This window comes from Coloeus monedula (genome assembly GCF_965178545.1).
Source record: "Coloeus monedula genome assembly, chromosome: 16".
NCBI classification, from domain to species: domain Eukaryota; kingdom Metazoa; phylum Chordata; class Aves; order Passeriformes; family Corvidae; genus Coloeus; species Coloeus monedula.
Window position 1 is genome coordinate 8,205,988 of NC_138796.1, and position 237,514 is coordinate 8,443,501.

The 237,514-nt window shown below is 52.6% G+C and overlaps 8 protein-coding genes across 16 annotated transcripts; 5 read left to right on the forward strand and 3 right to left on the reverse strand.

The window, feature by feature from the left end:
• Positions 1-14,339: 14,339 nt before the first annotated feature.
• On the forward strand, positions 14,340-19,127 carry GFER (growth factor, augmenter of liver regeneration; the record flags this gene model as incomplete). Its single annotated transcript, XM_082292484.1, has 3 exons — positions 14,340-14,573; positions 15,050-15,261; positions 16,221-19,127. The coding sequence occupies 3 exons, from the start codon at positions 14,340-14,342 to the stop codon at positions 16,381-16,383; spliced, it is 609 nt and encodes a 202-aa protein (XP_082148610.1). The 3' UTR covers positions 16,384-19,127.
• A 7,554-nt stretch (positions 19,128-26,681) lies between these two features.
• Positions 26,682-41,077, forward strand: SYNGR3 (synaptogyrin 3; the record flags this gene model as incomplete). Its single annotated transcript, XM_082292284.1, has 4 exons — positions 26,682-26,780; positions 34,989-35,229; positions 39,030-39,172; positions 40,868-41,077. 4 exons carry the CDS (start codon positions 26,682-26,684, stop codon positions 41,075-41,077), a joined length of 693 nt encoding a protein of 230 aa, XP_082148410.1.
• A 3,784-nt stretch (positions 41,078-44,861) lies between these two features.
• Positions 44,862-57,755, reverse strand: ZNF598 (zinc finger protein 598, E3 ubiquitin ligase; the record flags this gene model as incomplete). Of its 2 annotated transcripts, none has more annotated exons than XM_082292150.1 (12): positions 44,862-46,870; positions 46,981-47,125; positions 47,877-48,012; positions 49,007-49,767; positions 50,096-50,168; positions 50,493-50,677; positions 51,689-51,806; positions 52,450-52,667; positions 53,382-53,593; positions 54,847-54,976; positions 56,185-56,297; positions 57,516-57,755. In XM_082292150.1, 12 exons carry the CDS (start codon positions 57,753-57,755, stop codon positions 46,523-46,525), a joined length of 2,679 nt encoding a protein of 892 aa, XP_082148276.1. In that variant the 3' UTR covers positions 44,862-46,522. The 2 variants fall into 2 exon arrangements, with proteins under 2 accessions (XP_082148276.1, XP_082148277.1); XM_082292151.1 differs by having other exon boundaries at positions 50,096-50,165; positions 57,516-57,711.
• A 10,256-nt stretch (positions 57,756-68,011) lies between these two features.
• On the forward strand, positions 68,012-69,586 carry NPW (neuropeptide W; the record flags this gene model as incomplete). The annotated part of the gene is made up of 2 exons (XM_082291965.1): positions 68,012-68,410; positions 69,551-69,586. 2 exons carry the CDS (start codon positions 68,012-68,014, stop codon positions 69,584-69,586), a joined length of 435 nt encoding a protein of 144 aa, XP_082148091.1.
• Positions 69,587-77,102: 7,516 nt separating this feature from the next.
• Positions 77,103-111,081, forward strand: NHERF2 (NHERF family PDZ scaffold protein 2). 2 transcript variants are annotated; one of them, XM_082292039.1, is made up of 7 exons: positions 77,103-77,553; positions 81,655-81,912; positions 100,926-101,102; positions 103,207-103,360; positions 105,444-105,487; positions 105,977-106,039; positions 108,564-111,081. In XM_082292039.1, exons 1-7 carry the CDS (start codon positions 77,344-77,346, stop codon positions 108,720-108,722), a joined length of 1,065 nt encoding a protein of 354 aa, XP_082148165.1. In that variant the 5' UTR covers positions 77,103-77,343; the 3' UTR covers positions 108,723-111,081. The 2 variants fall into 2 exon arrangements, with proteins under 2 accessions (XP_082148165.1, XP_082148166.1); XM_082292040.1 differs by lacking the exon at positions 77,103-77,553 and adding an exon at positions 79,767-79,804.
• An 845-nt stretch (positions 111,082-111,926) lies between these two features.
• On the reverse strand, positions 111,927-117,359 carry NTHL1 (nth like DNA glycosylase 1). Of its 2 annotated transcripts, none has more exons than XM_082292552.1 (6): positions 117,278-117,359; positions 116,374-116,606; positions 114,751-114,921; positions 114,237-114,396; positions 113,012-113,117; positions 111,927-112,388 (listed from the first exon to the last, which is right to left on the reverse strand). In XM_082292552.1, the coding sequence occupies exons 1-6, from the start codon at positions 117,348-117,350 to the stop codon at positions 112,265-112,267; spliced, it is 867 nt and encodes a 288-aa protein (XP_082148678.1). In that variant the 5' UTR covers positions 117,351-117,359; the 3' UTR covers positions 111,927-112,264. The 2 variants fall into 2 exon arrangements, 1 of the variants encoding a protein (XP_082148678.1); XR_014226888.1 differs by having other exon boundaries at positions 112,253-112,388; positions 113,012-113,158.
• A 73-nt stretch (positions 117,360-117,432) lies between these two features.
• On the forward strand, positions 117,433-149,636 carry TSC2 (TSC complex subunit 2). Of its 4 annotated transcripts, none has more exons than XM_082292171.1 (42): positions 117,433-117,497; positions 118,582-118,739; positions 119,255-119,341; positions 119,927-120,037; positions 120,638-120,782; positions 120,919-121,036; positions 121,495-121,543; positions 121,906-122,031; positions 122,389-122,462; positions 122,807-122,933; positions 123,587-123,730; positions 123,935-124,072; positions 124,264-124,367; positions 125,169-125,250; positions 126,096-126,251; positions 126,376-126,492; positions 127,020-127,142; positions 127,430-127,536; positions 128,301-128,454; positions 129,155-129,277; positions 129,575-129,709; positions 130,212-130,401; positions 130,778-130,871; positions 131,355-131,457; positions 131,646-131,740; positions 134,211-134,342; positions 136,252-136,416; positions 137,196-137,348; positions 137,504-137,616; positions 138,164-138,385; positions 139,076-139,291; positions 140,849-140,917; positions 142,974-143,134; positions 143,618-144,102; positions 144,865-144,940; positions 145,214-145,300; positions 145,497-145,683; positions 146,511-146,650; positions 146,852-146,930; positions 147,375-147,466; positions 147,739-147,837; positions 148,209-149,636. In XM_082292171.1, exons 2-42 carry the CDS (start codon positions 118,602-118,604, stop codon positions 148,374-148,376), a joined length of 5,484 nt encoding a protein of 1,827 aa, XP_082148297.1. In that variant the 5' UTR covers positions 117,433-117,497; positions 118,582-118,601; the 3' UTR covers positions 148,377-149,636. The 4 variants fall into 4 exon arrangements, with proteins under 4 accessions (XP_082148297.1, XP_082148298.1, XP_082148299.1 ...); XM_082292172.1 differs by having other exon boundaries at positions 134,214-134,342; XM_082292173.1 differs by lacking the exon at positions 140,849-140,917.
• Positions 149,637-150,067: 431 nt separating this feature from the next.
• Positions 150,068-229,844, reverse strand: PKD1 (polycystin 1, transient receptor potential channel interacting; the record flags this gene model as incomplete). Of its 3 annotated transcripts, XM_082292196.1 has the most annotated exons (46): positions 150,068-154,112; positions 154,469-154,783; positions 155,053-155,187; positions 155,513-155,800; positions 156,250-156,424; positions 156,582-156,707; positions 157,274-157,439; positions 158,128-158,255; positions 158,834-158,973; positions 159,191-159,385; positions 159,903-160,105; positions 160,538-160,656; positions 161,185-161,290; positions 161,803-162,005; positions 162,163-162,212; positions 162,364-162,480; positions 163,161-163,287; positions 163,922-164,132; positions 164,633-164,776; positions 165,131-165,301; positions 165,913-166,108; positions 166,636-166,888; positions 167,134-167,290; positions 167,747-168,349; positions 169,169-169,313; positions 171,828-171,980; positions 172,454-172,604; positions 173,060-173,276; positions 174,693-174,972; positions 175,857-176,000; positions 177,444-177,590; positions 178,544-182,166; positions 182,732-182,865; positions 183,247-183,422; positions 184,841-184,972; positions 185,999-186,724; positions 187,362-187,639; positions 188,518-188,644; positions 188,725-188,837; positions 189,806-190,020; positions 192,949-193,132; positions 193,388-194,056; positions 196,065-196,234; positions 197,560-197,631; positions 198,146-198,217; positions 229,600-229,844. In XM_082292196.1, the coding sequence occupies 46 exons, from the start codon at positions 229,842-229,844 to the stop codon at positions 153,534-153,536; spliced, it is 13,080 nt and encodes a 4,359-aa protein (XP_082148322.1). In that variant the 3' UTR covers positions 150,068-153,533. The 3 variants fall into 3 exon arrangements, with proteins under 3 accessions (XP_082148322.1, XP_082148323.1, XP_082148324.1); XM_082292197.1 differs by lacking the exon at positions 184,841-184,972 and having other exon boundaries at positions 229,600-229,730; XM_082292198.1 differs by lacking the exons at positions 197,560-197,631; positions 198,146-198,217; positions 229,600-229,844 and adding an exon at positions 196,980-197,087.
• Between the last annotated feature and the right edge of the window lie 7,670 nt (positions 229,845-237,514).

Here is a 237,514-nt window from a genome sequence, read left to right on the forward strand (position 1 = left end):
GCAAAGCCCCCTGGACCAAGGCAGGGGTCTCACCTGTGCCCACTCCAAATTTAGAAGCTGGGAGGGAGAAAAGCACAATTTAAATTCCCCAAATAGCAAATTTTTAAAGCATGAGACACAAGAAAGCTTCAGAGATATTTACATGTATTTTATTTCATTGACAAAAATGTATAAAATACAAACAACATAAACACCACATGTTCTTTATAAAAATACTAAGAGATACCTGGGAGAATAAGTACAATTAAAGTCATGAGTGTAGAGAAGAGTCTTAATTTTCCTATAGCTTTCTCTAACTCAATTCTAGCAAATGAGTTTAGGATTAGAATCGTCGTGAGTTTCAGTAACTACCCAGCCCCCTGGAAAGGGGAATGTTTTGTCCATAAACGTGACCTCTGTCCCCATCCCCAGGTGGGACACAAGCTGTGATTCCCCTGGTTGTGTTCCTGTGCCTGCACAGACATGGCTGGAGGGAACAGGGATGAGGTTCCTCCCCAAGAGGTTTTTTATTCTCACAACCATTCAGCAGATCCAGCCCCTCCCTATAGTTCATGGCCTCTTCACTAACCTATAAAAAAACCCCAAAATTGACACCAGAAGTCAAAGAGTTAAAAAAAATCTATAAAATAGGGGGTTCAGGTAACTGACATCACACAGGTGCATCATCCCATCCCTCCCCAATCCAGTAACTAGCTCAGGGTGCCAGGGGTGACTAAGTCACGCTGGTGCCACGCCTTTGCCCTCCACTGTGGCCATGGCTGTGTCAGCTCATCCTGCTGTGGGGAACAACACAGCCACGACTGTGAAACGCTCACATACTGCAGGGTAGGGTGAACACCTGCCTCAGGGAGAACTCCCTGCCTGCCAAGCGACCTCCAGCTCTGGAGCTGCCGGATCCACACCGAGTGACACCACTCGCTCCTCTCCCAGTAGCTCCCTGACCCCTGTGGAAGCTGCAGCAGGAACGGTGTTGCCCGGGGAGGTGACGGCTGTGTGTGTGTTACTTGGGAGGGGACAGTCCCAAGCCCTGACGTTCCGGAGCTGCTCCCAGGGGCCTCCAGCGAGTGGGGCTGTCCCCGTGTCCCCTCCAGGGCCACTAATGCCGGCTGGGGATCGGGAGCAGGGCCTGCAGGGCCTCCCGGGGAGCCGACTGCTGCACGGCGCGCTTGGTGACGGTGCTGCACCTCTGCAGGATCTCGTGGGCCGAGGGACGCGCCGGCACCTTGGGGACACCCGCGGCCAGCTCAGGGTCAGCGAGCGACGAGCCGAGCTCGGCTGCAGAGGACTCCACAAAGCCGGAATCGTTCCTGTTCCTGGCATTGAGGTGTGGGGATTTGCTGCTGTGCGTGGCCAGGCTGCGGCTCGGGGCGGGAGAGCTTCTGGCCTGCTCCACGTCGGGCAGGGATCGGGACAAGTCGGGTGTCCAGGCCAGCCGGGCGTCCCCCTCACTGCTTCTCGCCGAGCTCAGGGAGGAGCTGTCCAAATCCAGCTCCGAGGTGGAGCTGGCCCTGGGCAGAGACCGGGATCTGCTTCTCTGAGGGCTCCCATCCTCTTCACGGGGGGCAAAGGAAGGGCTAGGCTGCAGCCTGGGCTGAGCAACAGCCTCGCCCCGGGGCTGGGGGGAGCAGAGGGTGGGGGTGGAGGTGTTGAGGCCGCAGCTCATGATGGTCTGGAGCTTGTGGTGAGGGTTCTTGTAGGGCCGGAGGCACAGGGAGGGAATGTAGCCAGTGCAGCCATTGTACCTGAGGGCAGGGATGGAAAGAACACTGAGAAAACGCTTCCAGCAGCTCAGGCCAAGGGGAAGGAGCATAGCACTTGGGGAAGCAGTTCTGTGCTGTCCATGGGGTGTGAGGACAGGGAATCCATCCCCAGCCAAGGACATTCAGCTCAAGGGGCTCCTGTGCATCCCACACGGTGGGGAGCAGCAAGCAGCACCTGCAGCAGGTAAGCAGCTCCCTCGGGGAGCCAGGACTTTGGGAAAGCCTCCTCACCGGATCAGCCACCAGCCGTTGTGGGATCTCCTGACCACCTCCACGACCACACCCTGGTTCAGCGAGAGCTCGTCTGCCTTCTGAGCCTCATAGGCCTGCACCACAAAGTACAAGCTTCCTGCAGAGAGAGGAAGAGGTTGGGTTTGCCTTGTGGAGAAAATGCTCCAATCCCAATGAAAGACCAGCCCAGCTGCAGGGCAACTGTCCCTGAGACAGCTGAGAGTGACTGGTTTGCTCAGGGACCCCAATGTGATCCATTTAGGCTGGATATAAGGAAAAAGTTTTTTACAAAAAGGGTGGGGAGGCCCTGGCACAGGGTGCCCAGAGAGGCTGTGGCTGCCCCATTCCTGGAAGTGTCCCAGGCCAGGCTGGATGGGGCTTGGAGCAACCTGGGACAGTGGAAGGTGTTGCTGCCCATGGCAGAGGGTGGAATGGGATGGGCTTTGAGGTCCTTTCCAAACCAAACCATTCCATGATTCCATGACCCACAGGTGGTGGCAGAGCTGACCACAAGAGTCAGAGGTCCAGGCAGGGACTCCAGGCAGTGGGTAAAGTGGTGGGGTTTTGCAGAACTCATGTTTTGAAGGAGGAACAGACTTACCCTCCTCATTTGAGCTAAAGGCGTTCTGGATGTCCTCACAGGCATCAAGCTCTTCCAGGTATGAGGCTGGGAACCAGGCTATCTGCTTGTCTGCGTTTTCCACCAGCCACCAGCCTACAAAGAACAAAAATACCCAGATTTTAACAGCCTGCAACTTAAGACATGACAATAATCCCTGGGTAGGGGATACAAGAGACAGCAGGGGCATTCACTGTCCCCCCAGGTAAACACACAAGTGCAAACACCTGCAACCCTGACAGTACCTCAGCATTTGCCGAGCTATGAATCCATCTGCCCATCCACCCCTGACACTGACTCTTCTCAAACTTACCAGTCATGTCCTTGATTAACACTTCCACAATCTCCTTCTGAGCCACTGTGAAAGGTTTGTTCTTTGTGTCTTTGGTTTCAAAGGCCTCAATGCAGCGGTAGCTCTCTGACGCCTGAGGGAGGGTGATGGAGAGGGGCTGGGGGTTCTTCTCCTTTCTGAATACTGATGGCATGATCACAACACTGGAAAGTAAAGTCTCATGTCAAAAATGCAAGTGGAAGGTTGAGTTTTTTATTGATTTTGGGAAAATCATTTCTGCAGCGGGCTGAGAAAAGCTTTAGGCATCAGAAACAAAATTAACCATGATTGAAGCAGCCAGCTGAACCGCCCTGGAGTGTAACTGGTGTTTCCCTTCTATCCATATCCCATAACATTTCTGTCTCATGAACAGAGAAAAAAGTACAACTCAGATTTCATACCTGTTTTCAGGGAAGGAGGGATCGAGGTCTTGAGTCTGTGCCTTGAAAAACTGATTCACCTCTTCACCCTGGGAGATTTTCACATCCGTTTTCAGCAGCTCCTGGGAATACGTTTCCAGCAGTTTCAGGATCTCCAGGCACCTGTTCAGCTTCCCTCCCTTCCTCTGCTGCATAGTTATACCTTCAAAATAACAAGGGCACAGTTGGGATAGGACAGCAATGGATCTGGATCCTGGGAGCAGCATCTTTTCCCTGAACAGCAGCCGGGATGCCCTCACCCACCACCCTTCCTGCCCAAGCCCAAACCATACAAAGTCACTGTCCCTGCCTCCCTGTCATTTTTAACAGCTCCTGATATGATTTTTTAACATTTAAAATTTATCTTTTTTTCACATGTAAAGTTTCAAGAAGATCTAGGCCAATATTTGAAGCGTAGCATTAATTTACCAAGTGCAATTATCTATTAAAAAAAGCCTTTCTGGGTTATTTTAGGTCTATATGAGACCCAAACATGTTGATGTGACCCAGTGGTGCCATGGCAGGAGCAGGAGTGACTCCATATCTGTTCCAGAGCAAGGTCAGACTCAGAGACTTCAGTCTCTGTCATGGGTTATGACTGTCCCCAACCACTCTCGTGTTTGTGGCCCATCAAAGATTTGTCCTTACCTTTAAACCTGGGTAAACTCCTCAGTGACCCACTTTCAGTAGGGAATTTTCTCTTCAGCTCCTTCTAAAAGCAAGGAGAAAGAGAGAACAGTGATTCCTCACAGCTGACACATGCCTGGGCTCCTTCCCCTCCCCAGGACAGGAACCTTGAAATTTCAGGAATTGAAAAGTCACTTACATGGAATTTCTTAAACTCTTCAAATGTCCTGTAGATGAGAATGTTGTTCTGATCTGACCAAGACACAAACATCATGTAGTTCTGGGAAATGAACAGGGAAAAGAAAAGCATTTTAATCACAATGTTAAATTTTGGATGCTTTCAGGCAATCAGCATTTGCTGTGGTTTAGTTGTGGCTTCAGGCTGAGAGTGTCACAATGAAAACTAAATTAAACATTAAACCTACAAAAATATTTCCTTAATTCATAGCCCTAAATGGAAAAATCATTGCTGAAACCAGGAGAATTTTGTGGTGCTGTGACAGAAAGAGAGCAAAATCCAAGATGTGAAGCCCATTAAAAAACAAGTCCCCTTGTCCTAGATCCCAAGGCTCCGATCCCAACACTGTGGGGAATGAGCATACCCCCGGAAAAGTAACTCCTCTCGTTTCCCCATTTGTAAATTGTATTTAAGGAGGAAAACAAAGCCAAAAAAAAAGAGTAAAAGTTAAAGTACCTTTTCTTTTCTGCATTGCATGAAACCAACAGCCTTCACATCCACGGGGTACCTGTTGCAGCTCATCTTCCCCACGGCTGCTCCTCCTTCGCAGGGAGCTGGAGGGATGTGTGAGGGAAGGATGAGAACTGGAGGGAGCAGAGATACGGCTCCAGCCCCGACCGCCGAGTTTAAATACCCTGGAGCAGGAGGCAGGGCAGAGGTGTTCCCGAGCTTCCTCCTCCGCCCAGCCACCAGGCAGAAATTCCGTAATTTGGCAAACTACCGCGTGCCTTTTACCTTTCCCCCTGCTTTTAACATGCAAATACTGCCGGCTGCAGGCGGGACACAGTTCAGGGAACCGGGGAGGAGAAACACCTTCTTTTATCACATCCTTACTAACCAGGGCCGGGAAGGGAGCCAGGGTTGTTTGCTAGCCCTGCGTTAGAGGAGGTCACAGGGGCAGCAGCACCTGCTCCGAGATATTTCCGGGACACACGTGAGGTTTTTATGGCTGTATTGCACGGACGGCTGAGCTCACTCTAGTTCCAAAAACTGATTGAGAATATGAGTTGTTGTAAAACACAGATCAGGCACCACTTAATGTGAGTAATATTTGTTGCAAATATTATTTTCCCTGCTTTGTCGCACCTGCTGAGTTACTTTAAATAGACTTCTGGTAGTTTTATCTGTATGTCCATGGAGATACCAATGTTATGAACAGACACATCCCCAGGGTGTAACTAAAAGACTGAAACTTCCTCAGGTTTAAATACGTGATGGAGATTCATCTCTGAGTGCCCTGCCCTGCATCCAGCCAGGTGTCCATACCCTCCCAGGGCACCCACCAGTTCTTCCCAAGGAGCAGCTCCACTGCCCAGAGGCACAGGGAGAGGTAATTCCAGCCTTGGACAGCCTGTCCTCTCCCTGAACCTCAGGACTGATGGGTACCGTGTGATCAAACTGTCTCTTCTTTGATAAAGCCGCAACTGAATCGTTATCACTATAATTATCTTAATAATTTTCATTATTGGAACACAAACTGACGGGCTTGGCCATGCCTCCCTTTAATTTCCCAGCTACACTTGGTGTCTCCAACCCTCAGCAAAAGCTGCAGGTGATTTTTCATCTACCAAAAAAAAACCCCAGAACTGGAATAGGGAGCCAAGCCAGATTCCTTCTGGATGGCTGGAAAATACAGTGAGGAGGGTCTTGGTTTGTGTTCCATGAGCACAGGAGGCTGCTCCCACACAGCAGGGTGGCAGTTTCTGGGGACAAAGGAAGCAGGTTTATTGCAGCTGGATTTATTGCTGCTGGGTGTCTGTCCTACATTAAAAAGGGAAAGTAATGCAAGGAGGAGTTTGGTTCAGTGTGGATTTTGGAAAAAAAAATCTCTCCAACAGCATCTCCAGGGCATTTCCTGGCTCAGGAAGCTGCACGGGAGCTGCCCTGTGGAAAAGGGATGTGAAGCAGCCTCCTGCCCTCCACAGCCCGGGAATCAGAGCCTCCATCCCTCTGTTAGAAAGGCTCCAGCCAAAGCATGTGCTGGTAAATCTCCGCAGATCAAAGGGTGAGGATTTTATGGAGTGAGAGGAAATCACTTCATCCAGCAAATTTATTTAGAAGGCCGCAGTCTCCAAGGTGCCAAAACCCTTTCCTGACTCCATGTCCTCAAACCTGCACTCCTTGGCTTCTCCTTGGCAGCCAAGCCAGGGCCAAGCTCACCCTCACATGGCTCTGTTAAGTGGCTCTTGGAAATATCTGGGACCAAGACTCCCAGTGAAGCACCTTGGCCTGGTTTTCTGTCTCAGAGCAAATACAAACCACTTTCCAAGAGTGTAAAGGTTTAAACATGTTTATCCTGACTGGGAAAAGCCAAAGACAAGGAAAGCCTTGGAGGAGCTGCAGGAGGAGGAGATGGCTGGGGAGGTTCAGAGAGCACCTTGATCTGCAGATGCCATAAAAACCAGAAGAGTAGGAAATAGCCTTGGTCAGAGGCTTTGCTGTATTTCACCATTCTCAGGGAATTCAAGCAAAAAGGGGGGTGTGGAAAATACCTAATGGAATGTTACAACAGGAAGGTGAAGCTACATGGGGGGTTGCAAGTCACCCGAGGCAGAAGGACCAGCCATGCAGTTTGGAGAGCTGATCTGGAAAAGACTGGACTGATTGGGAGATTGCTGGTGACAGGGGTGTTGTACAAAACCAAATATGAGCAAAAGTGCTAAAAATGCAATAATTCATTATTGAGAAAATGTTTTTTGGAAGTGAAGGTCACTGTAACACAGAACTGAGGTGCAGGGAGGGAGAGGAAAAGCCTGGCACTCCTCCAAGACACCAACACCGCTAGAGTCACCTGGAGGGCTCAGTTCCAGATCTGCAGCTGTCACAGCAGTACCAGTCCCCTGGCGGTGTCAAGTGTGATGTCACGAAACTGTCTACTCCAGAATGACCTCATGAGTCACGTCTGCAGTGACACCACCTGCAAAACCAAAAGGACGGCTGGGCCAGATGGCCCTTGGATGGGCACAATGCTCCTCAAACCTCTCCACAACACCCAGCCATGCCAGGGCCATTCCTGTCAGGAAGGATGGATAACAGACTGGAAGAGGCTGCTTCTGCTGGATGCATTGGAACTCACTTATAGAAAACTAAGACAAATGTTGTTTTTCTGATATTATCAAGTTTACCTTGTGTCTTCTACAGCTTCCATGTCATCCTGCCATAAATCAGTGCTTTCTCATGGGTAATTATTAATGGCAGGGGAGGAGGGGTGTGCCCAGAAAAAGTGAGACTCAGCAAGAATTGCTGGACCTTGCTGTTTCATCATCGATATTTATTCACACAGCTTTGAGGGCAGCAGTTAATTTTCCTTTAGTTGTTTTACAACGTACCAAAGAGATCATCAGTTAACAGGCAATATGTAGGAGTGCACTGCTCAGCTTTGCCAAGATGCAGGAAAGATGGGATTTTTCCATAATAACTCCCATAATTCTGCTCCAAGAGAGCCTCGTGCACCCCACCCAGGTGAAGCTCTGCTACTCAAGGAGCATCACTCTGGCCATAAACAGCTGCTCAGAAACATGTTTGTGTCATGGCAGGTGACTAAGGCATTGTCACAGGGAGTCACACCAGACTGCCTGCCCAGATTGTCCATGACTGGGAAGACAAAGGAGGTCATCCAGAGACTGCAGGAAAGCCCATATCACCAGGGCTGTCCCACTGAGTATTTCCATTCCAAGATCAGCTTCTCATCCATAACAAATAAACACTGATGCTCTGCTTGTCTTTTCATTTCAGTGTGGATCAGGAGTAACTTCAGTAGAAGCAGAATCTGAGTGCACAGATGCTCAGGGACAGCCACAGGCTGCTCCTCTCCAGCTCCCTCTGAGCCATTTTCCAATTCTAACAAGAAACAGCCTTGTCCCAAATGCTTGGAGAGAAGGATTTGTGTTATGATCATCCTTTCCACACACAGAAGTCATGTCTGGGCTGGTGGTTGACCTCTGCCCCTCAAGGCTGATGATATGTAGGACTCTGCATCAGGGATTTCTCATTCTATGCCCCGCACAGGAAAGGCGAAGAGAGGAAAAGTCCTCAAACCACCCTCAGGACACTGCAGCTGTGAGGAAGAGATACAGAAAGGAGCTGTGAGCACAGCCAAGGGGGGCCTGGAACAAAGCTGGTGGAAAAGCTTCATCTTTCCCTCACTCACCTTCAGGATTAAAACCTGCCCTTTACTGTTCTTGAAGGTCACCTGCGATGACACAAGACCTATCAGCACCTTTAATGAAAAGCCCAGATGCTAAAAGCTGATTTTAAAAGTACAAAGAGGTTTTAGACTTTCAATAAATAGAGAAACAGAGCTTTATTTAAAAAGGATAATGAAAACCCAGACACTGGAGTTGACAAAAGTCTCCTTCACCTCATGAACAAAGGAAGCAGTTGAACTTTCACACAGGCTGAGATGAGAGATTTTGCAGTAACTACTCCAGAAGAAAGTATTTAATTTCATCCTAATTTCAGCAGCTGCTGCAGGCACTAAAGCATTTTTCTGTGGCAGACTCAATTCAGCAACTCTTTGAGCCCAGGCAGCAGCTCAGTCCTCTCTCACTCCATCACAGAAGCTTCCTAAGGTGCACATCCCCCTTCAGTGCAGGGGGTCACTCATTGTTCACAGGCAGCTTTATTTCAGGATCCAAAATCACAGCATCGCATCAAACTCCCTCAAACCTCACTCCCAACGGATGATTTTCTTTGCAAAGCCCTTGGGATGGCCTCACCCAGCCCAGGGAGAGCTCTGCCTGTCACAGGAGGTTTGCTCGCTGCCTGGGGCACGCACAGCGGATGGGCTCCTGTTTACCAAGAACTTGTTCCAATCATTTCATAGTTGTTTTATAAGAGTGATGTGTTTTCCTAAGGTTATGGAGAGGATAAAAGTGTGATTCAAGAGGGAATCTTCCAGAAAGAGTGAGAATGTAATTTAAGCTACTGCAAGAGGAGGTTTCCTGAACCATTTTCTCAGGAAAAAGTGGTGTTTGATGTGTGTGCCACAAGGCCAGCGCTGTGTGGACGTGTTGGGACCCAGAAATGGGATGTGAAGGAAGAAGAAAAGCAGGGTTGAGTTTCCAAGGGGGTTTGAGACTCTGCAGTGCACAGCCTGCCTTACACATTCCCAAATCCAGCGGGGGAAAATCCCAGCAACACCAGTACAGCCAAAAGCAAGCGCAGCAAGCACCAGCAAACATGGAGAAATACTGTTTTCACTTCGGCAAAATCTGTTCTTACTTCATGCTAAATGTAGTAACTTGATCAGAGACAAGACCGTTGTGTTCGTTCCAGATTAGTCAGAGATGCCCATCCCACTCTTTCCTCATTCCTCACGGCCGTTGAGGAGCAGAGTATACACAGTGCCTTTTCTCTCCTGGGGATTCCACCAGCACCAGCAGCTCTGGGTAAAAGTTCACCTGTATTTCAGAGCAAAGACTGCAACTTTTGTTCCTTGTCCCCCTCAGAAACCCGAGAAAACCAGATTCAATCTTCACTCAAAATCCTGGTAGGAGAAGAGTAATGTGGAAGGAGTTGTTCTTTCATTAATATTTAATTCTTAATGAGTCAAAACATAGCAACTGTTACCTGAGGAAAACCTCTTCCACTGAAGGGGACTTCCTGTTGACTTCCTTTGACCTCCTTGTGGCAAAAGGGAATCACCCCAAATCAGGGGCCACTCTCCTTTTGCAAAGCCAAGAAGAACAGGAGCTGCTCACTGAAGACTTTGTGCTTCATTTTTCAAGAACACAAAAGGAACCCCCAATTTTGCTGTGTTTATCTTCAGAATGGATTAACTGAATCCAGGGATGGTCAGAGTGGGTCTAGGAAGGAGGAGACAGATTGGAGCATGACACAAACAGGACCATCTGAACCAACCTGAAGAAATAATTTGGTTTTCTCCCTGCCCCTGCCATTGCCAATATATACACCATTACTCATTTTAATCAGCAAGAGGATCCACACATAAAAATGGCACCAACTTTAAAAGAACAAACTCAATGTCTAGTGTAGATGCCTAGATTTGAGCAAGGCAGTGCCTTGTGCTCAGTCTTACACTTCAGACTGTTCTGAACACATTTCAGCAGTTCTGGATGGATCTGACTGAGATCAGCATCTCACCCATTCCCTGGCAGGGAGGCTGCAGGCTCCTTCCTGGTATCTGGGGGATAATACTTTATACTTTTGGGAGATTTTGCAGGTGATGTAGTGTACGCAAGCAGAGATATGATTCAGTTACCTAGAAATAAACATATTTTTTTGTTGTTGTTGCTATTTCCTAGTTGGCTGTAATTTCTCAAACAAGTCTGTGACTAATTCCTGGTGCTGGCTTGTCACTGGTCAGACTTTAGGCTCACATTCTTACATGTAAATACAAGACAGCTTCCTGCTGTATTCCCCTGCAGAGGGAAACTGTTACATTCAGCTGGAACTACCTACAAAACCACCACAAAAACACTTGGTAAAATCCTTGGTAAGGATCCTGAGAGGCACAGGGTAAATTTTCCCCCCAAAAAAATCATAGAATCATGGAATGGTTTGGGTTGAAAGGACCTTAAAGTCCATCCAGTGCCACCCCCTGCCAGGGGCAGGGACACCTTCCACTGTCCCAGGCTGCTCCAAGCCCCATCCAGCCTGGCCTTGGGCACTTCCAGGGATCCAGGGGCAGCCAGGACCTCTCTGGGCAACCTATTCCAGTTGCCTTATTTAAAACTTTAAATAAATTACTGAATATTCAGTGGTGTTTAGATTCCCAAATGAAGAAGGCTCTGAGAATATTATTCCTTGTCCCAGTCCATAAATGACCAACCTGCAGGAACATGGGGTCACACTGCTGGGAAAGAGTTGTGTGAAGCCTCCTTGGGATCATCCCTCCTCGGGATCATTTTTTCATGTGTCTCCTCTCCTCAGAGCCACCCCTCCTTGAGGTCACCCTGCTTTGCTCAGGGGCTGTATTTAGGATGGGACCTTTGTCCTTGTCCAAGCCCACTGTGAGGGTTCCTGTGTCATGGATTTTGCAGGGCTCAGAGGGGCAGAGAGGGTATCCAGCCCCATTTCTTCTTCCTTCCCCAAGCCCCACTGTCAGCTGCCTCTTCCCAGTTATTGTTTAGCAGGTGCAAAGGTAAGAGCGGAAGATCAAACACCTCTGAGAAAGGCAAACACAGCCTTTTATTCTCTCCAGTATGGGTTTTACTGCTGCTTCCTGGTGATTGCTGTCATCACCCCCTGAGCTGCCCCATTCCAGGCATGGCTCTGAGGAAGAGGGACATACTCAGTGACATCAGCAACTTCAGTGGGCTCAGTCTCACAGACGCCAGTAACTGAAAAATGGGTGCATTGCTGGCAGCACCTGGGCCCAGGAGCCCTGGGCAGGGACACCTTCCACTATCCCAAGTTGCTCCAAGCCCCATCCAGCCTGGCCTTGGACACTCTCAGGGATCCAGGGGCAGCCACAGCTTCTCTGGGCACCCTGTGCCAGGGCCTCTCCACCCCACAAAGGGAAGAATTCCTCCCTCAGATCCAATCTGTGTGAGGAGTTTGTTTGGTAACAGGCTCTAGCACACTCCAGCTCCTAAATCAGTGCTGGGAGCAGAAGGCTGGGTGGGTTATGGCTGTCCAAGGGGAACAGGAGGGAATGTTCCCTCATCCCTCCTCAGCTCTGCATCACATTCCTTCCTTTGGATGGAACTAATTTGGCTCCGCACTTGGTTTCATTTAGAAACAGTGAGTTTTCTTGTTCTGACTTGAATTTGAGCATTTCTCTATTTTTTAAACTTTGAAATCCAAGCTGATGCTGGACCTGAGGGCAAGTGGACAAAACTGGGAGGACATTTTCCTAAAGGGCCAGCTCTGCTCCTACAGCCCAGCAGGAAAGGGATGAGGGGAGCAATGTGGAGCACAAATCTCTGGAACCAACAGCCTCCTTCCAGGCTATGAGTTTTTTCCTTTTCAATAAAAATGCTGATGTTTTAATGGACTCCATAAATGAAATCACTATCAAGGAAGCAGTCTGCTAACGGCCAAGCCAGGAGATTGCTGTGACTTGGAAACATCTGGGCAACTATTTAATTGCTTGAAGACCAAACAATAAAGCTCTGGAGGAAATTCCCTTGGTATCTCATTCTCGTTTTTCCTGGTTTTACAAAAATTAATGAGCTCATGAGCATCAGTTAAAACATTTATTGGTGGGCAAGGAAAACAGACATAAAAATGTTGCTGTCCCTACTTGATCTTTCCTTTGTGTGTGAAATTTATAGTTGTCTAAAACTTTAGACAAAGCCATTCCAGCAGTTCCTACCAGTTACTCACATGTCTTCTCCCTCCCTCACGAATATCAGCAAAGAAACATTCCCATGAAATCGCAAATAAATAGAAATAAAGGAGCACTGGTAAACAGAGACCCCAACATGGAGATCCAGACCATCAGCTCAGTGCTCCACAGAGCAGGAGACAGCTCAGCCATTTCCACATGAAACACACCAAGTGTTGAAATATTTTTGAGGGCAAGTTTTTAAGGGTTTTCTCTAAATTGATGCTTTTTCTAATACACATTTTACACCACTTAATTTTACTGTGTTAATTATATAAGGTGACATTTTGGTCCACCTCCATCCCGGACATACATTTGTTTGCATTAAGCAAAATAATAATATTTTTCACTTGACCTACAGGTGATGAACAGGAGAAAAGTTGAAGTGGATACAATATTCACATTGTTCACGGTAGGAGACTTATCTTGTGGCTCTCAAACCTTTAAGAGCATGACAGAATCAAGCCAAAAAGGAGGATGAGAGCAAGTCTGTGCCACTATCCAAATTTTCACCCTCTGACCTCCATTAATAATTTCTTAAGGCCGCAGCTAATTAATGTTTCCAAGGGGTGAAAGAGCAGGATCCAAAGTCTGATGCCAGGCTGGACCATTGCCCAGGAGCTGGGTCACCACACTCATGTGCTCACAAGCCTGTGGCTCTCTGGGAATAAAAGAAATGCCAAATGTCCACTCAAGACCAAGGCCCTGGGGACAGGTCTGGCTCTCCATCACCCTGAGGAACCCAGCCACTCTGAGGCAGTGCCTGCCTTGGTGTGACACATGCCAACACTCTCAGAAAGAGGAAAATCCTCCCTCAAGATAGATTTACAAGCATGTGACAGGTGTTAAAACCACGTAGAACTCCATATGGTCGTGTTGCAATAGAGGAGCATGGGTTGAATGGAGTTATCCATTTGTTTGTCCATAAAATCGCCCTGTTGATTGTATGACTGTGCTGGAGAGAACACTGAGGTGCCTGTCGGCACTGCTGGCGCGAAGGAGAGCTGCTGTGCTCCATGGTCTCTGCCACACACAGTATCTACACATTGCAGAATCCCAGCATAGTTGAGTTTGGAAGAGATCATCCAGTCCAGCCCCCTGCCCAGGCAGGGTCACCTGGAGCAGGTGACACTGGAACATATCCAGGTGGGTTTGGGATGTCTCCAGAGAGGGAGACTCCACACTCTCCCTGGGCAGCTGTTCCAGTGTTCTGCCACCATCATGGAAAGAAGTTCTTCTTTATGTTGTGGTGGAACTTGCTGTGTTTTAATTTCTGGCCATTGCTCCTCATCCTGTCACTGAACAGAGTCTGGAACCATCCTCTGACAGCCCTGGGAGAGATTTGTATGGATTGATGGGATCCCCCTCAGCCTTCCCTTCTCCAGACTGACCAGGCCCAGCTCCCGCAGTCTCTGCTCATCAGAGAGATCCTCCAGACCCCATGTGTATGTATATTTATATGTATTTTTGTGCTCATTTGAGAGGATCATATGAGAGGAACTGCTCTGACACCCTCCGAGGGAACATGGCAGAACCCTCCTCACACCGAGGGGAAACAGACGGAGACCCCCTTCAGCCTCCCGCTGAGGGGATCCCTGTGCCCACCCTGAGGGTGAGCACAGACCCATCATACCCGAGGGGCGATGTGAAGCGAAACGCGAGGGAGCACAGGCAGGAGTCTCATGTAAAGCAACCCTTCCCTGTTCTGCTCACACACAGTATTTAAACACAGAGTTTGCTGCTGGTTTTTGGTAATAGCACACCAGAAGTGGGACCCTGGTGTGTGGCGGGACCAACAGCCCTCACAGCGCCCGGGCGGGAATGGCGCCGCCCCGGCCCGTCCTGCACCGCGGCGCCAACATGGCGGCGCCCAGCGAGGGTCGCTCGGGCCGGCGCTCTGCGCCCTTCCCGGGTACCGACAGCGGCTCCTTCTCCTTCCCCTTCGCCGTCCCGCACGGCGCGGGGGGGGAGCCGCCCAAGAAGCCGTGCCGAGCCTGCACGGATTTCAAGAGCTGGCTCCGCGAGCAGAGGAAGCAGACGGCCCCGGGCGGCGCGGTGAGGCGCGGCTTTCCCGCGGGACGGGCGGCGGGAGCCTCCCCTGGAACGCCAGGCGATCCGCAGCCCCTGCAGAGCTCCCTCAGTCCTCCATCCTGCCCCCTCAAGTGGGATGAGGCTGCGTATTCCCTTCAGGGTGTGAAGCAGCCGGGGACAGGGTTCCCCGCAGTGGGAATGGGAAGGGGGTCTCCGTCTTCTTCCCTGGTGCGAGGGGCTCTGCTATTGGCCCCCCTGAGGGTGTGAAAGGGCCTTCGCCTTGTCCCCACTGAGGGTGTGAGGGCGGCTTTGTCATGTTCCGATTGAAGGTGCGAGGGGGGCTCTGCAGTGTCCCCTCAGAAGGTGTGAGAGGAATTCTGCCACGTCTCAGAAAAGATGTGAAGCACCTGTTCCCTCCATCTCACCTTCCCACCCAGCGCAAAAGGGCTGTTTCCCCAACAAGCCCCGGTGTCCCCTCACACCCCTGTGTCCCACTGCAGGATGTGGCGGTTGCGGAGGAGAAGGAGCCCCCTCCAGACTGTCCCTTGGACAGCGAGCAGCTGGGCCGCAGCAGCTGGGCCTTGCTGCACACCATGGCCGCCTACTACCCCGACCGGCCCTCCGGGGAACAGCAGAAGGACATGAGGGACTTCATCAACCTCTTCTCCAAGTTCTACCCCTGTGAGCACTGCGCAGAGGACCTGAGGGAGAGGTGAGTGGCCTCAGCAGGTTTTTTGAGGATGTGGGAGAAAGGTGGGTTTCCTCAGTGGGTTTTTTGAAGATCTGAGGGAAAGGTGAGTGGCCTCAGCAGGTTTTTGTGCTGGAGGGGCTTGCCAGAAGTGCTGGGCTGCAGCAGCTAGTTTGCATATCAGGAACTCTTCCTTCAGTTGGGGTTTGTAGCTACCTGAGCTGGTTTCTTCCATTGTTGCATCAATCGCAGATACAGTTATGCAAAAAACAAACACCTGTCGTCATGCTGTTGGGTTCTGTGCTGCCTCCAAGGCCACCTGAGGCAATTTCAGAGTTTTCTGGTTCAAACTGGGCTTGTGAACAGTTGTGGAATTAGACTGGGACTTAGAATAATTTGGTTTTCAGGAGACAAGTGATCTTCTACCCTCAAAAATGCCCTGTATTGGCATTCTCAGTAGTGGATGCAAAGACTGAAATGGGCTGTGGTGGTTGATCCAATAGAAGGTGTCCCTGCCCATGCCAGGGGATTGGAATGAGGTGACCTTTAAAGTCCATTCCGACCCAAACCATTCCAGGATTCTGTGATAAAGTTTTCTGCTGCTTTCAGTGTCTTTCTCAGAAGTTGCAAATAATTTTCCAGTTGAACGGGCAAAAAAAGTTTGAAACCTAATTATTAACTTAGTAGGCATCACTGGGAAAAATACCTCCTCAATTTCTTAATTTATTCTTTTTTTTACAATTTTAATTCAGTGTTTTGATGAACACTGGTGGTTTTGCTTTTTATCATAGATAAGTTTTGACTCCTGTGTCTTTTCCAGTTGCCAAGACCAGGAAGTGAATGAAACCAACCTGCAGCCAATATAGAGAACTGGTGATAATTATTGATCTCCCTGTGCACTCTCTGGGACTCTGTGCTTGCTTTGGGTATTGAATTTGGTAACTATGAAGAAATAACATTTGTTTCCCCTTTCCTGTTTGCAGATTACGGACAAACCAACCCGATACGAGCACCAGGAGTAACTTCTCCCAGTGGCTGTGTCTCCTCCACAATGATGTGAACAGGAAGCTGGGGAAGCCAGAATTCGACTGCTCCCGGGTGGATGAGCGCTGGAGGGATGGCTGGAAGGACGGGAGCTGTGATTAACCCGGAGTGGTTGCTCTGGGAATCCAGCAGAGCAGTTCAATCCATGTGGAGTCGCTGCAGGGACAGTGGGAGTCAATAACTCTGTTTGTGTGGGACTGATTCAGAGGCGAACCAATGCCAAAAGGAGATTTGAAAATCCTATCCCAGTAATATTTTGATAAATAGTACCAGTAAAGTATTACCTGAGGGGTTGAGGCCTTACATTTGACATGGGAATTGCCAGAAACCTCTGAGATTGAGTCACTGACAAACTCATTTCATTATGACATTTCCTGATTTTGGGGGCATTTGCTTATTTTTGTGTGTGGAATTCATTTTCCCTGAACACAGTGGTGTTCTCTGCTGGCGTTGCCCTGATGTTTTAGAAAATGCATCTGATTAATTGTAATTTTCATTTCTGTTTTTCTCATGGAGAAAACTCATGCTGGGTTTTGTGCCAAGTCTGTACCCCTGGATTTCTCTTTCCAGGATCTCCAACGTTTGTTGTTACTTTTGCATCCAATTCCTTTGATAAAAGTCCTGAGGGCAGGTACATTTAATTTAAATGCTAAAATCATGGACCCCAGATTTCTCAGTTTGGTTTTGTGTTGCAGCTTATCACGTCAGAGGACACTGCAGAAAGGGAAGGGCAAAACAAACTCCTCATCTGAGGAATGGAGCAAAGCATCCATTTAAATATTGAAATGATATTTAAAAATGAAATGCAAATATTTTAAATGGATTGGTAATTTTCTTTAGATCCAGAAGTGATTTGGTGGTAAATGCTATGGAACTACTTATTCTTAAAGCAAATCACCTCTTTGTTTCTGGTGTGAATCTTTGTCGTGAAAAGAGATGGAGAATTTTTGTAATGAAGCATATTCAGCTTTGTTTGGCATATGGTTGTTTCTGAGATGAAATTCCTGATTGGTACTTGCTGGCCTGGTTGATATTCTGATGTTGTTCCAAGCTAAAAATCTCTCTAGAAAATGACTTTACAGGGTCCCTGCAGTGTTTGAGTCCTGCTGAGGACTGTGGTGTGAGCTTTGCCCAGTTTTTATTGCACAGGGACACACAGGAGCCCCTCAGTTTGGTTCCCTCTGTAGGAACTGGGCAGAACCCAGGCTCTGGGTTTTCCTGGCTCAGCTGCATCCCTCTATGAATACCTAAGTGTGAATTCAGATTCCAGGGAAGTAGCACTATAAATACATTTACACCACAATGCATCTAATACATCTCTTTATAAAAGGAGACAGTTGCAAAACAGAGTCAAAAATCATTTCAAGTTCTTCACGTAGGTCGTGATCTCATCCCTTCCTGCACTCCTGGCTGGGAGAAGTTTGCACAAACCCTGACAACAGCAGGTTTTTTTTCTTTCCTTCCGTGTTTCCTGCTGAGGTTTTCTTGCATGTTTTATTGAGCTTCCTTATCTCATGCCCCACAGCACACCTGTGAATTTACCCTTGGAGTTTTTTGCAAGTTTTGACTGGAAATGTTAATGATGCCGCTGTAATTAGAGCAACGGCACCTCTTATCTGAGACTTTGGTCCTCACACCACTGTGTGTGGGGCTTAGTGGTTAGAGAGCCAGTAACACCTTTGAAAACACAATTTAGTATTTTGTGGCACAGGCAAGTCCTTTCAAGTCGGGTCTGTAAAATGAGTATGAGACTTCTATGGACTAATGGTTTCTGAACTTTCTATGTAGTAACATTTCTGAACACAACCCCAAATGAACTGATGAAAGGTACTGCATAAAGAGTGTGACTGAAGGTGTCATTCAGGCTCAGAAAGTTTCCCTATTGCCATGTTGAGGTTCTTAGGACACATAAATCCCAGCTCGTGGCTTTTGTCTTTTGGTAATAGATTCAGTCCCCAAAACAAAGCCCATTGGGGTCCACTGGAGCAGAGAGGATCAACAAAAGGGCTGCAGCCCTTCTTTTTTACAAGTAGGACCCAAATGAGTCAGTTCTGTCAGGACACTTTTAGCAACTGGGGGTGTGGGCAGGCGTTTCCCTGTGGATTTGGTTGTGCTAAAGGAGGAATTTTGTGTTCTTCCATTCCAATCTGCCCTCAACTGTTCTCTGTGACAATTTCCTCGCCTACGGAGCAGATGATATTTCTCCCTCAGTTTCTTCAGTGCAAATGAGCAGGTTGATGAAACATCTGTCTCATCCCTTGTCACCTTCATACTGTCAGGGGACCAGGCTGGGGAGTTGCAGTGCCCTGTGCCAGTCCCAGGATGTGCTGGCCAGGGCTCAGGGACCAGCAGGGACATGGGGAACCTCCCACCACACGTGTCCACTCCCTGAGTGCAGAGAGGGAAGTGAGGATGTATCCAACACATTCTGGTCACTTTGTGTGGTTCAGGGAGGTGGTGTTGGAGTGCAGGAGGAAAAGCCTGTCCTGTCCTGGCAGTGGTAGGGAAAAGCCTTCAAGCTGAAGTCAGTGTCTTTAGCAAGTGCTGCCTAGAAATGAGGCCACCAGCTGGGGCTGCCAGGATGCTTTTAGGGCAGTTTCTATCTTTGCCAAGTGGCCATTTGATAAAATGTGTGCTTGCACTCTGTTCTCTCATGGTTTTGGCTTGGCAGAAGAGCTCTGATTAGTTGTTTCTCAGGCGTAGCCTCATCTCTGTGGACTTGACCACGTGAGGAGTGGGGGGATTTGTTCTGCTGCTGATCTGTACCGTGAGACTTAGTCTTGGGTAAGGAATTTCCATTGGAGGTATTCATACTCATGTACAGAAAACTCTGAATTCTCTACTAAATGCACTTGATTAAATCTAGTTTTAAAAATCTCTGTATTCAAATTATATTTCTTGTTGATGTAAAAATAATACAGCAACCAAGTTCATTCCTGGTTCCAACTGCATGGGATCTTAGGAAAAGGGATCATGCTGTGCTGGTGGGTCTAAATGCTGCATGCCAAGATTCTACTGTTATATATATAAAACAAGATATATATATATATATATATATATATATATATATGTTATAGTTTGGTGGCTCAGGTAAGGTTGTGTGATTCTGTGTTGCTTGATCAGACAAGGTGGGGCTGCTCCTGGTCCTTTCCTGTTGTGCTGTTGAATTGATGCAATTCTCTGTTGGCCCTACAAAAATGCAGGAATTTGTACAGCACGTCCTGTCAGGTCAGACTTTTTTTTTATATGGGGAACAGTGGGAATTTTTATGGCATTCCAGTGATTTTTTGATTTGCTGATAGCGTGAGGGGCAGCATTAGAGTTGGGAGTAGCCCAGCTCTCGCTGATTTGGAGCAGGGTGGCATCACTGAAGGACAGTGTTTGTAATCCCATTTCCTGGAACGGGGAAGCTGCTTCCTCTCCATACAAGGAACCCTTGTGAGGAAGAGCAGAGCCAGGAGCAGGTGCTGCCCAAGGAGCTTGTGGGACCTTGCTCAAGAGCCATTGCTGTGTGACAGGTACCTGACTTACCTTGCAGCTTCCCAAATTCCTCACTGTTTTCATGGACTGGTTTGCATTCGAGCTGTACTTCACTTTTTTCCTTCCTTTTTTTTTTTTATTCCCTCCCCAAATGCAAAGAGCAGGGAACCCTGAGGGAATCATCTGCTCCATGGATGGCAGACAGACTTGCAGATGTTGGCAGAAGCAGCCCTGTGCCTTTGACATTTTTCCAGGGATTAGCTGTTCCTTTGCAGTGCGTTGGGTGTACGCAGGCTCCTGTTTACAGTAGAATTCCCAAGAGCTGCTTTGTTTTCTCGTTTTGTCTTTTGCTTCAGCCTGTTCCAGGCAGTGTGGGAGATTCTTCCTGTTGGAGTTTTATGGGCTTGGAGAGGGGAGAGTTTGGATTTTTTAGGGTTTTTTTTCCCCTCCCTGTGAGCACTGATTTTGTTGGGGTTTCATTCCTGGAATGGCTGCTCAGGGTTTTTGTCTGAAGGATGGAGAGGAGCTGTTCAGTATTTTGTGTAGTCAGGATTTAGCACAGCCAACAAGGTCATGTGAAGTCAGATCTTGATTTTGTAGTGTAATAGGGAAAGTAATAAAACAAGGAAAGCAAACTCCAGGTAATGGCATGGAGACAAATGAGTTAAAATGTAATCCAAGGGGATGAGGGTCAGCCTTGGGACCAGCTGGGGCACTGTTCTGGATCTGTCCCACAGGGAAGTGTAGATGAACACCAAATCCTGATTCCAGGCTGGCCAACGTTCAGTTCAGGTGTTAATCACAGTGCAGGGAGCTGAGGGATGATGGTAGTTGGCCTCTTCTGCAACACTGTGGAACAGAGGTGGTTTGCTGAGGATAAATGGGGTTTGGTGCCCTTCTCTGTGCTGATGCATGTAAAAAAAAGCCCAACTCAGATGGACCTGATTTTGCTGTCAGTTCTGAATCTTTGTAATTGCTCTTAACATTCCCACAAGTAGAATCACAGAATATCCTGAGCTGGAAGGGACCCACAGGGATCATCCAAGTCAACTCCCAAGTCTTGATGAGCCACACCAGCGCTTGCCAAGCTTTGAAACCGTTGTGATCTCCTTGGCATGTGACAGTCCTGCTGAGGGGTGGCTGATCCAGCCCGCAAAGTTCTGCTGGCATTTCTCTGGGCTCAGCATCTGGCATGGGCTGGCACCCCGACGGTGGCACTGGGACCTGCCCAGTTCTGCCCTTGCTTCCCACGGAAAGGTGCCCTCCACTTCCACGTGCTGTGCTCGTGCAGGGTGATGGTTTTCCTCCCGAGCACTCCAAATCCAGAAGCCCTTTCCTGGTCCCAGTTTTCCCTCTCATACAGCACATTGCCGTGATGCTCCTTGGCTTCTGTTTGTGGCTGCCATGTGCTTCCCACGGGGAGCTACCGGGGAAATTCCCTTTACATCTGACCAGCCCAACAGTAGAGGGCAACAGAGGATGTATTTCCACGTATTTCCGTGTATTTCTTTGCATTTCGTTGACTTTTCTGTCTGTTCTCTGGAACAGACTGCTTCAGATACCGAATATTTTACCTCATCCTACTCCCTTTCCTGTGATTTTGAGAGGAGATTTTGGTGCCTTCAGTTACTTTTCAAACTAGTGTGCAAACTTGTTGTATAATTATCTAAACGAGGGATGTGTTATTCCTCTGCCTCCAGCTAAAATCTGCACTTGGAAGCAGAATAAAACTCTGGATGCTGTTTCCAGCATATTTCCTACCTGATCTTCAGCCCATAACTGTTCATATATGGAGATCTTCTGGCTTTTTTTTATTATTATTAACAGATTAAAAAACATGAATTAATTTCACTGGATAACTTTATAACTTGACTTTCTTACACAGGGCTCCTGCACAGACCAGAGGTGGGTACAGGAAACAATACACAGCAGTCATGGACTGCTGAAGGATCCAAGGGATCCAAGTTCCTGGGCATTGTTGTCACCTGCTTTGCTCTGCATGGGAAAAGGTAGGAAGAAATCCCACAGAGTTTCATGGGAGCTTTGCTTTGGGTTAGCAGATCAGTGAGAAAGAAAACAGCTGAGTTAATTTAATGTTTGTCCCATTAGGCAGCTGTTTCATGCAGCCCCTCAAAGCTTCCATGTTCCCAGAACACTAAGCTTTAGTTCTAAGCTCAGGTTCCAGTACTGGATGGAGACTTGCCTTGTGAATTCTGAGTATGGTCAGGAAAAGCTGGGCTTTCCCTGCTTTTTCCATCCACATGTGCATTAAAAAATTGGATTCTGTGACTGTGCCTCATGTTCTGCTGCTTAGATGGGGTAAAAGATATCTGAGGTATAGAAGACAAGGCCCACATGTCCAGAGCATGTGGCTGGAGGCTCTAGAGATCAAAATTCCATTCTTTTTCACTCATGAGCTTCCTGCTAGACCCCAGGTAAGTCACTTCGTCTTCTGCAGCCACACTTCCACTTCTGCAGAAGGGGGGTAAAAATAGCTGTTAGGGCAGCCTTTGCATGTATTTCCTATTTAGATGAAAATCTCTTTCAGGGAGGCTGTTTCAATGTGTTTGTGCTGCACAGGCCTGGGCCTGATAGCGTTCATAGTTATAAAATCCCTCATCTCCATCCATCTCACAAATCTCTTTTCCATTGGGTTCCATCCTGCTCATGAATCTGAGGACCTGTTAGGGCTGTGTTCAGTCAAGAAACAAAGCTTTTCTTATTTTCAGTGTATTTTGGCAGCAAAGCTTGATGTAGCTCAAGTGAGAGCTGTGGAAGATCTTCACATCCACTATGGTTTGAGCTGCCCCATGTCCTTGTCCCTGTCAGCTCTGCTCACCTGTACCACAGCTGCAGGTGACAAGCACCAAAGTCAGCTGTTGGTTGGCACACCCCCAGCACAATGGGACTTGCTGGTGTGTTCCTAAGCAGGCCAGTTTGGGGAACAGCAAGAGACCTTATTCCCCTTTTTCAAGCTCCTCCCTACGTGGGGAGCAGTGGCTGAATCAGATTAGATTCTGGTTTGCCAAAACCCCCAAACTTTTCATGCTGTGAAATATTTGGAGGAGCAGATACCAAGTTCCCTCCTGAGCCGTTGAGGCCACGGCTGCACCACTGAGAGGCGTTTTGAAACCCTTTGGGGTTTGGTTCAGTTTGGGTTTTATGCAAGCACTGAGATACCAACTCCCCTGTTCAAAACCAATGCTACCTCAGCTCACTGAGTTCTGTTATCCCAATCTTCCCTCGGTGATCTCAGTTGGTAAAGTTTTCCACATTTTTTTCTGGCACACTGATCCTGGGTTTATCCGTGTACAGTAAGTGCTGAATCCCACCTGAGAAACGTTTCACAAGTGGATGAACAACCAGCTAATAAATGATTTTCCAGGTGTTTTTGGATCTCTTAGGGTGGAAGGCATGAAGAGCTTTCTAGTGATAGTGGGCTAAGGTATTGCTCATCAGGAAGCCCATTCACTCTGCCACTGGGCCCTATGGACTTCTAAGCTCCTCTCAATATTCCCATCAACTCTCATTTTCCTAATGGCTGAAAGCAGCATCAGCCGAGCTCTAATGAATGGCAAGCAAAGCATTTCAGAGCAACAACTACATGAACATCTGTCAAAGTGTTGCTTCAAGCCTGCTGCCCAGGGAATGTGAAGCACAAGCTGTTTTCCCACCCACGCCCATGCCAGGGCAGGGTCAGACTGCAGGGAGCTGCTGAAGTCGGTGGCTGGAATCCATGTCTGGAGCCCGTCTGGCTCCCTCAGGCCAGGCACTGCCGCCAGGCTGTGTCCTGCACGTTGGAATTGCTTCACTCCAAACACACATTGCTGGAGCTGCTCCCAGAGCAAGGCGGTTTCACATTGCTTTTCCCACCTGGAGCACTCTGTCCAGCTCTGGGGCCCCACGCACAAGGAAGATGTGGATCTGTTGGAGCAAGGTCAGAGGAGGTCACTGATCACGGGGCTGGAGCCCCTCTGCTCTGGAGCCAGGCTGGGAGAGCTGGGGGTGCCCAACCTGGAGAAGAGAAGGCCTTGGAGCCCCTTCCAGTACCTAAAGTGTCCTGATCCCAGCCCTTGGCTGAGTGGGTAGGGCTGACTGGAACAGGTTTTGAAGGAGAAAGCCTCGTATATTATTTCCTCCAGGTTGTCATGTCTCCACACTTAGCCCTGAGAAAACCTGATGGCTTTTTTCTGATAGAGACAAAAGATAAGAAGTTGGCATGACTAGAAGAAGCAGAAAATGAATACAGGTTTCCCACTACCTTTAATTAAACTCGTGTAAAATAAAAACATGAACAGATCTTGGGCAGTTGTGTGTGTGCTGCTCTGTTTGTTTCCTGTCCCTGAAATCCTGTGGGAATGGTAAATGCAGACAAAACTTGTTCAAACTGAACAAATGTTCTGAGAAGTGCCATTTCCAAATGCTGCTGTTCTCCATTTGATAGGGAAAATGTGGAAGGTACAATATTCTTCCCCATTATTGGCTGGCTCTGTGTAGCCGTTGATTTGCAGCAATAGGAAGTGAGACAGAAAGACACTTCGTATGTGGGCTGGAGATACCTCCTGTGCTTTATCTGAGCTGTACCAGGGGAAGAAAACTGGCACCCCATGATGTGGGAAACGATTATATAAACACTGCACACAGCAGAAGTTGGGGGGATGAACCCCAAAGAAAGGGCAAGTTTAGGAGCAGGGATTTCAGTTCAGGCAGTGTCCTGGTCCCTTGTGCTTTGCATTGTCCAAAATATGCCTGTTCCAGGTGGGACAGATGAGCTGGGCAAGACATGTTAGAAAGAGGGAGAAAGAAGTGTCTTTCCCAATGTCATTGGAAAATCAGGAGCAGACCCCAGAGGTCCAGCTGATTCCCTGTGCAGTATCCCTGGAACACACTGCCTCCCTGGCACTGGCCACCCTCGAGCAGCAAGGCAGCCCTTGCCATCACGTGGAACTCTGGGCTGATGGATTTGGGGTGGTTTGTTCCCAGACCATGAAACTGATTTTTGAGGATGCTGAAACAGCTGCTTCTAAACTGCTGAAGCTGATTGAAAATCCCACCTCGGGTAATCCCTTCAAGTTAATTTGGTCTTTGTTCCTGACCTGCAATTCAGGGATGAGCTGGCAATGATGCTCTTGGCACTGGGGTACCATCCCTGGCCAGCTCCATGAGCCATCCTGCCAGCAGAAAGCAGGAGGGACCAACCCGCTGTTCTCTTCGAGGCCATTTCATTTTTGCCTAGTAAAATGTGATGGTTACTGAGCTGGTGACATTGAGGAATGGAGGGCTGGATTCTGCTTTTCCTACTGGGAGTCAGAAATAGACCTGGAGAGATGATGACTCACCTGTAATTGAGAAAATCTGCATGGCATCATCATGAGCTTTAACAGTTAAATCCTGGTCCCAACCTGCCAGAAAGAACAGACTGACAGAGCTGCAAAAGGCCAAAAGGAGCTGGAAACAGGACCCAGCACACAGGAATCCTTCACCCGGTGACTGCATCGTGTGTGAGGGCTGGAACACACCTGGCGCACAGGTACCCCGTGTGCTGTGGCAGTGACACGGTCCCTGCATGGGGAATGGAGCTGCAGGGGCAGTGGGGCGGGACGAGAGCTGTGCTGGGGCCGAGAGAAGCCCCCAGCCCCACAGCCCCCTGCCAGCAGGGCGTGCGTGCTCCTCCTCCCTGCGCCTTTCCCTGCAGCTCCCGTCCGAAGCAGGGATGATGTCAGAGTTGTCATGGAATCGGTATCTATGGAACCGGGATCAGCATCGCGGCGCTGTGAAAACTAACTCAGGAGATGGTCCTGGAGCCGCGGGGGGAACTCCCTCCGCAGTAATCGAGGGTTTCCCTCTAAGGTTCTTTTTCCTCCTTCCTGCTGTCCACGGGGAGGGAGCAGAGATGGGGCTTGGCCTCTTCCCGTCCCAAAGTAGCTCTGGGTGCCTCCTTCCATGCATGAGGGAAGCAAGAGGTCAGCCCCATCCACTTTCACTTCCCTTTTCTTGCACCAGCTGTGGGTGTGCAACAGCAAAGAGCAGCTGCCAAACCTTCCCCTCTGTTCTCTCCACAGCCCCTGGGAGAGCCCTCCCGGCTGCAGGGCCTCTGAGGATCCCCAAAGGGTGACAGCCACTCTTTCTGGGGGTCTGGGCACAGAAGGGGTGTTTATCTTGGGGTCAGTGTCCACAGCAGAGGTGAGCTGAGTAGCGTGGTGACCTCCCCGCGCTCCGGGCCGTGGCATCGCCCTCCTGCCAACAGCCCAGCTACTTAAAGGGCCATAGCACAGGCAGCCTTTGCCATTGCCTGGCGACCCTGGCATAGGATGGTGACCCTTGCAAGGACAGCCCACCTTGCCCATGGCACGCTATCCCCAGAGCAGCATGGTCACTGTAGAATGGTAATTCTTGGAACAGCACAGCGACCCTGGAAATGACAAGGTATCCTGGCTGTACTGTGGTGTCCCCAGCCATAGCACAGTGACCATGGCCATACCATGGTGACCATGGCCACAGCACATTGTCAGTGGCTATCCACAGTTGCCACAGCTGTGCTGGGGTGGCCATGCCCATAGCTCAGCGACGGTCGCCGTCCCACTGTGACAGTGCCCATGCCCACAGCTCGGTGACAGTGGCTGTGCCCACATCCCGGTGGCAGCGGCTGTCGCAGCGCGCAGAGCCCCATCCCTGTGCCGGGGTCTCTGCCCGGGCTCGCTGCGGGGGGAGCGCGCCCCGCGCCGGCCGCGCGCACCTGCCCGTGCCCACCTCCTCTCCCCCCCCACCCGACGGGTGGTTCCTCCCGCCGCCCGCACGCGGCGCTGCGGACGAGCCCACGAGGGAGGGGCGCGGGGGGGGGGGCCGGGTGGGCAGGCGCGCGGCCGGCGCGGGGCGCGCGCGGCGGGGCTCGGCTGGGCGCGGAGCGGGCGCGGGGGAAGATGGAAGGAGCGTCCTTCGGAGCCGGCCGGGCGGGGGGGGCCATCGACCCCGTGGATTTCCTGAAGCAGCCGCAGACCCTCCTCCGGGTGACCACCTGGGTAAGGCGGAACGGCCGCGGAGGCGCGGGGCTGGGCAGCGGCGGTGCGGGGACAGCGCTCGGCGCAGCGGGCAGTGTCCGGGCGATGGGCAGTGTCCGGGCGATGGGCAGTGCAGGGGCGATGGGCAGTGCCGGAGTGATGGGCAGCGCAGGTGCACCGTGCCCGCAGCCGGTGCATCGTGCCCGGTGCCGGTGCGGCGGGTGCTGCCCAGCCCCGCGGGCCGTGCCGGATCCCGGGGGAGCTGGCACCGAGTTTCCTCGGGAATGGGGCAGGGAGCGGCGGGGGGATGCGCCGCTGCCTCTCTCCTGTTCGGTGCTGGAGAATGGGGTTTGGAGCAGGAGGCAGAGGACATTTTCCTGCCTTCCACGCTCCGTGCATGCGTGTGTGTGACAGAAATCCGGGAGCCAGCCCTGCTGCTCCCCGTGCTGCTGAAAGGATGTCAGGTTTGTTGGACGTTTCCCATCGGTGAATTCCCGCCGTGGAGCAGGGAGCAGGAGGTGGAATGGGCTGTGCAGCCGCTCAGGGAAGGCTTTGGTGGTCCGTGACCAGGCAGCACAGGGAGCTGTGCCAGGGTGCTCCTGGGGCCATGGTGCCCGGATGCCCAGGGCTAAGGGCTAATTTGCCTCCCCGAGCCTGGCTTTTTGCTGAGATCGGCCGTGGTAGGTCAGGAATGCCAGGTCCTTCCCAAAACCCCCCGTGGGAAGGGTCTGCCCGGCTCTCACCTGGCTCCAGTGCTTGGCTGGAGGCTGTGGATGAGCCGAGCTGGGCCTGGGGCTTGTCCTTGCCCATGTCACACCTGTGCTGGCTCTGTGTCACCTTTGGCAGTGCTCAATGAGGCAGGGAGCAGAGGAAAGGTGTGAGGAGGAGATGCAGCCCCCCAGCCTCCCTCCTTCCAGCTGCCACAGCCGGTGTGTCCGTGGGGCTCTCCAGGCTGGGATGCCCTGGCCGAGGCCCTGAGCAGCGCAACATGCGGCACACGAACAATTCCAGCTGCAATCACATGCTCAAAGTTAAACCACATGCTGCAGTGTGTGGCTGAATGGGAGCTGATGTCCTTCCCAGGGCTTGGAGAAGGCCCACGACTCCATTGCTGGGGAAGAGCAGGGGCCAGGGATGAATCTGGGGCATCCAGCTTGGTGTGGATGGGGCATTTTGGGCAGGGTTCAGGTGCAGGGCAGCAGTTGTTTCCTAGAAGAAAACTTGGTCTGGATCCTCCCTGAGTGGCAGTGTCAAACTGCAGGCAGTGGTGTTGGGTTTGGGTACACTTAGTTAAATCTGACCCACTGTTGGTGGTGTGTCACCTTGCACCCAGAGGGCTCCCCATCCTTGTTGACAGAAGGGGATTAGACACTGCTGAGAAGCAGGACCAGAATATGGAAGATAGATACAAAATAAAAGTCCCAGCTTAGCAAATATTCCTGTACATATTCACTGTTTTGTTCAGTGGCAAAGTCCCTCATTTCATGGCTCTGTGTTCACAGGGAATCAGTGACAAACAAGTGCTTACAACTACAGAAATGCATCAACTTAACTCCAGACAAGTGCAGGGGCCACCAGTGTAGACAAAGGTGGGATGAGCGTGGTGCTATCCCATAAATGTTTGCAATATTTAGGCTGGCTCCAAAGCCCCCACTGAGCAAAAAGGGAGTTTTTTGCCCTTTTCGGTGAGCTGGGGGTTGGGCTGTGGAAGCTCATGTGGGAGCTCCCTTTGGAACCCTTTTTCCAGGTCTCACATTCGCTGATAGATCTGTGAGGGTTCATCACTGTTCCGGCCTGGGGGTTCAGATCCCCAGCTTGGCTGTTTCAGTCCAGTTACCCGTATCTTAAACCAGTTCAGCATTTATGGCTCCTTTGCAGTGTGAGCTGGGACTGCAGTCAGAGCGAGGTGTGAGGGCATTCCCTTCCCACTGCTGACCCTTGTGCCTGGGTTCCTCCTGAGCTGTTGCTTTGCTGCTCTTGCCAAACCAAACCCGTGCCAGGATGGAGAGCTTGGATGGAGGGAGCAGCCCAAGGCTCTGCTGCCTTTCTTGCTGCTGTCCTGGGTGAGTGTGGCAGTGCTCTGGCACGTGGTGACATCCATGCTGGTGGCTGGGAAGGAGCTCGGACCGATGCTCACCATGCCACTCCCTGGTTCCCAAAGCAAACGGAACCTTCCCAGGCTTCTCTGCTTGCTATCCCAGGGGGGATGAGCTGCCCGTGCCAGCACAAAACAGCCATGGGTGGTTGGTTATTCAGCAAGCCCTGGGCTGAGGAGTGGGGTGGGGCTGAGATCAGGCTTTGGGGTGGGCTTTCTTCACGTGGTTTTCCTTCCTGTGCCTCTGTGGCACCTCTTTGTAGCCGTGGTTAACCTGAGCAGCTGAATCCCACACCAGAGACAAGACCCTTGCTGTGCGTGAGGTTCCCTTGGGAAAAGGAGGGAGCTGCCTGGGATGGGCTGATTTAGGTGGGGGGGGATGGAGAAATCCCACAGGGATTTGGGGTCAGCCCCAGGTGCCTGAAGTGAGTGACTAATCTGGCTGATCGATACTGCTGGGGCTTCCCAGGGAGCCACCACCAAAGGAAGGTCCAGTTCCCTTTTGTGACTCCAGTGGCTGCCTCGGGGACCTTGTGCTGGCAGTAAGGGACTGGCAGGTGAATGGTGACTTAACACAGAAATCCCCAAATGTCAGTGGTGGCCAAAGGGGATTCCTGGTTCTGCCTCCCTCAACAACCTCCCGTTGACAGAGTAATTCTGAGTATCGGAGGGGGAAAAAACTGCTCCTGGCTTGAGCTGTAGAATCAAAAGCTGGAAAGAACCATTTAACAGTTCCTCATTCATCTCTTCCCCCTCTGTCTGATGCAGTTTGTCAGATGAAGATGTGATCGCTCTTGTGGTTTCCTTTTGAGACATTTTTTGCACAGCCAAACAGAGTCGATATTCATGACGGATGCCTGCAGAATCATGAGTTCCTTTCTCTGTGACTGCCTGTGCCAGCCAGACTTTCAAGTGGCCACTCAGCTTTGCAAGGCAATTGTTCGTTTAACATAGGCTTAGGTTTGGCTTTTAAAAGCAGTTTTGGAAAATATTCTGGTAAACTTTTTGAGCAATTCCTGTGATTTCATGCAGAGCATCAGCACAAGTGCAGTGCTGGGTCCCATGAGTGCGCCCTCATCCCATCCCATCCCATCCCATCCCATCCCATCCCATCCCATCCCATCCCTCTGCCTCCCTGGAGGTCAGCAGGAGAAGTGCAAGGAATAAGCTCTGGATGGCTCTTCAGGGGCTTCACTGTCCCCCGAGCACTCCGGGCTCTTAGGGAAGAGCTCCAAGGCTGCTCTGGCGCTTCAGGAGCCCACAGCAATGCTCAGAGTCATTAGCATGATCTGAGCTGCTTCAGACTTTGGTCCTGCCCACTTTTCAGAAGGGTCATCAGATTTCTGTCTTAATTTTCTCCTTCTGCAGGCTATGGATTAAAGGCAGAACTTAAATGTAACATTTTGGTAATGGAATTATAGGGAAGCTTCGCTGCATCTGAGCTTAAAATGGTTCTAAATTGTCATGCTCCTGTCATCTCTGGTTTCAAGCACTGCTGGTGTGCCATGTGCTCAGATTGCAGGACGAGATTAAGAACGTTGAATGGATGCTGTGTCTCAGCCGGCAGCTCTTCCCACATCAGAAAAAGTAATTCAGGAAAAATCAGTCATGTGGTCATCAATACACATCCTCCCAAGCTGATTACTGGTGGACATGGCCCTAAACCTATTACAGCCAGCATCAGACCACCTCTTTCTGTGCCAGAAACCACGCCAGCTCTTCCCTTCGTGGTCTTCTCCATAGTCCTGTGGGAGATCTGGCGGTTCTTAAAGCAGAGCTTTGATCTTCACACCCTCCAATAAATTGTGCAGATCAGTGCTGGAAACTTCCCTGTGACTGACAACTGTAAAGATAAACTGGAGAGGGACCCAGGACCTGATTCCCCAGGATCTGAGCTGGGTGGGTGTTGAGGGAGCCTGGCCCTGTGCCAAGGGTTCCACTCATCCCTGAGCAGGGAATCTGCGCCAGGCCCATGCCCAACACAGCACAGGGGCTTAGTGGGGCTTAGGAAAACACTCAGTGCTAAGCAGGATTTGGCCTGTGCTAATTTGACCTTAATTGTTTTCCCTTCTCGTTTGATGGCCCATCCTTCCCTTGCTGGCTCGAGGAGGGGAGGGAGCTGAGCACGAGGCTTCCTGGAGGGAGTGAGGAATCACCCAGAGCTTGGCTCTCTGCACATGTGGCTTGTGCCCAGCACTGTTGATCAGGAGCCACAGCAGAGGAAATGAGCTCTGGATTATTTTTCCTCGTGCGTTACATTTCCTCAATGCTGACATTAATGGTTGCTTGCGTGTGTAATCAAAGCCAGGTTCTGCAGTCTCCTACAACCCCACACCTTCTGGTGATGTTTTTTATAGGTCCCAAATCCAAGTACAGTGCCTCAGCAGTGGAAACATCTCACCTTAAAATGGCTGACAGCTCACACTGAAGCTCTCAGCTCGTGCTCTCCAGTGTTATTTGCTTTTTGTTTTCCTTGCCTGACTCTGCTCAGGCTGTGAGGTCTCCTGAAGCAAATTTTAGGTGATGGGCTGCAGAAAGCTGAAAGCAACGGGGAGGAAAACTGTGTGTGTGCTGGGGTCCAGCCTGCTGGAGCTCCAGGAGGGAACAGGGATCTGCAGAGCATAGTTCCAGAAGCAAGGGAGGCAGCCTGGCCAGCCAGTGTCCTCCAGATGGCAAAAATGTGCTGGAGAGAGGGCAGCCACAGCTCCCAGCTTTATCCACACCTGAAAGGTGTCTCCATCCTGGGCACATCAGTGTCCCAGTGCCCTGGGCTCCTGCGAGGGCCTGATGGGTCCAGCAGAATTATGGAATCCTCGAATGGTTTGGGTTGGAATGAACCTTAAAGCCCATCCATTCCCACCCCCTGCCATGGGCAGGGACACCTTCCACTATCCCAAGGTGCTCCAAGCCCTGTCCAACCTGGCCTTGGACACTTGCAGGGATGGGGCAGCCACAGCTGCTCTGTGCTAGAGCCTCCCCACTCTCTGAGCAGAGAAGACCTGTCCCATTGTCCTGTCCCACAGAAATGTCACCTGGCCTGGAGAGTTGTCTGCTCTTGCTTGGAAGCAAACTTTAAACTGGTGGAACTGGGCTGCTGGCCTTCATTAACAGGAGAGGTCCCAGTTTGTCCCTGGTTTGGTGGAGCCCCAACTCCCTTTGCATGAGTAGCCCATCTGTGTCCCCACGGGTCTGAGGGCTCCTGGCCCGCGTCGTGCTCCCTCCAGGGTGTGACTGAGGCTCCTTTGTGTGGCTGAAGTGCAGCTCTAAGTGGAAAGGATGGGAGAGGAGAGCTTTCCTCCTTCCCATTCTCCCTGCAGCCGAAGGCAGAGCAGCATTAATGGTCTGTGCTGCTGGAGCTGCTGGAGGTGGGCGCTCCCAGCACTCAGGAACCCGCACACCAGGAGCCCCCAAGTTGCCAGCACATCCCTGTGGAAGCTTTGGCAGGATGCAAGGATGGGGGATGCAGTTTCCCTCTGGGGTGGCTGGGGAGAATCCGGTTTTCTCACTGTGTCTTGCACCGGTTCATCCAGGAGGAGCAGAATTTGTTGCTGGTTGCCTTGGGTTGTTCAGCTGGAAAATGGAAGTGTCCTGTGCAGGCTCCATTGCAAATCCTCTGAGATACTGCTCAGGCCCATAAAATCTCGCTCACAGTGGAAAATCTGACCTTGTGTTTTCTCTTTCAAGTCTGATGAGCTGGTTGGGGGTTTGAGCCACTGTGGTTTGTGGAGGTGATTGGGAAGATGCCCTTGTTTTGCGTGAACTTTAAAAAACACAGGGGGTTTTTTTTCCTGCCCACATTTATTTCATCTTCCCACGTTTTCCTAAAATAAAAGCACTTTTTCATCTATACTTAGAAAGTCAGCACCAAATCTATTCTCATTAAAATGCTTCACCAGCACCAGTGAGTTTTTTAAGAAAAACCATAACATTACAATCCTGGGATGAGGGGGAGAAAACCCATGGAAAGGCACGTTTTGACAGGAATATTCCAGCCAGTGCCGATGTTTTGAGCTCATCTATCAAATGTGTGCACGTGGAATTCCTTGCTACTTTGACCTCCCAAGGAAAAGCTGCGTGTTCCATGTTTTGTACATTGAAATGGGGTTGTGGGGGTCTCATGGTGTTAATTGATAAAACATCCTTTTTTTAAAAGAAAGCATTGACATCGACAGCCCCAGCTGTGCAAAGCTGGTGCAGGCACCACATGCCTGTGCTGTGACGTCCTTAATTGTATTTTTGGGAGCTCACCCTCACCCACCAAAGCTCTGGGCTCCCAGCAGGCTCCCAAAAGCATGGAGAAGGTTGTTAATCCTGGGAGAACTGAGTGGAACTTCTCAGAGAAGCTGAGTACAAGTTTGCTGGCCTGCCAGAGAAGTAATCGCCTGAAATCAGAGGTTCTCAATTATTCATGTTTTCCAGAATCACATAATTTCTTCCAGGGCCTGTTTTATAAATGCTGCTGCTATTTCTGATAGTAAATAACAATTTTGCATTATTTATGAAGAGATTTTTACAACTGCTGATGTTACAGCTGCTGCCAAAGCTCTGGGAAAACTATTAGTGCCATTTGTTGTTGTTTCTTCCTTATACACAGCCCCTCTTGTTGTGAGCACGATGATGGTGATGGTGGTGGTGGTGGGGATGGTGGCGATGATGGTGTTGCTGTGCCATCCCAAGGGCTCCCTGAAGTACAGCACCAGTGAGGAACAGGGTGCAGGTGCCTTGGGGTGACTTGGGTGGCCACTGAGCTCATGGCTGGTGCTCAGGGCTGACCTGAGCCAGGGATGGATGTGGGACAGGACCCTGGGCCATGGTTAAATTCCAAGAGGAGGAAGAGGAGAGAAGATCTGTCCCAGTGTTATGTGCAAGAGTGCTGGAACCTTGGGGGTGGTTTGCTCACCATGGGTTCTGCTTTGTTTCCCCTGCTCTGTGACACAGCTTCCCCGGGAGCTGCAGGAGGTGACACAGGTGACACAGGTGGCTGTGAGAGCCACCAGCTGTGCTTTGTCCTGTGGCTCCTGGGCTGCTGCCCCCATGTCACCTGTCCCTGTCTCATGCCCATCGTGTCATGCTGTTCCTGCAGGTGCAGCAGGAGCCAATCATGCCCTGTTCCTGTCCCCAGCTGCTCCCAGGAGAGCTGGAGGAGCCTCTTATCTCTGCTGCTGCATCCCTGGCCTCCAGCTGTGTCCCGGGAGGCAGCGGGGATGCGTGCAGGGATGCGGGAGCCGGCAGCCAGGGATGAGATCAGAGGTTCCCAGTGTGAGGGAGATGTGCCTGCACACCCTGCTCCCTTCCCTGCTCACAGCCTCTCCCCGGGCTCTGCCGGAGCGGGATCCAGAGCGGATTGTGCTGCATCTAGTCCCACAGCTTCCCTTCCTGCCTCTGGTGCTGGGAGATGAGGGAATTCCTTGGGCATGCCCAGGGTGAGTGGTATCCACTGAGGCAGCCGCTGCCATCCGGCTCCTTCCCTGCCTGCAGGGATGTGACACCCTGTGGTGCCAGCGTGGGGACCTGGGCAGCCCCAGCAGCCCCTGCCCTTGTGTCCCTCTTGGGCCCAAGCCAGGTCACTGGATAATGGATGCAGGAGCTGCATCCTTCAGGCCCTGCTCAACCAGTGAAAAATCACCCTGTTGCTCCCAGGGCAGCCCGTGCCCCTGTGCCCAGGTGAGCTGTTCCCATGTCCCCACACATGTCCTGTGTCCCTTCACCAGCAATCCAGCCCTTCCCTGGCTCAGCCACTCCGTTATCCCCTGTCCCTACCTTCCTTCCCGCTCCACAGGGACGTGAGGGGGTTTGTGGGGCACAGCCTGACAGCAGAGAGCAACACAAGCACAGAGACTCTGCAGGGACCTGCCCCATCTGTTTATTTTTTCCTTCCCCAGCCTGTCTGGAGAACAAGATCCTTAAAATACTCTGCACAGCAAGGCACTGGAAGGCAGGAGGAGGTTCCACCTCACAGAGGAGGAACACCCAGGTACTGGTTGGAAACACCAACCAAACGAGAGCTGGGATGTGTCTCCCAAATGCCACGTTGCCATGGAGTCGACGACGGGATTGAATCCAGTGACGCTGCTGTTGGAAAACAGAGTCAAATGCAAACAGCAGCAAGTTGTGTTCTCTCCTTCCTCCTGCAGATCTTCTCCATCGTGGTGTTCGGCTCCATCGTGAACGAGTGCTACGTGAACAAGGACAGCCAGCACCCCGAGCTGCTCTGCATCTTCAACGAGAATGAGAGTGCCTGCAGCTATGGCATCGCCGTGGGCATCATCGCCTTCTTCGGCTGCATCTTCTTCTTCGTGGTGGACCTGTACTTCCAGCAGATCAGCAGCGTCAAGGACCGCAAACGGGCCGTGCTGCTGGACCTCGGCTTTTCAGGTACCTCTGCTCTGCTCTGCTCTGCTCTGCATGGGTCTGGCTCTTTGAGGTCATTGCTGTGCCCTGCCCCTCCACTCCCGAGTCTTCCCCGCTCCCCCCATGGCCTGACACAACTCGTGTGCCTCGGCTGGGGACAACAGGGCTGGCAGGGGAGTTGTCCCATCCAGCCATGGGCTCAGTGAGCACTGAGGAAGCCCACTGTGGCTGGGGACAGTGGCATGTCCCACTGCAGCTGGAGCTGTTTGCTGAGCCGGGTTTGGTGAGGCCATGCACGGAGGTGAGGCTTGGTGGTCACATCTCAGAGCCCACACAGGGGGTTTCACCCTCCTACATCTCCTGTTCTGGCTCGAGAAAAGCAAAAGTGGTTTCATCAGCTGCCTCGGGTCTGGTTTCACTTTGTGCACGAGTTTGGAGCAGAGCAGAAGTAGCTTCTGTGCAGCTGGGGCTGGGGCTGCCCACGGAGCTGCTGTGCCCTCTTGAGCCCTCGACCTGAGGCTCATCCATGCAGACAGGACCAGGCAGGATGCTCTGGGCTGGGAGGGAACATCCTCTGCTCAGCTGTGGGAGCTGCCTGGCTCCGTTTGCAGCTGCTGTTCTGCATTCCCAGGCTCTGTTAGCAAAGTCTGAAGGTGATTTATCCAGCACAGGTGTTGCTGATGGCTCTCTGTCCCAAATGAAAACATCCATCATCACCTCCCTGCCTTGCCTGTTGTTCAGGCTGTTCTCTCCTCGCTGCAAAGCTCATTTCCATGGTCCTGGAGCACCATCCAGCCCTTGTTAGATAAAATTTACAGCCCCTTCCATGGGGCTCAGTGCCTGAAATCCTCGGATTCAAGCAAAAGGGGGACATCACATCCATCTTCTGGCTGCTGCTGTGTGTCACAGGGCCAGGCTGCTACCCTGCCTCCCTGCCTCACATCCTGACAGCCCTCTGCTCCCTGCCAGGCACATGGGAGCTGGCACTGCTCTCAGACTCTGCCTCCTTTCTCCTTTGTCCCTGTGATGGATCCACTGAGAGGAGAAATGAGACAATCATCAGATCCTGGAATGGTTTGGGTTGGAAGGGACATTAAAGCCCGTTCAGTTCCACCTTCCACTAGACCAGGATGCTCCAAGCCCTGTTAAACTCTTCCAGGGACGGGGCAGCCACAGCTTCTCTGGGCAACCTGTGCCAGGGCCTCCCCACCCTCACAGGGAAGAATTTCGTCCTAAAATGCCTCTGGAACGTAACTGTGAGGTAACACTGGGGCACAGGTGGGGGTTCAGGCAGGGCCACCACACTGAAAACAGCATTTACAGCCTTCTCTTCCAGCTGCTCTTCCAGCTGTTCCCGTAGACAGGCCTTTGCTGGAGGCCAGGCTATGATTAGGGTGGTAACACATCTTCCCCGGTGTTTGCACTCTGTTGTCTGCAGATCCTTAAATGATCATTATCTCCTGGCTCCTGCGGTGCTTCCTGGCGCTCTCCTTTTCCCCGGAGTGCTGGAGGGAGTGGAGCTGCTGCCGTGCCTGATCCAGCTGGAGTTGGGGCTGGCACATGCAACCTCACCACGTCACTGCCAGCTCAGCCCTCTCTGAGGGCTTTTAAAATCCGTGTCAGTTCTCCAAACATCAAACCACACCTGGCTTGTGTTTCTGGAGGTGCTCTCCGTGCCTGACCCCATCTCCTCCATTGGCAGTGATACCTGCCTTGCCCATGGCGCTGGAGGGAATCCTCCTGCTGCCCAGAGATCCAGGCAGAGCTGGTCTGGAGGGGAAAGGCTTCTCTCTGCATCACAAAGCCTCCTGGAAGTGCACATGGGTGGCAGCAGAAGCGATCCCAGCCGTTCCTGGCTGGAGATGCTGATGATTTCAGGCTGAGGAAGGTCAGTGCCTCACCGAGCTCAGTGGTGCAGAGGGATTTGGCAGCTGCAGTACCCAGCGCAGCCGTGCTGGGTCCGGGCTGTGCATGATGTCATTTTAACTCCTGACATCCCGTGGGTGCCACCAGGGCTGGGGTGGCACTGGGGACAGAGTGGCAGCAGGGACTCAGTGGCAGTGTCCTGCCAGGGAGGACGAGCTGTGCTGGGTCGAGTGTTACACACAGGAACAGGTTCACCCTCCACAAACCAGTGCCAGCCCCACGTCCCTTGTGCCAGCCCTGTGCCCCAGAGCTTGTCCCTGAGCATCCTGCTGCTCCCACTGTGTGAATTAACCTTTGGGAGCTGCTCTTGTTTCACCTCTGTGATTTCCACTTCCAAACCACCCCCAGTGGGATTTGAAGCAATGGCTGAGGTCCAAATGTAGGGCTTGGATCTGCTTCCCATCCCAGGGAACAGCTGCTGGTAAAGCCCCCTTGTAACAGCAGGGGAACAGAAAAGATCCCTGTCCTTAAAGGGTGACCTTTAAGGAATAAATCCCAGAGGTCTTGTTTAATGCTGCCAACAAGTCATCATCCTAAAGGGAAGTGAAAATACTTGTGCAGAGACTTGGGTGGGTTTGGTGACAGGATTGGCTGTATTTGGTGAAGTGTCTGTAATTTGGAAGAGGAAACCCTGACTGATCTTCCTGCAAGGGCAGCCTCATGGCCAGGCCTGATGGTTGGGAATTCCCAGGCCCAGCCGTGCAGGAGACAAGGAATGTGTCTTAAACTGCAATTAGGAGCAAATTCGGAATTCAAGGCCTTGAGCCCTGTACCTCCAGCACTGGCTGGGGATGCTCATGTGCATTTTTTATTGTATTTAGGGACAACTGGCAAGATAAATGGGAATAAAGGGGAATAAAGGGGAATAAATGGGAATAAAGGAAGGTTCTTCTCTCCCTGCAGTCAGACAGGGACTGGCAGCCTGGATGATGATCCTTGGGAAGCTGCTGGGCAGCTCAGCATTCCTGACATCCACGTGTGCACTGACACCTGGAATCTGAGGCATCAGGAATGATGGAGAGCCTTAAAACAGCATCATGGGAGGGTCCAGGTGTTGTGCAGCTCTCCTTCCCAGTGCTGGAAAACATCCCTGCTGCTGACCCTGTGTGCTCCTGGCTTTTCCTTGACTGTTCCCTGAGCTCCTTGGCACCAGGCAGTGCTGGTGGCTGGGGATGGAATTAGGGCAGCTGCAGCCATATCTTGCTCAGCCAGCTTTGCTTCCAGGCAGGAATAATCACCAGTGTGCTTCTGCTCAGTTCCACAGGCCCAGAGGGATTCTCTGCAGGGATGAGCAGAGCTCTCACGTGTCATAGAATCACAGAATTACAGAATGGTTTGGGTTAGAAGGGGCATTAAAGCGCATCCAGTGCCACCCTCTGCCCTGGGCAGGGACACCTTCCACTATCCCAGGGTGCTCCAAGCCCTGTCCAGCCTGGCCTTGGACACTCCAGGGATCCAGGGGCAGCCACAGCTTCTCTGGGCACCCTGTGCCAGGGCCTCCCCACCCTTGCAGGGAAGAATTTCTTCCCAATATCCAATGTAAATCCACCCTCCTTCATCTCAAGGCCATTCCCCCTTGTCCTATTATTCAATGCCCTTATGAAAAGTCCCTCTCTAACATGTCCAGGGAGGATGTGCTGTCCCTGGGGGTCTTTGAGATCAAGTTGAGGTGTAGCTGAGCTGAACTTCAGACAGGCAACACACTTGAGATAACCCCACAAGTTTCCTTCCATCTCTGTTTTTGTATCAGCCTCTTTTAATAAGCTCATTTTGGGCCATGGCTCCCAAAATTCCCGTTCCTGTTGGAAACCTGGGTGGTTTGTGCAGCAGCAAAGGGGGGCCTGCAGCAGGGGAGGTGCTGGGCAGGGGCAGCACTGACCAGCTCTGTTCTCCTGCAGGTTTCCTGGCCTTCCTGTGGTTTGTAGCCTTCTGCTTCCTGGCAAACCAGTGGCAGAGGACAACGCTGACCAGGGGGTTCTCGCAGGGCGCCGACGCCGCGCGGGCAGCGATCACCTTCTCCTTCTTCTCCATCATCATCTGGGTGAGCACAGCCCCGGAGCTGAGGGGGCAGAGCAGAAATGAAACCTGCCTGGGGTCAGTGCTGAGCTGGAGGGGGAGTCTGGGATTTGGAGAAGTGAATCCTGGTGGGCAGTGAGCGGCTGTACTGGGGAAGCCTGCGGGCCCTCCACACGTGGAACTGGTGGTTTCTTACCCAGGAAGCATCAGCTCAGTCCCCTCCTGCTGGGGAATTCCAGGCTTCCCTTTCTCCCAGGGCTGGAAAGTTTTGTTCCCATTGAAAACGTGTCACCAGCCACGAGCTGCCCTGATTTCAGGACCTCGTTAGAGCCCCAGGGCGGCTCGTTGGAGGCAGAGAGTCCCCAGGAGCAGATCTCTGCACTGAGCTGGTTTGTGGGATGGCTGGGGGATTTTGGGAGCTCTCAGGCTCATCAGCTCCCTCCTGGGACAAGTTGAACTCGCCCCTCTGCTGTCCACCCGAAGAAGGGGCTTGTAGAAACCCCCTTTGGTCCCATTTTTGGCTCCACACAGGCAGAGCGACTTCAGCCAGGGCTGTGTGAAACCATGGGGCCCACCTGGACCCCACATGAACTCGGGGAGGCTGTGCCACCCCTGGGGGCTCCCGCTCCAGGGGCTGTGTGTGGAGAAGCAGGGATGGCTCTGTGTACCTCCATCCCTCCTGCAGCTTTTCCTGGGCACAGAGCCCCAGGATGTGCCCTGATTCCATATTGCCTTAAAAGAACTGAGCAAAAGCCAGTCCAAGGCTTTTCAGCAGCAAGCCTTGCTCCAGTTCCTCCCCAGTTTAACTGCTCCCTGCTTTATGATTATCCAAATAAATCTCTTTTAATCCCAGCTCTTCCCCATCGTTGGCTGCCACAGGGAAGGGCAGTGGGTGGGATGTTCTCCATCCCATCAGCATCTGCTCCCACCCCGGATGGCCAGGATGGTTGGGAAGCCATCCCTGGCTTCTACGGCATTTTTTAGCCTCCTCAGCCCATCGTTTGCAAACTAATTGAGTTGTTAATGAAGCCTCCTGGAATGAGAGCGAGTGCAGGGCCCTCCCGGCTCTGCCGCCCACATTTCCCACCATTTGCAACCTCAATTCCAGCAACCTGGAAAAGGGTGAAGGAGTCTTGGCAGAACTGACCTATTTTCCTGGCCTGGCACTCGGCAGCTTTCCTTCCCCACAGCAGATGGGTTTATTGGGGCCAGTAGTGCCAGATCTGCACAGCCAGGGCCCCCCACCCCAGGCAGAGCTCTGGGGGTCACCCTGTCCCACAGAAATGGCTTCTGGAGTGTTTGGGTGGGGTTTGGGGCTGGATTAGCTCTTGGGTACAATGGAGTGGGGTGGCAGTTTGCTGGGATGCTGCGATGGGCTCGGTGCTTTGCAGCAACATGGGGGATGTGGGGTCCTGAGGGAACGCAGGGTCCTGGAGGACATGGGATCCTGGGGCAGTGCGAGGTCCTGAGGGGATTGTGGGATCCTGGGAGGTCCTGGGAAGGCATGGGGGCCTGGTGGGATGTGAGGTCCTGAGGGTTTGGGGGATCGTGGGAGGACTTGAGGTCCTGGGGCGGTGTGTGATGCTGGTGAGACACAGGGTCCTGGGGGAACATGGGGTCCTGGGGGGGCTGGGGGGGTTATGGGGGTTCCCCTGAGGGACACGGGGTGCTGTGGGGCTGCAGCCCTGCCCTCTCTGAGCCCGTCCCTCGCTCCCTGCAGGTGGTGCTGGCGCTGCGGGCGCTGCAGCGGTACCGCCTGGGCACGGACATGTCCCTGTTCGCTACCGAGCAGTTCGGCACCGACCCCAGCGCGTCCTACCCCGGCTACCCCGGCGGCAGCGGCGTGGAGAGCACGGAGACCTACCAGAGCCCCCCCTTCACCGAGACCTTAGAGCCCAACCCCAAAGGTTACCAAGTGCCAGCGTACTGAGGGGCTGGGGCGGTGCCACCCCTGCCTGGTCCCAAATGTATCCAGTCCCATTTCCTTGCCGTGGCGAGTCAGTGCCGGGTCCCTTTATTAGCTCGTTGTGCAGTGAATTCTGTACAGTGGTATTGGTTCTTGTCTTACCTGTCCCAGGGTTTCTAAAAGCAGTGTTCCCTCTAAGCCAGGAGGAAGGGAGGTTGGTACCACATCACCTACACGTGGGGAAGGGGAGTAAATGCCCCCTCTGAGCTCTGCTGGGAAAGCCCAGGACACCTTTTCCTCTTAGAAAGCATCAGCTGAGGAATTATTATCTCGTTCTTCCAGAGCTAACACAGAATCCATTGAGGGTGGGTGGGCAGTGGGCAGAGCTGCCCCGTCTGCTCCTGCTGCGGAGCTTCCAGTCCAGGTTCCACGGAAAGTGCCAAATTCACAGGGAAATCAGTGGTGTCTGTGTTACTTTTCTTTGTATATATTTGCTGTACAAAACAAACATCCAAACAGGTGTTTCAAAACTTGGTTTAGAGGCACAGGGGGGGCACAGCAGGCTGGGATTGGGATCAGCATTCAGATTGCTTCTACACTTCAACGAGTTCTGGTTGAGGATTAAAAAATTCGCTGTTTGAAAGTGGAAACCAGTTCAGCAGGAGCTGGTTGCTAACTGGGAATAGCCTGTGATCATCGGGAATGTGGCACTTTGTGGTTCTGTTCCTTCACGGGGGGATTGGGAAGTTTGTAAATTCCTGAGGAATTTCTGGTTGGCAACACTGATGTTTCTTCACTGTGGAGAGGTGAGGACCAAGGTGAGGGGCTCAGTCTCAACATCCAAGGCCATTAGGAGCAATACTGGACTTGTATTTTTATTCTGGGAGCAGCCACCATCTGTCAGCTGCAGCAGAACCGCAGGTGGGGACACGTGTGTCACCCCACAGTCTGCAGGAATGAGGGATCCAGGCAGGGAACTGGAAAGCCTTCACAGGCCATTAAAGTCCATCCTGTGTGGGCTCATGGCCCCGTGTTTGGAAATGGTGTGGAAAGAGAGTCAGTGAAAAGCATCCAGGAAAGAGGCTCAGGTTGGGGGTTCAGCTGCAAAATTCCTGCCTTGTAAAAGAACGAAATGTGTAAAATCCAGTAGGTCCTTGTCAGCCACCCGCCAGCTTTCCCTGCCCGTGTGGCAGCTGATCCAGGCTGTGTCACTAAGGGCTGAGCAGAGGAGCTGAAACTTGAATTCCCAGCCCCATTGGTGGCAGCTCCATCCCTGGAGACTCCTGGCTCTCCCGGCAATCCGGGGTCCTGCCTTTTCAGTTCACGCCGGCAAAGCCGCCGCTGCCTTCCAACCTCGTGAGGAGCAATAGCCACCACCTGTCCCCTCCCCTGCCACAGGTCCTGGTCGCCATCGCCACAGCTCATTCCTGCTGCTGAGTTGCAGATCAATGCACTAATTAATGAGCAGCAGATCGATGCACTAATTAAGCAGCCAATCATCCCAAGAGGTCACTGCCGGTGGCGAAGCGCATTCCTTGCCTTGGCTCCAGGTCCTGGCTGTGCCAAGCTCCTCACAGGTGCCTGACCACGGACACCCCAACCCAGTGTGGTATCAGCCTCAATGAATTCCGGCATCTTTGTGGTTTTGTGGAGTCAGTCTTGCTGGGAAAGAAAAAACCCCGAGGATTTTAATACAGGGTACGGTAGAACTGTAGCAATATTTTCCTTAGAGGGAACACTGAAACTTTAGCAGCACAAACAGTACTTGTGTTAATATTTTAGCAAAATTATAATCAATTTAAATGTTTAAATTGATTGTACGTGAGATAATGTTCGTTGGGTACAGTGTATTTTTTCTAACTATAATATAACTGTTCCAGAGTTTCCGTGTAACCGTAAAGAGCTAAAGCTGTGTCTGCCTGCGGGACGTGTCCTGCCCCGTGTGCCCCCCATGCTGAATATTACACGCTCTGAATGTCCCCCCGAGGCCTGCATTGCCTTTCTTTGCCCCCACACGCACATCCCACCACGCTCTGTGCCGGGACTGACCTCTGGAGCAGCAGCAGGGACATGGGGACCACACTGGCACAACTCCTGGTGCTTCCCGAGGGTGGTGGCTGGTTCAGCTTCCCAAAGTCAGTGTTACCTTTTCCTTGCAGGAGGCACCCGCCTGCTCTGCTGGGCAGGCAGGAGGAGGAAGGGTTGGGTGCCTGAGGGGCTTCCTGCCAGCACAGGAGATGTCCTTGATTAAACTGGAGCTTGGAATAACATGTCCAGCCTCATCACTCAACAGGAACCTGGAGGGAGGTGAGCCCTCATCTCTGCACCCAAAGTGCCAGTCCCAGGTAGAGGAGGGGTGGCAGCCCTGCTGGGGTGGCACTGAGACAGGCAGCTGGGACAGGCAGGAGTCCCACAGCTGGAGCATTTTTCCAGGGAATTGCAATGGGTTTATGTCCGAGGTGGCCACGCTGAGGCCGTGTCACCAGGCCAGACGAGACAACCCCAAACTCCCTGGCCTTGGCAAGAGCCTTCACCCACCTCAGCCTGACTCAACCCCATTTTGGGGTTTGTTGGTGCAGCCCCCCAGCCCCGTGGAGCCCTCACTTTGCTGAATTTAACCCCACTTAGAGGGAGGGTGACACCCATGCCTGGAATCCTGCCCCAAATCCTTTGGGAGCCCCCTCAGCTGTTGGGTGTCACCGGTGCCCTGCGGTGGCTGTGGCAGCACCTTGGTGTGTCCGTCAGGCAGAGCAGGGTGTGCAGGTGGGGTTGTCACCAAACACCCCAAGGGGGCCATGGTTGGAGAACCAGAGCCATGGGTGCAGAAACCATGATGTGCTGGGGGTTTCAAGGTATTTGAACATCAATTTTCATCTTTCTCCTCTTTTTCTCCCAGCTGTGGTACAGAAGCACTTGCCCCCTTGTAAGGACCCAGGCCACATCCTAAAAGGATGCCAGGGCTGTCCCAAAGTTGTCCCAAAACCATGCCAGGATTGTCCTGAGTGTGCCAGGGCTCTGCAAACCCCTCCCTTTACATGACATCAGGAACTTGGGATCTCACTGGCTCTTGTGCCATCAGTTCATGCTACAATAAGTGACACCCACAGCACTTCTTTTCTCCTGCCCATCAGTCCCTTACAGGGGTGTTTGGTACCATCCATCCCAGTGCCAGCCCCCAAAGACGCAGGGGTGGCTTCTGGCTCTGCCTGCTGCCCTCTAACCATGGTCTGTTTGTTAGGAAATCCCATCATTATTCCATGGAATGGGTATTTCTCTCAGTAAAAGCTGCTGTGTATTTTACAGACTCCTCCCAGCCTATGCTGTCCCCAAGCAGGTGGCTCTGGTTCCCCTCTGGTCCCCCCTGGTCCCGTTCTCAGTTGCATTTTGAACCCTCTGTGTGTCACAAGCCCCTCTCCCCCCCAGTGAGGCTCAGAACTAGCCCTCACTGTCTCAACTTGAAACCCCAGTTCAGCTGCCTGGATTTCGTTGCAATACACATTAAAAACCTCAGCTCCTTTAAGAGTTTTAATCTCCAACAGCTCCCACCTGAGGGTTGGGAAGTTCAGTTTCTTTGCAGATACCTCTGTCTGAGCAGACGCTTCCAGGAGTTGCAGTTGTCACTAACCTCTGTGCAGTGTAGTATAAAGTGGACTGTGTATGGAAATAAGTTTAAAATGTTTACAATTTTGTATATATTATATATATAAAAATATCTTTTGAGAGAACAATCTGTGATTCTGTATTTTCAGTGTCTGTGTAACCAACTGCAACTTATTTTCAATAAAGAGCTAAAACTGAACAGAAAAAAAAAATTTGGTAATAACTTTATTTAATCAGGTGAGCACAAGGAACAAGGAGACTGCAACACCAGGCCCCAGAGATGCAGCACCTCGAGGGAACTCCCAGCAGCGCCTCCTGGGGAACACAGAGCTGCTGATGGAGAAATAACTGAAACCCAAGGGAAGACAGAAGATGCTCCTGCAGGGAAGACACATTTCACTCCCTGAACTTTACAAACCAAAGGGATGGGGAGAGTTGCTGACTGGAAGTGGTGGGGGCAGCTGGCAGCACCCAGCCCCCTCAGGTGTCCCTGCCTGGGGCCAGGATCAGCTCCAGGATCCCCAGCAAGGCAGGGACTGCCAGGGACTCATGCAGTGTGTGAACCACCATACAGCCAAATAACCCTCCCCAGCCCCTTCTGGGCCAAATCCAACATGGACAGGTGGTCAGAACAGTCTCAAATATTCAAGAAAAGAAACCCAAAGCACTTTGCAGCCTGAGAGCAAGCAAAAATAACGTGTAAGGCAAGGAAGAGTGGCTGTAGGCAGGAGTAGCTCTTGTGTAATACTCTGAGCTCGATTTCATAGAAATGACGCTGCTAGAAAAGCTGTGTTTCATCACTAAAAATTACATAAATTAATTTCAGCTTTATCCCTACACATTAGAAATAACTAAACCTGGAGATGGGAGAGATTCAGACACTGAACTACAGCCATGGGGGACTCCTGGCACTGCTGCTGGAGGAGTCACTTCAAAGGAAGAAGAGATCTCCCTCTTCCTCTAAGGTGGAATTTGGGGAGGCCAAGGAACACGAGCAAAGCTACATCAGCCTGGTGTCACCGAGGGAGGTGCAGGTGTCAGACCACTGTAAACAGATAAATGCACTTAAAGGCACTGCAGAAAACATGGTCAGTGATCAGCAGCATTTAATGTCCCAGGATGCTGTTGGGAGCTCCCACCAGTAATACATCCAAGTAATTAGAAACATGGCAGTCATTAAATAAAATTCCCATGTGCTTTACAGAGAGTAAAGCCTTAATGCTGTTACTGTACATGCAGGGCTACAAAATCAGTTTCTTGAAAGAACTTTACAGAAAAGGTCAGAGGCAACTTCAAATCTTGCACAGATCAGCCCAATTCTTCAAGCAGCAGAATTGACTCTGCAGAAAGAAAACTCTGCAGCCCAGTGTTTGCAGCTCTCCTGGTCACACACCCCCGTAAGCAGCGCTTTCCTGCACCTTTTACCCCTGACTAGTGTGATCTTCACTGAAACAGCACAAAAAAAATCAGAATGTTATAAGGGAAGCCACTTCCATTCATTTCAGTGATCCATAAACTTCCTCCACCCCAAAACCAGAAAGAAACCCCCAAACCAGAAGCATATTCCCCTATTGTGTCCCCTGTCATTCTGCAGATCAGAAAGGATTCCCAGCTATTGCATGTTCAGGAGGAAGGAGCCCTGCCTGCCCCCACTGCAGCTCAGCCTAACCCTACCCTGGATTTGGGAGCTCAGACAGTGGGTGGGGACGAGCTCTGGCACATTCCCATGATCCCTTTGCCCAGGAGGGCTTCCCAAGTCACCTGCTCCTCACTGCCTCAGCCGGCACCGGCCCCCAGCCACGCTACTGCCAAACCTCATTCCAAAGTGCACATCCACAGCCAGAGCCTGGGTCGTGGCCCTGGGGAGAGCTAACTGATGATCCTGCTGATTGCTTGGAGCGAGGGGAACTCCTCATCCTCGATATGCAAAGCTTTGTGGGTGACCACGTCCTGCTGGGTCAGCACCTGCCTGCACGTGGGGCAGATGTAGCAGTCGAGGTCGGCGGGGGAGTCTGTCTGCCAAACATTCTTTTTGTTCTTTTTGGGTTTGTTGGAGCTTTGTTTCTCCTTGATCCGGAAGTCGTTGTGAGCAGAGAGCAGTTCCTGCTGCTTGGCCGTGTCTGGCAGCAACACCAACAACTCCTTGAAAATCTTCTTGAAGTTTTCCCCCAGCAGTTCCCGGCAGCTTTTGTAATACTGAGCTGCAGAGATCAGCCCCTGCAGGGGACAGGGAAGGGCAATAATTAAGAGGAAAAAAATATTTATCTATTAAAAATCCCACTGGGATTCAGGCCTCCTAGAAAGGGAGGCTTTGGGAACCCACTCACCTGTCTGAACTGCCCAGAATGAGTTTTAAATTTATTGAACTTGGACTCATCGCTCTGAAGAAATTCTTTAATGGATTGTATGAGCTGGATGTTCCTCTGCTGGAAGTTCTCAGGTATCAAGTATGATCCATGACAGGATTTTGGCCTGTGTTGGAAAAGACCAGAAGTGACCCTGACATTGGTTTGTGTCACACAAATATGACATAAATCACAAGGCTGTTCTGGTTTACAGCTGCACGTCCTTCCTTCACCCAGCTACACATAAGCAGCACACAGCTGTCTTGTCAGGATAATAAAATATGGGATTTCTGTATCAGATTCCAGCTTTACACAAACAGAATGTTTAAAATCCAAGTTTAACATGGTCCTGATGAGCTGCTCTGTGAGCTGGATGCACTCAAAAGTCCTGAGCAAAGACCTCACCATGAATAAAACAACAGATAATGCAGGTTCTGTATTAAACTGACACAAAGTTTTCCCTCCCCTTTTCCTACAAACTCCTCTTTCTATCCCAGAAGGGACAAGAGAGCAGCTACAGGAAAGATCAAGAGCAGTGAAGGTCACCAAGGAGAACACAGCTCAGCACCTTGCTCTTGGGACTCCCACAGAATCGATGGGAAGTACAGGAATAGGTTGGAACTGCAGATTTCCAAATAAATCTAGAACAGACCAAGGTCTGAGCAGCCAAAACGTTGCACAGTTCCTCAGACTCATAACTACACAGGGTTGTTCTATGCAATTCTCCGGGATCCAACCCACAGCACCCTGGGACTTGCCAGTGGGACTCTTCACTGGGCTGGCCCCGCTTGGAGTAACCCCCTGTGCGCTGTTTGAAGCCCCTGTGACACGAGTGAGGTGTGAGGTGCCCCGTGCCCCCTGGCAGGCCCTTGACTCACTCTTTCAGAGCTGTAGTGACGGGTTCAGAGATGGTGGAGGATGGGATGACAGCGAAGCCCGGGGGGGGTTTGCTGACAGGCACCGACAGGCCCGGAGGCGGAGGAGGGTTCTTCAACAGCACCACGGAGTTAAAGCCTGAGGGAAGCACAGAAGGGGCAAGAATTAGAGACCCACAGACCCCTGGCTAAAACCCACACCAATGCCTGACACACTGCAGAAGCACCAAGAAGAATTTGCAGTGCAGACATCACTATATTGGAGAAAACCTAAAAAAAAAAAAAAAAAAATCTTCAAGAAGCACTTGAGAGTGGCTGATGTTCCTCTACAGAGAAAGTGCTTTAATTATTCATTTTCTTTTTCAATGGAAAATAATTTTGAAAGCCCACTCCAAGACACAATGAAAAACACTTCTGCATTATTAAAGGGAACACAAATCACTGGAGGAGGCAGCAGGCCTGGCCTGGCCTCTCCCAGCAGGAGCTGCACAAACAGCGGTGCTGGCATCTCCTGATGCGATCCCACTTCCATGAAAACCACTCCAAGTCACGTTTGTTGCTGTCTCTCTGCTTTCACAAGGTCATGGCTAAAAGAACAGCAGGAAACCTCTCCCAGCACAGGAGGAAGCGGCCAAGGAAGTGAAGTGACAAGTGCCAGCAGGGACAGGACACAGCCAGATTCCCTAGCCTGCAGCAGCTTCCAAGGCAGATCTTGGAGCACAACACATGGATGTGTCAGCCCTGGGGACAGGGAAAAACCAGCTCTTCATCCATGAGCAAATACCTCCAGCTGTGGGGCAGAGGTGGTTCCCAGCGGACATTCCAGGCCTCCTGTGACACCCAGGCTGCCTTTGCCTCCAGAGCCCAAGTGGCACCTGGTGGCAGAACCTCGCACAAGAGCCAGAATGAGTTTATGCAACACATCCATGTGTTCTCTGGGCTCTCTACAAGCCAAGCTGGCCGTGCCCAGCAGTGCTTCCTCATCCCTGAGGTGTCCAATGCCAGGTGGGACAGGCCTTGGAGCAACCTAGGCTAGTGCAAGGTGCCCCTGCCCACGGCAGGGGAATGAGATGATCTTTAAGATCCCTGCCACCTAAACCATTCCATGACTCTGTGATTCATTCCATGTTTACCTGGTGGCGGGGGCATCCTGGCTGATCCTGAGCTCCCAAGAGCTGGGAAGTCTTCCTGAGGTAAAGGGCATTTGTTAGTCACTGGGGGCTTTTTAAGGCCGGGGGGCTCTTTGGGTGTACCACAGCCAGCTGATGGTTTATCCGAGTGCCCGTTGACGACAGCTGTGGCTCTGTCAGGGCCGTGAGCAGCAGGGAACACCTTGGATGGCTGCTCTGCTTCCGAGGGCTTTTCTGCTGCTGGCCTGGGGAATGATGTCTCCTGGGACGGGCGTGGGGATGATGAGCTCTGCTTCTCAACCCCTGTCTTCTTCTTCTTGCCCACTTTCGTAAAAGTTTGTGAGGTAGAAGCTGCCAGCAAGGACGAGACGTCAAACATGGTTGGGGCGTTCCGGATCTCTTGGGTGGTCAGGCCACCACCGCCATCCTCGTCATCCGACTCACAGAGTTTATTGCTCTTCTTACTTCCTTTGGAGGTGTTCAAGGATGGTTTTTTGGCTGGCTGGTTGACACAGGGGCTGCTCATGGCTTTGACCACGTTTTTACTGGAACCATTGTTCCATGCAGATGTGATGTGAGTTACTGTCTTATTGGTGGGCTTCACTTTGGACACCAGAGCTGGGAAATCCTCCTCCTGGAAGGCTGCTTTCCTGGCTGTCGCCGTGTACATCAGAGACATCCCTGATGAGATGCTGGGAGCTGCAGAGGAGGACAAGCTTGGGAAATCTTCTTCTTTAAGCTTAACCAGTGCTGGCTGGGCAGAGCTGTGGGGAAGGGAGAGGGTTTGAGTTAATGAGGCAGCACAACCCCAAGGGACAGCACAAACCCACAACTCTCCACTCTTCCTCAAACTGTCACTTCGGGTGGCACAACAGGAGTTTTACTTGATGATCCTCTAGGGTCTCTTCCAGCTGAGGATATTCCATGATTCTAAAGACCAGCCAGGAGCTGGCTTGAGGCAGGAGGGGATAGGGCAGGGGAAGCCTTGGAGTGATCAAATGATCTGGAAAATTATTTTCCCCCAGAAATGCAGAACACATCAATCAGCTTCTAAATGTACTTTGTCCCTGCTGCAGCCCTGTGCAGACTCACCCTTGGAGAGGTCCTGCTGCAGAGCCGATTGCTGGAAAGTCGCCCTGGCTGAGCACTCCGTTAGCAGCTGCTTCTTTTGGAACAGGGACAGAAAAAGCAAAGACATGTTTTCAACCCAAATACATTCATTCCAGAGCAGGGGCTATCAATGACCATGACAGCAGCACTACCAAGGCCTATTTTCAGCAGCTGATGATGTCATTAACCAACATTCCAGAGGAACAATTTCAATCCATGCATCACTATTTCCTTCAATTAACTGTGCTCCCCATTATGTCATGGTATACAGGAAACTCATGATACTTTAAATGAGTAAAACATGGGTAAGGCAGAACTATCTGAGGGAACCTTCCAGACAGTGAGATGCCCTGCAGTGCAGGACCTGTCCAACACTCACCTGTGACATCGTTTGAAGACTTTGGCACACGTTTGGAGCCAAGCACATCGGGATCCCTCAAATCCTCCTTTCTCCCCCTGCTGCTGTTGCCTTCCTCTTTGTCCTCCACCCTCTTCTTCTCTTCCTGCCGTTTGGCTGCCACAGATGCCCTGACTGCTGCTGCAACATCCCTGTCTTCTTCTTCCCTGCAGGACAGGGAAGGCTCCCTTGGTCAAACAGCAAGGATCACGGAGCAGCTGCCTCGCTCCAGTCTCACCTCTGTGGTGCCAGCTCCGGTAACATCCCTGATCTCGTGCTGCCACCTGCTGAGAAGCCTAAACCAGCCCCACCACTCCAATCCACCCCAGCCAGGCAACATTCCCCCTTGGATTCCCAAGTTCCATGTGTGGGAATAACAATCCAGGCCAGAAGAAATGGGGGTGAACTGGGAGAGACAGCACCACGGATGCAGGGGGCACCTGTCTCTCCCATTCATTTCCAAAGACATGGAATCATTCTTGGAGGCCACAGGAACTCTTTGAGACATAGCTGGGCATGAACTCTCAACACATGCATGATCCACATGCGACACCAACAGAGGAGTGTTTTGGGATGGACTTTTTTCCCCAGTGGAATCACCAGTAATGAACCAGCTGCCCGTCCAGCAAGAAAAAGAAGAAAATAAGATGTGCAGGATATAAAAAGCACTCAGGTCTGGTGTGGATGAAGAGACATAGAAATGTAAAGTTTCATTTCAATACTTAACCCTCTTCCTTTTCCAAAGCACTCAGTCTGGCCACACAGAGATCTGTTAGTTCAATGAAACAGGTCCTTAGAACAGGAATTTCATGATTACCCAGACCAAAAACTCCATTAAACCTGCACAGACTTGTCACCTACTTCAGAAAATCCTGTTTAGAGAAGTTTGCATAAAAACAGCTGCTGGAATTCATTTAGGGTTCTGAGTTTATTTAACCCACAAGTTGAGGGCTACACTGTTTGCTTCCTGAGCTGAAACCTCACACAAAATAATTCCACAATGACCAAGCACATAGCCCGGACATGGGCTCGGACTGGAAGCTCTCAGATAAGGATTCACCATGGAGGTCTCCAAATTTTGTACCACTTCCTTCCTCCTAATCCACCAAAATACTGTGAATTGGCAAGGAAAAGCCAACACTAAATGGGAATAAAACTCACAACGTTGTGCCACTCACCTCTTGTACCTCCAGCTGCCTCTCCTGTTCTGCTGGTTTCCTCGGCTGCTCAACCTGCTTGCCCTCCCTTGCCTGTTGAACCTGTCAACCTCTTCATAGTCCTCTGCACCTACAACACCTAAACAGGAGGGAGGAATGATGACTCTCAGTTATTTCTCTACTGTGGGCATCACATTGTGCCTGAAAAATGCAAAAATATACTGGTACAAATAAACTATCTTCATTTCTTTCTGATGACCAAGTCAGCAGTTCTCGTAAAATTACATGTCCTCATTAAACTCAATCCTACACAAAAATCCTACAACAATTCTGGTAGGAAGGGATGTCTGGATATCACCTGCTCCAGCCCTTTACTCAAAGCAAGGCCAGCTCTGAAACTATATCAGAGGGCTTTGTCTGGGCAAGTTCTGGTTATCTTCAACCTCTACAACCTCTCAGGTTGAAGACGCCTTCTCAACCTCTACAAGCTCTTGGTGCTGTTCCAGGGCTTGTCTACCTTCTTTGGGAAGAATTTTTTCATGGCTATGAAATATTCACCAGATGTTCTTGAAAAGTCTTTGAGAATAAGAGCCATAGAATGGTTTGGGTGGGAGGGATCTTAAAGGACATCTTGTTCCTGAGCAGGGATACCTTCCACTAGACCAGGCTGCTCCAAGCCCTGTTCAACTTTGGGCACTTCCAGGGATGGAGCAGCCTCCCCACCCCCCAGGGAGTCCCTCCCTAACCCTGGGGTGCCCGTCGGTGCCCCCAGCCCAGCCCACCTTCGGTCCTGCGCGGGTGCCGGGGGGTGTAGGTGAACTGCAGGTCGATGTGGCGGTTCTGGCGCGCCTCGGCCCGGCTCTTGCTGTGGCAGGCGCTCTTGTGGGCCTTGTAGTCGATCTCGGTGCGGAAGGCGTGCGTGAACTGCTCCGAGCTGCAGCGGCCCTCCTCGCACAGGAAGTGCTTCTCGCGGAAGTGCTCCCGCAGGTATTCGTAATCACTGCGAGCAGAAAACACAGAGCTGACCCTTCCCACGGTACGACACAGCCACTCGTACAAGGGCAAGTGAGGACAAGCCCTGGTGGTTGGTTGGTCCTTATCCCCAGGGATGTTTTCCAGCTGACACAGTTTCTGTACGGCCAATGCATGATCCAGGTGTTACACTAAACCCACAGATGCTCAGCTCATCCAGCTGTGCACACAACAAGAAAGTTACTCCTATTCCCTTTGCACACGAACTTTGGAGCGTTAGAATCAAGGAATCACAGGATTAAGGTTGGAAAAGACCTTTAAGACCATCAACCAGCACCACCACCATGTTCACCACTAAGTACCACATCCACATGGTTTTAAACACTTTCAGGGATGGTGACTCCACCAGTTCCCCGAGTAACCTCTTCTAATGCCTGACAGCCCTTTCCATGAAGGAATTTTTCCCAATACCCAGTCTAAAACTCCCCTGGTGCAATTTAAGAACATTTCCTCTCATCCTGTCCACCATTAAAAGTAACACACTAGACAGCTGCTGTCAGGCTGCAAAATGTAACTTTTAATAAAGAAAATTTTAAAGCATGAACTAGACTATTTTAGCTATCTGCTGCCATTCCTCCACTCTGCCTTCAAACACTACTATCCCCTACATTCAAAGCAGACCCAAGCAATTTTCCTTCAAAATTTAAGCTAGAGAAAGGACTCATATCAATAATCTCCTTGCCTGTAGTACTCCTGAGCCCCCTCAGAGTCACAGAAGTGACAGAAGTAGTGATCCCTCCGCAGGTGTTTCAGTAACTCGTCGTTGTCCAGGTACCGCTCGTCGCAGAACTTGCAGAGGGGGTGGCCCCGGTGGGAGGTGTCATCGGGATCCCCGTGGATCCGGTGCCGGGCCAGGTCCTTCCGGGAATACCATTTCCTTTCGTAGGTGAAGATCTGGAAATACAGATATTGTATTCATAGATTTGTATTTCTAGATTTGTATTGTTTCTTATGGACACTGAACTAAACGGAACAAGCCACCTTGTGTCCAGCTTCTCCATTTGTAAGGGTGGAAGACTTGCTTCAAAAAGATGCACTTTGACCACCAACACCTAGAATTTTTGGTGGACAGGAAATAAAATTCAAGTGATGGATTCAAATTCAATCTAACTTGCATTTCTCTGAACACTGGAAATGGATTTAATTCACTTTTTTCCCTTTGGAATCTTTTTATACTGTAACAAGTTTAAACTATAATCTCTGGGGTAGAAAAACCCTAACTATGTATTTATCAACAAACGGTATTTTGAATTCTCGAATTTAAAAACCCCAAGTGAGCTGTTTTACTTTCCTCACACAGGAACCACCCCAAACAGCTGCACACAGAGGATCCACTTCAGTGAACAAATTGTGTATCATAAGCCAACTCTCTGTCCCCACTACCACTTGAGCTATTTTGGTAGCAAGGGTTCTGGAGATGCCTAAAGGATTGACCCAGCCTCAAGAACAGAATATCCTTTATTTCTGGCCTAGACAAAGACTGGGAAATTGCTCTGGGAAAAGGTTTGTTTGGCTCTGCCATGGACTGAAACTTCCACAAGTTTAAGAGCTTCTTCTCAGTGGCTACAAGTAACATGGAACTTCTTTCTTTGAAATAAAAATCTCTACAATATTCTGAAATTAAAAAGCAAGTTTTAATATTGTTTGTGAGAGACAATGACAAACAAGTTCCCTTGGTGCTAGGTTCGTACACTGAGCATGAAGCACCTCACCAGAGCTCAAAGGACACCACAAACCAAAGAAGGTCCTGCCCTCCCTCCCCACTTCCCTTCAATCAGCTCCAGAGATTCCAAGACCACAGGAAAGACTCAACTCAGTTCCCAGACTTATTAGGGTTCATTCAGGTCAACCTGCTCACTCCTGGATCCCATCCCTTTTGGCAGAGAACTCCACTTCACCTGGCACGAACCAACTGTGGCACCACCACCGTGGGGTTTAATTTAAAATCTGGAGAACCTCCAGGCCCTCTTCATTAATCAGTTTATGGAAGGAGAAAGGCTTAAAATAAAGCAATTGGCCTCACTGCAGGAAGAGGAAACCTAAATAAATCCTTGCTGTTCTGCCATCCCATCTTTCCCAGGAACTCCTGGAAGTCATGAAGGAAAACCCCCCTCCTTCCCACACATCCAAGCAGAGGCCCAGCTCACCTTTAAGTGTTTAACACAGAGTTTGCAGCAGAAGAGCTCATGCTGCTTCCTCATGTGCTGTTCCAGATCTGCAAAGGTGTTGAAGGGCTTTGCCTCCGGGCACAAGGAGCATTCATGCTGCAGCAGCTTCCTAAGGGATGAGAAGAGTCCCAAAAATGATCCAATTCCCTCTCAGCACCCCGATACCTTGAGCAAGACACAAATGTTCCATCCCTAGGAAAAGGCTCCAGCTTTATGGCTCCCCTGCAATCTGTAGTGTGGGTTGTGACCTGCTTATTCCAAGAATTCTGCTGTATGGCAGGAATGGGATGGAACCAAATTACACCAAGGTCCCAACTGCTGGGGAAGAGCTGAGCAGCCACAGAGTAGGAACTACACTGTCACTACAAAGCTGAGTAAACTGAAACAAACCCATCCACTACTGGAGATTCAGCTGATTCCTGCAACATTCACATCCAATTCCATTACACTTTCCAATGTCAGAAACTGAGGAATACAGTGGGGAGAGATAAAGAATTGTATGAGGAAAGGAGGGGAAAAAACCCACCCCAAAATCCCACCCCGCAATGGTTCCCAAGAAGAGCTGAGCACTGGTCTCACTGTAAGACTCCCAATCCCTCATTTCCATAAATACCAAGCCATGCAAAACTGTAAATGTACCAAAGTTACACTCAGCCCAAATGAGGGGGAATATAATGCCCAATTCTCCAAGGAAAAGGTTCCACTGCCTGCATGGCTTCATCTTTTCCACTCCTCTTTCCATTATCTCAAACCCTCCCAATTAAGACTGTTATGAAAAATATTTGTAGAACATGATGCTGATGCCACGTTTTTATTCTGCACTGGTTTTTTTACTTCACCTTTTTTCTCTCCCATTCAGAATTAAGATCTTTGTGTGAAGACAATGCTACTCTTCATGTAATACTTGGCACAACTGGGTTTGGTTAGTCCTTACTCAGCACAGCAGTAATTACAATTGTAACAGTAATTAAGTCTTTATCACTTGCCACAGCAGCCATGCAAGGAATAGAGAGGTTTTCAGCAGGTTTGCTGCTGCTAAAGATGCCAAAAATGCCTTTTATTGACAGAGCAAAGCTTGTGTGTTGTGTTGGTGAATCCAACACTGCAGCCTCGAGGAGCTGCTGAGTGTTCAATGCCACTGCCCTGCTCCAGCCTGTCACCTTGCCAAAAACACCTGCACGGCAGGTGACTCACATCCCCAGCTCCTCAAATCCCAAGAAACTACACCACCCTGCCCTCCCACAGCAGCACTTCCTGCCACGTCCCGTGCGTCACCACGTGCTCGGGGAGACATTCCAGGAAGGAGCCAGCGCTCACCTGTACAGTGCATAAACCTCTGCATCCATGAAATAAATGTCATATTTCTTCTCATGCTGCAGCTGGTGCAGGGCTATGGAGGAGAAGGACGGGAGCTTCCGCCCGAACACCACCTGTGGGACACAGCACCGGGATCAGCAGGAGCTGTGGGATTCCAGGCAAGTTCCCCGGCCCAAACTCTGGGAGCTCCACACGCCCACAGAGCTTTGTGCCAGCCCCAGCTGTCACACCCCCAGGCACTCTCCCCTGCTGTCAGCAAAGCCACAGGACATCTTATCAACCTGCCAGAGAAACGTGGATTGGCCCAGTCAGGCCTTTGGAGTTTGGACGAGATTAGGAAACGTTCCTGGTCTGTTTTGCTCCCACAGCTGTTCCCAGAGTAAATATCCTCAACGAACACAACCCCTTCCACAGCCAATGCCTGGCAGGAGCCCTGCCCTCGGCTCCTCCCCATCTCCTGGAGGATCACAAGGCAACCTGGAGTCTCTAAGTGACAAGTGACTCAATACCTAAGAGTCTGGCAGGGAAACCACTGTTTCTTCTTTCCTTAACTCCCAGGAAAGCGAGGAGCAAAACACGCAACACTTCCTAAATTGCTTGTGCCACATATCCTTCTCAGGGAATTTCCTTGTTCCCAGCTGCTCCCACTTGGCTCTGAGCACTGCAGCTGTTTAAGGTGTTACAGGAGCCACCTACCACTGCCTGCTCCAGCACATTCCCAGCCTGGGAATTACTGGGGTAGCAGCAACATTTAGGGCACAGCTGGAGTTACCAGCCCCAGCCCAGAAAGGCTGAGACATAAATACAGTAAAGAATTTCAGTTCTTACAGCAAAAGCTACATTGTAAATCCAGAAATAGATTCTCACAGAGGCTGTGGCTGCCCCTGGATCCCTGGAAGTGTCCAAGGCCAGGCTGGACGGGGCCTGGCGCAGCCTGAGACAGTGGAAGGTGTCCCTGCCCATGGCAGGGGGTGGCACCGGATGGGCTTTAAAGTCCTTCCATTGCAAACCATTCCAGGATTTTATGAGTCCATGATCCCTCCTAAGAGCAGATGCCTCCCGAAGCAGGGAGCAAAGGCTCCATTCTGTGCTGCCAGAGCGAGCCCTGCTGACTTCAAACCATAAACATTCACTCCAAACTCCATTTTCTTCACATTTTGTTTCCTACTCGCCCGGGCGGCGGCGGCGGCAACCCCGGGAGCGGGGCAGAGGGCGGATAACCCGAGCTGTCCGCCCCCGCCGGTTCCACTCAGCACATTCCCCCACCACCCCGTGCCCGAGCGCTGCCCCGCCCGGCCCGAGGCCCCCCCAGCTCCCGGGCCCGGCCTCACCTGCCGCAGCTCCTCCCGGCACACGGCGCAGTACCGGACGCCGCAGAGCGCCCGCATCCGCACGGAGCAGCGGTAGCAGATCGGGTGCTCGCAGCGGCCCAGGGCCACCACGTCCAGCTCCCCGCAGCACAGCACGCACGGCCCCTCCGCCGGGCCCGGCCCCGCGCCGGCCATGGCGGCCTCGGCCCCGCGCCGCCCCGCCCGCACCACTGAGCACGGGCTAGAGCGCCGCCCCACCATAGAGACGTGCGCTCACATAGCGCTCATTGGCCATAGAGCTCGGCCCAGAGCGCCGCCGCGCTGCCGGAATTAATTCCCCTCACGGCGACACCACCACCCCACTGACGTCACCGCGCGGTCCTCCAGAGGCCGGCCATCGAAAGCGATGCGCTGGGCGGAGCGTCTCTGGCTGGGCCGCTCTGGCTCGCTCTCGATGGTGTTTTGGAGGAGGAGGAGGAAGACCCCGGGGCTATTCGGGCGTCCCGGACACATTTGGGGTCTCGAGGTCCTTCCTCAACACCCCTGGTTGTGGGGACGTGGGGATCTCAGACTCTGCACCTCATTCTGTGGGGACATGAGGGACCCTAGGGCCATTCCTGCTACCCCTGGATGTGGGGACATGGGGGAACCTCAGCCCATTCCATTCCCCCCCCCCGTGGGATTTTCCCAGGACAAACACCCACCCTGGGATGCCAACAACCCTCCACGGATTCATCAGATCGACAGCTCTGCCTCTCGATTTAATTTTATAACCCAGGTACGTGTTTTCCCAGGTAAACTGGGTGTAATCGGGGAAATAAAAGTGTTAAAAACGTCCGTGAAACGCTGCAGACACTGGGATTTTGTATCCATCAGAGCAGGAACACGAACGAGCTCTGGCAGCTCGTTAGGAGCTCAGTCTAAGATAAATAAATCTTTATTTGCTGCAGGCGGTGAGTCACACGCTGGGCATCCACGTCCCGGCTGTCCGGAGCCAGCCCAGGTGAGCTGGAGGCAGTCCCGGGTGGAAAAGGGCACGGGAAGGGGTGTCCCGATCCTGCCCTCCCAGCTCATCCCCGCGCTTCGATTCTCTCTGTTCCTGAGGCGCAGAGATGGGAATTGCGGCTCCTTGGACAGGAGGGGGTGCTCCAGGAGCATGGAAAAGCGCTTTGACAGCAGCCATGTTCCTCTGGGAGTGGGAAAAAAATAATTAAAAAATAAAAAAAAAATAAAATAAAAAAAAAAATAAAAAAAAGCTTGTTTGGTGACAGCACGGAGGAATACACAGGAAGTTTTTCAAAGTTTGCGATCTTCCCACCCTTTTTTTCCTCACAGCTTCCCACTAAGTGACCAGCGCGGGATCACTGAATTATAAAATCTTGGAATGGTTTGGGTTGGGAGGGACCTCAAAGCCCATCCAGTGCCACCCCCTGCCATGGCAGGGACACCTTCCACTATCGCAGGGTGCTCCAAGCCCCGTCAACCTGACCTTGGACACTGCCAGGGATCCAGGGGCAGGCACAGCTTCTCTGGGAATTCCATCTCAGCCCCTCACCACCCTCACAGCTAGGAATTCCTTCCCCATATCCCATCCAACCCTGCCCTCTGGCAGTGGGAAGCCATTCTCCCTTGTCCTGTCACTCTAGTTCCTGATGAAATTCTTAGTGAATTCCTAGGATCTTCCTGGAAGATTGGATTAGCATCTCTGTGGTTCCAATCTTCTTTCTTTTTCCCTAATTCCTTGTGATTTGAGTCAAAAGTTGCTCTTCGTTTTCTTTGAGCCATAAACAATCATTTCAGGACAAAGCAGCTCATCGAATAGATCATTAAAACATCCCATGATGTTCACCAGCCTCAGTTAATGACATCTGTGCCATCAAATAAATTAAGTAATTGGTTTGTTAAGTATTTGGGAGCAGATAATGAAGGATTTTAACGATTTGGATCATTGGATGCAACAGGTAATATTTACTTTCTCCTAAAGAGCCCCATTTATCCCTCTTGAGCATGGAGTGGGATAACACACGTCTTGCTAATCAACCCTGAAGTGTGTTTGGGTGGGGCTGCGTGGAATAATTAGGAATGGCTGAGGGTGCTGGCTGTAATTAGTCCAGGAAATGTTCCCCGAATTAATGACACTGTTGAAAATGTTCTTGTGCCCAAACTGCATCACCCAATTTTGGAGAGCAATTAGCGTGAAATGAGCTGGAGGCTGCTGGCAGTGATGTGCTGCCCTGAGTGACACTTGGCTGGGGAATGACACCATGGCTCAGGATCATAAACACACCTGAGGAATTGGGATGGAAAGGGACATTACTCACGGCCAGGACAGTGGGACACAGACATTCAGCATGAGTTGGGACCTTTCAGAGTTCAGCTCCGGTTGGTGACATCACTTCCCACCAGTCCAGGAGCACCAAGGACCTGAGCCAAAGCCCTGATCCTGCAAAGTGTGTCCATAGCAGTGTGTTTTTCCCCCTGGGAGCATGTGATATTCCTGGTCCTGCTGTTTTCCAGGCAGGCAGCAGCAGTGGCAGCTCCTCAGCTGGGGCATTTTCTGCTTTTGGGGTGATATTTGTTATAATCAGTGTCTGAGGGGGAAACCTCTGAAGGTTTTGTGTCCCTTCATGGTGCAGCTGAACTTCCCCAGCACTGACAGCTTGTGCCAGGTCAGATCCCAGCCTCGATTTTCAGATCCATGGAATTCATTTGGAACAAAACCCACATAAGGATATCACAGAATGGCCTGGGCTGGAAGGAACCTGGAAGGTCATCTGTGTTCCTTCCAGCACAGGCTGGAGGCCAGATCCATCCCTGACCTCTACATCCACCGCGGGATGACCCAACCCAGCCCAGATCCCAACTTGTGGCCGATTGCCATTGGCAAAATTGGGTGTCCTTAGCTGCTGCCTCTTGTTCTTCCTCCAGAGCACACAGAGAGCGGATTGGAACAGCCCTTCCATGGCACGGCCTCAGGCTGCACCAGGGAAGGTTCAGGTTGGATATTGGGAAAATTCCTTCATGGAAAGGGCTGTCCAGCCCAGGGAAGTATTGGAGTCCCCATGCCTGGATGTGGCACCTGGGGACATGAGTCAGTGGTGGCCTTGGCAGTGCTGGGGGAATGGTTGGATTCAATGGTCTTTGAGCTCTGTTCCAACCTCAAGGATTCTGTGATTCCATGATTCTATATCCTGCTAATGCAGCTCTGCTGGTACCATGACTTTTCCAGCAGTGGGACACATCTTTCCACAGCTGTAAAATGCCAAAAAAAACCCCTGCTATCTGTTCCATTTTGACATCATCACACAAGATATTCCCACTCTCCTGGCATTCCCATCATCATCATCAAGCAGCACAAAGAATTGCTAAAAAGCCAACACTGAAACATTCAAACTTCACCAAAGGCTGTTTCCAGCTCCTCACCCTTCTGGAGAACCATCCTGCTGGTGCCTGTGAGTCATGTGTTGAGATTAATTTATTTTGTGGTGCAGAGAGGTTTTTATAACCCTGTTTCAAGGGATTGAATCATTCTTTGCTGATGATTTAAAGATGCTGGTTTATTTCTCTGGTGATTGCAAATGAAAGCCAGATCTTAGCACTGAGTGTGACCCCAAAATGTAAAGGAATAAAATTATATAGAATTTACTGGGTTCTAAATATCTTAGTTGCTGCTTAGTTCTATGTGTTGGCAGGTAGGAAATGTTTCATTCCCAGGAAAAAGGGTTAATATTGACACTTGGAATAGTTGATTTCCATGTTTACTTGCTAAATATCCCATAATAACTGCAGAAAAAGGCCCTTCTCCAGCCATTTAACCAGCAATAAATACACTTTGGAATAATTGATCAGTCTGGAGATGAGCACAACAAACCCATTCCACTCGCGAGAGCCACAGATCTGATATTTATAGTTCAGCACTGAGATCCTGTCCAAGTGTAGAACTAAAGGTTATGCCTTGGATTAATTTCCCATTCCCAGCTTGGTGCCGATGCGGCTCATTTGCAGCCAAGGCTCTCAGTGCATAACAGGGAAATTTGTCTTCATTTGATAAAGTTTCTGCTAAAAGTGATGTTTTTCTCAGTGTTTTGTTTTAAGGAAAATAAGTCTCGGACAGCCCCTGAGCAGTGGCTTCTCACAGGTACCTCATTGCATGGAATTCTGGAATGGTTTGGGGTGGAAGGGACCTGAAAACCTATCCAGTTCCAACCCCAACACCTTCCACCGTCCCAGGTTGCTCCAAGCCCTGTCCAACCTGGCCTTGAACACTTCCAGGGATCCAGGAGCAGCCACAGCTTCTCTGGGCAACCTGTGCCAGGGCTTCCCCACCCTCACAGCCAGGAATTCCTTCCCTATATCCCATCTAACCCTGCCCTCTGGCAGTAGGAAGCCATTCCCCTTGTCCTGGCTCTCCAGGTCCTTGTCCAAAGTTGCACCAGGGGAGGTTCAAGTTGGATATTAGGGAAAATTTTATAATGGAAAAGGTTGTCAAGCTCTGGCACAGGCTGTCCAGGGCAGGGGTTCAGTCACCATCCCTGAAGTGTTCAGAAAATGTGTGGATGTGGTACTTGGGGACATGAGTTAGTGGTGAACGTGGTGGGGTGGGTTGATGGTTGGACATGGGGATCTTAGAGGACTTTTCCAACTTTAACCTGTGCAGATTTGCTTGGAGACAGATTTTATTCTCATCTACACCCCTTCGAGCCCTCCAACCATCCCACACGTGTGTGCTGGAGAGCCTAACCTAGTTAGATTTCAGGAAAACAGGAGAGCTCTTGGGAGTTGTGTGGGCTTTGGTTAAGAGATCTCAGGGCTTTCAAACGAAGGATTCATCTCCCAGCTCTTTCTCCTTGCAGCAAACGCTGCAGAGCAGAGCCAAATTTACTCTGCACTTCACACATCTGGGTATTAACTCACTGGTGGGGTTGGGTATTACTTCCAGGAGAAAGACTGACTCATGGACTGGAGGGGGCTGAGGATCTGCTCCCATTACAGATACCAGCCTATGGCATCTTTTCTCCCTGCTCTTTTCCCTGCTTTTCAGAGTTTTTGTCTTTGCTGCTTTCCTGAGGCAGCGCTGTCATCCCACATCACGGGGGATTTTTCTTCATAGTTCCTTGGTGGTGTTATGTCACATACAAACCACTCTGTGATGCTGCTGCTGCAGCCCTTGAGGTGTTTAGAGACTTTTAATCTTCTGCCGACCACAAGAGAGGCAAAATACAGGGCGGGGTGGACGATGGTGTCTCATAGTCCATCCTCTCACCCAAGAGGCCCCACCAGAGTTGAGTTCTCCAGCTGATGAGTCACACCAGGAATGAAGGGTCATTCCTGCAGCTTGTAGGATGATGGACAACTTCATTAAGCTGGAGAGGTGAGGACCCCTCGGAGGGTTTGGTGGGTCTGGACCTCCGTTTGGTTTTGGTCTCCCATCAGTGATTCAGTGATTCCCATTCCGTATCTCGCTTTGAAGCAGAAATAATTCCACTGACTCACCTGGGGCTTAACTATTTTCTGTAAAAGGCTTTGAAATCCTAAAGGATCGATGCCTTGGGAGTGTGGGTGATTGTGATGTGAGCTCAGCCCAGAATCCAAGTGAAGAAACAAATTCCCTTGGCTTGGAGCAGCACTCCACGAAACTCTGCACAAGTATCACAAGTCTGTGGGGTTTTTTCCTTACCTTCGTGCTAATGGATCCATTGTTTCATGTAAAGGTTTCTCCTGCTCTTGTTCTATCCTGTGTGACATTTACAGTACTCTTTGTTCCATTAGCAAAGGAATTTGAGATAGTTTATTATCCTTTGGAGACTTCATTGCCTTCTGTTTAACTTCCACGTGACTGGACCCTGAAAAAAAAATCTCTTAAAATAGTGCATGAGGCTAAAAATAGTGAGGAATGAGTTGTTTCATTGAGTCAAATAATTAATTTAGTGCACTTTAGCAAGATCTGCCACATTAGGAAACACCCCTTGTTGTTTCCTCTTTCTCTTCAGAGCCACCAAAGCCTGCAGCAGCTTTCTCAGGGAGTCAAGGTGTGTTTTACCTCACAGCTTGAAACTGTAATTTGTTTGTAGCAACTACAGCTCCTTTATTTCAGAGGAACAGAGAAATAGCATTTAATCACGTTCTGAATCACTGGGGAAAGGAATTGCTCCATGATCTGAGTTTGTTACACAAGGACACGCTTGAGATGCAAGAAAATGGCAAAGGTTGTTATTCCTGGGGCTTTCTGGGGTGCTGCCACCGCAGCACTCGAGGGACCGAGGCTGTTTGGGTCCCCCTCGCTGAGTGCCTCATCCCAGCTCCACATAAACACTCTTCTGATTCCCCAGGAGCTCAGCAGTGGGATGGGTGTTGGAAAACATCAGGATTTTCTGAGCCACATGTGTGGGAATATCTTTTTCTTGCCATCAAGACTTTGCTCACTCCCAGCTTGAAGTAATGCAGGAGGCAGCTGGGATGTGAATCCAGGAAAGGAGGTGAAGGGGAAGCACTGGAATTTGGTGTCCGGGCACAAATGGAGCAGTGGGAAATCAGAGCAACGACCTGGGCAAGCAGGCAGGGTGTTCACTGTGTCACCTTTTTGGATGGCATCTGCTGTGCCAGCTCACTCAGCTGCTGAGCTTCCAACCTTGTCTGAAAGTCTCCTGCCCACAGCAGCATCGGCTTTGTTCTGGCTTGGGATGTGCCTGGCACTGCCTGGTATGGGATGGGCAGCAAAACTCATCCCTGCTCCAACCTCCAACTTCAGTTTTGTGCTTCCAGCTGATTTCACAGCAGTGAAGCCTCTTTTTGGCTGATATGTGTCCGTCTCTCCGAGGCCAACCTGCACAGGAAGGCAGAGCTGGGCAGTGCCCAGGTGAAGGACCTCAGAGCAGGAGGCTCTAAGTAACTTGGCCCAGACTTCCATTCCCTTGTGTGATCTTTGGCAATGTGCTGAACACTCTGTGCCTCAGTTTCCCAGCCTGAAGAACAGGATGATCCCAATTAGCAGAGTTGGATGAGTTTGCAGAGTGCAGGAGGGCAGGCTCTGTTCCTCTTCATCCCAAGTGATGTCACCTACATCCTCTCATACTCCCACAGGGACATGCTGGAGAGCCCAAATGGTCAAAAAATGTCATGTATAGAACAGGCATTAATGCCTAAGAGTGCAGAGGCCCCATCCCAGCGCTGGCCTCTCCAATTGCTTTGTTTTCCTGCTTGGCTGAGTCGCTAACCTTCCAATAAACACCAGAGTCATTATCATAAAAATGTAGAAAATGCTGTCATTAAACCCCACCGGTTTCGCTTTCAAGTGCCTCTTTCTGGGACATCAAATTCATTTAGCTCATTCTCCAAAGCCACAAATCCTGAGTGGCTGCAGTAATGTGTGTGGTGGGAGGTGAGAGCACAGCAGGAATTAAATCGGGTGGAGAGGGCTCTTCGGAGAGCTCAGCTGGGTTTATTGCAGGGGTGAAGATGTGACGCCTCCAGCTGCTCATCCCTCTCTCCCCTCAGCCATGGGGTCCCTTGGGATGTTTTCCAGAAACCCCAGTTCATGCTCTGGAGCTGTGGTGGTGATGGTGGGTCCAGTGCAGGAATTGGAGGCACCATTTGGAGACCCTGAGCATCCAGCAGGATGGGAGCTGCAGCAGAGCCTTCCTCTTACAAAAAGAGTGATTTGGTTCCAAAATAAAAGAAGAAGATCTTAAATCGTTTCAGCAGCAGAGCCATGTGGTAAAGCCCTATGGTTCGGCTCCCCAGAGAAGCTGTGGCTGCCCCTGGATCCCTGGGAGTGTTCAAGGCCAGGTTGGATGGGGCTTGGAGCAACCTGGGATAGTGGAAGGTGTCCCTGCCCATGGCAGGTGGTGGGGCTGGATGACCTTTAAGGTCACTTCCAACTCAAACCATTCCAGGATTCTGTGATTCAATGATGCTCCCATTCCCCTTCCCCTCAACAAATGTGGAATGACATCATTAAGGGTTCATCTGAGCACTGCAATAGCTGAGCAAAGTCTCAGCTCAGTGTCTGTGTGGTTGGTAAATGTGATGCTGGAGTCAAAATCTGAAGGTTTAAATAAAAACATAAAAATAGGGTTTCCGAAAGGGGTTGGGATCAGCTGGACCCTGCCTGGGGTTGATAAACACCTGCAGCTTATAGAAATGACCCGAGAGGCTGAAATCTCAAACTCCTGGGAGTCTGTACGAGGCTTCCATAGGAACCAGGATTTGCTCAAAAGTTTTTTATCTCCCCAAAATAAGCAGGATTTTGCTCCTCTGGGGGAGTTCCTGGCACAAGCCCCCTTGGAGCAGCATGGTGCCATGTGCCCGCTGACGTGCTACAGTATTTGCGGAGCATCAGCTTCTGCGAGGGGAAGAAGAATCCTAAAATTATCTTTACTTACTTAGAATATAAATAGAAGACAAATTGCTTATCAGCTGTTTCGTTGGAAAGATATTTAAAAATACTTGGGAGAGGAAACGTGCACTCTGCTGGAGATCTGGAGCTGCACTGTATCCAAAGGGTCTCGGCACCTTGTGGACAGAACTGCTGGCTGTCAGCAGGGATCATTCCTGGGAGGCAAAAGTTCAGTACATGGAGAGTTTATCAGGGAGACGAGTTATCCAAGTCACACCAAAAACACACATAAAAGACACTTCAGGCAGATCCCTGAGAATGAGAAAATCTTCCGTTCCTGTCTGGGAGGGTTGAGCCCACATTGGAGTGTGGCTGCAGTGGAACAAGAGCTGCTAAACCTGCCTTTGCTTGGGCACGGGGCAGGCACAGAACAAGCCAGGAGGAGCAGGTGCTTCCAAATCGATCCATGTCTGGTGGGGAGGAGGGAATGTAATGGCTTTTGCTGGAGGGAGTAGAGCTGGCAGCGCGTGTCCAGTGTCGGGTGACCTGGAGGATGCGCTGGGATGCTCCATGAGCTGTACCGGTGCCATTCATTAATGGATCTATTAAACATGAAAGTGCTGAGGCCCTTTTAGTGTCCAGAGCACTCAAGGGGTGACAAAAATAGCCCATCCAGCAGGGGTTGGCTCGGAGTGAGACGGGAGCCAGACGCATCCTTACTGTAAACCTGGGCGCTTCCAAGAACTCGAGCCATGGATGAGTTGGACTCTGCTCTGGTTCATTACAGGAACGAGTTGTGCTCTGCACAGATGTAACTTCCAGCATCCCCTCACAAAATGCTGGATCCCCATCTTGCCAACTGGGATTTGTGCTCACTCCCAGCCTTCTCAGAATAGGAAGAGGCTCCACCCTGACATTGCTGCTTTGGACTTCTCCTCCCACCATGCCCAGCTCTGCAGGCTCTGATCCCTGCTGGGCCAAGGGGCTGGTTCCTACAGGAGGAGTATGTTGCTTGGCCAAGATCCCACACTCTGAGGGGTCCCCAGCATGGCTCTGTCCCCAGTGTGAGCCTGGAAACACATCCCCCAGAGCAGAGGGTCAGAGAACACCAACAACTGCAGGCTGGGCTGATGGAGAAAGTTTCCACTGGGAACTTGTGCTTGTTGGGTGGGAGAAGATGGGCCTGGATGGTAAAGGACTGGGGGATCCCAATGATGGGAAGCAGCCTGGCTGGATTTCCTTGGAGCATGTTAATATCAACAAGGAGAAATACCAACCTCTGCCCCATCCCTGGGAGTGTCCAAGGCCAGGTTGGACTGGGCTTGGAGCACCTTGGGATAGTGGAATGTGTCTCTGCCCATGGCAGGGGATGGGACTGGATAGGCTTTAAGGTCCTTTCCAAACCAAACCATTCCAGGATTCTAAGATGCTGAGATTAAAATTAATGAAGTTATTGTGTGGCCTGAAAAAAACCCCAGAAATTATTTAGTCCTAGTTCAGCGTATAAAGCCAAGAACTTCCCTAATAAACAGGAGGAACTGGAATTGCTCTCTGATGAGCATAAACTTGACCTGCTTGGTTTCATTAAGGAATCTGGGGCGGGGGGAAGTCACCTGACTGGACTGGAAAAATTGATGTGGTATCATATTTAAGAAGTGTGTGGCAGAAGAGGAGGGGAAGCAGCCTGACAAATCCACTGCAAATGGTCTTGAGCACTTCACCAGAGGGAACACGGAGGATGCTCAAGAATGCTTGGGATGCTCCAGGCTGCGAGGGAATGCTCAGAGGATGCTTGAGGCCATGGGGACGATGCTGAAGGCTTCAAGGAGGATGCCCACGGACGGTCGGGTTGCTCTGTGTTTCGGGGGATGCTCAAGGATGCTCAGAGGATGCCTGGGGCCATGGGGAGGATGCTAAAGGCAACAAGGGGGATGCTCACGGATGCGCGGGATGCCGCGGGTTGCAGGGAAAAGCTCAGAGATGCTCAGAGGATGGTGGGGGCCATGGGGAGGATGCCGGCATCCCAGGGGGGGGCTGCCGGGGGAGGGCGGCCGGGGGCTGCAGGGCGGAGCCGCGGGGCCCCTCCCGACGGCGCTATAAACCGGCGGGGCGCGGGCTCGGGGCAGCCGTCACTGGGGCGCCCGGGGCCGGGCACATCCCTGCCCGCACCCTGCCCTGCGCCATGGCGAGGGGACAGCTGTCGGGGGGCGCCTGGGGGGCCCTGGTGCTGCTGGGGCTGATGCTGCCGGCCGCTCCGGCGGGCGCCTGGTACAAGCACGTCGCCAGCCCCCGGTACCACACGGTGGGACGCGCCTCGGGGCTGCTGATGGGGGTCCGCCGCTCCCCCTACCTCTGGCGGCGGGAGCTGCCGGCCGAGCCCCCCCGGCACTCCGGGACCCCCGCCGGGGACAGCCCTCCGCCCCCGGGCCGCCCCGCCGGGGAGAGCCCCCCAGCCGCCGGCCCGGCCCCGCCGCCGCCCGGCCCCGGCCGCCTCCTGCAGCGCCTGCTCCGGCGGCGCTGGGGCTGGGGCGGCCCCCGCCCGGCCCCCGCCCGGCCCCCGCCCGGCCCCCGCCAGCCTCAGGTAACGCGCGGCCCGACGGGACGGGAGCGGGAGCGGGGGCCCGGGGGGATCCGGGGGGCACGGTCGGTCCGCCGATGCTCCGGGATGCTCGAGGGGTGCGATCCATGCACGGGATGTGGAGTCCTGAGGTCACTCTACGGCGCCCGGGGTGCTGGGGGGTCACCAGGTCATGGGGAATGTGGAGCCTTGCAGGGGTTTCATCAGGAAATTGGGGTGCACGGAACCTTGGAGGGGCATCACCAGGTAAGTGCGTGTTTGGAGGGGCTGCATTTTGCCTTTAGGGCAGAAAAAGATCTGGATGAAGTGTCCAAGGTCAGGTTGGACGGGGCTTGGAGCAACCTGGTGTAGTGGAAGTTGTCCCTGCTCATGGCAGGGGGTGGAACTGGAGGGTCTTTAAGGTCTCTTCCAACCCAAACCATTCCAGGATTGTAGGATTTCTGTGTCCCCCGTTTGGTGCATCACAAACCTGCACCCTGTGGGACCAAGCTCCCCGTGCCAGAGTGGTGTCCATGGGGTATCCATGGGGCTGGCAGCCCAGTGATGCTGGGATGCTCCCAGCATGGCCCCCCCTCAGGACCCTTCTCCTGCCCCTCGGTGCTCAGCCAGGCTGTGTAGGACTGGCTCCAGGCTTTACATTTCTTTCCTCTTATGTAAAGCTGGAGCCAACATCCAGCTGAAATCCACTGAGGCTTTTAGCTGTTGGATCAGCCCCTGAAACATGCAGTTATATTCCTCCCCCACTTCATTTTTTTGGAGGAAATCTGGGATTAGAATCATTTTGGGAAAGCCCAGACAGGTCAGCCCAGCCCTGGATACGTCTGTGCTATCCCGGGTACCGCAGGCTCTGACCTAGGTACACTCATGCATCCCCCTGGTGTCCCAGCCAAATTCCCACTGGGAGCCTTGTGGGCACAGCTCCAAACATGGTATTTGGGTCTGTGTGGGGTTTATCTGCGTGCACGGTGCCAGGAAGGGAATCTGCAGGTCAGATCTGAGCCTGTGGAGGAGAAGATTTAATGAAAATTGTGAATGGAGCCGTGGTTTAAACACTGCACTGAGGTGAAATGAGGTCCTACGTGGGGAGGGAGGTGGTGCTGGAGCTGGATGCTCCAAAATAATCCATCCCCGCTTCTCTTCCAGCTCTTCCCGCTTGAAGACCTGGCTCTGACCCGCTGACGGACGTGGTGGAGATGCTTCCTGTGCCAGAAGAGCACTGACTGCCCTGGGTGGGAACTGCTCACCTGGCTGGCAGGGAAGGGTCTCCTCGGCAGATCTCCGGGTACTCTGACCTCTCTGAAACCACACAGACAATGGCATCCCAAAAAACCTGATTTCTCGTGGCCGCTGCCCAGCCGCAGTGGTAAATTCATCTTGTTTCCAGGTCAGCCTTGCGCTATGAACTCGGGGAGAAAGAAACAGGGGAGATATTTATTTTTGTTTATTTTTTTTACATTTCTGTACTGGCTTGTTTGCAATCTGATCTAAACATGTACTGTTCGCTTCCTCGGAACCTGCCCTCATTAAAATGAGATGTGATCAAAGGAAACTTTGGCTTCCTGGTGCTGTTGTGGGGTCTTGGTGGGTTTTTTTTAAGAGCAAAACCTGGTCTGGCTCTGTACAGGGCAGACATGTCAGCAGTTGGGTCACTCCCAGATTTTTCTGACATGATTTAACTCTTTGACACAATTTTTTTCTGCAGTTTCACAGTAAATCTTTTTTACTGCCTGTTGGGGAGTAACTGCCAGGCCAAGTGCCAATTCAGATGACAAAATTTCAGGATATTTCCTCAACTGGGCTGTACAAAAGCTTGGTGAGCCCTCACAGCTCTTCTTGTGTTTTTCCTGCTCGGGGTTTAATTTCTATATATTCCCACTGATGGAAATAAATGTCAATCCCCATTAAACAGGGAGAAGCCTCAGGGCTGGGCAGGAGCACATGGGAAAGGGGTGTTGGAGCGGGTGGGGTCTGGGATTTAGAGAAAACTGAGATTTGGGGGGCTGAGTCTGGCACTGCTGAGCTTTAACCTGCCAGCGGATTTTGCAGGAAATCTGACAGAAAGGTTTCCACCCCTTTTAGATGAACCCCCTGCTTCTGCCAAGGTTTGTGCTGCCTCTGGCTGGGATCTAGAAGGAAAAACCCCTCATGGGGCTTGTCAGGCGAGCAGGGCCAGGCTGAGCCCTTCCTGCCACACTCTCCTCTCCCCGGGGGCTGCTGTCACCCCTCACTGGCTCTCAGGGAGGATTTCAGGGGCTGTAACACATGAAGGATCATTCTCTCTCAGTTGTTTCCCTACCAGTTTCTCCTCCATGTCCCCTCTCCTTCCCCCCTCCCACAATTTTCCAATTCCTGCCCTTCGATGGCGTGGTGCTTAGATGGGCCTGATGAGACACAATTGCTGCACTTGAATCCATCCCTGTCAGGAGCCATCAGTCCCTGGAGTGGCCATGAGGCCAATTGCCCTTCTCCAGGAAAAAAAGGGATAAAATGAGGTAGAACATGTAAAGCTCAGCTTTGAGCAGGAGGGTGCCCGGGGGGATGAAGGATGATGGGATAAGTGACCCTTGTCTCTCTGGAGCGAACACTTGAACGTGGCGGTTGCTGGAGTGAACCCAGCGAGACACTCAGTGAACCACAAACCCTTCACTCCTCACCTTGGAAAATCATCTTTCCTGTAGAGCAGGAGCTGATTCCCCACTGGGGCTGTAAAATGATTTCCTCTGTGCTCCTGTTTCTCTGGAGACATCTGGGCCTTCCCTGGGGGTCAATGAGCCCAATAAATGGAAGGAAGCTTAAAAAGGCATTTAGTTACCCTCCCACCTCAGGGCAGGACCCAGTCATCCCTAATGGATGTTAATCTGATCCCTTCTGAAGGCTGATCCTGAGGGAGATGCCACATTCCCCATGGTCTTCCCCATCACATCCCCTCACTCTGAGGGGCTGGCATGCCTGGACCGTGGGGATCACACGACTTGGGCCACAGGGACTCCCTGTCCAGGCCCCCATGGAAGTTCCAAAATGAAATGCAGCCACAAGGATGCTCAGGGGGAATGCCAGCATCTGGGATTTGCAGCTGGGAGCAAAGTGGGCTGACAAAAGCATTAGAAAGGAGCATGGACAGGCCCAGGAGCTGCAGCAGCACACTGGCTCCTGGCTCCATTCAGGGTCCCGGTGCTTCCTGATCCCCCGGAGCAGCTTTGCAGGGAAAAATGCAGCCAGGTACCTCTTTGAGATAAGTGGGGGGCTCAGAAACTCAGACAGTGGGACAAATCATCGCTTCCATCCTACCGTGTCCCGGAGGCTGTGGCGGGGTGGACACGGGGTGCCAGCAGTGCAGTGGCAGCCGGGTGGCTTTCCCATGCCCTCTTGTGGTGACACCGATCGCCACGGAGGTGGGGATGAGCCCTGCCACCATGTCCCATCCCGGCGCTCTTGCAGGGCGGGGAATTGCCCCCGTGGGTGCCTCGCTGCCTGCGTGGCCCCAGCCAAGGCCACAGGTCCTGGAAGGGATGGAAGCTCCGGCTCTCTCCTATCCCACTGCTCCGTGTATGGATTTGGGCAGCCCAGGGATGAGGCTGCTGGGGGTGCCCATGCAGCACATCTGGGATCTGGACCTGGATGTGGCCCAGGCCCATCCCCAAGGTGCTGCCTTGGCATCCTGCAGTTCCAGAAGGGGCTGGCCATGCCGCGAGGTTTCCCGGCCGGTGCCGCCGTCGCCCAGCCCGCGGTGCCAGCGGATGCGTTTTGTTCCAGGCCAAGAGGCCGGTGAATCCCAGGGACCGTGGCAGGCAGGAAGACGTCCCACCCCAACCCGGGGCAGCTCCCTTTCCTTCCCGGTTCCCTGGCCTCTCCCAGGGGAGCAGCAGCAGCCGGTGGGGGCTTTGGGAAGGGCAGAGGCAGGGACAGGAACCGGCCGGCCCGGGGGAGCTGCTGTGAGCTCACACCGGGCTGGCCCGGGCACACACAATGGCCCCTGCGGGTACCAGGAGGAAGAAAACTCCCCAAGGAATTTCCTCCATCGTCGGCTCTGCTCAGAAGCTGTTCCTCAGGGATGCAGGCCAGGACTGAGCACATCTCTGGCTGTGGATGGAAATCCCTTGCACAGAGCTGGCTATCCTGAAAGGTCCCTGTAATGGCCCCAAATGTCCCTGTGGGGAGCCCTGGGCTGCAGGACCTGGTGCTGAGCTGGGCTCTGCCAGAGACCCCATCCCTCCCATCCCCTCCTGTCCACACCTTCCCACTGACACCAGCTAGAGAACTGATGGAGACTGGAGATAAAAGGTGTAGGAGCTGCAGGGATCAGGAGGTGATGGAACCTCTGTTTCCAAGGTGTCCAGAGCACTGACAAAGTGACTGTGGCTTTGAGGCCCTGACATAGATGTCCCCAGCCAAGCTTCAGCAGTCCAGGGCTGCTCCTGGGCAGCCCAAGGGGAAATGCTGGATCAGGACCCTCCTGCAGGCCCCTCAGGTATCCCCAGGCCCTGCCAGCCCAGAGGTGCCACTCCACGTTGACTGTACACAGGGCTGTATTTGGGGAGCACCCGCTTTCCTTTGGGGCAGCTCAGTTGCCACGGGCACGTGCCACCAGGAACAGAAGTGACCTGTGCCACCACGAATGGAGGTGACCTGTGCCACCAGGAGCACATGGTACTTGTGGGGATGGATGCTTCCAGGACCGGTTGCCCCCGGAGATGGACGCTGCCGAGGATGAGTGCTTGCAGGGACAGAGGGCCCCAGGGCCAGTGCTGCTCTTACATCCATGTCCTTGCTGTGGAAGACACAGTGTGCCAGTGTGGCACCATCAGCAGCACCAGCTCAGGGAATGAGCTGTGCCAGCACCAGCCTCCTCAGGATCCAGTCCCTCTGGAGATGCATTATCCATGGGGTTTACCTCTAGACACCAGACACATCCCAGCTCTTCCAGGGAAAGGTGTTGTTCTGCCTGGCAGAGGCAGTGGGTGTCTGTCCCACAGCGACACTGTGGGTGCAGAGCAGGGTGGCTTGTGCTGGGGTGTGGGAGTAGCATCTCTGGAATTCCCACGTGGAATGCTCAGGTGTGGCCAGCCTGGCTGGGAGCGTGGCCAGCTCCACGCCTGCGCAGCACCCGGCACCACCGGCCCCTCCGGCTCAGCTCCCACAGCTCTGCCACCTCCTGCAGACAATAAAGGATCTGCCAGGTTGTGCAAGACAGATCTCTCGGCTCTCAGCAGTGTAGCTGAACTTTCTGGACTTTCACAACCCACAAAACCTGTAATTAATCCTCCTAATGATCAGTTCTCCTTCTATCCCCATCAATCTAACCTGGGAAATGTTTACAGCTCAAGAGTGCCACACACAGAGGCCCAGGGAAAATGAGATGGTGTTTTTTATGAGCTCTCGTCTCATTCCTGGTTCCTCCAGCAGCACAAATAAATCATCCCCTTTGAAATCATCCCCTGGGAGCAGCCAGGCCCAGCAGCCCCACACTGAGTGATGGTGAAACAAGGGAGGAATGAGCAAGGAGCATGCGAGCCAGTGGGAAATCCCAATACTTCATTAATTCCCATTTAGAGCTAATCACTGCAGTGGCAACGGCTCTGCAGCTCCCAGCAGGGATCATCCAACATGAGGAGCATCCCTGAGCTCGGGCAGAGCTCCCTCCACACTCACCAGAAGGTGCTGGGGGTGGCCAGACTCCCCTGGGAAGTGGAGTCTGGTGAGCTCCAGCTCCAGGGTGGAAAGCTGGGTGTGGAGTGGGATGTGGATAAACACCAGCACTGACGGGGAGGAGGAGGCTGAGTGGGAGGAAGAGCAGCTCCCTGCCAGCTGCTCCCACAGCTGGGAAGGAACTGAGGTCTCAGGAAAACTGGGAGCGGTGCCTGGCAGTGCCCGGCCCATTCCTCACCCAGAAAAGCTCCCAGCCCCCAGCTTAAGGGAGCAACCCACATCCTGGGAGAGGGATGGGCTGAGGGGGGACACAGAGAAGCCACCAGATCTGCCCAAAGCCACTCACGGAGCCATGAGTGAGGCACAGGGCTCTTGGCATCTTAGCAATGTGTGTGCTCTGGCAGAAGAGACACAAAGGCATGTGGAAAACCTCCCATCCCTCTGGAAGCTCTGGCACGGCCCAGTGACTCCATCATCAACCATCTTCCTCCTCAAAGAGCTCCTCACCCTTCCACTGCCTCAGGAACAAGCCAGACTGAGCAGACTCAGGGAATCAGCTGAGGATTTCACAATTTCTGAATGAAAATGGATTATTTGTGGGGTCCCAAAATCCCCACTTGGACCTGCCAGGGAGCCTGAAGCGTGACTCTAATTTCCATAACTGGGAAAGTCTTCCCAGCACCTGCATTTTGGATTAGTGTTGCAACAGGACCAGGCCTAAAGCAAACAGGGCAGGACACAGGTGGAATTCTCTGTCGCTGCTCAACCAAGTGCAAGGAGGGAACTGGAAGCAGATGTTGACCAAAAAGAGCTCAATCCCTTCCAAGTCAGTGAGCTCCCAGGTCCCTGGACTGCCTCTGCTTCCAGTCTGGACTTAAATATCTGCCCAAATCAAAATGCACCGAAATTTAAATGGAAAAATCCTGCCTGAGCAGGATCTGCAGGATTTACCCAAGGCTCTGTCATTCCAGGGTGCAGGAACCTCTCTGTGCACTCTCTTTTTTTTTTCAATGAGACTTGGGAGGATGGGAAAAGGCAGAATGGGAAGAACCAAAGGAATTTTTGTACCTTGTGAGGATGCACCTTTGCACAATGTATTTTGATGCTCCTTCCAGCTCCTTCTCCATCAGCTGCAGTGAAAAAATGCAGCATTTCCCTGTGATCCACGGCCATGCCAAAGGATGCACCAAGCTGTGTGTCCCAGGACAGGCAGGACAGCCTGGAACTTTGTGCCAGAGGCACAACCACAGCCCCTAAAGTAGAAGGATCACAAAATAAATGTTCCATTTTAGGCTCACAAGGTGCTTAGGCAAGCACTCCAGTGCTGAGTCAGGGCTCTACCAAGTCCCCTATGTTCTCTACAATAAATAGATAGGGTTTTGGGGGAAAAAATGCCTTTTGGAGACACTGAGGTCGAAAAAATCAGTAAATCCAGGGCACACTTGAGAAAATGCTTGTGCTTAAAAGAGAGCATTTAAAAAAAAAATTCAAACAAGTGTTTCCCTCCTTTTTGAAATATTTTCTTTCCTTTTTTTTTTTTTTTAATTTGCCTGCTCCCAATGCTTTTAAAAAAGCATTCAAAAGGGTTAAAATATTCACTCTGACCACCCGAAAGATTTGCTCCCTCTGTGTTTTTATTGCGCTGAATCAAAAGAAAAACTTTTTGGTTCAAATAAACTTGAAACAATTCCTTCTCCTCCCCCCTTCCCTTCAGTTTTTTGGTTTAGCCAGTGAGTGGAAAAATCAATTATTCGCACTCCTCTAGCCCGATAAAAAGCTTCAGGACTCCACAAAGAGGCTCAAGGGAGCACTTGTGTTGTACAGCAAATAAAACGGCCTCCGAGTTTCTCAGCTCTCCTCTTGTGTCACCCAGGATTTTGTGCTGAGGTTGGCGCTGCTAGAGTGACACAGGGAGTGGAGGAGCCTTGGTGGGACCAAAGCATCGTCACTGGAGGAACTAAAACATCCTCCCTTGGTGGGACATCACATCCTCCTGGTGGGGCATCACATCCTCCCGGTGGGACCAAAGCATCCTCCTTTGGTGGGACATCACATCCTCCCTGGTGGGACCTCATGGCTGCCAAGTGTGTCTGGAGCCAGGGGCTGAGCCCGTTCCCATCCCACGGTGACAAACACCCCAAGGGACAGCACCCAGTGCTCCCCACCCAGCCCCTTGTCTGCAGCTCCCAAAGAACATTCCACTGCCTGCAGGGAATGAGGTGGGAAGAACTGACAGAGATAAAAAATGCCGTGATTTTTCAGGATACGATCTTCAAGCATCTTTTTGGTTCAAGGGTTTTTAAGGGTGACTTTATGTATAAATGCAGTGGAAATAGGTTTTTTAAAACAAACTACACATTAAAAGTAAATCAATATTAAATTCTGGAGCCTTTTATTTCCAGCCTCCAGCTGGCTGCTGTGTTTGCTTCAGCACTGTAAAATCTGGTAGGAAGGCTGTTGAGGAAGGAGAAACTGCAGAGAAAGGCCTGAGAACCTGTGTCAAAGGAATGTGATACTCAGTGCCATCACTGTGACAGCTGGTCTGGGTCACACCCACCTTATAAAAGATTTCAAGGAAATGAAGATGAGGAATGCAAAAGGGTGAAGACGGGGATCTCTGTGTTTCATTAAACAAACTCAGTCCAGGTGAAACCTGGATGGCCTCTCCAAAGGTCAGCTGGGATGGAGCCTTTCCCCACCAGGATTCATCGAATCCTCAAATGGTTTGGGTTAGAAAGACCTTAAAGTCCATCCAGTCCCACCCCCTGCCATGGGCAGGAACACCTTCCACTATCCCAGGCTGCTTCAAGCCCTGTCCAACCTGGCCTTGGACACTCCCAGGGATCCAGGGGCAGCCACAGCTTCTCCGGGCACCCTGCGCCACAGGGTTCCAACCAGATGGCTGCTGCTGGGAGGGTTTTGGCCCCGAGGCTCCACCGGCTGCTGCTGCCGGTGCCGGTCCCGGTTCCGATGCCGGTCTCGCCCCGCCCGCCCCGTCCCTCGCTGCGGCTCCGCCCCGTCCCCTCCCGTCCCGCCGCCGTCCCCGCCCGCCGCGCTCCCGGTGCCGCCGCAGCATGGCCGAGCTGCGCATCGCCCCGGCCCCTCGCCCTGCTCCTGCCCCGCTCCCACCGCCGGCCGCAGCCCCAGCCCCAGCCCCAGCCCCAGCCCCGGCCCCGGCCTCGGCGCCGGCCCCGGTCCCGACCCGCCCCTCGGCGCCCGCCCCGGGCCGCCCATAAAAGCGGCCCCGCGCCCGCCCAGCCTCCGCCGCCGCTGCCGCTCCGCCGCCGGCCATGGCCAAGGACCAGCTGAAGCCGCGGCTGTGCCGAATGCTCAAGGGGGAGAGCGGCTACGGCTTCCACCTGCACGGCGAGAAGGGCAAGAGCGGCCAGTTCATCCGCAAAGTGGAGCCCGGCTCGCCCGCCGAGGCGGCGGGGCTGCGCGCCGGGGACCGCGTCGTGGAGGTGAACGGGCTCAACGTGGAGCAGGAGACGCATCACCAGGTGCGGGCACGGACCGGGGGATAGCGGGGACGGGCACCGCGGCACCCCGGGCTGGGAGCCCCGGCGGCGGGGCTGTGCCCGGCTCCAGCTCCCTGCGGCGGGCGAAAGGGGGGGGGGGGTCACCCAAAATATCTTTGCTAGAGCATCCCCGGCCTGGGCAGTGCTGGTGCGTGCAGCGGGGGGGTGGATGCCCCCCCCCCCCCCCCCCCAGATGCCAGGCTGGGGCTGCAGGGGGGCTTTGCGTGCCCGGGACCCGCAGCTGTGTGCGGGCGGGTGCGGGGTCGCGCTGCTGGGCACAGGATGTTGTAATCGTGTCAAGGTGGGAAAGCCGAAGGTGTGTGGGGTTGGGCAGGGCTCTGCCGCGTTATGTAATCTGTGGTGGAAAGGAATGGGGAGACCCGGGCTTTATTTCCGGCTCTGCTGTGGGTTTTCTTGGCTGCTTTGGGCGAGCTGCGCCTGCTTGTGCAGCCCAGAGTGTAGGAAGATGCCTTAAAATCTCCAGATAAAGCTGTGCAGATGTTCAGCAGTTGGGCTGGCCAGAGAGCGATAGGAGGGGAGTCGTGGCTCTTCCTGACCACGCGGTGACCGGGGAGGTCCAAGGGAGCTGTTTCTCAGCTCTCCGACAGAAGCTGTTTCAGGCTGTGGCATTTTCTGCTTGTAAAACTGGAACCTGCATTTGTCAAACAATTTAGTCTAAAAAAACCAAGAAATGCAGAAAAAAACAAGCAATGAGAAAAAAAAGAAGCGGTGAGGTTCAAGCTGCTCCAGTCCTGCCGGACACTTGGAGCCTGGCAGGGGCACAATTTGCCTCGTGGCTCGTGGGGCTCTGCAGGATTTAGTGTTTTAGTAACTTAAAACATCTGGTCAGCCCTACTGCCAGCTCTGCATGGGGGCAGAGCTGGGATGTGCCTCAACCCCGCAGAGTTTTGGGGGGGCTGTGGGTTCCCAGACCTCACCCCCAGGTGTGGATGTTGTTGTGCTGAAGGTGAGGCTGAGCTGTCCAGGTGGCTCCAATAAAGCCCCGTGAACTCCTCTCCATGAGCCTGGTGGGGTTTCGTGGGTAATCGAGCTTGTTTTGATGATCTGAGCCAGCTGTGTGAAAGTTGATGTTTGTCCTGAATGTGATTTCAAACCCCTTGAAGGAGGATCCCCATCTTTGATCTGGCTGGGCAGGAAGGAGAGCTGTGTTCCTGTGGTGCCTTGGAAGCCACCAGAGCTCCCTGCTGGTGCTGGGCTGCTGGGGACGGGCGATAGCGGAGCCAGCTGTGTCTTTGAAACGTGCTGGGGCGTCCCAGTAGGTCAAGTGAAATGGGAGGGGGAGATTTCTCTTTTTTCCATTTTTTTGCTGCTGGTGGCAGGATGGAGCCCTGGCACTCACTCCCTGCTGCAGAGCAGTGATTGGAACAGGGTGTCCCATCCAGGGTGTCAAGGCACTCAGTGCCTTGCTGCAGCTGCCATGGCACTGGGATCTACAAGTGTGCAAGTGGTGGGAGCAGGAGCAGCCCTGCTGCTCTGGGATCACCCTTTTTCCTGCCTCGATACCACAAGAACCTCTTCATTCCCCCAAAAACTACCCGGCACTGATGGGCCGTGGCAAGGGCAATGCCCTGGCAGGTCACACGGTGGCTTTGAGCAGCCACCTCACCGTGGTCCTTCCTCGTGCTGCTCCTTCCCTAACCTTGACTAAGTAGCACTTCTCCATGTGCATAGGGCTGGAGCCCGCAGGACACAAGGCCTTGCTGTTTGGGTGTAACTGTGTTTCCAGCTGAAGCTGGCAGCATTTTTGTCTTTGTTCTCTGTTTTTTTCCTGGCCTTGCCCAAGGAGTGAAGGCAGAACATGTTCTCCGGTCGTTTCATGTCTCGGATGCAAAGTTGTATCCTGGCTCCTGGGTTCCTCCGAACGGGGCAGAGCCACAGCTCCTGCCCTCCTGCTGTGCCCAGAGCAGGGAAAGCCTCCTGGTCCCTGCAGAGCCTGGCAGCATGGAGCAGGGCATGGGCACCTCTGCAGGAGCTGCTCCTGGTAGCACCGTGAGTCCCTTGCTGGGTGGCTGTTGTTTGGCAAGGGTGGAAGGGCCCCGGCCGGCTCTGCCGGGCTGGCGCTGCTGTCGCCAGGGGTGAAAGTCTGCTTGGGTGGAGCTGCGGAAATCATGGGGCTGGGTCGGGTGCTGAGAAGATCCCAGATGTGCTGGGGAGGCTTCATTGTCTCCAGAAGCCAGAAGGACTCAAGGCTGGGAGCATGGCTCGGAAGCGGGTACGGTGCTGGGCAGGACCTTGCCGGGGGCTGCTGCTTTGCCTCCCATCTCTCTGCTCTGTCCCCAGCGAGACCTGCTGCCTTGGGGGGCTCCTCACATCCCCTTCTGCTCATCCCCCTCGTGGGGAGGGGGTAGGGGGCTGCTCTGTGCTGCTCTCCATCTCTGCTGGCTCAGCCCCTGGCGCTTGTGGGCCCTTTGCTCCATCGCTGCTCTCGCTGTGGCTGTTGAGGGGTTTGTCAATGGGGTGAGCCCAGCACTGCTCCACACCAGGTTCAGACCCTTCTGTGGACCCTCTGAGTTTCTCTGCAGTCTGTGGGACCCTTGTGATTCCCTGTGCTGCCTGGAGCACCCAAGCTGTGGGGTCTGGGGGATGTCACTGCAGGGCCAGCACATTCCCCATCTGCATCTTTGTTGCTGCGGGTTGGCTGCTGCTGCCAAGTCCCCTCTGGGAGAAGTGTCCCTGCACAGGCACTGCTGGTGTCAGCAGCACCGTCTGATGCCAGATCTAAATGGATCTGGACGGGAGCAGATGGATTTTCTGGGCCTGACGGGTCAGCACCCTCCAGGCTGGTTATGGGTGGGAGCCCCGGCATCGCCGCCGTGCAGGCGGAGGCTGCAGTGGATGAGTTAGTTCAGGACGAGCAGCCTTGTCTGCAGCCTGTAAATTTCTTGCGGGCTGGTTTTTTTTCTTGTTTGCAGATACCGGCTCTGTTGACCTTGAGTGGAGCTTGCAGGGAGTAAATAAACGCTGGTTAATTGCGCATTAGGCTCGTTTGTCGCTCTAACCTTGGCGTGTCTGGTCACTGTGACCTAGATCAGAGCAGGAGCCCTGCAAGGAGCCCAAGGCTGCTTTTGGGGGGTTCCCAGCATGTCTGGGTTGTTCAGGGCCACCCCATGGCTGGGAATGGCAGCTGAGCAGCACAGCCAGCAATGCCACCCCTCCTCCTCCTTGGGATGAAGGCCTGTGCAGGGAGGAGATGCCCTCCGTGGCTGCTAGCAGTGAGTCTGGAGGTGGTTTCCCTGTGGATGTTTTGGATTTTCCCTGTTTCCATCATAGCCCACCCTGGTGGGATTTACCCCCTGCCTGGCTGTGGGATCAGCTCCTCCTAGCTCTCCCCACTGTGAGTGTCTGTTGGAGCCTCTGCCAGTCACTGATCCCTGTGAAGGAGCTGGGCAGCAGCAGGACAATGTCCCCATTCAGCGCTGCCTGGAGCTGGATCCCGGCAGGGATGGGCTCATCTGCTGCTCCCAGCACTGGCTTCCCTTATCTCTGCTGGTCCCCAGCACGGACTGGGGATGGATGCATGGATTGGGCCATTTCCTTCCTAAATCCACCCAGACTGGGGGTAGCCTGTACATCAGTGTGGCTGGGGACAGTCTAGCCCCCAGCTGCCCACATGGGTGCTTGGAGCCTTCCTGTGCACCCTGGCTGCTGCCCTGGGATGGGAGTAGAAAGACACCCTGGATCAAGGAAATGAGGGTGTTTGCTTGGTGGGGCAGACTGTGCTGTCCCCCCAAGGGACAGTGCCAGGCAGAGGTTTGCTGATGCTTGGGGGGCAGTGACAGCATCTGGAAGCTCCTGACTGAGCAGGAGGTGGTCCCAGGTGGCCTGGGCAGAGCTGCTGTGTGGCTGCAAGGCCTGGGCTGGAAGAGCCAGCACCATCATTGCCAGGGATCTCCCAAAGCTGTGCTCTGTCCTTCTCCCCATCACTGATGGCTGGAAGCCATCACAAACCCTCACCCAGACCGAAGCTGCAGCACTGTGGGGGAGCTAATGGCCCTCGGGTGCAGCTCCTGCCATCCCCGAGTGTCCCCTGGGCTCATGCTGAGCTGTCCCTGTCGTTCCCAGGTCGTGCAGCGCATCAAGGCCGTGGAGACGGAGACGCGCTTGCTGGTGGTGGACAAGGAGACGGACGAGTACCTGTGCAGCCTGCGGCTCACCTGCACTGAGGACATGGTGCACAATGGGATCCTGCTCAGCTCTGCCGTGCCACCTGCCAAGGCCCTGGCCAGCGACAATGGGGAGGTCTGGAAGCCTCAGCTGGATCTCAGCGGGGGCAGCCTCCAGAGGAATTCCCACAGCTTCTCCTCACATGGCAGTAGGAAGGTGAGGGCAGAGCGGGGCTGTGGGGAGTGGGTGTGACCCCCTGGGATCTCCTCCCTCTTTGAGCACGGCTTGTCCCACCAGAGAAAAACCTTCTGTGTGTGACTGCCAGCTTGGGGACCCCATGTGTCCCAAGCTGCCCTTTGGAATCTCTGGCTCCAAGCAGCATTGGCTGTTGGGGGCTGTGCATTCCCTCCCCTCTGGTGCCCCCTGAGGGTCTCCTGAGCTGCTGGAGGGACCTGTGGGGGGTTGTCAGCCCTGCAGACGAGTGACCCTGCAGTGCCTCAGCCGAGGTCAGTGTCCCAGCCTCCCTCAGGACAGGCTGCCCAGAGCAAGGCTGTGGCCAAGCTGGAGCTCATGAATGAGCTTCTCTCCCTCCATTATTTGCAGGAGGGAGGGAACATCTGGGGCAAAATAGGAAGGAAATTGGCTCTTTTTAAGCAGCCTGGGTCTGGCCTGTGATTCGGCACTAAGTGCCTTTTATTAGTAAACTCCTTTCCAAAAGGGAAGGAATTCGGGGTGGAAAACGTCCAGTTTCCATGGCTGCAGGGGCTGGCGGAGACGGCGCAGGCTTGTGCTGGGCTGATAGCGGGGCTGGCTCCCAGGCTGCCCCTGCTCCAGGTGGGAACGTAGCCGGAGCTGTATGGGTGCTGTGTGGCCGAGCTGGACACTCCAGCCCTGCTCCACAGCCATCTGTCCCTTCCCATCCGTGTTCCCTCTCCTGTGCTGCTGGCCACAAGCACTGGTGCTCAACAGCCTCTTCAGCCTGTAGCTGCCGTGGGCATCCCCCTCCTCCTCCTGCCTGGGGGCCCTGCAGGGGCTGCAGTGCCAGGTCGGTGTCTGTCCCCTCGGAGCAGTTGTGGTGGCTGAGTGCTGGCCCAGAAGTGGCTGCTGAGCTGCCAGGAAGACATCCACGGGAAAGTCAGGAAAATGCTGGGTCCTCAGGAACCTCTTGTGGGGAAATCCCCCTGTGCAGATACGGGGTGATGCTGGTATGAGGCAGGAGGAGCCCAGCAGTAGAGGGGGTCTCACCTCAGGTCCTTCCCTCCGGAGCTGTTTGGAATCTTGCAGAGGAGGATCCTCCTTCCCTGGGGCTGCCAGGGGCAGGCTTGGAGGCAGTGTTTTATTTTTCTGTATTTATTGCCTGATTTGAAGCTGCTGGATGGTCTGTGTGAGGATGATGGTGGCTGTGTTTCCCCTGGGGCTTGGAGCCCCCCTGGGATGGGCAGTAGGAGAGGAGCCATTCCCAAGCAGAGGGTGGCTGTGCATGGCTGAGGGTGGCTTTCCAAACAGGGCATTTCCTCTCCTGCTCTGTTCCGTGAGCTGGTCGGGATCCAGCAGCGTGTGCTGACGGGAAGTCAGGCCGGGGGAACAGGACGGTCCTTTCCGGCCTTTGGGTTTTGGCTCCTCCAAGGAGAGGGTGGGACTGGGAGAGCTGAGCAGGGCTGGGGTGGGAGTGGGGAGCAGAGCCCGTGCTCCCCTCAGAGGGGCTTTTCCTGGGCATTCAGTGCTCACCGTGCTGGAGACGGGGCTGGTGTTTGGGCTGGACAAAGGGAACAGACTCCAGGGGTGATTCCCCTGTGTAGGGATGGGGATAGGCTGCTGAGCACGTTGGGCCAGCAGCTGGTCTGCTCCTGCCTTGGCAGCTCTCAGGAGAGCTGGGCACTGCCAGCTGTCCTGGCCAAGGTCACTTCTCGGTGCTGGAGCCATGTGTGACTCTGGGGTGAGGCCAGGGGTGGCTGGAGCAGCAGGACCTGCATCCTGCTCCTGTGCCTTGCACTCCTGCTTGATTCAGGGTGGTAAAACCTGCTCCAGGCTCTTAGGCTGGGTGGTGTGTCCCTCCTGCTGGCTCCCAAAGCAGCTGGAGGCCAGGGTATGGTGGATAAGAGGTGGTGGACCACGATTTCTGCCCTGCTCAGGCCCCCAGTGCTGTGTCCCTCGTATGGGGCAGCTTGAGCCTGACCCTAATTCAGCAGATCACAGGCACTGGAATGTGCATCTCCCGAGTGTGAGGGGTTTTTGGGAGATTTCTGCTGCTGCAGTGGGGCTGTGACAGCTGGGATACACTCAGATTTGTCCCCAGCCAGATTTAGGGTTTTTGTGAGCTTCACTTGCAGCATTCAGTGAAGGAGAAAAGGCAGCTCCCTCCCCCCTGCAGACCTGTGGCCCCAGCCTGCCCCTGTGGAAGCTGGGGCTGATGCTCCGGGCTGCTCCCAGGGAGCTGCATTTTTGTGAGCAGCATTTGTTTATATAAAGGCTGGAGTTTTCCTGGATTTGAGGCCGGGGTTGTTCAGGGCAGCCTCCTTGTTTCAGGAGACAAGCAACTGAAACAAAACGAGGAGGGAAATCTGGTGGTTGTGGTGGGCAGCGGGAGGTGATGGAGCAGGGAGGGTGGGCACAGCCCTGCCACCCCCCAGTGCTGTCCCAGATTTATTTCCCAAGAGGGGTGACCCCCCTGGAGCTGCCATGGGTGGGGAGGTCACCATGCACCCTGGCAGGGACCTGGTGGCCGGGACCTCGTGCTCCAGGAACCTCGGTGATGGCATGAATAATTCAGCACATATTTAAAATCCTGCCTGGGGAGCAGGTCGGCAGGGCTGGCAGTCAGCAGCTGTGGCTGTCACAGCTCTGCTGTCCCCAGCACTGTGGGGATTCATGCCCTGTGTGGCCGTGGTGGCACAGGGACCCAGGGCTGCCTTGTCCTGTCCCACAGAATTGTGCCCATTCCTGTGTCTGCTGGGCTGGGGGATTTGTCCCTTGCTGCCCATCCCACTCTGCCCCCTGGCAGGGTACATGTTCTCCATACCAGGTACTCCCCTGTCCCCAGCTGGCTCTGGTGGTCACCAGGCTGTTTCCTGCATTCCCAGGGCTCTGGCTCTGCCAAGCTCCAGCACCCCTGACAGGTCTGGAGGTGAGGGCTGGGTGGTCCCAGTGTGGCAAGGGCTGCTCTGGGTGCTTGGTGTGAGCTGCGTTAATGGCAAAGGTGTCTTTGGGCCATGGGGTGGCTGGAATTAAATGCCTGGGCTGGTGGTGTGTAGAAGGCAGGTGAGCTGCAGGGCTGCCAGGGCCTCACCTGGATGCTGCTGGTCATTCCAGAGGTGTCCACGGTGGGCAGATGTCCTGGCCCAGGGCTGGCAGCACCTTTGCAGGGGCTGTGGTTCAGCTGTCCCATTCCCGCTGGGCACTGGGAGGGATGTGCTGGCAGTGGGATCCTGTTGTAGCCCCATTAGGCTGTGTGAGCCACATTAGGGCTGTCCTTGGGACTCGCTGTCTTCTCCAGGTGTGTTTGTAGGAGAAATAAGAACAACAGCAAAGCCAGAGAGGTGTTGGGGGTGATGCAATTCCCTTCCTTTGTGCTCTGGTCTGCAGGGAGTGGGTGTGCAAAGGAACCTTTACAACCTCTGCGAAAGATAAACTTCTCCAGAGTTTATCCTTAGGAGAACAAACCCACAGCTTGTAGCTGCTGGATTCAAGCCTGTTGAGTCTGGGAATTTTCATGGGGGGGAATTAGTGGCTGGTTGTTGATTGTCCCCTGCTCGGGGAGGAGCGTGTCGCCTTAGGGTTGCTGCTGGCAGGAACTGGAGACAGCAGGATGGTGTCCCTGAGGTGACACGGGGGTGGTGGCAGCTCCTGAGCCTCCTGTGTGTCTGGGGACAGATGTGCAGCTTTCTGAAGGACGACGGCTGGGCGCCTGTCAGGACCAGGTGTAGGGTCAGTGCTGACCTCGAGGCAGTAAATATTTACCCTTCTCTTTGGGTCAGGAGTAAGAACTTTTCTCTGTTGCAAATAAACCCCTTGTGTTGTGATGTCTTCTGCCACAGAGCTGCAAGGGGAGTAACTCAGGACAGATGTTTTTGGAGCACTTTGCCAACTCAGTTGAGGCCCAAAATTTAGGGCTTGTAGAATAACCACAAAGATGTAATAAAACCAAACATGAGCAGAAATGTCTGCAGCAATTATGCAATTTAAAAAAATAAATAAGTGGATGGTTTGAATTAAAGCACTTCCCTGCAGCATCTTCCATTCCCCGTGGCAGGCTCAGATCTGTGGGAGAGGGTGATGGGAAAGATGGCAAAGCTCAGCCCTGGCACAGCTGGGTGAGGTTCCTGCTGTGCAGACAGAGGTTTGGGGAAACCCTGGGGCACAGAGCCCAAGGAGCTGTGGCTGTGTCCGGTGCCTTCCCTCCGCTTCCCACAGCAGCTATTTTTGGGGATGCTGTGGGTCTGGGAGGGCAGAGCTCGAAGGGAAGCCGTGTTCGTGCCCATGGGGACAGCAGGGATGTGTCACCCTGGGAGCTGTGCCCGTCTGTGCTTGAAGACAAACGGGGGCTGCACGGCTGTTCCTGGCTGAGGACATGGGATGGGGTGGATGAGGAAGGGAAGGTGCCTGTGGGGCTGGAAAGCCTCTGCCAGCCCCCTAAGTCCTTGCCTTGGGCACCCCCGTGGCCATGAGGGCTCCGCATTCTGTGGGAGCTCAGCCAGGAGTGGCACAGGGGTCCCTTGCCTTTGGGATTAGTGCTTCAATCCCGAAGCAGCGGCAGCAGTCGGGCGGAGCTGTGGGGACCCTGGCGCTGACCCCGCTGCATTATTGATGTCGCCGGGCTCTGGCATCGCGTGTCACCGGGCTGGGGGTGGGCTCTGGAGCAGCTCCAGCTCGGCACCTCGGGAATGGAGCCTGGGGCACGTGGAGATGCAAATCCTCGTCCCTGGAAGTGTTCAGGGCCAGGTTGGACGGGGCTTAGAGCAACTCGGGGTAGTGGAAGGTGTCTGAATGAGATGAACTTGAAGGTCCCTTCCAGTCCACACCATTCCAGGATTCCGTGATGATGGTGGGTGCCTGTGCTGCTGCAGAGGCTGGGAGGCTCTGCATCCCAAAGCCCTGCAGATCCAGCCGCATGCCCCACACAGCCCTGTCTGCCCGTCCCTTGTGCATTGACACTGTTCCCTTCTGTTGCTGTTTTGGTGTGAGTTTGGGGCTGGCAGTGGCATTTGTGGCGCTCCAGCTCTGGCTGGGGTGAGCAGCGTGTGCTGGGCATCACCACAGCACTCAGAGGAGGTGCTGGAAAGGTTCTGAGCCAAATCCTGTTGGAAACACTCCCCGTTCTGGACGAGTTTCCCTGGGGGGTTTAAGGTGAAGGAACCCCGTGCGATGCTTGGCAGGGTGAGCCCCGGGGTCCCGCATCCATCCTCCCCGTGCTGCGGGAAGGGGTTTGGATGCAAAGAGCTCCCTTTCGTGTGCACTGGGGCTGTGTCCCAGCCCCAAGGCTCGGGAGCCGTGGGTGGGCTGCGGGACAGGGCAGGGGGCTGAGCAGGCGTCCCCCGGCTCCAGCCTGCCTGGCCTTGCTGGGGCAGTGGAGGAGCGGGGCTGGGGGCTATTTTCGTGCCGGGGCAGCGCAGGAAGCCCCTCCCCGGGAGGAGAGCATCCACCCCGCGGCACAAACTTCCTCCGCCGCGGTATTTTTAGTGAAACACAAAGCGGGTGGGAGGCGAGAGGCAGATTAGCATCGGGAGGAGCCGTGCCCTGCCAAGAGCCTTTGTTCCCGGAGCCGCACGCTCCCGAGGGACGCCCGGTCCTGCGAGCGGGCAGTGGGGTCACCCCGGGACCCCCCCAGCTCCCTGGGAAGGGGCGGGAGGGTGTGGGGGTGCTGCTCCCACCCCAGACCCAGCTGCGGGGCGCTGATGCTGCCGACACCTGGAGATGCTGCGGGTGGTCCAGCCGGTGCTGATCCCTTCTGCATCCTCGAGTAATCAAAAACTTTCCCTCGAAATGATCGGGAAGCTGATATTAAGTGGGAACTGCTGGAAGTGCAGCTCTCCCCAGCCCCCTCGGCTCTCAGGGATGGGCTCCAGCAGCTTTCCTTCAAAACCAGCCCTGCTCACGAGTGGGCTCTGGGCCAGCTGACAATGGTTCTGTTCAATAGCAGAACTATTAAATGGTTTAGAATAAATTAAAAATCTTCTGGCAGCGGTGGGGCCTTCTGCGTGTGCCCTGGCAGCTGTACAGAGCCTCTGCTGTGCCTCTGCTCCATCCCTTGGAGCTCCTCCAGCCTGCTCAGGCTCGTGGGCTTGACATGGCAGAGGAAACCTTAAGAAAATATTGGGTTTGGGTTTGTTTGTTTTTTTGTTTGTTTGTTTTGGGGTTCTCTGTTTAGTCCTGAGACCCAAGTGAGTTGTGGAGAAGGGGATGCGCTGCACATTCCCAGCTGTTTATCCAGGGCTGTCCCAGTGCTGCTGTGCAGCATGGATGGATAAATCATCTCCAGGGGTTGGATCCTGAACCTGCTGGTGCCTCAGGTGGTGCTGTGTTTCTGGGGGAATCCCAGCTCCTTCTGCCCAGCCCCTGGACATGGCGCTGGTCTTACCTGGAGTTGTGGGATTGCTTTTGGGGAATGGGAACACGTGGAGCAAAGGTGCCACGTGCTGCTGACTTCCAGTGTGAATTCCCGGGCTGGAGGGGCCCAAGGCTTCCAGCTGCCAGCCAGGTACACCTGACTTGCAAAAGAGGTTTTAAAGAGCTCCTTTTAACCCATTGAACACCATTCCTTGAGTGCTCAGAGCCCTGACAGTGTGGCATCACTTCTGTGTTGTTCATTCCTGCCCTTCGGTCTGGGGGAGCAAGGCTGTGAGGGGGAATGATACCCAGCACTATAAAAGAGCTTAGTGCTGTAAATGAAGGTCTGTTCTGAGCTGGTTTTGTCTCCCAGTCCTTTATTTTGTCTCTAGATATGGAGATTTTACAGGCACTGGTGGTGGGAGACTCTAGGTTGGGATATGAGAAAGCAAAAATTAAACTTGTAATCAGTAGAGGGTTTCTCCAGATCCACAGGTCTCTGTAAAGAAGGAATTGAACCCCAAGCTGTTGATATAATTCTTTCTGGCAAGGTCCATATTGTAATTTAATTTCACTACATTTTGCCTGGACTCCTGAATGTTTTGGTTCCATTGCTGTGCACATTCAGACCATATCCAGACATGGAGCTGGATTTTGTTGGCTCAGTGTCTCTCTTTTCCCACTAAAGCTTTGTAGGAGTTTGTTTCCAGGTACAATAAGCTGGTGGGGGATGTTTGTTAGTGGTGAGCCTGTGAAAGCTGAATTTCGGTAGTTTTGTGAGTACTGGGGAGAGAAGGAAGACAATTCCCTGCAGGTGTGGTAAAAGTGAGAGACTGCTCAGTGGGCAGACCATTCTGGAATGGTGTGGGTTGGAAGGGACAGGTCAGTTAATCCACCCCCTGCCATGGGCAGGGACACCTTCCACTATCCCAGGCTGCTCCAAGTCCCATCCAACCTGGCCTGGGACACTTCCAGGGGCAGCCACAGCTGCTCTGGGCACCCTGTGCCAGGGCCTCTCTGCCCTCCCAGCCAGGAATTCCTTCCCAATATCCCATCTATCCCTGCTCTCTGGCAGTGGGAAGCCATTCCCTGTGTCCTGTCCCTCCATCCCTTGTCCAAAGTCCCTCTCCTGCTCTCCTGGTGCCCCTTTAGGCCCTGGAAGGGGCTCTGAGGTCTCCTTGGAGCCTTCTCTTTTCCAAGCTGCACAACTTGGACTGCCTGGCCATGGGTCTTTCCCTTGGGAGGGTCTCCAGCCTGGCACTGAGCTGTCCCAGGGATGCTTGAGGAAGGAGTGGGGCCAGGAGCAGCAGTGAGTGGGTGTCCAACTGTATTCCTGGGCCTCTCTGTCACCATCTGCTGGGGGTGGGGTTGCTGCCTCCCCAGCTGGAGCCCCGCTGCTCCCCAGGGTGCTCTGTGATTAAACCCTCTTATGGAATTACAGGGACTAATCCCGTTAAAGACAGGAGCAGCACAAAAGGTGGTGGGAGGGTTAATCCTCTGCTCCAGCCTTGGCAGGCTGAGCTCCCACCCTTGGGAATGTGGCCCTGCCACCTGGCTGGGCTGGCATTCCGTGGGGACTGATGCTGTGCCCCAGGGAAGGTCTCCAGTGGCTCTTCCCCATCCCTGACAGCTCCTGCCTCGCTGTGTCCAGCACTAGGGATGGCTGCTTCCTGCCACACCAGCAGTCCCTCGTGAGCAGCCAGAGGCCATGCCAGGTAAATCAGTTAATTCTTGCCTTGGGGTTGTTCATGGTTAGCAGGATTTAATTAAGACAAGCCCTAATTAGTTCTAAGCGGGTGAGTAGTCAGCTTTGCCTGGAAGAGTTCCCTGCTCTTGTCTGTCAGCTGGGCTCCACTGGCATCGGGGGGCTGAGCAATGGGGATGTGGGAGACCCTGTATCGTGCTGGAATGTGGGGATAAAAATCCCCTTGGAGTCACTGATGGGTTGTGCTGGGCACCCAAAGCCCTCTTTTGGTTTTGTGAGCACCGTTCTGGGGCTGTTCCCTCTTTCCTGAGGCTCTGTGTTACCCTTGCCATAGGCACGGGTGGCAGCATGCCCAGAGCCCCAGGGCTGGCACCGTCACCCCCTTCACCCCAGGTTTATCAGCAGGAGCAGCCGGAGCCGGTGCTGGCTCCGGGGTTATCATGGGAGATCCTCCCCCTGCACTGGGAACACGCCGCGTCCGGCTGCCTGGGGCTCACAGGGCTCCAAGGGCCACCCTAGCCCCCTTATCTGCCCCAGCCCGGTTCAGCCAGAGATAAACTCAGCTCTCTGGCAAGGGGGATCATCTGTGGCCCCCTCATTTTTAAGAAGCTTGGTTTAAAAAATGTCATTTTTGGAGCTCAGCAGAAGGAGCCGTGATGGTCCATGATTGCGTCAGGTCTCGGTTTGATCCTGTGTTTCCCAGCAGTGTCGTGGGATGGAGCTGGTGCCAGTGTTGTGCAATGGGGGCAGTGACAGGAGGGTTGAGTTTTGGAGGGGGAGGTCAAGGGAAACCCCAGCGGAACTGGAGGCTGTGGGTGCTGTGCCCAGGTCAGCAGATTTTGTGCAGAAGCTGTGACTTGGGGGTTTTTGGGAGAAGGGAGTAGTTTACGTGTCATGCTGAGGGGCTGGGACCAAGGCCCCTCACCCTGCTGCTGCTCTTTGGAAAATTGCACCCCTGGATATTTTATTGCAGGATTTCTAAACACAAAAGGCCTCACATTGGGTGACCCCAAGCGTGGGTGCCCCGGCGCTGGCTTTGCTCTCGTTACAAGGAATGCAGAGGATGTTTGGAGCCCTCCCCCTGCCCCATTTCCTCCAGCGAGCTGGGCTGCCCGGCCAAGACAAATATTGGGAGTAAACTATTGAACTTCCCTGGGCCCAGCACTCACAGAGCAGTGCCTGTTCTCCCCCTTCCTGGGCAGGGGCCGGGCTGGGGGGTGCAGTTCTGTCCCCCTGCCCTGTGTCCATTGCACCCCTTGCTCCCAGGGGGGCTTGGTGGCAGAGCAAGAGGAGAAAACAACCCCCAAAGGGACAGCATGATGGCTTGTGCCATCCTTCTTACCCTGCATGTGCTTTATGGGGCTCTGCAAGGCTGAGTGTAGCACCCCCATGACCTCTTCTCCAGGGTGGGGGCTTGTGGAGGGGACCAGGAGCTGTGTCCTTGCTGGCCTGTGGTGCAGAACGGTTTTCCCCATTCTGTGTTAGATGCCTTGACTAACAGCTGGCTTTCTGCAGGGCACTGGGATTGCACCCTATCCCTAAAAAATCAGGCACTCAGGGCAGGTCTTGGTGGGTTTGAGCAGTTGGTGCTGGCCCTGGGGGCTGTGGGGTTTGGTCTGTAGTCCTGTGATGGTGACCCCAGTCCCACAGCCCTGGTATGGGGAAAGCCAGGAGTACAGAGCCCGAGCAGCCTCAGTCCTTGGGAAAATACTTTTCCTTTCCCAAGAACCCTCCCTGTCCTGGGGTGCAGGCTGTTCTCGGGGGTGGGAGGTGCTCTCTGCAGTGCCTGGTGCATCACAGAGCCCCCTCCACCTCGAGGGGTTTTCCTCGGAAGCCGCGGTGCCAGGCGAGTGCCGTGGGAGCACAAAGCTGCAGGACTGGATTCCTGCTGGTGACCCAGGGTCACTGAAGGCAAGGAATGGGGCCAGCACGAACGAATGTTTGGTGATTGCTCAAGGCCTGGCCTCAAAAAGCAGCTGGGGAGGCTGAAGGGCGGCTGGGCAGAGCCTGAGGGTGCCCGGCTCCGGCACAGCCCCGGCTGGAAGCGATGCTGAGCTCGGGTGGGAGCCGTGCCTGGGGCTCTGCCCTGTGCAGGAGGCTTCATTTGGGCTCCATCACCTGTCCATGGAGATGTGCTGTTGGGGGTGGCAGCTCTCTGATTTGGGGTGTCACGGACTGGGATGCGTCTGTGCCCCAGGGGACACAAGCTCTGTGTGGCAGCACAGCCCCCGCGGAGGGAGGGAACACTGTGGGATTGGGGAAGTTTATTCCCAGCATCTCCCTTTGCCTTCCCATTGTCCAGAGCAATCCCTCCTCTCGCCTGGGGGTTCATGCTGAGCGTGGGAAGGACTTTTTCCCCTGTTCCAGCAGCTCAAGCCCTGCACAGTGACCGATGCTCTTTTCCCTCCGACCCTGTGGAAAACTGATCCCTCTGGATCTGCTGAGATCTCTTTCAATCCAGAGTGGAGATTCCATGTTTCTCCTCTCGGACAAATCCCAGACTGCCAGGACTCACATTGCTGCCCCACATTGTCCTGGAGCTGATCCCTCTGGAGCAGAGGAGCTCTCTGGTATCCCGGCTGCTTGTTGCCTTGGCAGATCCTGCTGGAAAAGTTGTCTCTCTCCATGAAAACACGTGCACGTGGCGGTTTCGGTCTCCTCCGTCCTCCCTCCCTCCCTCCCTGGGCTGGGCCAGCTGCTCCCTGCTTCAGCCAAGCCTGTGCTGCTGTTGCTGGCTCCAGCCCTGCCCGGGGGGAGAGCGTGGGTGCCTTTGCTGTCTGAGTCTGCTCAAACGCCAGCAAAGAGGGGAAAAAATGCTGCTTCCCGCAGCTTGTGGCTGAGAAATTCCCCAGCTGTGGGGTTGCCAGGGAATGGCCGGGACAGCTCTGTTTAAGACGTCGCTGCTGGGGGGATCAGCTGGACCCTGTGGGGTGGACAGGGCTGGCGTTCCCACAGCCGGGATGTGCCCATCAGGGACCCTCACCCAGGCTTGCCCCCACTGGGGACACGAGGTCTCAAGCAGGACGTGGTCGGGTGCAGCCCCATCCTGAGAGGCCCCTTTGTGCTCAGGGATTTCTGTAATGCTGCGGTGCCGGGGATTTCGGAGAGGGGCAAATCCAGGCTTACCCCCGCGCCTCGGGGCAGCTGTGGTGAAGGGCAAGCTCTGATTTCTTTGGCAGGAGATTTCCTGGAGGTGAAGCCCTGATGGGAGCTGTGAGGAAACTGCTTTTCCCACTGCCTCAGTGCCGGGATGGGAGCGGTGCCATCCCGCAGCCTGGCAGCGCTGTCACCGCGGGCTGCACCTCGGGTGGCCTCCCCACCCTCCACATCCTTCCTGCTCTTGTTTTCTCTTGCCTGGCACTTTCTTGGGATAGCAGCCCTCTGGCTGTGCCTGGGGCACAGCTCTGGCAGGGTGCTGGCACAGCTTCTCTGCATCCCACAGCATGTGGGAAGGACCAGGCTTGGGGTGAGCTGGGCACTTTGGTGGAAGGCACAAAGAAGGTGCAAACCTCTTCTTGCTGCTGCTGTGGTGACATGGGATGGTGAAGGACCTCATTAATCTTTTGTGATTACTTTTGCACCACCCTGGCACCGGTGACCCCCCACTGTCCCCTCTGCTGTGTCCAAAAGGGCTGCAGGGCTTAGGGCAAGTGTCTGTGGGGCCAGCAGGACCCTGATGAGGCTCAGTGCCTACTATGGGCATCATCCTTCCCCTCCAGGGCTGGAAGGAGCTGTGCTGCGAGTTTGGGTTTTCTGTGGCATGGCTGATCCTCCTCCTCGCAGGGACTGTCATCAGAAAAATCCCAGAAATATCCAAATTACCCTATCAGCTGCAGCTTGGCCGTGGCTGGACGTATTCCACTGCTAATTGGAATCACTCACTGCCATCCCCACTCGCTGTCTTTGTGCTGCCTGTTGGCAGAGAAAGCAGAGGGATGCATCCAAAGGGCGCTGGGCATGTGCTGGTGCAGCCCCCCAGGATGGCAGGAGGATGCTGGGGGAGCAGCACTGCGAAAACAGCACAAACCTTGGGGTCTGCTGCCCTTAAAATAAATACCAATTTTTTTATGCTTCTGTTATTCAAACCCAGCTGGAGCAATTTAAATAATTGGAGTAATTTGAATAATGCAAGAGATTTAAATAAGATACAACAGCCCAGAACTTGTGTTGGGGACAGGCAGGTGAGGAGCCTGGTGGTGACACGGGGCTGTGACACTGAGGTGAGGCACAGTTTGTGCTGTCACCATCAGGAGCCTGCAGCACTCCGTTCTCCTGCTGGTGATATTGAAGGTAACTGCTGATTTTTAGGGTGATCACAGGCTCTGCCAAAAGCTGTTTGGAGGGAGATCAGCCACGTTTGAGCCCATCCTTTTCTCCTGGGTAGAGATAACCATGGGCACTCTGCAGTCCCTGGGAGCATCTGAAACTTTGTCCTGCTGAGACCTGGATGTGGGAGACGTTGGGAAGAAGGAGCGTTCACTGAGTGGCCCTGGGCTGCCAGGTCTGTGTTGGAGGAACGATGTGAGGTTTTCCTCTTTAGGCCATTGATGTTGGAGCTGAAACACCTCCTCGGGAAGGGGGCGGGTGGTAATGAGAGCTGTGGCTGTATAAAAATGGCAGCAGGTTGTTCACTGGTCCTGCCCAAGGATTTATTCCTGGCTGGTGGAAAACCTCTGCCTGGGGGAAGGGGGGGATCTCTGGATGCTGGAGCCGCCACCTTTCTGCCCAGTCCCAGCTCTGGCCCTGCAGGGAAGGGGAACATCTGCTTGTGTTTGGTGGGCCTGGCGTCTCACCAGCCCCGTCTCCCCTCCCCCTCTGTTATTTATAGCATTTCACCAACATCTGGAGTTTGAGCCCGTTCGGCACTGGCTGACTCCGAGCTGGGGGATGGAGCTGGGGGAGACGTGTGCGGCCGGCAGGGAGGGAGGGAATGAGCCCTGAGCCCTCCCCAGCAATGTGCAGGGGGCCTGCAGCATTCTGGTGTGGAGCTGAGGACCATCCAGGCCTTGGGGAGCCCCGGGAGCATCCTGGCTCTGCTTTTCCCAGCACTGGGGATGGTGGGAGAGCTGCTGTGTCCTCACCCCACGGTGCAGACCCAGGGGTGCTCTGCCTGCCCCCTCGCAGCGCTGCCCACCTCAGTCCCGCTCTCCGGGTGGGTTGAGGCTCCTTTGGCGTTTGCTCCAAGTGTCACCGAGGTCCCCTGGCCCCGGGGGATGCAGGGCTACAATAGCCCCCTTTCTGGTGCTGCTTTAATGGGAAAACTTGAGTCACTCCTGGGGGAAGAGGAATGGAGCCCAGACCCGCTGGAGCAGGAGGAGGATCCCTGGCACAGTGGTGGATGGAGACAGAGATCCCACTCCAGCCATGGCATGATCCCAAAGCCTCCTGGTTCTCATGGCAGGCAGGGCTGTGGGCACTGTTGGCAGCCATGGTGAGGGCTCCTGCTTCTCCCAGTTTTCCTCATCTTTGCAGTGTGGAAGACAGCAAGGTTTCATCCCTCCCCTTCCCAGACTGGTGACAAATACCTGCATAAAGTTAAGTGCATCCCTAAATCCGTGCACAGGCAGCAGCCTTTGAGCTTCCAACAAAACTGTGGTAATAATAGTGGCAATTAAAGCTTGCCTGAGGCTCCGCTCAGCTCCCAGTATAACCAGTACTGCCAAGGGAGGGTGCCCCTGTCAGGGGGTGTAAATGGGTCCCTTGTTCTGGTGGTGCTGTGGCCCCTGGGCCCCTTTCCTGCATTGGTTTCTCCCCCTCCTTAGCTCTTTCCAGGCTCCCAGTGTTTCCCTTCACTCCTCTGCCTGCTGGGATTTGGATTTGGGTCGGGATCCTGCATTTCTGCTCCACAACCCCTGAAGGTGGCTGTGCATCCCCTCCCCTGCATCCCTTGGTGCTGCTGCCTGCACTGGAGAATCCAAAGTGCCGGGGATGGGGAAGTCCCAGCTGTTCCCTGTTCCCCCAGGACATCTCTGTGTCTCACGGTGTCCCTCAGCCCTGGTGGGCTCTGCTGCTGAGGTTTGTTTTGGAGGAAGCAAAGGAGCCATTTTTTGACCGAAACCACACGGAGAAGGAGAGGAACCATGGGAGCTGACTTGAAAGAAAGTATGTTAACAATGTAAATTAGGCAGGAATGCTCCTGCCTGGGTTTTCTCCAGCTCTGCTGAGCAGGGATGGAAAGGTTTGACCTGTCGCCTGGTGATCCAGAGCCTGGAGTGTTTCCAGGTGCTGCCATTCCCAGCAGGGGCAACTGGAGCCTGTTTGGCTGCCTCTGGAAATGGCAAAGGCCCCGGGATGGGCATGGAGGGGTGGGCTGGTGTTGGGAGCAGGGTGAGGTGGTCCCTGGCAGGACTGAGCTGATTAGGGCCAAACCCTGATCGCAGTGATTATGACCAGCACACCCAGGAGATGAGCTTGGTGGAGTTCCAGCAAATCCCATTCTGGGACACAAGGGGGGCTGGAGCTCCTGGTCCTATTGTGGGGCACCCTGCCCTTCCTGCCTGTGCCGAGAGCGTCCTGTCAGCCTGGGAGGAGGTTTGGGGTGACCCCACTGCTGAGGGGCTCGGTGACATCGTGGCCAAGGCACCGCAGGAGCTGCGTTGAGCAGGGACCCACCGGCGTCCCAGGGCAGATGGTACCAACCTGGCCTCGGCCACTAGAGTAGCTCTGTGTGTGTGTGTGTGTTCTCCTCTTCCTCCTCTTCTCCTGGAGGACCCAGCAGAGCTGGTGTCCACACTGGCACCGGTGTTTTATTCCTGGAATAAAGCCCTAAACTGTGGCTTTCAAGGCATCTTAGCCTGTTGTGGGCATGAGTTTGTGGGGCAGAGGGACTGGAGACAGTCCTGGGACCTGGCCACCAGTGTGGCATCCTGGGTATGGAGAGACTGTGGATGCTCCTGCAGCTTTTTGGGCTGGTCTGTGAAAAGCCTTTTTTATCCCAGTTCCTGCTCTGGGTCCGGCTGGGGGATGGTGTGAAGGTGCAGGTTGGTTTTGTGAGTCAGTGTCCTTTGGGAAAGCGGTGACACTGGGCTGTGGGAGCAGGGGACATCCCTGTCCTGGAATGTGGCTCAGGACAGGGTCACCAGCGAGGGCAAGAGGGTCTCTGGCACCTGTGGCCTCGTGGTGTTGGGCTGAGGAGGTGCTTTTGTAGGGGCAGGTGGGTTTGGTTGGATAACAGAGCTTGGGGGCTGCTCTGCTGCCCCTCAAAACACAGGAGGGGAGTTTGGTTCCTTTTGGTGCTTCTGGGAGTGGATTCTGCCTTCATGGAGGCTGCCACATGTTAATTAACAGCATGGAAACCCCTCGTTAATCAGAGCTGGTGACATTTGTGCTACCAGCCCCAGGTGTACGAAATGGGAACAGTCCTGGTCACTGCAGGGACCTGCATGGGGAGGCACAAAGCCAGTCCTGGGGCATGCCATGGGCCAAGGGGAACCCCAGGGAGCTGGGGCTTATCTTTGGAAAACCCCAATGAGCCACAGGCTGTCCCCAGGTGACCCCCATGAGCCAAGGGATGTCCCTGAGGGACCCCAGTTCCCATCAGCAGTGCTGGAAACTCTAAGGGAAATAAAAAATCCGATGCTGCAAGAGTTGCCATGAGATTGTGAGAGCTGGCAACACCCAGTCCGTTTTTTAAATTTTACTGAAAGCATTTCATTGTTATTTAATGTCTTGTTTGTGCATTTTTAAATGGACCAGCTTGAACTGCGCTTCCGAAACCTTTTTCCTTGTAAAATGCCGCTGGTTTGCCCCGAGCAGCAGCTGCAGGGATGGGGTGTGAGTTCAGCTCATCATCCAGGCAGCATTTATCTGCCCAGACATTCCTGGGGATGGCACAGACAGGGATGGAGTGTACCCTGCTATTGCTGCTTAATCCAGCTCATAAAATCAGTGGCCACTGGAAGTGTCTGGATTCCTGGGGGAGAAAAAAAAAGCTTCATAAAAAGCTTCATTTTGCAGATTTTTTTTTTTTAGTGTGTGTGGGCAATTTTTGACTTTTTAAGACAAAAAAAATCGAGTTCAATTTTGTTGCTTTACAGCATCCATGTGAATGTAACTTAAACCAAATTGGCTTCCAAGTGCTTGGCGTGTGAGAGGCGGTGGAGCCTCCTCCGGAGCGGCACCGGAGCGGTTCTGCAGGCGGGTTCCTGGGAAGCCCAGATAACGTGCTGCTGTTCCAGGGAACGCTTTGTGGCAGGGCTTGGGTTTCACAAAGGCCAAATTCCCCTGGGAGCTTAGGAAATATCTTCCCAGAACACAACCAGGGAAACGCTGGCACGGGTCAAAAAGAAAATAAAGAGCGGAGCTGGCAGGAGAGGCAGAGGCTCCGTGTCTTGGGGGGGTGTGAGCCTTTGCTTAATCCCAGAGAGGGGCTTTGCAGAGCTCAGCTCCAAGACCTGTTTTTTCCAGCAGCCAAGGATTGCGTTAGCTGGGAGATTTAAGAGCCCAGCAAAAGCCCTGGATCATCTCTGCGGGAGGATAAGCAGTTTTCCCCGAGGATCTCTGCCCAGAACAGATGCTGACTTGGGATTATTTTTTTATATGTATATATTTAAAAATAAATGTCTTGAATTCATTCCAGTTAAGGGCCTTAAATTCAAGAATCTGTGGTGACAGGAGCACAAGCCCACCTAGGGCATGGCACAGGTCAGCACCCTCGCAGCCAAAGGGATCCTGCAGTGAAGCTTTTCCCTGTGTGGTTTATTTAGTGAGTAATTTGATTTCACTGCTGATGCCAGGGGATCCCCTGGAGGAGGAGAGACTGATCCTGCCAGGTGTCCCCAAGGGATCCCCATGCTGGGACAGCACCTCCAGCACAGACTTTTGGCTGATTCTCAGTGATTTCTGTCAGTGTTTTCACACTGCTGCAGGAGCTCTGACCCTGAAAGAATGGAGCAGGAGGAAAATGATTCTAAAATGTGCTTTAGAAACCCAAATATGTGATCCCAGATGGATTTTGGTGATCCCAGATGCACTTTGGTGACCCCAGATGTGCTCCCCTTGTCCTGCTGCACAGAGCCCTGTGTGTCCTTTAAGGTCATGCGAGTCCGACCCTCTTGGGCCCGTTGAATCATTTCCTGTTTTCTTCAGTTTTTGAAGAACTCCGAGGCAGGCTGGAAATGTTTGCAGATAGGGTGAACTGACTGCTCCGGGGCCATGGGAAAGGTGCAGCAGGGTTAAATGTGCAGAGGGGGATGCAGGGCTGCTCTGGGTGTGTGCAGCAGGTAGAGGAGGGGCTGGGGAGCCCCAGCCTGGTTTGGGTTGTTGCACTGAGGATTTTTCCTGCTTCAAGAGCCAATCTGGGATTGAGATGTCAACACCACGAGCTGGTTTTTAATAAAAAACTCAGTTGCTAAGGGAATCTCTGTAAAATTCAAGAGCAGTTTGTAGCAGTTCTGAGTGTGCCCTGATGCCTGTGATAGGCACTGCGGGTGATGACCCTCATGTGTGAGCAGTTTTTGAGGAATTTGGTGGTCAAGGTGCCCCTCCTGAGCCAGAAGAAAGCTGTCTGGACACAATCCTGAGTGATGGACTCTGCTTGAACAGGGAGATTGGTCTTAGATCACCTTCAGTGGTTCCTTCCAACCTGAACCATTCTGTGTGTAAGGACTGGTCATTTTGCATCCCTGTCTTTTCCTGGATGCTGGGATTGAGCTAGTCAGGCTGGTGCTGATCCACTGATCCACCTCTGTCCTCCCTGGGCATTGCAGCCACAGCCAGAATTGCCCAGAGAAGCTGTGGCTGCCCCATCCCTGGAAGTGTCCAAGGCCGGGTTGGATGGGGCTTGGAGCAACCTGGGATAGTGGAAGGTGTCCCTGCCCCTGGCAGGGGCTGGAACTGGATGATCTTTAAGATCCCTTCCACCCCAGACAATTCTGGAGTTCTATGAAAATTCAATCCCCCAGCACAGGGATCCCTGTGGGTGACCACTCGCTGTGTCCCCACTTTGTTCTCCTCTGTAAAATCCCTCCTTGAGGGATGAAGGAGTTGGGAGGTTTGGTGTTTCATGGTGCCTTTTGGCCAAGAGAGGAAGGAGGAGGAAATTGCTGCCTGGATTTTTAATTTGGAGGGAAAGGCTGTAAGAGATTTCCCTGTGAATGTGATCAGAGACAAATCCTCTCTGCAGGCAGGCGGGGAGCAGAGCGGTGCTCCTGCTGAGGGAAGGCTAAAACTCATCCAGGGGGATGTTTTCCTTAGACCGTGGGTGAAAATGAACACCCTGAATCTCCGAGGTGCCTCGTGCCAGGGATGTGGTGCTGTGCCATGAGCTGGAGCTGCCTGGCACGAGAGCTGCTGGTGGGAGCAGCATCCAAGGGAATGTAATGGGTCCTGCAGACCTGGAGAAAACCGGGATTTGTTGCTCCCTGGCTGCCCTGAGGAGCCATAAAGCATTTTCCATGGCATGAGGGGAAGCACTAAACTCCTCACGTGCCCCTGTGCTGTTCATCCTGCCAAGCTCAGCCTTCCCAAGCTGCAGGGAGCTCTTGGATGTTCAGGTTCATCATCCTGGGCCCCCCTTGCTGGGAGGGGATGGCACCAGGGGGTGATGCCGGTGTCACCCAGACCAAGGGTGTGGCACTGCCTTAAATACCTGCCTGAGGTTAATCCCGGGTCTGGGTGAACTTGGGCAAAGCACAACTCAGCCTTGTTTCCTCCCTGCCCGGGCCTGGGGCTCAGCTGCTGCCAGGGGCGGGTGGGTCCCAGCCCTTGGGTGGATTAATCTGGGCCACTCCTGGTGAAGGAAATGCATTTTTTGTTTTGTTTTCATTTTTCTGGAGTGGTTTTGGACAATTGGTTTCGAAAATAGACTCAATGAGAGGAAATCCATTTGTTAACCTGTCCCCATGGCGGGGACGGGAGGATGGGGGGCAGATACAGCGCTTCCTCGGGGCTTTATTTATGGTCACATCTGCCTGAGAGCCACCCCAAAGCCATCAATTAACCCCCGTGTCTTGTCTCCCCCACCCTCTCCTCCATGAATCAGGATTTAAATGGACAGAAGGAGCTGTGCCCACGTCTCTGCCACCTGAAGAAAGGCCCCAATGGCTACGGCTTCAACCTGCACAGCGAGAAATCCCGGCCGGGGCAGTTCATCCGCTCTGTGGATCCCGACTCACCGGCTTCCCGGGCGGGGCTGCGGCCCCAGGACCGGCTGGTGGAGGTAACGGGGGTACAGCAGCAGTATGGGACCCTAGGGAAGCTGGAACAACCCCCATCCCGTGACCTTTCCCATCCCATCCCCTCAGTATTCCTCTAATTCAGCCCCTAAGGCTGATGAGGCTGCTCTGGCAGTGGCTTTGTGCTCCTTTCTCTCCTACCAAGTGGGCATTTGTGAGCTCTGGGTAGAATTATAGAGTAGAAACTTGGAATTGTTTAGGCTGGAAAAGCTCTCCAAGACTGTTGGGTCCAGCCATTCTCCCAGCACTGCCAAAGCCACCACTAACCCATGTCCCCAAGGTGCTGTGCTGGCTCTGGCTGGCACCGAGGAGGGTCGGACAGGTGACTGTGGGCATAAGGCCAGGTCAGTGCCGCCCAGATGAGCTAATGCCCTGCCAAGGAATGCTTGGAAAAATAGGGAAAAAGGCTTTGCAGAGATTTTAAGACCCAAAATTATGAAAGATGGGGGAAAAGTGCTCTTGGAAGCATCTTGCTGGTTACTAGATGCTGAACAACACTTTTTGTCCAAGATGGGGCCAAAAAGTTTGGGTGGAGCTGGGAATTGCCCTCTCTTTGGCTTGTGTGTTGTGTTTTTCCTGGAGAAGGAGGTTCCCCCATCCAGAGCTGCCTGTCTGGGCAGAGGGACAGGCAGGGACTGACCCAGCAGCCAGCACAGCAGCCATCACCCCTTTCCCTGTGGGAGCACATGGATATCCCCTACTCGGGCTGCTCCCCAGGAGGATGAACCCCAAAACCACCCCACAGGGACCAGGCTGTGGCACTCACTCCCAGCTCAGAGCAGGAATGAGATTTGCAGCCCTGTAAGAGTGTGAGTTGGGAAAATCCTGAGACCAGAGCACTCTCCTGCTTTCCAGCCCCATGTTTAATTACTCCCCAGCCAGTGGGAGCTGCTGCCTCTTCCCAGCAGCTGAAAGTTTAATGCTGGGAGCAGCGTGGGGCCTGGGCCGGCGCGGGGCCGGGTGGCAGTGGCTGTGGTGGTGTCACATCCAGGGGTCCTGTTATTTATTTATGGGCTTGGCCCGGGGCCTGGCACACACAAAGCAGCTCGGGGTGAGCTGGCGAGCTTGGAAACCTGATCCCCTCCCTGCTTGCTCTTTGGGGCTTGGATAAATATTTGATGCCCCCCAGCCCTGTGCCAGGGTGTGGGGAGAGCAGCCCTGGGCTGCCTGGCCCGGCTCAACCAGGGGTGAGCCCTGGGCATGGACTGAGGTTGTAGGACAGGGGCTGTGAGCTGGCAGCTGTGGGTGGCAGCACCTGGACTGAGGTGCAGAGCCTGGGAAGGGGTTCCTTTTCATCCCAGCCCTTGCAGCAGTGCCCTGAGGAGCAGGGGGAACCTGGTTCCCTGCAAAGACTTTGGATCCAGGCTCTGCAGGGTCCTCCTGCCTTGTCGCTTTGGATGAGGACGAGCGCTGGTCGTGCCGAGGCTGTCGGGCTGGGCCGTGCAGAGCCCTTCCCGATGGGACAAAGGGTGATTCATTTGCACCAAACAATGTCCTCAGTCACCATTGTCCCCTCACTGCAGGGAACAATTGGGAGTGCAGGATCACATTCCCTGTAGGTCCTGGCTCACACGAAGGGAAGGGAGAGATGAATCCGTGGGCCAGACACAGGGACTCACCCATCAGGGGCACAAAACCCCACGGTTTTCCATCCCAGAGGGTTGAAGGATGGCACGGTGGTGCTGCAGGACACAGTGGTGCACCCAGCCCACTGTCTGTGCCTGCAGGCAGCCTGAGATTCCTGGGGCACATCCAAGGGGAAGGCTGGGTTCGACAGCACCAAAGAGGGCAGGCAGAGGGTTTTGGTGGGAGCCTGAGGTCTGTGATTCCCCATGGATGTGTTTGGGATGCCTGCAGAAGTGTGTGGTGACACAGAGGATGCTCTGACAGAGGCACTGGGAGGATTTAGGAGGCCATGGTTGGCTGGAGAGGGGAAGGGAAAAAGCCTGTAGCCTTCCTATCATCCCAGCAGGAATGAAAAAAGGAAAATTGCATCCGTTAGGGAAAGAGGGGGCTGCTCTGGGGGTCTGGGAGCCAGGACCAGCATCTCTGGGCACAGGTTTGGGTTCTGATGCTGTCGCTCTGCAGGTGAACGGGATAAACGTGGAGGGCCTGCGGCACTCGGAGGTGGTGTCCCACATCAAATCCAGGGAGAGCGAAGCCAGGCTCCTGGTGGTGGACCCCGAAACAGATGAGTACTTCAAGAAGCTGGGGGTGACCCCCACGGAGGAGCACACCAAAGGTGAGACCTTCCTTTCTCAGGGTGACCCTGCGCTGTTCCCATGACTCACTGTGCCATGGGTGGGATCTCAGGAGTGAGGGAGAGTCATGTTTCCCTCCTGTCTCATCCCTCAGTAGTTTCCTGAGCACCACCCATCTATTTATAAATAGTGAGAATACACCCTCATCCAGCCAAAAAACAGTTTGTTGCTTTTACATGGTGAATAATTAACCCTGGAACTCGCTGCCATGAAGGGACTGAGGTGCGGTCAGATTTGGAGGGGAGCCTTCAAAGCCGGGTTGAACAGGGCTTGGAGCGGCCTGTTCTAGTGGAAGGTGTCCCTGCCCATGGTGGGACTGGATGAACTTTAAGTCCCTCCCAACCCGAATCACTCCATGATTCTCTGATTGCTCCTTGCTCCAGTGAAGGAACCTGTGGGCACCTGGAGAGCCCTGGAGCAAGGCCGGTGTGTGCAGAGGAAAGGGCTGCACGCTGGCTGATCACAGCATGGCTGATGCAGGAAATGTTTTCCTGCTGCTGAAACCTGGCAGGGAAAGCTGCTCATCCACTCCCAACCTGCCCCACTGCCGGGTGGGGACGCAGCTCCCGGCTTGGCCTGTCCCGGCTCAATGGGCAGCTCTGTTTCCCAGCACAGCTGTTCCTTATCTGATCCCCAGCGTGCTCCAGAGATGCTCAATGGGCAGATTTGTCCCGAGAAATGGGTCAGACAATGCTGGGGAGTGCACAGGGTGTCAGATGCTCTGAGGAGGAGCCGGGGCTGTCTGCTGGCACTGCCATAAAGGAGCCCTTGTTGCCGGGAGGGAACAGAGCCATAGGGAGGGTGGGTGGGTGCTCCAGGCCCTGCATTCACCCTGCAGGAATTGGGTCTGCCTGGCACCTGCGTTGGTGCCAAAGGGTTCTGGGAGATTCTGCTGTTTGCAGGGTAAGAGAAAATAATAATTGTCCTCTTTAACTGAACTGCTTCGACCTCAAACTGACAATTTCCAAGCCTGGCAGCTCATCCTGAGCAGCCCAACCTTTAAGCCAATGAGTGGGTTTTAAGACCCTTTTAGATAAAGGAAATACAAAAGTATTTCTAGATGTGGCAAATTTGTTTTTGAAGTCCAGTTCCACTTTTCTATTCCTTGTCATCTGAAGCTTTTTTTTTATTTGAATAATTTAAAATTTAGCTACTTATGATACCAGAAACATAAACATCACTTCTGTGCGAGCTGACTCTTCTGATGCCCATTGCTCAGAGCTTGTCCTACTCTAAACACGAGTCTAACATTCACTCCAATAAAATATTTAGGGATCCCAAAGCCCCACGGAGATTTTTGCACCAGCACACTCTCAAAATCATGATTTAGATTTATTTTTCTGCTTTGCCCCAGAAATCCCTGCAGTCTGCAGTGATGCAGCTCCCAAGCAGTCCCTAGGGAAGCATCCATGCTTGACATAATTCAGTTATTAATCCTGTCCCAATTAACGCATCTGTTAGTCCGAGACAGTGAGACATGGTAATGCCTGGGGCAATGACTTGATTGTGGTGATTGGCAGTTTAAATGCATAAAATTTGCCATTGTGTGGGCTATTGTTAGAGTAAATCGTTGGAAGTGAGCACAAAAAAATTCCAGGGTGCCTGGAGACCAGGTTGTGTGCCAGACACTGTTTTGACAACACCATGATACTGATTTTGATGAAGAATTTTGAGTTGACTTTTAAGATTTTTGATTACAGAACTTCTGAAAACAAACTAATGGTCAGAAAAAATGGGAGTGTGCAGCAGTTGATGCCTGTAGAAGGAGGTTACCTTCATGGCAGGTGTTTTCCTCTGATTGCAAGGGTGAAATGAGTGGAGTGAATTCAGGGGATTTGGCAAGGATGTGATTCCAGAAGGGTAGAAGGAGAGGGGAAAGGCTTTTGTGTGGGCTGGGAAACACCACAGGACAAAGTCAAGGGACAGGATGAGCTGCTGGGGTGGGCAGGGGAGGAGGAAGGTGTGAGATGGTAGGTGATGGTGCTGAGGGATGCTTTCCTGGGACCTGAGGCAGCTGTCCCAGCTGAGGGTGCTCACTGTGTGTTTTCTCTGTGTGGTGTCCAGGTGTGGTACCCCAGCCCATGACAAATGGATCTGCACAGACTCAGGTGAGTCCTTGCCTGCTGCAGGTGATAGCCAGGGGCTGCAGCCTTGGGGGATGTGTTGGAGTGATCAGGAAGGGTCAGGGTCTTTCCCTGGCTCCCGCCTGTGCCAGGTGAGCCTGGATGTCCCAAGGCTCGTTCAGCTCAACTTTACTGCTGCTGCCTGGTATTAATTACTCCCCACTACAGCTTTAATTTAGAGGTTGAACAAGGCCAGTTTCAGCCCCATTTAATCCCAGTGACAGAGGGAGGAGGTGGCAACATCCCAGGTCTGGCAGGAAGGGGACCATGCTCTGCCTGGGGTGGGGATGTGGCAGAGCAGCAGCTCTGCTGGGAATCCTAGGGAGCTCCTGTGTGTGTGTGGGGTCCCCTGAGCAGGACCATTCCCTCCAGGCTCCATCCCATCTCTGGAGCAGCCCAGCATTGCTATACCTGGCTATTTATTGTGTTAACTCTATCTGGCACAGACCAGACTGACATTTTCCTTTCCTCCAGCTGAATGGAGGATCCACATCTTCATCTCACAGTGACCTGCAAAGTCCTGGGAAGGAATCAGAGGTAAAAACCCCAAACTCTCCCTGTCCCTTTTACACCCTGGTGTGGGTACAGTCCTGCCTCGCAGTGCTGTGTATTGGTGTGTTTTCAGTTTATCTCCCAGACTTGGGTTCACTTGTATCCACCCAGCAACCAAAATCCAGGCTTTTTTCTCATCCTTTGCACTGTGGGTGTTCACTGGTGTTGGGGAAGATGAAACAGGAAAGCCTTATAAATATGATTGCCTGACAAAAGATTTTGGGAATATGAAAACTATAAGCGACATCGAAATGAAAGCCACCTTTGAGATACCAAGTCTTAGTTACTGAACAACTGGAAAACAATGGTATGGCCGACTGAAGGTAATCCCCTCTTGACTGAACAATACCCTCTGCTTGCAGGCAGGTCCAAGGGTCAGAGCAGACCCTACTAGCTCAGCAGAAGGAGTCCAAAGAGTAGTTTTTAGGAGTTAAGATGTAACACTCTATGGTAATATAAGAACTCTTATAGGCTGTATGTAAATGCTATAGGATTTGTATCTTGTATTAGATTGGTTAGTGACAATTAGAATATTCAGTGCAGGAGATGATTTATTGTATTGTAACCAGGACTTCTGTACCACTCTACTTACCCCCTTACCCGCTTACTCTCTTTCTTACCTCCTCTTCGCTCACTCTTACTCCACTCTTACCTACTTGCTCTTACTTTTACTCCCTTGCTCTCTTGGGCCTGCTCAGAGCTGCCAGCTGCAGCTCTAAGCAGTGCCCCTGTACCCACGCCCTTTGCAATAAACCGCATGTTCCAAGATCTGACTTCAGAGATCTCTCGTCTCCGTCCGTCCCGACCGTCCAACCCACCCAAAGCTCCTACACACTGGCACCTTCTTGGGCAATGATTCCTGCTTGGATAGTTTGGAAGGAGGTGGGAGGTGAAAGGATGTCTGCAGGAGTTTGGGATCTGAAGTGTAATTACACTGATGAGCTACAGCAAGGCTGGGAATCCATGAGGAGCAGAACTGTGAGGCTCAAGTGCTGCTACCAGGACCAGGGCAGGCTAAAATTTTAAAAAAGCCAATTTTTTTTTTTTCTAGTTTGGAGCACAGTGAATTTATCACAGTGTTTAAAGGAGGGGAGGAGTTGGTTTTGGTGACTGGTTGGGCTGAAGGGGTTTCTTTGGTGCAGCTCAACACTGGAAAGGGACAAAACTCGTTGGGCAAAGGTGAAGTGGCATCCAAAAGTCAACACAAGGCATAGATTGGTATTCTCAGGTGTTATTGATTTTTTTTCCTCTTAAAATAAGAAGTGGGAATTTGTATTAAGTACTAGGGGATTTTTAAAGTGCTCAAAAATTTATCTTCAGCACAAGGTTCTGCTAAAAATAGAACAAAGTCTCCATGCAGGTGCTCTGTGGAGTCTGCCATGCTATCCCCTGCCCCAGGACATTTGGGAGCAGGAATGTGACAGCACCAAGTTCTCACATGGTGCCTCTGTGAGCACCCACAGTCCTGAAGCCTCTCGGGCACCAGCTGTGTCCAAGCTGTGGCCAAGCGCCTGCAATCTGCCGCCTGCATTTGCCCGTGAGCAGTGAATAATGCATGTCCTGATCCCATGGCTGCTGCCCTGGGAAAACCAGGCAGTGTCCCCATGGGGGAGCACAGTGGGTTCTCCCCCTGAGTCACCTTTGGGCTGCTTCAGGGGTCACTGCTCTAGAAGTCAGAGTCTCTGGAGTGGAGAAGTTGGAACCATGGGCTGTGTCCCAGGGTGGAGCACAGTGGTGCTTCCCATGGAGTCACCTTGGGGCTGTTCAGGAGTTGCTGTCCTGGCAAGAAGCCAAAGTCCCTGGGGGTGTGAGGGGTTTCCTGGGCTCAATTTGGCTTCGTTCAGCCCAGCAAGGCCGCTGCTGTTATCTCACGGCGCTGGTGGAGGGCCCTGCCCGTGGTTATCAGGAGGGTTTGTGCACTCTGTTTCGGTGCTGGGCATGCCTGGTGGGGCAGCAGTGCCAGCAGGAAAGCTCTGAAAGGTTTCTCTAAAACCAAAGACCTCCATTCTGTGTGTTTACCCACACCTGACATGAGTGCAGCTGGGCAGCACCTTCTGTGTTCCTGCTTTTCCACTGGCAGCTGTGCAGTCACACATTCTTCAGGCAGGTGAAACACCCCCACAAAATGCAGTGTTGTAATGAGCTCCATGGCCACATGGGTGCTGCTGCCAGTGAAACCATGGGCATGGCACAGGGAAGGGGCTTTGACCTTCTGCTGCTACAAAACCCATCCCTGCACATCTGCTTATTGTGCAGCCTGGAGGAAATTCTTCATGGAAGGGGTCGTTAAGCACTGGAAGTGCCCAGGGAGGTGGTGGAGTTTTCAAAGGAATGCCTGGATGTAGCACTCAGTGCTCTGGGCTGGGGACAAGGTGGGCATCAGACACAGCTTGGACTTGATGATCCTGGAGAGTTTTCCAGCCTCAGTGATTCCATGGAAGGCTGTGGGACACTGCAGTGGTGTGGGAATGCTGCAGGGGGTGACAGCTCTTGTCCTTTCTCCGCACAGGATGGAGACACAGACAAGAAGGACCCTTTTGAGGAGAGTGGGCTGAGCCTGAGCCCGACGGCTGCTGAGGCCAAGGAGAAGGTGAGGGCCAAGCGTGTGAAGAAGCGAGCGCCGCAGATGGACTGGAACAAGAAACGGGAGATTTTCAGCAATTTCTGAGCCCTGCTGGTGGCCGCCGTCCGCTCTCCTCCCGCCCCAGCTTGGACGTTTCTGAGGTGCCTACGCCCTGTCCTTTGGTGTCCACGTGAGATGCTTTGTGCTCTGCTCTTCACTGGTTGCTTTTACAAGGCGTATTTTAAAGTCCTTTTTATTTTTATTTTTTATTATTATTGTTATTATTATTATTATTATTATTGTTACTCACCAGCGATTCTCATAAGACAAATGTGACCAAAGCTCCTTTTCTTGCTTGCTCTTAAGCCTGGCTCCAGCTGCCCACCGTCCCCTGTTCCCGTGAGAAAGGACTGGAAGAATTTTAACTCTTGTTTCTTAACTGCATCGTTTAGGCTTCTGTTACTTCTTTTTTACTTTTTATGTGGGGTGTTTGGGCTTTGTGGGTGTCCCAGACTGAGCCCCGTGGGATGCTCTGTGCCCCTGTGGAAACGGCTCATGGTGGGTGCCCACAGGGTGGGGGTGCCATGGACCCCCTCCCCAGCTCCCCATGCCCAGCATTAGCTACTCCCACCATGGGAAAATGGACTGTGGCTGGAAATCGCTTTGCTATTGAAGCAAAAACGTTTGTTTTGTTGGTTTTGGTTTTTTTTTAATGAAGTCCCATGTGTTTCCAGTTAGTTTAGGAACCTCCCCCCCACCAGCAGCTCCTGCCCGACAGTAAAAGCCCATTTTTCACCCCCCGACAGCTCTGCAGAGTGGAGAGGGTGGGGTTTAAAAGCAAACCCCAAACCCAAAGGCCACAGCCCTCCCCATCTGCAGCCGTGGACGTGGCAGGGGAAGGAGGGAGCAGGGCCGGTCCTGCCCCACAGAGCACAAAGATGAGAACCACGAGATGCCACAACAACTCTTTGGACAGACCTGGAAGTGGGGATGACCCAACATCTGCTTCCAGGAGGGAACACAGGGATGCAGCTCTGACTGTAGGCTCGGCGCTGGGGAGTGGGGCTGGTCCAGGTCCCACCTGGGCTGGGATTTGGTGTCCCCAGCCCAGGAGTGCCTTGCCGTTGGAAGGACATCCTCCGAAGCCATGGGGTGTCCGTGGGGCTGGAGATGGAGCAGGCACTGGCGTGATGGAGTGGGCAGTACCTCTGGCTTCCTGTGGTCTCCTTCAAACCCCCACTCTCAGCATTCGAAGTGAATGAAACTTTAAAGTGTTACAGATTAAGTCCATTTAAGCTCTTTATTGTTGCCTTTGGCTGTGTGAGTGAAGGTGACTCAGCGGAGCTGCAGTGCTCACAGGTAGCAGAGCTGCGTTACCAGGGCAGGGGCTGGGGCTGTCCCACTCCCTCCCACGCTCCAGCAGCAATTCCAGCCCCGCTGTGGGAAGGGACTGGGATTACAAAGCCACTTTTCCCAGCTGAAAGCAAATGGCAGCGAACACCTGGCCGTGGATGAAGTGTGAACACAGAGCTGTGGCTGTGCCCTGCCTCACTCCAGTCCTTCTGTGATTAAAAACCCTTGGGTGGTCAGTGTGCTGTAGATGTGGGAGTGGCTCTGCACGGATTTCCTAAGGCATTTCCAAATTATGGAGCGAAAAGGTGCCTTATACCATTCTCTGCTCTCCTCAGCAGCAGGCTGGGGCTCAGCACGGGCTGGTTGGCTTCCCTCGGGAGCAGCTGGTGCCTGTGGCCCTTTGCTGCTGGCAGGAGAGTGTGGAGAGCCTCAGGGGTGAAGGAGATGAGTTCTCTTTGTGAAAGTTATCTTTTAGGATTGTTGATGGGCTGAACAGGTTGAAAATAATGACTTTGGAGAGGAACTAGTGCAGGTGTTCGGCTGTGGGTGATGAGACAGGCAGTGGGATGATGGGGGATGTGGAGAGGTTGCCTCCGCTTGGGGCTCTGCCATTAACAAGACACCTCTTCCCCATCCCACTTCAAATGACCTGCTCTCCTTTTGGCCCCCAAAATACTATCTTCTCTCTCTGGGTAATGTTTGGAAGGAGCTCCTCTTTTCCATGGTGTGCACGTTGCTTCCTGTGCCCGCGTTGCCAAACCCCGGCAGCGCCCGGGCTGCGCGGGGCAGAGCGTTCCCAGGACACTCTGATGCACGTCAGAGAGCACCAACCTGGTGTAAACACCCCACTTCTCATCCAAGACTGCTGTAGTTGAGGGGGGGAAGAAAAAAACCTTGTGTAGTTTTGAATGTAGATCAAAAGAAATCAGGTGTGCAAATCCGTACTGATAAAATTGAAAATCTTAATCTCTTAGTCCATGGAAACTGCTCCTGGTTGAAGCATTACTGCATTCCTGACATCTTGTAGCTCAGTAGTAATTATTCCATTCCTGTACATTTAACTTGGAAAAGAAAAATCAATAAAGTCTAAGGCTGTCAGCAGCATTGCAAACCCACCATGTACACTGTATTGTCAGTAATAAACTTGGTTTGCCATGTACCCAGCACTTATCTGCTCTTTCCTCAGCTGCTCAGGGAGCCCAGAGCGGAATTGCAGCCCTTTAGCACATTGTAAACTTTGCTTCCTCCCTCGACTCTTTAAAGAGGAGCTGGAATTATGTCTTTGAAGCTCCACAATGAAGTCAGCACTGCCCTTTCTTTGAAGAACAAAACACAGGGGTGGTGGTGTCCCTCTGTCAGCTCCTGGGGACACAGCCTGGCTCTCGTGGCTGCTGTAACCCTTGTGGCACAGAGTGGTACTGGCTCATCTCCTGGCCCTGCTCTGCATCACCCCCTGCTCTTCTGCTGCCAGGACCCAGAGATCACTTGTCCAGGCAGTGATTCCCTCTGCTCCTGGCTTGGGAAGGCTTCAGCTGTACCTCAGAATATCAGGATCACCAAGGTTGGAAAAGCTCTCCAGGATCATGGAGTTCAACTTGTGCCCCATTCCCACCTTGTCCCCAGCCCAGAGCACTGAGTGCCACGTCCAGGCCTTCCCTAGACACCTCCAGGGATGGGGACTCCAAACCTCCCTGGGCAGCCCCTTCCAGTGTTTAACCACCTCTTCCATGAAGAAATTCTTCCTGCTGTCCACCCTGGATGTCCCCTGGCACAGCTCTTGTCCTGTTGGCAGCACACCTCGTGGTGGCAGAGCCCCTGTCAGGGCTGGGCAGGTGTGTGCTGCCCACTCTTGAGCTGGCAGGGCAGGGCTGGTTGCCATGGTCTCAGCCTTGCTGAGGTCACCCACATTCTCCTCCCCTCACCCAGTGTCACACAAATGCCAGCAAACCTCGTGGGTGCAAAAAAACCCTCACCACCTTTATTAAATGAGTATTTACAAGCAGCAGCAAGTCCCTGAGGACAAAGCTTTTCTCTCCAGTGACTCAGCGTGGCACAGCTGGGACGTGCTCAGCCATTCACCCAGGCTGGAGCCTTCAGCTCTGTCCCAGCAGGACTGCTGCCTCTCAAAGCTCCTTTTTCCTCTGGAGAGCTGAGCCATTGCCAGTGGCTGTTCCCTCGAGCTGCTGCAGCAGGCTCCTGTCCCCTGCAGTCACACTGCCAGCCCTGTGCCAGGCCTAGCTTTACCAGGGCTCAGCCCAAGCAGCTTTGTGGCTCTCCAAAGGCTGGATGATCCCTCAGTGTCTCTTGGCAGCTGGGCAAATGTCTTGGTTGAGGCACTGGCTGCAGCGAGGGTTCACAGGCAGGCAGGTCTGCTGCCCAAAGCCCACCAGGAGCCAGTTTATCTCCTTCCAGAGGTCCCTGCAGTAAGAGGAGAAACTTCAGTGTTGCCATGCAGCTGCTTGGAAGGGGTGAGGAACAACCTGTGGTGTTAATGGGATCCCTTTCCCCTTCTGCCTGTTCCTCCTGGCTTCCCCTGGAGGTGAAGCCTCCCCAGCCTCCTAACCCTTCCTGACCCCTGCTAGGAACAGCTCTCCCAACCTTTCCTGATCCTGCTGAGCTGGGTGGGGAGCAATGCTTGCGCTCAGGCACGTGCCAGATGTGGAGATGTCCCTGTGTACGTGTTAGCTGGTGTTTGATACTGAAAATTAATCACCAATGAAGGCCAGGATCCAGCCCTGGGCTGATGCTGCTGCTGGGCTCAGCAAGGCCCTGTGTGGAAAAGTACCTGGCTTGGGTCATGGTAAACTTGGTAAGGCAAAAATCAGGGATCAAGAGCTCTACTAGTGGTGATTGATCCATCTGGCAGCAACAGAACTGGCACGCAGGTGAGATGTTGCTGCTGTAGCTCTGGCAGAGGGGAAACACCTGCAGCTACTGCAACCCTGGAAAGAGGAGGGAGCCAAAACACAGTCCCTGAAACTGCTCCGAGCAGGACTTAGTGCAGACATGGCTCCTGCAGACAGCAGGGGCTCAGAGCTCACCTGGGCAGCCAGTCCTCCAGTGCCACCCGAGTCTCCTCAGGGTGCTTGGTCTCCTTCTTCACCCACTTGAGCCTGTTTGAGATCCTGTGCACGTGGGTGTCCACAGCTGGGGAGGGAGAGCCCAGAGTTTAGGTGGGGCAGACACACCTGAATGGAGAGAGCACAGCCAAAAGCTGCCTGTGACAGCCACCAGGCCCAGGGCAGGGCTTCCCCTGTGGGCAGCAGGAGCAGCCAGGTGGAACGGGAGCGAAGGGCAGGGAAGGCTCACTCCAAGAACAAACGTTTTCTTCCCAGGCCTGGAGCCAAAAGCATTTGGGGTGGGTGTCTCCCCCCAGGCTCACACAGTCCGAGGCAGCCTCTCCCAAGGTTCCCCTGCTCCGTGGAGCAGGCATGGGGCAGCCTGGCCCCGGTTCCCACTCTACGTTCTCATCCTCCCTGAAGTTACGCAAATTGTGATCTCTGCCCCTTCCTTTGCCCACATGGAAAACACATTTCATAATACCCACCAGCAGAGAGGGCTTGGGAGGCTTAAAGCGTGTTTATAATGTGCTTTGAGCTTAAAAGCTCTGAATGCAAAGTGTATTATTGTTAGATCAGCAGTGATAAACCTGTCTCTAGGGCTAATTGGGCAAAACTCAGGAAATTGCTGTAAACAGGAAGACTAAGCCTTGCCTCCCAAATCAAAACCGAGCATGCAATTATTTGGAAAACACTTGGCTGGTTTGGCTGCCGCTGGACTTCCCCACAGCAGGAGAACAACAGATCCCAAGGGTTTGATGTAGTGCAAGGGCCACGGCCTGTCCAGCTGATGGGCAGTGGAGGGGCTGCAGAATTCAGCTCCCACCCACTCGCTCACCCTGGCTTTCCCAGCGCTCTTCCATCAAGCAGCAAATCCTTCTGGAATACTAATCCATCCCCAGGGGCCCCAGGCTGCAACCTGCACGTGATGGCCCAGCCCCATCTGGCACCAGCTCCCCAGGCAGTGACTTCTCTTGGGAATTTCTGCTATTAAATTTGGGGAGAAACAGCAGCTGCTTAAATCCTACAACTCACTGAGTGAGTGGCTGAGGGTCACATCATTCCCCTACCCAAATACTCTGCAGATAACTGACCTAAAGGGATGTTACCAGGCTCCTGGGGCTGGGGCTGCAATGCTCCCCCTCTGCCTGGGGAATGTATCAGGCAGGATCTAGGAGAGGGATGGGAAAAACCCAGTCCAACTCACCTATGCCAGCCACGCTGTCCCAGGCAATGTGCATGGCCAAATGGGCCATTTTGGGCCCAACTCCTGGCAGCTGCACCAGCTCCTCCACAGTGCTCGGGATGTCACCCCCATACTTCTGCTTCAGGATGGCTGTGGTCTGCTTTATGTACTTCACCTTGTTCTGGAAAACCAAGGGCAAAGGCACACGATCCAAGCTGCCCTCCAATACAGGGAAAACAGACCAACAGCCCAGAACACCAACCACTGCTCAGTGTGTGTGACAGGTGAGGCCACACATGGGAGCTGTGGAGGGGAGACAGAGCCTTGACTTCTCCTTGAAGTCAAAATGCTGAGAGCTGGGAGCTCCAACCTCCCTGCACACTCCAGGCCCTGCAGCCAAGAATCTCATCTTACTGGCAATACAAAATACCCAAATCGGTGTAAAATTCAGCTTTTAGCCTGAAGCCAGGGGAAAGCTCCCCACGGGAAGGGCACAGGGGGTTCCTCTGCGTCCATGTGGCGATCCTGCACTCACCCTCCAGAATCCCACGGGATAAATGATCTGTCCCAGGGTCTCATCATCCATCTGCAGCACGGTGTCCACAGTGAGACCGTGCTGGCGCAGGCGCAGCATGGCAGCACTTGTCACCTGGTCCTTGGTCTGGCTGGACAGCATCAGGGCCAGCAGCACCTGGTAGCGCATGACCTGGGCACAAAGGGGACACTGAGACACCCAGGGAGGATCTGGCACCTCCAGCACCACCCTCAGTGCAGGGTGTGCTCCCACCCTTCAGCCGGATCCACCTCCAAGAGAACGGAAGGCTGCAACAGGAATAATCCATAACCTTTTAATTCCACCACACAATAAAGGGAGAAAAGAAACACCTTCAAGCTCAGCTGTCAGTATCTATGAGAGGGCAGGGAGCAGCTCTGTCTGCTGGGATCTCACTCCAAAGACGCCAGTCCTGACCCACAAATGGCTGGACAAAACTTTTCCTGAGGATGGAATTCTCAGGAGACCCCACAGGATGCACAAGTACAAATGCCCAATGATTTTTCATGCAATTTCTGCCCTAAGCAGCTTTTGAAAATCCCAACCCTTTCTCACTAGGCTTCAGTAGGAACTGGGTGTCTGGTTCCAGTGAGCTCCTCACAGAACTAAATCTGCATCTCTGATGACAGAGACTGGGAGAAGGACAAATCCCAGAAATTCCTTTGCTGCTGCCATGCAGGGTTTAGCCAGGCCATCACCTCCTATTTCCCAATTCTTTCTCCTCAGACGTGATTTTGTCCTACCAGAGTGAGGAGGATGATGCAACTAACCCAAAATGACCCAGGATAACATGGGACACAATCCTGCCTCCAGCTCTCCTACAAAGTTTACAAAACCACAGGTGCACCAGGAAAAATCCCTGAGTGCGTGGAAACAGGATAATCTCAGAGTACAAGGAAATGGTGTGAGGAGCTGAGAGTTACAACATCCATTTTTTCTTGGAAGCAACAACCTCGCTTCCCTAGGGAAGAGAAGCTATTTCCATGTGGTGCACCATGGACCCCTGGCCCCACAGCTGCCAACCCACGTGGCTGAGAGCGCGTGACGTTCCCTGAGGCCGGGGTTAGAGCTCATCCTTCTCCCCAGGGATCCAAGCCCAGGGCACAATGCCAGCAGCAAAGACAGCGTTCCATGTGCTCAGGCTGTCCAGCTGTGTCCTCCAGACCCCTCCCTCAGAGCCCAGCAGGTCCTGCTGCTCCTCCAAGCCTGCCTCTGGATGACCTCCACATTCCCACTGCAAAGGCTCCCACTGCTTCTCCGAGCCTGCCCACGGGTGATCCCCACATTCCTCTGCATTCCACAGTCATCTTGCTGGGTACTTTCCTCGGACTTCTACAGAGGTTTTTAAGGAAAAAAGGAATGTGGCTTCATGCCCTGTCAGCCTGCTCCATAAGGCAGCACTGCCCCTCACATTCATTACATCCTCTGGGACCAATCCTGGCCCAGAGTCCTGATCCAGTTTCTGTCCTGGAAACATCCCAAGTGGGACAGATCCAGGGGCAGCATGAGGATGAGGAAGGCTGTGTTTTCCTGTGCCTGCTGGAGCTGGCAGCAGGATGCTGTTCCCTGTGGGAATGCTGTTCCCTGTGGGAGTGCTGTTGTTACCTGTGGAGGTGCACCGCTGTCGTAGCACTTCTGCACTCCCATCTCATCCACGGGAGCATCCCTGCTCCTCCTCATCTCCCGGATGCGCTCCAGCTGCTCCCTCCAGTCCCGTGGCTCCCAGCGCGGTCTCCGGGGCTCGGCCCTATCGCCCTGCCCAGGTTCATAGGCAATGGCAACGCTCTTCCTCCTCCTGCTGCGCCTCGGGATGCCGGCGGTGCCCTGGATCTGGCTCCCTGCGCGGGATGGCAGAGAGATTCCAGGCTTGAGGAAAGATGCCTTCAGCCCTCACAGAGCTCATTGACAGCCTCATGTGTCACCAATCACCCAGGGAACCGTGACCAGGGCGAGTTCCCTCCCCATACTCCCAACCCAAACACTGCACATCCCCCAGTCCCAAGCAGAGCCAGCACGGGGCGAGGGAGGGCAGGGCGGAAGGACTGAGAGACAAGTGACAACAGTGGGGTCACATGTCACACGATGGGGACACGTGTCCCAAACACAGGTGAGGCTGCTGAAGGTGCATCCCCAAGCCCCAGCCCAGACATCCCTCGCTGCCGCATCCCGGGCTCCGAGGGGGATGTGACAAGGACACCCAGCCCCTGTCCCCAGCCAGGCCGGGCCCTCACTGCTCCTGGTGCAGCCTCAGCCCCTCCTCGTGCCCAGCACAGCCCCGATCCCCGCTTCCCATACTTCCCGGAATCCTCAATTTTCCCTCTACCGCACGCCTCGTGTCCTCGATCCCCTCTTCCCGTACCCCCAAGACGCCCCGCTCCTCTTGTCCGTACTCCCGCTCCTCCTGTCCGTACCGCCGATCCCCTGTCCCGTACCCCGATCCCCTGTCCCACACCCTCCATCCCCTGTCCGTGCCCTATCCCCTGTCCGTGCCCCGGTTCCCTGTCCGTACCCCCGTTCCCCGCGGCCGAGCGGAGCCGCCGCAGCGCCGCGGAGGCGGCGGGCCCGGGCCGCGCCGCGCTCATGGCGGCCCCGCGAACTACCGGGCCCGGGGCGCACCGGGGCCGCCGGAACGGGCGGGGCTTCCGCGGGGGCGGTGCCGGCACCGGGCCCCGAGCGGAGCGGGCCGGGCCGGGCCGGGGGCGGCGGGGCCGGGCCGGGCCGGGCCGGCGGTGAGTGACGGGGACGGCGGGGGGCCCGGCTCCCTGTGAGGGGGACGCGCTTTGGGGCCGCGCTGTGACCCGCGCTGTGTTTTGGGGGGCTGTGCTGTGACCCCGTTGTGTGTTCGGGGGGGGTCTGCGGTGTGACCCCCGCTGTGTTTTGGAGGGGGCTGGGATGTGACGCTCGTTGTGTTTGGGGGGGGCTGTGGTGGGACCCCCGTTGTGTGTTCCTAAGAGGTTGTGCCATGTCTTGGGTTGGGGGTGGGATGTGGCGTGTCCGGGCTTGTTTGGGGGTCACGGGGGGACATTGTGGCATCGCCTGCGGTGGGTTAGGGCTGTGGGGGTCCCTAGGGCGGTGCACTCTGTGCGTCCCTTGGGACAGTGGGCTGGGGGCATGGCGTGTCCCCTGGTGACATTGGGCAGGAGGCCATGGCGTGTCCCCTGGGATGCTGGGACAGGCTCTGTGGTGCATCCCTAGGAGCACCAGGGATTGCTGTGCCCAGGGTGTTGGAAAGGCCATGGGATGTCCATAGGAATTTAGGGGTGCCGGGGTTGTGCAGGGTCGTGTGCCCAGGGCAGGGGTCCCCAAGGGACAGTGGATTTGGGCAGGGGGAGACAGTTTCTGGGGGTTGTTGCTGTAATGGCCATCCTTGTTCTTGCCCCTGTCTTTCTCTTGCCATGGCAGCACTTGGATGTTCCAACACTCAGATTTGTAAGTCCTTCCTCACATCCACATCAACAGCACAGCACGTTGTGCTTGGCCTTTGCTTTGGGAACAACTATCCAGCTCACACCCTCCAAAAAGTGTGTGCACATGGACATATTGCAAAAATCAGCCTGTATGGTGGGCTGGGCATTCAGAGCTCCCAGGACTATCCCAAAGGCTCCAGGTTCCATGGGGAGCTGCAGGATGTGGGTGCTGAAGGCAGGAACAGCACGAGCTCCTTGTGTTTCCTCAGTGTTGGGCTTCTCTTTGAAAAGTCTCAAGACACCCAAGCTCTTTGGAGAAGCCCCGGTGTGATGCTGTCACTGGTGTTTTCCCACTGAAATATTCTCCTTGGGCCTCCCTTAGTGGAACCCTGTTCTGTGCTTGCAGGGCCTCAGCGCTTGGCAGCAATGGCAAAGCCTCAGAGCAAGGATTCTGGACTGAAGGAGAAGTTCAGGAACCTCCTGGGGCTGGGAACATCCCGGGGAAGTTCAAAGTCGTCGGAGGGCAAGCAGACAGAGTTTATCATCACCGCAGAAATACTCAAGGTGTGAGAACTGAGTGGAGTGAAGGGGGGGATAGTACCAGGGGTACCTTGGCTGAGGGGATCAGGAGGGCTTCCTCCTTCTCCTGTGTTCCTCTCCATTCAGTTCCTCTCCTGATCTCTCAACTCATTCACTGGTGAATTGGATGTAAAACTCGCCTACTTTGCAGCTCCAGCATTTGAGTTATTCTCTCTTTGAATACTTTGGAGATACTTGTTATGTTGAGTTACAGGGTATTTCCCTATCCCCTCTATTTTTGTAGTCTGAGCTTGATGAAGTTTCTGTGGTGGCAGTTTCCAGTGTTTCTATTTTATGAAAACCTTACAGTTCTGTGGAAATGAAAAATAAAATAATTGATTCTAGTAATTGGTACCATAAGTCTGTAAGCAGAATAGTTGGCACAGAAGGAGGAAAATGCGAAAAAAAAGGAGGAGACCAGAATTCCTTCTCCCCTTGGAGAAATGGATAAGTGTTTCTGGTAAGATAAGCTGTTAACTTATTTCTCCATTTCTTTCCAGGAACTGAGCATAGAATGTGGATTGAGTAACAGGATACGAGCAATCGGTCAAATTTGTGAAGTGGCAAAAACCAAGAAAATTGAAGAGGTGGGTTCCAAAGTGTTCAGTGAGTATTGGAAGGACGGAAATTTAGGCAGCAGCTCTCAAACTACTGTAAGAGACTCCTGTTGTTTAGAAAGCATTTTAAAATGGATGATCCCAGAGGCTGCTTCGGGCTATAAAAGGAAATTAGTCTGCCCAACCTTCCAGCTCTGGAACAGAGAGGATGGAGCTGATGGGCTTCCTGCACCTTCCTGGAAGGAGAATGTTGGGAGATGATGTTCATGGGGATGATGTTTAGAGGGGTTTCCTTATCTCCTGGCTTCTTAATAAGCAGTCCCCAGTTGGTTTTGAACTCATCTTGTAGCTGCGTGAAGGCTTCTGCACAAATGTTCCCACTGAAGTGAGTGTGGGGATGAGGAATTCCAGTTCCTGGGGTGTAGGACTGGATTTGGTGTCTCCTGGGGTTGATCTGAGGGTGTGACCAGGTGGGTGAGTGTTCCTCGGAACAGCGAACTTCGGACATGAGATCCCTGGGTCTGAATCATTAATTGCCATAATTCATTGTGACCTGCTGGCTTGAGATCCCAGGAGGAGCTGATCTTTCCTGCCTCACGCTGTTTCTGCTCCCAGCACGCCGTGGAGGCCGTGTGGAAGGTGGTGGCTGACATGCTGCAGCCGGAGCGTCCCGCCGAGGCCAGGCATGCCGTGCTTCACCTGCTCAAGTCCATCGTCCAGGGCCAGGTGACAACCAACTCACGGGGCAGGGGACACTGACCTGAACTGGGCTTTGTGCAGGGGAGAAGTGGGAAAGCACCAGGGGGCTCTTCTCTGCAATTGTTCATATTTGAAGTTTTGGTTGTACCTCTTAAACGAGAAGAGGAAGCATTTTAATTTAAGTCTTGGTTTGATCTCGTAGCAAAAGTTTTCATACAACTCATAGAAAGCTTTTCTGGTTTGGGGTAACACTCTTGAGAAAGAGGAAATACTTTGGGTTGAGTTCAGCATAATTCAGCAAATTTTATGTGGTCTTTGCCCAGACCTCCTAGTCCCAGTTTGCAGCTGGTTTTGATGTTTCAGGTATGCAAGGGGTTCTGTGTGAGACACTTCTAGGCTGGCCAAGTTCAGCATACAACGAATTCTTCAGGTTTCCCAACGTGTTGCACAAACATAAGGCTGAATCAGCCCGAAGTTGTAGTTTTCAGTGTTCTGGGAAAGCAAGGGTGGGTGCTTATGAAAAGAGTAGGCATTGATTCAATAAAAAGATAATTTCAAGCATGAAGATTACTGAGGTAGACCTTGATAATGTCCAGGCCTTAACCCCCTCCCTTTTTTTATTTAAAGGGTGAGAGATTAGGGATCCTCAGAGCCCATTTTTTTAAGGTTATTAAGGACTATCCCTCCAATGAAGATTTGCATGAACGGCTTGAAGTGTTCAAGGCTCTGACGGAGAACGGACGATACATCACCTACTTAGAGGAAGAGTTGGGTGAGTATTGTCCCTACCCCTCTCCAATTTGGTGGGAATAAATCAAGGCAGAGACATCTAGTGATAACAGAAAAAGGTAGTGATACCATTCCTGGGTAGATGGGGCATTTTAACAGGGTTTTTTTTCCTTCTTTAGCTGATTTTGTGCTACAGTGGATGGATGTTGGTTTGACTTCCGAGTTCCTCCTGGTTTTAGTCAACCTGGTGAAATTCAATAGCTGCTATCTGGAAGACTATGTAGCTGACATGGTCCAGTAAGTTGGTTTTTTTAACTCCTATGTGCATATTCCTGGTAAATTACAGAGAAAGTTGCAGATCAATATAAAGACAAGTGGAATGTTTTTCATCCCTATCTGGGTCTGTTTCATCCCAGGTCATACCTGCCATTTCTGACAAATAGTTGATTTTCAGTTTTTACAGTGTTGAGGTCTGTTTTAGTTTAACTAAATGTGTTTTTCCCATTTCATGGAGTGGACCTGCTTGCATTGCTTAGTCTGTGCTGTTACATTACTTGAGTTGCATTTAAGCCTCCCTTTAACTTTATGAAAGAGGTTGCAGCCCTCAGTGTCCCTTGGGGTGTCACCAACATTGCCACAGGAAGGGGAATGAGGAGTTAAATAACATGGCAATTAACCTGGCTGTTCTGGCTCTTTGTAATTTGCCTAAAATCGTGTGGAGCAAACAATTCTAATTAAATGTTCTTTCTTAACAGCAAGATCTGCCTCTTGTGCATTCAGACTTCATCGTCTGTGGACATAGAGGTCAGTGATCTGAGCGTCTTCTGGTACTTCAGAATTCTTTGAAGGTCTTTGAAACTGTAACTTTTACAAACAAAATCAGATCATCAGACTCTGGGTTCATTCTCATCTTTCAAGAGAGCTGATACAATTTAATGTTATTTGTAAGCCAATAAATCTCATACACCAACAATTTATTCTAAAGCAAGCAGAGCTTTAATCAATTTGATAAGTGAATCAACAATGCTTTTTAGAAAGAAAAAAACCCCAAAAATACCTTCATCCCTTTTGACTTCCATAAGATTTCCTGGGTGTGCCAGGTGAGGATTTGACCTGCTTGATTCACAGGGAAGTGTACAACCATTTTGTTTTTCCCTTTCCCAAAGATTTCCTTGCAAGTCCTGGATGCAGTTGTGTGCTACAACTGCCTGCCCTCAGAGAACCTGCCCGTGTTCATCATCACCCTGTGCCGCACCATCAACGTGAAGGAGCTCTGTGAGCCCTGCTGGAAGGTCAGAACCTCTGCTTGCTTTGGGCTTTAATGAATTCACTCCTGGATGAAGTGTCAGACATGCCTGTGCACATCTGCCACCAGTTTCAGCTTGGTTGTAAGAGTAATTTAAAAATTGTTTAAGTATGAAGGGATCAGTGTCTCATTAGTGCGAGTCGTGTCATGTCTGTGGGATTCTCCCCTGGTTTCAGCTGGTGTGACTGGCTTCTGTCCTGGCAAGGGAAAGGCTGGACACATTTACTCCAGAAGCATGGCCAGTTAAATCCATATTTAGGCTACTAAATCCATATTTAGGCTACTAAATCCATATTTAATGTTTTAATGATGGGGAATTGAGGTGTTCTCTCTGAATCTGCAGCTCATGCGCAACCTTTTGGGAACTCACTTGGGACACAGTGCCATCTACAACATGTGCAGGATCATGGAAGACAGGTAAAGGAGGAGGATCCAGCAAATCTGAGGAATTCAGTAAAGTCCTGGTGAGATAGATGGGGAGTCACCAACCTCAGCAGAACAAGCTGAAGGTTCTGGTGTTTAGAAATAAATTCCCTTTCTAGTTATGCTGCTGAAGGGCTCATCTGGGGCATTTCTGAATTTAATTTCCCTCTGTTTAAAGTTGTGGTGAATGATTTTCTGCTTTTCATGTTTGTCCATTGCTGTGCAAGGCCCTGATGTGTAACAGCTGGGAATTCCTGTTGGGACAGTGCATATTCCTATTGACTTTATATGCTAAAATAATTGTGGCATGGTCTGAATCTTCCCTTCCCCGTCCTTAGATCCTACATGGCAGATGCAGCCCTGCTGAGAGGAGCTGTGTTCTTTGTTGGGATGGCTCTGTGGGGGGCTCATCGCCTCAGTTCTCTCAGGAACTCCCCAACATCAGTGCTGCCTTCATTCCTCAAGGTGGGCTGGGATGCTGGGGGAACTTTTTAATCACTTGGACAAATTTAGACCAGAAACATGGACCCCTGCACCAAAGAGATCTTTGTAGGCCTGGAGGACGAGAGGGAGGAGTTGGGTGTGGGGTGAAGCAGGGAGAAACTGTAAACCAAGTAAAACAAGAGGATTTATGTTTGTAGCTGAGTCCTCCTCCTCGAATATCTTTGGACACAAAAGCAAAGTCTGAGTCCTTTCTAGCAAAAGGGCACTTTAGCCTTGAGGGCACTTTAGCTTAAAAAATAAAATACAGAGCAACAACTTTCACTCTTCCCAATGGGTGGTACAAAAAGTGAGGGATAACGTCTTCAGGGACAGCCTCAGAGCTCTCCAAATTTCCTCATCTGAGTGCCTCAAGCAGGAGTTACTGGCTTTAATTCCCTTGTCTGCCTGTAGGATGGGCCTGTGTGTGCCATCTGAGCTACAGCTGCTCACAGGAGTGCAGAACTGCTCTTGAGAAAGTGGTTCTTGCTGTGTCTTTTGTGTGCAGAGACTTGAATGGATTTATCTCAGGCCTCCAAGCTGATTTCCTAATTAATAAGGCATGCTGCATTTGAATGCAGAGTGTTTCTGGGCACTGCTTCCCAACTGCTCACTGACTGAAGTGCTTTGGGTTCCAGGCCATGACCTGTCCCAACGCAGTCGTGTCCTACGAGATCGTTTTGTCCATCACACGCCTGATCAAGAAATATGGGAAGGAGCTGCAGGCTGTGACCTGGGATATCCTTCTGGACATCATGGAGCGACTGCTGCAGCAGCTGCAGGTGGGTGTTGGGCCTGCCTGGATGTGCTTTCAATCCAAAGGCTTTGCCATAAATTGTTTTGCAAATTGATCTGTTTGTGCACTGTGGGGAAATTGAAGCTGAGAAAGGCTTAGCCCAATTCTCACTGCTGTGGTTCTCTGTATTTAAAATTAGCACTTTTTGTCAAGGTGGAACTATTTCAGGAATGGTTTTGTCTCTTTTCAGGCTCTGGAGAGCCAGGAACTGAAGTCCATTGTACATGATCTTTTGACCACAGTAGAAGAACTCTGTGACCAGAATGATTTTCATGGCTCTGAAGAGAGATTTTTTGAGCTGGTGGAAAGATGTGCTGATCAGAGACCAGTAAGGCTTTGTATTTTCCTATTTTTGGGTCTACTCTGTTACAGCTGAAAGTTGAGAGTCCTAAAACAGCAAATGGTCAGAAAATCCCAGCAAGGACTTCCATGAGCCTTATTCCCATGGTAGGGGTTGGGGGAATGGATTTATTGTGTTTGTTTATACACTAAAAACATTTCTTAATGTTTCCATAAAAGGAATCTTCTGTGTTAAACCTGATAACATACAGAGCTCAGTCCATCCACCCTGCCAAAGATGGTTGGATCCACAACCTGCAGCTCTTAATGGAGAGATTCTTCAGGTAGGAAATCGTAACTTTGGGAACTTCTTACATTTGAGAAGCACTTTCAAGTGTTTCTTGCCACCTTTCCATGGTAGATAATCTTGTTTTCTGAAGTCCTAATGTTCTGAAGTTGTAAGTTAGTAAATGGCTCTTGAGAAGTGTGGTAGTCCCAGGGCACAGCACATGAAAGGACTTATTTAACAGAAGAAAAGCTTTCCACTGAGTTCTTTATGCTGCTTTTTTTCCCCTTCTCTTTATTTCCATTCAATACTATTCCAATTAACTTAGGCAGTTATGTTCCACTCCACAGCACTTTGTAGTTCTGACACCAGACAAGCTTTTCCTGTTAAGCATTAGGATTGCATATGGTTATCCAGTACTCCAGTTATCTGGTTTTGAATTGGTTTTGCCTAAGGGATTCTGTGCTCTGAAACATCAACACAGAGCAATAACAAACTTCTGTCTCCTCTGTGAAATGCTGCCAAAGCAGCTCTTCCTCAGTGCCATGTGTTTGGTTTTAAATTTGCTCACCAGAGCACTTGTTCTTCTGACATGTGCTTCCTGGTTTGGATTGGAAATGGGAAAGCTGCAATTACAGGTCTGCAGAAGGAGTAAAAGCTGAATTGGGATTTGAATATCCAATTGTTCTTGAATCTGATTTCAGATGTAGAGACATTAACTGAGGGCTCAGCTGATCTCTCACAGTTACTGTTCCAACTCTGAAGAAGTTTCTTATTTTCCTTTAGTTTTACTTTTCCCCCTTTCCTGAATATCAACAACTCTATTTAATTCATTTTGGATTTGCTTTTCCTATTTTAGGAACGAGAGCCGTAGTGCTGTTAGGATTAAAGTTCTGGATGTGCTGTCCTTTGTGCTGAGCATCAACAGACAGTTCTATGAGGTGTGTGTTTGCTGGGGATCCCAGGTGAGGTCTCAGGTGGTGGGAAAGCCTTTGGTGAGGCACATTTTCCTGAGGGCTTCAGGTTCTCTCTGCCAGTGGGGAAGGTACTAAACCTTGCCCACACAGACCTGTTTCTTTGGCATGCTTGTAGGGGGATTTGCCATTATTTGTCCTTAGCTGGATACAGGGATGTGCAACTTTCAGTAGGAGCTGCTGGGGTTTGAGGATATACCTGGTTGTGTCTTGGCTTCCCTGTTTTAAGGCCATTAATTCCATGTCCATTTTGTTTTGGAAGAATTGACAGTCAGTGTGAGAGGTGCAAAGTTGACTTTAAAGCTTTGTAAAAGGATGGGGACTGGACATATTGAGCAGTGACTTGTCTTGGTGCCTCCAGTTTAATTGCTATCCAAGATGGAAACTCTGAGAGAGGAGTTAGGGAAGAGCTCCAGAGATGTCTTCAGCTCCTCAGGGTATGCCCAAAGTGTCAGAGGGCAGGAAGGGACAGAGATGCTCCTTGGATTCCTTCAAGATTTGTGGAAACATGAAGCTATTGGTGTTTCCTCTCTCTCTCAAAAAACCAAGGCCTAGAAATCCCTTGTCTGTTTGAGCCTGGGCTGTCAAATCTATAGGAGAGACAAAAACCAAAGCACCGAAAAGTTCAATAAAAGTCACAAAGATCTGGAGGGATGGCAGACAGAAATACCTGTTAGATGGAAGAGGAGATCAAGGAACGAAACTGGAGGAACAAGCCTGATATCAGAACAGCTGACATATTTTGTTTGAAATTATTTCTCTAATGTGCTGGCTGAACATCTGACAGCTTAGGAAGGTCTGTCCTCTTGCAGGAAGAGCTGATAAACCTGGTGGTGATCTCCCAGCTGGCTCACATCCCAGAGGACAAAGACCATCAGGTCCGAAAATTGGCCACTCAGCTGCTGGTGGACCTGGCTGAAGGCTGCAACACTCATCACTTCAACAGCCTGCTGGATATCATAGAGAAGGTGAGTACCTGGCAGGGTTGGCAGCTTTTCCAGCAAGGATGGCTTCCAGAAGCTTCCCTCACCTTCCAGCATGGAGATAGAGAAAAGGTGTGTTTAAACTATGTGTTGCTTTTCTCTTGCAAAGGTGGCTGCACATTCTCTGTCATCTCCTTCTGAACTGGAAGAGAGGGACTTGCTGTCATATTCAGCTTCTCTGGAGGATGTCAAGACAGCAGTTCTTGGGCTCCTGATAATTCTTCAGGTAAAGGCTGCAGAGCATTAAACACAGATTGTTCATAATACTCTTCTGATGAACTTGGCTTTTTAGATAACTCTTCTCCCACTATTAAATATTCTGACTTTTGTTTAACTATTTAATATTTCAACTCTTGTTTTGGTCAATCCTTTGATTTTGAGCACTGTAGAATTGTTTGCAAAAGGTTCTATTTTCTTAATTTCCATTGTACATCGCAGACGACCACATTTTCCTGTGTGGAGGGAGGATGTGGCCATAAATTAGCAGAAAGGAGGAGCTCATAACCCTGAATAGATTTAATAGATTTGTAGTGTTTGGGCAGCATGTCCTGGGCTGTGGTTAAGTTGTAAGAGCAGGTTGTTCCTCTGGAGCAGACAGAGCTGCTCTGGAGTCTTTGCAGATGTTCCTTCCAGAGCCCCCTGTTCATGTTGCATTGAGGATCAAGTTTTTGCTGCATTTCTGCTGGAACTGGCAGTGCAGCCCCAGGTTTGTGACAGGATCCCTGTGGCTGGGCTGTGTTTCTGTGCCTGCAGACCAAGCTGTACAGTTTGCCCTCCAGCCACGCCACCAGGGTGTACGAGATGCTGATCCAGCACGTCCAGCGCCACTACAAGTACTCCTACAGCCTTCCTGTGGCCAGCAGCATCAGGCTGCAGGTAGGAGGAGCCCCCTGTGCTCCCAGGGCCACAGCTGCACAATCCTCTGGGATTTTTGGGTGGCAGGTGGGATCTGGGTGCTTTAGAGCTTGCAAGAAGTAGAATTAAATGTTTCTTGGCTCATATGTGTGTGTAAAGGCAGTGTGATGCCAGAAGTGATGCTTCCTGCAGAATAAGCCGTGGCATCTCTTAAAAATCCTTTTGCACCTGGAAGAATATCGTGTGGGGGTGGGAGAGTATTCCTGTGGCTTGGGGTTTGAGTGATTCCAATGTTTCCCCTGTTCCAGGTGTTTGATTTCCTGCTGATGCTCCGAGCTGACTCCCTGCACCGCCTTGGCCTTTCCAACAAGGATGGGGCAGTGAGGTTCAGCCCCTACTGCCTGTGTGATTTTGTGTAGGTTTTTCATGGTGTTCAGCAAAAGAATCACAGAGTGGTTTGGGTTGGAAGGGACCTTAAAGATCATCCAGTGCGACCCCTGCCATGGGCAGGGACACCTTCCACTATCCCAGGTTGCTCCAAGCCCTGTCCAACCTGGCCTTGGACACTTCTTAATTTATTTTTTATTTTTAAAAAGCTGTTTTTTTTCCAAACTAAATTGTATTCTTGATGAGCCTAATGTTCCATCAGTAGCAATCTGCAGTTTTTCTAATCTTCCAAATCCTAGACCAGTCTGTAGTTACAGCTTGGGATTGTCTGAACCAATAACTCATTGGTGAACTGTTCTTACTAATCACTTAACCTGCAGAGCTCTCAATCTCAGTTATGAAATTTAAGTTCCTGCTCACAAAACTTCCCCCTGAAATTTGCAATTTCTTGCCTCAAACTGGTTTCATTGAATTTTAAAAATCATTGAATTTTGATTTGATGATTTGTACAAGTCTGGCTATTTTTAATTTTATAGCTTGCTTAAAGTTCTTTGTGTAACATGCCCCAAAAGGTACCTTTCTAAATTTGCTACAGGCCTGGATAGAAAAATCCTTCACTTGACCAAACTGGCTCATTGCTGTGTGTCTACTGAGCAATCCTGTGCTTTTTTTAATTGAAAATGTAGATTATGTTGTTCAGTCTTTAAATTGGCTCCCAGATAGGGTAGTGCTGTAGATCACATGAATAGGCTGTAAAAATGACACGTATTTTTCTCCCTTTCTGTGTTGCAGAGAGGCAGACAAAAGGGCTTCTGAGAAAAAGCCCCCTGGCACCCTCTCCCCACCTTCAGGCAGCCCCAGCGTGCCTTCGCAAGGTGCCACCGTCCGGGTGGGACACCTGCCCTACTCCATGGTCTTTGGGGTCCTCCTGCAGTGTTTGAAGCAGGTATGTCCACTCCTGGCATCTTTGTGTCCACTCCTGGTACCAGCTGCCTGGGGAATTCCAGCCCAGAGTACTTAAATAAAGCCTGAAAAGCAATTTCTGCTCCTCCTGCTCAAAATCTGGGTGTGTTTGTGCAGCTTCACAGCCACCAGTGGGAGCAGCAGTCCAGCTCTTCAGAAAACAAGCACAGCTTTCATTTCAGTGCTTCAGAGCAGGCAAGGGCAAAAACTGTGCTTGTTAAACAAGATCCAGTAAGCTATCCTGTTTCTGAAAGGGCATTTGAAATTAAAACATCTCCCACTGCAAGTTTGTGAGGTGTTTTGAGACTTCGTGAATGTTTCATCACCAATAAACTGTAAACAGAATTTGTTCCTGAGTGTGGCATTGGACATGGCTCTGTGCTGAGGGCTTGGCTTGCTCTGGGAATTAATTGGTGCTGGTGCTTAGGAGAATTGAATGCTGGCTGTCAGATCTCAATATAACTTCTCTTCCAGTTTGTGGTGCCAATATTGCACCTAGAGCTGGGTGACAGACAGGGAGAAACTTGTGACAGCTAAGTGCCACTTCTTTTTCTGTATCAACCATGACAAGACCTACATCTGCCCAGGAAATGACACATTGTCTGCAATTTGATTGATCTTCCTTCCAAACTGGAGTGAAATCACGCAAAAATTTTCAACCTTAACGTTTTCTGTCTTTGCAGGAGACAGACTGGAAGGTGTTGAAGTTGGTTCTCAACAAATTACCCGAATCCCTCCGCTATAAAGTGCTATTTTTAACTTCTCCTTGCAACATAGACGACCTGGCCTCTGCACTGAGCAACATGGTAATGCCACTGAGGCACAGTCCCCAGCTCCTTGGCTTGCTTGGAGGGGATTTTTGAGTGGGTTTTTTTTGTCTTTAGATTAATATTTTAAAAATTAGTGGACTGGTTGCCACTCACTCACCCTTTCTTTTGTGAGGGTTGTTCTAGGTACAGAATAGATAACAATGAGTGTTCTTAATGTGTGTATATGAATATATGTATATACATGGGTCAAGGGGAGCTGTGGGCAGTGCCTTCTACTGCCTTTCAGAGGGTATTTCAGTGAGAGGTGCCCTGACTGGATGTGTGATGTGTCAGCTCACAGACAAGAAGACCACGGACAGGCTCCATGGGACCCCTGAAGGCTTTTCCCGCACGGATTTGCACCTGGCTGTGGTCCCTGTGCTGACAGCACTGATATCTTACCACAATTACCTGGACAAAGCCAAGCAGGTATAGGGGAAATAGGAGGGTGTAGGGAGGGCAGAGCCTGTAGAGCATTTTTTTGCCTGTCAGCTGGTTAGAAGAAAGAAGTGCAAGGTAACACTGCCTTTTGCTGTTGGGAAATGCTGCATTTGCTGAATTTGGGGTGAAAAAATACTTTGCTAACTCCATGCAGGATTAACTGTGGATTCGCTCCTCACCTGTCCCCCCTCACAGGTCACTGAGTGACTTTACCCTCTACAGTAAGACCCTTATAAACACAAAATTTCTGTTAAATCAGAAAATTTTAATATTAAAGTCTCAACTACCTACTTGATTCAAGTCCCCTGATAAGATTTTGGCCTGGAGTGTCTGCAGCATTATTTAAAGCTGCAGATACTTGAGAATGCTCAGTGTTAGCATTCAGGTGTGTAACACAGGCCTTGCAGCAGGGATACCTTGGACAGGAGTCAGGAGGTGGTGCCTCAGGGCTGTCCTTCCAGTGTGCTGAGAGTTTCTCCTGCTCCCCCAGCGTGAGATCGTGTACTGCCTGGAGCATGGGCTCATCTACCGCTGCGCCAACCAGTGCGTGGTGGCACTCTCAGTCTGCAGCGTGGAGATGCCCGACATCATCATCAAGGCACTGCCTGTCCTCATTGTCAAGCTAACCCACATTTCTGCCACAGCCAACATGGCAATCCCTCTCCTAGAATTTCTGTCAAGTAAGTCGTGATGTTCTTCTCATTTTCTGCAGTTGTGTTTTTGGCGTGGAATATGGGGGTTTGATTGGGTTGGTCATATGGAATGCACTGTGATGGCCTTGCTCCATCCTCAGGCTATAAATGTTTGATCACCTCATCTGTTACAAGTTTTCTGTATAAATCTCTTGCACTGAAGAGAGAAACACTCTCTGTGTCACGCAGCCATATGGAAATACGAGCTGCCTTCTCTTCCTTGAATGATGTTATACTCTGATTTTAACTTCCATGTCACTGATCATTTAGAAAAACCAAAAAATTAGAAATTAAACTGAGTTAGGATGTTGAATGGTTGTGCTGAGGCCTCACCTGTGCTGGTTTTGTTGCTGGACTGTTGCAGCTCTGGCCAGGCTGCCTCACCTGTACCGGAACTTCGCGGCAGAGCAGTACGCCAGCGTCTTCGCCATCTCCCTGCCCTACACAAACCCCTCCAAGTAAGGACACAGGAATGTGCTTCTCTCTCATCTCTGAAATTGAGAGCATACAAAGCCTTTTTTCGTAGTTTTTGACTCAAGTTTATTTATGGGATGTTGCTCATTCTGGTGTCTCCAGGCTTTTCCTAAAGAAGGGATAATTCTGCCCTATGAGGGTGGAGAGGCCCTGGCACAGGGTGCCCAGAGAAGCTGTGGCTGCCCCTGGATCCCTGGAAGTGTCCAAGGCCAGGTTGGATGGGGCTTGGAGCACCCTGGGACAGTGGAAGGTGTCCCTGGGGGTGGAACTGGACAGTCTCTGAGATCCCTTCCCACCCAAACCATTCTGTAATTCCATGATACAATTCTAGGACATCATCACCTTGGACAAAAACCTGTTTTTCTTGAACAGAATTTTTGGGGTTCTTTTTTTTCTTTACACTTTCAATAGGTAAAGGACCAGTTCTGTTTGTCAGATTGAGCTGTGGGGCTTCTCTGCTGTTGCAGGTTTAACCAGTACATCGTTTGCCTGGCCCACCACGTGATCGCCATGTGGTTCATCCGCTGCCGCCTGCCCTTCCGCAAGGACTTTGTCCCCTACATCACCAAGGTAATGGCGCTGCTCAATCCAGCAGCATACAGGAGAAACGACAGCTTAAAAACTGATCTGAGAACCTGAAAGGTTGTTTGAACTACAAAAATTCTATTTTCCTTGTCAGCATCTCTCATGCTTTGGCCTGTGGTTGCAGACTTTCAGCTGCACGTTGTTCACGTTGTCACCTCTTGTCCCCATGGCAGGGCCTGCGCTCCAACGTCCTCCTGTCCTTTGATGACACCCCAGAGAAGGACAGCTTCAGGGCTCGCAGCACCAGCCTGAACGAGAGGCCAAAGAGGTAAATTCTGTTTGACCCCAGCAGGGTTTGGTGTTCCCTGTTCTCGTGCTCACGCCCTTCCCTGCGTTTTCCTGAAGGAGGCTGGGTGCAGTGATCCCAAATCTGGCAGTGCAGTAAGCAAGCAAAGTAAACCTCTTTAGGTCAAAGACAACTCAGGTTGGTGAGAAGCTGGGATCCAACCAGGCTGACAGTGTGGTGGGGCAGCTGAGGCAGCGCTGCCTATTCTGCAGGCCTGGGCAGGCAGTGGGGGCCTTTTTGGTGTTCACTTTTGAAAATCAACAGTTGTGTCAGGTTGGGGTGTGTCAGTACAATGTTACCAGAGATAACAGAACAGAGAATACCAGAAGTAATACCAGCAGTAGCAGAATCCCATGTTCGTATGGAGTGTGTGAACTCCTTTTGATGATTGATCTGTAACGAGTGATTTTCAGATGATTGCCAGAGAAATGGTTGTGATCAACGACCTGGATAAATTAGAGAGCCAGTACTGTGTTTTACCATGGTGCTCCCAGTCAGGTCAGTGCACTGGCTGGCACACAGCTGGTCTGTCTGGATGTCCTGGTCCCTTTTTTTTCTGGAATTTTGAAGCTGTCGTGACAGTTTTAAGTGAAGCCTTCAGAAGTCTGAGCATTTCTTGCCAGCAGTCTTTCAAAGTAACATTTGCCAGGAGAGGAGGATATTCCTTGGAAGGCATTCAGGGTTTCTCCAATGTCCTTTTACCTGCAGGGATTACCTAAATTGGTTCACTTAACTTGCTTCAGTGTTGTGAGCAGTGAGCACATGGTAGCATCTGAACCCTGGGGAAAGTGCCTCTACTTCACCTGCAAGGCTGCAGCAGAGCCTTGCAATGAAGAAACACCATCCCTGCCCTACTGCTGCAGCTGTAAACCCTGTGTTGTGTTTCATCTCTCCCATCTCCTCCTTCATCCAGAAACTTGGAAGAGAAGCCTTTTGACACTCATCTCTCCAATTAGAATTTCAACTAATCTTTTTTTTTTTCTTTTTTCCCCCCTAAAAAAACCTGTTAAATTCTACCAGGTTGGAATACTTCTGTATCTAAAGGCTTTTGATGGATCACTTTCCACAGAAATCTCTGCTGAGGAGTGTGACTGTACTCAGGCAGTGCCCAAAGCACTGGAATGGCAGGATGCCACTGCCTCTGGGTCTGGCTGAGCTTGGATTCTGGCCAGGGCACAGAGGAAAGGCCTGGAGCAGATACCAGTTTCCCTGCCTGAGAAGCTTCTGGGCTTGGTTTTCACTCCTTAAGCCCAAAGATTGTTTCCCTGCCATAGCTGAGGTGCTGGGTGTTCCAAGGGATCACGATCCCAGCAGTTCCCAGGGTTGCTGGATGTCCTGATATTGGTGTAGGTGATGATCCCTGAGCATGAGCCTGTGCTCTCTGCAGCAGTTGTAGCCAAAAGTGATCTGTGTTGGGCGAAGGACAAAGAAATTCTGATCCCTCCAGGTGGCAATCTGAGATGTAAGAGCTCACTGAGAGGAGGATGGCAAATAAATTGTGTTTAGAAACAGCCAGAAGGGTTGAGTTAGTGCCTGCATTTTACCCATGGGAATGGGAGCTGCTGGACCAACTGTTCTGCCCAAATTAGCCCTGAGCCTGGCATGCATCTCAGTGACTAATTAAAGTGCCTCTTAGATCTTAATTGCTGTTATCTCCCACGTGTGCTTGGCACTTGACAGTGTGAACAGTAATTTCCTTTCTGTGCCAGTTCAGAGTCCAGGGGGCTCCCTGGAGCCACTGGTGTGAGGCAGCTGGGGTGGCACAGGAGCATCCCCAGCCAGGGGGTGTTTGCTGGTGCTGCAGTGTGGGGAGGGTCTGGAACAGGGGGGCTCAGTGTCCCCAGTGCCTCGAGCTGGGCTAAGGGGCACTTCTGGGAGGCCCCCTGGGTGTGTTGTGACTGGGGAGAAAGCTCAGCTTTGGGCTGGGCTGAATGGGGACAGAGGTGAGTGACATGGTCCCTGTCTCTTAGAAAAACCTGCTGCCACCTGGTCCAGGTAAAGCATTTTAGGATCTGTGGAAGCCCTCAGGTGTTGAGTCCTGGTGAGTTGGGGCAACACAAGAGGAGGTCTCTCAGCCTTGAGGAATCTGTGCCCAGGTAGCCCTCATGTGCTCTTGCCTTTGCTGAACAGCACAGTATTCCAACTGTCATTTCAACCAGTTTTTTTCTTTTAACTTGTACTAATTTCATTTGTTTTGTAGCACATTTAAAATCTTGTTTTCAAAATGTGGTTTGTCTTTTTAATGCTTTTCAGCTCTGCTTGTTTGTACGTTTTAATTTCTTTTTGTTTCCCTTTTTTTCTTTTTGGTTTTTTTTTGGCATTTGTTTTATTTTCCATCACCCTCCGGGATCCCCCAATATTGACCCTGTGACTGTGACCTTTCAACCTACATCCCTACAATGGTTTCCTCCCTTCTGTGACCTCTTTTGGGGCTTGGTGCTTCTCCACATAGTAGTTTAAGACTAGCCAAAAATGCAAAGCAAGGCTTGAATAACTCTCCTCCAGTGAAAGAGCTGAAAGAACCCTCTGCAGTTGATGCCTTCCGATCCCGCAGCATCAGTGTGTCTGAACATGTGGTCCGCAGGTAGAGGCACTTTAAATGGGGACAATCCAAGAGCAACTTGGCCCTTGGAGGTTTTACTGCAAGGGTGGGTGGAAGCAGGGTGGATTTGCATGTGGGATGCTTGCATGACTTGGTTATCCCATCAAAAACTGGCCTTAGCCACAGGCAAAGGTTTTGGGAAAGTATCCCGAGGCTTCCCAATGCCACATCACACCCTGGGTGTCTGTGGTCACTTTGCCATGTTCTCTGATGCTTTAGCAACAAAAAAATTCTGTTTTTAAAGTAAAAGTGATGAAAGGGGGAAAGAAAAAAACAAACAAAAAAACCCACACACAAAGAAAGGAAAAAGGTTGCATTCTGCACAAGTGAGACTCCTGGGTACAACTCACTAAAACTTGAGCCTCCCAAATGGGGATTTGCTTCAGGAGAGGATTTGGAAGCTCTGCAAAGTTATGGAGAGCCCTCCTTCCAGTTCTAGGAGGAATAGTTCTGGCCTCAGTTTAGGATTTGTTCTTCTGAAGGAGCTGATGAAGTGTCCTGGTCTCAAGTATGATGCCATGAAAAAGCTGGATTTGTCTTTCCAGAGAGCAGTGAAGGGTGTGCTCAGCCCATACGAATTGTTGATTTCACAGCTAAAGAAAACAAGATTTGATTTCAGAGATTGATTTGATTGATTGACAGGTTTTGATGGCAAGCATTGACCTGCTCTAATGAAAGATGTGAAATTATTGATGCCAGCTTCTTAAACGTATTTCTGGATCACTTCCCTTGAGTGTTAAACTGCTGAACCTGAAGATTTGTGCCTTAACCTGTAGGATTGCTGTCAGTGGAACTTGATTTTTTGTTTTTTGTTTTTTATTTTTGGCTCTATCTGGTGTTTGGGGGAAGGAGGCTGAAGTGACTGAATTGCAGTTATAGTTCTGACACTTCATTCTATGGGAGAGATCCTTCCCTGTGAGGGTGGGGAGGCCCTGGCACAGGTTGCCCAGAGAAGCTGTGGCTGCCCCTGGATCCTTGAAGTGTCCAAGGCCAGGTTGGATAGGGTTTGGGGCAGCCTGGGATAGTGGAAGGTGTCCCTGACGTGGCAGGGGGTGGCACTGGATGGGCTTTAAGGTCCCTCCTAACCCAAACCCTTCCAGCATTCTCTGATATCCCCATTAATCATGAGGTGATTTTCTTCTCTTGCATTTATGTGTAAATGGTAGCAATGAGAAGTTCAGATAATTGCCCTTAATGAAGCCAAAGAAGTTGCCACATCATAAAAATTTTGGCTGTACCTCAGCTTAGTTTGTATTACAATGGCATAAGGAGTTGTCTTTATAAAATACTGCAGTCCAGCCTAAAACAGAAATGGTTTTAAAGTGCCTTGCTGATTTGAGGGCAGACCTGCTCTCTATTGTTGTGCCAATTTCCTGTTCAGAGTGCAATTTTTTTTCCTATTTCAAGTTAAATTAGGTTTTATGTAGCTATTGAATTTGAAGGGGGAAAAAAATCAATATATGGGAGAGATGCAACAGAGAAAAAAGCAAACCACAGGATTATAAAGTGAAGTCTGGAGTGCCCCAATTTCTGGCTCATGGGCAACCTGCTGCCTGGGAAGCTGGTGCTGGTCATGGGATGCTTGCCCTCAGCATAGATTAGGAACTCAGAGCTGCCACTCACTCCTTGCTTGGTGCACTTGCCCATGGGCCACCAACATCAGAGAGCACTGGCCTGGCCAGCTGAGTGACGTTGGAGTCTCTCCAGAGAAAATACACTTCCTGCAACGACAACCTGGGAAGCACAACATGAGACTGATCCCAAAATCTGTTTCCCAGTCCCTGGGTTTGATGGCTGGCACGTGCATGTACAGCAGGGTCTGCATCCCGCCGTCTGTGGGGACAGGGACATGGAGCAATCTGATCTGTCACTTGGGGCTATTCTCTTCCAGTCGCATCCAAACATCCATCACCAGCTCGAGCCTGGGCTCTGCAGATGAAAACTCCATGGCTCAGGCTGATGACAACTTGAAAAACCTGCACCTGGAGCTGACAGAGACCTGTCTGGACATGATGGCTCGATATGTCTTCTCCAACTTCACTGCTGTGCCCAAGAGGTCAGTCAGGGACCAGGGACCTGGGTGGGTTTCAGGTTCGTGTTTCACTTTATTGGTGGAAAAACGCTGGGATTCTGGCAGGCCCAGGCTCTGAAGCCTTTCCTCACTGATAAAATCTTGGCTAAAGAGAAGATGAAATGAGGGAAGACTGTAGAAGAGAAGGCTATGGGAAGGCCTTGGAGCTCCTTCCAGTGCCTAAAGGGGCTCCAGGAGAGCTGGAGAGGGACTTGGGACAAGGGATGGAGGAACAGAACACAGGGAATGGTTTCCCACTGCCAGAGGGCAGGGTTAGATGGGATATTGGGAAGGAATTTTTCTGTATGAGGGTGGTGAGGTGCTGGAATGGATTTCCCAGGGGATGCCCCATCCCTGGAGGTGTTCCAGGCCAGGCTGGACAGGGCTTGGAGCACCCTGGGATGGTGGAAGATGTCCCTGCCCGTGGCAGGGGGTGGCACTGGATGGACTTAAAGGTTCCTCCCAACCCAAACCGTTCTGTGGTTCTGTCAAATCTGACAAATCCTTTGCCTCAGCCTGGACCTGTCTGGAGAAGATGCCTTGAAGGTCTGGAGCAGGACTTTGCTCCATGTCTGTGCTGGATAACCAGAGTCTGCTGCAGAAGCTCATCCATCATCCTGATGGGTAACGTGGATGGTGGCAGCTAAGGGGAGTGGCACAGATGCTGTGTAAAGAAGGGAAGCAGGCAGCACCTCCTGCATGGTTAATGACCTCAGCTCTGTCCTCTGCCTCCTGAGGAATCTTCACCCCAAATGTGTTCCCAGGTCTCCTGTGGGTGAGTTTCTGCTGGCTGGAGGAAGGACCAAGACGTGGCTGGTTGGTAACAAGCTGGTGACCATCACTACAAGTGTTGGAACAGGAACAAGGTCCCTGCTTGGCCTGGACTCTGCCGAGTTCCAGAGCACCCCAGAATCAAGGTGAGTTTCTCTCCCATGTCTAGAAGTCGCCACTTGACAAAGTCACCTAAACCACTACATCTTTGTAGTTTTTCCTCTTGCTGTAAGAGGAATGTTTCATTTCTCCATCACGGCTGATTCCTCCCTCAACATCACCAATGTCTTCTTTCCTACAGCTCAGACCCTGTTTTGCAAGTGAGACAGACCAAGGAAGCTCCAGCCAAGCTGGAATCCCAGGCTGGGCAGCAGGTCTGCAGGGGCTCCCGCAACAGAGTCCGATCCATGTCGGGTAAGTTCCCATCCTGGGCTCTCTCTGCCATTCCTGGGCTCTCCCTGCCATTCCTGGGCTCTCTTTGCCATTCCTGGGGCCCTGCCACAGGCTGAAGGCTCCAGGTGTCTCCTGTGTCTGAGCTAATTTGAGACCTGGAGCTGTCTGGTGTTTAATGAGGGGTGGGTACCAGGGGCTCCTCCTGCTTCCCTCTCCTTGCAGGAGAGCTTTGGTGATCCCATAAATTGGTTTATAAAGAACACATGGAAGGTAAAATTTTCTTCATGGTTTAACCCCAGCTGGCAGCTAAGCCCCACCCATGTGCTCACTCAGGCCCCTGTGGGGGGATGGAGGAGAGAATTGGAAGGGGAGAAGTAAGAAAATTTGTGGATTGCGAGAACAGTTTAATAATTGAAAAGAAATAATAGTAACAATAATAATTGTAATGACAAGGGAAATAAAACCAGGTTACTGTGTATGCAGCTGCTAGGGGAGCTTAAAAGCCTCATTCCTGGGATATTTTTGGGGCTAAGTATGCCTCTCCCTTGGATTGTGTCTGTCCTGCCAGGTGGTCATGCCTTACGTGTTGGTGCCTTAGACAGCTCAGCCTCCCATTTTCCCAGTGGCTCGACTTCCCAAGGGACACAGGGCCCTCCTGCTGCTGCAGCTCACCCAGAGAAGGCCAGTCCTGCTCCACAGACAGCCCTGCAGAAGGAAAAAGCCAACTTGGCTGCCTACGTGCCACTGCTGACCCAGGGCTGGGCAGAAATCCTGGTGCGCAGGCCCACAGGTGGGTACCTGAGTGTGGGGTGGGATCCTGGCCTTGGTGAGAAACCAGAGCCTGGGTGAAGGAGAAAAATCCATATTTGATTGTAAATGGATCTGTTCGTGGCTTACTGACTTTTGAAACTATAGAACCATGGGATGGTTTGGGTTGGAAGGGACCTTAGAACTCATCCAGTGCCACCCCCTGCCATGGGCAGGGATGCCTTCCACTATCCCAGGTTGCTCCAAGCCCCATCCAACCTGGCCTTGGGCACCTCCAGGGATGGGACATCCACAAGTGTGGGCAGCTGCACAGTTATGTTTGCTCTTAAGGAAGGAATAACAACCTGTTCAAGGTCAAAATTCTTGAACACCGGTATGTTCCACAAGATTAACAGGAATTACCTATTTCAGCTGAAAGCTGTTTCATGAGAAAATAACTGACCTGGTGTTAATTAGGACACCTGAGTGTTTTGGATGCCTTTGGGAATCTGCTGTAGCAGTGAGTTACCAGGGGTGAGTTTTGAGGAGCTTGGGGTGAAGTGCAGAACACTGGGAGTAGCAAATGAATCAAGTCATTCTGCAGAAGAACTGAGAACTTGCTCCATTTGGATTTTTATTTGCAAATTCCAAAACAATTTATGCATTTTCAACACGAGCTGTAATCTTTGGGGGAGCTGGGAGTACTGACCCCTTCCCCAACTGTCTGCTGCAGGTAACACGAGCTGGCTGATGAGCCTGGAGAACCCGCTGAGCCCCTTTTCCTCAGACATCAACAACATGCCTCTGCAGGAGCTCTCCAACGCCCTCATGGCTGCAGAACGTTTCAAGGAGCACCGAGAGACAGCTCTGTACAAATCCTTGTCCGTGCCCTCCTCCAGCCTGGCCACGGGAACGGCCAAACCCTCGCTGCTGCAGCGCTCCAACACAGGTGGGAGCTGCTGGCAGAGCGTGAACAGCTCCAGGCTCTGCTGGGTCTCTGCAGGGCTTCTAGAGCAGCTGGGAGTGTGAGGGGGGCCAGCAATGAGAAAGGGAATCAGTTCTTGTCCCTAGCAGTGAAAAATTCCCTTCCTCCTTGCTTCTGCTGTCCTGTAGGGGAAGAGGAGAACAGGGGAGTAACGGAGCTGCTTTGCAGGAGTTGTGTGTTTCGTGTGTTCCCCAAATGAAAATGAACAAAGTCATGGATCTGTTCCTTCACCCACTTGTTTGGGGCTGATCTGGGCATCCCACTTGTGGATGGATCTTTCCATGCAGTGTTTCCATTTCCATTTGTCTTCAGTTTGGGAGTCTGTGTCGGGCACTCAGAGCTGCAGGTTTCTGGGGAATGGCCTCTTCCAAACCTTGCCAGCCAGGAGGAGTTGGTTGCTGCTGGCTTTTAGAGCAGAATGCAAATCCTGTTGGATTTACCCACCTCTGAAAATGACTTGTCAGCCTTCAGTTGAACCACTCGAGTTTCATTTGCTGGCTTGACTTTAACACAGTGGCTGAGGATTTTCACTCTGTTTAATGTGGTGCTAGTTCCTCTTAAAAAGCTGTTAATGTTGGGAGATTGGTGTTGACTAACAGCTGCAATTTTTGAAGCTTTCTGCAGCCCCTGCTCGAGCTCTTATCCAGTGATATCCAACACTGAGGCTCTGAGCTCTGCAGACACCATCAGAATTGAGCAGTGGTACCAGCAGACCAGGCTTTGCTGGGGAAAAATGGGATGGATTGTCTGGAAATCTGGTAAAAATGCCAGTTTTCAGGTTTGTTTTAAGCAGGGCAGGGTATATTTTAGTATTTCAGAACGTGTAAACACAAAATTGGAGTCAAATTATCACCTCTTACAAACAAACAAAATAATTATTTTCCATAAATGCTTCTATGACTAAAAATCTGTGGTATATGGAGCTAAGTGGAGAGCTGAACCCACACCACCTGAATGCCACTCCTGTGCCAGTCTGAGAGTAATTTTGGCCCACATCCTTGTTAACCAGACTTGCTGGAGCTGGCTGGGGAAGGACTGTTTGGAAGAAGTTTTGCTGTCAGACTGTCACATGCCTGCTCTGCCTCTTTAGAGGTTAAACCTCTGTGAGTCTTTACCCAGATTTCTATTCTCCAGACTCTTCTGTGGGTTTAAAAGTGACCTCGTGCAGGTCAGGAAAGGCTCAGCCTGCTTTCCTGTGTGTGCTGGGATATCAGGAAGGGATTTTCTGTTCCTAAGCCTCACAAAATGCATTCTGCAAAGGGAGCAGTTGGAGCCTGCACTGTTGGATGTGTTTATTCCTCCTTATTCGTGTTGAGACCTTGTGCCCTTAAAGTATCCCTTTGGCATCTGGTGAGCTTATCCCAGCTTGTTCTTTCCTTTGTTTCATTTATTTATTTGTTTGTTTTAAACTAGGCTCTTGGTTACATTTTAAACTCTGTGCTTTTTAATTTTTTTATAATTTTTTTTCATATAGTCTCTCCTTCCTTTTGATGTAGCTGCTCACTTGATTTCCCTTTGCAGTGGCCTCTTTCTCTTCCATGTACCAGTCCAGTTGTCAAGGGAAGTTGCACAGGAGCATATCCTGGGCAGGTATATTTATATATATTTAAGGAAAAAACCAACCAAACAGTATTGCCATAGAAGAACACCTCTGATTCATAGAAAATGTATCCCTCATCCCTCATTTTCCCCTTCCATGTCTCCTGTCTGTCCCCAGTCTCATCACTCTCAACAAATGGGATCTTGACTAGCATGAAGAAGTCCAAGCCAGATCCAACATTTGCAAGTGCAGACAATTTCTTAAAGCAACTTGGCTTTTAGCTGGGGTGGCTTGTGAGTCATGAGGCCAGGTGTTAAATGACCTGTAAAAACGGGTCTGGGTTAATTAATTCTTCATTTGCAGCTTCATTTTCCAATTGGCTTTGTGTTCTGCTCAGTGGAAAAGCTCCCAGTTGTGAGAAGAGCAGTGTGTGCTGCAGGACAGGCTCCCCTTGGAGCTGCTCAGCCCAGGGATCTGCCAGAATTGGACACAGAAAGATAAAAGCAGCTGATAATATGTATATATTTTATATATGGATAAAGTTCAGCCAGCATGGAGGCTGGTTAAGAGATTTTTAAATTAAAAGAAATATATTTCGGCAGAAAACCTGCTAAATTCTGCCTTTTAGAGGCTCTACAGAAATATGAAATCTTTCTCTACTTCAGTAAAATTGATTTCATAATGAAGTGAAGTGGAGATCAAATTACACACCTTATGAGCACAACACCTGCATTGCTTTGATAACCTGCAGTGCGTTGTGATTTTAATTAGAGGGTTCAAATGTTTTTCTGCCTCTTTCCTTCACTGGAAAACTCCCAGTAGAGCAGTGGGGTGTTCTGAGCTGCTGCTGGTTGCTGTCAGAGGCCTCTCAAAGCAACACAAAGCTGCTGCAGTTCAATATTTTTCTGTACTTCTCTCTGCTCCTGTTATTCTCTTCCCACCTAAAGAATAATTAGTGCTTGGGTTGTTTCAAAGCATCAGCAATCTTGGTAGTGGTGTAGGAGGGGAGCTTGGAAGCCCTGGGTATCTGCAGGTGTGTTCTGGCTTGGACAGCTAACCAGATCAGCACGTTGTTTTGGTTCCTTTTGGTTTGTTTTGTATTTTTAAAAGGTTTGTGTGTGCAATGCTAACTCTTAATTGCTTCTTTGAAATAACTTTGGTCCTGCGAGCTGAAATCAATCCAGGAAAAGCTGCTATAGTGATTTTTTCTTTGTATTTTTTTTAATTTTGCTGATTTTATTTATATTTTGTGTGTGCTAATTTTTGGTTTTATTATTGTTATTATTTTGGAAAACAAATCTTGGCCTTTCAGATTGGTCTTCCAGTCCCTTGTGTGCATAATGGGAAGCCTCCTGTTCTCCAGCCTTTTCCTCAGGACAAAAAGTAAGGCCAGGAGGAGCCTTTGGTCAGACTCATCCCTGTGGTCAGTGCCTGGAGCAGATCCAAAGTTAAATCCTCCACGTAGGCAGGGCTTCCACGGAGCTTTTTTGTCAGTGTGGTTCCACTCCCTGTGTGTCTGAGCAGATGCCACCTGCAGTGCCCGTGTCACCCCTGCTCTCGTCTTTCCACATGTTCAGGGCTGAATTGTTTTGCCTCTCCTGAGACATTCTAGGAAAGCTGCCAAACTGCAAGGAAGTGGCTCCTAGGAAAATTTCTGATCTCCTTGTAGGCCTCAAGGCACAGGAGCGTTGCATTTCAGTACAAGAAAAGCTCCCTTTGTTACAGCCTTGCACAGAGCTGATGTCTCCAACGAGCTTTTATCCGGTACTTTCCTACATCTCTGTAGTTCCTGTCTGTCCTGGTAACCCATGTCCAAGGTCCTGTTTCCTCATCCCGTGCCCTGCTTGTCCCTCAGCAACAATTGGAAAAAACAGCTGCACTTCCTTAGCCCAAGGCAGGCAGCCCTTGGCTGTGAGGGTGAGGTGATTTATTCCCTGGAAAAAGGGGAGCCAGGAGCGAGTCTGACATGACAAGAAATGCCAGGGCACTCATTCCGTATGGCCTTCCGTTGAGATCCCGTAGGGAAAAGGCTGGTACTTGAGAGGAGAGGAGGGGGACCCGTCCCTGTGTCCCCTCTCCACAGCTCCCGTGCTGGTGTCTCCGTAGAATCCGCTGTGGTGCTGGAGGAAGGGAGCGCGGGGGAGATGGAGCTCAGGGAGGCCGAGTCCCCTGCGGAGTCCCCGGAGAGCGAGGACGTGGAGACCTCGTGTTCCGAGCACGTCCTGAGCGAGGAGAGGTTTGGGAAAGCCCAGGACTCCTACAGCAGGGTAAGGAGAGGCCCAGGGCGAGCAGTGGGTGACAGCCAGGAAGGGATTGTGCATGAATTCCCTCATGGCACCCTCAGAAATAGCTCACTGATGGCACTGGGAGTCTGGATGGCCTGGAAGGATTCAGGGGAAAATCCCTGTTTTATCAGGGACCTTGATCCACCTTGCTTTGTGCTCCTTCCTGCCCACGTTTCCCTGGAAGTGTTGGGGTGCCTTGAGCATTGCTGTTGTCAGCTTTTATTCTGGCTGTCAGGAAAAGGAAGGAATCCTTCCCTGTGAGGGTGGGGAGACCTTGGCACAGGGTGCCCAGAGAAGCTGTGGCTGCCCCACAGCTCTCCGCTCCACTGCTTGGAGTGTCCCAGGCCAGGTTGTGTGGGGCTTGGAGCAACCACGGGATGAGCTTTAAGGTCTATCCCAACCCAAACCATTCTGGGATTCTTTGATTCCTTGAAAACTTGTATTCTGTGTGTCTCTCTCTTCCAGTCCTCCTCCACCTCCAGCCAGGAAGACAAGTCGCTGAAGTCGGAGGAGCTGGTGGAGGGCGGGATCCCCATCGGGCGGGAGGAGGGCCGGGCGCTGGAGGAGCTCTCCTTCCAGCCCTCGCAGCCCCTCAGCAAGTCCAGCTCCTCTCCCGAGCTCCAGACGCTGCAGGAAGTGCTCAAGGATGCCAACGGCCGGGAGGTGCCCAGGAGGCTGAGCACGGAAGTGAAATCCAAATCCCAGTCGGGGAACCTGGAAGGGGAAGGGCTGGGCAGCTGGCTGGGCAGGGGGGACGACAGCAGGGCCACCGGGCCGGGGGGTGGCACCGGGGCTGTCACCTCACCCCGCTCGCCCTCAGGGCACCGGCCCCGGGGCTACACCATCTCCGACTCTGCCCCGTCCAGGAGGGGGAAGAGGATCGAGAGAGATGCCTTCAAGGGCAGGACAGCAGCTTCCAACGCGGAGAAAGTCCCTGGGATAAACCCCAGGTGGGTGCAGGGCTCCTGAGCTGCCCCATCAGGGGCTCCTTCGGGAGGGGCTGCTTGGGTGGGGTCTGCAAAGCATCTGATTGAAAAATGAATTACCTGCTTGATTCAGGAGCTGGTACAGACCTGTTGAGCGCACAGTACCACTGAATTAATTTTGGGATTAGGAGACAGAACTCCCAAATGGTGAAAGAAATAGATTAATAGTTTCCTCCTGTACTTAGTGTACTCAATTTAGGGGCTGTGGTTTGACTGCAGGTTACCCAGGGTTAATTTTGCTGGGAACAGAGTGAATTGCTGGTTTTGCATTTCAAGAAATAGAATGTGCAAAATCCCAAGAAGGAGAAGAAGGTTTGTAATTGTTGCTTTTTGAACTGGGGATATTGTTAGCTGTCTGAAATTGCATGATGAGACAATTTTCATCTGATTGAGGGCAGGTAAAATGCAAATTTTTGTACAATTTGTGTCTGAAAGCCTAGAAATGCCCCCAGAGCTGTGGAGGGCATTCCTGCTCCTCCACTCCGTGCCTTTGAACAGGGAATTTTTGTGGCTGCTGCTGTTTGACACATTATTGTTTTTCTGACAGGGGTCTATTGCAAACTGCAGGTAGTCCAGGCACTCAGAGTGTCTCTAAAAGATGAATAATACCCTGTTAGCATTTTAATTCCTCCTCTTTTTCTGCTGTACATAATGTTCTTACATCCAACAGATCAAAATTGACTTCATTTTTATCGTAACAGTCTTTTCTCTCCCTCTCTCCTTCAGCTTTGTGTTTTTACAGTTGTATCACTCCCCCTTCTTTGGTGATGAAAACAACAAACCCCTCTTGTTGCCAAATGAGGTAGGCAAGGAGTTTTATAAATCCTTAATTTTTTTAACCTCATTACTTTCTTGGAATGCAAATGTTAATCACAAGTGTCCAGCTAAGGCGCTGCAGTTTAAAGGTGTTTCCTACCAGCAGTGCCACAGATGGGAGATTCTGTGTTGGGTTGTGGAGAGGATTTTTTAAAGCTCACAGAATCCTGGGATGGTTTGGGTTGGAAGGGGCCTCGATGGGCAGGGACACCTCCCAGCAGCCCAGGCTGCTCAGGTGGGGTCCCTGTTTTGATTGCAGACGTTTGAGAGGTCGGTGCAGCTCCTGGATCAGATCCCATCCTACGACACACACAAGATTGCAGTGCTCTACGTTGGGGAGGGCCAGGTGAGTGTGTGCAGGGGCTGGAATCCTTATGGAATGCTGGGAACCTCTCCAGCAGTGGGATTTGCCCTGGTCCTGCAGCAGCCTTGCTTTTCCTTAGTTTCTTGTGCTAAAAATCAGTGCGTGCATGAAGCCCTTCTGTGAGGGCAGTCACCTCATCCCAGGAAGGGATCACTTGTGACATGTCCCTGTGTCCCAGAGCAACAACGAGATCGCCATCCTGTCCAACGAGCACGGCTCCTATCGCTACACCGAGTTCCTCACGGGCCTGGGCAAGCTCATCGAGCTCAAGGACTGTCAGCCAGATAAAATTTACCTGGGTGGCCTGGATGTGTGTGGGGAGGATGGACAGTTCACCTACTGCTGGCACGATGACATCATGCAAGGTGAGCTGGAAGGATGGTCTGTGTCTTCTGACTTCACCTGACCTGCCTTCCACACTGATTCCTTCCCAGGGATGTAGTGAGGATGTCCTGGGGCTCTGATCCCCTCCTGTTCTGTTAGCTCTGCAGGCTATGTGATGAATTCAGGACAGGTGCATATCTGCCTTTCTTAACAAAAAAAATCACACCAGTTTTATGATGGTCTGCTCTGTAAAACAATCTGCTCTGTAAATCTGTGCAATGATCAGCTCTTTAAAGGCTGACAGGGTTTAGTTTAGAGGTTTAGCTGCTTGTCCCCAAGGTGCTGTGAAAGCTGTTCACTGAGGGTGATGTCAGTATTGCTGTGTTTCTCTGGAGAGCAGTTTGGAGCAGGGAATGTCACTGCTGTGGCCATGGCTCATGTCACTGCAGTGTCACCCAGCTGCTGCAGCACCAAGCAGTGCAGAAATCATCCAGGATCCAGCAGGATATGGTGAACTTCCCAAATTTTTCTGCACAGCTCTGTGCTCATCACGCTGAGTCCAGTTCCATGGGATGGCTGTAGGCCACTCCCTGTGGCCTTGGGGCTCTGCAGAGCTCAGTTAGGGCAAGTCCTGGTTTAAGCTCTTTTTCCTCCCTAATGCAGGGTCTGTTCCCCATGCTGCTGTGGTCCTTCCCACTGGCTGCTGCACTCTGCTCCAGGGACCCCTGGGGCATCCAGTGGGACGGGATTCAGCTGTCAAAAATGGGGACAAACCTATTGAGGGAGCACAGTTTGTATTTTTATTACTGGCGTGTGACCATTGCTGCTTTCCCAGCCTAGCCTAAGGATCTTTGTGTTCCCTTTCCAGCCATTTTCCACATTGCTACTCTGATGCCCACAAAGGATTTGGATAAATATCGCTGTGACAAGAAGAGGCACCTGGGGAATGATTTTGTTTCCATCGTTTACAATGATTCTGGAGAGGATTTTAAACTGGGCACAATAAAGGTAGGGGGTTTTCCTTGTGGGTGTGTTACAGCAGCACTACAAGGTTGTAAACCTTCATGTGTGGGTGTTACCCTAAAAACAGTGTGGGGATTATGGGGGGAGCTTGTTGGCCATGGTGGGGTCTCTGGTGTGAGTTTATGACATTCAAACCACAGTGCTGCCAGGGAAATGTTTCTGACTCTTTTACTGGTTTCTCTTTAGGGGCAGTTCAATTTTGTGCATGTGATCATCACCCCCCTGGACTATGACTGTAACCTGGTGACGCTGCAGTGTCGGAAAGGTGGGAAGTCCTCAGCCTTTGCTGTGTTGAGGGTTTGAGTTTCAAAAGTTAAAACTTCAAGGAGAAACTCTCTGGATCCAGTTTGCCCAGTTACATCTGGGTTTGCCCTGCTTGTGTACCTTGACTGGGTTGCTCATATTGTGTTCAAGCTCAGGACACAGTGCCAGCAGCAGAGCAGATCCCTCCAACAGCCTGGGGATGTTGGAGGACATGGAGGGTTCAGCAGTGCTGGCGCAGGTGTTTTACTGAAGGGGCACTTTTGGGTGTTTCTGGCTCACAGTTTGGTTCATGTGAGAGCCCAGCAGGCTCTCCCCAAACCTTTATGGAGCAGCCAGAATTTGGGAGCCACTTGTGCTAAGCTGCAGAGCAGGTTCTGTTAAGAGTGTGGGGACTTGTGTAATACAATTCCTCAGGTTTATTTTTTTCTTTTCCTTTAAACCAAAGACATGGAGGGTCTGGTGGACACGAGTGTTGCCAAGATCATCTCTGACAAGAACTTGCCCTTTGTGGCCCGTCAGATGGCCCTGCATGCCAATGTGAGTACCCCCAGCTCCCCCAGACCTTCTGACTTCCAGCTGCTGCCTTGGGCCATCACCATCTTCCAAGGAAACAAGCAGGGCCTGCTAAAACAAAGAAACAACTTTTCTACTTGACCTTGAAGCCAGAGTTGGCACCTGAACAGTCCTAACTCAGAGCTGGATTTCAGTTGCTGTCAAACTGCACACAAAAATCGGATTAATTTTATTGTTGTTGTTATGTTAATGTGGCTCCTCTCTTTCCCTGCTTCTCCCCACCCTTCCCAACCCAGATGGCTTCCCAGGTCCACCACAGCAGATCCAACCCCACGGACACCTACCCCTCCAAATGGATCGCGAGGCTGCGCCACATCAAGAGGCTCCGGCACCGGGTGAGTGGAGCTGCTCTGAGGGGTAGAACTGGCCTTTACTGAGACTCTTACTGCAATTAAGGCAGGTAAAACCAGCTGGCAGAACTTGCTGAGTGAGAGGAGGGGTGTGTATATGGAGGTTAGAATCCAGCTGGTCAGGGAATCACAGAGAGTTTGGGTTGGAAGGGACCTCAAGGATCATCCAGTTCCAGTTCTGTTGTGAGAATGACCACCTTTCCCATGGAGAAATTCCTCCTGATGTCCAACACCTGGACACAGAGTGGCACCCCCTCAGTGCTGGCACAGTGTCCTGGGTAACCTGCCCTGCCCAGATAGAGAATGGAAAGAGTTTTGGAGAGAATGGAGCTCACCTGTTCTCCGTTGCCTTTCAGCTCCGGGAAGAGACACAGTACCAGAGCCCTGGCCTTCCCCTGCAGCTGCACCCCTCTGCCCCCACAAAACCCCCTCCCCAGATCCCCCAGGACCCCCCTCCCACCTATGAGACAGGGCAGAGGAAGAGGCTGATCTCCTCCGTGGACGACTTCACTGAGTTCGTGTAGGGCCGGGCTCGGGGTGTCCCTGCTGGGACACTGAGGCCATGGAATTGTGGTCCCTGCGTGCTGATCCCTGCACCTGCATGGACACAGGGATTGGGAGGCACAGCCTGGCTGCTCCTTGCATGTGGACTTGGCACTGAACCTGCCAGGAGCTTCGGGTGCCCCTGAGGAGGACACTGGATTCCCAGCAGAAGCTCCCAGAGGACCAACGCACTGTGTTTGGTTTGGTTTGAGCTGTTTCAAGGCTTCTCTTTTGGGAACTTCCCTGCAGAACCTTTCTTTGGACTCCTTCCACACCAGCTCCTGGTGGAAGCAGACAAAGGATGATGTTCTGCAGATCCTCACATGAAGGCACAGGAATTGTGGAATTTTTGAGGACTTTATTGAGAATGAAATATGAAGTATTGGAAATCCAGTTGCTATTTCTGAGCACCCAGGAATCCCAGCTCCTCCCTGGACATCGGCAGCACCTGGACTCTTCAGGCTCTGACTCATTCTACTGCCAGTTCTGGAAAGAGTTCATTTGGGTTCTCTCCTGCCCAAAATGCTGCTTAAATTCCCAAGGTTTGTCTTCATTCTGAGGAATTCCCAGTAAAGCCTCTCTCCCTCAGCTGAGATTATTTTGCCACCAGAAGTAACAGCAAAGAGGGAAGGGGAGCAGTGGAAGGGCAGAGCTTGGCCAGCAGTCCCTGGGGATGAAGAGCCTGACCCCCACGGCTGACTCCAGGTGTTCAGACCCAGCTTCCAGATCCATCTGCAGAACTTCCTGTGGTTGGAGGAATGCTGGGGTGTCTCATCCTTACCCATGCACCTGATAAATCCCTTTTTGACTGCTGCCAAGTCTTGGGGCATCATCTTCCCCACGAGTTTTGCCTATTTCCTGACAGGGAGTCTCCTGGGGGAGGCTGAAGCAGTGCAGTTGGACCTTGCAGGGCAGGTGGGCACAGCTGGAATGGGACTTGCAGCCCATCCTGAGGCAAGGAGGGCACCAGACACTACAGTACCCAACTGGGAGGCACCTCGTAAGCTGGACTATACTGTGAGCACTTCATCTCCTGCTTTGTCTGTGAGTGGGAAGCGTGGATTTGGGAATGGCTGACAGCAGGGAGATGAAGACAAGTGCAATGTGCACGTGGGACTGTGAAGGGACAGGCGAGGGGACAAAGGGCCAGCCCTCGCCTGTGCAGGTGTGTGGGAACACCAAGTGTCCGTTGTGTTTGAGTGTTTATGAGTCGTAAAGGAAATAAAATCTTTGTCTGATCAGTGCGTTCTTGAGGTCCTGGGAAAGTTCAAACTCTTTCCTGATCATGTAAATCCTTCCTCCTTTCCTGCTTTAGTTTCCCAATATGTGTTGCTCATGGAACCACCCCCCACCCCCCTCCCAGTGCTGGACACATGGATTCCTGGCCATATTCCAGTCCCTGGACAGGGATATTCCATGCAGTTCAGCTTCAGGGAACCTCTGTGCTGGGGAGGGGATTTTTCTGTCAGCTTTGTCCTTGTGCCATCCCCAGCCCCCACCAGTGAGCTCATTCATTAATGCCTGATAGGCTGGAGGATTTAATAAAGTGTCTTGTGTTGTGCAGGAGACCTTAATTTAAATTATGGATGCAGAGAGAATGAGGGTGGGGTGGAGAGGAGTGTCTGGAGCAGGACAAAAGCACGTGAGCCAGGTTTTAGCAGTCAGTGTTTATTTGACTTTGTCAGTTTGTAAGAAACATCCCCACAGTTAAAAAATACACCATTTTTGTTTGCAGTGAAATGCTGACCAGACAGGAACCATTGGCATTTTGGTCATAAGCGTTGTTCTTTAAAAAAAAAAAAAAAAAAAAAGGCACTTACAGAAGTCCCTCCCTCTCCCTTGGAACAAATGGATGGGGGTTTCATTTTTTATTTAAGCAGCTTGATCCTGATGCATCATTGTGAGATTCAAGGCAATAAATAAGACACCATCTCTCGGTGACTACAGACACAAAAATATACATTCAGGGGGATTTATGGGCTTTGAGTCAAGTTTATTGCTGTGAGGGTGTAACTCCATGACTAAATGCCTCTGGCTGCAGAGGAGCCTTAGCTGGGACATGGAGGGGACCCTGGGATGCTGCTGGAGCTGGCACAGGAACTGCTGCACTGAGAACTGTGAGTGCTGGAAGCTGTGGGTGCTGCCCACCACGCAGGGCTGGGCTTTTCAAGGAACTGTGGGGGGCAGAGCTGCTCTCCGTACTTCAGGGAAGGCCAGAAGTAGGGCAGTTGTCTGATCCCATTTCTGCTCCTCTCCGATCAGAAGGAGCACTTGGTAAAGTCACACGCACCGAGTCACACTCACACACACATGCAGGGCAAGGAACAGGCACTTGGGAACAAAAAGCCTGATGGGTTTGGGGAGCATCTTTGTTCCAGCTGCCCCTTAGCTTAGGGGTGGCTGCTCCAAGTATTTGGGGCCCTGCTGGCCCCTCCTGCCTCCGTCTCCTTCCCACACTTCCCTCCTACTCCCAACCTCTTCTAATGGGGATACTCAAGCTGAGAACTGACCCCTGCATCAGGAACTTAACTTTTTGGCTCTTCAAGAGATTTCCAAGACCTGCTTGGTTAATTTGGGACATTTCAATCACTGAAAATTCCCACAGGGCCCTCGGAGGGGTTGGATCTACAGTCCTGGTGCTCCACACAGGTGACAGGGGCTGTGCCAGGGCAGGTGTGCGGGGGAAAGGAGCTTTGGAGCTGGAGGGACTCCAGCCCTGGGCCCTGGGGACATCCCAGGTCTCTGGGACACCTCCCCGCTGCTCCTCTACTGCCTTGGAGGTTTGGGGACATGGCACTGGCACTGTCCCTGTCACCAAAAAGGAGTCATAGGCATATGCCAAGCTGAGCCTGGTGCTGTGCTGCCTGGGAAGTCAAAGGAACAAAAAATCCAAGGCAAATAGTTTTCTCTGACTTGAAAACCAGGGATTTTTTCTGAGCACAGAGCACAAAGCTGACCAGCATCTGGGCTCAGCCTCCAGCTGCTGGTTCTGCCTGCTCCAGGCACCCTCTAGGCCCCTCCCTGTCCCACTCCTGCCCTCTGGGCCCTTCACTGCCCTCTCCCACCTGCCCTTCTGCCACTACCAACCTGTCCTGGTTACCAGTATTGGATTTCTCCCCTCTGCACTCCACTTCTCTGTGCCCTCTGCTGTTCCAACACCTCCATGCCAACCAAGCACCACCTCACTTGTCTCCTCCTGCCCTCATCCCTCCACAACCTTTCCACAACGTCTGTCCTGAACAGCACCTGAGTTTTCCAAAGGTAACTTAAACCTGTCCCAAAGGCATCCCCGAGCACCCTGTTTCCCCTGCAGTCACCCTGACACACATGGCCAAGAAAGCACATGGATGCTGGAATGAAACCTTCACAAATATCCAACACAGCTGGGGGCTGGAGGGGAGGTTCAGGAGGGGATGGAACAATGGAAGTGTTTTAGGAGCCCCCTCTCTCTGCCTGGAGAAGTCTCCCCTGTCCTGGGAAGGTGCTTCCTGGCCCACCAGCACCAGAGGCAGCTGAACCTGAGGCTCCTGCCCTGCAGCTCTGCCCCCCTCAGCCTTCCCTTCCACCCTTCTCACCTGTCCAAAGCATGGAGCAGGTTCTGGAACACATGGAGGGGCCCACTGGGGGCTTTTCCCCATCCACCTGTGGCCACTGCCCGGAGCCAGCCTAGGAGAGCACACAAACCACACACACACACACAGACACCCAATCCTTATATACATGGGACATTCCCAGGAAGAAGCACTTAATACATCCTTTAAATAACTCTGACAATAGTGTTCTGTCTCCTATCTACATGTTTCAAACTCGGTACCGATGCTATGAAAATATAGCAAACATACAAAAATATATACATTTAAAAACCAAACAAACCCCGTATAAATTACTTACAATAGCCATAAGGTGAAATGGGGCTGAGGAGGGGAAGGCAGCCCCTGGAGAGGGCTTCAGGCACCCCCAGGCTGTGATCTGGGGGGCCCCATGGCACAGGCCAGCTGTAGCCCAGCAGCTGTAGGCCAGCACATGGTGAATCCCAGCTGGCAAGGCTGGAGGGCCCCCAAAAAAAGCTCCCTCAGGGCTTCACCTGCCTCCTTTGTGCTCAGGGAAGGTGCTGGCACGGCTGCCTGAGCTGGGGCTGCGCTCCCCTCCTCCCTGTCCATTTCAGTTTATGATTTAAACAAACAAAATACTGCTTTTGTGATATATTATCCCATTCTTAGCTCGCACGTGTCACTGGTAGCCGAGGAAAGCCTTGTTTAAAGTGCTGGGCAGTACATAAGAACAAGTAAACCAAAAAAATACATATACTTAGAGCAATACATTCCTTGGGTTAGAGAAGCCAAGCAGCCAGCGGCGCCTGCACCCCGGGGCCACGGCGGGGGGACAGGGCAGGTGGGGACCGCAGTGACACCAGCACGTTGGGAACCCCACACTGGGAGTTGGGAATCCCATGCTGGGAGTTTGGGAACCCCATGCTCAGAGGTGGCTGAGGCAGCCCAGGGGTTTCTTGTCCCCAGCTCGCTGCAATGTCCTTTGTTTTAAATATTGGATTTCTTTAAATACAAATAATAGTACCAATTTCTGGAGGATAAAAGTAGCCAATACTGGAAATTAACTGCTCTGGGTGTAGATAGCATTTCCCTATATATCTATTTATGCTTAAAAAACAAGGTGGATTAAATACCTTCTTGAAAGCTGTCGCTTTCCTCCACAGTGCGTCTGGTCAACAAAAATCCAAGACTTGGTTCAAACCTTTGAGGCCTGGGGCTCTCCTCTCCCTTTCCCATCCGGCACAGCCAGCAGGGAAGGGGGGGAGCCTCGTCCCATCTCCCTGTGCCCACCCAGTCCCCACCTGTGGCCGGTTGCAGCCGGGGCCATAGAACAACCCACAGCTGCTCCCTGTGAGCCAGCAGGGATCTCCTGCACCTGCTCATCCCCTGGGGAAAGGCTCGGCCTTCTCCCCTTCCATCTTTAACACTGGAATGCTCCCGTGGGGCCGGTTCTGGAAGGCCGGTGGCCGTGCCAGCGGCGTGGCGGGAGAGCCCCGGTGCCCGGCCGGCCCAGCCGCCGCGGCAGCTCCGGGCGGGCACAGCCCGCCCCCGGCAAAGCCCTGCCAGGGCATCGCTCCTGCACCCCCGTTACTTGACCGTGGGGTGCACCCGGTTCTTGGCCCGCAGGGGCCGTTTCCTCCTGGCGGCACAGGGCTTGCCCGGTGACCCTGCGGCCGCGCTGACGCCCCGGCTGGCCCGCAGCAGCCGGCCGGGCACCGCGCCCCGGCCGCCCGGCACGGCCCCGGCACAGCGCGGGGCCAGCGCGTCCGTGTCCGACAGCTCCGGGGACGGGCCCGGCTCCGAGCCGCCCGAGCAGCCCTGGCCCGGGCCCCCCTCGGGCCCGCGGTGCCTCCTGCGGGCGCGGCGGCTGCGGGAGAACTCGAGCAGGTGCTCGATGCGGGACACGTCCTCCGTCACCTGATTGACGCGGTCAAACTGCACCAGCAGCATCTCGAAGAGGGAGAGGAGGCGCTGGATGTCAGCGTCCACTTCCAGGCTGTCGCGGGTGCTCAGCACGAGACTCAGCCCGTCCAGCTGGCTGGAGGACGTGGAGGCCCTGGAGCTGTCGGAGGCAGCGCTGGGAGTGGGGCCCCGGAAGGACTTGGAGTCGCTGGAGTCTCGGGAAGGCAGCGGCTCCATCCCTTCAAACCTCACCTTGTGCCGGAACTGGGAGGGAAGAGGGGAGCAGGAGCAAGGTTAGGGCAGGAGCTGGGAAGTGGGAACACACCAAACAGCTCCACGGCTGCTCCCAGCCGTTCCTGGTGTGACAGGCCATGGGCTGGGGCTGGATCCCAGATAAAGCCCTGTGGAACCGTGGGGCTGAGAATGGGCAGCTGATGCCTGTATGGTTCCCCATCACTAACCCAGCTCTTGGGCCCCCAAGGGTGGCCACTGCTCCAGCCCTCGCCTGCCAGAGGAACTTGGCTGCAGGAAGGAGCCAGAGGCAGGGAAAGGCTAAAGATGGTGGATGCTGCTCTGTGCCACCAGGCCCCTTCTCCACAGAGTCCCCAGGCTGCCCTCACCTCCTTGGCTTTGCTGAAGCCCATCCACATCTTGAGCCTGCGCACGAACAGCTCGACCATCTCGTAGTCCTGGGGCTCGAAGGCGGGGCGGTAGAGCTCGGAGTGCATCTCGCGGTAGCTGTGGATCAGCACCACCGCGAGCAGCCGCAGCACAATCCACACCTCCAGCACAATGTAGGTGGTGCAGAAGAGGCAGTAGAGCCCTGAGGCCTCGGGCACGCAGGGCCAGAGGCTGGCGCTGCCCCGCAGAAGGGCCAGCAGCAGCAGGAGGCTGCTGCCCACACTGCGGAAGGACTCGGAGGAGGAGGAGAAGAGCTGCGAAGGGACAGAGGAGATGCGATGAGAAGGGAGCAGCAGCAAAGTGTTCCCCTGTCCCGCAATACTCCCTCCCACATGGGCCCTGAGGGGTGGCCCATAAATGGGCTGGGACAGGGACAGCCCCTGGCCAAAGGTGCTGGTGGCAGGGTGCACATGGAGCACCCAGGGGACCCAGGGGCTTTGCTCATGTCATGCCACGGTGAGGGACAAGGGGCAGCAGGACCACCAACAGCTCCTCTGTGAGGGAAGGGGACAGGAGTGGTTACCAGGAAGCCGAGCTGGGCATAGGCCAGGAGGAGGAGGGCAAAGGCCACCCCTGCAGCCATCAGCTCCTTCATGGACTTCTGGAAGGTCTTCCCAAACACTGACCATTGTCGGACGAAGCGCAGCTGCTGGGCAGCCTGGGAGGGGAGAGGAGGGAGTTACAGACACACCCCCAGCTCAGGACGGGTCTCTTAAACACATGGGAAACTCAAACCCCATCAGAGCACAAATACCCCAGTCCACAGGTTCCTTACAGACAGAATCAGCCCATCAGCCACACTTGGCTGAATTCCTCAGGGGAATTGAGGGCCCAGAGGCCTCAGAGACCTGAAGTGCACAGCAGAGACACACGTGGCCTCCCTGCCACCTGCTCTGCTCCTGCCAGGACTGTGCAGGGGTGACAAGCACAGGAGGACCAAAGCACCCACCACCCACGTGCTGCTCCTCCCAGCCTGCCCATACCTGCACGGTCAGGAGGAAGAGGAGGGATGCGGCCAGGCTGCTGAAGACGGAGCTCAGGAAGGCCACCTGGTAGAAGTTGGTGAAGCCCCTGCGGTTGCTGAGGTACCTGAGCCACTGCTGGTCAGCCAGGGTGGCCTGACTGAGGTGCACCAGCACCGTGCATGTGGTGAGCAGGATAAAAACCCACTGGCCATAGTTGCCCCACAGGGTGAAGTAGGCTCTGCCTTCCTTTTTGATGGCCAGAGACTCCGACACCACGAAGTAAACCACAAACAGCATGAGGAAAACCTGGGGGAGGAACAGGGAGGTTACCAGGAGAGGTTATGGAGAGAGTACCAGGAGAGGAGGAATGGAGAACTACCAGGAGATGAGAGGACGAGCCCCGACTGCTGTGGCTGCACCAGGGGACCCCACAGCGCCCCAGGACAGCAAAATCCCCCAAACCAGGCCAAATTACACCCCTGGACCACACCTTGTATCCTGCCCTGCCTTCCTTGCTCATCCAACACCCCAATCCCTCCTGAAGCTCCCCAGTGCCCACACCCAATGCCCCTGTGGCAGGATGGCAGCGCCCAGGGAACAAGGGCTCTGCTGACACCAAACCCAGGCAGGGTGACAGACGTGGGGACAAGTGGCCTCAGGCAGGGCAGCTCGAGTCCACAGTGACCAGCCCGGGTGAGGGTCCCCAGAGCCCCTCATGCAGAAAGCAGGGGGTGCAGGGGAGGTCCCACACTGACCATCATGAGGAGCTGCAGGGTGACCCCCCCACTGAGCCTCAGCAGGGGGAAGGGGCTGATGGTGACCGCGGCGATGGCCTGGCCGGCCCCAGGGAACTCCAGGCGCAGGGTGACGGCCACGTGCAGGTCCACGCTGGGGTTGTACTGCAGCAGCTCCACGAACACTGCCCGACTCCTGCAGAGGGACAGGAGCAGCTCAGGGGCTGGGACACCACCAGCTCTGGGGCCACTGCTGGGTGGGACATCCATCCTGTGCCCCTGCGACACTCCAGCAGCACCCCTGACGAGCCCAAGTGACAGCAGGACATTCCCTCTGCCCCTGCCACACTCACATGTTGTCGATCCACGTGTGCTGCTGCAAGAATTCCAGCTGAGCCCGGCTCTCCTCCAGGGAAGGACCCAGCTCCTGCACGTAGCCGCTGCTGTCGTAGAAGGAGATGTAGCCCCAGTACCAGATCCTGCAGAGGAAGAGGAGCTGTGGGTGAGGCTGAAGGACACTGGTTGCTCTCCTACATGGCAGGCCAGGAGCAAATGTGCAGATGCAGATCCTCCCCCTCAGGATTTATTTCACAAGACAAATTACAGAGGTGCATTGATCCACCTCATGTGCCCAACCTCAGAACAGCCCCAAGCCCTGTGGTGGCCCAGACTTGCATGGAGATGCCTCTGGGGACAAACCAGAGCAGAAACCAAGTGTGATTTATGCCCAGGATGCAGGACAACCTCCTGTCACCCCCTTGAGCAGAAATCCACTGCTGCTCCTGGGCTGCTGGGTTCCTCTGCCCTGTCTGTGCCCTGGAAGGTGCAGAGTTGAACCCTCTGCCCCTGGGCCCCCATAACAGCACAAGGCTGCTGTTCAGACCCTTTGGAATTTCCATGTCCATCTGCCCTTTGCCAGGCTCAGGGGCTGTGAGGGCTGGGAACAACCCGACGCACCTGTAAAGACCTTAGAGAGGTCTGTAAGGATCCCTGGAGAAGGAGCAGGGGTGGGAGCAGGGGTGGGAGCAGGCAGGGCAGCCCTTACCCCGCTAGGTCGGGTGCTGAGTGTACCCACGCTGCCGTCTCATTTCCAGCCGTGCTCTCCCAGCCCACTCCATAGTCAGCAGTGGCAAAGATGTGCTGGTCAGTGCAGCTCCTCTGGGCACTGCCCAAGCCCTGCAGGATATCCTGGGCACTCTGCTGGCACTCAGCTGGAATGAGAGCACCCTGTGAGCCACAGGGAGCCAGCACAGCCAGTGCTGAGCTCACAGCACCGCCCTTCCTCCCAACCCCTCTGCATTCATCCCCACGAGTGCACCAGGGTGAGAGAAGGGGCATGCAGAAGTCAGGGATTCAGAAAAGGATGGATATTAACAATAAAAATAGAGAGCTGTCCAATTTAGGAGTCACGATATATTCATGCCACCAACTCAGAGTGGATTAGCTGGGTACAAGTGGAGGAGAATAGAGACATCCCAACTGGCCTTGGGTAAGAGTGGACCAGCACTCTGGTCCCTGGAGACATCACTGGCTTCAAACTGCCAGAGGGCAGGATTAGATGGGATTTTGGGAAGGAATTCTTCCCTATGAGGGTGGGGAGGCCCTGGCACAGGTTGCCCAGAGAAGCTGTGGCTGCCCCTGGATCCCTGGAAGTGTCCAAGGCCAGGCTGGACAGGGCTTGGAACAGCCTGGGATAGTGGAAGGTGTCCCTGCCCAGGGCAGGGGTGGGATGGACTTTAAGGTCCCTCCCAATGAAAACCATTCTGGGATTCCATGATCCACTGCTTCCATAACCTCTGCTGCCTCCCCTCAGCCCCAGCTGCACCCAGACCTGCCCACTTCATCCTTCCAGGACTGTCACCTCCCCCTGTGGCAGCAGAGCCGCTGTCCCTGCCCTACCTCCCCGCAGCCGGAGCTGGCGCAGCCGGGCTGTCCCCAGTGTGGTGCTGTGGCTCTCCTGGCCAGAGCCATTGTTGTACAGGTAAGGCAGGAACACCTGAGACATCCACACCCAGAACTGATCCGACCTGCAGGGGGGAAGGTGTGAGATTGGTGCAAAGTTTCAGAGACTTTGGGGCACGAACAAGCCACACTGATGTGCCCAGAGAGCCAAGGGCTTTGCAGAGACACACCCTCAGCCCAGGGATCCCCAGAGCCAGACTGGGCTGCTGGGAGCTCCCAGGAGTGTGGAAAACCAGCTGGGAAAATTTAATCCAGTTAAACTTATGTGCAGAGTGAGGAAAGGCAGACTCTGGACAAGATGTCATTTCTGGCTCTCGTGACCCTGTTCATGACTATAAGTTGTGGCTGCAAATTCTGGAGACAGAGCAGCTCGTGTCTTTTCAAGCAGCTCCAGAAAGATGAACATCAACTCCCACAGCCCCTTCCCACTGGGAACCTCTCTAAACCTCAGAGAAATTAAACCTTGCAATCCCCAAAGGCCCCTCTGCTCTCCAGTGGAGCAGAACTACAGGGACAGACAGGACCTGCTGACTGTTGTGGAGCACCCAGCTCCACACGGGCACCAAGGAACCTCTTATGGCAAAGCCTGTGGAGCACGACCCAAAAGCCAACTTCTCTGACCCCCCCAGGGGCTGGCAGGTACCTCTTGATGAGCAGGAAGTCGTTGCTTCCCAGCTGCTGTTTGATGGAGCTCTGCAGGAGGAAGGCCCGGCTGGTGCGGGAGGCGTCGCCGTAGTTGGTGAGCAGGACCACCAGCAAGAACATCATGTAGATGAGGAAATTCTGGGAAGCAGAGAGTAAAAATGGGATTGCATGGAAAGGCTGGATCCCAATCCTGCAGCAGAGCAGTGCTTTCCATGGCCATGCAACAGGATCAGACCCAGAGATGGAGAAACTGAGGCAGAAACCAGAGCCAGGCACTCAGTGGATCCCAGCTGGACTGGGAGAACCCACACTCAGACGTGTCTCACCCCTGGGCACCAGGCAGCAGATGTCCCACCTTGAGCATCCTGTGCAGCAGTTTGACCTTCCTGGCCTCCTCCTTGGCCTGGAAGAGGGCGAATCCTTGTGGGGGCCGGACTTTGCTGATCCTCTCGGACACGTGTTCCACGCAGGGCTGCTCCACCAAGGTGTCGTCCTCCTCCGGGTGCAGCCTCTTGGCAACCAGGGAGAAATAGAGAGCTTCCAGCAGCACCTGGGGCACAGGGAGAGTGCTGAGCCTGCAGGGAGCTGTGCCACCTCAGCATTCCAGCAGCAGCTCCCGTGGGCCCCTTGGCACAGCCAGCATGGCACAGCTCCTACCTGGATCTTCAAAACCAAGTGCCACCAGCCCTCCCTCTCCTACTGCTGCTGGTGTCCACATCCTATCCTTCTGAGGGATATGGGGATGGGAGTGACCATTCAATGCACACAGTGTTCACTCTGACCTGATTTCATCATGGAAAGGGTTGTCAAGCATTGGAAGGGGCTGCCCAGGGCAGTGGTGGATTCACCATCCCTGGAAGTGTTCAAAAACCACATGAATATGGCACTTGGGGCCATGGGTTAGTGGTGAACATGGTGGTGGTGCTGGTTGATGGTTGGACTTGATCATTTTAAAGGGCTTTTCCAACCTTAACAATTCCATGACTGTGATTAGCAGCTGGACAGTGTTAATTCCAGCTGTTAATTCCACGTACAGGTCTGTGCCGGTGCACTTGTGCCATCCTCACCTTCAGAGGCTCCCAGACCAGGAACGAAGCCAGAAAGCTGAATATCCCTGAGATGAGCCACATGAGGGCCACGCTGGAGGAGAAGCCCACCCCGATCCACACGGAGACGCTGGCGGAGGTGGCGAAGAGCAGGAGGCTGATGCCGTGAGCCAGGAGGGAGCACCAGGGCGGGAGCAGGCGCTTCCTGAATGTCTGGTCTGCAACTGGGAGGAGGAGGGAGAGTGAGTGTGAACATCACTGCAAAGGGTCCGGTGGGCACAGGAAGGGCTGAGCTCAGCACTCATCCCAGCAGAGAGCCTGCCACCAGTCCTGGGTGAGTTCCAAGGGATCATCTCACACATTTCTACGACTGATGGCTGCAGAGAGTGCAGGGAGCAGAGTAACTGGGGAAGGAGGGAGCAGAGCCTCCCCAGGGAACACTGCAGGGACTGTCACAGCACAAGTGCTGGCCCAGGGCTTACTGAGATCCAGCCTCCAAGAGAAGCTGGCAGGAAATAGCACCGATATCCCAAGCAGGGAACAACCCTTCCTAAGGCTCTATTTTATTTTCCATTTACCCCACTGTGCCCCCCCAAAGTGCTGTAGTGTGGGATGGGCCCTGTCCCCGCACACCCCGGGGGGCACAGCCCTGGTACCTGTCCAGGTGGACTTGGCTGATCTGCTCACTTCCCTGGGAGGAGGGGCCACGCTCTGCCCTTTGTCGTTCAGCCTCTGCATCATGACAGTCTCCACCTTCTCCCCGAACACGCTGGACCTGCCAGGCACAGGGGGAGCCTGCTGAGAGCTGTGCCACTGCTGGCTCTGTGCTGAGCAGGCTGGCACCACGGGGGCTGAACTCCAGGACCAGCACCAGTCCTGGAACATCACACATGTCCCCCAGGCACAGACACTGCTCTGTGTCTCATGGACAAGGCCTGACAGTCCCTCCCTTCCCTTGGCCGCCCACTCTGCAGTGGCTGGTGGTCAGAGTGTCCTGGGCATGGTAACACAACAGGGATTTGGGTAGAATCCCCTTCTCCCTCCCACCAGTGCCATGAAGTGAACCCTCATCCCAGCACTTTGCCCACAGTCCAGAAGTGCTGGAGACACAGCTGGGGCTTTAAGGGACAATCCAGGTGGTTCCTGGAAGGGTGGCAGTGCTCTCCTGGAGCTGTGGCTGTGGGGGCTGCAGGAGTCATGGCCAGCAGGAACAGAGTGACCCGTGAAAGTGTCCCAAACCCAGCTCAGTTCAGCTGGGTGGGAGGCTCTGACTCCATGGGGGCTCTGCTCCCCAAACACTCACAGGCCTGAGATCAGATCTGTTTCTGCCCTCATGTATGGCCCCAGGTCCTGGGAGTGGGAGATGCCACTGGCTCCATCCGCCAGGATCTGCCGGATCAGATCCTCATCTGGGAAAGAGAGAGCACAGACAGCGTTGGCAGGAGCTCAGCACCCAGCACCACACCAGGATACGGCTCAGCCACGTGGTGGAACTGGGGAGGAGGAGGAGGGTCATGGTGATGTCCTCCTCCCTGGGACAGCCCTCCCCTGCTCCCTGCCCTCCAGTTCCTGTCTATCCCAGCTTGGCCACAGAGCTGGGCAGGGAACTGCTGGTTCAAGAGGCCAAGTTCTCCTTCTCCAGCCATGTCCAGAGGCTCTAGGACACACTGTGTCTTTGCAGCCAGTGAGGAAGTTCTGCTTGCTTGCAGCATTCCCATGGGAACACGCCTCTCCTGGCTCCCAGTCTGGTGGCAGTGTGGGACCACCCACCTCAGTCTGATGCCCACCAGGATTTCTGCTTTCACAGACTAAAATCCCACCTAAGCAGACACAACCCTCCTCCCCTGCCCTTCAGAGTGAGGCCAGTGGTGATGGCAGCAGCTCTGTTGTTCCACCTCTGCCCTGAGCCAGGGGGGCTCACCTGAGGCCGAGAAGTACCGGGGCTGCCCCTGGTGAATCCCAAGGGACAAAGTGTCCTCCTCAGTGGCCAGTGGGGCCTCAAGCCCCAGGTGGCGGCTGGCCCGGCCTCTCTTCAGCTTCTGGATGGTGTTGCCCATGATGGAGGGGTCACTCAGCAGGTCTGGCCAGCTGAGCAGGGCCTCGCTGGAGGGCCACCGCACCAGGCTGTGGAAAAACAGGAATGGGGGCGGTCAGGAATGTGGGGAGCACAAGAAAATGAACTGTGTGGGATTGTAGAGGGAAACAGCTGTGGGAGCACAAGCCAAGCCCAGCAAAGCACAGACTAAAGTCCTGCTTGCTCCATCCCCAGAACTCCACTCACCTCTTGGAGTCCTCCAGGAACAGATCTGTTTTGGTTTGCTCAGAGAAGGCCTGCAGGGAACAGAAACGTTTCAGGAACGTGACACAGGTTTGTGCCTGGTGAAAGCAGCGGGTTGGGAACATCAGGAGTCACTGAGCTGCTCTTAACCCTGGGCCCACACCTTCAGGAGCCTGCCCAGCTGTGGGGGAGGGAAGCAGTTACCTCTGCCTGGAGCCCGGGGAAGGTGGGGAAGGAGCTGTCAAGGATTGAGGAGTCCAGGTAGTTATCGATCTCCAGGGACTGCTGGTCTGAGTGAGTCACTGTGTGGCTGATGGAGACCTGCAGGGCACACAGGAGGGACAGAGGTGACACTGCCACTGCTGCTGAGAACAGGCACATGCCCATCCTCCACGGCCTCCCAGACACCTGTACCCACACGTGCCACAGCCAGGGCCACCCAAGTCGTCTCAGGTACAAGCTCCCACGAAGTCCCCGAGTTTGAAAGCTTTTCCTGTGTGCTCTCAGCAGCATCAGCCACATTTGCTGCTCATCAGTCCCCGAGCAGCTGGCTGCAATACTTAATGGGGCTGCTAATTGTGCTTAACTAGTCGTTAAATCTCCAGCTAATCCCTTCCCAGCTGCTTCACCACAGCTCTGCTCAGCCAGCTGAGCTTGGACCCAGGGCAGACATCAGAGAGGCTCCACTGAGCAGCTCCCAGGCTCTGCCTTTGGCATTTGGGTGCCTGTCACACACTGAAATCCTGAGGGAGGAAGTGCCTGAATAGCTTCTAAAATCTGCCCTTTTGGTGCCTGGGCACTGCCAGAGTCCAGCAGTGATCTGAGCTCAGGGAGGGAGGCAGAGACCAGGGAAGGGTCTGGCCCTGGTGCAGCACAACCAGGCAAGTGCAGAGCCAGGCTGGAGGAGTGAGGTCCCAGGAAAGGCAGAATTCAGCCTCCCGAAAGCAAACCTGGTGGCCTCCCACCCATCTGAGCAACCTGCAACCAACCCCGCTCCTTACCTTGCCACGAGCCATCCGGAAGAGAAATAAAATGACCAGGTAGAGAGGGTAAACCACCACGCTGGACACCAGGCCAACAGCCACTGTGTCCACGCTGACAGGGATCAGGCTGGAAACAGCCACATTGCTGCAAGGAATCGAGAGGGATCAGAGACAGGTGTCAGCAGAAGCATTTGGGGTTGTCAGGTAAGCAAACAGGAGACTGAAGTGCACAACCAGGAATTCCAGATGTGCAGAGAAGAAAATGGGCCTGAAAACCAAAATCAGACTGTCTTTGGTCATCCATCATCCATGGCCTGGTCCCAGACTCCTTAGAATGGGGAGGGCAGACTCAAGGCACAAGCAAGGAAGCTCTTCCCAGTGGATGGAAGATGTGTCCTGCCCCAATGGGACAGGCAGGAGGGCCCTGAGCAGGTTGGGACTGGGTGGGGACACACCTGAGGTGGACATTGCCCACCATACCCTTTACACACCTGAGATGGACACTGCCCACCACACTGTGCACACACCTGAGGTGGATGTTGCTCACCACACCATGCACACACCTGAGGTGGACACTGCCCACCACGCCATGCACACACCTGAGGTGGACACTGCCCACCACGCCATGCACACACCTGAGGGGGACACTGCCCACCACACCGTGCACACACCTGAGGTGGACACTGCCCACCACGCCATGCACACACCTGAGGTGGACATTGCTCACCACACCATGCACACACCTGGGGTGGACTCTTCCCACCACACCGTTCACACACCTGAGGTGGACGTTGCTCACCACGCCGTACCACACGGCGTTGGCGCAGAGGAAGAGGAAGATGAGGAGGCAGCAGCAGGTGGCCCTCTGGACGCGGGTGAAGCGGGAGCGGGGTGGGCGGTCCCACAGGGACAGCCACACGTGCTTCTCGAAGAACCCGCGCTGCAGCTCCGCCACGAAGATCCGCCAGAAGCTCCTCAGCTCACTCTCACCTGGGGACAAAGTGACAGACTCAGGGTGGCTGCACCACTGAGGGGACCTGGCTGGGCTGGCCACGTCCCTCCCAACAGACTGGTACTCCAGAGATATCCACACTGCATCCACAGCGTCCCTCCTCATGCAGTGCTCATTGGGGATGAGTGGCTGGAAAAGCTGCCCAGCAGAAAAGAATCTGGGGGCGACAGTGGCTGAACATGAGCCCAGCTGTGTCCAGGTGGGCAAGAGGCCAATGGCACCTGGCTTGTACCAAAAACAGTGTGGCCACTGGCCCTGTCCCTTATGCAAGGCACTGCTGAGGTACCTCCAATCCTGGGGTCAGTTCTGGGAACCTCACAAGAAGAAATACATGGAGGGGCTGGAGTGTGTCCAGAGAAGGGAACAGAGGTGGGGAAGAGTCTGCAGCACCATGAGAGGCTGGGGGAGCTCAGCCTGGAGAAAAGGAGGGGCCCAGGTGCCAGGGGTGAGAAGGACCATGGGGAGGTGGAGCACTCACTGGCAGCAAACACCTCCCTCTCCACCAGGCCATCGTTGTCCTCGCTCTCCACTGACAGCCAGTCATTCACCAGGAAGAAATAGCTCTTGCTGCTCTGCAGGTCCCGCACGATGACGTGCTGCAGGTACCACGAGGGGCTCAGTCCTGAACGGGGAGAGACGAGGGAATATTTCACGGCACACATTCCCTGTGTGAGCCTGTGAAGCTGAGGGGGCCACAGGAGCACAGTCAGTGGGACAGCAGCATTTCTGTGCGACGTGATTGTCATCAATGGGCACTGCACAGTACCCATGAGGGAAGCATGGCACAGCCAGGTCACCCTGAGGTGACATTTATGGCCACAGCACACAGGACATTGCACTGTCTGTGTCTGGGGTGGCACCTGGCCAGTCTGTGAGGGAGACTCCATGTCCCCCAGCAATATCCCCCCAGTCCAGCAGGTCACCACAGGCCAGGTCCCCCTGTCCAGGCCCAGGACGTGGCCCCTCCGTGTCCCACCTTTGTTGTCGTGCCAGATGCGGATGCGCCAGATGCTGCCCAGGCTCCGCTCCGTGGCGATCTGGAACACGTCCAGGCTGTTGCGGTGGAAGGCGTTGTCCCCATCCAGGTGTCTGTGGCCACTTTTATTGTCCACCCCATACAGGGCGATGCCCACGTGGGCCGTGGTACCTGCAGGGAAGGAAGGGGCTCCCTCAGGGAAGCCCACCTGAGGTGCAGCTGGACCCCAGCACTGCCTGTGACAGCTCTATCACAAACCCAGCCCCCAAACACAAGCCAAACTTTGTGCCTGCCTGCTGCTGGGAAAGATTCAAAACAGAGTAATGGATCCTGGAAGACAGCAAAAGGATCCATCCAAAGGGCCTACAAGGCAGGAGAGGGTCAGAAGTGAGGAATAATCTCTGCCTCTGCAACCACAGCCCAGTCAAGGAAGGCAGGATGAAGGAATTTCTCTCCTGGGTGGTTCCTTCCAGCAGCAATTGGTTGTCCCACCACAACAGCCAGTGGTGGGAGAGCATCGCCTAGTGGAAGGTGTCCCTGCCCATGTCAGGAAGTTGGAACCAGAAGGTTTTTGAGGAACCTTCCAATCCAAACCATTCTCTTGACCTGCCCCATCACCACACAATAAAAACTGCGATGCTGTGGGAAGCCCTGGACTGAAGCTGCAGCTCAGCTCTGGGCTCCGTGAGGAGCGTTCAGAGCGTGACATGCTGAGGTGGGACCTCAGGTGAACTACAGGTGTTCCCCTGGGAACCAGGCATGGGAGCAGGCTGTGGGCTCACCTGACCCTCTGCCCCAGCCCGTTTTCACCAGGATCTCGTATTTGTACATCCCGTTCTTCCCGCAGAAGGGAATCACCCCCACGCGGTTCATGTCGATCATGTCCAGCTTGTGCACGATCAGCGCAGCCACCGAGTAGGTGACAAAGCACACGGCACATGTCAGCAGCACGATGTAGTTCAGCCCTGGGCCTGGAGCCTGGAGAAAAGAGAAGTGTTGAAAGGCAAGCCCAGGAGGATCCAGCTCCCATTCCCTGCCTCCTTCCTGGCCATCGCCCCGCTCACAGACGTGGCCCCGCACAGCCAGCAGCAGCAGCTGCCAGGAGCTCCCTGCTCCCGCTCACGTCACAGGGACAGAGCGAGGAAGAGCCTGGATGCCCCTGGGATGCAGGGAGCAGCTGGCAGGTGCAACTCTCTGGGATCAAACAGTGCTGGGTGACAGATGGGAGGAAAGTTTTGGCATCTCCCTAAGAGGGGAACACAGTGTGAGGTGTCCAGGCCAGGGAATAAAGCCATCTGCAAAGGTCTGTTTCCAGCCAGGATTCCCAAGCAGGGGACACAGCTTCCCCTGAGCTGTGCCCATCTGCACCTCCCAAAGGCTCCCAGATGCCTGTGCTGGTGCCAGCTTAGACATGAAGCCAACAGGAGCCTCAGGCTTTGCTCCAGGTGACGACAACCTGTTCTATGTTTGACAACACTGCACAGCCTCTGCTTTGCTGTACTCACAGGAAAGATGAACTGGACAGAGTTTGGGGGCACAAAGAGGCTGGCCCCAAAGGCTGTGAGGTGCTGGGTCAAGCACACAGCCTGGTCTGGCCTGGTCTCCTCCAGGGGGACAATTCCCTCCGTCTTCCAGCGCTTCTCCCGCTCGCTGAAGTACTGGCACAGGGATGTGTACAGCCCCAGGGTCACCTCCACTGGCGACCAGCTGAAGTGGTTGGTGATGTTCAGGTAGTACTTCTGGTTAGGATCGTCCGTTCTGGAGAAGGGAAAGAGCAAGGAGATGATTCCCCCACATTCTGGTGCAGGTGTGTCCAGGGTAAGCATCCAGCTGCAGGGGCAGGGATGCACTCACAAAGGAGGAAAAGCCCAGTGAACATGGTGTAATTTACACCCTTTGGCAGTGCAGATACTCAGGGGTTCCACAGACCACCTGAGCAGCCATCACATGCATCCACAGCACAGCCTGCGGCTGACAGGAATTACCAGGGAGGCTTCTCTTACCTGGGTGAGGTGAAGAAGGTGTAGAGCTTGTGGTCACTTCCAGCCAGGGCATCCAGGCTGATTCTCTTGGAGGCAGAGCAGTTGTGCTCATTGGGCTGGGGCTCGTGATGGAGATAGGCCATGATGAAGGGCTCGGGCTCACTGGCCAGGTAATGCTCTGTGGGGAGGGGAAGGAACAGAAGTGGCTTTAAAAACCCCTGGGAGACTCAACTACAGGTCTGCTGCCAGCACTGGGGCTCAAGGAAGAGTATAAGGAATGCAGAAAGTTGTGAGAGATGCTTCTCCAGACTGTGCTCTCTCAGTGTGCACCTCAGAGGATCCCCAGGCACTGAATACCATCGGACCTGCCTGGGACAGGGACTGGACAATGCCCTCCAGGGCTAATGTGGCTCAACAGAAGGGCTGGGAAAAGCAAAAGGCTTCTCAGGGCCAGAATCCACAAGCAAGGATGACACCGGGCACTGGAGATTATCCAGGATAGCCAGAACCTCGACCACACAGTGTGGAACCTGCTGCCAACACCTGGCATCCCTTCCCCCACCAGTTATCCCTCACACCCAGCTCTCCTCTCTCACAGGAAGAATTAACAAAGAGATGGATTTGTCTGAACTACCATTGAGGACTCTGTAGGTGAGCTGGAAGTGCAGTCCTGCTTCCCTGTTGTTGCTCTCCATGATCACAATCAGGTTCACGGACGTTCTTGCCTCGATGACTTTAGTGCCAGCCACGAGATTTTTGGGGTCTGTGTTGTTTGAGACCATCACAGTGATGGCTTTTTCAGAGTCCAGGCTCCCAATGGGGATCTGCACCCCGTTGTGTGTCTGGAACTCCATGGAGGCGACCTTGGTGGACACGGTGTAGTTGCTGATGTACCCAAAAGGGAAGGGATTGGAGTCCACTTGGAACATGACTTGGATGACATCCGTCAGGTTGGAGAGGGTGGAGTTGAAGGCCTGGGGGATGGAGAACTGGCAGTTTGGTGTGTTTTCGTAGCAAAGCAAGTTAAAGGGGTCAGACCTCTTGCCTGTGGCCTTAATTTCTCCTCCCACCAGCTCAAGGGGCTCTTCGTTCAGCACCCGAGATTTCATGAGGATTCGCATCAGGCTGGAAGACAGGTTGTAGGCTTTGGGAGCCAGCAGCAAATTGTGGGAATCAGCAAGCAGCTCCTGGGGCTTGGATTCTTGAGAAATTGTATTGACAAGGTGGATTAGGTCACCTGCCAGAAGAGAAATGAAAAGGAAGTGGTAAACAGCCTGGGTAACTGCTGCAGTCAGGAGAACACCTGACACCTTCCCAAAGCAATCAGAAGGCTTTCCTTGCTGTCTTCTCACTGTTCCTCTGTACATGACCTTCCCCACTGGAGTGTTCATAGCCCAGAGCTAAAAGCAAAGCTGTCAGCAGTTCCTGCAGCCTCTCTAATCTACCAGGTTTGGTGAGGAATACTTAATCACAACATGCTTGATTTCCCTCCTGTGTAGTGAAGAGAACCACCGCTCAGGAAGCAGGCAAGGAATGGATAAAACAAATGTATGTTCCTATGCTTTTGCACTATAAAGTGCACAACACTCAGAAAGGAGTGCAGAGGTAACAAGGCGTGCAGAGAAGGAGTCTCTGCTTCCCCCCAGGTCACCCAGGTGGCAATTTCCATGCAGTGTTCCCAGATGCCCCAGTGAAGTTTGACAGCCTCCTTGGACTCCAACCAGGAGGACAAGCATCTGGAAGCCATAGCTGTTACTCATTGTTTACTAAAAAGAGAACCCCTGGAGTCTTAGTGAGCTTATTAGGAGTAATAGTGAGTTATATTAACAACTGTCAGATTTAAGTGTCCACAGAGGCAGCTGCCAAAGCCAGGACAACCCTGGGAAAAGCACAGGGAGAAGAGAGGGCTGGGATGCCACACTCCAAATGGCAGAGGCAATTTCCTAAAAATTTGGGCCAAAGCCCAAATGGCAGAGGAGGGGGCCTGAAAGCCCCCCTCGGTGTCCTCCTGCCCCTGAGCCAGTCCCCTGTCCCCCACCCAGAGGACAAAGCTCACCTGTGATGTTGAGGATGTTGTCGGCAATGCCAGTTGGTGTCACCGTGCCCTGGGTGGTCTCCCCTTGCAGAATGGTCATCATGGTCTCCAGCTTGTTCAGGGTCCTTGTCAGGCATGATTTGCACACCAGCTCCTTGCTCACCACCTGCAAAGGGACCAGTGTCTGACAGAGCAGGAACACTCCAGGGAAAGCCCAGCTGGCTCAGTCCTGAGGAGACCTTTTCACTCTGGAAGTGCCCCGTGCCCTGTCCAGCCCTGGGGAGGGGACAGCAGAGGCTGCCCTGCTCATACTGAGAGTGGCCAGCAAGTTGTTGGGGTTCAGCACGTCCCAAGAGTCCAAGACTCTTCCACCTCCCTCCCAGGACATTCCAAGGTGCCAATGTACAGGCAGGCAGAGGATGCCTGGCAGAGGACGCTTTGGGGTTGGAAAAAGGAATGAAGGGAGAAAATTGTTGCCCAGAAAAGCTGTGGCTGCTCCATCCCTGGAATTGCTCAAGGCCAGGTTGGACAGGGCTTGGAGCAACCTGATCCTTCCAACCCAAGCCATTCCAGGATTCTGATTCTAAATTGATGTTCCGTGGTGTTCACTCATAAGGACCAGGCACATCTCCCCTCTGGGGCCACACACAGAAACCAACCAGGAAGAGCTGGATAGGATTCCTCCATCCACTCCACGACCTCCAGTGGAAGCAGGATTTAGCCCCAATTGAATTCATTTCAGTGTCTAAACACTCCTGAAGGCTGTGGGAGGAATCCTGCCACTCAGGCATGATGGATGTCCCTCCCTCTGCTCCCAGATGTGTCCAAGAAACAGAATGTTCCAGCCATGGCCTGGAGCTTCCTGCACTCTCGAGGGCTGGATGGGAGGGACTGAGGCAACACATGGAAGCTGTTACAACCCCGTTCCTAGCTCTTATTCATCTTTTTTCTTTTAATCATCATAGGATTCAGCCGTGATTCACCATATGTTTTGGTGAAGAATCAAAACAGCATCTGCAGGTCTTGAATTCCCCCTTTTCTGCTTTATTTGTAAGCTCTGAGAAGCCAGGACAGACTGTGTGAATCGGAGTCAGGAATCAGGTTCTGGGGAGGAACCACCCAAGGGCAGCTCCTACTTACAAAGGAGAACTGACCAAGAAATCTGAGATGCTTTTTTTATCCCTCCAGGAAAAACTAATTCTGATTTTTCCTCTCCCTTTTAGGTAAAATCAAAAATGTATCAGCCCTGATGGACACTTGTGCAGGAAAGGAATGTGTGAACTCCACTTGTCTCAGCCACTTGGGAAATTCTGGAGTACTATTTTCCTAAGATTTTCATTCCAACCCAGAGCACAAAGTAATCCTGGAATGTCAGCTTTTCCCATGGAATAAAAATTCTATTTCTAGATCTAAGCTTCCACAGCAAGATCAAGTCATGAGGCAGGAGAAGGTGAGAGAGACAGAAACAAACCAGTCCAGCATGTAATGGGATGTGCTGAACCCCAAACCCCGGACAAAGGGGAACAGAAAGAAGGGATTTTTGAGGTTTGCAGGCTCAAAAGCAGGGAAGGGAGCAGATCAGGATTCTGTGGGTGGGATGCAGTGCCTGTCCATCACTGATCTGCCTGCAGGGGAAGCACAGCCAGGGCCAAGGTACCCAACCAGTCCGCAAAGCAAAGATTAGGGAGGGTGGGAGGAGGAGCCAGAGCAGCCTGGCTGAGCACCAAACCCCATGTGCATTATGTAACCGGGCTCTCTTCCCTCCTAAATCCACCAGGCAGCAGCCCCAGCACCGGGAATGGGGGCTGCAAACTGCCAGGAGCACGGTGATTCCAGTGAGCAGCAGAGCAAAGCAGAGAGGGGTTTCTCATCTTGTAGGGCAGAAACAGGGCTGAGAGGAGCATCAGACCTGGGCACTGGCCCCTGGCCCAAGGCAGCTCTACTTGTGTTACTCCTGATGGGAGCCCAGTCTGTGCTCACGGATTCTGTGGCTCCCCCAGTGATTTATTCCAATGTTTCTGGAGCCCCTCTGCTCTGGAGCCAGGCTGGGAGAGCTGGGCGTGTCCAGCCTGGAGAAGAGAAGGCTCTGAGGAGACCTTAGACCCTCTTCCAGTGCCTAAAGGGGCTCCGGAAGAGCTGGAAAGGGGCTTTGGACAAGGGCCTGGAGTGCCAGGACAATGGGGAATGGCTTTAAGCTGAAAGAGGGTAGATTAGATTGGATATTGGGAAGAAATTGTTCCCTGCAAGGGTGGGGAGGCCCTGGCACAGGGTGCCCAGAGAAGCTGTGGCTACCCCATCCCTTGGAAGTGCCCAAGGCCAGGCTGGACAGGACTTGGAGCACCCTGGGATAGTGGAAGGTGTCCCTGCCCATGGCAGGGGGTGGCACTGGGTGAGCTTTAAGATCTCTTCCAACGCAAACCATTCCATGATTCTCCAATTCTCCAGTCTGTGAAGGCCTCTCCTGCAGCCTCCACCTGCAGCTGCCAACCAGGACAGGTACCAGAGGAGCAGCACAGAGCTCCCAGGGGCAGAGCTGGCAGCACCCAGGACCTCACCACAGAAACCCTGATGATGCCAGCAAGTGACACCTGTCCCTGCTGTGTGTGGAGAGAGCCAGGCAAGCACAGCAAGGACTGAGGAGCTGCAGCTGGAGGCTCAGAGGTGGTGGCAGGGGACGTACCGTGCACTGCGCCAGGGCGGCCGAGATCTGCTGGATGTCATCCACCGTGTTCACCTTCAGGGAGTTCAGGGTCTCTGTGATGTTGTTGCGAGTCCAGGTCCGGAGCTCAAATTCGTGCCCAGCCTCAGGCTCCAGCAGCATGGATCGCTCATACTGGGGGGTGGAAGAAAAAGCAGGAAGAGTGAGGAAGGTAGAGTGAAAAAAACAGAGTGAAGAGCAGTTTCAGAGGCTGCTGAGCTGAGCTGGAGTCACCTGTTCCCTGCACTCCACATCTCCTGCCTCTGCTTCTCCCCAGAGGGATCTAATGAGCTGGTTTTCCAGCAGAACTTCCTCAATTTCACTTCTGTTCTCCAAGCAATTATCTTAACAACTTGGCACTCAGCAGCCATCTATTACCTGGAGTACAGTCCTTATCCAGCTCAGCAGGTTGCCTGTGCCCAGGGGGAAGCTCATCCCTGCCTGGCTTCCAGGTATGCAGCAACCTCTTCCTGGGCAGGGAAACAGGAATATAGCCCCAAATTCCTGCCCTGCCTATAGAGATTGTTGTACAAAATCTGGCCCAAAAATTCTACTGGCGATTGCAAGGACTTCTGGAGGCCCCTCTTGGGCAGAACAAGCTTCGTTACCTCATTCAAGATGGTGATGAGGGCCAGAGAGTACTCAATGACCTGCTGAGGGTCCCCTTGTTTCACCAATCCCTGGAGCACGCTGTCAGTCTGATTGTAGAGCCAGTGGGAGAGGCTGGGGAACCCCTCGGGGAGGCCAATTTCAATGGAGCTGCAAGGAAAGAGGGATTTGGGTGAAGTGCAGACTGGGCTGGGAGGGAGAGGAGGGGAGGCAGGTGGGTGTCCCATAAAAGCACCACTGCTGCTGCCGTGGTGCCCCATTTGCATGAGAAACACCAAGGACCTGCAGCCTGACTCCTCACTGGCCCAGCCCTGGGACTCCATGATCCCAGGAGTCTTTTCCCACTTAGCAATTCCATGATTCTGTGGCAGCAGTAACTCCTGGGAAAACCTCCCCCTCCAGCAATGACCCACAAAGCCTGGAATTCTCTGTCTGCACTTCTGCTGAGCCTCCCCTCCCCTCCCTGCCAACAGCCTCTTCCAGGAGGCAAACCCTTCACCCAGGATCAGGACAGGGACCCGCTGGCCAAGCCACGAGCCTGGGATTTGGGAGCTGAGGCTGGACATGGTGCCGAGGGAAAGCCCAGCCTGCCAGCAGCATCTTACCGGTTCACAGCCACCACGGTGGCTCCCAGCTGGTCCTGCACCAGCACGGCCACGGACACCTGGAAGCCGCTCTCGTGGAAGCCGGGGGGCAGGAAGGCGCCGTGCTCGGCCCGGCTGCCCTTGTACACGCAGAACTCGTGGAAGTGGCCGGGGCGGTGGCGCGAGGCCAGCAGGATGTACACCAGCGGCCCCTCGGCGTCCTCTGTGTCCCGCCAGCCTGCAAGGAAACCCCACAGGGCTCTGACAGGGGCATGGGGAGCTGCAGACACCACCCCAAAGGAGCTGGCACTGCCCCCTCCCACCCCTGGGGTGTCCCATCCCGCTCAGCCCTTCAGCATGGATGGAGTTTGGAGCAACCTGACAAGGGACAAGATGGTCTTTAAAGACCCTTCCAACGCAAACCATTCCAGGATTCTCTGATGGTTCTATGGACCTGCCCTTGCTGCTGTCCCAGCAGGGGTCCCCTGCTCTGGCAGACTGTCCCCACAATGAGGACAGCACAAGGACTCCACCAGGCTGGAGGGGTGTCTTCATTCTCTCTGATTTTTTGTGATGTTTAGGACTTTCTCCCTGGGTGTTTGGGTTCTGTAACATTTAAAGGGATTATGAAAAATTCATGATCAAAATAACAAGGGGGAATAACTGCTGAGGCTGGGAACAGCACTGACAAAGGCCACAGCTTCTGTACAAGTCCTGACATTAGACAGAGGCTCAGCTCTCCGGCAGTTCAGCCTCTCAGGAACAACTGAGCCCAGGACAAAATCTGCACAAAGATTTCCTTGAAGCTCCCAGGAATTATGGGGACTTTCATGGGAGCTGGGCAGTTGGGAAATTCATTGTGTTCGCCAGTGAGCCCCAGTGAAGGTGCTGGCACTGCCACTGTGTCCTGTCTCTGTCACTTCAGCTTAAAAACAATCACTACGAGCTGAAATTCCCACCATTCCAAAGAAGAATTGATTCCAGCATTATTCTGGATAGCTCAAAACATACTGAAGTTACAACCACATCACCCTAAACACATTTCTGCTGCTCCCCCAGTTTTGTGCCCAGCCCCCTGGAAGCAGCAAGATTCATCTCCTCCCAGCGTGGCTTCCCGGCACTGTGCACAAAGAGCTCTAATCTCTAACACTGATCATTTGGGGAAATCTGGTTTCCAGAGGCACTTAGTCCTTGGCCCAAGGCTACGGGACATCAGCCAGGCCACTTTTCCAAAGCTGGGCTCACTGTTGCTGTCTCTGCAGCTGGTTGGGAAGGTGACGGTGGTGGGAACATCCAGCCCACACGGCAGAGACAGCCCCACTGCTTCATCTTTTGATTCTTTCCACATACTGTGACTCAGTTTTGGGCACCATCTTCTTTTTCCTGCACTGAAATACCAGTCCCTTCCACAAGAACTGGTCTGGCCTGGATATCACCATTCACCTACATGAGTTAGGAATTTTTAAACTGCCTGCCTGCCACCGTGAGTTTGAGAGCTCCACAATTTGGGCACACAAAGCTGCTCATGGTCCAAACCACTGCTGAGCCCAGCCCTGACCAACATTGCCCTGGGGTAGGAGTTTGGGGTGAAGGGAACATCTGTGGGAAGAGCAGCTGGTCATGAGGAGCAGGAGGGGCTGGCAGGTGCTCTCACCTGCACACTCAAAGTGCACCTTTGTCACCAGCGCCCTGAGGGGTCCCTTGGGGGACAGGTGGCAGGACCCCCCCACAGGGGGTTGGTTGGGCAGCAGGTCAATGGAGGCGAAGCCTTCCTCCCCCGTGGTGAGGTCTGTGATGTGTAGAGTGAAGGTGTATCCCTCGCCATCTCTCAGGGCTCCTTGCCTCAGGACCAGGTTCATCCCTGTGTCGCCAGTGGACGTGGTTGTTTTGTCCAGGATGAGGGACTTGTTCTTAAAGCTGTGAGCTGCCCACCTCTGCAGGGATGGACAGGGGAAAGACAGGAGAGGTTTGGTTTGAAGCTGAAGTTAATGTCCTTAAAATGTTTTCAGATTGAGTCTTTTATAAAAAGTAACAGATTTCTAGTGGGAGCGTCTGCCAAATTTGCAGTTGATAATTCAGCTTTAGTCTTGTGTGCTACAGCAACAAGAACTGGAACCTTTCCAAAATGTCTGGTGGGAATATTTCCACTGTGAGATCTACTTTAGTTTCTGGGATTACATCACCCTCCGACAGAATATTTCATAATACAGAGTACAAAACACAGGAAATAAATGAAGCACTGGTGGAGTCTCCATGGGATACTGTGTTTTATGTGCTTCAAGCTGAACGTGGCCTGGGTGGTTACCGTTAATAGCACAAACCTACGACTGTGATAACAGGAGAAACAGTGAGATAACCAGGCAGAAAATGCCAGGCAAGGACATGCTGGGCTTGCTGGGAGCAACAGGACTTCCAGTTCTGAGACCTGCTTCACTCCACAGGCTGCAATGGAAGCTGGAATTAGAGGAGGGCACAAGAGGAGAGACTGAACCACCTCTGCTTGAGCCGCCAGAATAACGGGCAAAATGCCAACCAGCAGGGAGAAAAACCACTTCACTTTACAGATCTCTTATAGGAAAAAAAAAGTGGCTTTTGTGTGGAAAGGGCTGGCCACTCATGGCTTTGGCTTAGAAATGACCCCACAAGGACTCAGCCAGAACCACCTGCCACTGCTTGTGGCCAGAAATTGCTTCCCCTCCTTGTCTCTACGGCAGTTTAGGTCCAGGACTTCATTTCTCTTTCCCTTTCCACCCTGACCCCTCTGCCTGCCCCTTCTCCCAGAGCCCACCAAAGGCGAAGCAAAGCCTTGTGACTTTACCCCAAGCTTGGAGTCGTTGTGACAGTTCTGGCAGGTGCCCTCCAGGTACACGTAGGAGCTCTTGCTGACCTCGTAAACAGACTGAGCCTTGCAGGAAACACACTCCAGGGACACGATAGGGACTCCTCCCCTCTTGATGAATACCTGGGAAGGCAAGAGGCTCCATCAAGAAGGTCTGACACCAAAACACAGACAACAGCCAAGGACACACCCCAGCACCTGGTGCTGCAAGGAGGAATTGCTCTGCACCAGCCCAGTCTGTGCTAAGAAACAGCAGGAAGGGATTCCCAATGGATTTTGGGTCAGATTTAAGCTGCATCTCTGCTCTTACACTGCCCAGTTCTGTCACTGGTTCGCAAGAGCCACCCAACGCCAAACCGGGCTGACCTAGGTCATTCTGGATTTATTTAATTACACTTTTTAACAACATAAATGACTTCTGAAATGTCCCTCTGGTCCCTGGTGCTGAATTCCCAGCAAACCCTGCTTGTGCTGCCAGATGGGGATGGAAGAACCACCTTTTCCAGGGAGCAGCACATTGTTCCAGGCTTTCAGCTGGAATCTAACTGCACATCTCCAGACATCCACCACACCTTCCTGGCAGAGCACTCGCAGAGCTCTAGAGGCACCAGTGGCTCAGACACAACAGCAGTTGAACTCTGACCCTTGTGCTCTGTCTAAATTCCTTTAATCCCTGCAGAAATGGGCTTGTCCAGCACTGGACTGAGCCCTCTGCCCTGGCATAATGAGTGTTATGAATTCAAAGATAGTAATGAAGACATTGTTTAACATGGCAGACTCTTAAAAGGGGATAAATATCCCCCAGCACTGCGCCGGAGCGCGCTGGAGCTCCCTTCATTCCGCCAGTATTTGCAGATTTCCTGCGACACTGGAAGCATTGTTTTGCGCTCCTGCATGGAAACCAGATACTACAGAATGTCCTTGAAAGACTATCAATTTCATTTTTTTTCTTTTCATCCTGCAGCTCTGGTTTCAAAACCAGGCTGTAAGAGTTTCCACTTCCACACTGAGTCCATCTCCAATTGCCAAGCGCACCACAATGGATGTTCCTGACATAAACTGTGCGGGTGCGCTCAGCGTGGGGATTCATGGGACATAAACAACGTGCACTGAAAAAATCCTCCCTTAAAAAACCTTCCAAGGTGAGAAGAGAGGAACTGTTGACAGTAACATTAAGCACTGGCTCTTAGGAAGCTCTCTGGGTAAAATGAGGGAAGAGCCTGTGGCACGTGAAGAGCTGGGAGTGCAGAAGAGCGGGAAAGGAAGTGTCCTTTCTCCTATAGAAACTTCCTTGGGAAAAGGGACTAATTTTTCCCTGTGAGGGTGGGGAGGCCCTGGCACAGGCTGCCCAGAGAAGCTGTGGCTGCCCCTGGATCCCTGGGAGTGTCCAAGGCCAGGCTGGACAGGGCTTGGAGCAACGCGGGATAGTGGAAGGTGTCCTTGCCCATGGCAGGGGGTGGAACTGGATGATCTTTAAGGTCCTTTCCAAGCCAACCATCCCATGACTCTGTGCCTTAGAGGTGGCTGTGCCAAGGAGAGAAGGTGACAGCTGTGTGTGGTACGCACGGTTTGGTTGGTGGCCTCGGGACTCATCCCCTCCTTCCTGACGGTGAGGTCGAACGTGTACTCCACATCTGCTTCTAATAGAGCTTTGGATATTGTGACAATTCCTTCCTTGGCACTGAAATTCAGAGAGCACCCTGCAGCCGAGCTCTGCTTGCAAGGAGAAAAGAACTTTCAAACCCTCCTTGGTACGGGTGCACATCGGGTTAGTCCACAGCCAAAACATTCAGGTCCACACAGAGTCACTGCCACAGACCTTGCTGTGCAGTGCCACCACTGGGGTGGGGAAAACAGGGCATGTGTGGACACACATTATCCTACTCTTCAGGTTAGTAAACAGTAGCTGGAATACTCCTATATTTCATCTGAGTTTCAAATTTGTAGTTTACAGCAATTAATTCTTCATGAAATACCTTATAAACATTGCCAAGCAACACAAAAAGCTCACGTTAAACCAACAGGTCCAATCCCCATACACTTCACATTTGCTATTTTGAGACAAAGCTAGAAAACATGACATTGTACAATGAAAAGAGTTCCTCATTCAATCAAAAATGGTCCTGAGGTGGATTCCCATAAGGATTTGCCAGGAGCTCTCCCTTGCTCTTCCATCAGTGCAGGGTCAGACCACTTCAGCACGTGAGGACAGTGACCTGCTTGTGACCACAAGCTGTGGTCACTTGACCTCTCCGAAGTCTAACTTTGTCCCATGATGGCATTAGAGACATTTAACTGTTAATGGGAGAGGGACCAGAGCCCTGAGCTCCCAGACTGCATCAGCAGCTCCTTAACTCCCTCAGCGCATGGAAACAGCAGCACTGACACTGGGAACCAGAGGCCAAATGCCAGGGAAGCAGCAATGCCAATGCCTCCACTTCCAGAGCCAGCCCTTCTGCCTTGCCCAGGGACACTGCACTGCACCACTCCTCACACCAATTTCTGTATCATCATCCCGAGCTGGGAACTCAACCTTTGCAACCCTCCTTCTAGAGCAGCTCTGTTAAAGATGCTCACAAAAGCTTCTCTCGACATCACCCCAGACAGGTTTGTGGTGGAGCTGGAGCTCCAAAATGGTCACTCTGGCTGTGCAATGTTGCTCTTACCTTGGAGGAGGATGTGCAGGACCACTCGTATAACAACGGGGTCTGCTCCCCGTCATCCAAGTTTGGGTCGTAGGATTTCTCCCCATCCAAGATTAAGTCCTGAGTGTTGGACCATACACGGTATGACCCCCCATCAATGATTGGGACCAGCTTACTCGGGATCACAGTCACATTGGCAAAGATGCTTTTGGACAGCGGGGTGTCTCCAAAGGAGACAATAAACATGAAGCAATAGTTCCCAACTTCCAGGCCAAGCTTCGGGATAACCAGCTGGGGCCTGTTCACGTCGACATTCGGCAGCCGGATCCTGCTGGAGTCATCCAAGTTCATGCAGCTGGGTGCTCGGTAGATCTCCCACAGGTGCTCTGTCTGGTACTTGATGCACCCTCGGAGGTCAATCTGTGCCTCCAGATAGTTCCTCTGGGATCTCTTCATAACCACCTGCGGTGGCAGGGCCAACTCCACCTCAGGCTCCTCGCACTCCAGGACTTTGACGGTGACCGTGAGCTGGGCTATGAAGAAGCTGATGAGATTGGTGGCATTCACCTCCACCAGGTAATCCCCGGGGCTCAGGTAAGAATAGTTGGCCACTGCAACCCTGGTGGTTTGAGTGGAAGAGCCATCCCCAAAGCTCCACAAGAACTCAACGCTCCTGCTGCTGGGCACCACTGTGGCTTCAAACAGGGCCGTCCTGTTGACAAAGGCATTGGTGGCACTGAGGGACACCTGGACTATGGGGTCTTGCACCTGGATGGTTCTGGTGATGTTGATCCTTCCCAAGTCATTGAAGGCAATGAGGTGGATCTCCAGCAGCCCTGCAGCTTCTGGAGTGTAGGAAACGCTCTCTCCTGATGCAGCAACCACGGACCGGCCTCGCTCTTTCCACAGGCAGAACTGCCAGGAGAAGGACACGCGGGAGCCGCTCCCCACGCGGGCACTGAAGCTCTTCTCCGTGCCTGTGGGAATGCCCTCCTCGCAGCAGTTCAGGAGCCTGACGTCCTGGATGGGCTCCAGGACAGAGATGAGCACCTGGGCGTGGGCAATGCTGATCTGGTTCTGCACAGTCACAGTCACCAGATAATCTCCGCTCTTGGTGAACTCATGGGTGTACCTGGAGCTGTTGAGCACCACGGAGTAGTCCCCACTAATGCTCACCAGGTAACTCACAGAGGTACCTGACAGCATCCTGATCTCAAACGTGACCTGCTCCCCTGGCTCCAACACCTTCTTGCTGGCGACGACTTCCAGACCTTGAATCCTGTCCAGCACCGAGATGTTCCTGCTGGCCAGAGCCCAGCTTATGTCGTTGGATGCGTTCAGATGGACCGTGTACAACCCTGCCGTGGGGAACGTGACTGCCACGGACTGGCCACTCAATGTGCCATTTGGCACCTCCCACAGCCACGTCACTTCAGTCCCCCTCTGCAGCTCCCCCTCAAAGACCACCGTGGAGCCTGAGGAGACATACCTACAGTCCAGCTCTGCTGTCCCTATACTCAGCCCCTCGATGACCTCCTCCACACAGACAGAAACTGTGGCATTGGTTGAATTCAGCTTGTTTTCTGCTCCAACGATGACCTCAATCATTCCAGGGCTTTGGAAGGAGTGTATAATAAAGGGTTCAGAGGTGACAGGAGAGGAGCCGTCCTCCAGGTACCACACGTACGTGATGCCAGTGCCACTGGTTATGGTGGCACTTATGTTCACAGAGGCATTAATAGCAGCTGGGTTGGGGAAGGCAAAGGGCTTTAGGACACCAAGGCTTTCAATGAACTCCAGTGTCCTGTTAGCAGTGGCACAGCCCAGCATGTTGGTGGCCTTCAGGTAGACAGTGTAGTTCCCAGCTTCCAGGATGTTCAAGGGGAAGGTTTTCCCAGTGAAGGTCTGCACAGCATTGCCATCCCGTTGGACCACCCAGCTGTAGGAGATGTTTGTGCCCTCTCTCACCACGGCCTGCAAATGGAGTGTTTTGTTAGTTGGGAAATACATGTCCTCCACCAGGTCACTGCTGGCCACCTGCAGGCCCTCAATCTGCTCCAGGACGTAGACGTAGATGCTGTCCTGCAGCGAGCTGATCTTGTTCTCTGCCGTCACAATGACGTTGAATGTGCCCACGGAGCGGAAGGTGTAGGAAATGGTGGAGGAGCCTTGGATAGGAGTGCAGCGATCGCAGAGGATCCACGAGTAGCGGATGGCTGTGCCAGCCACCAGCGTGGCTACAAAGCTCACGGAGCCATTCAATGGCACCACTGTCCTGCTGGCATTGACGGTCAGGCCAAAGAGACGCCGTTTCACGGTGATGTCAATGGCAGTCTCGTTGGAGCTCACATCGTTCTGCCCCATCACTGTAATGCTGTAGTGCCCTGTGCTGTTGTAGGAGTGGGTGGCCACTTGCCCAGGCTGGACAGTGCCATCCCCAAAGTCCCAGCAGTAACTCACTTTGGTTCCATTCATGCTGGCAGAAAACAGGTAGATCTGGTTCACCTCCAGAACATCTGTCCCGTTATATTCAATCTTTGCAACCCCAACTGGCTCCTGGACCTCCACAAATGCTGTGTCATTGTTGAAAGAGACATTGTTGGAGACGGTCACCGTGACCAGGAAGACCCCTGTGTTCTTGTAGGTGTAGGTCACTTCAGTCCCACTTGACCTGGTGGATTCGTTGTTGCCAAAATTCCAGCGGTAGCGGTACTGGTAGGGAGGCACGGCACTGACCTGGAAGGTGGTCTCTTCCCCAAGCCTCACGAAGCGCTTGGAAGGCAGGAGGGTGACATTGAGGATCTCCGGCTCCACACAGACACTGGTGAAATAGTGAGCCTTGTTAAAGCTGCTGGAGAGGGTCAGGGACAGCGGGAACGTCCCGCTCCGGGTGAAGTTGTGCACCACCACAGGGTCCCCACTGACTGTGACATTGGACGAGCCATCTCCAAAAGTCCAGTCAAAGACGTACTCCTCAGGATTCCCTGTCACATAGGCAGTGAGCTGCACATCTGGGTGCTCCAGGATGCAAGAAGTGGGCTCTATTCTGAGTACTTCCAGGACAAATATCCGGACAGGAACCACCTGGGAGACAGAGTTCACAGGATTCACAGCTGTCACGTTCACGGTGCAGTTGATGTCCTTTATGTACACGTGTTCCACCACTGGCACCTGACTCCTCAGCACTGTCCCGTCCCCCATGTCAAATGTCCAGGTGATGCTGTCCCCAGTCTGCACAGAAGCGTTAATGGTGACGGCTGCTCCCAGCTCTGTGGCCTCGTCCGCGGAAACGCGGAGCCCCGTTATCTCCTCAAACACCTGGTAGCACTCCACGGTCTCCACGCTGCTCACGGTGTTGTTGGCTGTCACGGTGACGTTGTACACCCCTCTGTGGGGGTAGCTGTAGGTCACGGTGGGCTGGATCTCTGTGAGCAGGGAGGACCCGTCCCCGAAGTCCCACATGTACACGACGCCATACGGGGATGGCAGAGGAGTGGCTCGGAAGGTGATGAGCTGGCCCACAACCAAAACATCCTCCTCTGCCTCCACCTTCACATCGATCAGGTAACTGTGGACGTGAACTGGGCTCAGGTGGGTGAGGTTCTCGTACTGGTTGGACACAACAACCATCAGGGCATATTCTCCTGCATTGGGAGAGAGCAGAACAAGGGCAGTGTGAGGACATGCCTGTCAACAGCTTCTCAGTGCTGTGGTGGTGGGGGCATGTGACACGGGCTGCAGGGGACACTCTGCTCCTGTGCTGTGCACACCCTGGGCTGCCCTGCTCTAGCCCAGGACCAGCAGGAATTACAGCAGGTCATGTGTGTGGGGATCAAACACCAAGAAAGGAGCCAGTCCAACAGGTAGAGAGAAAAGATTTTCTTTCTGCTCACCCACAGAACAGACCCTCCCTGCTGCCCACCCCTCCCACCGGCCCGGTGCTTGCCTGCCCCTCCCTCTTCCTTCTGCTGAGACTGCCCAAAAAGGGGCTGTGTGTGGTGGACCTGCTTCTTACAGAGTGGCCAAACTTCCCCGGGAAATGGAGTTATAGAGGATGGCAACTGCTGGAGATTTCCAGTCACTCTGGCTGTTTGCTCAGGAACAAGGCAATGACTTCCAAGCTCTGGTTTTATTGGAAGGTGCCTCGTACACCCCTCACACCAAAAATGCCTGAGCCCCTTCTTCCCCAAAGAACTTTGTTGAGCATACCTGGGTCTTGGTAGATGTGTGAAACGTTGTGCTCAATGACAACCTCATGGACATTGGGATCAGGAACAAGGAAAGACTTGTTGTAGGGAGGTTTGAACAGATATGTCTCCTGGACACCATCTCCAAAATCCCACCTGGAGAAACAGGCAAACCATGTTACACTGCACAACAGGAGAATCATGGAAATCCCAGAGGAACCCTTTCAGGTCAGGGCTGGGTTTTCAAAAAAAAACATAGGAAGCAGAATGTCAAGTATCAAAGCAGTAGCTGTGCTGAGAGGAGCACAGCACTGGGAAGAAGAGGAAGAACCCAAATTAAAGCAGTGTTGTAACACTTTAAAAGAAAAGGATTTCAGCCTGAATGACACATATGTGACTGGCCCCCACTCACAGGGATTTCACATTAACTAAAGAGCAGCTGAGATGGATCAGCTGGCCCTGGGAAGAGAAACAGTGCAGGTAAGGTAAGATGTGCACAGAAAGATCTTAAGTTTGGGCAAGCAGCAAAGGACTCACAGGAACAGAGCCTCCACAGCCGAGTCCACGTGAACCCTGGCGCTGAGCTCCACGCTGCTGTTCTGGGGCAGCACTGGCAGGATGCCCACCACGCTCAGGTTCTTCATCCTGTTCATCATCTCCACTGTCACGTTGTAGTTGACTGTGAAGTTGCTGACGTGGTTGGAGGCGGTGAGCTGGGAAGGACAGTGGGACAAAGAATGGGTTTGAGACCCGTTGTTGTGGGGATCACCCTCTGAGTGGGGCTTTTCTGGACTGCAGAAGCACCACCAGGTAGGTAAGCAGGTCAGGGCAGAGAGAGTGGCCACATCTTCACGACTACAGCCAGTCCAAGGAAGGACTGGTGCTACAGCAAGAGGACGAGGAGAGGAGTTTCTCATCCTGAGGCTCCTCTGGCTCTGAACTTGCCAGCTGCCCCTTTGCCTGCTCCAATGTGCCCTGCAGCTCCAGCTGCTGAGCACAGACACCTGCTGCCCCAACGGGACAAGAGCCATCCAATTTCCTCAGGACGGTGGCAGAAAAGTGGCTTCAAGCACATAGCGGGGATGGGAGAGGCTCATAAAACCAAGCACACGAAGTGCAGCTCCAGGATCCCAGTGTGGTGGGCACAGAGAGGGAGAGCAAGGCTGGGCAGACGAGGGAAAGGGACACAAGGGACTGAAGAGACATGACAGAAGTAGAGCAGAACCCTCAAGATTTTCTAGGCATGTAACACTGACAAAGCATCTTCCCCCTCTCACCTGCAGGAGAGCTGAGCTGCTGGCAGAGGGATCCTTCAAACCCACTGGAACAGACCTCCCACCCCAGCAGGTAAGAGAAGCTCGTGTCTAGGCTTCTGTGGATCTGCTGCACCAAACCCAGAGCCCCCCAGGCTAACAGCACCTTGGCAGCTCTGTAAGTGAAAGCAGCCCAGGCCCTCAGCACCGTGCTTCACCCAGCAAATTAGTGCTGCACCAAGCAAATTAGTGTGAGCGTGGCCTTGGGGCTGGGCTGGTGTCTGCTCAGGAAGCCGAGTCACCCTGAGAGCAGGTCCAGCACCTTGGACCAGTGCAAACTCTGCAGGGCATGACACACAAAGATACTCTGGCCAGAGATATTCCTGGGCCTCCCTTGGCCCAGACTCTGCTCCATCCTTCTGGGGTCATGGCGAAACCCAGCATTCCAGTCTGCATCAGGAGAAAGAGAACAGGACAGAGAACACAGGAGCTCGTGGGAGAAGCTTTGTCCTGCCTATGGAAGTCTTATGATGCATCCTGCCTCTTCCAGGTTCTGAATCCAGATCTCCTGTCTGCCAGGGCAGGGGCTCCCTGCTAATTCCTGCTAGGGAGGAGGAGGAAACACAGACACTCCATGAACAGAAAGGGGAACTTGGAGAAAAGAGGAGAAAGCAAAGAGGAGGAACACAGAGAAGTAATGTAAGAGTGGAAGAAACTATTTGCATTTGCAAGAGCAGCTCAGTGAGAAACAGCAGACGAGCACAGTGAAAACCTCAACTCAACTCTGCCTTCTCTCCCTGCTGCTTTTCCTGAGGAGTTTGTGGGATGAGACGGAAACCCAGGGGTGAAATGGTATCACGGGAAAGGCCTTGGCTTACCGAAAGCTTGTACACAGCTGGGCTTTGGTAGATAACGTTGAAGACAACATTGTAAAAAGTGAAAGATGGCTTATCATCTACTGTCCATCGGAAAGTCACATCTGACCCAGCCTCCATCACAGGGATGTAGCTCTGAAAGGCACGAGAACATTTCACACTAGTGCAAGAGAAAAGCATTCCCAGCACTTCCCAGGAGATCTCCAGTTAAACTGGAGATGAAGCAGAGCCAGACTGGGAGGCCCCCACACCTGCAGTGCCCTCAGAGCATGGCAGAGAGGTGACAGATCATCTGTGGCTCTGCTGCTGATGGAGAAATGCAGACCCTGACTCCCTAAATTCCCAGCAGAGCTGGGAGCAGACCCCACACTCCCTGCTCCCACAGCCCAACACTCCGCTCCTGTGATCAGGTCTCTCTTGCTAACTAAAAAACCTTCTGAAATCTCTGCAGAAACAGCCTGGCTTTAGCTACACCTGTAAGCTGAGCCTCTGACCCTTGTCCAGGGATGGTGCCTGACCCAAAGGCTGAAGGGGTTGGACAGGGCAGGTCTCTCACTCCAGCAGTGCCTCCTGAGCAGCCTGCGGCAGCAGGAAGGGTGAGACTGAGAGGTGCAGGCACAGGATCTGCCAGAAGCAGCCAGAGCTTGTACAGAGCATTTGGGGCAGTTACTGAGCAGCTTCCCAGGACTGTAGCTCTGGGGATGGGGGACTGGAGAAAACAAGACTGCAAACACCAGAGGAACTCGAAGACTTGGAGGGGCGAAACTTTTACAGCTTCATCCAGCTGATGTAAGGATTTATTAGAGCAAGTCTAAACACCTCAAGGACCAACTACCTCAACAAGGCAAAACAAGGTAAATACTGGCCTTTCCTAACACCCCTGGTGTCCCGGGGAACTGGACAGACAGTATTCTCTTGCAGGAGGCACTGTCTTACCTCGGGGGGTCCAAGGGGATGTGCAGTTGAGCTGCCTTCCTGCTGGAGAGCAGCAGCGCTGGTGCCACATGCTGTGTCTGCAGCAGTGCGGGCAGCACGGCCTGGCAGCTTAGCGGCAAGCAGTGCTCCCCTACCCCACCACCCCCGAGCCAAACACACCCCTGACAGCTACAGGCGAGGGCTAAACCCACGAGGGATGGGTTCAGAGCAGCAGCCAACACTCACCACCCGTGTGTTCACCAGCACTCTGCTCTCGGGGTCGGGGGTGGCCCTCAGCCCGCGGATGGGCTCCTCCACCTTCACCGTGACCGTGATGTTCTGGGAGCTCACCGCGTTCTCCGCAACGAGCACGTGGGTGCTGACGCCCTCCCCGAGGCCACCCAGCTGCACCACAGCAAACCAGGTGTCGTTGGTCTCCCTGGCACACAGCAGGGCCACGGCCGCCGGACAGGTCGCCACAAAGGGCACAGTGCGGTTGTCCCCCAGCCAGCTGGCAGTGGCGTTGACCCCCGAGGACAGCTTGACCACGAGCGTGGTGTGGTTGGTGGGCAGGTACACCCTGGAGCCCTGGGGGGCGGGGTGGATGACGCGCAGGCCGGACACCCGGGAGGCCACCCGGAAGCTGCAGGAGAGGTTGGCACTGAAGATCCCGTTGTCCACGCTGGCTCGGACCGTGTAGTGACCGGGGTGCTCCAGCCCTGCGTTGTGGGGGCTGAGCACTGGCACCAGCTGCTCCTCGGCGTAGCGCACCCAGACAGAGCACACGGTGCTGTTTTTCCTGGGGGGATCCACGGAGCCGTCGGACGGGCCCGGTGCCCACTCGGAGGAGTTCCTTCTGTACATGGAGGTGGCACTGGGGTGGCACTGGAGGAACGACCCCGAGCTTGCATTGTGCTGGATACTGAAAACATCCCCAGCCCTGACAAAGATGTTTTCTTTTCTGAATGTGACCTGCAGAGAGAGGAGACATTCTTGGATTAATGCCTCACGTTAAGAGCATTCACCCCCAACTTCTGCCCAGGCAAAATGCTGGATTTCCTGCCAGGTGGGAACCAACAGAAACGGTGCAGATCCCAACACAGCACAGGGAGACCTTTCAGCACCCCACCCTCCTTGGCCTCTCTGAATCAAATGTGCCAACACAGAAATCAGCTTTATGCTCCATCTCCACTGTGTTAATGCCACAGGAACAGCCCATGGAATCTGCACAGCCTTTTCATGGAATCATGGAATGGTCTGGGTGGGAAAGGAGCTTAAAGCCCATCATGTTCCATCCCTGGCCATGGGCAGAAACACCTTCCACTATCCCAGGTTGCTCTAAGCCCTGCCCAACCTGGCCTTGGACACTTCCAGGGATCCAGGGGCAGCCACAGCTTCTCTGGGCAACCTGTGCCAACTGCTTTTGACCCTTCTTACCAACTGTGCTTGGCACAGGGGACTACAGAGAAACCATGGCCCATGTGACACTGGGCACATTCCAATGGACTTCAGTGGCTCCATCTGCCAAAGGGGAACAACCCAAACTTACCCAAAGCCCTCAGGAGAAAACTGCCCCACTTACTCACTGGTTACAGCAGTAAACACTGACCTGATACTGGGAAGAGGGGCCAGCTGGTACTGTAAAGAGGAATTCCTTGAGGAGTTCATAGCTGGGCTGGCTGTCATTGGGCTGCAGGGACCCAGGGGCAGGGCTGATGCCAAAGGAACTGTTAGCACACTCGGTCCCATTGCAGCAGTTGTTGTGGGATGAGCACAAATTCGTCAAAGGACACCACTGGAAACCAGGAGGACATTCCAGCAGGGTCCAGTTCCCGTCATCCTGAGCGCTGGGGAATGGTTCTGTAGCATTGTTTTCCTCCTGGTAGTCTGGAAGTAGTGAAAGAGAAATCAGTGATCACCACTCTGATGAGTTACACTACTAATGCACTTCTTTGTTCCAAATTCACCATTTTTTCCACTTTGATGATGGCTCCATTCTTAGTAAAAGCTGCAACTGCAGCACATCCTGGTGCTATGTAAGGGTCCAGTTTTACTACAAAAATCCACCAAGATCATTAAAGCCAAAGCTGTCTCTTTTCCAGTGAGAACGTACCAATTTGCACTCTGAAAGGATCTGTGCTCCAGCAAAAGCAAGTCCAAGTGAAAGCAAGAGCTGGCCTTGACATTGAAAACACATTAAGCAACTTTTCTGAAGTTAATGTTTCCATGTCAAAGTATCAGCTTGTCAGTGTCAAAAACGATCCTTTTGTAACCAGCCAACCCTACAGCTACAACAAACATTCTGCTGCAGAATTAATTGTTGCCAAAACTGTGACTGTTGGGCTGTTGTACAAGGAGTAAAAGGCTTTTTAGATTATCTCATCCATCAAGAAGAATGGGCTCAGGAAAATGTTCTTCCTTGTTAACCCGTGGGGCCAGATGGACCAGAACACATTCCCATTTGACATGAGTTTTCACAAAGTAAAAAGTACAGCTCAGAAGATTAATGAGCTTCTACACATGGTCCTTAACACTCACATTCTCCTCATGCATTTAGAGACATTTCTCCCTCTATTATTTTCTCCAGGATAACCACTTCTCCAAGACTTTCCAACCCTACTTGTTGATCCTGCACTTTAATCTCAAAAAAAAAGAACCAAATCTCTGAGTGTTTAAGGGTCAGAGGACCAGAGGGGCCACAAGGCCAGACCCAGTTTGATGGTGTCACCTCCAACAATCCCACAAGTGTTGAGGAGAAGCCTCACCTTCCCCATCCATCGGTCTGTGCAGCCGGAACCTCACTTGGACAGGCTGGTGCAGCTCCTGTGTCACAAACTCCAGGGCAGTGAGAAATCCCTGGTGCCTGAACACCAGCTCCGGGAACTCCAGCACCTGCAGAACATGCACAGCTCTCACCTGCCCATATCCCCAGGGATCCCTGGGCAGCAGCAGGATGAGAAAACCCCTCTCACCTCCTCAGCCTGCCATGGAGCTGCCGGCACAGCTTCGCTCACGTTCCTCACGGCCTCGTGTGTGGCGAACACAGCGTCTCCCTCAAAGAAGTTTTCGGCATTTAGGAGAACTCCTGTTTACAAAGGAAATATTTGAACAAAGCCCATGAGACTCAGCAAGGCCTGAGGCCATTCCCTCCACCCTGTGAAGCTGCAGCAGGGCTTGGACCGCTCAGGAGTCTGCCCAGCTGTACTGAAGGAGCAGCTCTATAATCCTGTACCTTCCTTCTCCTTATAGGTGTCTTGATTTCTTTCTCATCCAGCACAAATAACATTTTCATTTGCAATGTTCAGCAATTTTGACTTCTAGGAACTGTGCAAGTAATTCTCCCTTCCAACAGCTAATGATTTGCTTGGAATTTCTGAGCATAAGGAATTTCTGAGCATTCCTCATCCTCCCTGTGCCCCTGGACTTTGTGGGAAATGTGGCGACGACCAGCTGGTTTCCAGCAGCGGCAAACACTTGTGGCTCTCTGGGGACTGGGCTGCTGCCCCCCTGACCAGGCCAGTGGCCTCTCTGGCCATGGCTTTTCCTTCTTCCCTAAATCTTCTGCCCTGTTTCACGTCCATTCTACTTCTTTTTCTTACTCCCTACACCGGTGTAGAAGGTTTGGGAAGCTGCATACCCATAAACCGGGAGAGCACACACCACATCACACCTCACCTCATCATCTTTCGAGCCACCCCAGCATCTCCCAGATTACACAATGAAGGACACTGGGCCACCAAGGCAGCACCACGGCCTCAGATCCTGGCAGCAGCCAAGACTGCTCAAATAAGAGGGAAAAGCTATTTCCAGTGCTTTGCCTTAGACCTTTGCTCCTCTCTCTCCTTCTCATGGCAAAGACTGGAATAAGACAAATTCTTCCTTTTGGGCTAAAGTTGTCTTTCTGGAAGTTGGGTTTGGGAATACTGTTGCAAGTCACACTTGTTTTTGGCGATGGCCTGGATGAGCCTCTCCATGCATGCCTCTTTTTCCATGGCAGTGCCAGTGAGGGGACACCAGCCCACCCTCGGTGCCAGCAGGGCAAGCAGAGCCCACCTTGTGGCTTGTACTCGCAGACGTAGCTGTGCTTGGCCATGCACAGGTCCGTGTTGCACTGGCCCGTCGGGCCCATCCGCACGCAGTGGTCAGCGTTGGAGGGATGGGGTTCTCCTGGCAGCCAGTTCTGACAGCTCTCCAGATTAAATCCTTCCCCTCTCTGCTGCGCTCCAGAGCTTGCAAAATCATTGAATCCAATCCAGACATCGAGGCTCCTGCAAAAAAAAAAAAAAAAAAAAGAGGGGGGAGGGGGGATTTCAGGAAATCACGAGTATTAGAAAGAGCTGGGACAGCTGCCATCTATGGTTCTCTCTAAAAATAATAACAACAGCTCCATCGGGGTGTCACGGGCTGCATTTCATGAAGCCTTTTAATTATTAAGGAGTTTCAGTATCCACTCTACCACCAGAATCTCAGGAACAGTCCCTCCACAGCACAGCACCGCTCTGCACCAGCCTTCCCACCTCTGTCCCAAGATCCTGGTTGAGGGTGAGGAGGCCCTGGAACAGGGTGCCCAGAGAAGCTGTGGCCACCCCATCCCTGGGAGTGTCCAAGGCCAGGTTAGATGGGGCTTGGAGCAACCTGGAAGAGTGAGTGGAAGGCGTCCCTACCCATGGAAAGGGGTGGAACTGGATGAGCTTTAAGATCCCTCCCAGGCCAAACCATTCCATGATTCTGTGACCAGCAGGTTGACTTGAGCCTTACCCCACTCCGAGCAGAGCACTCTGTTACCATGAGCTGCTCACACTGCAGCTGAAACAACCCTCCCAGATTCTGCCAAGCCTGTTTTGAGTCATGACCCAAGAGAAATGATCTGGTCACACAGAACTGTCTGGTAAAGCTGAATCCCTTAGAAAATGTGTGCTTTTTCTGCGCAGACCTGTGGGATTTACCACGAGTCAATGCTCCACTGCAGGTGGGACCGGCACCAGTGCAGGATCAAAGCTCAACAGTGCCAGGTCTGGGAGCTCCTGCTCTCCTGGATGCAGCTCCTGGAGCTGATCAGCTCCTCGGCCACCATGGAAAGGCAGCAGCCAGAGGGGACAAGCAGAGGCTGAAGCACTGCAGGCAGCTGAACCCCCCCCCCCCACAAGAAACTGCCAGGCTCCTTTTAGGTGATAGAATGTCCCTGCCCCATTTGGAAACTGGCTGAATCCCTGCAGAGATCCTGGTGGAAAGTGCTGAGAAGTCTCACAGTTCTGGAGAACTGTTTCTAATCGCACCCAGCAGAAAGGGAGGCGTTCGTTCCATATTAACTTCTATTAACTTCTCTGTATTAACATCCTGCACCCTTCCAAGCTCTCCGCTCCTTCTCCACACTCCCTCCTGCAGGTGGAAATCAATCCTGCCATGCCCTTGCCTGCCCCAGCGTGCTCCCAGGGTGGTACCACAGCTCTGCAAAGCGGACTGGGGAGATAACTGGTGATAAGTGGTGCCTCTCCACCCCCAGGCTCACGCCAGATGAAATGATTCATGAGGTCATGCTGAAAAATGATGACAAAAATAACTTGTTCCGTGAATCAGTAGTTTTCACTGCAAATGAGATTAAAAAATAAATAAGGGCTGTGTTCTGCTCCTGAACCACTGGCAGGGAATAAGGGAGAGCAGGGTAGGAAACTGCCTGCCTGCTGCCATCAGGAAAACTCAGTGGAGATTTTCCTTTTCTAATTCCAGCTATGATCTAACTGCAAGTCATCAGAAAAAAAAAATGTAAGAAAGGAAGGAATAACTAAAAGACAAGCTGCTGCCTGGCTCCCACCCTGCCCCACTGCCCAGCGCATTCCATTGCAGGGGGAACAGGAGGACTCTGAACACCCTCTTTTGAAGCAAGATGTGAGCTCTCCTCTACCTCTGAGGAAGGACTGAGCTGCCTTGCTGGGGCAGGAGGAGCAGAACAGGCCTGGGGAGGCTTGGAAGGGCAGAGGGGCAAAAAAAAGTGGGGTCCCCTGGATGGTCCCATCCTCTGCTTCTGCAGGCAGGGAGGGACCAGCTCAGCACATGCTGCTCCATGTCAGGAGCAAAGGAGAGGAGAGCTGCTCAGTGCCCTAATGGGAAACAGCTTCCTGCTTCTGTCATCTTCCCATAAGAAACTATGGAAGCTGCATGTTCCAAAATCCTGCAGCTCGGCCCATTGGCCTTTTCATCACCAGGGAAATCGCATTCTGGAGCTGCCTCCTTCATGTTTATCTGCATGGATTAATAAAATAAATATATGGACTAGAGGGGGGTGGGAAGGAGAGCGCTGTGGGGCAGCAGCTGGGGAACAGCCCTGTTCCCTCCAAGGTCTCGTGATTCCTGTGTGCCGCAGCCCAGCAGCTCCACACGCAATTCCTGCCACATCCCAGCACCCAGTGACCAGCTCCTAACCCATGGAGAGGGACAGCCTCCCTTCCCCAGAGCTGGGACCACATGTTTGCAATCTCAGCATCCAGCCCTGTGTGAAGGGAACAGGGCATGGATACAAGAAGGGGCTGTCAGCCCTTGAGCGGGAGCATTCAAAGCTGATGTCACACGCAGCTGTTCCCTTCCATGTGCTTTCTGGGACGTGTTTGTGAAGAGCCCATCTCCCACAGCTGCAGCTGGGAGTGCTGACAGGGCTGTCAGGCCCTGAGAGCTCTCCTGGTTGTCCTCCCTCCCCCAGAATGACTTGCTGGAGAAAGGGCACTCAGAGGGGCGGATTTAATCAAAGGCTGACACTTGCAGCACTCTCTGTTTATAAAGCCCAGTCCTGAGGTGGAGCAGATGCTGCTAGAGAGGAGCACTGATGTTTCCCAGGATGAGAGACAGGAAGGGGAAAGGTCTGGGCTTTGGGCTGCAGCCATGTCTAAGGACACAAGATCCCTTTTCACGACATTTCAGAGGCATCCACAAACACAAACACAGGGTACAAGAAGCCCACCAATCTCTCAGTTCCCAACTGTGATTTCCAGCCATCCTGCCCCATTCCTCTTCTTCCCTCCACAGCCTTTAAGGAAAGAAGCCAAGTCCAGCAAGGGCTCAAGCTCTGCTCGTTCCTTCTTTGTTCAGCAGCCTCACTCCCACCATCTCCCCATACTCAGCGTGCACACAGCACTCTGCAGACATGCCCTCAGGAACCCAAAATCTGTCCCTAGGTGATCCCAATCCTTCCCTTCCTCACTTACCTGATGACATGAGCAACCAGGAAGCTCTGGATGTCAGGGCTGCTGACAAAAGCCAGGTCCCCATTTCCAAGCTCCTGGCAGTGCCGCTGTGCCTCCAGCCACTCTGCCTTCTCCACCACTAGCTGGTAGCAGTGGTTATTTCCTGGGAAAACCAAGCCCTCAGCAGGGCACATGGGGTGAACTGCTGCAGAAAGAACACAGGAATGATGTCCTCTCTATGGGCCACACATCCCAACCCAATCTGGGCAGAGAGGCTCCAGGAATGTCCCAGTCCCGAAGCCAACAAACCCCATTGCTGTTAAAGCGCAAAACACTGCTCAGCCAGGGAGCAAGGAGTGCACAGAGGAGTCATCCCTCACCCCTCACTGGGAGGGGAGGCCAAGGGGAGGCCCAGGACCCAGTGCCAGCCATCCCAGCACCCCCAGCCAGCCCTGCTCACCCCTGCCCAGCTCTCCAGTCTCCGCAGTGATCCCGTACAGCACCGCGAGCCCGGTGCCGCCCCTATTGCGGATCCGGATGTCCAGGCTCTCGTTTGTCATGACCAAGGAAGGACATTGCAGTTCCAGCTGTTGGGGTGAAGCCACCACCTCAATTTCTGCCTGCTCATATAGGATCCTGGAGCCCACAAGGATGGTGGCAGTGACATTGTACTGCCCGGGTAAGGCATAGGTGTGCACAGCTGTGTGTCCAGTGGTGTTGAGAACCTCTGTCTGGTCCCCAAATTCCCACAGTAAAGTGCTGACAGCAATGGGAATACTGACATTGAAGAGCACGGGCTGGTGCAGGCTGTACCGGGGCTGGAGTCCTGTGAAAGACACAGGCAGCTGTGCCTGGAAGGGCGAGGGGACAAGTGAGGGGCCACCACAGCCCTGCCCAGAGAAATGCTCAGTGCAAAATGGCAAACAGCCGGAGGAAGAGTTTGTCTCATGGGCAGTTCCACACAAACACTGCCCCTGGGAGCCAAAACCTCCATACTCCTGGTCTTGAGAGTAACAGAGGGCACTGCAGGTCTCCTCGGTGAGGTTCCCAGAGTGGACAGACGTGAAGAGGATGACAAGCTCAGCTTCTTCAGTGTGGTTGCCTGTCAGACACGTGATGTACTGAGCTCCTGCAGGACAGAACAGAAGATCCTCTTGCAAAACAGACACTGGGATGCCATGGACTGGTGAGACCCTCCAAGAGAACCACCCCACACTCCTAGGAATGGAATTCCCCTGCGCAGCTCCTACTCTGAGCATTTCCTTTTTGAGACTTGCCTGGGAAGTCTTTAATCCCCCAGCAACAGTTTCCAAACTCTTTATGCTAATTAGTGATGACAGAAATAACAAGCCAGTCACACAGATTTATGGAGCAGCAGCACTCAGTAAATAAAACAGGGCTTTGGAGAGACCGACACTCCCATGGGACATGGAGCTGCCGAGTCTGACACTCAGAGGAGCCCACAGTGAGACCATGAAAAAAGGGTGTCCTTTGGTGGTACCCTGGCTTGGTCTGGTGCAGAATGTTTCATCATGTGCTGCCTGGGACCTCCAGCAACAAATCCAAAACCAAACACGCTTGGGCAGTGGCACACTGGGGACACAGGGGAGATACCGATGGACTCTCCACCAGGCCTACTCCCTGAGGCACCTTTCTCCATGGGGAGAGCCAAGAGCTTCCCTCCTTGCAGGAAAACATGGTGCTGGAGAGGAGGGCAATGCCAGGCCCAGCTGCACCCGAAGGGGTGCAGGGATGCCCACGGGAACAGCACGTGCTGCCGACAGGGAACAGGGACTCACACGTGCATGGACACAGACCCACGACAGCCCCAGGCCCAGAGAACAGCTCATTCCCCTGAGTGTCATCCCCCCTCTCTGGCTTGCACAGGGTGGGACGTTTCCCTGCCACAAACACCCAGGCAGGGCCTCTCCCTCGGCCTCTGCCCACGCGGCCTGGCCACGTTTGCTCCGCTGTTGCTGCTGGTTGCTACAACATCTCCCCCAAACATCTCAACAGCTCCAGTCTCGTGTGATCTTCCCAGATCAAACCCATCCAACTGTCCAGCTTCCTCCACGGCCTTCCGGCAAACACTGAGCCACTTCTCCTAAGAACAGTCCCTGGAGAGGAGCACGGCATGGGAACTGCTCTGTTTTCTACCACCAGCCTGGTCATTCTTCATCCCCTGCCGGTCACTAAGAACTGTCAGGAGCTGGCAGGCTGTCCCAGCCTACTCGCATTACACTGAATTACCCAGAAGGCAGCCTCACATTATTGTTTCCACACTGGCTTTAAGTAGTTCAAGAGGCAACAACTGATTATCAAGAGCAGTAACAGTGCCAAGTGTTTTTCCCTTTGACAATTCCTGCAAGATGCTGCAAGCTGGGGTAGCTTTGCTGGGGGAAGAGGAGGAACCACCACCCGGATTTTGGTCCTGGGGATCACCGTGCCTCACCAGGCAGCTCAGCTGGCCCCCCACCAGCTCTGGGTCCCTCAGCCTAATCCCTGCACACTCCTGTCACACAGCTCTGGGTCCCTCATCCCTGCATCCTCCTGTCACCCAGCTCCCAAATTAAAGGAGATGCCTGCTGCCTGCCATAGGGAGCCCTTACTCTCCCTCCCTCTCTCTTATTCCGGGATAACCGAACATCTAGGCAGGATTAGCCTTCTTAGGGCTCTCCCTTTTCCAGTGAATCACTGCCTGACATTTCTCCTGGCCAAGCAGTCAGAAAAATGCCCCTGGAGCAGGTAGCTGTAGAGCAGGGCAGTGTTCATTCAACACTCCCAATGTGGAGCCCTGTCACCTGCAAAGACCCAACTCAGCATGTCCTCAGGTGCCATCACCTCCCATGAGGTTTCAGTGCTTGAAGTCAGCCTTTTCAAACCCTGGGAGAATGAAAGCCTGAGGCTGCAGGTCACGGAGCCAGTGTCCTGTGGTGCCTGGTCTGTGATGAGGGCTAATCTCAGCCCTGGTGTGACTGACTTGATCCTTAAGGCACCAGCACACAGACTGTGTGACCAACACCTGCTTAATTAGATTAGAACTGGTGACTCGAGGTCTGAAGAGGCTGATGTGATCCCTGCTGCCCCTGGGCCCATCACTCCCATGCAGTCACCTCCACCCCACAGCCTTTCCTTACCACAGGTGGCATTGAGGAACATGACATCGAAGAGGGACAGGTTTGCCACCTCGGGGGGGTGGGCACATCTCGTGTCCAATGCCTCAAGGACTCTCACTTTTCTGTCTTCCACCCAGCGGGGCAACCAGGACAGTTTGCAGTCACATACAAATGGATTCCAACTTAAGTTTCTGTCAGAGGGAGATCAGAACAAGTTAGGGATTAATGTGACATGTGCTAAGCCTTAATTACAGCAGTGTGCCGAGCCCTCCCTGTTCCCATCTGTGCCACTCCACTGAAAGGCTTTGGAATAACTGGGAGGGGAGTTAACGAATAGGGAATCAAGCAATAATTAACGTGATTTTTCTAGAGGCTAGAATTAGGCAAGTACTCCAAGTACTTTTTTAACTCTACAAATAATTGTTGCAATTAGAAGCAAATGACAGACACAATCATATATCTAAAATAACCTGTCATGCAAGAGCCCCTGGGTATGAGGGCAGCCTTCCCTGCTCAGGGGACTATTTACAGCTCCATTAAAAAACAGCTAAGAGAATAAAATTGATCTGTCAAAAAAAGAAATGCAAAGTCAATGATAATCTTTCCATGTGGCAGTTCAACGAAAAGATGGAAACTTTAATTGCAGCTAAGCTGGATCCAAATTACAGCCTTTGGCACTCAGCTGTGAGCAGGACAGAGCTGGAGCTGTGTGTGGAGCTGATGCCAGCAGGGCTGGGTGTTTGCAGGGCTGAGCCCTGACTTTGGGGCTGAAAACACCACTTTGCCACCAGGCCAAGCAGGGACAGGCTCCCTGGGACACAGCCCACAGGGCCTTTGTGTCTCTATCCAGAGCCACTTGTGAGCCAAACTGCAAAGCTGAGAATGCTCTTTGTGTCCTGTCCTCAGGGAGAATGTAGGGCTGAGTTTTTCTCTCACTTGCCAAGAGGGCTTGCATGGGGTCAATCCTTTGGCTCATCCAGAGGCAGAACTGCCATTTGTGCTGTGACTTCATGGATCTCTTCCAGAAATGTGTGGCTTCCCCATAACATCAAAAGACTTCAATTAAAAAACAAAACCTAAACACTTGGATCACTTAGGGACAAGTGACTTGAATACCTCAGTCAGGACCTACCAGGCTTCAGGAATCACTGGATCCTCCAGTCTCAAGGTGTGACCATGCAAACAGGACTGCATGACCCAGAGCATGGTCAGAGACAAGAACCTCAGCAGAGCTGGCGCGGGAGAGAAGCAAGGAAGACAAGAAGGCAGCGGCAGAGATTGGAGATATCCAGGAGACAGAGGCACAGATACGGAAGAGGTCAGGACTGAAGGACACCAACAGGACCCAGGAGCAGGACACAGCTTGAGAAAGAAACTGGAGACACCCCAAAAGGCAGCTGCTTGGATGCCCAAGATCTCTCCAAGTCAGCACAGCCTCCCACCCCACCACGAAAGGAAGGAATGTTTCAAGGAAAGGTCTACATAAAGAACTGGGAAACAAAGAGGATGAACTTACATTTCACTTAAATTAAATAAATTATCAAATATTCCATCTTCTAATGTAGAAATCTGGTTGTGGCTTATATCTCTGTAAAAGAGAGAAAAGTTCATCATGTTAGAAGCGACTTCTTTGTCACTGCGGCTTTTCCCTGTGAGGGTGCTGAGGCCCTGGCACAAGCTGCCCACAGAAGCTGTGGCTGCTCCATCCCTGGGAGTGTCCAAGGCCAGGCTGGACAGGGCTCTGAGCAGCCTGGGATGGTGGAAGGTGTCCCTACCCATGGCAGGTGGTGGCACTGAATGGGCTTTAAGGTCCCTTCCAGTACCAATACACATTTTTGGATAATTCTCATTCTCTGACCTTGAGCTCCTCTCCATCCAGCAGTACAGAGGGTCAAATCCTGCCCAGTTCCAAATACCAATAATTCCCAAATCACCAGACTGAGCAGCTAAAGGCCTCGAGGAAGGAGCCCACAGACAGGACCACGTAGGGCTCGGGAGATGAGGTAAAGCAAGAACGAGGCAAAGCAGTGCAACATGAGCCAGGGCCCAGCTCAGACGTGCTGGGGGCACTGGGGGGACTGGAGGGCACAGCATGTACTTACAGCTTTGCCAGCGAAGTCAGGCTTCTGAATAGCTCAACATCTAAACCACTGATCCTGTTATTGGAAAGATCCCTAGGGAAAGAGAAAAAAACATTTTCAGCCTTCATTCAACCTTGTTTTGTCACACTTCCATTACCAGACCTCAGAAGAGCCTCACTCCAAACTCCAGCCAGGAACCCAACTGGAAATTTGGTGTGTTGAAGGCAGAGCATTTTTCCCAGCCAAAGAAAACACCCTTCCCAAAACCATAAAGGACTTGCTGCTCATATAACCTGGAAATAGAGACCAGGAGTCTCAGGATGTGCCTCCACTCTGCAGCACACCTGGAGCAATTACACCACGCCACATGTGGCACTAAGTGTGATGCATCATTTAAAAGACATTGAAGTCTAATCTATGTTCAAAGAAGTCCTTAAGAAGTAATTTAGACTCAAGTAGTAATTAACTCAGAGAAAAATTTACGATGAACTTCCAAGTGAGTTTCTCGTGCCAGAGCCCTGATCAGTAATTGATGTGTCAACTCTACATTTTAAACATCTTTTTGTCTCTCTTTGGAAAAGCTTAAAATGGAAGAAGCAGCAACAAAGAATATTTTCCATTTGAAATCAGGACAGATTGTCATTCTAAAAGGAATACTGCTTAAAAAAATCTCCAGTTGCTCCCAGTAACACCAACAGCCTTCAGCTCATCCAAACTAAACTGTCCCTGTCCAGCCCAGCTCTCTCCTCACCCACCATCCTCCTTCCCAAATTTAAATGTCACTCAGAGAAGAAGTGAAAGTTTCGCTCATCAGCCTCCACTTGTTCCCAATTAACTTCGCTATTCGTTTTCAGACAAATCTCCTTTGGCCTAAACTTCTTTTAGCAGCACCAAAACACTTATTCCAAGCCCATATGATGGTTCTTATCCTTCATGGATTTCTGGCAGAGCTCCCAGGAGAGGACAGGGCTGGACACACTTTGCCACCAGAGCCGTTCTCCTGCCATCTCCTTTCTCACTTTTTTTCCTACAAACACCTCCTCTCCTTTCTCCTGGCTGTCTCACCTGTTATTTCTACCCCTTAATCAATTATTTCTTGGTTTGATCTGACATTTAAACTTCATTTATCCAAATGAAAATAATTCTGCCAAACTGGCAGAAAAATTACGTACGATTCCAGGAAACTGGGGATAAGTAACAGGGATGGATGTCTCTTTAAAAGGTTTATTTTCCCTGATTTTGCTGTCTGGGAGTTCTTTGCCAAGCTGAGACTGGATTCAGAAGAGTTCACCAGCAACACCAATACAGAATCCAAGAAATGTGCAAAATATAAGTTCAATAAATACATTTTAAAAAGGATGCTAACAAAAAATCCGACCACTCTAGCGATCTCTGTCTCAGGGCAGCTGGGACAGCAGTGGAGGAGCACAGAGCATCCCTGGCTGAGTCACACTCTGCACAGGGGACAGCAAAGTCACCCCCAAACCTGTTCCCAGCTCCCCCTTGGAAGACAAGCACAGAGACAGCTCGGACTGGAATCCAGGCTGCTGCCAGCCAGGACAGACCCTTCCTTGGGGAAGCCCCAGCTCCACTTCTCCTCAAGCACTTTCTGTACACTGAAGCCCTGCACCCTCCTGCACCACTGCACCTGTGTGGGAAAGGACCAGACCACCAAGCAGCCACCTTACAGGGAGCCCAGTGCAAATATTTACCTTCTCCTCTGAAATACCTGGAAGTCGCCCATTTAATTTTTAGGCAGCACCTCAAGTCCAAGGAAAGGAAATGGGAGTTTCAGCTCAGATGCTTTCCTGCTCCTCGCCCAGACAAGCAAAACCTCCAAAACAAACCATTCAGCTGCTACAAAAACAGGGCTCTGCCATTTCCAAGAGCCTCTTCCATGGTGTTCCTTGACTGCAGGGAGAGCATGGCGCAAGGGGAGGCTTGGGAGGGTGTCAGGACACTCGGATCCTGTCTTTGGGGTGCCAGCACTGTCGTGTCTCACAGCTGGAGAGGGCTCCTGCGCCTTGTTCTCCTTTATCTACTGATAAAGGACCTTGGCTGGCATCCTGCACACTCCACAGCCCAGCTGATATCAGGTGTGATCAGCTGAGCTCACCCATCTGACTACCCTGACCCACAGCCCAGTGTGCAGAGATGTTCCACCTCTGGGATTCCCAGGGGAGGGCTGGGGCTCAGCTCCAGAGGCTGTAATTAACCCAAACCCAAACATTTTGTCACACTTCACTACAACTCAGATGCTCCCCAAGGATCCCAAGCCCTTGGTTCCCACCCTCTGTCTCCCACATTCACAGACACTGCTGAGCTCCACCCAGGCCAGGCACCAGCTGGCACCCACCGGTACCTACAAACCAGGGCCAATTCCCTTGCTGCATCCTTGCCTTCATGATCCCGTGAGGAACCGGTATAAAACCTCTCAGCTTTCACCCTCCCTGACCTCCTGGGTGCTGAGCCTACGAGGGAAGCAGAGCTCCTGTTGACAGGACAGCAAGGAGAAGTGAGGAATGGTGGCGGATCCAGCGCCTGCCACCTCCAGCCAGGAGCCGGGGAGCTGCCTGCTGCCTTCTCCCACTGCTCCCTCTCCAACGTGTATGGAAAATCGTGTTATGCCTTCCTGGCATAGAAGAGGTGGCTGTGAACCAAGCTGGGCTGCAGAAAAAAAAATAAACCAGGAAATACTGAGCAATAAAAGCCAAGGCAAAGGCTGTGGGACAGAGCTCAGCCTGGCGGTACCACAAACTGCCACGACTGTATTTTCCCAGCCCACTGCCAGGCCGGAGGAAATTCAGAGCAGGTTCAAAGCAGAGCTGAAGCCAGCAGCAAACAAGGCTCTCCATTGACATTCTCTGCACACGCAGCCTGCTGCCCTCCTCTCAAGAAGAAAGAAAAATGCAGTTTCCTGTGGCTCAGGGGACTTCAGGAACACGCTGTGCCTCCTGGAAAAGGGCAGCCACTAATCACAACTTCTCAACATTTTACACCTGTAAAATGGAGCAATGCAATGCCAGAGGCTGGGAGGCTTCTCCACATTCTGTGGGACATGGGGCATGAAAAGACACCAAAAATTATAGTACAGGACACGAACGGTGTTACAGAGTGCTAGCTCCCCACACAGCCACGTTCCACTTATCCACCTAGCAAAGGGAGAGATTCAAATACTTCTGGAAAAGGGAGTTGGTTTTGGGAAGAAGGTGAAGCTTTGGAAAATAAGGGAATATTTAGTAATGAGGGCATCAACCTGAGCCTTGGGAGCCTTCAGCTCCATCCCAGCCCTGCTACCGACTCCCTGTGTGATGCCAGCTGCATCCCTGAGCCTCTCTGGAGCTGTAGATACCCACAGCCCACCTCCTGGAGAGGGTGAGGATGGATCCATCACAGACACCACCAGCCCGACCTGCTCCCGATGGACTCGGGGAATACTGGGGGAAAAAGCATCAAGAACTGGCTCCTTTCTCAGCTGCTGCTCTGCAGCAGTGCCGATGGAAGAGGGAGGGAACGGGAGGGCTCGGTGCCGATGGAGGGAAGCAGGAGGGAGCAGGAGGGCTCAGTGCCACTCACTCCATCCCTTGCTGCTGCTCAGAAGCCCCCCCAGTGCCAGCCCAGGGGTTATTCCTGCACACTGTGATGGCCAGACTGGTTTTGGGGCACTGCTGTTTGCTCCCTCATTCCACAGAACATGTAATGTTCGGCACAGTATGGGCGGCCCCGCTGCCAAGCCTGATGTCATGCTCTCATTATGTCATTTGTGGGCCCGTTCTGCCTCCATCTCACAAAAAAGGAGGGAGGGGGAGAGAGGGCAGCGCTTCCCCAGCCCTTTTGGTGCATGGAGCCCTGCCAGAACAGTAATGGGAAAAGCATCCAGAGATGGAGAAGCGTCTGAGCGAGAGGAGCCCGTGCAGCTTGGGCAGAGCATGGTGGGGCCGCAGGAGAGAAGCTCCAGGTCTGTAAGCCGTGATCAAGGCTCAGGTTTCTGTAGGGCAGTGAAGCTACAGAGGTGCCAGGGAAAGACAGCTCCCAGCAAAGCCCAGCAGTGCTCCCACAGTGCTCCCATTTCTCACCCCATCATGCAGGTTGTGGCTGCCCCTGGATCCCTGGAAGTGTCCAAGGCCAGGTTGGACAGGGCTTGGAGCAACCTTGGACAGTGGAAGGTGTCCCTGCCCATGACAGGGGGTGGCACTGGATGGGCTTTAAGGTCCCTTTGAACCCAAACCATTCCAGGATTCTATGAAAAGCCAGGCTGCACCGTTCTACACCCTGAGACCAGTCAGGACAAGGGACAGAGGGACATGTGAGATGGCTGGTGAGACACAGCGAAGCCCAGAGCTTCCAGAGCCTTCCATCACCTGCCAGATCCACAAACTGCCCAAGAGATCCCCTGCACAGCCCAAAAGCTGCCTCCCATGTTGCCATGGCAAACACTTCCCTGTCTCCAGGAACAAAAGGCAGCACAGAGCTGATCCTGCCTGACACACAGAACAGACTTTCCAGAAAAGAGCAGGAAAAACTCTGTGTGCTTTTGCCCGCCTGAGCCAGGAAAAATTACAGGTTTTTGCTGATCTGATTCCTTTTTTCTTCATCTTTTGGCTTGCACCTCTCCAAGGAAGCACAGAAGAAACAGTGTGCAGAGGTGAGGATAAAAATTATTTCCACAAATGGCTATGGAAATATGAAAAACCACGAATTTTCCTGTGTGCTGGGCACAGGGAGCAATGCTGTGGTCCTGCAGTAGGGGCAGGGACACCCTGGCTGGTAGGAACAGTCTCACCACTCTCCTGCACCAGGAGTTCTCTGCCTTTCAACACAGACAGGAGGGAAACAGCACACGGAGATCTTCATCACCAGCTACTGGTTTCAATCATGCTGAAGCAGGGATTTTCCAAGGCCAAAGGATTCCAGCTCCACCACACATCACCCCCAAGAGCTGCAGCCCAGCACCAAGAGGGGCCTTTCACTGGTGGCAGGCAGCTGTGAGCACCCTCATGTCCCCGAGGCCGTCACAGCACGATGACAATTTATTTGTTCATTTTGAATTTATGAGTTTCAAATGCTGGCCCAAGTCCTTGGCTCTCTCTGAGGAATTTGCCCCAAAAGACTTTTCATAAAAATTCATCTAAAAATGGAATATTTATCTTCTTACAGCAAAATCCTAATTGTTGATACGAAATGCAGGGCAAGATGAGCATCTTTGCAATGTTCTGTACACTCTGTGTTCTCCTGAAGAGAGTAAAGCACTCCCAGTATGCCCTCGCAGGGCAGCTGTGCCAGGAGCAGACCCCGATGTCTCTCCCTCCTCCTGCAGGATCACAAACACGTCACTCCATCAGTGTGGGCTCCCTGAGCAGGGGGATGAAGCAACGCTCCTCCCTCACCTCACTGCCTTGCCTCATCCTGCTCAAGCCTCTCCCTGAGCACCAGCACAAGAAGACTCTTGGATTTGTAGGAGTAACTTGAAGGTTGGGGCCACAGGCTCTTCACAGCTCAGGAAAAGGGGCTGTGAGAGTCTGTGCTCCAAGATGCAGGGAAAAGACTGAGCTGAGAGCTCAGGGCACCCCAGGTGACACAGTCCCTCCTACATTCCCTCTGCTCCTGTGCCCATGCCTCATTCCTGGAGCAAATGGAGGAGGTGAGGCTGTAAACACCTGCAGGATGCGCAGACAGGGCATCCCTGTCACAACCAGGGTGTCCCACCCACACCCAGGCCACCCCCACCATGATCAGAGCACTGCATTCACAGCTATGGCACCCCTGCCACAGCCAGGGTGTCCCAACCACGGCCAGGGTGTCCCAAACACAGTCACTACATCCCCATCACAAATCCTCACAATAACCTGGGCATCCCAACCCTGGCCAGGGCACCCCCACGAGGGTCGGGATAAGCCCTCCCTCCAGGTGGGAGCTGTCTGCAGAGCAGCTGTGGCTCCAGGAGCAGCTCCTCGCATCCCTGCAGCCAGCAGCTTTCCGTAAACTTGCCCAAATATGGTTATGAAGCCGGAGCAGGGATGGAGCCACTCGCACAAAGGGGACGTGTTACCTCATGCAGCGACGTCATGCTCTGGCAGGGCCATCCTGGAGGCCATGGCATCATGTGCTCCATCCCTCTCCCCCTGGCCAGGGGGCTGGGAAGGGGCTCCCAGGATCCAGGACCTGCAGCTCAGCTCCTCTTGCAAGTTATTCTTACACTGAACTGACTTCATCTCCTCACTCCCAACACCCAAACAGTGCCAAAGGCAAGGCAGGCACTGGGGTGTCACCAGTGCTTGGGGAAGCCAGGAGGGTGCTCCAGTGGGCCAGGGAGAAGGATACAAGGATGGCCACCATTATGAGAGGTCCCTGCCACCTTCTGAGCCATCCGAGTAACCAGGAGCTGGCACTGACCGGGGCTGGCGCCGGCCATGGTCCTTCCCTCGCTGCCAAGAGGTGACTTCATGTGGCACAGAACAAGGAAGAAACCTCAGGCATCACCCAACCCTGCGACACCACAGCCAAGGATGGGAACAGCAGAGACCTCCAGCTTGGGAAAGCAGCAACCCAAATACTGAAATCAAGCTGATGTCCATAATTAGCGCCGCACGTAAACGAGCTGTCTGCAGCTCCAGCCAGGGAAATGTCAGCCCTGCAAGCACACATTTGTTTCATGGAAAGTCTGCAAAGCAACCGACGATGTGATAAATCCAAGTATCTCCCCAGCACACGTAGCAGAGCTCAAGCAGATCCTATTAAGATGCCTGCAGCCCAAATCCTACTGCTTTCCACGCTGATCCCCACTTCTTCCCCCAAAACACATCTGTCCCCATGTCCTGTGCCACTGTGTGCCAACACACAGCAGTTCCAATGCCCAGCTCTGGTCTCCTGAAAACCCAGCATGTTTCCAAGTCAGCATGTTGGGAGCCCAGGGACACTTGATTTTACCATAAAAAGGGAGCCCTCTGGAAGCTGTAATTTAGGGATTACACAACTGAGCTGCTCAGTGCTTAATCTTCCTTGCACAAAGTGAAGAGTTTTCAATAAATGTTTAGGTATTACTGATATTAATTCACCACTGGGACAGGGAATGGCGTAGATAATCCTTGTGCCCTGGTTTTTTATTACTTAATTTGTATTTATTTTATAAGTGAGGCTTTTCCTTGGACAGCTGTCCTCTAGGGATGTGAGAAATAATAAAACCCCAATGCTACTTAGTCCTAGCACTGTAAATTCTGCAGTACACAGCAAAGTAGCCACAGGCAGGGTTCAGGGGATGCAGGAGGCTCAGGATAATGCTGGACTGATCACAGGGATGTGTCACTGAGCTGACATGGGAGCTGGAGCCAAGGGACATGAAGAACTCCAGGAAGTCTTCTCCAAAGCACACATCCTATTTGCAAACACTGGTGAAGTCTGAATGGCCTGTTCCTTGGAAACCTTCTGGGGTATCTGTGTTTTGTATCCCAAAAGGAACAGGGGAACAATTTGGGCATCACTGATACAGAATGAGAGCCACGAACCAGGGACTGCCTGATCCTCCGAAACACGGGGAGATCTCTAAAAACCTTCATGTCACTTCCGAGCTGAATTCAGAGCACAACCCAGCTGACAGAAGGTGAGACTGATAAGGCAGTATCAGATCAAAAGCAATTTCTTCAAACAGTTGGGAAATAATTCTCTCATTTCTCACAAGGAACAGTCAGCGTGTTGTCAGGCACCAGCACCGGCAGCACAAACAAAGGAAAAACAAAGCCACAAGCAGCAAAACACAGCACTCAGAGGGGACCAGGAAATCCTGGAATGGTTTGGGTGGGAAGGGACCTTAAAGATCATCCAGTTCCACCTCCTGCCATGGGCAGAGACACCTTCCACTAGCCCAGGTTGCTCCAAGCCCCGGAGTCCACAAAGGATTGAGGATTTAGGAGAAACAGCAGCAACCAGGCAAAACCTCTTGTGACAGGTAAAGCAGACACGCAAAGGGCACATAGGCAAGTCTCATGGCCAAAGCCATGAGGTGGCTGAAGGACAGTGCCACCACATCCCTGACTCCCTCTGGGTGTGGGGTGAGCTCCTGCTGTGGACCTCCCACTGCTGGAGCAGCACAAAGCTAAGCAGACCAAACTGAAAGCATTTTTGGCCATTTCCTCCTGAGTTATTTGAAAAGTCTGAGCTCCAGGCCCTGTTCCCAAATTCCCCAGCCCATACCTCCTGCAGGGCACACGGAGCAAAGGGATGGGGACAGCACCAGCCTGGCTCCACACAGACCTGCCAGGACTCACCTTGGTGCTGACACGGACACAACTTCCCCTTCCCCCAGTCCCCAGAACCGGACTGTCCCTTCCCACGGCAGGTAACGCTCCTCAAACCTTTCCCTTTCACAGATGACAGTCCCAATCTGTTCAACCTTTAGCTAACAGCCCCCTCCAACACCTCCAAGTTTTCCAGGTTCCTGGGTGGTTGCTGAAGAAAAAGTTTTGTGTCTATTTTAGCCCTGTCTGTCACTTGATTTTCATCTCCAATATGTTTTACCAACAACACTTCATTTAAGAGGCTCCCCATTTTAGGCTCTCACCAACATCCTTCAGCTCCAGCATGGGATGTTCCCTGAAAAGAGCTGATGAGGAAAAAGACAAGAAGAAAGGAAGCCCCAAGAAGAAAGGAAGACCCACTCAGGTCCAGGCCTGGCAGAGCACTGTCAATGATGGAGGCCAACTTTGAGCAGGATTTTGCAGCACAGCCTGTCTGGAGAGCTGATGAGCCTCTTGACTTACCTTCTTCTTCCCCAGAGGGAAAACTCATGGATTTGGGGCCATCAGATTAGTACTTGGTATGTTTAAAAGTAGCCCAAAGTAAACAGTGCTGCTCTGTGATGCTGAGCACAGCCCTGAGTTCACAGCCACTGCCTGCGACAGAAAATCCCCAGAGCAGGAGAGCTGGGAGCAAACAAACAGCAAAGTGCAGCACGTTCAGGCCCCCAGACCTGGCCAAACCACGGCTGCAGCACAGTTCAGTTGTGTTTTCCCTGCAGTCCTGATGTTAGGGCTGCTTTCCATGGTTTATCCCAACAACTCAAACACTGCAAATCATCAGATTCCACACACCAATTCTTGCGTCAAGCCCAAGCAGGCAGCTCCCAGCCTTCCAGAGGATGTTCCCATCTCACATAAGGACTCTGAGAACCATTGAAAGGTTTGGGTTGCAAACCTTTGGGTCCCTTAAAAGCAGGATGGGGTTTGAAGCAAACTGATGTGGTGGGAAGTGTCCCTTCCCATGGCAGGGCATTAGAACTGGATGGGCTTTAAGGCGTCTTCCGACCCAAACAATCGTTTGGGTCAAGTCTGTCATTCTATGAAACGTTCTGAAGCCAATGTTTAATCCCTTTAATATCTATAGTGTTGATTTTTTCATTCCAATTCCTGACAAATACATGTGACATTGAGTCAAACTCAAAAATTTGACTCGGAATTCAAATTCTGACTTCTTGCAGAAGTCAGATGTGTATTACATCAACATCAGCATCTTCTGCTCCTCCATCTGTAAAGTTACTTAAAAGGCAGAGGTTTGGGAGATGAATTTTCCATAAGTGGATTTTCCATGTTGACTGCCACTAATTACACCATCCCCCTTAATTTTTAGCTAATGCCATGCTAGTCACAGCAGTGTTTCTCCCTGGGATAGAAAATCAGGACATTGGGCTAATGAATGTTTGTACCACCCCATTTACCTTCTGTTAACACTGGCAACATGTTTGTTTTGATCCAGTCCCTGGGAATCTCCCCAGGGCCCAAAAATCCATTAAAAGTGAACATTAATAGCCCAGAGGGCTCTTCAGCCAGATCTTTTAAAATTCTTGGATGCAAAATATCTGAACTTGCTGGTTTAAGAAGGTCTAACATTAATAGCAGCTGTTTAACATCCTCCTCGGTTACTGTTGGAGTGGAAAGTGTTTCATCATCCTCATATGATACAAATACATCACCTGGCTTTTTTCCAAATAGAAAGCAGAAATATTTACTGAGCAGTCCTGCCTTTTCTGTATTTTCATTGATAATTTGACCATGCTCATCTATTAACAGACCAGTATCATCTAATTCCTTTAATTCCCAATACACTTGTGAAACTCTTTACTCTTTTCAATCTTGCTGGACACCGACTTTTCCTTAAGATTCTTTTGCTTATCAGTGTTTGATGGGCCTGAGCTGAGCCCACGCTCATCACAACCAACCTTTCTCTTTCCTATCTTGTGTATTTATTTTCTGTAAGAGCTTCCACTTCTCATTCAGGCTCTGACAATGCCAGCGGCAGAGGTTTGAGCATCCACAGCTTCTCTGAGCAAGATGTGCCCTGGAAGTGTTCCACCACCCTCACAGGGAAGAATTTCTCCCCAATATCCCATCTAACCCTCCCTCTATTGGTGTGAAGCTATTCCCCCTAGTCCTGCCACTCTGGGCCCTTCAAAGTCCCTCTGCAGCTTTCTCTGTGTCCATGACTGACCCTGTAAGGGCTCCTCTTTAGGGACCTGATGCCCCAATGCTTTGTTCTCCTCTTCCTTGCAGTGAAGATGATAAGGAAAGAGAAAATTAGAGAAGTAAAATCTTAGTGCTCTCCTGTATCTTCCTATTAAAAGAGGACCAGCCCCACCACGTGTCCCTCAGGGATGGTTACAGCCTTAATTTGAAGCTCCTTAGTTTGAAGCTGTTCCATAAAATGCAATTTTCAGTCTTCTCCACTCTCCATGCAAACTATTTCTTTGAGCAATTAAATCCCATCTTCCCATTTTCTTCAATTCTGGCACATCCACAGCAGCTGCTTTGTCCTTGACACGCACAACCCCTGGATACCTGTGGGATGTTAATCATGGAATCCCAGAATGGTTTGGGTTGAAAGGGACCTTAAAAACCTATCCACTTCCAACCCCAACACCTTCCACTATCCCATGGTGCTCCAAGCCCCGTCCAGCCTGGCCTTGGACACTTCCAGGGATCCAGGAGCGGCCACAGCTTCTCTGGGCACCCTGTGCCAGGGTCTCCCCACCCTATGAGTCAAAATTTTCTTACCAACAGCCCATCTAACCCTGTGCTCTTCCAGTTCAAAACCAACAGAATCCTGGAATGGTTTGCGTTGGAAGGCACCTCAGAGATCATGTCGTTCCAAGCCACCTTATCTGCACCCAGTCAGCCAAAGTTCCCACAATTCTTCCAGAGAACACTGTGTAAGAGTGGCACTGTGTAAGAGCCCATTGAGGGACCCCTCTGTGACCATCCCAGCCCAGAACATTGCTGAGCTCCAGCAGACCCTGGCTTTCCATGCCCAGGGCTGGGAGCCACATGCCCAGCGCGGGTGCAGCTCCTTGGGCTCTGTGTGTGTGTTTGTTTGGGATTTTGTGAATAGGGCTGCTTAGCACGTTGAGTCCTCCCCACAGGGCTGATGTGTTAGAGCCGATTGGCTCCCTATTCCCCGAAGGAAACATCTGCACATTCCAGACACATTCTGTAACGGGAGTGAAACCCATCCTTGAAGTGAAATTTTACAGCCTCCACAGTGCAAAATAACGATTGCTGGCAAGGGCCAGTGGAAAAGTAATGTTTAAAATATTATTACAGGGAAGCGGCTGCCAGAGCCTCAAATTAATCACTTGAACGTGTCTCTGGTGCGTTATGTAACGCTGGGCCAGCTCCCGCCCGGAACGCGGCTCTGCTCCGGCCGCTTCCCGCTGCCCGGCTCCCCTGCTCTCCCCCAGAGCCAGGACAGACCCAGGCTCCTATTGCTGCCATGGGGACTGACATCCCCTTCTTGGAGGTCTCTTTCAGGTGGGCTTGGGGGCCACATTTCTTCCAGGTGTCCAATTTTTTCTTGTCTTAAAGGAAATACCGGGAGAGACAAAGACAAGGGGTGTTTCTCCATCACCTCTGAAAAGCAGCGTCTGTCACAGCCCTCTGCAGCAAAAGGAGCTGCTTCCCACCGTGGTCTGAAGAAGAGGGAAGCTACAGGTCTGCTGGTTAAACTGGTGTGCTGGGGGCCCACCTGGTCTGGCCATGGGGCAGGTGACAGAACAGGGACATTGTCCTCTCCTCATGCAGTGAGCACTAACTAGCAGGATCCAAATATGATAGAAGTGCAACTGATGCTCAAAATAATTTTTAAAAAAGGCCACTGAAGGAAAGCGGGAACACAAACAGGAGTGGATGCAGACACAGCTCCAGGGGAGGAAGGAAGGAAACGCTTGGCAACCTGAACGAGCAGCAGGAAGAGTGAAACGAGTCCAGCAGTACCAGCAGGAATCCTGCAGGCCCTCAGAAGGGATGTTCCCCCAGCAGAAACAAGGGCAAAACTCTGCCATCCACCAGGCTGAAGATACCATGAATGTAGCCAGAAACTTTGCTGATGAGGACATCTCCATCTCTGCTATTCCATAGCTGTGTTGGTGGATCCAGCCCTTGCAGGTGGTGAGGGCTCAGCCCAACCTGTGCCAAATTTCAGTCTCCCCACAGGAACACGGGGGAGCAGAGATGCTCTGGTGACAGGTAGCTCTGAGTCCTGGGTGGTCTCTGTGCAGAAGTTCCTCCTGAAGCTTGAGATAACAGTATTTTCAGGATTCCGAGGGAGAAAGTCACCGTTCTGTTGTAAACATCTCTCTAGCACAAAGGCTCCATAATTCAAAGTCAGGCCCATGAATCCTTACTGGAACAGAAACACTCAAGGAATTCCTTAAGCAGCACCTCTGGTTGATGTTAGGTGCTGTAAATCTGAGGGCAGGGCAGACCCCAGAGCCAGGGACAGACAGAGCACAGGGATCTGGCCAGGAGGGGCCAAAGGACAGGCTTTCCCTAATCCCCCTGTGCCAGTGCCGACATCGATCCGAGCTCCCCCAGCTTTTTTCAAATGTGGTTGTTTGGGTTGGAGGGCTCTGCTCTCAATGTTTTTGCAGCATGTTCACTATAGAACCCTAAATATCTTCCTTCTGAAAACAAAACCCAATTAGAACCCAATATAGAGCTGCTGGTTCCCGTACAAAAGCCATTTGCATGTTTCTGGCATTAATAATGTGTGTGGTTGGGCTGCTTCCTTTTAGCATTAGAAAGTCTTCTGTGATGCAGTCAGAATATTTCTGCTTCAAAAACGCTGATGTTCAGAGGCCCCAGAGTAGGTACAGAGGGAAGGGAGCAGCATGCTCGGGCCTCAGCTGCCCCTCTAGGAGACCTTCTGAACACGTTTGGGAGACAGAAACTCATTTGTTCTCTGCACAAGATCATAGAATCCCGGAATGGCTTGGGTGGGAAAGGACCTTAAAGCCCGCCCAATTCCACCCCCTGCCATGGGCAGGGACACCTTCCACTATCCCAGGTTGCTCCAAGCCCCATCCAATCTGGCCTTGGACACTTCCAGGAGTGGGGCAGCCACAGCTTCTCTGGGCACCCTGTGCCAGGGCCTCCCCACCCTCACAGGGAGGAATTTCTTCCCAATATCCCATCTAAATCTACTCTTCTACTCATGTGCAGGTGATGAACATTTCTGGTTCTTTCTGGACCACTGAGCACAGGATCCTGCTCAGTGTTCTCCTCTGGACCCACCCTGATCAACAGACACAACCAGGGATCCACCCACTTCCACGTGTTGTACATTAAGAGATCCAACAGCCCCTTAACACTCCAAGGGTTCGGGTGACAAGTGGCTCCTCAGCAGTGACACAGCTGGAATGACATGAGCCTAACACCACAGCCAGGAAGGGTCTGGGTCTCCTGGGTTCAGCAGGACTTGCACATCCAATTTTACCCATTCTTTTGAAAACTTAAACTCTGGATAGGACAGAGCCAAAACTATAACATGATCTGCCTGAGACAAGTAATTGTCCACACTTCTGCCAAGTAGCAGGGGCTGAGAAATCCACTCTGCAACATATCTGGAGATACGGGGTGGAGACCAAAGGCCAGATCCCTGGAAAGAGCTCTGGAAGAATACTTCAATCAAGTCATCAGCCTATCCTGGAAAGATGCAGCTGACCTCGAGATAACCTGTTTTCCAGTGTTCCCCTGAGCTCAACTCTTCCCCTTGGCTGGACTGATCTCCACCTGTCCAGAGCGACAAGAACAATTTACCTCTGACCTTGGCTTGGTCAGACCCTCCTGGGCTTGTCTGTGCTGGCTGTAAAAGAGCTTCTGTGCAGCTCCTCCACAGCCCTGCAGCAACTGCAAAGCCTCCTGTGCCCCAAAGGGCTCGTACTGCAGCTCAGGGGACAATGTGGGGCTGTAGAAAGAGCAACCACAGGCTGAGAACATGGGTGTGTGCTCCTCAGGGAGAACCTCCAAGATGCCTTAGGGAAGGACACAGAAGGCTCTGATCCTCCACCTTCCACAGCCCAGAGCCAGGCCATTGTCCCCAGTCCTGGCACGTGAGTTAGCCACAGGTGTGTGTATGTCACATGTGTTCCAGGACAAGGACAGGTTATCTCCAGAGCATCTTTTACAACCCAAACTCAGGAAAAACAGGAGGAAATCACAGAAGCAATTCCATAGCCTATGGGAAAGAGTCCCAGTCTGCTTCCTGGTGGAACCACAGCGGGCACAGAGCTGGTGGCACAGGCTGGACCCACGTCCCTCTCCTACAAGGAGCTGCTGCTCCTGCAGACTGCCCTCCCTGATCAGCTTGGGAAAAGAGAGGTCCCTCCCTCAAATGAAACACACAGTGCAGACACACTTGGAGTGTCCCAGGCCAGGCTGGATGGGGCCTGGAGCAACCTGGCCTAGTGGAAGGTGTCCCTGTCCATGGCAGGGCGTTGGAATGAGATGGTCTTTAAGGTCTCCTCCAACCCAAACCATTCCATGATTCCACAATTTTTCTGTGAGGAATCAGAGAAAAGATAATTCCATTCACTTCAGACTATAATCCTGTCAGGGATCTGTTAAAGGGAGGATCACTAAGGTGCCTGTTCCCTTCTCTCACAGGACCAACACCTCTAATCCTTTTCTAAGAACATCATTATGTGGAATAAACTGTCTAGAGGAAAAAAAAAGAGGTCTTGCAACTCTGCTAATCTTCTTAATGATTTAATACCTGCAAATACTACTGGGAGGTATCCCTTTCCTGATCCCATTAAATGCTGCCGTACGAAACATCTCACATACTTCAGCATCCTACTGCGGATTTTGTTTTTAAACAAAGCCAATTTCTCTGGAGACCAAGCAAGGGTTTCTCATCCCACAGCCCCACCAATTTTAAAAGATCTTCTAAACGCCGGCCTGGGGGATTCCAATAAGTCCTGGCACAGATTCTCCAAATAGTAGCAAAGCTAAACAGGGTACGGCTGTTATTGTAGAGATCTCTCACTGCCAGCACAAATACACAGCCTGGACCATTCAACCTTTTACAGCAGGAAAGTCACGGACAGCTGATGATTCACAATCAGTATTTTTCCTTCTACTACAGCCACTCTTTTTCTTTAATTATTCCATCTCTCTGGCAAGCAGCTCTTCCCTGCAGTTTTTGTGACATTTTTTCTCCTGATTTCTTCACCACATTAACAAGGACAGGGCACATCCCAAAGTCCCCCGTTTGATTTCTCCATCTGCCACGAGCTGGTAAGACATCCCAGGCTGGGGTTCAGCCAGCCAGGGTTGGCCATTCCCTCGTGTATGGGACAGAACAAGGTTGGAACACTCCATTCCTTTGGAGAACACAGAGTAAGGCTGAGGTGGCTTCATGAGCCTTGTTTGTCCTGGTTCTTCTCTTTTTCTTTGCATATGCAAAGCCAAGAGATATTTCCTTCCCAGGTCAATATGCACAGAAAATATATTAAATACTAAATACATGAAACTTTTTAAGTTATTGCCTACTCCCCACACACGCACATGCTGGGACTGACACTGATACTGATTCTTCCTCTCAGAAATCTTTTCTTAATCAGTCAGTTTAAATCTTCCTCAACACAAGGTTTTTCCAAAGTTCCCCAGCACAGGTCCTGTGATGGTTCACCTGACCTAGAGGTGTTTACTGCTACAACAGGTAGGTCTAACACCGACAGTCCCCACACATCACACAGTGAAGCACACACCTAGAAAGGAAAAATAAACCATGAGAGATCCACCAGGGCAGATGGCCCTGGAGCTGACACAAACATCTTAAAAAAGAGAAAGTCACACCCCTTACAGTTCATGGATTTTTTTCCTACAATAAAACAGATTGATTCTGTTGTTGTTGTTCCACTTCGTGTTGGTTAAAACAAAAGCCCAAGGCTGAGCCCCTTCCCTGGCATAGGAAGACTCAAACATGGACAGTGCTGGTTGAGGAGTCTCTGGGGAGGCTGATGCTTCACTTCAGGTTCAAGCAACTGTCTTGGACTGTGCCTCAGTTTATTGATTAAATCCAAAATTACTCTTCCCTATTCTTCAGAAACCCACGAGGGTGATTGTGTAAGAGTGTGCTCGCGGTACACACAAACCAGCAGCAAATTTGTTTTGTTTAAAAGGGAAAGGAGCAAGGAAACACCACGACAAAGCCAAGACAAATAAAATGGTTCAGACAGAGTGCCCCAAGGAGCAGGGGCATGCAGCGTGCTCTGTGCCCAGCACCAGCCACGGCTCTGCTCCGAGCCCCACGGGGACTGGAAGGCTCCCAAAGCAGGCTCGGATCAGCAGGACACATAAGTGCAGCCTGATCCCCTCCTCAGGCTCCACACAGACACTCTGGAAGGTTTGGGTAAACATCCTTGGTAAACTTTGGACACCACAGCAATGTCAAGGATGACACTCATAAATCAGCCCTGCTGGCAGAAGGAGAATTTGCCCAGTTCTCTCAGACACAGCATCGCTCTCAAGACTTACGGCAGACACTGAGTTAAGCTGCATCTTTGGTCTTATGCTAAATCACCTTCTTGCCAAGGCTAAAAATTGCTCCATGGTGTAATCACAAACTGAGGCAGAAGAGCGAAATAATAAATTTTGTTCCCATATAATAATAACAAGTTAGGTTTCCATAGCAGCCTTCTTCTTCTAGGATCCAAGAGGACATTAGTGACTTGCCTCACTGCAGCAGGCTCCATGCACGAGGATTATGTAACCCACCACAGGCACTGCTCTGAGGGGTGTAATCCTGCGTCACAGCTCAGCTTAACAAGGCAAGAAGGATCACCAGCACATGAGGAAAAGGGACAACACAGGGCAAGAACTGAATCCTCCACAATGTTGCTGGTGTAAGGATGACTCTGATCCATGGTCTGCTCTGGTTGGAAAAGCCCTCCAACACCAACACATCCAACCTGTGACTGATCCCCGCCTTGTCACCCAGAGGGAAAACAGATGGGAAAACCACAGCCTGGGCACCTGTGGTCAGAAAAGCTCCTGGGTCATGCACCAGAAGACAAAACAGGTCCCTTTCCAGCTCAGTCATGCTGGGATTGCTGCCCAGTCGTGCCTGTTCCAACAGCCCCAGCCCATGCTGGGCACTGCTCTGTGTCACACTGGAGGGTAGGAACACAAAGACCCCGAGGCTTTTCCCAATAAGCAGTCTGTCTGTCCCATCTTATCCCTTGAAAGGCTATCAAAGAGCTACTGTTTTCCTCACAATAAAATGAAATCTGGAGCACGCAGGCGTTGGGAGCAGAGCAGGGAATGTGCAGGGATGGAGGAGCGTGAGGAGCAGAGCTCCCCGGCCTCGCGCACGCCTCTGATCCCGAGGCAGACAGGGCTGCAGACTGCTTGAGCTCCATTTTTCCTTTCCAACATTTTCCACACCCTCCTGCCAAGAAAACTCTGAGAGCTGCCTCCTGCCCTGTCTGGCGAGCACTTCCCAAGCAGAGCAGCCCCGGAGAGCACAGCCTCACACGCACGGAGCAACCACAAGGGTTGAGACCCTTCTGACAGCCTGACAAGGACTCGGGAGGGCAAGCGGTGGCTCTGGAGTACATCTGGCATTTTGGGTGCTCCACAGGGAGGGCAGCTCTCCAGCTCCTAAAGGGTAGAGGGATGATGCTGAGGCTAACAGCAGATGAAGGGAATTGTAGAATCACAGAATGGTTTGGGTTGGAAAGGATCATAAAATTATCATCCAGATCCATGCCATGGGCAGGGACACCTTCCACTAGATCAGGCAGTTCAGATCTCCATTCCACCTGGCCTTGGACACTTCCAGGGATGGGAAGAGGGAATGGAAGGCACTAGAAGCAAGATAACCATCTTTTGTCCATGCTCGGCCTGCACTGTAACTGCAGAAAGAGTTTTGTACTCACGACCGGTGTTCCCATATAACACAAAAAGGCAAATCATAGAATCACCATGGTTGGAAAAGACCTCTAAGATCACCACCTCAGAGGCCTGAGCATGAATTTCACATATTTTTATTACACTCAGAATCATCCGACATTAAGACATTTTTGTGCAGCAACCTGGAGCCCCAGCTCCTACATTCAGCTGAATTTGAGCAACTAAAAATTTGCATCTGTTTCTTGTGTGTTGGACTGCTTTTTTAAAATTTCCTGCCGAGTGAAACAGGAGGAGCAATAAAATCAAATGGTTGGAAACAAATGACAACTGTTTAATGGAGTAAAAAGAAATCCCAACGCCTTCCTAAGCTGTTTATGCCACAGCTACTCCATGCACGGCTGCGTACACAGGTAGAAGAACAGGCTCCAAGTCCAGACTTCCTCACTTTTATGGGTTTAAATTGGATCCCACTTGGTGTTTAGGGCCACTGTTGAACTGCTAACACATTCTGCAGCATGACTAACACCAACTGGGCTATTCTTCGCTCACATGTGAAAAATTCCTGTACCTGGTCCTACGGTATGTGGATCTACATGACACATCTTTACCTCAAAAAGAAGAACTAGAAGACACACTCAGTCTTGTCCTAAAAGAAGTGGTGGGTTCCCTTGTTTCCTGGAACCATGACATTAAACTATAACCCCTGCTTTTCCCTTCCCTTCTATTTTGTTGAAATCTATTATTCCTCTGTATCTCCTCAGTGAGAGATACAGATGCTTCCAGATGTCTCCTACATGGGAGTTCAGGCCCAAAACACAGAGGGCACCACCATCTGGCCTTCTTTTGTTTCTTTTTAATCTAAAGATTTATGAGAGGTAGCTGACTCATGTTTTGGCTGGCAGAGCTGGACTCTTGTAAGTAATTGCATCCTTGCTATTTTATTAATTAAGTTCTCCCACTTTTGTCTGAGTTGTTGGTGATTGACTACTGTGAGAAAAATATAGATCTTTCCTGGGTCTCAGGCAGGTGAAAGTCCAGACACTTCCTTCTCCAGGGCCTGGCCCAGGCATCCGAAGTGAAAGGTGAGAATATATCGAATATCCCAGCACTGCTCAGCTCCACCAGACCATCCAAGCGTCTCCCTCTCAGAGGGGAGCTCCACCCTCAGCACAAGGCAAGAAATCCTGCACACACCAGGGCTACTGTGAGTTGTTAAGTGTGGTTTTGCTTCACATACCCCCATTTCCTTTCCAGCAAGAGCACCAGAAAAAATACTGAGGAGAGAGTTTGTAGCTGAGGAATTCAGTGAATGATTAACTCCATCCTACCTATTAACCACTGCCTCCATTCCCTCATGCCTCCTGGGAGCCCCAGTTCTGGGCAGCAGAGCTGTGCCAGCACCTGATCCCCACTGGTCTGGTGTGCAGAGTCCTCAGGTGATGTGGACGGTTCTAGCTTTGAGTTACAACCCATTAAGTGCAGTAATGATTAATCCAGAACCCCGGCACAGATCCACGACAAAATGTTGCTCCCCTTGTCACACCAGATGAATCCTGTTGCCTGGAGGTCACCATGGAGAGACAGTGTCTGCACAGACCTCCAGGGACACCAGGAGCAGGGCAGGCAAAGGGATGCAGTGACCAGCTGTTGCTATTCCCACTCCAAACCAATCTGCATCTCAGGTGTGCTGTGCTGTCCTTGGGGCCAGGACAGGACAGGGGATGCAGCTCTGCCAGCCTGAAGATGCCCCAGGGGCAGCTGGACCCATGAGCAGCCCCAGCCCATCATCTCACACTACAGGACCTTCACATCACATCGGCCCCACGTGCAAACCCACGTGTTTGTCACACTCAGCTGCACCTCAGAACGCTGGGAGAGCTCAGGGCTGGGCTGGGACACAAACTCCCTGTGTGACCTCAGGCACCTCCCTTACTCTGTGCATGGAGCTCTTACAGCCTCACCCAGCTGAAAAACAGGAAGGGGAGCTTCAGGTTGGACATCAGCAGGAATTTCTTCTTGAAAGGGTTGTCAGGCACCAGAAGGGGCTGCCCAGGGAGGTGGTGGAGGGATCATCCCTGGAGGTGTCCGAGAAATGACTGAGGACATGATTAGTTGGCAGTGCTGGAGGAATTGTTGGACTCAATGTTCTCGGAGGGTTTTTCCAACCTTAACAATTCTGTTATTCCATGATTCTACTGTCACACAGCCTGTGAGCCAGCCAGAACTAGGACCCCAAGAAGTTAAACAAGTGTACAAGCAGAGCACAGCCAGGAGGAGGACTGAAGCCATCCCTGCAATGCTCAAACTCCAGTGGGAACACTGAAATGCAGTCACGTTCCTCTCAGAAGCTGCTCCCTTGCAGTGGACACAAGGCTGACTTCCCATCTGGGGCCGGGATGTTTTTGTTTGGGAAACTGATGGTTCTGCCCTGAACAAAAAATGCAAGCTGGGCAGAAAACAAAACTCTTCTTCTTTTTCAGATGCTTTAAAAACAAAATTAATGGTTCTCCAGTGGGAGCACAGAGGGGTCCTGCTGGCTCCAGTACCTGTGACTCAGGATGTACCCCCCAAGCACTGGATTGTGTCTGGTTCTGAGGATGAGGAAGAAGAGGCTGAAGCACCAGCAGGGGTGGGAAGGCAGGACCAAGGGTACCTGTCAAGTCCACATCTCTGTTTTGCTGCCCCGATGTTCCCCTTGCTCAGCCTGAAGATTCATCTTCCCAAGAGCTGCTACAGAATGTTTTACTGCCCCCTCACAAGGATGGCAGAGCACCAGGCAAGCAGGAATTACAAATCCAGGGCATTTTTCCAGCAGCCAAGCACTGAAGCACTCCATAAGCATTGAATTCCCATAAATAACCAGGACAATACTCTCGCAAGGCAATGAAACCCCAGCCCCATTGCTAAGGCAGGGAGAGGGATGCAGAGGAATCCCTGACAGCCCAGCCCACAACACCAGGGTCAAACTGAAAACAAAAGCAGGAGTCCTGCTTCCCCCTCCTCGTTCCAGCCCTTAGACAACACTGCCCCCAGTAGCTCGGCTCCCTTCCCAAACCAAGGTATGCACTGCACTTCCCTGACTGCCGAGGGGAGGACAGAGGGAAGCTACTCCCGGCCTTCACACAGCCTCCATGGCTGCTGCAGAATCCAGCAGCTTACAGGAGCTGCAGAGCAAGCCAGGAAATGGAACACAAGCTCCAGAGCTGCTTTTCCTGGTCTATGGGAACAGAGGAATTGTGGTCAGTCTGCACAGGGAGCTAAAGGTGCTCTGTGCTGCTGATCAGAGCACCCACCTGTGAGATGAGGATGCAGAGATGGGCTGCCCATCCTCAACACGGGGATCAGCCACAGCTTGGACTCAATGAGCTTGAAGGTCTTTTCCAACCTAAATGATTCCGGGATTCTGTGAAAAAATCCTCTGACGACTTATGAAATGTCTCTCCCAAGCAGCCAGAGTGGATCTACTTCAGGGGAAGCTGTGGGTTCTGTGAGAGCGGGGGTGTTGGAGATGAATTTCCAAACTCTCCCAGCTCTCTCTGAAGTTATGGGATCAAGCTGCAGACTTGGATGTGTCCAGCTAATCCGCAGGAACACAGAGCACAGCAGTGGGCTCTGCTGGCTTGTTTTAGAGATCTGATGGCCAGGTGTAATTAACCATTTAATTGCTGCAAAGACTAACTTATGCCAGAGGGAATTATTCCCATCTGACTGGCTGCACAGCATGGGGCACTATACGCAAAGCAAAGCAAATCCAAGTAAATGCCACTTAAATTTGTGGCTGTATCAGATTCAATCAGTGAGTGTAACCAGAAATTAAACCACCCAAGGCCAGTGGCATTGCTACCTTGACAGCTCACTGTCCTGTAAACACTGTAAAGGCACAGAGCTTTCCAAGCAATGGTTTAATTACTGGATGCAGGGAGTGACAAGAGAGAGCACAGTGAGGGCATCGGAGCTCAGAGTTCAGGGTCTGGCTGTTGGGCTACTGAAGTTATTCTTTTGTGTTGTATGAAACACAGAGTTAGGAACCAGTGATGCTCCTGGCACTTCCTGCAGAAAGCAGGGTGTGTCTTCCCTCTCAATTAAACCTTGGGAATTATGTTGTGTCAGCCCAGCAGAACCTCGAGTGCCACCCAGACAGCTTGAGTTTTGTCTCCACGGTGCTGCCTGATCTGTGCTATGCCCTACACATCTTTCCTGTACACAGGAGCAGCACCTTTCCTTTCAATTTTCCTTAAGTAAAGCCTTTCCTTACTGCTGTAGGAACACAATCCACCACAGATACCAGCTACAGTGAATTTTCTTAACACAACTCAGGGACTAACAAAGGCTAACCCTTGGCCTCATCTAGCCTTTGTTTTCCCACCTCAGTTTTGTCTACACTAATTTTTTTAAGACTTCTGATCCAAACTTTGCACCGATCCATGCAATCAGAGGTCACAGAGCTCAGTCTATAAAGCCACTGACTTCATGTTTTCCCTCCGTAGGAGTAAAATAATGTTCCCACACTCTGATAGAAACCTTTGCTCTGCACAGATTTAATTCATTACTTATGAATCTCTGGCCAACGCCACTCTGCTCATGGCAGTGGCTCTCTACTTGCAGTCGTCTCCAGAGTCTGGGAGGACAGGGAATCTTCTTTTTGCTGTGTAGTGAAGGAGCTGAGATGGGATCCTGACTAATGACTTCACCAACTCCTGCTTATGTTAACAGTCCTCCTCCAGAAAATCACCCAGGTAGCAATAAGGAGCTGTCCTCAACAACTGCTTCACAGAGTGTTGGTCGGGAGCCAAGATATTTTCCAGTGGAAACTCTTCTCCCAGGGAATCACTCTGCATCACATTTCAGATGAACACTGTGTTTTGCTTTAGGGAATAGAAGATTTCTTTTAAATTGTGCTTTGCTTAGGTGCGAGGGCAGTTCTGTGACACAAATCACTGAGGAGTCACTGTGCATCCTGCTGGAATCATTTAGGAGACTGGAATGGCAGCAGCCAACCTCAAAGGCAAGTGCCCATATTCCAAGCTGATGCTTTCGCAGGATTGCCTGGATCACATGCAGGTCTCAGGGAAGAGCTGCCCTTTCACGGTGCCTGCACCAATCTGTGAGATCCCAGAGCTGGTGCAGCAATATGAAACATGAAAGGTGCCAGTTCATTGCTCTTTCCATATCCAAACTCCTCCTTTGCAAACTCACTCTTTCCAGAAAGCTTTCCAAACCTTTTTCATCAGGGGAGGGGTGAAACCCAACTCTGCTGAGGGCCGGCTCTGCACTCCCAGAAGCACGACACTGTCTGCACAGGCTCTGCCAGGGCTCAGAGCCTTTCACCAGGTCCCCTGTGTCCCTGGGATCTGTCTGGGGGCGACAAGGCAGTCACCATCCTAAAAACCCTGTCCCACTCCTCTTTTGGTGAAACAACACAGCTTAAGCAGAGGTGTCTGAGGGAGTAGAAAGCACAGCAAAGAGAAGGGAATGTGGCTGCAACACTTTTCTTAGAGGCTCCACTCTGCATCCCATTGTGGTTTCCAGCTGTTCCCTCAGCTCTCCAAGACCCAGGAGAGGAAATGTGGCACACGCACTGTGCTGGAAGCACGTGGCATGGAATGGGGCCCGTGATTATTGTTCTTATCACCCCACAAAGAGCCTGGCACTGGCTGCAGAGCATGGCTGGATGGTTCCCTGTGCTCCCAAACAGCCACACAGCCCCTGCCCATGGAAGGGCCAGCACAGGAGCAACCCAGGAGGGAAAACCCGTGAACATTCCCAGAGTGACAGGGCTGGTCCCACTGCCAGCAGGATGCTGGGTGCCAGCCCTGGGCTGCACACTGGGGCCATGAGCATCCTCTGCAAGGAAAGGCTTGTTTGACATCTCTCCTAACAGCCCCACTCAAACACCCAAGAGCTGCAATGCCGCACAGGACCCCCGTGCACAGCCCAAGGCCCCTGTGCCAGGATGAGCACCCTGCTCTTGGAAATGTGGCATATGGGAGCACCGGCAGCAGAGACAGGAATGGAACAGCTGCAATTTCCAAGCCACATGTGGAAAGGCTGCATTCAACCCCTAACACACATCCAGCCAGCTGTGAGGCGAGCGGGTGAACAGAGAGGAACAAAAATAGGCACTTCTGTAGTGCTTCTTCAAGCAACATTTTTGCACTACAAAAAAAGAAAAAAAAAAAAAAAAAAGGATCACGGGATTTTTTTCCCCAGCTCTCACAGGGATTCACGTGCTCCCATCACAGTTTTAGGGATCAAGGGATCATACCCCCAGCTCACCACCCTGGGGCTGTGTCAGTGCAAGAATCTCCCGGGACAGGACACAGACGCTTTCACCAACCTGCCCTAAACCAAAATCCGCAGCTCCAGCCCGGCCTCACTCCACCCCCTTCCCGAGGCGTGGTTTGAGAGAGAAACGCTCAGCTTTGGCCAACACAATCCGGCTGGGCTCTGCTTTCCCAGGCTTAGCTGTTCCTCGGGTTCCTCCCTCCGGAGGACTCAACCCACACCCTGGGTCCTCTTTTCAGAGCACCACTCCCACCGCTCCCGGACCATGGAGCCTGTTTAACCCATTCCCAGCAGGACCAGAGCCCCCGACCAGCTGGGAAAGGGTTCACAGGATCCCATGCAAGCCGCCAGACCAGAGGGAGGAAGGAGAGGCGTCGCTGCCTGTCCCTGCAGGGAAAACTGCTCCTTTGCCTCCGGATCTGCGTAGGTCCTGTCCCTGCCAGAGGAGCCCAGAGCAGCAGCACAGATCCTGTGGGAGCCAGGGCTGAGGTGCTGCCAGGGGATGTTGCAATGGAGCTGTGAGGAGGCCATTGCTGGGGATCTGCAAGTACCACAGAACCAAGGAATCACCGAACGGTCTGGGTTGGATGGGACTGGGTTGGATTAAAGCCCATCCAGTGCCACCCCCTGCCATGGGCAGGGACACCTTCCACTACCCCCAGGTGCTCCAAGCCCTGTCCAGCCTGGCCTTGGACACTTCCAGCTTCTCCAGGCAACCTCACAGGGAACAATTTCCTCCCAATATCCCATCTATCCCTGCCCTCTGGCAGTGGGAAGCCATTCCCCCTTGTCCTGGCACTCCATGCCCTCATCACAAGTCCTTCTCCCCTCTCCTGTAGCTCTTTAAAGGACCAGAAGGTCTGTCCAAGGAGGTGGGCACAGACTCTGGGAGGGCTACAAACCCCTCCCTGGAAATGTCCCTTTCAAAGCAGTGATTAGACCCTGTAACTACATCACACACACACAAATTGCACCGCACAGAGCCCAGCGTGCTTCTCCACACAAGGAGCTGCATGTACAGGCTGACAGAAAACCAGCTGCCCAGCTGTCACCAGGAGAAACAAGGCCATGGTGTGGTGGCCAGGGACAATTTCAGATGAATAGGAACAGGCTGGCTGAGTCGTGGCTTGGATCCAGAATCCGTGTCACTCCAGATTGTCCTGCAGGCTCGTCAGAAACGAGCTGCTGTGACTGCTGGGAGAGCGAGCACAGCCCTGTCCCGATGGTCCTTCAGAGCATCTGCCAACACAACTGCAGTGAGAAAAGAGGATCCCACTGGCTCCCAACCCTGCACTGCCAGAGGGCACCCACAGCCCCAGCCTGCAGGTACAGCAGGGCCACACTCCAACACCCACAAATGCCGTAGGTGGGAGATCCGTTACCACAGAGTGAATGAACATCAAGTCCTGTCACCAACCCAGCCTATCACAATCCCTTACTACGGGCTGCTAATTACATTCAGCATGACAGTAGGTTAAACAGAATTACACAGGACCATATGCCACGTCTGAAACTTCACCGCCAAGCTCAGCTTAGTGAGGTTTTTCCAAGGACTGATGCCAGGAAGCCAAAGAGATTTACCTGTTCCTAACCTGAGGGCAGCTATTTTGCTGTTAATGTGGTAGAAACAGCTGCCTGAAGACTATCACACTTTGTTTTAATTATCTGTGTTTTGCTTATCTGCACATTATCAAAAAGGATGTGATCTTTTGAGGGAAAGGGAAGAGCTGGAAAGCTGAGGAAGTTCACCCTAGAGAGGAGAAGGTTGCGTGGAGAGCTCATAGCACCTTCCAGTATCTGAAAGAGCTACAGGGAAGCCAGAGAGGAACTGTTCATCAGGAACTGTAGTGATAGGACATGTGGGAATGGGTTCATACTGAAAGAGGAAAAACTGAGGTTAGATATATGGAAAAAATTCCTCCCTGTGATGGTGGAGAGGCCCTGGCAAAGGTTGCTCAGGGAAGCTGTGGCTGCCCCTGGATCACTGAAGTGTCCAAGGCCAGACTGAATGGGGCTTGGAGCAACTTGGTCTAAAGGAAAATGTCCCTGCCAATAGCAGAGGAGTGAAATGAGATGATCTTTAAGGCCCTTTCCCACCCAAACTATTCCAGGATTCTGTGATTCTATGACAGAATAGTCACGGTTCCTATAATACACTGCACATTGTTGATGCTCCTCCTGATGACAGCTATCCTTTAAATAAACGTGAATGGCAGCAAGCACATGAGTTTTCCTTTTTGTGCTCTTTGCAAAGTAAAAAACTATCATTATGTTTCAATTGACATTTTTAGTTTTGGCAAACAGAGATACCAACTTCACTTCAGTATCTAAGCAAAGAACAGTGATTCGATATAACAAACAGGCTCATTCTTTACTGCCAAGGAAGGCTGAGAAATAAGGGCTGGAGAGGTCGGATGGGACACCCTCACCCTCCTTTGGGACAGGCAGTGACCTTCAGCAGAGCTTGTCCGTGCAGGCGGCAGCAGCTGAAGGGCAGCGTGGCCAGCAGCTCTGTAGCCACTGCGGCTTTCCAGCCTTGGAGCCACATTTCAGCAAGGGAGGGAGAGAAGGGTGGGATGGTGGGGTGGGAGAGAAGGGTGGTTTGATGTGGGGGGAGAAAAGGGAGGACTGATGAGCAGCAGCAGCCATTCCTCTGAACAGCAATAGCACCGTAAGCACAGCCTGGGAGCGGAGCTGCCAACTTTCCACTGGGGAAGAGATGGGAAATTTTCTCTTGAGCCTGACAGAGACTGCGTAAAATCAAGCTTTTGGCCGTGGAGGGACTAATTCACAAGTGCTATGTCCCCCAAAACCCACCCTATTCCCCACACTCCTCCATGCACTCTGCTCACATCAAAAGCAAGATCCAAGCAGCTCCCAGCCCGCTCCACCCTGGCACTGGAATGCACAGCTTTGCTCCCGAGCTGTTCTGCTTCCCCTGCTCACTTTGTTATTCACTTATTACAACTCAGATAAATGTCTGGGGACATATGGAGTAAATAAAATACAAAATCAAGCTGAACTGCAACAATCAATCAAAGGACAACAAAGCTTGGAGAAACAGAGAAAGGATGACGCAGAGACGCGTTATGGAAACCACAGTGTGGAAAACACGGCATGACAAGAGATAAAACAAGGAATCTCATTAAACGGGATGAAAGGCAGAGAAGCATTAACAAACCATATGAGTTCTACCTTCTGAGTGAGTGGTTTTCTTTTAAATCCACTCTTTGTGAGAGCAGAATGAAAGCAGCTGAGTGAAACACATGAGACCTGCCAGGGGCTTGCCAGCAGCAGAAGAGCAGGATCAGCCCTCACTTTCACTCCAACAAGGAAGAAGCAACACAGAGAAAAACACCACCAGGAAACTTAAAAATTTCAGGAAATACAGGGAAAAATTAGTGCAAACAGTGCACAGGAAAAAACACACCAGGTGTCAGAGGAACCCCAGAAGATTCCACCAGCAGCTTGTCCTGCCCTGTGGGGCTCCAAAATGTTTAATCACAATTCTTTAACATGTGGGGTTTTGTCACTTGCAGGGTTTGTAGATATGGCAGCACCACACTGCAGATCACAAAAACGATACATGTTGCTGCTCGGGATTATTTAATTGCAACTTTTGCACTGAGCAGGAACACCTTCAAATCCGCCTCTCTGGTGGATGCCTGTTCTTCCTGAGCTGGACATTATTCTTAGTACACTTTGAAACATCACCAAAAAAACCCCAAAGTTTTTTTAAAAGTTTCTCAGTCATGGGGAACAGCACTGAGGCTTCTCTGAAGCTTTAGGAAGGAGCACAATAAACAACCCAGCCCTCTCTAACACCAGAGCCCATTCTGCTCTGACACACCACCACAGAATCGCCCCCTTGTTCATACTCAAACTATAGCTACAAGTTGCTTACAGGACTGGTCCCTTCCACAGGCTGAAGGAATCTCGTTGGCAAAATATTTATCTAGCACCTCATTTGGGCCCTTTTCCCCCTCCAAAATTTCTTACAAAAGAGAAATGCAGCCTTGTTTTCACTGGGATATGGCTTCCTATAAGAATGACATTCCAGGCTGTCTCAATTTTTTCTAGGAACAGCAATAGAGATATTTTGCTTTTGTGGGCTGGACACTACTGTACAGACACTCTGCTGCCTGTGGGTTTACCTGAATTAGATTTTAATTTAAAGTGGAATTTTTCTTCCCCAATAGCTTTTGAAGACACCTCAAGCCTTGAACAGGCTTTCCCTGTATCATGTAGTAATATCAAAATCTACCAATCGATGCTGACTCTTGAAATTTAAAATATCACAGACTCCAGGTTCCTGAGTCACAGGATCTGTTTATTTTAAGGTTTGTTTAGGTGAAGTCACCGGCTGGGCAGTGCAACCCCAGGGCTCACTGCCAAAGCCACAAGAAACCCCACTTGGTTTTGGATGAAAGTTCTGACCCCCAAACCTGCTTCTGCAGGAGCCTGACAATAGCAGAGCTCCTCTGCTCCCAGCTTCTCCTTCTCATCCATCCACAAATACTATTCCATGCTAATGAGGGGAAAATAAAGGAAGTTTCAACTCTCATCCTTTTACATCGAGATTCTAATTTCCACTTCAAACCTGCCATGACACTGAAGATGTGTCAGAAAGAAGCAGTATTTGCAAGGGAAAGTCAGAAAACTTTGGTGAGGGTGATTTCCAGTTGAGGAATGAAATAAGCGATGAAAGCTCAAGAAAAAGCTCAGGCTCAAATAAATGCACAACAAAATCCGGTAGCGCTGAGAGCAAAGCACTTGAAAAGAGATGGATCAGAGCATTCCTCGGATGGAGCCCCTCGGAGGGGCTCAGAAGTGCAAATGCTGCCACTTGAAGCGCGTTGCTCCTCAAGTTCAGTTTTACATGTTGAGCAGTGCGGATTATTTGGAAAAACAGACTTTGCTCCTGGTTCCAGCCAGACTTTGCGTTACACTTCAAGAACCTGACTCTGGCGATGGGAAGGGGCCAATATTCCCATTCGGTCTGCCTGGAGACTGCTTCCAGCGAGGTATGTGGTGTCTGTGAGCAGCAGAGCCCATTTCCTTAGTGATTCTTTGGATGGGACATTTCCCTGTGCTCCTGGTAACAGTGTGGCCGCAGTTGGCATTTATTTCCTCAAAGCTGCTCTGTCTAAAACGTCGGATACAACAGGAATTCATTTCCTAGGCCTCGCTTCTACAGACAGAAATATGGAAACACAGTTGCTGAGTGCAGCTGCGAGCACACACCTGAGCAGGGTCCGGGAATTTTGGTGTTGGGAATTTTCAGAATTTGGCCTTCCTAAAGGCTGCTTTCATTTCAAAATAATTCATTTTTTTAGAAAGGGGTTGTTGAGATATTAAAAAATAATTTTTCCTCTAGTGAGAGAATAGATAAACTTTATTTATCTGCCAGTGTTCAACACAGGGAATGTGAAATGAATAGGCAAAACCACTTGCATAACCTCACTGCACCATGAGCCACTCTCATCACAGTGAAATGAATCTTTAAATTCTTCATGGTTATAATAACAGAGTGAGTACACACCTGCATTCTCTGCCATCATCAGGAGGCCAAACAGGGCAGTAAACTTGAAAGAAGCCCACTTCAGCACATCTTACCCAGCCCTCAGAACAGGACCAGCACACACAGTTGCACACACAGTGATGAGCTGCCTGACAAAGACGACCCTACAGCCTAAATTCCTAATACAACCAGCCCTCGGCAGAGCACAGTTCTGTGCCCTACCCAAACACTTCTGAAATCAGAACATGGTGCCATTAACACTATCCATTGCTCCAGTAGATTTCCCCTTCCCATGGTTTTGTTCACCTGCAAGAGCTTTATGTCCCACTTCCATCTGTCACTGCACAACATCTAATCCAAAACATTCTGGGAGCTTTCACAACTCAGCGCCTCTGAACAACAATAACATAGTCTCAAACACTTACTACCAAAATTAATAATCACAGAAACACATTGTAATAGCCCCAAATCTTCAAAAAGCCAAATGAAGGACTGGTCATCACAGCCTTCAGGAGGCTGCTCTACAGTGACCAGCGAGGAGCTGGCAGGTTCCACCTCTGTCGCAGCCTCGGGAGCTGCAGATCCCCATCTCAAACCAACAACAGATAACACAAACCCAGAACCTCCTTAATAAAAACCAGTCTTTTCCAGTTAGGGACTTTCTGCAACAAACAATGGCTGGTTTGTTTGCAAAAGTCTAAATGTATCTAGTAAGAAAAGAGCTGGAAAACACCTTGGCTGCTGAATTTAGAGATGTGCACATTTTCCTGAAGTTAGTCCAGCCTGCAAAAGCTACAATGTATGTTTACTGTGGTACTCCACAACTTCTGCAGTATCTCTGTATTGACACTAAAAAGTGAAAGCTTACTTAAGAATATCCGAATAGAAAAGCAGACCCTTAATGCAGTGAAATACCACCAGAAATTAGTTCATGTGAGATCCATCCACCGTGCCGGGCCCCACGTCATCTCTCTTATATGAATCACTCCAAGCTTTTGTCTCGTCAAGAACTGAAAAGTTGCTCCCTACGGAAAACCAAACTTTTCCCCTACGTCTGTTTTTTGCGTCATGCAATAAGTTTATCTCAGTGACAGAGCACATGGACCATTCCCGTGCCCCTCCACGGAACACGCCTGATTGATCTACCCAAAACAACACCAGCATCTACACACAAACACATCTGTCATTCCATCCCAGCGCTTCCACGGAGAAATGTTTGTTACTTGTTAGCTGCGTCTTTCGGATTTGCTTTAAGGAGCGTTCAACCCCCATCCAACCGCTCGCTCCCGCACACCCTCCTCCTGTTATTCCCCAAGAACCTCCCGAACCAAACTCCCGGCACATAACTCCCGCTCCATCCCCCGCGGCGGGACACCGGGGCTATCCAGCTCCCGCTCTGGGCCGCTCCCCGGGCTCGGCCGGCGGCACCGCGCATCCCCCGGGCCGCGCCGGGCCCTCGCCCCCCGCCCGTGCCCAGCGTGCCCGGTACTCACAGCGCGGTGGCGGCGGGGGGCACGGCGGCCGCCGGGCGCTCCATGCCGCGGGCCGAGCAGTTGACGGCGCAGGCGGGCGCGGCGCAGGCACAGCCCGGGGCGCAGGGCCGGCAGGCGGGGGCCGGGGTCGCGGCGAGCCCCCCGCACAGCAGCGAGCAGAGCAGGCACCAGCCCGGCAGCGGCAGCCGCGCCGCGGGGGCGCCATGTTTGCGCTGTGCTCCAGTGTCTCCATTTCCCAAAGGCATCTCTCCCTACGGGCATGGCATGGCCCCGGCGCGCCGCCGCCGCCCCGGCCGCCCGCCCCGCCGCGCTCCGCCGCCTCAGCGCCCGCCCGCCATGGCCCGGCCCGCTGGGGCCCCGCTCGCCGCGCTGACAGCCCCGGCCCGGCCCGGCGCCGCTCGGCTCTGCTGCTCCGCCCGGCCGCGGCCGCCCCCGCTCCGCCTCCCGCCCGGCGGAAACACGGCGCCGCTCCAGCCCCGCTCCAGCCCCGCTCCGGCCCGGGCCGCCCCCGCTCCGGCCCGGCACCGCGCGGCTCCCGGGCAGGGGGTGCCGGGGGACACGGGGGACAAGGGGTGTCTTGGGGCATCGGGACAGCACAAGGATCCCGGAAGCAGGAGGATCCCGTGGGAAAGGAGTGTCCCGGAGGGCAAGCGGGATCTCGGGGGACAGGGGTGTCCCGGGAACAGGGGGATCCCCTGGGGAAGGGGTGTGCTAGGAACAGGGGGATCCCGTGGGAAAGGAGCATCCCGGGGGACAGGGGCCATGCCGGGGAGTACGGGCATCTTAAGGACAGAAGCATCCCAGGCAGCAGCGGCATCCCGGGAAACGTGAACATCCCCGGGACAGGAGAATCCCGGGAAACAAGGGTTATTCCCGTGGGGGGCACTTCAGACACCGGGCGGGGCAGACAGTGCAGCAGGGAATTGTCTCACAATGCCGGGGGGGCTTCCCCGCCTGGGCACACAGGGCACTGGGCACCAGCACCCGCCTGAGCCCTCCCCGAAGGCTCTCGGCACTCCGCTCCCGTGGCTGGTGCCCATTCCCAAGGGCTGTGGGATGGAGTAAGAGCTGCAAGGTCTGCAAGGTACGGGGTGTGTTACACGCCTCCAGCACAGCAGGTAACTCGGGTACCTTGGAGAGAGAGGAAGAACAAGGCAGGTACTTTCCAGTGCCTTTTTTTTTTTTTTTTTTTCCATTAAACATAGCAAATCGATCAGGTTTCAATGTCACTTTCACCCTGCACTGGCTGTGGCTCGCACCTGGTGAGATCAATCCATCATCCCACAACAGCTCCTCGGGGATCTGAATTATTTCTGATTTAAAGTGATTAAAACATATAACGAAAATAAAATCTCCATACAACCAAAGGAAGCATCATTATAGAGGGCATATTCCCCCATATTCCCATTTGGAAGGGATGGAACAGCTGTGACAGCTGATTATTGCACCCTAATCTGTTGGTGTTTCACATGTGCCATGTTTACTCAGGACAGAGGAAGGTTAGCCAAGGTGACGGTTTGGTTTTGAATCATGTAAGGATTTTTTAAGCCACTTGTGATTTTGGGCACATGCAATTCTCTAGGGAACAAGGGACTGACCCACCAGCGCTGGGTGTGCATCTCCTGTGGGTTATGAATCTCAGAATCATTTAAGTTGGAAAAGACCCCACCTCTAGCTCTACCCAGTGAGATTGATTCAGGACAGTCCTGATCCAGCAGAATCCATCAGCACCTGTGTGGTTTTAGCTGCGGGATTGTCCTGCTGAGGATCTGGCTTCCTGTATGCAAACTCTGAGCAAACCTGAAATGCAAAGCCTGACAGCATCCAACCCCACTCCTTGGCATGGTGCTTAATGTATGTGAGCATTTACTTTCCAAAAACATTTTGTGCCTTGAATTTTGGGCTTGAAATGTGCTTGAAAGACACATCATCCTTTGCATGATGTATTGTGCCCAAAATAGCTCTGTGGTTACTACTTCCTCATGTGACTACGATATATTTATTTCCGTTCCCTCAATTGTAAATTGCTTTTTCTAGGGTTTTTTTCCCTCTTTCTTTTGTACTGATGCCCATATTTTTTCAGATAACAGCAAGGAGAAAATATCCTGTGTGTGGATTGTAATCAGTAGATTAGCTGGCTAATGGAATCCAGCTGATGGAATGAAGTTAAGGGCTCTCCCCCAAAAGCCAGGGCTGCCAAGCTGTAACGAGGACAACGAGCAAAGAAATACTCGAGTGAGTGTGCAAGAAGAGAGAAACCTCGACATAGTGGCAAGAAAATAATTTGTTCACATCAAATCACGATTTTTGATCTTGGAGGAAAGTCTTGTCGCTGAGCTGGGATGGGGTTTAAAACAGCAGCTGCAGAAAATGATGGAAATGGAAAATGCACTCTGGGGTTGGGAGGCTGCTGCTCACTGCGAGGCTGGGAATGGCTCCTTGTGGGGAAGGGATTCTGCTGGTTCCTCCCACTGGCAGGAACAGGAGAGTTTCTCAACACTGTTTACTTGAAGCAGAATTAAAACCCCAGTGAAGAGGGTGTTAATTCTTCCCATCCCCCAGTCCTGCATGCAGGCACCCAGCACATCACAGACACACCGTGCTCAGCAAAACGTGACGGGGCTGCGGCTGACCAGGAATGTCCCTGCTGCCCCCGGGTCCTCCACAGATCCCAAAAACACCACAGACAGCTTTGGCCAGCGCTGGGACCCTGCAGCATCCCCCCTCCCGCCCCCGGACAACACCTATTTGGGCACATTAAACCTGCTTTGGCTCCTGCAGTGCCAGGTGCAGGTCCATGAGCAGCCAGTGCAGAAACCTCCTTATCCAGTTGTGTTAGTGGCCCATGGAGGGGAAACTCTGTGCAGGTGGAGATTGGATTGGAGCCAGAATGGCTGAGCCAGGACAGGGAGCCCTCTGCCCCAGCAGCACCCATCCACTGTACCTTGTGTGTGGCTTGCAAAGGGCAGGGAAAATGCCCCTCTTGACCTCTCTGCCCCCTTGCCAAGAGCTGTGGGCCCTTGGAGAGCGGCTGTATTTCCATATGGCCACAGTAACAGCTCCATTTGCTGTGATTTCCCTGCTTAGAAAGGACTCTCACCTGGTGGAAGTAGCACGGCTTGTGCTTAGCAAGTGTCTGGAGAAGAGCTCTCCAGTGGGGAATGGGATACAGGTATCCCAGAGGAGCTGAGGATCCCTGTTTCTCCTGGGAGGAAGTGGTTGTATCCATGCCTGCAAGTTGTTGTTCTGTGGCTGCATTTTGTGCCCCCCTTTCTTGCGTGATCATAGAATCATGGAATTGTTCAGCTAGGAAAAGATCTCCAAGACCAACGAGTCCAACCATTCGCCCTGCACTGCCAAGCCCACCACTAACCCGTGTCCCCAAGTGCCACATCCACGCGTCTGTTAAATCCCCTCAGGGATGGGGCAATGACACCGTGGTGTCTGAGCAGCGATCCCCACAGGGACCATCTCCATCACCCAGTCCTGGCTCCTGCTTCCCCCCCATATTCCCGTCCCCCAACTCCAATCATCACCCCCATGGCAGCAGGTAGATCCAGGAGCTGCCACCGGCTCCGAGCCCCCGGACCCGGCGGGCTCACCCCGCTCCCGGTGCCGGTTCACGGGCCCCGGGCGCCCTCTAGCACCGCCTCCGGGATAGAGACCGGGAAAAGACCCGGAACGAGCCCTGGAATCACGGAATCGCAGAATCCGGTGGGTTGGAAAAGCCTTCCAAGACCACCCAGTCCAACTGCTCCCCCAGCACTATCAATGCCACCTCCAACCCATGTCCCCAAGTGCCACATCCACACGGCTTTTAAAGGACAAGGGGAACGGCTTCCCGCTGACGGAGAGCAGGGTTAGATGAGGAGTTAAGAAGCTGATTGCCCTTCAGAGCTCTGAGTGCCTGGAAGCGCCTGGCACCGGGCTCGCTATGCCGCTCACACATTGTCATTTGAAATAAAAGCTAATTGCCCAAGCGCCCTCGATTTTTTGCTAAGGGGAAATGTCCAGCCTTCCTTGGAAAACAGTAACAAACAGCCTTAAAACCTAGAGCTACATCATTATCATCATCCAGATTGTTAATTACCTGGAGCAGCGCCACTGGCTCACATTCAGATTGGGAATGTCACCTCAGGTGTGTCAGAGCACAAAGACAAAAGCTGTTGATCCTGAGGCTGATGGATCCCACTCGTGTCTCATCAGCCATCTGCCACCAATTAGCTGTGATGAACGTCTGAGCACATGCGGGCACTCATTTGCATGTCCCCTGGCGAGCGGGAGCCCCGCTCCTCATCAGAGGGTCCTGTTGCTCCCTGGTCCACCCACTCAGGAGGTGGATTTGCTTTTCCTCCCACGGGAAGTGCCCACTAACAGACCCTCAGCAAGTGCTGCTACTGCACAGGCAGCCAGACATCCACTCGATTCATCGGGAGCTTCTTCCCAGCTGGCCCTTAGCGGGTGACTTATTCTCCAGAGCAGCAGCTTTACGAGCCTCTGCACATTTCCATGCTGCTCATTACCACTGTTTATTGTTTTACAAGGGCCCAGAGTACTGCTCACATCCCAGGGCTGGCCCATGGGAGCTCTCAAGCTCTGCAGTGCCGACTAATTTCCAAAGATGAGGGTTTTCAGGGATTTATTTGCTCCAGCTCCCTGGGCTCTGCTGTGGTGGCTCCACAGGCAGTGCCAGGCTCAGGACCACTAGTTGGGCTCGTGCTCCAGCCATGGTCTGACTGGTGAGAATCATCTTGGGATGGAAATGGCCAAGTGTGCATGGATAACAGAGGCACATGTGACATTTACACCCTTGCTTTTGAAACTACACCCACGGTCTAACCCTTCCCTGTCGCAGGATGTGTCTGTATACAGCTACAAAATACCTCAGATATTTCCAAGCTGAGATATTATATTCCTAAAATATTTGATGCCGCCGAGGCATGTCTGAAAAGCATCTAAAATATACAAAATAGCCTAAAAATACCTCATATTAGGGAGGTTGGGCATTTGCTCTGCCCTCCCTCTGTTTCAAAGGCCTTTTGAACATCCAATTCTTCATCCTGTCTCAAAGTCCTCGTGGGTGACTGCTGAGCTGGGGACCTCCCTGCACTCAGCCCTCTGTTCCTGAAACTTTGGCTCATGTCAGTCTTGGCACAAGAAAAATTAATTTCCCGGCCTCAGCTCAGTGCAGGCTCATTAGGACCTGGCACAATTACCCTTTTATGCGTGGGAGGGGGCACCAAGGTTCCCTGGGGATGCCCATGGGGACATGCCAGGCATTACAGAAAAGCTCTGCTCCAGGGGAGGGGACTGAGCCCCCTTGGCTTGGCACTAGGGGCTGAGACCCCATCCCATCCTCCTGTTGCCCGTGGTTTTGCTGCCAGTGTGGGTCCTCCTCTTGAACACTGTTGGGGTTGAGCATGCTGGGAAAGACGTTTTCATTGCCTGCCTTTGCCTTTTGGAGAGGGAGAAGGGGCTAATGGGGGCAGTTCGGTGGGGAAAGGAGGGCTCAGGCTCTGCCCCTGGGCTGCATGTGTTGAGACCTCAGTGTCTGCCCAGCTCCATGGTGTCCAAACCCTCCCGGGGAGCTGGATGCTGCTCTTACAGATTCGAACACCAAGCAGTAAAGAGTTAGTAACAGGCTGGGCTCTCCAAACCTCCCGAGTGCTTTGCAAGGAAAACATTGGCAATGTCTGGAGGGAGCCACAGGTGGGAGCTGCCCCTCAGGATGGGCCAGAGAAGTGGAGGAGCCTGAGATGGAACCACAGGGACTCTGTGGAGGAGAGATGGAAAATGAAATATCCAGACAAAGGAAAGAGGTTGCAATTGTAAGATTGGGCTTGGCAGTGTAAGAAAGGGAAGAGACAAAAGCAGTCTCTGAGCAAAACGCTGGAACTAAACTTTCACAGCTGCAAAAGGAAAACAATGACTTCCCACACAAAACTCACTGATGGGCTGCGCTGATGAGGAGATGTCTGAGGAATTTCAATTAAAAGCCAGCGACACTGACAAAGGCAATGAGATTGAAGTGTTCAGAGGTAAGTGAGCGATGGGAAGAACAATAACTGGCGAGGGAGGGAACAGTGCCTGCTCCGTGCTGCGTGGGCTGGGCCCTTCCCAAGGCAGCAGAGGCCGTACCCGCTGCGCCTGGCAGGGAGCTGGGATCCAACTCCAGCCGTGTCCCACACCCTCTGCTTCCCTGTGCCCCTCCACGGGGATGTGCTGGCTGCAGCAGGGCTGTCCCCTCTGTCTGACATCTTTGGGCGATATCTGCTCCTCTGTAGCATGAAACTGAGCTCTCTCTGTTTTCCCGTCAGCCCCACGAGCCCCCGGCTGCCCTCCCACACCTCCTGCCCAAGTGATGCCTGCTGCCTTCAGGCTCTTCCTCTACAGCCACTCTGGAGCCAGAGCTGTGTGTGCCCTTGGCAAAGGACCTGGAGCAGAGCAGGGAGTGGGAAGAGCTGGCAGAGGTACATGTGATTGGGAGAGTCACAGAATGGTTTAGGTTGGACAAGGCCTTGAAGTCCATCCAGTTCAACTATTCCTCATCACTGTCAGAGCCACCACTAACCCATGTCCCCAGGTGCCACATCCACACAGCTTTTAAATCCCTCCGGGGATGGGGACTCCAAAACTGCCCTGGGCAGCTGTGCCAAGGCTGGACAGTCCTTTCCAGGAGGAAATTCTTCCACATATCCAACCTGAACCTCCCCTGGCACAGCCTGAGGCCGTTTCTCTTGTCCTGTCCCCTGGGAGCAGAGCCCGACCCCCCTGGCTGCCCCCTCCTGTCAGGGAGTTGTGCAGAGCCACAAGGTTCCCCCTGAGCCTCCTTTGCTCCAGGCTGAGCCCCTTTCCCAGCTCCCTCAGCCGCTCGTGGTGCTCCAGCCCCTTCCCCAGCCCCGTTCCCTTCTCTGGACACACTCCAGGACTTCCATGTCATGAAGGGTCCAAAACCGACGCCAGGATTTGAGGTGAAGCCTCACCAGCGCCCAGCACAGAGAGACAAAGAAGCCCCCAACCCTTGGCTGGTGGCACTGCAGCAGGTGACAGCAGAGGCACAACGAGCAGCACATGGAAAGAGCCTGCACCATTCCTCCTGCAGTCACCATGCAAGGAAGATGAATATCTTCCAAGCTGGCACAGCTGACATCGTGCCTGATGGGAATAGCTCGTCCTTGCAGCCTGCCTTGCCTGCTGGAGAAACGGCTCTGCTCCATCCAAGCTGGCACCAGGAGCTGGGATCAGGAGGAGAGCAGGCTGGGCAGGCTCCCAGGCTGCCAGGAGAGGCAGGGATGGACACAGCCCCGCCGGGCCCAAGGCATGGAGCAGCCAAGGCCAGGGAGCGTGGGGGCAGCTGTGGCACGAGCCAGCTTTGGAACAACCTGGAGCAGCGGGAGGAGGGAGGGAGGGATGGCCTCACACTGAAATATCTTGCTTGGCTCTGAGCACGGCATGGAACTTCTGGCACACAGAACCCTGCGAAGTTCCATGCCAAAGTAAACAGCCAGATTTAAAGCCCTGAAGTGCAGTGTTTGTGCAGAGCAGCTGGGCAGAGCACGGCTCTCGGCCCCAGGTGGGCTCCTGGTGTCTCCAGCCCTGTGCAGAGCTCTGTTCCCCAGCAGGGGTGGCTGGGCAAAAGGCAGGTGCCATCCCATGGCTGCTGGCACAGGTGGCACTGGTGGCACCATCTGCCTCTCCGTGCTCACATTTATACAGCAGCACAACAGCTCTCTTGGGTCGACCACCCTGATGGGGACAAGCTGCTTTTCTGCCTTTAAGAACAAATTTACATATATGTAGATGTCTCAAAGTACCAGCCAGCCACCAGCATGGCCAGCCCTGCTCAGAGCCCTGCCAGATGCCACAGCCCTGCTTCCCCGAGGCACGCCGTATCTCCAGGCATCTGTTGTTCCAT

Bases quoted from the DNA above. Each gene is read 5' to 3' on its own strand.
- NTHL1 (XM_082292552.1), bottom strand. From the start codon at position 117,350: ATGAGCGCGGCGCGGCCCGGGCCCGCCGCCTCCGCGGCGCTGCGGCGG. The intron at 116,607-117,277 runs GTACGGACAGGG...CATCCCGCGCAG, and splicing joins CTCGGCCGCGGGGAACGGGG to GGAGCCAGATCCAGGGCACC. The intron at 113,118-114,236 runs GTGAGTTGGACT...CTCCCTCCCCAG, and splicing joins GGACAGCGTGGCTGGCATAG to CTGTGGACACCCACGTGCAC.
- TSC2 (XM_082292171.1), top strand. From the start codon at position 118,602: ATGGCAAAGCCTCAGAGCAAGGATTCTGGACTGAAGGAGAAGTTCAGG. The intron at 127,143-127,429 runs GTAGGAGGAGCC...CCCCTGTTCCAG, and splicing joins CCAGCAGCATCAGGCTGCAG to GTGTTTGATTTCCTGCTGAT. The intron at 138,386-139,075 runs GTGGGTACCTGA...TGTCTGCTGCAG, and splicing joins CCTGGTGCGCAGGCCCACAG to GTAACACGAGCTGGCTGATG.
- NHERF2 (XM_082292039.1), top strand. From the start codon at position 77,344: ATGGCCAAGGACCAGCTGAAGCCGCGGCTGTGCCGAATGCTCAAGGGG. The intron at 105,488-105,976 runs GTGAGTCCTTGC...CCTTTCCTCCAG, and splicing joins ATGGATCTGCACAGACTCAG to CTGAATGGAGGATCCACATC. The intron at 106,040-108,563 runs GTAAAAACCCCA...TTCTCCGCACAG, and splicing joins GTCCTGGGAAGGAATCAGAG to GATGGAGACACAGACAAGAA.